The following is a 243,793-nucleotide window of genomic DNA, read 5'->3' as shown; positions in this document are numbered from 1 at the left end:
TTTCCACGCAATAGGACTTTTGTTAGCAATTTGATACGGTCGGACCTGATCATGGATTTCCGTAGGTAGGTACAATAAACCGTTTGGTCCTTGGTGTGACACCATGAAATTCATGGTTCAATTTTCTGTGCTGAGCTAAATTGAATCTTATTATTGGTCTAATCTATGATTTTATCTATCTATAAAATTATAATCTAGCCATTTTTAACTGTTTACATAGTAAAATTTCCTGATTCTGAGTGTGCATTTGCTGTTTTTTTTTTAATGCATAAATGAGTGTTTTTAACCGACTTTAAAGGAGTCTGTGATAACAATCCGGCTTCCATTAAGATGTTGCTGATTAAGGGTATAAGGAAATAAAATAAAAATCAAGCTGACACCTTTAGGACTTCATTTATTTTACCTTCACATATCCAATAAATAATTTGTATCATAAAACACATCTAGGTCTACAATAGAGTAGCTATCATATTTATGTAGGTACGCATATTCTCGTTTTCAAAACAGCCCTTACTTTTAGTTTTTATAAACCTTAATTAGATGATACAAGATTTTGCGACATCTGGTGGTCGTCTTTAGCAACTCATCTCTTTAGTAGTCTTACACCATTGGCTATAAGTTGCCATCGATAAGAAAAGATGGTATGTGTGTAATGTTTCAAAAAAATACTAAAAGTATGGGCCGTTTACAAAACAGTAAATATCAATTTACAAAATCGTTTCAAGATCATAATTTCTTTGTGACAAAACGGACATTTCTAACGGAGAAGTGCTGGTAAGACATTATTTGGTAGGTGTGGCAAAGCTTAAGACAATATTGTAAATTGTTCATAATAATTTTAATGACTACCAAATACATATTTATAGCTGGTAATGTTACCCAATTATTAGCCTGTATCCCATATTTTTATTAATTCCGCTTTTGATCTAAACCTTCTTCATATATATACGGAGTTGAAAAACAATGTGTGTATTACTATGAACAATTCACAAGACAATCAGCTCTATATAAATACAATTATCACATACGCTAGACATTTAGCACGACGCATATACACAGCTATCTTAACGATTAACATCAATACTTTTAATACTATTACGACACCAACTTTTGGTGGTGTGCGAGTGATTACAAATCAATTTTTTTGATGAGTATTTTTAATATTTTGATATTGCAGAGTTAAAAAGGTCTACTTTCCACGTTTTGCTTACTCAAATCGTCGACTAATTGATACATTGAACGCGTATCTATTCGTTCCATCGTATACAATAAGATGGTCTACGTAGACGGTATGCTTAACTCTGCATTACCACTTAAAACTTTACTTCGATATAAGTGACACTGCAGAGTAATTTAAACTCTGCAGAGGCACTTAGCTGTTGGAATGCTTTAGAGATCATTAAAAGTACATTTTCTTGCTGAAATTTTATTATCACTCACACACACACGAAATATATTTAAATACTCGGGTTATTATAATAACGGCAAATAATTCTACAACTACATACATAGACTATAGTAAATCAAACAGTGCAGTTTGTCCTATGGCAAATAAACGTAGCAGCTTGTTGTAACGACATAATTATTATAATTCCATTGGTCCTTACTTACACAAACGTTTTGGTAGGTACTCGTCACATGTATGTATAAACTGTATTTTAATAGCGATATACAATAATATTACTTCATCCCAATATAATTTAATAAAAGTATGTACTTGGGGCAGATAATAATTAGTACGTTTTTCACCGATAGCTTAGATATACAAAATTTCGCAATCAAAATATTGTTTTTATTGCTAAATATAAAATACCGTCACCGTTTGCAGACAAACAACAGACAAATTATTAAACTTTATGAGACATAATTATAAGGTATCGTAATGCCTAATAAATTAAGATAAAACTCGTAGTAACAATTAACATCGTTAAAAATCCAAGTAAAGTTACTTCTATGTTACCGACTACATAATTTAGGGAATAAGTAACTCTGCAGAGTTTAGTCATCCTGCAGAGTTATCTCATTACAATTCCTCAGAACACAACTACTTCACTGATGTCAAAAAGAAAAAGAAACTAAAAGCTAACCTAACAAATGCTAATAAACAACACTAAAAGCTAGCGAACGAGCAAATTAACACGCAAAGCGAAAAATCAACATGAGAATACCAACGTAACGTAAAATCACAATAAAAAACATCGCCAAACTTAACATTTGCCATCGCAACGCTGATAATTTTTATTCCTATAAATTTATGTTAATTAATAATAATGTATATTTATTATATTGCTATTTTAGAGAACCAATGTTTTTTGAAAAGCGTGCACCTTATAAGCGACAATGCAGAGTTTAAAATTGCATTTTAAGTGACATTGCAAGCTGTCACATCATACTTTCCTGTCAATTCACTTTCCATTACCTTCAATCGATCTTCGCTGATTAAATATGTACCATCGTTACTTAATATTTCTTGCTATTTAAGAAATTTAAACTTATATAATTTTACCAAACACTGCCAAAAGACATATTTTGGAAAATCAAAAGCAAGGCCTTATAAGCTATTACTAAAAATCAATTATAAACCAATAATAGGTATATTAACCAATAATAAATTTATAGTAATGTTGTAAAGGAGTGGCCTAAGTAACAATAATTATTTTGATGTTTACGTACCAAAAGTAAACTCTCAAAAAGTCTTTAGCACATGTAACAGTCGTTCGTTATTCAGTCTAAAGCATAAATACAAATGCATTATTCCCTGTCTAATCCAAAAAATAACTATAATCATGTGTACTACTGAACTAAGAAATTATGTACTTTCGAGATGTCAAGTTTTTATTTTCACCATACTCTTGAAACTTGGTTCAGTGGTAAACATATTATATTCGTATATATAAATGAGCTGTAATGTTATATAAGCGCAATAAAGGCCTTTTAGGCCAACCTAGAGCAATCCGACTATTTCAATACATTCAAAACGAGAGACAACTAAAAATAAACTATAAAGAAATTAATAGATTCAATACAAATTGTATGAGGCATTCATTTAAACTACACATAAAAATTCGAGGAAGAATTTTAATTATAAATACTTAAAAGTAAGTCCGCCGTTACCCAGACAGTAGTTTATAAATCAATTCGAGTGGTTTCGCTAAATAGGACATTTTTTTCAAAATTTTTTAATTTTTCATTAATACGAAGTTAACTATGCCCTTATTATTAGCACAAGAACCACATTTAATTTATTTCTATTCTGCTTTTTATACGAACAAGCTTGATTGAGATCCTTCTATATACTCCAAAGTCCCATTTAGACGTTCCGTTATACATCCAAATATACGAAATACACATGGTTGGTAAAAAAACAATCTTTCTAGCTTGATCGTACAAATTCACCTTACATATATATGTATTAAATGACAAATAAAAACTATGAATTTTCGTTCATTTTACCATTTAATACCTCTACACACATCAAATTTTCCACGTTGTGTATAGAGTAAGAAATATTTTATTATAATTAAAATTTTACTACTATTGTAGCCTATGATAAATCTATAAGTAAATTCAATATAATCAATAATATTATTATATCTCCTTGAAGGATAACGCTATGTAGTATGCGGGAGATAAATAAATTATTACTATTCATATATCTTTATATGGAATTGAGTTTATCATTTATTTTGATATTTTTATTCTTTGGTAGTCATCTATGTACTGTGATTAAATTGTACAGTTTTTGAGAAAATTATCACATTGTTATAAAGTACTGTAGTAAATTGACATAAACAATTCGAAATAGTGTTTAAAAAACTATCGATAAATATCGTTTAGCAAAATATCGATATATGGAATGCTGTCATTGAGTTTATCGATATTAATAGAGTTAATTGTTACCGATACCTAAGTGATATCGATAGGATTTTTGAGTATAATTTTTCGTACATATCAAAGTAAATGATAAACCCAATATTAGACTAGAACAAAATGTAATTCCTTGCAAGGTACTCGGGATATGTTCTTCCTTAGACAACTTACACTTTTCGGTACAACGCTGAGTTTTAATACAATATAATGTTACGTATTATATTCAACACGAAATAATCAACATTTAGTTCCACAAATATAGCGAAAAAATCACTTGAAATCTTCGTCATCGATGCAACAAAAAAATAAGGCAATTGCAAAAATTACAACCCAAATTGACATTGCAATTGACAATAATTTTACACTCCGCAAAATTAATCACATCTTTGACAAATTCAAAAATGGAGTTATTACACTAGCCGCCAGAAAAATCATACCCGTGTTTGATTGATTGTAAAACCTTAGCGTTTGGCCGTCAAGTGTAAAGTTGTCTGCTTGCTGTGACCAACATTACCTGAATTGAACTAAAGCATCGCGTCTAAGGTACCAAGTTCAGTATATTTCGGTGTTCCAGCGATTCTTTCAGGGCGTAGAACAGTTGCAGCTGCTGTTCAGGTTTCAGGTTGTATACCTGGGAATACCGAAAACAAATATTATAAAATGTTTGAGTTTCAGAGACTGTTGTGTTCAGTGTTTCCATTACAAAATTTATTTTTTTAATTTACTCCGTAAATGTTATAGGTTTATTAGTTTGCTAAAACTAAAAAGGGGCTGAAGAGTCACTTAAAAAATTTGCAACTTTTACTATTTTTTTTTTCATTTGGCACAAACCATCAAATAACAAAATAAATGTATGAAGGTGCAAAAGTTCACCCACAACATCCACGGTGTTATGATTCCGAATATACTTGAGCTGTATGTTTGTTACACTTTTACATTACACTGTATCAACGATATATTGCTGAATGTGAGTCTTGATAAATTCTATAGAAGGTTAAAGTCCTCTTTCTTACAAATCTACATTAAAAAATATTAAGTACGCATCAAGAGGAAACCCAGTTCCTTCCTAACTTGTAAACTGACCTGTTGCAACAATTTCTGCGGCGTAGCAGTGCGAATGAAGCTGGTGATGTAGACATTGACGAAGGTGGCCATCAGGAACTGACAGTCGAAGCGATCCATGATGCCGCCGTGACCGGGAATAACATCACCAAAGTCCTGGGGAGAAGAAAAGTGGCTTCATTTTAGTGGTGCTATTCGGGACAAATTATAAGTCCAATGATTATGAAAGATTTTTGAAAACGGGTACCTAATAATCCTGTTTATTCCTATTTACTAAACATTTTCGCGAAAACATCCCCTTTTTATAGAAAGACGCACGAACACTTATTTTCTGATTAACTAACACATTTAGGTACCTACTCAAAACAGAAAAAGTAAAAAATTTGCTAAAGCTCACACTAGCACTTTTTGAAGGAAAATTTTACAAAACTCTCTTAGGAAACAATAGGATTAATCAAGCTGATTTTTTCTCACTGTTTCTCAGCTGTAGTTACCTAAGTCATCCGCCACAAGCCAGCTTAAGCACTCGAGTATCACAACTTGTTTAAGGTGATAGATATTTAGTTACCTTGATCTTAAAAGCTCGTTTAAATCCTGAAGCGAAGAATCCTCCGAAAGGTCCAATAACGGAGCTGAAGGTGCTCAGACACAGTGAGTGGATCATGAACGGGTAGATATTCAGCTTTTCCAGGCCGAACTGTAAAAGTTAAACAAATATGCACTTTTAGTTGTAAAGATAATAAGGGTATTTTAGAATGTTAGGCGAGTAAAATGGGTTGAGTGAAATTGGACTTACGTTATAGACTAATTTCTGTTATACGTTAGGTCGTAACTAATAGGTAATCGATTTTGATAAAAATCTACATAATGGTAGAAGCTATTTCTTATAAATCAAAGATTCGTGGTTTTTATCGTAGCCACTGCAATTATCAACGAGATTTTATGGTGATTATGTTGTTCACTGTCCTATATTTCCAAATTGTCAACGATAATTCAAGGTTATCAAAGAAATGCACAGTTGATTAAATCCGCCCAGCATATTTGCATTGGCCCAACTACTCCCACAGTAACAGTCACGTTAAACCGAGTACTGTATCAACCGACCCTCACTTCCCTACAACAAAAAACTCGCAACATACTTACGACTTTCATAACAGGCTGCACGAACTGAGGAGGCGTGTATTCATGGAGACGGAACAGCAATGACGGCTCACAGTCCATGGTCATGCGGCCTAGAGACTCCGAGTATTCGATGGGGCAAACCAAGTAGGGGTATTGGGACATCATGTACGACATCTGTGGGAGAAATACAGGGGGTTTTATTAGGAGACATTACGGTATTGTCGTTAATAATACTAATAGGTCAGACTTTACTAAAGTAAAAAGTGTCAGTTATATATGTGTAGGAATATAGTCAGATATTTCTCTGTTACCTCAGATTGCCCTTAATATGTATTTCTTTTCTGACAGCATTAAGCAATTGTATATTTTTCTCAGTGTAATATTCAGACCTTGATTTCGTGTCACTCAAAAGTCTATCCGCATTCAATTACTGCTGTAAATTCACCTTTTCAAACATCTTTGAAAAGAAATTTGTAACAGCACATAAACCAGACAGCTCATTTTTCTGAGACATCACCCCAAACTAAATTAAACTCTAATCCTAACCCCTAAAATCTTAATTCAATTCACCCTTGAGATCTCTACATGTCACAAAAAGCTCATCTCATCATCACTACCACTGCAATTTCAACTCAACGCCCTCTAACATAAAACCCAAATTCAAACATTAACATACCACAAGTCCAAACACGACAGTAGAAACTCCTCCTCCGATGAATCCTTCCCATGTCTTCTTAGGGCTCAGCTTGATGAGAGGAGTCTTGCCGAAGAAGAAGCCGAACACGTACGCCATGACGTCATTGCAGATGATCATGGAAACTGGCACTATGAACCATATGAGGCCTGGAACAAGGAGGTGGGTTGTTAAGAGTCTGTGTTTATTGATGTTTTGTCATGGGTTGAGACTGTTACACACTATAAGAAAAATTTTCACTATTAAAAGTTACAAAAAATACAGCTTGAGTAGCTAGGTGAAACCGTGTTCATAGCATTTTATGAAATAACCAAAATACAATATCGTTTATTTTCAAAAACTTTCAAAAAAAAAAACAGAAGTTTTACTATTTGATCTAATAAGGCAAGCCTGTCTTATGCATAATATTGTTCATATTCTTACTACCTACGTATTTTTCTTGAGAGTAAGGTATGGCTATTACTGGTACGAAAATCTGGGGTTTTCTTGAAATAAAACCTCTTTCGCACACATGTTATTCAATACAACAAACAGTATCGCTGTCACCCACACACATAAACATCAAAACACCAGTAGTTAAATAATTACTTCAATCTGCATACCTACGTATCTACATACACATATACAACATATCCGGCAGTTAGCGTCCACGTCGTTGAAGCCACGATAAATCATAATTCCTACACTAAAACTATGCGATTGGTTGACCAATCAGATCTCGTTGTGTGCCTACAAATGTGACCTATTTACGTTCAATATACACGTTGTTGCTGCACGGTCATTAGTTTTGTAACAACCAATCAAGTTTTAGGTGAAATCTAGAATCTAGTTTTTTTAGAGAATTGTTAAAGTCGATGCAATATTGGTCTTATATGTGGTGAAATTCTTCGTCACGCATTATAAGCTATCTTCAAAATCTTTGAGATGTTAATTAGTGCCCCAGATCTCGGGACCGATTCCCAGATAGGCCAAGATTCTCTGAAAATTCTGATCACAAAAGGCTTCTTACATTTTCTAAGGGAATAGATTTCAAAGAATTATTGTATATCTTCGGATTGACCTATAAGAGAGGTAGATTGATTACTTTCGTTTTAATGGATTAGCAATAAACTGAAAAAACAAACTCCCCAGCAACGTATTTGTATGTAAACAGTAATGAAACTCGGATTTGATTAAGCCCTAATGGCTTTTGGCCCGCACGCACGGCCTTTGGGAATTGACAACGTAGGTACCTAATTCCTCAATATTGTGCCGAATCATACTGATATTAACATACGTTTTGCATAAAATTAACATACAGGTTTCAGGTCATTATGAGGATGGTGAAATACTGAAAGAAATACGAAAAAGGTTGATAGCTATATAAGTAGGCAGGCAATCATATAAGTATTTAAGAAATTCGCGTCTAACAGCCGCGCGGGTCGATCGATCACAAGATTAAGCAACGCTTAGTGCGGTCGGTTCATGGATGGGTGACTTCAAAATGGCTTCAATGGTAGCTAATACACATTCATACATATCAGAACAGCTTCAGTATAATAGACACTCGATAATGAGAATACTGTAGGTCTGCGCAGAAACACTATTCGCCAAGCAGTAACCTACTATTCAACTCTTTTGTAAAAGTCGAGGCCTATTTCGTGCGAAAATGTCACAGTAAGTAAATGTAGTAGAACTTAAAACAACGACGTGACCTCATTACGTCAGTGGTGGTTCACGGTAATCTATCACCCGCGTTTTTGCCCTTAGTTTAGTAAGCTAAGGAAACCCCTGCAAACCCTTGCAAGGAAATGCGAGATGCTATCGGTGTGCACGGAAAACCAATTCTTTAGGTGAAATATTGTTTATCATTTACATATAAAGGATAAAAATTCTGTCAATTAAGGGTTAATTTTAAACTTTCTCCTGAGAAGTTTTGTATCAGCTCAGGCTCAGGGACAAATGGATACATCGAGCAATACCACTTCTTGATTTAAAAAAATCTACAAAATGGATGCGTAATCCATTGTGTGTAAGTGAACTGTATACATTTATACATACCTACATATAAAGAAGAGTTTCAAAACGTTCCAGCTGTAGTAACAATGCCGAGGTTGAAGATCAAAACGTCTAATAATAAAACGCTGTTTTTCGTTAACCGTTCAAAATCCGGGTGTCTGGTGTATAAAGTTGTGGAGTATACGATATTATTCTTCAATGTAAAGCTTGTTGCCAACGGGTTCCAATTTAACTACCCGTAAATTACTTCTAGGTTATCTAGAAATCTTTTAGAATATCTTTTAACACTTAGAAGTATGTAAAGGTGAAGGAAAACATCTTGAGGAAATCTGGACTATAAAGTCTGAAATCCCCAACACGCATTGAGCAAGCGCGGTGATTAATGCTCAATCCTTCTCCGTGTGAGAGGAGGCCTGTGCCCAGCAGTGCGACGATAAAAAGGCTGTAACAGTAACAGTAACTTAAAAGTAGGTATAAGCTTGCTTGTGGCGAACTAAAGTATGGCCCACATAACTTATGGTATACCTAAGTATGCTTTGGGCGTCTACAAAATATAAGATTGGCACAAAGGTGAATAATTTGACTACAGAAGTTGACAAACCACACTAAAAGAGTTACTCAAATAAAGCATCCAAAAGTCCCCATTTACCTATTAAACCAAATTATTCCAGATGTTTCTAGAGAAAACTTCTTACATTTAAGGCGCCATTAAAACTAATTCCGGCAATTTAGTCCAAGTGCGTTCACACTTAGGTCGAGGACGTTTACCTATTAACTAAGAATATGTAGGTAAAGAGACATAATTTCTAAACACAATCGCCAAACTACAAAAAAAATAGATGAATACTCTGGCAAGTTACCGTCGACGCGGTGTTAACACGTTTTGAAAATCTTAATTTTTTTCAGCTACTTTTAAAGCTGACTGAACAAAAAACGCATCGCAGACTAAATGCGTGAAAGTGTAACCAACAGACTCACTACAAATACATTAAATCAGTATTGAAATGCGAAATAAATCACAGGGTTACTCATGCATATAAAGCGATACAGATCGATAGACGAAACGACTGAGCGAAATACACTCGCGAGCAATAAAATCGGGGAACGACTAATTTATCTAAAACTGAACTTCGTTATTGCGTTTGCTACTTTTTATCAATTTTACAAAAAATTTTTAACCAACAGAAAGTAGCGAGCATAAAAAACCGCTTCTGGTTTTGGGTAGTTAGTTCAATGTAGGTTTTTTTATAAATTTTTTTTTGAGCATTTTAAAATTTTTGTCATAAATTAATAGCTATCTGGTAGCGTGACACGTTAAAATAAGCTGCAAACTACTGCAAAATTACCTGCATGGTAAAATGAACCTAATAAGTGGTTAGCTACAGTTTAATTTTGCTTTCAACTTTGTAGTGCGCTTTTCGCTGACACGAACCAACGTAATCTATTTTAGCGATGGCTTCCCTCGTAATGTGTCTTGCAGGTTAGTTGGATTGAGGATATATTGTGTAAGCAAAAGAGGTTTTTCTTTCTACTTTATTGGCCTACTTTTCTTCTAGTTTATACTTTGCTTCACTAGGAATATATACGTGATCATAATCCTCGTTTTCTTCAAGTTAGAGTAGTTCCTGAAGGTGTTCCATCGTCTAGGTACTCCATAAAGGTATAAATACTTCATTTAAAACAAAAACTTAAAAAAAAAAACATAACCTGTTATTGTATACCAGTCGTCAGTCTGGACTGCTTATTAACTGCGTAAATACGCAGTTACTACAAGGACTTACGTACACTCATATAATAATATTACTTTTCTACAGATTTATTATATGTATAGATTATGCACTGATATAGACGAACGTACCCGGTACCTACAACAACATACCGACTGATATTAAGAATTTTTCATCGGCCACTGCGGATACGGAAGGTTTCCTGTCATGCGCTAACATAAAGTTGGCTCTACCGTATTTAATTTTACTCTCAATACACTGTCATGTATTATAATTGGCCTATTAACACATTGGCACCACATTGATACATACTTCTCATCTATTCTGACGTAGAGATACATTGGCACGGTGACTTACGTAGGTAGATGACTAAAATCGTACGATTATTTATATCGCTAATCACTAGCTATAAATATAAACAATATGGCGTGATGAAGTGAAAGTCTATCATAACATATTGCTCACATAAGTTCAAGTGAATTAATTAATGATTAGTGATAAAGGTTACACGTTTTGTAATTACCACGATTTGTTGATCCCCTTCGTCTCTATAAACCAATACCACTATAAGTACACAGAATTTAATTGTACTCTCTAGGTATAAATAAATTCTAGAACGATTCTAGATCCAATTGGTACGTAAATAAGTCCCTCAGTTATTTTCCTCGCCACTAACTTTTTTTTTAGATCCTTCTTTCTTTACATCTTGTTTGTCAACAACCCTAGTTTTAGTGCCTTTTTTAACGTACCACAGCTGGGCACAGGCCTCCCCTCACGCGGCGAAGGATTAAACGTTAATCACCTCATGTCAACCACCCATATGTATATTTATTTCTGAATGAAACAGTTTTTCCTTTTCCATTTCATCATATATTAAACACAATAATTCCTAACCTACGCAAAACATCTCCATCCCCTACCATTCGCAGCGCTCACACCTCGTCCTAGTTACAGCCAGTTGAAAGGCTTCCCCGTCCATGACAATGTTGACTTGACACCGTTGGACAAGGGACAATATCGATATAACAACACAAAGCTTGTGTTCATCTATGTGAACGGAATTACACGACAGGAATTGTGTACAAAGTAACGTTTATATTTGCAAAGCATTTTATTCAATCAAAAGATGAGGTGTCGAATTTTTGCCACGGAAGTGTAAAACACAGTTTGTGAGATTTTCCCTACTACGGCCTTATGTGGTTTTTGTTAAACATATTAAAATACCTATTTGAAATAATGTATTTTTTTCGTAGGTTTACTTTTGCGAGACATCGATCGGTATTTTTTTATGGAGTTTTCTATCGGCGTACACGTAGGCTATCAAAAATAATAACTTTTTAAACAAAAGAAAGTATCTAGAGAAATAAAATCTATATCGACAAGGAAACAATACAATTATTGTTAAGAGCGTGTACGCTCGGCGCGCGATGTCAACTTTAGGTAATTCAACGCAAAAAACCGCGCAGACTAGCGTCGCGGCTGTGTGCGTGCCTATCATACTTCACGTATAGTCACACAAACCATTTTGATCCTTTCGAGTGAAATTGGTAGAACAAAAAATATATTATTTAGTAAATAGTTTATAGCGGGAAAATAGTATAAGTCTATGGATGTCTAAAATATAAAAGCATGAAAATAAGTCGTTAATACTTACACTCTTTTGCAAAAAAATCGGGCACCTATGAAAACCTTGGTTTTGAGGACTTTCTGTATATTACATACAATTTTCAACAGTACTAAATAGTCGACTGATGATTAATGACAATGTTAAGAGTTTCTGTATTTTAACCGATTTCAAAAAAAGAAAGGAGGAGGTTTCAATTAGATTGTTTTGTGATTGTTCTCGATTTCTCAAAGACGCCTGGACCGATTTGAAAAACTGATTGTTTATATGAATGGTCCAGTCCATCCAGACCGAAAAATTGTGTTCAAATAACAACAATTGCCGGAAAGCCAAATATTGGTGAAGAGCTTGGGTTTACCATTGCAAATAAAGTTTTAAGTTATCTATCCTATATGCTTCAAAAGTTATTCGAGATCAAAAGTCAAAATTTGGGTACATCCAAAATGAAAAAAAAAATTATAGCTCGATTGGTAACAGACATCTGCAATAAGTGATTTCTAGCCTAAGGAGTCCGCCATATTGGATTTAGACTCGCGACACATTTTTTTTCGAGTTATTCATAGCAAGCCCTTTCATTTGATACCCATATCGTAGGAATGCATTAAAAACATTTTTTTCTCCATCTTGGGTATACCGCCATATTGGTTATAGAATCATACATTGTCATTAAAACTGAACATTCAAACAAAATTTCAACTCAATCGATAAAAAAAAATATGCTTCAAAATTGAGCTTTAAATAAAATAGTAATGTATCAAGATTTGTTGGTCGCGCTTGAAATGTACTCTATTCTCGGTATCCACGGCAGAGGTTATTCACCCTACGCGATGTGACGGAGCGACACGTCCTCTCTGTGAAGCCTTGCGGCGGTCTGGTTTGAGTTGACTCGCGTGCAGCGTTTTATAGTAGTTTTAAATAATTTATAAAAAATAAAAACGAGAGATTAAATTATAATATAAAGTTTATGTTTTAAAGAAAGAGTTATATTACTATAGTAAATAATTGTTATATTAAATTAAGTAAGATAGATAGGTAAAAAAAGCATTTGAAATTCACAATTTTTCACATTGTTAAAATATTTTTTTCTGAAAGATAGGGACCTAAATCAAAAAATGTTTTCAACTAACTATAGGCATGGGGATTTCGTCTATGAGTAAAAAAATAAATATGATTAGATTTGCCACTGTTTTCACATGAATTTAAGCTTCGAAATAGACGCTGAACGGGAATTTTATAAAACATCTGTTACGTTATAGGGGTTTTAAGTATTTAAACTACACAAATTGAAATTTATGTTCAATTAACTATATAGACAGTGAAATTACCTTGCGTTATTAAAAAATAACATAGTTATAGGATAAGTAGTTACTGAGAAACAGTGGTTTGAAAAGTACCATTTTAGGCCAAATGGCGCGCGGTTGACGTACACGCTCTTAATTCATGCAAAAGAGGTCGTCAGACTGTTTAATTACATTAATGTAAGTCACCGACTTCATTGAATCAATTTTCATTGTCCGCAGAAGTTTTACAATATTTTTAGAAGTATGAGCGTTATACGCAGTAGATCAAGACACAAAATAGTAGCTATACACATATGGCAGTAAATTATTCTATCGTCACAAAGGAATACCGAGACGTACCTACTTAACCCCATTTCGCTTATTATAGCTAATTATCTTATTATATTACCTAATATAATATGGACAGTCTGTTAGTCAAGAAATTGAGGACCGTATTAAAGTACCTATCGACCTAATTCTGGAAATGAAAAAGCCAATAACACGCCAACGAATAAACCTACATATCATCGCGTTTCTTATTTAAAGCACTGGTACACAGCTACATCGGATTAGACTGGACGCCGACCCCAACATAGTTGGGAAAAAGGCTCGGAGTATGTTGATCATCGCGTTTCCTATTTTAATGCAATAATAATTTTACTTGATAGTATACAAAGTAGGTGAACTAGACCAATAAATCTTGACAATGTTGCACATTCTACAATAGTACACTCAGCAACACAAGTTCACACGCGTTGTCAGTAAAATCCGAGACATTTAACATTTCTTATCGGACGACTGTACTCATTATGACGTAACATGCATTCTGTAGCTATCAAGCAGACTGCAGTTCAAGCTCAATGTCTGATAGTATTATCTCCAAAATTATCGTCTCGAGTGTTTTGTACGTATTTTTATGCCTTACGGGACGACCAGTCCACGAGGTAATTGAAAAAGTCGGTCACAACTATCAACAATATCGATATTATCCATCAAAATCATCGATATTGATTTGAACCACATTTTCACTTAGGTTTTTTATCTTCGCTCTTTAATCGCATTTATTATAAAGTATCTAATGGACACACTAGAGACACTTAGCCGCCTTACTTATAAACAGTGAATTAAATAATTAAGTAATTAAGTATTATAAGGGCTGTTTAAAAAAAATCTTCCTTATACACGTTGCTTAAGCATGTCTTAACTAACATTTAATCACTACTTAAGGCATTAAGTAGTGATTAGTTAAAATGTTGCTTAGAAGGTGATTAGAGATTTTTATAAGGGGGTTAATGGTTACTCCTTAGTGGATTCTCATAGAAATTCTGCAAGACAAAGAACAATCCAGAAAACTCAGTAGTTCCAACTTTTTAGGAGGAAACAATCACCCAACGTCACGAGAACGTCAACGTGACGTTATCACTTATCGTGTTATACGTTTTGAACGCTGTCGACGTGACGTGTCGTACCGTCGCTTATAAATAGACGTTCATACAATAGACGCTATCTACATCCCGACTACACGTGTGTTATATGATGTAAACAAATGAAACGCGTACAAACTGCTATCTGAGTGTTTTGCGATAAATTAATGGCTTCTAATAAGATTGCGATGTGTATTTACGAACGTTTATTAGACTTGAGTATGGGATATGGAGTGTTTATTGTTTAGCGAGGATTTCAATGTGATTTTAGCTGCATTTTGCGAGTTCGCCTTAGTATGATGATGACGATATCTCCTACCCTATTACCGGCCACGGCGGCTGTTCTCATATAAGGAGATTAGCCAGCTTCGCAGGACATATTATAGAGGTAGTTCATAAGCATTTGCTCAGACACAGGACCCTCACTATTCCTTCCCTCTCATAGCGAAGCGACGAAACTCATTAAATGTAAGTACCTATCCTATTTTCCCTAGGTTATCGGTTACCGGGTAAAATACCCTTAAATATCCGAAGAAGAAAGACCTTCCGAGACCATTGAAATCTTATCTAAATTGCATAACATGGAAACCAACACCTAGAAGTAAGAACTAACTACAATGGTGCACGCAAAGCGATCATAGTTCACCGCAGGTCAAGCAAATTCTTGGAATGTTTTGCATATTTACATCGCTTATTAGCGGGTATTTCGAACTCATTTTGCTTGGTCGTTTAAATGCATGCCATTATTTTATACGATACATGTATATTACGAGCCACATAACTTTGCAATTCTGAAATCAACCATTTGACTCGTTGCGCATTTATCTTTTCTTCTCCGAAGTTGGCCGCTATTGATTTTACAATAGTAAAACATATACATATGAACGAAGCACTGCAAAATTATGTGTCTCAATATAGTATGCAAACTATACTGTTATTTCAGCATCAAAAACTTGATGAGGCAATAACGAACCTACTACGTCATAAAATAACCCATTCAACGTTAAAATGGCTCTTATAATAGTCTAGCACAGTCTTAACAAGACATCAAGTGACACAAGAATTGTATGATAGCGCTATTGTCACCATGTATTATATTATAAGCGTGTACCATTTAAACGTCCATTGTCTTTTATATATTGTTAGTTATACGTATGACAGTAATAGTTAACTTTGGCGTATCAAGGGTAAACTTCACACTAGGAGTCGTGTTAACTTGGTATGCCATTAAAAATTTAGCCAAAGAAGAAAATGATTAAAACCGGCTGCTTTTCCCAAAGAATGTATTACATCTGCTCTTTTTTGTGGGAAATCATCTATAGACCTCTCTCGCTATGAGTGCAGCATGAGGGAGTGTCAGACTCATGACGACTAAAACCCACTATATTCCTTCTGGAACCCTTCATGTAACAGGGCTGTGGCAACTCTTTCGAACAACCCCGCAGTCCCAAATTATCTCCGATCTTACGTTGAAAGGAAATGTAAACATTTAAATAAGTACCTACACATGTTTCAGTCCCTCGTCATATAAAGTGACACGATACTATCGACTAGACACAAACTACCACAGAGCTTGGAAATTCCCGTAGGAAATACCCAATACCATTGACCGATGCGATGCAATCCATACGAAACTTCCATTCAACCCGCAGTTTCTTCCTTCCAGTATATATCTTTTATTTTTGTTCAATCATCTGTAACTACAGTATTTTCGTTTATCGATAAACGTATCGAGTTTTGGGATCCTGATATCGATAGACATTCGTCACTCTAGAAAAGCTTCTATTTGTGAACTCGCGTTTAGTACTAACGGCGATTGATTGATATCGCAGCGTTGCCCTCTTTGCCCGAATTCCCGTTCAAAAGATTAATGATGATAGTGAATGATTCTAAAGATAAGCAAGCCCATTCAACATCGCGATAATGCGGATAACCCAAATTATTTCGAGCGAAGATAGCCAAGAGGTATGTCTTGGTATTGCATGAGTTTCTAAACGAAAACTGCACTGCATCCAAATGAAGACATCTTTGGATAAAGAATATTATTACAAAACGTAAAAAAAGTTTCTGATTGGGTGGGAATATTGGCTGTCTAAATATAGCAACGATTCGTTGTATCTGAAAAAGGTTTTTAATCTCGATAGCACAGCGAGCGGATATTTTCTCATCCGATTGAAAATACATCGAGGGATAAAAATACATTTTCACAGTACAACTAAAATACATAGGTACCTGAGTAAACGGTGAGTTAGTCAAAAACAATAGTTTACGTAAGCGGTACCTTAAATCTTCCGAGAATATTCAAATGAGCGAATTATTATGCACTGCTCGAAAGTAGGTCGTAAACTCATTTTCACATCTGTTAGGTAGTCTCGAACAATGTTGTTTTACTCTTGAATAAAAGCAAAGTTTTCTATGAATAGGTATTTCGTATGTGTAACTATAAGTTAGAGTTTTAGGAAGGGGCTTGGTAGAAAAGGTTAGCAAAGATTGACAATTTAATCGCCACACTAAATATTTCTGTCATCAATAAAAAACTTAAACCATTTTTCTAAAAGAAAACTACTAAAACCAATCAACAAACCGTACCAATAAATCCCAACTTCAATAAAAAGCAAGTAAGAATTCTCATTCAATACTTGGCAATGCCAAGTTTTATATCAAAGTGGCGTAGACATTATTGGCTTCTACAAAGTCAATAAGAGGCCAAGCCTGTATAATCCGTTTACATAGGAGCTCTATTGAAAGTAAGAACACTATTACTGAGCTGTGTTTTATTGAAGGTCTAATCAACAACGCGTGGGTTATAAAACGTTGGTTCATTAATCCAATATGTGAGATTGTTTTTAAGATAAAACAGTTGAACTCGCGTTCGTGAAATTTGGCAAGTAGAGGTAGCCAAGTATATTCAATTTGGACACCAAACTCTTGTTTGTTTGTACCCTAAAGGCTCCAAAAATACGAAACCGATTTGAATAATGCTTTCACTGTTGGGAAGCTAGTCTATCCTCGAGTAACAAAGGCTCTATTTTGTCCGGATACGGGAAAAAGTTCCCCGGACAATGGTTAAACTGTGGGAGTGGGAAACATATCGCTACGCGACAAAATTGGAGCGTAAACTAAGATCCGAACATTCTAGTATTTTCCACGCATCATTCTAATTCATAATTTTAACGATCCTATTAAAATTGACAATGAAATCGGGTATTAAATTAAGCTGGTGTAATAATTTCCCATTTGTTTACGTCGCCGGTTCGTTAAACCACTCATGCGCGTAAAAAGGTTCGAGTGAGGAAAATTGACAACCCTACGGAAAGGCGGTTGCTTTCAGACGCGATCGATGTTCGTATATTTTTATTAAAAAAAGAGTCTAAAGGACGTTTTTGGGTCATTAGGGGACGAAGTAAGATTTTCGGGTTAAAAAGACTGTAGGTAATTTAGTACTATGAATATTGAGAAAATTGTATGTAGACTTTAGTCTGAAGTAATTCGCTGGAGTACATTTTTATGTCTTTAATATGCTTGAATAATTTATTTTATCGTTGACTAGGTATTACTAATAAGTAAAAGACTGTAATTATTGGCTACTAGTAATACTTAAATAATAATAAAGTATTGTTAATTCCAATTGGATAGCTACTTGTACAGTACGGGCTACGGCAATATTATTTGTGTTTATTAATTTAACCAATAGTAAGTTACATTGCCTTTGCCTTGACTAAAAATTATACAATTTATTATTATTCAGGCCTTCAAATATGTACTTAAATAAATTACGTAATTTTGAGTGAGCATACAAAAATAACATAGTTTCGAACACATACGGCAGTTCAGTTTATATTTTAGCTGAGAGTCGCTAGTTAGATATTTTCTAAGCAATAGTAACTAAGTCTATGAAAATAGTGTATAAGAAAAATAATGTAGTTACGTTATGTCTAGATATTGAAATACGAAGGCAGCAAGCACAATCATCGACAAAATACTTTTTGTTTCAAGATCAATTAGTCTATCCGAAGACTTAACTAGGTACCTATACCATGACATGTAAGCCCTTTTTACGGGGTTTAAATAAAATCATTTCATGTTTCTTCGAATGCATTGTATTCGTTGTTATTATGCGATAAAACTTTGGTTCTTGCAAACTAAAAATCAGTAACCATTACAATACACAAAAATGTGTCAATCTGACAACTACAAACAGTTATGGTGGCATTTTCAAGCGCCATCGTACCACCACAAACATTCTACACTCCTTTTGTTTCAAGCGCCTATTTTTTTTTGGTAGGCCATAAAAGAAAAAAAAACTCTTACCTTCAAAGATATTCTGAATGATGAGATAGCTCTGGGTGACCACGATCAGTAGGGCTACATGAGTCCACGCAAAGAGACTGAACTGGCGCATATAGTACTTCTTGACTAAGGACAGCACGAACCACACGAAGCCCACGCAGTATAAACTGAAGGAGATGAACCGGTGGTATGTCACCAGGAATTTGAGGTAGTCCTGTTGGAAGAAAGAAACAATAGAACTTTTTCTTTTTTTGAAGTCGACTAAAAATTGAGTGTTAGTAGGGCAAGGTATGGTGATGGGGGTGTTTCCAACTGGTCAAACTCAATATTTTTCTACTTTATCAAGAATGTTTTTTCTAGATCTTGAAAATGCAAATTATGATGTTACAGGTTTTTCACATCGTGCTGTTTATTGTAAAAAAACATCAAACGATAAGTGAAAGTGACATTACTGCAAGAGGGTTTAACAGAGGAATATCTATGTCTAGTCAAGTACCCAATCTTCCTATAGTTTATGAGGCCCTATTCTATTCTACAGATAGTTTTTGAAAAGCAAGGTGGACAAGACTTATAACTAAAGGTTCCTCGAATATTTATTTGGATTAACCAATATATCCTATAGTTTCTAGAATAGGTGCTATACATATTCCAGCATATTTCATAAATTCCCTTTGTTAACAAATTGTTACAAAACGTTTTCATTGGTGGAAATTTACGACGAGCACACTTAGCGTTGCAATGAGGTCAACCAATTAAGTTGATTGCTTGCTTAATCCGATAATGTTATTGGATTCACATACATAATTATTTAATGCTCCGAACATTTTTCGGGAACTCTAAAAATTATTTTACGCAATATCTTGTTTTAAATCGGATAGCCATTAATTCTGCAAAATTGCAGGATTTATGCTTGCAACTTTCTGTCTGTACTTGTTTTGGTTCGTATGCTGTTGAGACATCAAGATTCAAAGTCGTATGTGTCATCCAGAACAGCGTTTGGCTAATTATCTCCCCTGAGTAAGTAGTTTTCACGTCAACAAACATACGATACCATTTTTTTGATAAGTGGTAAACTATCAAATGACCCCGCTGAGCGTGAAGCGGAAGGAAGTATCAGATTTTTATTGACTAAAAACCTAAAACCCAATCATGTTCCTTCTCGACCTCTTTGTGTACCAGGGGCGGTAACTCTTTCGAAAAATTTCGGAGCCCATACAAGACATCCCTAGATACAATCCGTAACATTCGAAACGTCCAATTATTATGATAGCTGTCAATACCGTCATAAATCATGTCGCTAACAATTGATTTAAAATCACGTCACTAGCTTATCGTGATTACGAATAAGGTATTAACATTATCTTCGTCTAGAATCTAACTATTAATCAACAACTATTATCTATAGGAATCCCTATGTGGATAATTTCGTTAATTACATAATGAGATTAGATTAGTTAGGCAGAAAAGCCTAAATAGCTAATTGGAAGCCTAAAATTCTAAGTAGGTAATGTTAGGTCTTCTGTAAGAAAATTTGTATAGTCGCAAAACCTGAAATGCGTGGAATTTCAAAATTACTTTTTTATCTTTGATATGAATATTCAAACAAAATGATTAATGCAACTTAAATTTTATCACAATTAGGTCTTTTGGAACCACAATCCATCAGGATCGTATCTACTTTCGTTAGGAAAGTGCTAACGAATTAATGAATGCTAAAATATCTTATCTGTAAATCGTACGATCGATGATTAGTGATGAATAATAAAATGCGAAGATAGTGCGGTTAATAAACTATTCACTGTGATAATGTTTGGGGAAAGTTATTTTGAAAAGTAATTATGATGGGCAGAAATGGAATGAAGAGTCACTATCTTTACTCAGGTTCTCCAAAAATATTATTAATAGATTTTCAAAAAATATAGGTTGAAAAAATATAGGTTGAAAATCTATTAATAACCCAACCCAAGTTTTCTTACTGTAAGAAAACTTCGTGGGTTGAAAATCTATTAATAACACGGCTATAATAACATGAATTATTCGGCGTAAAAGTAAATAGTTTGACAAAGCAGAAGCCATAGTGATCAGTGACCGTAATTTCTCAGTACTAGAATATAACATGAAATTGGCTAATAATGAAGTATAGTTTCCCTTTAAAAACAAACAGAAACATAAAAATAAGTATAAATCTCACTCACCGTCCTATTGATGACTACACCAAAGTAATCAATGAGGTTCTCTCCATAGAAGAAGTAGTTGGAAGTCAGTAGGAAGTACCAGGAGAGCGAGCGGAACCACGGCAGACCATGGACCCGGTACACCGCGTACCCAATGTTGATGATCTCTTCGAAGCATTTTACTTGTACGCAGAGTACCTGTGGAAGAAATTTGGTGTTACTGGCTGTTAATTAGCTACCTCAGGGATTTTTTATTATTCTATGGACGCCTTTGTGATTTACTGTTGTGAATGAAAGCTTGCTAATCATAATTATAAAGTAGTAAGTGTAAGGTCTGTCCCAGGTAGGCCACATAGGCCCAATAGGAGAAGGCAAAAGACGTAGACAAATCGTATGTAGACTCCTTGTTAGATCTGCTGTAGATTTTATTCTGTTCTGGTAAAATTAGGACGCGTTTAAGTAGATGTTAGTACACCACCCAAATACAGCAAGTTATGGTCCGCTACCATGAAGGAGTACCTACGGGGCTGGCGCTTGCTCATTTAGTGCAAGATATGATTGATGATTTCATTTCTATCTTTATATATTTGCCCACACATTCATTACTTTTCCAAAACTGATATGTCATCATGAAATTAGACATTAAAAGAAGGTACTTCTCATGAAAGTGAATCATTGAAATGGTCTACAATAATTTAGATTTTATCAATAAATTCATTTAGCTTTACGCAAACGTTTATTGTCGAGGTCATGATATAGAGCGGATACTTATTATTTGTTGCGGCATAAACCACGCTTGGTTGACCAGTGTTGGTTTTACATTTACACCAAAAATTTATAATTTAAAAGAACTCACAATGTTAGTTAGTTATTTGAGTTATTTTGAGGTAGCTGAGTATTTTGAGCATAGAGTTATTTTGAGCTAGCTGTTATTGATAAGAATTTTTTCTCTTGCATTAGCATCAAGAGTTTTTTAACTGTATAAAGCCACGCCCAATTTTTTTGGGCATACAACTCTTTTGGACACTCGTCAAAACTCAAACGGGACCAGAATTTTGTATATTGTTTCAAAAATAAATAAAAACTTTTCAGCAAACATTCAGTTTGTAACAACTTAATAAATATATTAACATTTAAATAAATAAATATCAATGAAGGTTTGCAATCTAAATATTCATTGAATGAACATACTATAAATATTTAATGAATTCAAGATACCACACACAACACTCATTAATAATATTCATATAGGTATCCATATATGAATTTAGAAACAGGAAAACTGTATGGGATATTTGGTTGCACGTGTAATATTCACACATAGTAACTAAAAATACGCTATTAACGTAGAAAACAGGACCGGATTGGTTATTTAAAAATTAAACTGATTGCAAGTTCTATTTAAATTACAACTTATCTTTTTGTGGCTATTCAAGCAGAACAGTAAAAAAAATATTGCTTCTTCCTATTATTTTTTTTACTTTATTGATACAAATGGGATGAAACGTCTGATTAGTTCACCTATATAGAACAAAATTTGTTTAGATGGAACAATGATGATATATGAACTATTTACTAGTTACTGACCGTTATCATGAGAGCCAGTGGGCCACCGTAGATCAGCAAGCAGAAAGCTGCAATCATCAACCAGGTAAAGATGCCTCGGATGACCCAATTCCTCCATCTGTATTAAATATATTCCGTCATAATCTAATAATCTATCTATCCTGATATTATAAAGAAACTGTCTTTGTCTATACTTTTATACACCTGAGATATAACATGGGCTACTTTTTATCCGGGCTTGGTAAGTAGTAACCGCAGGGCTCTGGGAATAAGAAGCCCGGAACACCTATCTTATGAAACTACCTGTAATTGTTCTATATGTAGGTATATCACCTATCTCCTCCTTAATGAGTTGTCTGAGTTGGTTGAAAATGTATACTGTATTATGGGACTGAAAATGAAATTGGTGGCTTAGCTGTTAGTTTTATCCATTAGGCGGTTTTAGTTTAGCTAGTTTTAGTTTTTAAGATGCATAATTATTAGAGACCAAACTTCAGGTGGTTACAATAAAGTCCCATGTAGAAAATTTTACTACAAAATAATAATGTAAAATGGCAAATATCCAATAGTTACGGCTTGAATATAATACCTATGTATTATATTAAATCAACAGCTTGACAAACTGGATACATTAAAATATCTACGAGGCATGTAAATTGACCTTATGCTTTAATGGTATGTTACAACATAAAAACCTGTTTGGTTAAAATAACATAGTTCTGATAACAATTTTTTTGTGTGTTTTGCCTGGTTTAGGAACCAATTCTTTTTAAATATTTTTTTGATCTGAATGCCTTGTACTTTTTGGAAATAATATTATTATTAGACAGTATTAAGAAAAATCTAACATAAATATAAAAGGGTAATAAATATTACGGTTTATATTTTTTATTGTGTTACTTAGTATTAATTAGGTAATATTAAAAATGTGGCAGCATTTCTATGCTATTAATAGATTGATCACAAAGTATCATGATGCATATAATTGTAACCAAACAATGAACATCATTATGACAAAATGTAACATATAAATAACTGGCTTTTCCATGATCATTCATCATTTACTTCAACCAACAATAAAACTTCCTCAACAATTTTATAAATAGAACGTTACTATGGAAAAAAATCAGAGACATTACCTTGATGATAGACCCGAAAGCGCAGAGTCAAGGATTTCCGGAGTCTTATCCGTTCCCTGAGGCAGAGACTTAGCCAATTCATCCACATATTTCTCCTCTATGTTCTTCTCCTCCTCCGAATCAACCTACCCAAAACACGCAAAGTTACAGATTTACAACATTTAAATTAATAACTGGTTTTTTATTAAGAAATAACAATCAAATAATCACGTACATGATCAGATTCGCCAGCGTTTTCCAGTTTGTCGTTTCCATCACCTTCGCCGCGCCGATGTCTCAACTCACTCATGCTTATAGTTTGTTATCAAACAAAATTTACACAATAAACAGTAGATTTTACACAAAAACACTTCACTAACGAGTTTATTTTAATCCATTTAGACGAGAAAAATAAAGAATCCAAGAATGTTTTCCAGCGACTTGTCAAACGAAAAATCAATAATGTTTTTTTTTTTAATACAGTCAGTGTTGTCATATTCACAGAGAGTACAACATGGTAGAAATTGTAGCCATGGAAGAAAATAATTGCTATGTTTTGTATTTCATTATGAAGAGTATATTCAAAACTGTAATACGCAGAAAAATAGTATATAATTGGTTTTTCTCGAATTAAGAAAATGGGCCAAGTACGAGTCGGCTTCACGCACGATGGGTTACATACCATTAAGTCTAAAAAAGAAATAGGAGCACTAGCTACATTTTTTTTAGTTTTCAGTATTTGTTGTTGTAGCGACAACAATAATACAAACTGTCTAATTTTCAGGGTTCTAATGAGATAGGTACAGCTTGATGACAAAGGACTCGGACGGATGGAAAGTTTTAGTATTAGGATCCCGTATTACCCAATGTATACGTTCTTTATGGAAACCTGAAAAACTTGCATTGTTACCTTGTAGATTAGGTGAATATTATTGTCAAGAATTACTTTTCTCAAAGTTTTCGACTACAGATTTAAGCAGTTTTAATACCCAACTGGCTTTTTTTTAAAGATGACTATGCATTTATGTTCATAGGTAGTTAAATAGAGATTACAATATATAAATACCATAAGACGACGCGACCGACGTAACCGCAACTACAACAGACTTTCGTATTTCAAATAGGTTCTTGATGAGTGATCATTTTTTGACTTTTATAATAACTGTGTTAATAAAATAGCTAAATAAATACACTGAATTGTGATTTTATATTTGTTTCTTTCTTATAGCAGAAAGAAATAGCCGTGTGTAATCCTTGCATATTTTGGACCCATTCTTGGTTTACCTCCCGCAAATGACCTAGTTTGGCCATGCCAGAAGGGTGGTGGTAAAAGTGGGTAGTTTTTTGAAAATGTAATTCGGCAACTTTCTACCGATAGACGTCAAACTTTCTAAATAAACGTAAACATGGCGAGTGATCCGGACGATTTTGATAAAAATATAGAAAATGTAAGTATTTGAAAAGAAAAACTGTTTAATTTTGTTATGATAACAAGTTCATGTTACGTTTTTATGTTTACAGTTGAAAAGCAACGTCAGAGCGTCGTTTGCGCGGGTGTATGCAACTTTAAAAGCAAGGGAATTAAAAACTTTACGACAATTAGATGCTATACGTAAACAATGCCAAGATAACAAAGACTTGAAGAGGAATTGTGTTCAAAATATTCATATATGTTTCGAGAAAGAGTCCACGTTGTTAGAAAATGTAAGTAATTTCGGTGTTATTGATTTTGAGAAGCTTAACTTTGATAGTAATACGTTTACACTGGAGGATTACGTTAGCCCCGAAGATGACCACATGTACTCTTATAAAACTATTGAGGAGGTAACTAAGGAGGTTGAGGAAGGAGATAATGACTTAGAGGCTATAGAAGAGGCTGCCCTCAAGCAGATTACAGCTACAGACAACTGTGTATGTTATGTAAATATAAAATCAGAGGAGGTATCGAAAAAATTTAGAGATTTAGAAATTAGCGCGTCGCCAGTTAAAGTATGCGAGAGTAGCCGCAGTAGTTTCGATAACAATGAGGTTGATTGTCCAGAAAGTATAACGGAAGATGACAAAAGTGACAGTTCAGATCCTGATGTTAAGAAAATTGATCCGACAGATGATTGGTTGAACTCGATTAAAGGTCAGACTGAAACAGAGCCGTCACAAGTAACCGATGTAATGGAACACAGCACAATAGCTTGTTTATAGCAGAATGTAGTGGTAGTATTGATATGAATTTACATTTTACCAATTAGATAATATTGTAATAAAGTTTTATATTTTGCATAATATTTAGTTTTATTAATGTTTGAGCTGTATCTATATGTATTTAAAGAGTATCTGGTAAAAAAGTATACTATTACTATTTTTAAGATGATCTCATCTCATTACTTATCAAGTTATCACCTAATAATTGTGATGTTGTCTCACTCTGACTTGTTACTTACTCATGAATAATTCTAATTCTTATCTATTACAATGATTGCATCAAATTCTGATGCATTTCTATTTTCTATAGACTCGGGTGAATTTCACATACTGTCCACTGAATAGGATATTCTCACTATAGAAATTGTTTTACAGGTATAGAAGCTGTAAGTCCCTAATTTATTAAGAAGTGGGCTGAATTGTATATTGATTTATTCTTAAATGTTTGGAGTATTACAGGTGCTAAATAAGACTGCCTATCAGCTTTTTCGCTATAGGAGTTAGTGAAGGATTGTAATTTAAAGGGAAGAGGGTAGATTCAGATAAAGCTTACTACTTGATAGTGGTGGTGCAATAAGGTGGGGTGTTGGGTAGGCAGTTCCAATAGTAGTAGTAGGCATTCAAGGTAAATAAAACGAAATTACTTAAAGCATCATCTTATATTGTTAATAAATTTTTACAAATGGCGTTATTACTGAATTAAACTAATTGCGATATGACTTCAGATTATGTTCCCTAATGAATAAATACCCATTGCTTTCATACACAAATACAGCAAAATTCTTAGACATGTAATGTTCAATCAAATACCGCTTCCCATTCCATATTTCGCCCGCATTATGTAATACTATGGTTTTTATGGCACTTAATACATGACATACATTTTACAAATCATTCCTATAAATTCCCATTGTTGGATGGAATCTGTTTGGAGTTAGGTATTCTAGTTTGTACTCGACTTTTTCACTGGAAATATTGTGATGGCACGAACAGAAGTGCTGTGGAGAGGGTCAATTTAAATAGTTAGCTAGTAGCGTGATAGCCGCATATTTACTAAAGGATAGTGAAACTACTTTATGGCTACAATTGAATTACGATTCTATTAGATCGAATTAGGCACTAAATTTCCATGTAATAAGATATTTTTAGGCCACTTTTTGTTCACACAGGTGTTATTAGGTTCATAGTTTATTGTCTCGATACTTTTAAAGTGAGCTACAAACTAAGAATTTTCCGATTATTCATTAACGATTACATTTATGAATACTGTGTTAAATAATTTCTACATTGATACTTTCGATGATAATAAGTTAGTAAAGACAAACAAAATTTTAATAATAGGGGATACAATGCGTTTAAGAGATAAATTCCGTAAATAGGGAGTACAAAATCTTAAACGAGTAAGTTTTCGAACTTAACGTACGTAGGTATTGCGTATCTAAAGCGTGTTACAATGTAGTTACGAATAAGTTATACAACTACCTTACATCATACAGTGTTATGTCTACTATTGTACATTTTACAACAAAAAATATTATATGTTAATTGCTATACAAGGCCAAAGTCTGTGCACACGGCGGCGACATCGCGGTTGTTCTGCTTCTCCGAGTTGTTGGCGGCCATGTTGAGCTCCACCAGCGTGTCCACGCTGTTGATGCTCACGCCCTTCAGGATCTTCTGCGCCGCTAAACTAGTGAAATTAAAGCTCAAGTCGCTTAAACTCGGAAAATTGTAGAAATCCTGGTTCTCTTTCTTGCTCTCCTGACTCAGGCTGTACCTCTTCTGTTTGTTTTCCAAGCAGTTTATTTTCTCAGCCGACGTGTTTATATCTTTTATCTGGTCTTGATTCTTCAGCGCTAAGTTCGGCTCGGACCCCAGCACTGTGGGTTTCTGGTCAATAGCCTTCGTTAACAAATTGGCTATGGAGTCCGAGCTCACCCTGTTATTTACATTTGGAAGTCCGTTCAGCATTTGAAGCGCTGCTGCCTTCTTTAGCAAGTCTACACTTTTGAGTTCACTGTTCGAATTAATGTTCGTTTGTATTCCACTGTTGGCCGACGACAAAGAGTTCTTCTGGTACCTCAGACTTCCCAATGATCCTATAATGTTATCGTAACTTTTAGTTGGCGTTGACGGAATACTATTCGCTGTAGTTTCCAAATTGTTTATGTTATTATGGATTGCCGGAGAGGCAGGATTAGATGCAACTTCATTGGTATTGTTTAATTGGTTTTTGTACACAAAACTATTATTATTAGTTGCACCACCTATTTGCAATGAAAGCTTACGATTATTGTTCATACCGGTGTCATTAATTGAGTTCTTATTGAACTTGTTTTCTTGAACTTTGATCGGTTCTTCCTGATACATCTGCTTATTCTTTTCGACACAAACGTCGAATGAGGTTTCAGTGGGGTTTTTTGCAGTTTTGTTTTGGACTCCGTTTTGGGATACTGACACAACTTGCCTGTCGTCGTTTATAATGTAAATATTACTCCCGTTTGAAGTCTCGGTGACTTTGCCATTCTCAAAAGTAATGACGGACCTTACTGGCGAATTTTGTACATATACTTTGGTGTTAGTACCACCACCGTTCTGAGAGATAGTATTCGTGGTAACTTTTAGTGTGATGGAGTTGTTAGAATTAGAGCTGGCCAACATCGTCGTCGATGGGTTTTCTACTTTAGCCCCTAAGGTTTTATGCAGCGGGGTTGCGGTTTTTTTGGGTGTGCTTGGACAGTTTTTTGGCGAACTTTTGGGTGACGTGTTACCGTTTTTTACCGTTTCACCACCGACCATTGGTGGTTTCGTTCTGTACTTGTGCAGACTCTTTGGCGAGCTCTGTAAGCTCTGTACTTTGACGAGTGACTGTGCTCTGCTAAGGCCGGGCGCTCCGTGCTGGTTGCTATGACTAGGCGAAGGCTTTAACGTGCGGTCTGATATGTGGGACTCTAAACTTGAATGGCCGCTACTCCCGCTAGTATGGTAGCCCCTTTTCATTGGTGAATTTTGGTCTAACTGACCGTTTTTGGCATCCTTTCTTGGGGTGCGAAGTGGGGTCGTACTTTCTAAACTGGAGGGGCCACTGGTGGACATGATGTGGTCAGAGTTGGAGTAGTCGACCCTCCTGAGGCTTCCGCTGGGGCTGTCCCGTAGTTTGGGGTCGCTGTGTCTTTGTGGCGATCCGAAGTGATCGAGGATGGTTTTGTTGGTGGAACTCCTGCTGAGAGTGGAGCGAGGCAGGCTGCCGGAGCTGGGGCTGGAGTGCCTGACAGGCGAGTGGTCGTAGTGGCCGGTCACAGAGCCCGCAAGCCCCGACTCAGTGGAGAGGTGCCGTTTGTGCCGCCGCGGCAGCGTCGACGACCGATTACTGATCTCCGAACCGTCGTAGTACGATGAAACGAAAGATGTTTGACTCTGCAATGACTCCTGAAAACAGAATATTAAAAGTGAGTTAGTTTTTATGTCCTACAATATTGTGACTCACAACTCAAGGAAAGTATGTATATAAAATTAGTTATTACCTTTGAGTTGGTCTGCGTAGCGACGCAGTGCAAATGCACCGCTTTGGAGTTGAACCACTCGGTGGGCGGGAACTGCGCAGAGAAGGTGCTCATCGCGCGCGTCTGCTTGCTGCGGCCGCTTCGTCTGAATAAGCGGGACAACAGGGACACTTTCTCTGAAAATAGTGGAAGAATATCATTAGTATTTGCTTAATTAAATACATGTTTTTGTTTCAATTTAAACCCCTAAAAAGGAAACAAAGGACGAACATAAAGAATAACAGATTCTTATTTTATCTAATAACGGTAAGATAGGGCCGACTGGTCTAGCAGTATAGGTAATATGTTGCCATAAGTAATTGAGCAGAATACATAGCTTTGCAAGGTGCTCCCAGAATAAGAGAGAAAGGGATTCGTATAAAGAATCGAGTATTGCAAATGACCATAAAATCTCACTTAGTAAGCAGTGGCATTCTAAGTCAATACTAAGAAGGTACATACCCAATATAAACGGAAAGGCAGAATGATACTTGCCGGATTTGGTACCTCTAATGTCTTCTATACTACTAGGCAGGTCCATAACCCAAAGTCAGGACGACATACTGCGTTTAATGCTGATATAACCGCTGAAAGTCTAATCTCAATCGTTAATTGTTTTGAAATATTGATAGAGATTTAAAGACTTATGGTGATTAAATAGGTCTTAGTTGAAATCAAATCTGCTAACCTCTTGAATGATTCTATTTTTTTTTGTGGTTTGGTATCAAGTGTTTTAGCTAGGTACCTACCCTTTACAACACCTATTTTATTTAGATATCCTGAACAGGATCCCAGTTCATTTTTTTTAATATTACCTAATTCAAAACTATATTGTGGAGTCCTTCATCCACTATTGAACTTCCAAAATAATAGATTCTATTTACCATCGACCAGCTAAGCAGAAGAAAAATAGTCAGTCCAAAAAGTACTTACTAGGCGACGCAGATTCGACGCTCGGCGGGTAATCGGTGGAAGATGAGCTGTCAGTGGTGTTAGCGTTCTTGTGATGCAAGCTCCGCGTGGAAGCGCACCTCTGCAGGTACTTGCTGGAAGACCCGAAGATCCGCAGCGAGTTCCTCCGGTCCAGGGACCGCGGCGCTGGGAAGGAAGCACTCCGTCTCTTGTTCGGACGACCGTACAGGATTTTGTCGTTGGGATTGCCTGGAATTGAGAATGAAGAATTTTAGTCGTATTGTGCAGGAGTAAGAGAATCGTATGCTAGAAATTAGCATCTCATTTAGTCATGTTTTAAGTGTGTTAGTTCAGTGTAACTTGCACTTATGTTTTGTATTTGAGACTTTCTAAAAATAGGTGTGAGTATAGGCATGGTATGATTCCTCAAAGCTATCTTTATTAGTCCTATTTTTATATAAAAACCAGCCTTTATTGTGAAAACATTATAATTCTTGTGCCTATCCGCTTTTATTAAACCTAGATAAAGCGATTAAAACCCGCTTTTAATCCACCTGTTCCATTATTCCCCAAGTAATGCGACAGAACATAGTTAGCTACACTTAATTGAACCCATTTACTACATTGTTTAGTATCGTACTCGTTCAGCGAATGTTTTAATACCACATTTCGCATGGAAATAAATTCCGAGGTATTTGCTTGTTCGTACTCAAATTTAACGGACATTTGCGTTGCATGTTGATTTGTGAGCGTAATAAACAGTTTCATAATGTTTTGCTTTAAAGTTTTGCTAATGGGCTGTGACACGGTATGGTTTAAATTTTGCATCTATTGACAGTATAAGTATTTAGCACATTTAGTTCGAACAACTGGAATTGTGTATTGTATCTACACACAGTATATTATTTTGCTTCAAAAGCGGACATCATCTTTTTATTGTAAATTCTGAAGGATATAACTGTTATATAATATAATATGAAACACTAGTTTGAATATAATTCTTAATTTTGAAGCTACGAGAGTTTTTTTGAAAGGTCAATGAACTTTGTCAAAAAGTTTTTTGCAGATATTTCCCAAAATAACAAATTCTCGCTTTATTTAAAATTAACCATGAATTGAAGGTTGTTTTAATAATATTGTGTATAAATTACAAGTCTTTGCTTTCGCTGGAATGCGAGAAAAAAAATATTTTATTAATTTTGCAAAATAAATTATATAAATTTTTCTATACGACATTAGCATTTTGTTTTACCACCAAGATACACTCCAGTTATGTAGCGTCTTACTGTGAAAAATTGGAACATTTAACGTGCAGGACTTCAGAGTTATAACGTTTCTAAGTTTTTTAACAATTTCTATGGAAATAGGGTTGTCAAAAAAAGCATGAGTTTATTTAATGGGACTATACGGTGTGATGAAATACAGTTCTAGATTATGTTATTTAGGTATGTTATGGAAAAATTACACAATATCTATTAGCAACATTTGTTAAAAAATATTGAACCACCTCGAGATAAAACAAATGTAGAATATTAGTTTTTTATTTTATAATAATATGAAAGCAAAATACATTAGGCATGAATGCTACCGGAGGTGAAGCAGGAACCAAAAACGCAGTTGAAACTGCGGTGGATAGCCAGTATTAAAATTTGAGTTTATGAAAGAAAAGGGAATTACCAAAAAAAAAAACAAATATCAGTTTACGCCACATCTTCAGTATCTGAAATAATGAGGATTTTGTCTGAAGTTAGTTCCACTTCTTCAAATTCGAAATTAGAATCCGTTGGGATATAACGCACATTGTCCATTGTCACTTCCAACAGAGAATAAATCTTTGGGGGTAAAGATTTTGGAGGTTTACTTCTTTTATTGTGGGACTAGATGATCCCGCGAACTTCGTATCGTTTAAACCTTCCCTGGACATCTACAAACATTTTAAAACTAAAATAAGCCAAATCGGTCCAGCCATTCAGGGGCCCGATTCTCCTAAGTTAATAATGTCAAAATCGAATAGAAATCGAATCGCAATAGCAGTTTTAACCATATCGGGCATTCTGCTACTAATAAAAGACCAATCGTATTCGATTGAAATTTTGATTGGTGTGCGATTGGTCTGCTATTTTGGTAATTTTAGTCTATACGGTAGTTTGCTGTACAATCATTTTGCAATCATAAATCATTTGCAGACAAAATGATTCATTATTGAATGACAGAAAAGAATAAATACGTTTATTTCAAAGAAAAAATAGCGGAATGCCACATACGCTTCAATCGTAATCGAGTCGGGATTGGATCTCAATCGAATCGAGTCGAACGTGAATCGTATGTCGCTTAAGTAAAATTAGGAGAATCGGGACCCTGGAGTTTTAGTGAGACTAACGAACAGCAATTCATTTTTATATATAAGAAGATATGGTAGATAAATATGGATCAGATGATTCAAGTCCACGGTGAAATAAGTCTGTGACAGTTATTTCAAATTAAAACTAAAACACTGTCATGTATGCCACCATGAATGGCATCTCAGGAAACGATTGACCAATAATTTTAAAATACATATTAAGAAGACAAAAATAAAATTACTAATCAAAGAGTTGGGTGACAACAGCAAAACTGAATACAATTTTAAGTCTTATAACACCCTTATAACCAACAAATAGGTACATGGCGTAATGCTAATTTTAATATTATGTGATAAAAATAAGATAAAAGAGACAGATATTATATTATAGGAATTTTAAAAGACCTTTTCTTTGACTTCTGTCATCTACTAAACCTTAAATAAATATAACGACCATCACTGAAGTAAACCATACACTTGAGTGACAACCCTAAATTAAAATTTTAAAATTTAATATCTCCGAAGTCCTATGTTTAAAGCATCTAGTTTTTTTTGTGGGAGTAATAGGTACAGCAACTAATAATATGGCATTAAAAAAAAATGCTAATATTGCAGGACATCTCAGAAAAAAAATAAAAACTAAATACCAGAAAAAAATTTTTTTCGTCGAGACTAGTCGAGATTTTTTAACTTTTTCAATATAAATAGGTGCCTGAAATACATTTGAATCATAACCAAAAAACATGTAATGGAAAAAAATATTAAAAACGGAAATAAAACGTTTCTTTGGTTTCTATGGACTTTTCTCGATTTTCAATATTTTTCGAAAACTATGATAGATAACTTCACCGGAGTTTTATTAGGGGATTTGTTCGATTTCTACCTTTCTAAATAGCATATAAAATGAGGATGTCCGCGTTTGAGGCAAAATTACACACTGTGCTACATAGGTACCAACCGGGATATTTTTTTGAAAGTGACAGGTAATAATTAGCTATAGAACCTATGGGATAAACAGTAGTTAAATACAAAAATACATAAAGGCATAAAGGATTGTGACTTTACGCAGAGTGCATTATTTACCTATCCTTTGTTACAAGAACCATAAAAAGAAAAAACCTTTAGTTCAAAATTGGAACGTTCCAATTTCAAATTTCGCTCCAAATTTTAATTGTAAACCGTCAAACTTTTGACACGACACCGAAATCTCATTAAAAACTGAAAAAGCTCATAATTCATTGGAACACGCGCTTGCGCATCTGACTCACAAAGAAACACCGAAGCGAACAGTTGCTTTCATAAATCAAGAGTGAACTTGACAGATGCGTGAGTGCGTAATGTAAGCACATACATTTTATAAACACACACACATGCAAACACTTACAAAAGTTGTACTAACGTACGCCTTGTTTTGTAGGTTTGTGTCTGTGTGTGTGACGCTCTCTTTTCCCCTAGATGGTAACTAGGATTCTATGTAGGTGTGAACATGATGGATTGCCAGCCTATTTACATGCCTAACGCTTCGGTCTGTTTTATTCGCGACAAAATTGTCTGATTTCTAGATTCTTAAGCTAAGATGTAGTGTAGAGTTAGCTGGGTCTACGCAAGATGGTTGTTAAGCTTTGTGTAATTAAAATGATTCTATGTAATTTTACTTGTAACTCGAAGCGTTAATGACTATTTATTTAGTCAGTAGATACGCCCTTTGGTACTTCACACAATATTACCTAATTATGTGCGTTGGTAGGTAGATACAGTTCCAAAAGGGTTCTATAAAAGGCCATTGCTAAATTATTAATTTTCAATTCATTCATGAATGAAATCTGTTTATCGCTTTAAACTAAACTGTTTTTCTCCTTACATTTCCAACTCAAGATAAATATAAGGTAAACGTACCAATAGTCGTCGGATTTCGGAAATCACTGACTTTGAAGCGCTACTGTGTGTTAAATATTCAATAGAAAATGATAATTTTTGCATGACGTGATAGAGTATTTATTCATTATTCTAATTAACTAATGTTTTTTTAATCATTTCGATGGGTTAATATACTTATTAAGGCAAAAGTAAAAAAAGGGCGATTTGTACCAATAGTCGTCTGATTTGTACGGATACTCGTCAAATTATCCCAGTACTCGTCAACTTTTAATGCTAATGTAAACTCTCTGCTCTTGAACATAAGGTTCAAGTTATGTACATTTTTTTGTGCTTGAATTTGTTAAGCATACTTGTGCTTTTGAAACATCAGGTAGGTAGATAGATAAAAAACCAAATTCCTATTTAGAATAGCAGGTCATAATCTGTTAGAAGAGCAGGTATTCAATAAAACAGATACATGGTTGCATTTTAATTTATATTCCTATCTATCAAACGCCTGGAATCACAAAACCAGTCTATGTATAAAATATCTATATAATTATCGGCACGAATTTTGAGCTCTGACCTACATCTGCGCAGAAGTGATTTATTAGCAAAGAACCAATCCCGAGTGACCGCTATGACGCGATGCACTGCGGCCCAATCACCGCTTTAGCCCGTCCCCGCGCCTCACTTTATACCACAAAAGGGACCCAATAAATACTTCTGCGCAGGAGTAGGTCAGAGCTCAAGATTCGTGCCGATAACTATACTAATATTATAAAGCTGAAGAGTTTGTTTGTTTGAACGCGCTAATCTCAGGAACTACTGGTCCGATTTGAATATTTCTTTCAGTGTTAGATAGCCCATGTATCGAGGAAGGCTATAGGCTACTTTTTATCCCGGTACGGGAAGTAGTTCCCACGGGATGCGGGTGAAACCGCTGGCAGAAGCTAGTATGTTATATTTTTTAATCATAATAACGATGCAGTCATGTGCATATGTGGCACGAGTAAAATAATTACTTTTAAAATATTTAAATTGTAAAATAAAATAATTAGTATTGACAAAAAATAAAAGCCACATTCATTTACATAGTTTATCGCGAAATAATTACTAACATTCATAGATATGTAGGTAAGGTTGTCATTCATCAAAACTTCTGAACTGCTTAGCGCATGCTAAGTACCATTTGCAAAAATCTCTATAGACAGTCTAAACTGTCTACTGTCTTAAAGGTATCAATAAAAAAATAAAATATGATTAGGTACAACCAACCGTTCAAACTCAATAATAATAATATCTAATAAGCCCCACAGGGCATCTGAGGTGGATGACGGGGAGTAGCGACCCCGCGGGGCTATATATCCGAGTGCTCCGGGGAGAGTATACTGTCCCCCATCTCCGGCCTGCTGGAGTGAAGGTCTCCCGCCTCTTGGCTTGCCTTCATTGGCCGACCAGAGTGCTAGAGCAGGGTTAGCAGCCCTGCTCGGAGGGTAGGTGCCTCGTGGTAAGTGGCGAGTGGGCCGGTGATGCTAGACCCACAGGGAGCGCGTGATCTGCGTTTAAAGTCCGCCGAGGTATCGTCACCCTTCAGCCGCTCATGTACCTGTTGCCCTCTTGTTGCGATTTAGCAACTGATTCCCGGGGGCCCAGTAAGTGAGGTGGCGAGTCTCCACCTGCCATTTTAACATGTATTTTATACATTGTCATCGGCAGGTGCCATAGTTCCTCATCATCATCATCCTCCGAGCCTTTTTTCCCAACTATGTTGGGGTCGGCTTCCAGTCTAACCGGATTCAGCCGAGTACCAGTACTTTACAAGAAGCGACTGCCTATCTGACCTCCTCAACCCAGTTACCCAGGCAACCCAATACCCCTTGGTTAGACTGGTGTGAGACTTACTGACTTTTGACTACCCGTAACGACTGCCAAGGATGTTCAAGGATAGCCGGGACCTACAGTTTAACGTGCCATCCGAAACACAGTCATTGGTGTCATTGCAGGATATACTTAGAAAGTACATACAAACTTAGAAAAGTTGCGTTAGTACTTGCCTGACCTGGAATCGAACCCGCGCCCTCATACTTGAGAGGTTGATTCTTGGCCCACCAGGCCACCACGACTTTTTTCCAGGTGCCATAGTTCCTATAGTTTCCTATATCCAATCAACATTCAACATCCCTCGCAACGCAATAGCCCAAGTAGTTTTCCTCCATAGTTAGCAATACTTTAGCACAGAACCGGAGATTGTCCTTGGGTTCATTTCTATAGTATATACAGGGATAATCGTCGGTTTTGTGTCACCATTTCATTAAAGTTGTCTTAAAGGGCGTTTTAAATATTTTTGCTGCATCTGATGTTGTGTGTGGTCCCTTGATTTACAGCTTTTATGACTTTTAAAAGCCCTCTTGCTATTTTTTTTATTCAGTCATGATCTGCTATTAAAATTACGATCATGCAATCACTAAATACAGACAATTTTAAATAAAAAATCTTACTTAAGATTACTCTTTACCCATCAATATCGAATACGACAAGCAAAGAAGTGACAGCGATGGAAGCTATGTCATCTTAGTTTTAAAACTGATTTTAATATTTTTGCGTCAAAACTAGTTGAATGACATAGTTTTTATACAGGCGCTATTAAGGCACGTTAGGAAGACGCGGTACAATACGCATAACGAAATGCAGTTATTTCGAACAAATAGCATAGTGTAAGAACAGTCAATTTTTGTTTGCCACAAATTGTAATCCAAGCGTAGGTAGTAGAAACAAAGGCTAGTGCTAGACCTACTTGTACCCAAAGCGGTAAATCTTAATCAAATGGCGGAGACCTACAGCGGCCAATATAAACCTGAAAAAACACTAGTAGAAAGTGCATACTTATAGAAAACAGGGGATTTAATCATTAAGAAACATATTAGTTGAATCGAATAACATGACTGTGTACGTGCGTCTAGAACCAGCAGAGGAAAATTTACCCCTAAGAAAAAGCTTAAAAGAAACGCAGTTTTATGAACAAATGTAATCTTAACCTTAAATATGTTTGTTCTTGACAGTTATCAATTTTGTAAAAGTCCCGATATTAGCTATTTTATTCGCATTTTGTGCTGTAAAACACAAAATATCCTCATTATGACGAGTTTAGGTGCAACTTTTGAGCATGTCCCAGTAGTCGTCATAATAATTGTAAAATTGACGGGTTTTGGGTCAAATGGGAGTTTTGAAGTACCAATAGATGTCACATTAAAAAAATATATCTTCTATGTTAAAAGTATTCCAAAATGCATATTACATCGCTAGCAAATAAACTTAACTATCTAATTGAATAAAGAAACATACCACAGACCCCACTGGAGTTATTTAAATCAAAACACAAAGCCACGTGCTGGGTTTCACTTTTGACAGCTGAACTTCACGAAAAAACGATTTTGTTAGGGCACACACGTTTGAAATAACATATCTTAGAAGCCGTGACTGTTAGAACCCCGTATTGTTATTTCAATTGTGCAATATATTATCAAGAATATGTTGATATATAAACCGGCCCATTTTAAGTTCAGTAGAAAATAATAATAAAAGTTTTAAGATTAATTGACGACTATTGGGGCATGACGACTTCACCCGCGTTTACCTTAGAGACGTATGCAACTGATTCAGTACTTGACATGATCCTTTTACAAACACCAGCATCGGTAATTAATACCCGCATTTAATTGAGTTTATATTTACCAAACGTTTGTGCAAGGTTGTAACTTTGGCGCTTTATTGAATGCCTGGAGATTCAGTAGTCATTTGTTTGGCTTTTTTGGGATTCTGGATTTAAAATTTGGAGGTTGAAATCTTTTGTTTCATATTATTATTTAAATGTTTAATGCAAGGGTGTTAGGTATCTATAGTAAGTTAAGGGAAATTTCCCTTGTGAAATTTCAAAAGTTTTCAGCTGTTACCCTTGTAGAACGGAATAGGTACCTACCTACTTTTCCGATTCTTGTGGACCAATTTTGACGCCCTAAGTAGGTACTCCCTAAAGTATGTCACATTGAAAATTACTTATTCTTTTTATTATAGGACGGGAGTCTAAATATCTGACTTTGTTAGCATTATCTTCAAATAGATCGCGTAGAAGTTCAATAACACATCAAGTTCACTACCCCTAGATAGAGAATCCTTGCGGCTATTTTCCTTCTTCATCAGAGAGCTAAACAAGTCATCCTAAGTCCTAACGATGAACATAATCGCCAACATCGGCATCCCCGCCCATTAAGATGCCGACTACTTAGACAACATCACCAACCGGAGACGCCACTACCATATCTTCCCTAAGCCAAAGACACGAGAGCCGGTCATACGGGTAAGAACATCCAAATCCTTGAGTTCGACCATTTTGTGGTGTGCGAAACAATGTGATCTAAAATGCAGGAGTAAGCCATATAACTATTTATTGCGTTCCCTCGCCTGTAACGCATATTATTGGCATACTTATTATTACTGCATACAGATTTCTGCTCTTGGCGGATCTGGTTGGTTTAATGCTCTAAGAAATGCCGACTACTAAACTCGTACATAGCATAAATAGGACGGCATGCGTACGAATAATTTTAGCGCACCTTTATGACTGGATGCTTCTCAGAAACCGTAGTAATGCGATGCTGTTTAGATATATTTAGCTGGAATGCCAAGCGAAAATGTTCTGTGATCTTTGGTGACCTTTTGGACTGTTTCCGCGGTTTTGGAATGCTGGATTTATCAATTTGATTATCCTAGATAGGTAAGAGTGTGACTGTTCTAGTGGTAATCCTGTTTTGACTATCAAAAGCGTCTAGCAATGACACTAGTGCAAAGGTGTATCTGTGTAGCAGATATGGATATTACAAGGGTCGAGAAGAACTGGAAATGTGCCTAATCGTGGATTTCGATAATCCACCAGGCAGTGAGCCTTATTTATGAATTTTGCTTGGTGTCCGTCGAAAGTAAAATACTTAATGACGTCCAAAAAGCTATGTTTAGGAACCACTTTTGTCAGGTTTCTAAGTAAGCATTGCAGATTGTTAATCACCTGTTTAACGCAAAATCTGGAGAAGTGTACCGAAAAAGAGAACATCTGTCTGATATGCATTATCTAGATAACTGCCGCTTTACACATCATTCTAAAAAGTAGCGTTATTAATTTATTTGTTAAAAAAACAAACGCAACTTCCGACATTTTATCTGTACGTGTCAACGAGCGTGCGTATCTCAAAAACAGCTTTGCGGATGTTTGTATAAATATTCCAAGAAAAAGAACTGTTTGTGTCATTCATTTGTGAAGACAGGTGGGATAGATCTGTGGCGAAATGGGGCCCTACTGAGGAAGTGGAGGGTGCAACATATAGATGAGTGCAATATTCAATGATGACAGTTTAGTGAGTAAATTTTTTTGGGATAGCATGGGCAATAGTTTCGGGAGATTGGGAAAAGGCAGATTGCTGGGCCTAATTAAGGGGCCTAATTGAGGGCCTAATTGGTAATCCAATGCTGAACATAGGCCTCTTTTACATAACACAATTTAATTTATTATTAATGGTCTGTACTCTAGTTTGGACCTCTATTTTGTTCCGAATTATCAAGTAGCATGATGATGTTACCATATTTGTAACTGACCCAAATGAATTACTTCCTAGTTCATCGAGCAATTTCTATTCCGCTTTAGAAGAAGCTCCATTACATTGACCATATATTATTACACTTGAAATTGCAGTAACTATAACGTATAGAATTTTATTACCTAAGTACATCTTTATACGACATAAATTGTGAAAGCAACCCAATATTTTGACAAATTTTAAGACTAGGAGGAATTGTAGCAGTCGTAATTTATAGTTTAAAGTATTTTATGAACATTTGTAATTAACTGAAGCATTTTATAGATGATATAAAACGTGCAGTGAAATATAAGCCCAACAAACTTGCACGCTGCAATGTGATTAAATTAAGGCGGGGGACAGACTGCAGGCAAGAGGAATGAGACTGCAAATTTAGCTGAATATACGAGTTGGCTTTAAATGTTGCAGGGCTGGTTCCTTTCATGTAGCAATTTTAAGAGGATAATTTCACTATTGATTAGGTTCATAAATTTAAGATATCCTGAGTGAAATAAGTTCATAAAACTTGAGTAAAAACGATGACTTCTATTAGCAGAATTTCTACAAATATACCTATTTACAGAAACCATCTGACCATAAAATTTTTACAACATAAAAGCAACGCATCAAAATTGCATCGTGTTTTGCAAAGTGTACACCTCGCTTTATGATATACCCCGCGATCCTGCAATCTTCATCTGTATTCCAATAATAACTCTGGACGTCGTATCTGCTAAGTGCATTCTTATCTTTAACTAAAATACACGTCCTGCCAAAGAAAAGCAGTCACGAGCCGACGGCGATGGCCGACTACTATGTTGAGAGGAATGTACACATTTGCATGCCACCAAGTTTACCGACTATGGAGAATAAAATGATTAGCAGAGGTGCCATAACGGAAAATCACCTAAGAAAGTGGCGCGCCAAAATGCGGATGAACGTGGAACGTTACTGTCAACTCCTTTTTTCGGTAGTTATAGTTTTTTGTAATAGCAAAAATCGTTGACAGATAGCAAAGAGACCAGAAGGCCTCATTAGTTCACTCGTAACTGATCTTCTTGGTCATGCCCACCGTACTTATTTGACTTTAGAAGAAGGCGCTTGACCTGCCTGCATTACGGCATCTCCGCTCATCTTTCCTTACTCCGTGGTACCGACTATGTATTCTGGATGTACCCCATCTGCAGTATTATTGTTGCAGCGATTTTATGCTGTTGTTATGCAATTTTACACCTTATTTTTAGCTTCACAAGGTTGGTTTTAGCCTATGTTAGTGTAAAAATATGTGTGGCTAGATTTAATTTAATGATAGGACTATATGTGAGCAAATTCCTTTGGTTATGTTATGTTAGGTTCATGTTATTATTCTACAGATTACGATACAGCTATCTGTGTATTTTTGTCGCTTATAATCTGTCTTTCGCTTTCATTTTTGCCGCGGCCATTGTTAATGTTCGTTAACCAAATTAAAAGTGAAAAAGTCTTTTGTTACGTTATTATCTATTACGTTAGTTTTTTGTTTTATTTTTTGGAACTATTGTTGTGTTTATTTTATCTTTGTTTCTTTATTTGAGATAGTATTTATCTTGTTTTCGCTAGTTTGTTACATGAACTTCCTGATTTGCGGGTTAAAGCCTTACATCAGATCAGTATTGTTTCCGGAATCATTAAGTGGCCTTTTGATGCAAATAGTACTGAATTTCAGGCGGCTTGATTTTAGATATTAGGTAATCAGAACAAAATCTTCCATTTATGGAAGGTAAAAGAACTAGGTGCCTATTAATATAGAGTCGTAAAGAAAATGTTCCGAACACCATATATGATCTTCCACGCTCATTTTCTATGCTTAATCGCTTCCTTCCTTAATCTGAGAGAATCCCCACATACCAGTTACGGCATACGATTTGATCACAATGTAGGTATACTTTCACGACATAGATGAATAGTCAGAGAGCTAGGCACTAAGATTTTTAAATGTATTTGTGTAGGTCGTGTGTCTAGCTAATTATGAATCCTCTTTTTACTTAATTTAGGTCGACATTTCTTTCACTAATTGAAAATGGGAGTTCTTAGTTTGATCTCTATGTAAAGTATGTGTTTGTGCGCGATTATCTCACTTTCGGGTGAATCGATGTAGATGCGGTCAGGATAGTATTTTTACTTAATAGGTAGTCTGTATATATCTATACATAACCCAAAAATCTGTTCTGTAATATCGAGACCACCATTCCAGGTTACTATTTTTCTACGACTCTAAATTCGACCATATTTTCTTAAAACTATATTCACACTCAGTTATAATATCCATCTCCTAACCTATACTATTTCAGTCGCATCTCACAGCCGCTTTGACGGTCTAGTCTTCATAACACGTGCGAGTTGTTAACGGCGCGGCGCGGCGTATAATGCGAGCGGTATGCGCGCGCGCAGTCGCCTCCAGCTTCGGGATTCTGATCTCTGAGAGTTGTTGTTATGAGTTACGGTTTGTTTACGGAGTTTGTTGGGGTATGTATGATTTTGTAGCAAAGTGGCAAGGTTAGGTCTCGTAGGAATTGGTGATAAAAGAGACCCATACTTCCACTTTCACTAAGACTCGTCTCGTTTTGGAAACTGCTTAAAAGAATCGTAAAGAAGCTTGAATTTTAGTAACCCCTGTGTCTGTATCATGTCGCCATTACCTGTCCAAATTATAGGTGGTCAATGCATTTGGGGAAAAATGCTTATTTTACTTAGTAAGTAAAGTCGGTCACAACAGGAAGAAAAATCTAAACCATATATCGAAACGAATTACAAAATTACACCCAACTCTCTTATAATTAAGACAGCTCAAGAGACGCATAAATCACCAGATGCATCCAAAGCAATTCTTCCGTATATAAAAGTCTGTCAATAAATCTAAGCGATGCACCGCTGCAGTCTTCTGCATACTCGACCCAAATCTCCGGTCGCATCCGTATCATTAAAAATAAACCGGCGTTCATTAGGTGAACATTCATTAATTATGAATGGATTGGCGTCGGCTCGCTTAAAATTAGCAATGGATATTGAACGGATATCTATAATAAAGAGGATTTTTTTGTTTGTTTGAACTCCAAAGGCTCCGAAAGTGAACCGATTTGAAAAATTATTTTTCAGTTGGAAAGCTACACTCTTTCCAAGTAACAGGCTATTTATTTTATACAGGGACGGGTAGTAGTTACCTTGGGACGAAGGTGAAACCGCGGGAAAACGGATAGGCTATACTAATCTACGCTCAACATAATAAAGAGGAAACATTTGTTTGTTTCACCCTAAAAGCTCCAAAACTAACTGAACCGACTTGAAATATTTCACTGTTGGGAAGCTACATTATCCGTGCGTACTATAGATTAGTTTTTATCTTAATACGGGCAGTAGTTTTCACCAGACGCGAGGAAAACCACGACAGTCAGCTAGTTATACATTCATTAATTACATATGAATTGATTGCTCTCCGTTCCGACTGGATCGCCTAATTTTAGCAATGACTATTGAACGGTTAACCGATACACGTATAAATCATCGCAATCCTGTGTTTGGATATAATTAATGTTGCTTTATTTCGGATCATGTTTCGTTTAATGTGGCTGCTGTTTAATTCGTGTTTTGTGATTTCATTGTGGGTGTAAACGCTAATGTATTGGTTATTGCCTTGGAATCTCGCTGTTCTGTTGTTTGAATTAATGTCTCGTGATATTGATGTCTATGAACTATTGTTTCTATTAGTAAGTAGCTTGATAGTATGCTAGCCTGATCTCTCTCCGGTGGTGTCGGATTGCCGTACCATCGGGCTATGAGAGTGAAGGGATAGTGAGGGCACCTGTGTCTGCACAAATGCTAGTGCACTATAATAAATGTCCTGCGCATTTGGCTAATCTTCTTACATGAGAACAGCTACCGTAGCTGATAATCAGCTAAGAGGACATCATCATCATCACTACGTTATCCTTCTATACTCAATATTATCTTTAAAGTATTGAAGAGCTTTCTGTACTGGAAATCATTCATTGAGCGATTCAGAGCTCTCTACCGGCGTCGATGGACTTCCGTGAAAATGATGAATGTATACGGAAGTTAATTACGTTGCAGATTCGAGATGGCAAGAAAAATAAGGTCAGTGGGATCTCGTTTATAGAAGTAGTGTCAAACTGACACTATACTTGTTTATAACTAGAGTGAAATTATTCGCAGAAAATAGTAAACAGTAAGAAGAAGAACTGGTCAGAAATAACATAGTATGAAGATTGAAATATCTGCAAAGATGCCTTAAAAAGATCTGACGGTGTCTATCGTGCTTATCTTAGATAGCTATGTTAATGTTATGAGCAACACTTGAATTCAATTAGTTTAGAATTTCTGCTATTACCCCATTTCATTCTCTATCTACAGCTACCACAGATTAAGGGCACACTACAAACTTTTAGTCGGCCAATAGTTTGTATGGGCTCATACATCAGTAGGTACGAAGATGAATGGTAGTAGGTACACACATTACAACGGTATTTAGTCGGTACCAGACCTATTGGCTACTGAAAACTTGGATTGCAATCAAGATTTTCTTTCAAAAAACCATCGGGTGAACCCTCGGCCGACTATTTAGTCTGTAGTGTACTCTTAAGTATAATCTATTTAACAAGAAGTGCTCTATTAAACTTTCATTGCAGATTCAATTGCGCTCATTATGCCTTGTGAAATAATTTAGCAACCACTTAACGAGTTTCTGAATAGAGCATTTAATTACAAAAAAAACTGTGTTAGGAAATGTTGTTTGGGGTTTTCTTCTGAATTTTATCACGAATATTTTTGTAATTTTTCAGTTTGTTTGCGATCTGTTGTTTCCGATTTTTTCTGTATTTGTCAGTGAGTAACGTGAAATTACTGATTATTGACCATTCAAAAAGGAATGCTGAGAATGGAAGCGACGACTTTCCTGTTACTTAATTAAGAACAAAACAATAAAACTGCCGAATTAATTAAGATAAAAAAGATCGCGACTTATTTTTATGAGTGTGACGTGACATATAGTAGAATAACTTAGCGTATAACGGTTTTAACAAGGACGTATTTGCATGTTTAAGGCTTCAAATAACAGTTATTCTTAATAACGTGTTTACCGTTGCAGTTTTATTGGAATTCGATGGTTTTGACATAAAATTAGCGGAGCGTGAAGCACTGTGGTTCTGTACTTTGTAAGCACGGTATGTTCATGATGAGTTTCAAGGATACATCTCATTAACACACTTTTTGGTATATTTTATTTACAAGTATGTCATGGTAATAGGATTTTCTGGTTCTTATAGTTCTTATGTACTTTGGTAGAACTTGACCGTATGAATTCATGAATAGATCCGAAATAATAAATCATTATTTGCAGAGTTATGACTGCTTAAATACTACTATTGAAAAAATACTTTAAGCGGAATTTAAATTACGAAAGCTACGTTAAACAATATTGGCATATTATATAGAAGACTGCCAATATTTATACCTGTCGCTTAGATGAGGTAATGAATAACAAAATCCATGCATAATAATATTGCAAAATCAAGCTCCAAAAAATGCCAAAAAAAAACAGTTGAATGAACTGCAAAAAACGCGCAAAACGTAACATGAGAAAAATGCATTCGAGTTCAGGAAGACGCATCATCGCGAAAGAATTTATATTCGAAGTTCGGTGTCGTGCTTACTATATCCTTGGGAGGCCAGGATATATATTATGTGGTGTTTTAGAATGCAGATAGCCTTTTGGGCACGATCCCCGTTGACAGCGATACGGATAAATTTTTTGATATATAGGTGTTTTTTTTTTTGGTCAATATTTATTGTTAAGATTGATTAAATGATTGATTAAATGTGTTATGTAAATTGAGTTTTCGATATATTTGGCTGTATTTTAGTAGATATCGACGACGGTATGAATTCACACATATGCGCATATGTCTCCGTCGAATTGAACAATTTTTAAACTTGCTTAAAAACTAAGAAGATTTCTATGTTTGGATAATAGTAAGCTACTTACGACTGACGCATTTTAAACACTTTTATTTTGAAACACTAATCTTTATTTGTTTAGTAGGATATGATTATTGTGCAATATTCGAAAGTTATTGCAGAATTAGATTAAGTCAAGTAGGTAGGATTATGTTTACTTTTCGCCTAAGATGGTCAGTTTGTAACTTTTTCTTCTAATTTAGTGCTGTGTGGGATTGGTGTTATATTTCATTTTAATTCTTGCAACGGTATTATAAATTTTTGGATAGCTTAGCTAATAGATTCGTCGTTTTATTAGAAACGTTTCAATAATGGCTTGAATATTAAAGTTAATAATCATCATCCTCCGAGCCTTTTCCCAACTATGTTGGGGTCGGCTTCCAGTCTAACCAGATTCAGCTGAGTACCAGTGCTTTACAAGAAGCGACTGCCTATCTGACCTCCTCAACCCAGTTACCTGGGCAACCCGATACCCCTTGGTTAGACTGTTATAATATTAAAGTACTGTGTTGATATTAAAGTTAATAACTTTAACTTAAATGGTTTGTCATCTATTGAAAATACTTTATATGAATGCGTTAATGTTATTTACCCAAATATATCAATGTTTTTAATTAATTTTGATTAATTCTGGAATACATGACAGGATGCGATCGCCACGGCACATTAGGGGAAGTGCAATTTATTGCTCACGCGCATTTTTTGCCGCCATATTTCTTTCAGAGCGCTGTAATTAGTAGCGTTCTAATTTTGAATGTTGAAATGTTTTTTATTGGTAAACTGTCATTTTTTTCGTTGACAGTGTTTTTTTTGTTTTAAGTTATCACATTCAAGATGGACGACAGAAGTAGTATCTTAGTAAAACACTTGTTTTAGACGTTTTAGACGGCGTTCCAGATTGTATTCCTAGTAAGTATAGGATTATTATAACCCAATTTCAAAACATCGGATATGCTTTATATTAGATTAACCAAATATATATTATTAAGGCAGGATATTTCTAACCCGATCAAAAGCAAAGCACGCGTATTTCCTGATTTACGAAACTATTTTATAACAAATGTCGGTATCAATTAGTGTCAGAATAACAAATATTATTTGCTGCCAATTATAGATTGTGTAAACAAATTTGAACCATATAGCAAGGTGATAAAAGTCAGGGTTAATTTTGTTGGGTGTTATTAAGTAGTAGATTAATGAGATGTGAACAATATGGCGCAGGAAATCGGATTAGAGTGTTCCTGCGCTTTGATCTTAATATTGTTTCCTAACAATAAGTTAAGGTGGGTATAATTAATATCGCTATTAGTTTTTAAGATGTTCTTAATGATTGAAGTTAAGATGTTATGTAGATGTCACGACAATAATCTGCCCCAATTGGGCTACAGGCCTCTTATGAAAATACCACGGAGGTCCTAATATTCAAATTGGAGCACCAAGTAGGTATTCCAAGGAAACATTTATATGTGAGAGAGGGTAGATATCTGCTTAGAGTAAATAAAATGTTTTCGCATTGTAAAAAAAATCATCACCCTTTTAAATATCCCTATAAAATAGACTAAGTTAAAGCTGTAGATTAAAAGCTGTTTAGAATACTTGTGAATCTACAACATTGGTTTTACGTAAATGAAAATTGCTCAAGATATGTAGGTACTCCAAACTTGAGTTAGTAGCACAACTTAGTAAGTTAAGTGTCTACTTCACTTATGTATGGTACATGTTTCAATTTCAAACGAGGTATCTACTTATGTATTATGTAATAAATAAATATGTGAGATATTGAATAACATCCTTCAGAAATTAGAATTACATCAACACAGAGATGACAAGCATATTTTTATTCATATCATTGCTAAGCACATGCTTAAAAATAAAGAAATCAATATTAACTGCCTATGTAATAAATTATATTCATAAACAACATTCAATAAAATGGCAATGGGAATTAAAACAAACGTCCAAATGCCCATAAATGGTGAGAAGACAGAAAATTATAAAAAGTAAAACCAAAAATTTATGCAAAACCTGACATTTTCCATTTTTGTTGGTGCCTATTTACAAAATTTGGAGTGTTTTTGCTTGACCTTTAATTTTATTATTACTTCCTTGATACTGATGGGTACTTGTGGTTTTTAGAAATAAACCTTCATTTGTTCTGACCTTGATTTCGTCACCGTGAAGTGTCAAACTGTCATGTCATTGGTCATCAAACATCATCATCATGTCAAATTCATTTTTTCTTCCGGATTTTGTGTTAATTTACGTATTCTTGATTACTATCATCGGCGATAAGCTCTCAAGTCTATAAACTATTGAACAGATTTTAATACTTAATTCTTTCACTTTTTTGAAGCAACACTATTGTCGGGTGAAATATAAGCTCTATTTTATCCGAGAACGTAATTTTTACGCGATACAAATACTAATGTTATATATATAAAAATGAATTGTTGTTCGTTAGTCTCACTAAAACTCGAGAATGGCTGAACCGATTTGGCTCATTTTGGTTTTAAAATGTTTGTAGAGGGCCAGGGAAGGTTTAAACGATAACGAAGTTCGCGGGATGAGCTAGTAATGTTATAAATGTATCCATATACTGCTGATGCCTATGCCAATAACATGTACAACAAAACAAAAATGCTATTTAATTAATTACGATAATAATTGAAAGCCTAGAGTAGTTTCAGCCAAGTAATTGCGCAAAGTCGCCAAATTTTTATCACCACAAAAAAGTATCGTTGCGATCCTAACGTTGACTCATCAAAATGTTTAAAAATAATTGTTTTTCAGCAAAAAATCGTCAATCAACAATGTTACTGAACAATTTGACAGCTAGTATCTTAGAGCGGTGATGTGTGAAATTGCTTACTAGTCCTTGGCTGGGTTATTATGAAATCTTTGGTTCGTGTCGCCGAAAAATGCGGCAATGAATGCCGGGATGTTTAAATTGTCGTTTAGAGATATGATTTGATATGACAGTAATTTCCGCGGTAGATTTTTTTTGTTTAGTGGTTTTTATTTGTGTAGTAAGTTTAAATTAAGACAATTTAAGGTAATTTTTACTGGTAGTGAATGATGATAATATTCATGAAAATATTTTCATAAGCGAATTGATTTGTGTACTTATAGGTAAGCAGGGTTTAAGAACCAAAATTCGAATATGTACTAGGTATATTTTCTGTCTTTATTAAATTACTTAATTTGAAAATTAACATTGATTGACATTTCCTCAAATTATTTTATTACGAAAAGACTTCATAGACACAAAATGTGCACGCAACATTACCGTCCCAATGAGATACACTCCAATAAATAGTTATATACCATCTTCACTACTCCAAACTATTTTCAACTTTACCTGTTTATAAATAAGGTTGTTTTTTATACAGAAGAAGTACCTAAGCAATTGGTCGGGCACATCCGAGAACCATCAAGTCATTGTAACAAATTATAAAATAATAATGTTGATTTCGATTTCTTTTCACTTTCCTACTTTGGTACATATTTACAAGTATTTCGGGTCGACGGTAGTTTATTATGAATTCTTATGGAGAAACTTTGCACTGATTTTCATAAGATTTTGTGAGATAACGATGACGAATTAATACTGTTTTGTGCAAAAGTTTGGACACTTGTGTTTTTGTGCAAAAACATTTGCATTTTAAAGTGTAAGATTTATAAAAGGAATTATCGTTTAATTTATAAGGGGCGAAAGGTGTTGCAACTAAAAAATAAATTGTGAAATCATGCCAAAACAACAATTTCCTAAGACCATAGAGTCCTTAAAAAACAAATGACAACTTCACGATGACCATAACGTTCCGTGTCTCTGGTTTTCAAAAAAAGAACTAGGCTAGTCTGTGATGTGGGTCATGTAAATGTCAACGGTCGTTGCGGACGGCTAGTGCTTTATGCCCGTTTAGGTTTTATCCACCGGCCGTTGACACTGGACAAAAAACGCAAAAGGTTAAGTGAGTAAGCTTGACATAGCAAGTTTAAATGAAAAGTCACTGTAGGTAAAGTGATTTTTCATAACTCATTTTATTTTGGATAAACACTAACTAAAGTATTAAAGCAAACGTAGACGTAGTAAAAAAAATAATATTGGGCATCAATTTCGGCAGCCATTACGTGCTACTACAAATAAGTTCCTACATAAGGGTCGAATTTTCTATGGATGTAATGTTGTAGATTTGCATACAACTACCTAGCCGGAAGTTCTGAAAACCTATGTCAAAAAACTTACGCATTTCAACTATTTCGAGTTTGGTGATTATTCCAGTTTTTCCTCTTGTTCGTAATGTATATTTTTCGAACTGAACCTTCTGTACCCATCTTCACAGTATACCTAGGTGGAGCTCTTATCGTGAGCCGTCGCATTAATTTGCTGGCTCCGTACGTTTGCGGAAAAAAGACGACCACGAACATACTGCCTACATACTGATGACCTTTGAGGATTAACTCTAGTTTATTACGGCGCCTGCTGTTTAGCATTGCAAGAATGAATAATGATAAAATAAATATTTAAATTAAAACTACACTGAGGTAAATTAATCCTCTCACTAAAGAGTTGGTAGTGACTATTTAGACAGATGATAAAAATGTAATGGACAACTTGGGTTTCCAAAAAAATAATTGAACTTCAAGTAAAAGTGTTTCCTGAAGTCATAGTAATATTTCGATTTGATTTTTTCTTAGGCTACGTTAATTGGAAACCAGCGAAAAACAAACCGTATATCTCAGGGCTTCGCAATCTTTCGATAGAGTTACTTAAAGAGCTTAAGAAAAAACACGGTGGATCAGTAGGATTCACAAAAATAACCGCTGTATTTACGTATCATTACGTATTACATCTCCGGCGCATACTCATACCTTCGACAATTCACTACAGATAATAGAGCAATTTCCCATCTGTACCCCACAAAATCTCAACAACTAGGCTACTAGTGCCACCGTATACCGTGCGGAATCGTTCCGATCACGCGACGTTCACGTGACGTAATCTCTGCGCCAAAACCTGAATATGATTAGCCTAGATGCCAACAACTTTGGCGTAAGTGAATTGTGCCCTACATAAGTGGTATCACATTTTATTGTGGGCGTGTATTGAGATTAGGTATAGGTAAGATTGGAGCTGGTTTATGATGGATTGGTTTAAGATGGGGTGTGTCTGCATCTGCAATCTGCCTAGGCAGAGTGTGATGTAATCAATCGTGTATTTTTATGTGACACTGTCCTGTCGTATCTTCGTGGATGGAAATGCAGATTTGTAAAGAAAAGGATAGGACAGGAACGAAAAAGGTGCTCTCGTAAGGCAAGGATAGTCGTGGAAATCATGGTGCCAGTCTCAATTCAGTTGGTTCTTTTCATGTGACTTTGGCTTTAAATAATGACTGATATTCCAGCATTTTAAATAACTTTACTTCCACATTTCATCAAAGCCTGCTTCCAAATTACCTACAAAGTATACAATCCAAAGCCTGCAGCCACGATAAAAACTATACCTGATTGTTCAATAATGACTCTAAATCGATTCACTAAACCACAAATCGATGCAATTTTATCAATAAATCGACCGAAATAAACTTCCTATAACAAAGTTTATTAATTTGTTTTGTATCCAAGTTTGATTCAACTATTCGTTTTAATCCGTGTGTGGTAACGAATTGAAGCAATTTCATGTTGTACACATGTAGTCATTATGTCATTACTTATCCAACTTAATTACGGTTATGTTAGCTAAGTTATTAAAGTTAAGTTTAAGTATAGTTACTTTAAACTGCACATATCGCAACCTACCCATTAATAGTGGGTAATCACTCTATCTTGGTACTACATCGACTATATTTTGATATTAATCGGTCAGTTGAGCCTACTCGATTAATCGCATCGTTTCGAGTGAGAAATTGGAGCCGACGTCAACCTTTAACCTCATAAGTCTAGTCATCGATAATCCACTAGGAGTAGCACACTGCAGACTAAATAGTCGGCCGATAGTCTGTTGATCCGATGGTCCTTTTTTAAAGTAAATATTGATTCCATTCAAAGTTTTCAGTCAGCCTGATACGGGCCAAATTCCTGATCTTTGTGAACGCGTGCGTACTACCATTCATCTTGGTGCTGATTTATGAGCCCAAACAAACTATCGGCCGACTAAAAGTTTGACGTGTGCTCTTAGTATCGTTAAGTAGCGATTTAATATGGGTAAGTAAAGTGGCACTTACCTTATTTGTCTATCACTTCCAATATGTCAGACATAAATAATAACATATTGTATTAATATTATCGAGTGTTGGAATAAATATCGAGTTTGCGTGATACTATCGACTGCAAAATATGTGTACCTATATGCGTGATGTTATGAGGTGTTTTCTGAACTAAGAAATGATCACTATATTGTGGAAAAACTAGCATTAGATGATACGACTATTCCCAAGTACCAGAAAAATTACAAAAGATTCGGTTTTTTTCGAGATACGTTATATTCTTGCCTGTCTCTCCCAAAGCTTTTGTACAAAGTAGGTACCTATGTATAAAACTTCTTACACACTTTCAAACCGATAAATGCGTATAAACATTACTCACCTAGTTTGATATAATATATGAATAATATTAAGATTACATATACTAAGCAAGTTTCCGACTACAATATTAGTTAACCTATCATTACCGTTTACCGTGAAGCGATTCGATCAACTGACTATGAGATAACTGCATATAGATTCACTTTTAATGCTGTTTATTTTCCTGTTTTATGGAAAATGCAGTTTTACATGTGTAAGCATCTTAAAGTTGTCATTAGGCATGTCATTGTGTTACTAGAAAGAAACAAATGCCCCAATATTAATATGGTAAGTATAAATGGAGATAGATCGAAGGAGGGAGTGACAGCACTCACACTAGCTTATTTTCCACTCGGATTTTATACGCGACGTTTCGATTTGCTGAAATTTTATAACGCGATTTCAACTCATATTACTAATAATATGTACAAGGACATGAGAAAAGGACCATACGAACCAAGCAATGCCTCGTGGAAAATCTGAGCGGAATATCAACTAACGAAAAGGAATGTACCTAAGTGGCGAACATATTGCGCTGCCCCCAAATAAGTTGCAATCGGACCAAAAAGAAGAAAAGTTGTATTATAAAACTTATTTTTTGTTTAACTAAATATAATTGTTGTTACTACACCAAATAGGAAATTTGATAGCAGTGTGTCACTACTGGCAAAAATCCAGGTCTCCGCAATGTGGATAAACCTAAACCCCAGGGTATTTCCATTAGGAAATTATCGGAATTCGGGTATGCGGTTTGGTGTTTAATGTATTTTATTGTAATACCAAGTACAACAGGACGCTGTGGTTTTGTTAATGCAAAATATTAATAAGTTTAGCATCGATGGGCTTTTCAAAGCTTTTAGCAATATCGCGATAAGTCCATTGTGATTAAAATTATTTCTAAAGTGGATAATTTTGAGTGACTTTATTCCTATTGAATAATGCCTATGTATACCTATATACAATTGTCGTCTCGCTGACCTAATATACCTACCTACTTTAAAAATAAATATAATAGTTATTTGATGCCTACTAGTTACATCCCGAAGGGAATACCTCCCGTGTCCTATCATATATGTATACACCTATAGACTATAGCCTATCTATAACACAAGTAGCATACGGATCGTTTGGTTACAAGAATTTTCGAAATTAGTTCAGCGTTGTCAGATGTAATCCCCTTTCAACGTCAAAAATGCGCAAACACGCAAACTTAACATATAGCACTAGTGAGTACTTATTCTACAACAACACTAAACAATCTTATTAACATTATCACCTTCACCATAACACTAAAGAATTTCCAGCGCCATAACTTCAAGTTTCTCCGCCATTTTACCATCGATTATTTCTATAGATAAAGCGTATTTATCGTCATAATAAATACGAAAGTGAATTAACAGCTCATCAGAAAGGAATACGGTGATTAAAGTGTAGCAGAGGCTGCACTTAGACTGAACTAGTGAAGGAACCGGTAGCTATTATGAGAGATAGTAAGTAAAATTCATAATTATTTTAGACTAGATTATGACCTGCTGCCTGTTTTTATGTTTTCGATTTATCTGTAGTTACTTGATATTATACAGGTAGTTTTGTTTCTGTGTTTTGACTTTGTTTTAAACGCGTTAATCTCAGGATGTTTTGGTGGGATTTGAAAATGTGAGTGTTAGGTAACCCATTAATTTGTGAAGGAAAAGTAGAGGGCATAAGTTTTTTCTATATGTGGGGATATGGTTAAAACACTGGCGGAAACTGAGTGTGTAAAAAAGATAGACGTTTTTTATAAATTAGAAACTTAGCTTTTAATATGCCTTTTATGTTAATTCTGGGTTATGTCTACTTCATAGGAATCGCTTGTAAATCAATGATCCATCTCATAATTTACATAATATTTGCTTGAAGGTTCTTCAAGGTTCCAACTGATTTATTTGTCATGATAATTTCGATATGCGAAGTTATGAAGTACTTACATAAAGTTACTAAAAACTCGATAGAGTAGCCTTGAGAAATGTCACACGGTCTCAGAATTATGAAGTTCCTTTTAAGTTGTTTAAATATCACGTCCAAAGCGATTAGATCTACAACTATTGGTTATTTTTTGTGTTGTGTCAAATATGTTATTTGTTATATTTTTTATTGTTTATTTGTCGCGGGTTTACCCGCGTTCCGGGGAACTTTGTCACGTATGCGGATAAAATTACACCTAATTAAGTCACTCGGGGATAGTGTATCTTCCCAACAGTGAAATAAGTTTTTGAGTTCATTTATTACACCCAACAATAGGTACAATCATTTTCTCTTTCTAATATAAGTGTCGATTTGTTATAATTTGCTAAAAAAAAAAGATTACGCTACGCAACAATTTTGCTCACGTCATAATATACTTAGTCAGAATTAATCACCTGAATACAAGCTTTTATAGCTTTAATCTTACGTGTACCCCATAAAATCTGATAGTATATAATTTATTAACTTTAGGTGCATAACCTTACACCTCAGCTTAACCTTTCTACCAGGAGTCATGCACTTAATGTTCCCCATAAAAATTAAAGGGTATGATTTAAGCTGTCACCAATTTAATTCATTTTGTGTTTCTTAAATAATAGGGTTTGCCCTCAAAATAGTAGATTTGTCACCAAAATGTGTTACCAAACAACATAAAATCAATTCCACAATAAATTACCGAAAATCATGGAGATATGGGGTCAAGTACCAAATAATTGGTTTTGTATGTATTATAATAGGTTTGTCCTAATAGTATTTAAGCAAACTAATTTAAAGAGATCACCAATAAATCATATATTATTTCACTAGAAAATTTCATGAAGGTCTAAAAATGTAGGGTAGTCGTCATCTGTCGGCGACGATGAATAAGTGTAAAAGTGATAACTAAGTGATAAAAGCAGTGATAATCAATGTTTAAGTTTTTTAAGGTTTTATGATAGTTAGTATGTCTGTTGTTAATTAAAAGCTATTTTCTGTTGTTGTTTTTAATTCCTTTAAAGTTTAAGACTAAAATTGTAACATAGTTAAGCGTATCTAAGTACTAATTTTAAGTGTAACTTGTATGCCCTAGTTTAAGGATTAACGTTTTCAATAAAAAACAGATATTGCTATTGTTTTAATTATAAAGATAGAATACTAAGGTTGCATAATTAAAATAGTCAGTACAAATAAGGTTGTTAAGTACTAAGTTTTGTATTTGTAAATAAATATAAGTGAGATGCCTATCTTATGCAACCTAGAAAAAACCCTAGAAATAGATTCAAATAGTAAGTCTAGGGTATTGGTACTTTGAATTCTAGTTTCCTTTTTGGCCACGAGCGGCGCTAGTAGGATGATCGACAAATTAAACCGAATGTTATCGAAACCTTACCTTAACGAGAGCCGTTTGAGTTTTTAAAGTTTTCTAATTAAAAAGGGATGTTTTTAAGGGTGAATTTTTTGTATAATATAAGGGAAATCGGGTTGCATAGGATAGGCATAGCTGGAACGTTATAAGTATGCCAAATCACCTGAAAACTGCCCCAGAAAGATTCCCATACATAGGGCACGGGAACGCCCCTCGCTCCCATTGGCTGTCGCATCGGCCATATTGTGAACGACTTACCCGCGCTCTAGCGTATATAATGAGGGCATATTTGGGTGATCGGGCAGTCCGAATCCAGCAGCGCTCCAGTTAACAAGAAGAATAAAGGAAGAATTAACCCTGAATAGTGTTATTGTCTGCACCCTGCCTTGTTGAAGAGCATCCCCGCCAGCAGCCCTATTCGGCACCACACCAATCATACAGTCCACACCCTACAGCTGGTCCTTCGCGAGCCGGATAGGGTGAAGATCAAGATGCCTTCGACAAGATCAAGTTCTGCGCAGTCCAAGACCACCGGGGAAAGTTCTACGTCAACAGACTGGAGCATGAATACGCCAAGTGAAACCGCAAGTTCGTCGATAGCAAGTAGATCGACGCTTACAAAGAGGACGCCGTCGCCGCACAAACGAACGCCGTTACCTCAAGCAAAGGGTGTTGTTGGAAAGGATTCATCAGCGGGGGAAGGGAGCCGCCCCCCTCCGCCATCAAGGATAAGCGAAGAATCGGATCCCGTTCACGAAGTAGGAAGCCACCCCACGTCCCAGAACCCGGAGAGAAGCGTCGCAGTGAAGGCTCGTCCACAAGATTCAAGCATTCCGCCGTCTAGTGTCAGCGCGTCAGTTGAAGGAAACCCGCAAGCTAAGAAGCCGACCCGCGATATAGACACGACGTCCAGCCGCTCGTCTCAAAGAAAGAAGGCAGAAGCACAAGCAAGGATGGCGGTGGCACTACGGGAATTAGAAGTAGCTGAGGCCCGCGCAAGGGTAGCTCGAGCCGAGCTGGACATCGCCGTCGCCGAGTCCGACGAGGAAGATGGAGCTGGTGAAGAGTTGTACGAGCAAACCCATGAAGTGGAGAATTGGTTCATCGAGACCAGCGCCGGGCCCAGCAAGAAGAAGAGACCGACCGATTCTAAAGAAGAAAGAAGCGATATCCACCAACTGGCTGAAGCAATACGCAAGCTGTCTGAAAACTCACGTGACGTCACCGCGCCGAAGTACATCGAACTCCCTCACTTCAACGGATCCTGTGAAGAGTGGTTGGCATTCAGAAGATCATTCGAAGATACAGCCGCCTCATTCAGCAACGCACAGAACTTAGCGCGCCTAAGAAGAGCTATACAAGGGAAAGCGAAAGAAGCTGTTCAGAGCCTGCTATTCACCGCTGAAAATCCACGCGAAGTAATTAAGGGATTGGAGTCAAGATTTGGAAGACCTGGAGCGCTAGCATTATCAGAGCTGGAGAAGCTGAAGAATATGTCAAGAGTGAGCGAAACCCGTGATATCTGCGTGTTTGCAAGTCGCGTGAAGAACGCTATAGAAACAATCAAGGCGTTGAAGAAACCGCAGTACCTCAGCTCGCCTGAAACATTGAAAGCCATAGTGGAGAAGATGCCGCCTTCTATGAAGTTTCGCTGGTTTGCCTATCACAGAAGCAGAAGAGATGAAGACCTTCAAGAACTATTACTTGTTGAAGCGTTCCTGGAAATTGAAGCAGACATGTGTGGGGACTTCGCTCCGCCTGAAGCGTTATCAGAATACAAGAAGGGTTTCAGAAGGCCGGTGAATGTGACACAAGACACGTCGCAAGACAAATATAAGAAGTCGTGTCCAGCTTGTGAGGGTGAACACTATGCAACAGAATGCAAGAAGTTCAAAGAAGCGGATATAAATGAGAAATGGGACATCGTCAAGAAAGCAAGAATCTGTTTTAAGTGTTTACGATTCAAGCACTCAAGAATCAACTGCAAGGCGCCTGTGTAAGCAGTGTGGGAGATGGCATCATACTCTCCTGCACTCGGACGAGCCGCCTGTACCAGTACAGAAATCAAGTGACGAAAACAAAGGGAAACAAATATATGAAGAGAAGGTTTCTTCAGTAAACAGTACCAAGTCAGAAGAGAGAGCATATTTGAAGATTGTTCCGGTGCATCTCTACGGGCCTAAAGGACAAGTACGTGTACTGGCGTTGCTGGATGAAGGATCAACTGTCACGCTCCTGGACGAGGCAATAGCAGAGACGATTGGAGCTGAAGGAAGTCGCGAAGCTCTGTCTATTGAAACAGTGGGCGGAAGAGTTATAAGGAAAGATAGTTCTCAGAAGATTCAACTGAAGATAAGAGGAGCCCACAGAAGAGATAAGAAGTCCATCACAGTTAGAACAATTGACGACTTGAGGCTGTGTGAACAAGGAATCAGTAAGAGCACCGTAGAGAGCTGCCCGCATCTGAAGGCAATCGAAGAGCAGTTACTCTACACGGCAGAGCGGCCAAGGTTGTTGATTGGGCAAGACAATTGGGCACTTATCGTCACAAGAAGATTGAAGAAGGGCAAGCCAGCTGAACCCGTGGCCTCTCTCACTGACTTAGGGTGGGTGCTGCACGGCTGTGAAACTGGCACGAACACTGTAGTCAACTTCGTACATTATGGAAGAGCGACGACAGAATCAGAAGACATAGAAGAAGTAGTAAGGCAACATTTCCAGCTAGAATCGCTAGGTATCCAGAACCGACTGCCATCAAACGACAGCGACAGAAGAGCCTTAGAAACTTTAGAAAAAACGACGAAACGTTTAGCAAGCGGGCAATTCGAAACAGGCCTCTTGTGGAAGAAAGAAGACGAGCGCCTGCCTAACAACTACAAGCAAGCTTTTCGTCGTCTAATCAGCATTGAAAGGAAGCTGGACAAAGATAAGGAAGTCAAAGAGTATTACGAGAAGCAAATCCAGAGCATGGTTGAAAATGGATACGCAGAGAAAGCGCCAGAGACGTCAACTGAAGGAAGAACTTTCTACTTGCCCCACTTCGCAGTTGTGCACCCTGTCAAGCGGAAGCCAAGAATAGTGTTTGACGCGGCAGCCAAGTACGAAGGGAAAAGCCTCAACGACGCCTTGCTAGCAGGCCCGGATCTACTTCAATCACTGTTCGGAGTGCTGCTACGCTTCAGAGAAGGCCCAGTGGCTGTCATGGCCGACATCCAAGACATGTTTCTTCGAGTCAAAGTGAGGGAAGGCGACCGAGACAGTCTAAGGTTCCTGTGGCGAGGAAGCCGAAGAACAAGCAAACCCGACGAGTACAGAATGTCGTCGATTATATTCGGGCAGCGTCATCGCCCGCAACTGCGATATATGTGATGAACAAAAACGCGGAAGACTTCAAGGCAACTCACCCAGAAGCTGTGAAAGCTATAAACAGGAATCACTATATGGATGATTACCTACAGAGCTTCGCGTCGATTGAAGAAGCTAAGAAGATATCAAGAGAAGTTAAAGAGATACATTCTCGAGCGAGTTTTCACTTTAAAGGCTGGGCGAGCAACGACATAAGGGTATTATCAGAAATTGAAGACACGAACAAAGGAGAATCACTGCTGCTTACAAAGGAAGAAAAAACTCTGGGACTGAGGTGGCTTGTGAAAGAAGATAAGTTGGCGTTCAACGTTGGTCTGCGCAACACACCGAAGGAATTATTAGAAAATACAAGAGCGCCTACGAAGCGTGAAGTCACAAGTGCCGTGATGTCAACATTCGATCCGCTAGGCTTCGCGGCGCCTGTGCTAATACAAGGAAAGAAATTAATTCAAGACATATGGAGAACGAAGGTTGACTGGGACGAGAAGATTAACGAAAAACAAAGAAAAATGTGGTCAAGGTACTTAGAAGAGGTGCTGGCATTAACAGGACTTCAGATACCGAGATGTATCTCGCCACGCTGCGGTGAAGGGCAGCTACACACGTTCACGGACGCTAGCGAAGAGGCTTACGCGGCGGTTGCTTACTGGAGGACAGTTGAACCCTGCGGGAAAGTGCACGTCTCCATGGTCGCAGGCAAAGCAAGAGTATCGCCGACAAAACCAGTGTCGATTCCACGATTAGAGTTGCAAGCCGCCCTGCTTGGCAGTAGATTAGCAGCTAGTATCGAGGAAGAAATGAGCCTGCAAGTATCAAGAAAATTCTACTGGACTGACTCTAGCACCGTGTTACTGTGGATCAAGGCGGAGCCAAGGAAATTTAAAACCTTCGTGGCTAACCGGCTCGCAGAAATCGAAGAAAACACTAAGCCGGAGGACTGGAGATGGGTGCCCACTAAAGAGAACCCGGCGGACGACGCTACAAGGGGAACGCCGGCCGAGTTCAGTCACAAATCAAGATGGTTCCAAGGCCCCGCATTTCTTCGACAAACAGAACAAGAGTGGCCTCTACACGATTTCAAGTCTGCGGGCAAATTACCGGAGGAAAAAAGCAAGGAGCAAGTGGTGGCTGCGGCAACAGAAGGGAAGGCCTTAATTGATTTACAAAGGTTTTCAAGCTGGGAGCGACTACTGCGCGTCACGGCCAGAGTGGTCACCTTCGCATACCTCTTATTGAAGAAGACCCGTAAAGCAGCCACTACTGCCGTGCGCGAAGAAGACGAGCCTTGGCGACCGCAGAGAAGAGCACAGAAGGACAAGAAGCGAACCCCCAATCAACCAGCCATCACCAAGTCTAAGAAACCTCTACACGCACCTATAGAGCAACAACACATAAGGAAGGCCGAAGAGATTCTAATAAGGATAAGTCAAGTCGATAGTTTTGCAACAGAAATAAGAAGTTTGAAAAAAGGAAAACCCCTCGAAAATGCAAGTAAACTTAAGAAAATCGACGTGTACATCGATGATGACGATATCATTAAGTTAAGAAGCAGGACGATGAAGTTTCGCGGCGAAGAGCGAAGGAAAATGAACCCTATTATATTAGACGGAAAACACAGAATTGCGCAGCTCATCATTCAACATTATCATAAGAAGTTTCTTCACGGCAACACTGCTACAGTCATGAACGAAGTGCGACAAAAGTATTGGATCTTCGGTTTAAGGGCCGCAGTAAAGGCAGTGTCACATGGCTGCCAGTGGTGCAGAACAAGGAAGAGTGTCCCCGCGATACCTCCGACGGGCGACCTACCGAGCGAGCGACTACAACACCATCAGTTCCCGTTCACTTGCACTGCAGTCGATTACTTCGGCCCCATGCAAGTCACCGTTGGCAGAAGGGTTGAGAAGCGGTGGGGGGCATTGTTTACATGCCTTACCACGCGAGCCGTTCACCTGGAGCTGGCCCCCTCTCTAAGTGCCAGCTCTATGATAATGGCGTTGCGACGGATGACCGCGAGAAGAGGAACGCCGAGTACGATTTTTAGTGACAACGGTACTAACTTCGTTGGCGCGAACAAAGAGCTAGAGGCGGCCGCACAAGAAAAAGGAATCAAGTGGAAATTTATCCCCCCCGGCAGCCCAAACATGGGGGGCGCCTGGGAGAGACTCGTGCGCTCAGTGAAGACGGCCCTGGCTGCAGTACTAAATGAAAGAAGCCCGCCTGAAGAAGTGCTTCACACATTAATAACAGAAGTCGAACACATCGTCAACTCAAGACCCCTCACCCCCGTCAGTATGGATCCCGACGACGAAGAGAGTCTGACCCCCAACCATTTCCTGCTTGGAAGATCGTGCGGAGCGATGGCGCCGGGAGAATTCGACGACACAGACTTAATCGGGAAGGCAAACTGGAAAACAGCGCAGAGGCTCGCCGACCATTTCTGGCAGCGGTGGGTGAAAGAGTACCTGCCCCTCATCATGCCACGACGGATAGAGGGTCGCGCCACTAACGACCCTCGAGAAGGCGACATCGTGCTCATAGTCGACTCCACGTTACCTCGCAATACGTGGCCCCGCGGTGAAGTCATTAAAACCTACCCCGGGCCAGACGGCAGAACCCGAGTGATGGACGTAAGGACTACGGGAGGAGTGCTGCGCCGGCCAACGCGTAGAATCATCGTCCTGGTTCCCGCCGCATCGTCGCGCTCCGAGGATGGCGTGCTACGCACCGTGGGGGAGAATGTCGGCGACGATGAATAAGTGTAAAAGTGATAACTAAGTGATAAAAGCAGTGATAATCAATGTTTAAGTTTTTTAAGGTTTTATGATAGTTAGTATGTCTGTTGTTAATTAAAAGCTATTTTCTGTTGTTGTTTTTAATTCCTTTAAAGTTTAAGACTAAAATTGTAACATAGTTAAGCGTATCTAAGTACTAATTTTAAGTGTAACTTGTATGCCCTAGTTTAAGGATTAACGTTTTCAATAAAAAACAGATATTGCTATTGTTTTAATTATAAAGATAGAATACTAAGGTTGCATAATTAAAATAGTCAGTACAAATAAGGTTGTTAAGTACTAAGTTTTGTATTTGTAAATAAATATAAGTGAGATGCCTATCTTATGCAACCTAGAAAAAACCCTAGAAATAGATTCAAATAGTAAGTCTAGGGTATTGGTACTTTGAATTCTAGTTTCCTTTTTGGCCACGAGCGGCGCTAGTAGGATGATCGACAAATTAAACCGAATGTTATCGAAACCTTACCTTAACGAGAGCCGTTTGAGTTTTTAAAGTTTTCTAATTAAAAAGGGATGTTTTTAAGGGTGAATTTTTTGTATAATATAAGGGAAATCGGGTTGCATAGGATAGGCATAGCTGGAACGTTATAAGTATGCCAAATCACCTGAAAACTGCCCCAGAAAGATTCCCATACATAGGGCACGGGAACGCCCCTCGCTCCCATTGGCTGTCGCATCGGCCATATTGTGAACGACTTACCCGCGCTCTAGCGTATATAATGAGGGCATATTTGGGTGATCGGGCAGTCCGAATCCAGCAGCGCTCCAGTTAACAAGAAGAATAAAGGAAGAATTAACCCTGAATAGTGTTATTGTCTGCACCCTGCCTTGTTGAAGAGCATCCCCGCCAGCAGCCCTATTCGGCACCACACCAATCATACAGTCCACACCCTACATCATCATCCTTTGAACCAAAAGAGTCTACTACTTAACTGGCCATGTGCCTCCCCCAAGGGTCTTAATTTCCACAGGTAGTATAAATATATTTAAATTAAATTTCTAGCTGAATAGTAAATAAAACACTTAATTAAAGTCAAAATAATCAATATTTATTGTTAAAAATATCAATCACTGAATAATCAGCGCTGGTTTGGATTTTGAAGGGCGCCCCCTTTTTCTTTTCTGGCCAATAAGTAATTTTTTTGCTTCCGGTGGGGGGCTAATAAAATGCACCCACAACAATGAACGTAATCTTGCATCTCGCTGCCCGCGCCGCGCATCGTACAACCAACCTACAACCCATTCTTTGAGGCCCGAAACGCGCCAATTTGTCTCCCTTCCCTTGCTCTTCATTTTGAACATATTTTCATTAAAATTATAAACTGATGTATTAAATTGGTAACGAATACATGATTTTAATAACTGAACGAAATAAAATGTAACTACTGTATTGGTGACAAAATAACAAATAAAAAGGAGTCGCAGTCAGGGATCGATTAATCGATTTATTTGGTGACAGATCTACCATTCTGAGCACCAAGCTATTATTTAAGTAATAAAACTATTATTATAAGAACGAAGTTTCTATTCATGTAATGCACTTCAATTTTATTGGTAATCCATCTCATATTTTACACATTATATTAACAATAATTTGGTAATTCATACCTGGGAACACTCTTTGTTTATCTGAGAACGAAAATATTTCGTGGCGATAGATCTATTTATTAGGTGATACAACTTGATGACAAATATAAATTTTGGTGACAAAAAATATAGTTCCCAAAATTAAACATTTTAGTGACATTTGACCTTTTGACAGTTGAGTCACAACACTACTGTGACCTTGATATTAAAAACTTGAATGAGTTTCGGATCTTTTAAAAACAACTCGGGTTTTTTATTTATTACAATGTTGTAACGGTCAAGATTGATATTTGATTTGCTTAATGATTTATTATGCCATAAATGTTTAACGTTTATATTTTAGTTTTTATGATTAGACAAGACACCCACGTAATTTACTTCCTGCTGTATTTTAATACAATGCGAAATTATATTTGAACTTCAAACTCGAAAAAGCTATCGAGCTAAAACTGACTTATGCAGAAAATTCACTTTTTGCGTAAAATCACCAAAATTCTTGCCCACAAATGTCATCAACTCACGTGGCATATAAAAAGTTGACGATCAATTTAATATGTAATCAACCAATCTTAGCAACAATGTAAAACAGCATAAAAGATCACATGACACCACTTTCCCAGTTCACAATCTCAAAGATTTTCCTGCCATCCGTGGAAAGTATTCATTTTATGAGAAAAACATGTCAGATGACACTTTCCATAGTTTGACGTTTAATTTGACAGTAATGACAGATCATTAGCTAGAGCTGCGATGTCGCTTTCTTCAGAATATCGATATTGAATCTTTTCTAATGATAGAAGTTGTTGGTTTATCGTGAGATGTAGATAGGTCATCCGGTTTTTGTATCGTTATTTACCGCTTTGCTGATGTGGTTATTTACGTGTTAATTGCTGGGGATTTTATAGACGTTTACTGATGTGGTGATTTGTAATAATATAGGTCTTTTGCTTGTATGTTGTGCTGCATATGCTGTCTTTTAGAAATATAAGTCCAATGTTAAATGTTTTTATTCCAAATAGGAATTTAGATTTTGTCCTCCAAGTCACTTTATCCTATAAAATTTTCAATATTTTTGGTAGCAGAGTCCTCAGTATCAGTATATAATGAAATAAACTGCGTTTACGTAAAAAAAGAAACTTGCTCTATGTACCTACGCAATATTTGCATCCTATATTAACCTTTTTCACCTAACTTCCTGGTCAATACGGAGCCATCGATACTTCTAATGAAAGGTTAAAAACTAGCCGCCATCTTCCGCGAAAGATACTTGCATTGATATATTAGACTTTTTACTTAACCACACCATATATCCTTTAGACTAAATCTTGGATATTGAGCCTTATGCTTTTAGAATTAAAAGTGCATTTGGCTTGACAGTTAATGAAGTTAAAGTAGCTTCAGACATCTTCGAGAATATACGAGCGTTTGTTTTGATACAAAATTACAAAACAAATCACTGAACGAGTGATCGATTTGGTAGGTAGGCGCACTTATTACTGTCAATCGGGAGCTTTAATGGATTTAGTTCAGGTACTGAGGAATCCTTACGAAGGAATCATTGACATTTTCCAAAATTCGAGCTTAAGTTCAAGTGCACAAATCGGGGCGACATCGCAATGCTTGTCTGGGAGGGCCCTTAGGGGTAAGTGCAAAGCTGATGCAAGCAGTTTCCTGTGTGTTTGCGGATTTGACTTTCCACTGTTCTCATTACTCACATGCTGCTTCTAAGTAATAGTTGTTCATTCATTGCTTACGCTTTTCCATAGAACTTTTAACATTGTAGGTACCTAAGCCAAACGAATAAGTCAATAAATGTGACATAAATAAAACCTTTACATAGAAATCAAGCATAATGAACCTAAATAACTGTAGGTATTAGCTATTTCAAGAAAAATAAATTAGGGCTATTAAAGCAAAAGTTTATTTATTAAAAGTGTTGGATAATAAAATTGCAAACTAATCAAATTACAAAAGCCCATTTCCCCAATGATTGATAAAACTCTCTAATTTCATTTGTATCCGAAAACCGATCATTTCAACAATATACGCATTTCAGCTTGAAATCATTTACCTACGCATTGAAAACGACTTTCAATAAAACGTAACTACGATCAACATTCACAAAAAAAACGTGTGAATTCCCAAAATCGTTTCATTCGATTTATCATTCGAGTAACATTGTTATCGATTACGACCAATCGATCATGACTAATCGGTCTGCATTTCTTTGTAGAACTGTAGTTATTTCAAACAATAGCAATGTTTCTTTAATAAAATTTGGTCCGTGACAGACGAGCGGACGTATAATATTTAACTGTTATGTCTAAAACAAATTGGCTCACGAAATATCGTGTGATTGTTGTGACCTTACAGGTCTTTCAGAATTAAAAAGTACTAGGATATTGTTATCGTTGAAAGATTAAAAATAAATTAATCGATAAAAGCATCAAGTGTATCAAAAGCTCTAATAAAAATAAATAAGCCGAGATTCAAAGCCTTAACTTAAACATATCTAATTATTCCTCTTATAAATAATTTAATTACCTACGTAAATAATTGTTTGTCTGAATATAATTGTCAAAGTTTTTCTTACAAAGGGCGCATAACTCTCTATACTTTAACATGGTCTTCTTTGAAAGTACAACGTCCGTTTTCTGACCGTAAATGCATCAAAGTCCGTTATACCACTATTCGGGCTATTTTCAGCCGAGACCGTTTTATAGCTCATTCCGGCGCTCCTTTGATACCAAAAATAGTTCCCACAGAATAAAACTTAAAAGCATATCTGCAAAGAACAGTTCGAACTACGGGTTTTCGAAAAATCTTTGATGTTAGGGCAAAAATCTTTTAATATTATGCATATCAAATGTTAAAAAAAACAACAATTGTTCTACATGTTCAACATGTTTTGATGATTCGCAGAAATGTGTACACAGCAAAACCGTCAAACGTTTCAACATTAACCTAACAAGACATTACTGTTCACTTAAGCAAACAGTCCAAAAAAATATACAAAAATGTTAATTTGTAACCTTACAAACGACTCAGATGTCGGAAATATGAGCTGCAATTCCGATGGAATATTCTGCATACAAAAGGGAATGAAAATCAACGTGAATTTTCATAGTAACAGTGTTGGCAATGCAGTGTAAAATCAGGCCATTGCAGGCTGGCCCACATTTCACCACGCTTCGTTTTTCAGCACTTATTATGCGAATTTAGCCTTTATCGCCATATAAGTCTTTTAACTACACAAAAATATTCCCTGATGCGGTAGTGCTTGACTAAGGCAGTCGCTTCTCAGAAACTTATTTGTATGACCTTAGTAACCTGAATAAGTTTATTGAACTGGTACTTCAGGGTATAAAGTTAATGGATGTGTATTATGTGCATAACTTGGCAAAAGCTACCACAATTTCTCGGAACATAGTCGTGAAATATTACGTGATTTATCAACATGTTGTTCTAGTAAAAATGGTGGCGTAGCAGTTATGTGTAATGTGGCGTTTGAGGAATTACTTTGTGCAGACAACATTCATTTAATATAACGACTATGATTTAAGCTGTTAACAAAATCCCAACTCAAGCTAAAATTGTAATGAAAGCTCGTCTAAATCCAGAAGACACTCAAACTCCTCATCTCTTGCTCTATGATGCAACACTGACATGAAATCTACATCATCAATGGGGAACATTGAGCCAAATTCTACTTACCACCACAAATGACATCAGCAAGGTTAGTCTGCACGCACTGGTGCGTGACCGCCCCATCTCTGAGGGTCGTGATCTCCCCATAGAGCTGGTGCAACGCTTCTTGGTCCGACATGAGGATAGTTCGGGGGGAAGGGCAGTCATCCTCGATGCTGTTCGCGTGGTGACGCGAGGACGATCTTGATCGGGATCTACGGCGTCTGAAAGAAATGGTTTATGATGTGGAAGATTACAAATTGATTAAGTCATTAAAGGTACTGTATACTGCAGTAGGTTGTATTAAAGTAACTGGAGTAGTATGAGCAACCTATAAAGATAAGTATACTTTTTTTATAAGCTAGAGTTCTTGGCAACCTAGTTGAAGTTCTTAAACTTTGCACAAAAAAACCGTGTTAAACTTTGACCGAACTACACGAACTATCACTTAAGAAGAAACATGAAAATTCACTAAAACCTATTTCCGTTATATTCTCAGAATACAGCTAGTTAACAAGAAAACTGCTTACAAACAAGAATACCCTTAAAAGGTAAATGCTTCCAAATAGGAATTTACGAGGCGTCCAATACGACTAACCTAGAACTATCGTGGAAGTCAATAGAAGCGCAGATTCAATAGAAAGGGCAATCAACCAATGAAATAATGAAAATAAAATAGACAAGAAAATTACGTAGACAAGATATGTAATAATTTTTGTAACTTCAAAGAAATGTATTAAAGATACAAATAGTCCTACAACAAATAAATTCATTCTAAAAGCTCCGACAGAGAAACAGCAAAGACAAGAAAATGTAAATGAATCTAATTAAACCGAAGTAAGCTTTGGATTTTTTGCAGAACCAAGCCAGGATCTGGTTTAAATTATTCAAGATATGTACAAGTTTGGCCTCATTTTGATAACAAGAACTAGTTGATGTCGATCGCAGTCGCAACTAGTTTTAGATAAGATCCCTGTTCAGATGGATAGTATGTCGGTATGCAATCGATGAAAGAGCCGCATTGAGTACATGCTTTGACTGAATTGCAAATGAATGCATCAAGTCTTCTGTTGAAATCTGTTTGAAAATAGAATTGAAATCAGAATGTTTGGGTTCTGATTTAATTTATTTATTGTCATTTTCAGCTTCCTCGTTAGTTTTATTTTAATTTCCATCAGGTGCCATCTTACTCTTAATTTATGCGTAAGCTCATCCGTCTTTTTGTCAACCTTTAATATTTATTTTGCCACTAACGTATCATTTTTTTTTTCTAGTGACAAAACAAAATTTAAACCCACTAATAAGACACACTATTTATTTTAATGATTGGCTGGGAATTATTTATGTTATCTAATCATATCTTCTATAAGATTCTTGTCAAATGATATTATACCTTCAATATTAACGTTAAGGTTTAAATTCCTTTGTGGAGATGTTCGGTCATCGTTACCCGGATTCTGCCACCATATAATTCATTGGCGATATTTTTTGCCTTCATTAATACCTCATGGTGTTTTTGTCATATCAATTTGTTAGTTAACGGAAACATTTTGCGGCTGCGTCATTGCCATTAGGTAATTGACAATTGAATGTCGACACTTTGCATTAAATTGATTATCTTTATTTTTGTGTTCTCTTTGTGTCTTGGTTAAGATATGACAAATGTCGTGTGAAGTTTCATCGTTTAAAATAAGATTTATGAGATAGTTTTCACTATCTCCATATCTTGGCATTACCAGAGTAAACAACTCTGTTTTTATTAGTTCGAACAACTGGAATAATAATTTTAAAAGCATTATTACAGTTTTGCAAGCCATTTATGGTTTTTGCAATGTTATCCAAGTTTGCAACAATTTCTTTACGGTGGGCGTTATAAAATAATGTGACATAAAGTAGATAAAACTTGACACTTTACTAGATATTCATTTCATCAGCTACCAGTTAATGTTTTTTGCATAATAAAATCTAGTCTCAAAAGGAATAAATAACTTGTTTGAGATAAAAAATGACGTTAATACAGCAAACTTTAGATAAATATTTTGAAATAAAAATAAAGAACATGAAATACGAATCTAAATCTTTTCAGGTTTGCTCAATGAATGAGATATCGGCAATGAATTATGAGTCAGTAGGCTATAGCATATCCATTAGTGCTATTGCAAAATTGCAATAATGGACCCCAGCTAACCTTGAGTTCCTAAAATCTAAAAACGATTCTCAACCTTGTTTTTATTAAAAATTCACACACTGCAGTTAATGTATGAATTGCTGAGATAATAAGCAATCGCCTTTGTGAAATAATGTATCGACCTCACACATTATGAAATGACACCTACGATACAGTCTTAATAAGCGAATGGAAGAATTATTGCTTTTTGTGGCATTGGAAGGACGAACAGACGTAATGATGTCAGGTCAAGTACTCAGATACGCCTACAATTTAATAAGTGAGATATAAACGTAAATAATGAACGCTACATTATTCGTACGTTGATTCGAAACAAAAATGGCGACCGCAAAATCTAATCCACCACATTTGATGAAATTGACCACAGCTCCATGAATGATTTCAATTAGATTATGTTTATTGTGATTATATTTTTATACCAGTTTAATAGTTTTAGAATTTTCTATGGATATCGTAAACAAGGAGCATATCCAATGCATTTATTGAGAATCATTTTATCCACCTTGAAAAATGAATAAAACTGAAGTAACCACAAACTCGCTAGATTTATTACGATGCACGTCGGATTATCCAACCAATTATTCGTCTCCTAAATTGACTCGCCAAGCGCCATTTTGAATCCGCGCAGTGTCAAGTTTGGCGCCAAAATTGGTGCTCTGAACGCAATGCGCGTTCAATTTCGTGAAACATGTCCACTTGGTATCACCTGCGTACTAAAATGGGGTTGTGACTCATGTTATTTGAGATTTTAATAAATATTTAAGCCGTGTACTACTCCTTTTTGGGCTTAGGTAACGACATGTGGAATATGTATCTGCCTGACGTCAACATTTCATTTGTATTCATAACGGCTGTTGAATTGATCAATTAAATCAAGATTTTATCACACTTTGTCCGTGAATTGAATTTTAATAAAAAAGTATCTGTATAACTGATATCTGCCGTGAAATCTAGTTACGAGTTTTTTTGCCAGCTTTTTGTGTTAAATAGCAAAGTTATTCTAATTTCCATTGCCAATTGTTTAATTTATTTGACACCATTTTTTACTAGTGCTGTTATAAAATATATATAATTGTTTATAAATTTTAAATTCAAAGTATAGATGACAATAAAAATCAACTCTAAAATTATAGTCCAAACCGCCATGAATTTTACAATAACCTCAACTTTCGCAGTAAATTCCAGCTCCATGAAGTTTGTATCGAAACTAGTTTCAAATTCATAGTCAAGCAATAAAAAACTTACTCTGGCGTGACTATGAAGAAGCCCCTCGACGTTTGGTATATTTTCCTCTCCTGCATCAGTTGGGCTAATGTGTCGTAGACTACCTCCTGTGATGGAGTCTGCATCGATGGGAATTTCGCGGACAATGAGGTCCGTATACTTTCTAGCGTCGCTGATTGACCCTGCAACAAAAAAATGGACTTTAAGTAATGGTAGTTTAGTTGGTAATTCTTTGATGACTGATATTTCACTAAGGAATACAAAGTTTACCTAAAGAAGATTTGGAATTTCACAACTAAATTTTTTTGTTGAACCTTTCAATTGGAACCATTCTTATAGCCAACCAAAACTTGACGGGTAAATTATCATTAAACTCAGTATGCTAGCATTTTTTTCTGATCTATTTACAAACCAAATCAAATACTGTATCTCAACATCTTTCATAACCTGTCAGCAAGACTACCAAAAATTATAAACGCATTATGCTCACGAAGCAATACTATAAAATGGATTAGATGTCCAACAATAGAATTGCATAGAAACTCAGTATATTGCCATTCAACCTGTGATCTATCATCTGTAGCTTGATTACTCAAGCGAGCCCAAACTTGGTCTATCAATCAATTTCAATCTAGATCTGGTTGAGTTAGCAGAATGTCTTCATCTGTAGTGACCTTCACTATTTGGACAGCTGCCATTGAATCTCGTATTTGGTCAAGATAGGAATCGTTATAATAATAGTGTATCTACGGACTGAGGAAAAAGTGGTCACTGTTATTCTGAACATCAAGTGTACAGAAGAAAAACAAATGAAGTTCACATTACTTAAGACTGTTTTGACGCTCGATTACAACACGAGAGAGTTATAAATAACATCAAAATAAAATAAAATGATGAACAGATTATATGCTCAAAGCATTGAAAGCTATGGAAAAAACCAAGCTCGATGTTTGGCAGATTATTTGTTTGACCGTACAAGTACACGCAAACACTTTAATCCACTACTATTTAAGGCAATGGAATCCTATTGTGAATATGATATGGACTTGACCTAGTTTTTACAAAAGGTATCATCGTCGATCTATTCAGATAATATTTATCTAAGCTTCTTCGTTTCACGTCATGGTCGTTGAGCGTGTTAACAGCAGGCATAGAAATATTATTCTTTGTGTACCTAAACTTTTAAAAATAAAACCATGCACCCATTACTGTACAGTTTATATCATCTGCAAAGTTATTTTAATCAGCTACTTTCTATTTAAGTTTACCATTAAATTAAAACATAACAGAAACTTAAAAAAATAAATTCCACGCGATCAAGTTGAAAATCCTAACTAATTGAAATTAGACCTATACTGCATTCGAAAACGATAAATCGTGTACAACCGCATATCGTTCGCGTAAATTTCGCAGTCAGCAAATGAAACCGAGTAGCAATAGCGCACGTAAGCGATAAGCCAGCAACTTGTCACTGCAACTACATTACTAAGGTCTTTGAACTCTAAATAATTTATTACCTTACCTGCCTCAGGCAGTTCTCTGATATACATTGTAATAACATTCCTGTTTGTATCTAAATCTAGATTAAGTCTTACTTTTTATCTCGTATCAGTACTATCGATCATTTGTTTAAGCATTTCATCAATCATAATATTGTCTTCGGTGATATTTTTATCAATACTTTCAATAGTTTTAATATCTTCAATATTTTATGCAGAAATAAAGATCTTCAAACATTCACCTGTGGTTAAAGCCTCGTTCCTTCATTTAACTATGACTAATAAATCAATTCAATCAAGGCAAATTTGATCTTGTTCAATTATCAACGGACAATCTAAGCATTGTTGGGTAAGCCAGCCTTCGCGACATGGAATGTGGCAGATATTAATGAGCATCTATTGAGAAATGTACGTAAATATAATTTAAAATGTAGTACGCAGTTTATCGATTAAGTGATTTAAATAATCGAGCGTACGTTTTATTGATTTAGATTAATGCAGTGTCTTTTGTAATCGATATTACATTCTATTATACAACCGTTTCTGCGGTAACTGTGACCTCATGTTTCTTGGTTGCCATATCACGAGTTGCTTCTGCGAATGCTTTGACTTAACTGTCATCATTAAAGTTAAGCTTTGCTAACATATCTTCATAACCTTTTACCTCGGTTTCATTTAAAACATGTATGAGATGGCCGTCATTCCCGGTCTAAGTAATTAAATTCTTTCCAACGCGCTCACATTAAACATAACCTGGAGCCATTTCAAAAATGAAAACTGCGACATTTAATTGAGTCATTTCCCCTTATTTCTTCTTGTTTACCGTTTTCTTCGGCAATTAAAGCAGTTGACACATTTAAAGAGTCTGTTAGTCGAGTGCTGAATAATTGGGGCTTAAGTCAGACAAGTTGTGATATATTAAACCTGTTTGGGCTATTAATGCACGTTACGATATCTGAGACCTTTATGTTAAGCGATTTGGCAAAGGCGTGGTTCAAAGAATGCTCTGTATGACACAATGGTAACTGTCGTCTGTTTTAGTGCGAGTGTTGCAATGTCTCATATAAAGTGTATTGCCATGAATGATCTTTATGTTTTGGTCTTTCATTAAAAGGTCGATGAATGGGACCGATCGGTTCTTTGGTATTAATGTCATTTGATTTAGTTGAATGTATTTGTTAGAAACATGTGGTTGGTTCATAATACACATGTGTAAGAGTCCATAAAGTGAATATGCAAATAGCAATTGATGTTTACTCAATAGAGTTAGTCTTGTGTGTTTAAAGAATCACCAAATTACGTTCTTAAACACCTTTTCGCATTTGGCCTTCAAAAATGCCTATGGGAAAGTAAACAAAAAACTCGTTTTTGCTACAAATTAGAAATTCAAGCAATCAAACAATTATTACGAATATATAAAATAGTGTATAATTTATATACAATAACATAGCCATTAATGTTCTGAGAAATGCTAAAAGATCTTATATCAAAATGTAATCAAAATATGAACAACGTAAATAAATTAGAGTTTACTGGTTTCAGTAAAATATTTGACATAGTAATGGCTTGTCTTAAATCAGACACCAGTAAAGCATTCCAAGCCTAGGGCTTTAAAACAATAATAACTATCGGAAACTACTCAAAACAGACGCTTGGACAGTCCGGTCTAAATCCTATCTGGGATAGGGTTACCATATCTGAAAAGAATATGAATAGTCCTCAAATTCTCTGAAAATGCTGTATTTTTGGAGGGTCGTATTGGTTTTATGTAGTTAACCTAACATTTATTTAAATTCATTTGCATATCTTTCAATCAATCAATTTGCTTTTCATGGCTAAAGATGGTGATGCCTGATTTTGTCCTTTTTGGAACCCACGGAACTATCCCGAGTCCTTTCTCCTCTAGCCTGAGCAAGTTTTTAAATCAGGATGAATCCGGGGAAAGCAAAACTGATGGCTGCCCTACCCAGGAGCGTGCCAGCTACCTCACCTAAGTCCTACTTCAAACACTATATTACAATGTTAATGCAATCCTGATTGAAATTCCGAGTGGCATTGTCTACAAGACCTGTCGGCTGCCACATTCCTTGTCCAATAAGATGTGGAATTAGGCCATAATCTTGCGTAACTGACAAATTAATTGAGCAAACTTAGATACCTGTAATTTCAAGAACCAAGTTTATAACTTTGTATCGATATAATTAATGGAAAAGCAATAAATTTCCTTTGTATCTTATCTGATTTTGTTGTGATTAATAGTGATAAGGAATTTAAGTGATATTGTATACCTAGATTGTTTATAGAAATAAGATTGTAAGAATTTACACAAGTTCGCTGATTTACTATGAAATTGGTTGTTTGGTAACGTGGAGACGACAGACAATGACCCGATCACAAAAGGCCATAAGGTTACTAGTAAAAACCGCGCCATTTTCAATTACTTTTTAATGCATCGTTAAATTGGTTAATTAAATTGAAAATTCAAATTGATGGTGATTTAATATGGCGATTACTCTGCAATGAGCTCATGGCGCAGTTATTTTTAGGAGTGTATCGGCAAAAAGACCATGATGGCAGAATTCCTTGCAACCTCGAATGACTGGACGAAGTGGTACAAGGTGTAAGCGACAGCGGGATTTATTTTTAGCGTTTTTAGGTCGTTTGAGGTCGAATATTGTAGATATGGGGTATAGGAGTCAGATATTTTAAAGAGTTTAGGTACGGTCATGAGGTATTTTGAAGACATGAGGCAAAATTCCTAGGCCCATCTTTGGTCTAATAATGTGAGGATACTGTTAGTTACCTAAAGGCAAAGTCGTGGTGGCCTAGTGGGCAAAGAACCAACCTCTCGAGTATGAGGGCGCGGGTTCGATTCCAGGTCAGGCAACTTTTCTAAGTTTGTATGTACTTTCTAAGTATATCTTAGACACCAATGACTGTGTTTCGGATGGCACGTTAAACTGTAGGTCCCGGCTGTCATTGAACATCCTTGGCAGTCGTTACGGGTAGTCAGAAGCCAGTAAGTCTGACACCAGTCAAACCAAGGGGTATCGGGTTGCCCGGGTAACTGGGTTGAGGAGGTCAGATAGGCAGTCGCTTCTTGTAAAGCACTGGTACTCAGCTGAATCCGGTTAGACTGGAAGCCGACCCCAACATAGTTTGGGAAAAAGGCTCGGAGGATGATGACTGTTAGTTACCTGAAGATCTGATTATACCCCTGAAGACAATGTGTAAGACTTTTCAAGTTTTGCGTTGTATAAAAATGTTTTATGGTCGAACCTAAAATCTAATCACCATTTTTTTTATGAACGAAGTGAAACTACATGCCTAATATTTCAAGCGTAAACAAAATTAATTCTGTCAATAAAATAATTTATTAAAACCACAACTTACACCACACATGAAGACAAACACCGAAACAGGTTTACATTCCTAAACCAGTATTATATTTTTATTTTAGCAACATTTCACGGCCAAGTTCCATCGATCTATCCGTGCCGTATGCAAATTAACTTAATTTGAATAATTTACTAATTATATTATTTATTTCTTTTACTATGTTGCTTTGGTTGATTGGCGTTTTTATTAGTGTAACAGATGTTTGATTAAATTGTTGCTAACGTGATGGATTGCTATTTTGTAAAAGCTATGAAGGAGCTGCGTGTAATGTACTTATAGGAATTAAGAACTTTAGGAATACGATATTGGTATTGTCTATCATCATCATCAGTCTTTTTTCCAGTGCAGGGTTGCGGTCTCTTCTCGCGCAGAGTAGGAGTATGCGTAATCACCACGCTTGCTCCAAGCGGATTGACGATTTCATACTTAAAGTCCTGGTATCCCCAAAATTTTCGTTCACCTTACTCATTGGAGTTATAAAAATATAATTAGAAAACATGCGTTGGTGTTTTCACATTTTATAAAACATCACATCTATCTTATTTTCTAATCGACTTTAATAAAAAGAGCAGAACTATCTTATATGATTTATTATTAACTATAGAATATTACCAGATAATTTTAGTAATACCTAAAAAAATTATAGGGGGTCAATCACCTCCACGTGAGCTTGAATTTATGAAACTGGTCTAAATTAATGAAAGCTGTCATACATAATATATTTTTATTTGTATATTTATGATAGCGAAATACATAAATGCAGTTCAATTTGGCGAACTGCAGTAGATAAAACAATTTATTTTATAGAGGCTCTTTTGCAAAATGTTAATTGCAAAGCTCATCATACGATACCCAAAATATTTTTTCTCATATCTCTTCAAGTCTTTGTTGCCAAAAGCCAACAAAAGAAGCGAAAAAACAAGTGAATGTGCTCTACAAAACAATAATACTTACAGTGAAAGCAGTAAACTAAAGTGTAATTAAAAGTACTCGCATACTGCAGACTAAACAGTCGGCCGACAGTTGACCAATTTTTTTTTTCAATCGGCCTCATCTCCCGAGCCTTTTCCCAACTATGTTGGGGTCGGCAGCTGAGTACCAGCGTTTTACAAGAAGCAACTGCCAATCTGACCTCCTCAACCCAGTTACCGGGTAACTCACTACCCCTTGGGAAGACTGGTTGTCAGATCTACTGGTTTCTGACTACCCGTAACGGCTGCCAAAGATATTCAATGACAGTCGGTTCAATGACAGTTTCAGTCGGTTTTATGCATATAAATACCTGATCCTTTTTATGTGCATACTAACATTTATCTTCATACTGATTTATGAGCCCAAACAAACTATCGGCCGACTGAAAGTCTACAGTTTGCGAGTAATCTAAAATTAATTCCGAATCAATGTAATTGTAATCCTCTGTTCCGATTCGCAAGCCTATTGTTTCAAGTTCTTTTGTTAATTAAATGCTAAATATTTGGCTATCACAGGCTAAAGTTTCATTGTGATATGTAGAGCGGTTATTTAGATAGTCATCTTTGTAATTTTATGTTGGTTTTACAAGTTTTTTAATATGCTTAGAAGTGGAGTTTTATGTGATGAGGTAGAGTGGAACTTAAGTTTGTGTTTCTATTACAGTTCTAATATGTTAAATATTTCATGACAAATTGGTTCAAATTGGTAATATATGAAGTGACAGTGAAGTAGTTACCTAGGTACTTTCAAGGAAAGTTTGATTATACGAGTTATAATGAGTTATAAGAGTGTTACAACTTTTTTGATGTAAAAACGACGAAAATATGACATACAACAGCAAATCTAAAGTCATAACAATGTCGATATATCGGTCAACTTGTATAACATTGAAGAACGATTCGACATTAATTTATTGGCAGTTAAAAACTTTATTACTTTATGTTTCACTTATAAAGTTGTAAACCCAACTGGGGCTCAGTAATAAAGAGTATGATTTATATCGTTTACGTCGATTTGGGTAATTCCACGCCCTATGATTACCTCATTGAGCTGACATACAGACATACATACAAATTGTTATTTATATGCTATAACTTTATTGGTACTATCACGCAATAGCCCTATAGTAACTAGACCTAGTTAGGTTTGAGGTCGCTTATTCGATTTCCTGGTTGGAAAGTGTTATTGAATTTTCCGTAACTGTGAATGTACTTAACTTTGAGTGATTTTATTTAAGGGTCCAAAGTACCTTTCTAAGAAGATGCTTAGCCATTCCCATGCAAACACTATGGTCAAAAAAATCCTGTATAGTTTTCATGTTTCAGTTACAAGACATGAAGTATAGATTGATGAGTCTGTATTTATATCCCCCATAATTCTTTGTTCATGAATACGTTAGACATAATATACCATTCTTTCTTTGTAACATTCATATGCATTCATTCGACATAACACTGAACCATCCACAAGTTCAACTTCATAACTTAGGCTCAATACACACCTGCGACGTTAAGTCCATGATGCAGTCGCACAGCGCCTCCGGCAGCGGTGTGAACTGGCCCTGGTACGCCGGCGTTACTATGCAGTCCTCGATGTCACCTGGGAACAAATGATAAATTTCTTTAGTACTGGCTTTCATTATTTAAAGAGCAAGTTTTTGAAATGTGGCTGATTTATGCATTATGGAAGATGTAGACGTCAACCTAATACCTATAAATAAAAAATAGCAACCCTTATCTTCCATGTACAAAATCAATACCTATATACCTTGGTCAGGCCATCACGCGTGAACGGCTGGGCCGATTAAGCTGAAAATAAGAGGGGAAGGTACCCGGCAGAAGGACGTAGGATAGTTTTTGTCACCATCTGGCTATGGGAAGCAGTTATGTCGGGACGCGGGTGAAACTGCAGACAGAAGCTAGTCAGATATACTTTTGTAGAAGGTATAATAATATCTTAAATAATTTATACTACTACTCATCACCTAAGAATGTTTAACAATCGAATGAAATGACACCATTTGAAAAATCCACAAACAAAGTATCATTTACCTACAGGTAAGAACTTGCGTTCCAAAATGCCAATTAAAAAGCACCCTTTTCCAAAACCAGCTGCAATACTCAATTAAAGCTAGGATATCGGAGAGGGTATAAATCGCGTCGACACACGGGGTGTCCACTGGGGACGTTTGTTGGACTGTGGCCAAATTCACCCGCATTGTAAGAGTCAAGCGGGAGGGTATTGATGGCTATGTTTTCTAAATATTTGCTGCTATTGAAGTGGATTAGCAGTAGGTAGGGTTTAAGTATAGACTGGACCAAAGGTTCAATAGACTTGAATAGGGAATAAGCGTATGTATGGTTAGTGTATGGTTAAGAGCCCATTTGCAAAAACTTGCGACTAGCGAAAAGGGGTAGGAGAAAAGTTTGCCACAGTAATATAGTCTTCCATGGGTTCTTCATTTCATTTCATTCTACTACTTGATAAAATTTCGAGCTTTGATTTTTGAAATTGAAACTTCTGCACTATTAGGGGGTTCAGTTTTCTAAAACTTATTAGATGGGTACCTACTTAGGTTTGTGGTTTACCTACCAAGTTACTTTCCCGAATCCAAGCTTTAAAATCACGCTAAAAATAAAACCAAGCCAACCAGAGCCCAGTAAAAATGTCCGCAGTATACGCAATAGGACCGCAGTTATATCCGCGATGATATTTATACGTCACGTTTGGCTAAAACCGGGACTACGGCGGATAAAGTTCCGTCACATTATCTTTTGGTGGCTACAAATTGTGAGGCGACGTTATTATTTCCATTTCGTGTCAGGAAGCAAATTTTATATGGGCTAATGTTGCTGTTGGGAATAAAATTAGTTCCAGGAAGATTGGGTGTTTTATTTGATTGGACACGGAAACAATAATTGGGACTGATGTTTTGGCTGCCAATTTCTTTATGACAGAATGTTTATTTTCACCTTCCTAAATCTCAAAAGGGTTTTTTTTTAAACACGCCTTATGTTTTTTTAAAGAAAAGGATTTTGACTTAATCCCCAAAAGTAAACTGAAGCATGTCATGTTAGCAGAGGTTTAAACAAAAGGCCTTAATCTCCAAAAGTAGTAGTATAACATCAAAACTAAAACCAGCATTACACCACAAAACCACGCAACCGTGACACCATTGACACTCAAACACAATTTCAGTGCTGAATTCATGAAACTGAGCTGAATTCAGTGGATTGAAGAGCTTATCTGTGCTCACAGCCTCGGCGTGGCTCGGTTGAAACAATAGTGATGGTACCAGGCTAGCATATTGTGGAAGAGTGTTTATTTTACATTCTGTTTGACTTTGCAAATGTTCACGGTAATGAAGTTGATGTGAAGAGGGATTTAGATGTAGGTTAGACTGCAGTAGTTGGACTAAAAGATAAAGCTTTTTCATGTAGGATTGAGAGCAAGTTTTATAATACCCAAAGCATTTAAGAAAGGCAATGAGTAATTAGGGGTATAAAGTCTATGAGGGTTAAGATTTTACCAGGAATATCAGTGGAGGTGACGCATATGATTAAGTATAGTAGAGAAATATGTATGTATGTTCTACTTAGGTATTATAGACTAATCCTAACAGATGATGATACAAAGGATTAAGTTGTAACTACAAATTAATGTAAATAGCTATCGAATTACTAATTCATTCATATCAGTACATTAACTATAATAGCTAAATATCATCTACTACTAATTAGGTGCAATTAACGATAATTACAGCATAAACCCAAAAGCTGTGCATTTGGCTGACATTCAGCTGCTTTAACAATATAATAACGAGGTTATTCGAAGCATGAAGTTGCAGTTTTGTAAAATAGCGGATGACAGTCTGCTTTATTTTGGACGAGTATTTTATCTATTGTGCCCAAAATTTCACCCGTTTTGATTCTTTCATGGACGTCATTGGTTTAACTTTTAGCGTGGGGGCCGACACTTTGCCAGTTGATTTGTTCATTAGTTCTCAAATGTTTTGAATTTGTCTAAGTTGAGCCACTATCATCATCAGCCTTTTTATTCTCCCACTGCTGGGTACATGTCGATTCTCAGACAGAGAAGAACTGATCGTTAATCACTACTCTTGCTTACCAGTAAAGCTTCAGTTATTTTTGGTAAATAAGTTGATCTACTTTTTTGGAGCCCTTGAATGAGGGTGATTCTTTTCAAAATTATTTAAGGAATTTCCAACATCTTTAAAATATTTAGAGTAGTCAACTTCTCATCCATCCGCATTTTGTTTACACTATATTCCCAAAGCGTTTTCTTTTGTTTCAATCACTAATCTTTTGATTGTATAACCGTCTTTGAAACTTCGTATGAGCAATTATCCGTACAAATATTTATTTTCATGCCCTTTGGTATTTAGCCATTAATCTTAGTGTTTACGTGTCTTGTAAGTGGTATGTTAATGCATTGTTTACCAAACAGGTGTAGTTAACGTATGTTCTGAAGCTTACGTTCCGTTATAGGTACGTATCTTACATAGTTGTTGATATTGAGTGTTAGTTTCTTGTGTTTATCTATATCAATTTGTTCTGGTGTTACTAAAGAGGTTTTATACTTCTTATTTGTATCTATGTCAATTGTTATGTTACGAAATACTTAACTGATTAATAAAGTTGCATTGTTAGCACATCTACCATATTTGGTAAGCTCAGAGCTTTTGTATGATTTTTTTGAATGGGTCTAGTTTTTATTCTTTTTAAAAGCACGTGGGTTAAGGTTGTAATTGTAAGCAACAGAATGCTCAGATGTTTGGTTATTTTATTCAGCATACATAAAGATTAACTTCTATATTTATCTACTATTAATTCAGTTCCTAGCCAAGTTCCTACCTACAGAATAGGGTGACCCATTCTTCCGCAACCACGCGGCACATTTCTTTACAATCTCCCCTCTCCTCGTTATTTCACATGAGGCGGGCAGTTACGCTCTCCCAGTCAGTTAGTGCATAACACGAAAAACAAAAGCGTTGAGAGCACTAGGGTAACCTAAATTCTGCTTACACGAGGACACGGTCGTCCACGGAATTATGTCAAGTGGGGTTACCCTGTTAATATGGGTTTATGAGTTTTGATTGCGTTTATTCCATTAATTAGTTTATGCTTCTTAATTTAAAGATGGACAAAGAAGGTGTTTTTTTGAGATTAATGTTGCAAAATGAAGAGCTTATACGTTTTATTGACACTAATAATAAAGGACGATGGGCGTTTTGGTACCCTGTCCAACAGTGTTGATTCTAGTACCATTGCGTAGGTCTTGGCAAGGCGAAAAATTTTTACTATGACGACTAGTCCCAAATCCTTGTCCATTTCGCGTTACATCGACTAATAGAATGTGTAATGTTCATAAATCATCAACGTAGATGTAGTTCTTAAATCTAACTGTATTGAATAAAAAGTGGTAAAGTAACAAAAAAGCAGGAATTCGGCCTTCTTAGAATGGTTGCCTGCCCACTGCTTTAAAAAAAGACTGTGCAAACCTTTGCAGTTCACGCAGAACTAGCTTATGTATTTGATGATAGTCTTTCAGTATTTACAATCAATTAAGGTTGAAAAGTCAGGAGACGATGTTAACATAGTACATAGTACGACTCAATCTTGCTCGTCAAGAGGTGCTGAGATAATGATGAATTTCTTCTTAAAAAAAGATGAATAGAAATGTTTTGAACTTTTGTCAAATCAGATGACGATTGTGTTTCCGTAGTATGACTCTATAGAATATTGCAAACTTTAGATTATAATAGAGTGTATCTCAAACAATGTAAGATGTCTATTAACTGAGTTTAAAATTGTTACACTGACGACATATGCCTCTTAATGAATTTGCATATATGGATGACATACTTGTTGCTATGTCGATTCAATTTTTATCGTTACTCGGATCGGACAGCTAATTTATTTATTTATTTATTTATTTAAATCAGGCATCAAGGCCCATAGAAAACACTATACATAAATATTATAACATTAAATCATATACTAATACATATTTCATATAAACTACTTAAAACTAATGCACACGAAGTGTCGGCGTCGTGTTACGCTGCGAGGTGTCGCGTAGCCATCCTCGGAACCTCCGATATACGACACCCGTCGGCCAAAACTCTTCCTTGAGGAATGTCTCGACGTGATGAGTTGGAACTCGCACCATGAACGAATTGAAATTCGTATTGTGGCGCGACTCCAACTTCGCCACCCTCAAGGTCCAGTTGGTCCAATTGGGGCAAGCCCCATAGTTTTTAATTATTAATCACGCAAATACCTTTCTAATGATATATCATACGTTACTGTTGGAGCGGGTACCAAATCTCATACAAAGTGCCCATTGTCCTTTATTTTTATTTTGTTTGTTTGCCCCTGAACTTTTAAATACATTTATTTACATGTATTTCAGTTTTAGATGGGCATTTGTCCAAAAATCACGCGAAACAGTTACCACAAGACGCGTGTAAAGCTATGTATCAACTCGTTAATCGATAGCTTCACCAGCAATTAGTTTCTAACTATCGAGTATCGATTAAAGTTCCCTTCAAAACCCACGAACGATATACACTTGCGTGCAAATTAACACGTTTGTACCTACATTGATAAAGATGGTCCTAAGTAGGTGTTGTGTCGAATACCATTAGTTACGTGTTCCCGCACGTGGGTAGAGGCCAAGGTTGAGAACTGCATTACAAAAGCGACGACTTGAATTTATGATTCTTTTTTTGGCCTTTAATGGTTGAATTATTGTGAGAGGGATCCATTTTGAGGATCTTGGTCTTTCATGTTTTTTTAAAGACCAGCCGTTTTCATGCCGTTTTCATGTGAACTACTGTTACTACTAATTTACTTAGGAAGAGTGTAGTTATCCAACAGTGAAATATTTTTTAAAATCGGTTTAGTAGCTTCTGAGTTTATACACTATAAACAAACAAATTTTGGCTCTTTATAATATTAGATAATATTAAACTATAGATGAAAAGGCTAACCACCTGAAAGTCCAACAATGGTATCTAAAGAAATAGGTATATAAATAAATTGTATTGTGTAAAATTCACATAACAGCCTGTTGCAAAAAAAGCACATGTTTTAAAGATATGTAAAATGTCTGACAGTGTATTGCTTAACCCTATCAACTTAGTGTCGTGCATTGTCACTGAATTTTAGGAGTCCGCGCTGTTTTTAAAATTTGCATTTATTCTCAGAGTGTTTTATTTTAACTCTGTCTATGTACATGATTAACATTATAATTGTTTACTTTTTCTATTCTATAAAATACTAAATAAAAAGTATACACTTGCCTACATGATAATAACTCTTCACATACATTTTTAATAGGTAATCCTTTACAGACAGTAGGCCCTTGTGTATATTTAAACTTAAAACTGACTAAAATAGGCATCATCGTACCGGTAAGACTTCTTTTATTTCCTTAATTTATTTTCGATTGGTATCACAATCTCTTCCTGTATAATTGATTATTATCTCGAAAGTGCATTCAAAACTTTTTGGTCCTTTTGAATACGAAATTCTGTGAGTAATTAAGGAATCAATTACTAGAATCGGTTCTCTGAATTGTTATTTGCATTTGATACGTTTTACCGTATCTATATAAAGCTTTTGGGTTTCGACTCAATAGTCATATGTGCCTTTACGCTAAGGAAAACTGTTGGTTATTATTGCATATTTTCATGTTCAAGATCAAAACAAAAACAAATAAATAACTTTGAAAATTGGACTAGACTTCGAGTCAATGGCTATACGAATACATATTTGGATTTTATCAAGAGCCAAGTTCAGCTTACTGCGCTCTAACCAAAATCAGTATTGCCTTAATAAAATAAAATTATAAACATCATTTAACCTGTCAATAATGTACGGAACTCAGATATTTAGATCGTGCTTAACCCGTTCCCGCCACGTGGGTAGTCCTCGATGCCTCGTAAATACCACACTTTATCGCTTGCCTCGTTGCGAAAAAAATATAAAAATGTTATTGTGCCCCTTTTTCTGTGGCCGCTAGTGGAATGTTTATGCCTTGTGCCTTATAGTGCATTTTACGGCTGCATATAGTTGGAGTTTAAAGAGATAATGGTAAGGGTAATATTTCTAATTTTAAAGTATGGAAATGTTGGCGATGAATTAAACTGCATTGTTTAAGTACCAGCTTGGAAACTAGACTTCTTGTACACACCTAATAAAATATAGCCTGTCACTTGGGGATTGTGTAGCTTTCCAAGATTGAAAGATGTTTCGGAGCATTGAGGGTGCACATAAACAACTAACAAAACTTTTCCCCCCCACATTATTGTTTATTTCAATTTTATTAGTTTATTTAATACCTATAGATTATTTTTAAAATAAAGTGTTTCGTCTTTATTTAAAGCAGTGTTTAATAAACATAAAAGCTAATTTTATGCAGAACTTTTCCATGTAGACCAGCCCGCGTATCAAAGGACCAGATATTAAAATAACGAGCGACAAGACACCGCCATTCCTCTTTGAAGCACCGCATTAAATGAATGGACCAAACCTTGCATTCCACGCATTGGATAAAACGTAAACAAACTATAAAAACTTGTAACCTGCCAATATAAAATTCAATCAATAACTTTCAGCCTATAATCCCCGATAAATGACAAACCAAACCATCTTTAGCTAAAGTGTATTTCGACGGACATCAGCAATTTGCCAGTCATTAAAAATTAATTTTGTTCCATTCAAAACTGTATGTACATATGTCATTACGAGTGGAAATAAAGAAATGCCCAAGTCCGGCCAAGGCTGGCTTGTGCCAGTAATGATACAATGATTCATTTATTGTTATTATTATATTATTAACGCAATTGCGAATGATTGCTGAAAAGATCGGGATTCAAGCTGTTGACATATCAAGGGTGTTTTGTGATTATGAGTAATGTTTTGTGGGATCTATTGATAGGATAATCGCCGAAAAACACGCAATAAGTACATTTATTTAAATAAAAACTGAAATCTAAAACTTTATTTTTAAGCCCAATTTTATTGGTGATAATAGCCTGACCTAATGCAAGGCCGAATACGCATCAATCAATCTTGAGACTTCTAAGAATATATGAAAAAAAAATTAAAACACCGCATCTACATCAAAAACAAATTATAAAATCTACATTACAAGGATTTACCAACCAAAGTCGATTTGTTTTGCAATCGATAATGATTAATTCGATAGCAAATATCGAGATGCTCCAATGATCATTCATTTTAATCGAGAAATCAATTTGTATGTACATACCTACTGAAAGTGATTGGAGATTATATTTTGCAATACTTAGTTCCTTTGAAATATTTCGTAACAAGAAGATGGTTTAATTATATCGATATTAATGATATTTTATTCAAGATATTAGCAAATTAAAGCCAAAATAACGTTTGAGATTGAAAGGTGGAGGAAATTAGAATTCTAAAGTAGGTAGGTAATTACAATGTAATATTGCCTATTTATTATTTCGAATCACGATCGTAATTTATAAATATTACGTTTGTATTGTAAAGATCCGTTATTATGGAGATATATTTTGTTTTAATAATACCATTGCATAATAAGAATATGGTTTCATATTCTTAGAATAAAATAATAAAAGATATATTACTGGAATATCCTTCAACTTTAAAAGGATTTTACGAACGGAAACTGAAGAAAACCGCAGAAGATTTTTTATAGTGACAATATGCAAATATCCCAGGCAGCACACAAGTCAGATAACTGGCCAAGAATTTAACTCTATGCAGGGTTAAGCTTTATTATATATGAATATAAGCTGAGTGTATTACCAAATTATGTATTAAAGTTATTTCTTGCTATAATAATGCTATCAGCTGAATTAGTTTAGTAATTTGCGGATTTTATTTCTTCAAACTGAATAATCATCATAAAAAGACCTGCTACTCAAGAGTTCGTGTAATCTTTTGTATAACATTGGTATAAAATTCCATTATCAAGCATGATACTGGATAAGCTGTATTCTGTTTTCTTTTAGTTGTATTACACACTACACCTTGACAGTTATTCAGCTGCTGTATAAAATAGGCGTTGTTTCTGTTATGAAGCATATAGTAACTTAACAGAAATAAAGATAGCTGTTGTAACTACTTTATGACGCTTTGAGTACGAAATTACCGCCATGTGCAGCTAACTGTAGTTAAAGCAATATTAACAGATTCTGATGCAGAAGTTTGCTGCGTATTCATGAGAAGTACTTAGACATTTTTAAGCTAGAAGAGCTGTTCTGGAAAGTTAGTCAGAATTTAACCGGCTGACAGTTTTGTAGGGTTACTACGTGAAAATGCATCGCACGTTTGTAGTAGGTATATAGTACCTACTATGCTTATTTACTTGTATCGTACTATTTATGAATTCTGTACTACAATGATTAGTTATAATTAAGTATGTAATTTTTCGTATCGTAATATTTTTTAACCGACTTCTAAAAGAATGAGGTTCTCAATTCATCGGAATCTTCTATAATTATCTGAATTTGATAAGAACTAAAAATAAAAAATAATATAGCTTTCCTATAATGTGGGTTTTTATTATTATATGACTGAATCCTAATTGTTTGATTTACAGTACGAATGTGTGTTATTATAGAACAGTTGTCGAAAAATGTTTAATGCAGTCCACTTTTAACCAGAGCACAACTTAATAAGTGGACGCTTATGGTCTGTTATGCATACATTAGACGGTAAGCCACTGTGCAATCAGATTTTATTCAGAATGTGCGTCGCCATTATCGAACAACATAACCTAATTATAATGATGTGGAATTTTATTCTCAAATACTCAAGTTTAATAACGAAATAAATATAATATTCTTAAAAAAGCTTTACATGGTTATTTTTGAACCCTTACATTGAAATAAACTAAAAAAATATTTTACACGTAAAAAACATAACTAGAAAAAATGTTGTTTATTTCTTCAAAACCCGGCTTATCAGGAAGCGCGTGAAAAATTTACACAAAATATATATATATATACACGGTAAAGTTGCATGCGCACCTACAATTTCTTTCATCAAGCCTAAATAAGGGTAAAATTTACGATAGGTAAAATATTATACTACGCATATGTATAACTCTGTTCGGATTTGTCAATATTTAATTTGATCAACTTCTTGCTAAAATATACCTGAAATAAGCTAAACGCTGTTTATGATCTGAATATCTGAGCTTTGAAGGACTCAGTCAATTATAATATGTTCATTCATCATTCACTCATCATCTGGCTAAAAGAGCTGTAATGCTTGTGTTAAAGAACAAAATCTTTTTATGTAGAAGATATTCAGCTTGTCGTACAATTATTCAAAAATTAATCATCTTTTACGTTGCTATTACACAGCTAATAGCAGTATATTTTGTGCCCAAATTGCTTGAATAACGTCTGAGTAAGCGCCATATCAGCTATTTACAGTAGTTTTTTTCTGCAATTAGCTTCTATGACTGCTGTTAAACAAAAATTACTCAAAAGGTTTGTGCTGGCTGGGATGATAGGTATCTATTTGGAGCATTTATTCAAATACAATAAAGTTAGTTAGAGTATAGAGAAGATAATAATGAATTTTGGCAAAAACCAAAATTGCTATGGCACACAAGACCCATATTTCTCTCTAATATTACATAAGGACGAATTACCCACAGACTTTAGGTACGAAACCCATACTTCTAAAAACCAACGACATAACATGGGTAATGATGTTTTACCACAAAGACTGGCGTTTAACACCTGTACACCATGGCGTCAGGACGACATTACCATAATATTATGGGTTTACCGAAGTGGGTGTGAGACTAGAAATTGGTGTTTGAGTATTTATGTACCATTGACAGGTTATGAATTAAATGATAAATTAGAAACGATAATTGTTAATTGAAGATGTTTATAGTTAATCTTCGGGTACCTAAAGATTTTGTAATAATTTTACATAGAATAGGTTCATGTTATTTATTTGGATATAATTATCTTTCTGAACTTTTTGAGCTACTAATATCAACTTTGTTTCTTACAAAAGACAATAATTTGATATTTTTAGGACAATACTTACTTATAGTGTCCTTTAATTGAATAAAGAGCTCGGTTAAAGTATTCCTTCCACAAAATTATAAAATAGTGAAACGAGCACTTTGTAATATAAACCCCGATTTCTTCCCCGTTATCGGAAAACTCTTCCCTTTCAGACTATCCCTCAAAGTATTATCAATATCCAGGTGATTACATCCATTCACGTCGTATAGTACAAAAATGACACTGTTACGAAATCGGTAAGGAAGGGGGAAGAAATGCTTTCCTTGCATTATTACGTTTTTGTTTAAAAGTTCGCGTTCGTAAAGCAGTAGGTACCGTTCAGTTCCATGACATTGACAATTTACCCCTGCTAATATTATAAGAAAGTATCCTTGCCTCTCTGTCTGTCGTGATTTCACGCCGAAACTACTGAACTGATTTCAATTAATTTGGTGCACAGATAGTCTAGCCAAAACAAAGGCTATTTTTAATCATAAATAATTATAAATATAATAAATAATCATAAATAATTATTAGTAAATAGAACCGCGGAAAAAACCTAGTTCGGTATAAATCCTATAATATGATGTCTTCATCCTTCACTTAACACGATAAATTCAGACAAGCATAAAAACTTCACCTAACCAGTTACATTTCACTCCTTTGATTGATAGCCTCATTAGAAATTGCAAAGAAACTTTGAAAGCGATACCTAATTACAGCGAATAAAGTCGTCAACCGAACTTATAAATTGTGAAATGCAAGAACGATTTGCACGCTAAGTAGTAATAAAGTTTGAACTTATATTAAATCTGCATTCCTGCAAGTTTTGTTCGAGACGTAATTATTAAAGTTACAGTACGGCTTCGTGCTAACGGAATCGGTGACAATAGTAATTGGTATGAAAAGGACGGAATTTATGTAGTAGCTTTGACAGGTAATACGAATTAATCGCTTTTTAATATATTTTTTGTCTTAATGCAGTGGAGGCAGTGATGTGATGGAGCCAAAAAGTAAAGCCACAAGAGAAAGGAGGGAATATTTTGGATATCGACTTTTTGTCAACAAATACATTCTAACCAACACATGTGTATTAGCTTTTTTATACTCTATCATACCCTTTCATACTCTCTATACTTTATGTTCCAGATAAGATGGTAATCCAAACTGACCTGGGAGGGACCAATTGGCGATTATCGTATTCCTTCCCACCTATGATTAGCTACGAGTCTTTATTAGTTAATACCAAAGATTTCCTGTCTAGCTTAATACATCAACAACTTAATAGAAATACAATAAATATACAAAAGCGATTAAAGTCAAAACAAAGTCCCAAGTCGCAGCGCTAGGTTAAGCAAACTGTATCGCGTGATACACAAAGTACTTTATTAGTCTAGACTGCTGCAACTGAGCGCGTGTTATTAATTATAGTGCACGAAATATTTGCTTTTCTGATACCTAGGATAACTAGACAGGTCGATAGGTAAGGCTAAAGAGGTAGTATAAAAAATAATGTGTATTTTTTAATCAATTTGGCCCTCTCAAATTGGTTGCAGTCTTACAAAGTGCGATTTATAATGAATAAAGCTGAGAGAGTTTTCGCACTTATTCGATAAATCTTTTAAACCTTTATTTAACCAATTAAAATAACCATACATGAAAGCGTTCTAATAATGATTTTCAAAATTATCCTTGTATTTGACTCATGAGTAAATTAAAGTAAATTTATTACCTACACCTGTAACTCATTATTCACAGAAACAAAAAAACCGACAATAACCTTTACACCCGCAATAGGTGTTATATTAAAGTCAAAGGTGATAAGGTAGCGCAAATACAAATTAACCCTAATTGGTAATTACATAGGAGCACACATAATTACGCACACATTTACAAATTACATAATGTTCAGTACATGGCCGATCGCATCGTTCGATCGCTTATTCATACAATTTAATCAGTTGATTATGCAATCATTAATTTGTACTTTACTAGTGTTAATGTAGTTTTTAAAATAATACTTAAATATTATTTGTTTTAAGGACACTAGCCATTCTAGCTTAGCACATTTAAATTAATCTTAACTTAAATTTAAACTGAACACTTTTTGTACAGCGAATTCAAAAACATTGAAGAAATATTCATTTTAACATTTTACATATATTTGCATTATATGTAAAATGGAGTATGGAAGAAGAAAACATGCTGCGCCGACCCCAAATAAAATTGGGATAAGGGCAGGAGGATGATGATGACATATATTTGCATTATACCTCTACAATCTTAATGATTATGATATAAATAATTTCGATTATACTAGGTATCTTTATGAAGGTAAGTAAAATTATGATCGCTAAGTGAAAACGAATTTATAAGCCTTACAGGTCGACATGCGGGTGAAACCGCAGGGCAAAGCTGTTATAACCGATGTGTTTATTTGCTATCTACGCCATAGTTTATGATAGTAAACAGCATATAGTAACTGTGATTAAGACCGTTCATTCCTATTCAATAACGTTACGTGAGAGGCCCTGCCGGCAGTTCAACTCAGGAATTTCTTGCCTGCACACCGATTTCTTGTGTCAATGCGAAAATTATTATTTTGTAAGTGAAAATTATTAGTTAAATAAACGAGGAATGTAGTCTTAACTTGCCACATAATCTTAATAACTAATTAGATGTGAAAACATATTCATAATAAGTTTTAAATTCCAACCAATTGCGTTGGAGCAAATACGATAACTTTACAAAAGTTGGTAGTGTAAACTTTGAAGTTTTAGAACGCGATAGGAGAACTCTTAAGTGATTTCTAGCGGTAGCACTATGCCAATATTACGTGGGACTAGGGTTGGTAACAACTAACTTTGTTGACACAGAACAAGTTTTAAAAGGGGCCAATATGTATCTAATTATAAAGTACTGGCGCGGCTGTGGAATGATCTGGACAGATTTACCATGGCCCTGGGACACAAAGGGCTTCGAGAAAAGCATGTATGGGATACTCCATTTCGCTCCACAGCAGAAGATGTAGTTTATGATTTCGCACTTGCCAAGAACAAACAGGTATACATAACTAATTAAATGGCTAGAGTTATGAAACAATATTAAGGACACCTTTATGTTTATTATCTTATTTTACACAAATCTGCACACTTTTTGAAACCCCTAACGTACTCCGAACATTTTTTACCCAGGAAAAATCCAGTTACCAAGAATGGTTGGCAACCCTATGTTGAAGTAACAAGGATTCCATTTGTAACGGAAAACTGCCAGTTGTAGAGGTTGTTTGCTGATGTCGAAGGAGCGACGGTTCAATGTTTGTTCAATGTGAACGCTCCTGAAAGAGTTTAAACTTTGCGGAGATTTGTTGATTAGGTGAAACTATCCTCTGTTAGTGTGTGTAGCTAATTAGATATAGTATCTTAGCTTTTGTATTAGATAGATTTAGAATTTCGAGAAGTAAGCAATTTTGGGTCCATGAGTAGCTCCTTAACTGTCATTGGCATCCGTTCTTATTCTATCTCGCTTATTTCTAAATCCACTTCATTTTGCTACACATTTACGACAATACGAGTTAATTTGACATATTTTAATGAGTGTAGCTCTCGTGTCAAATCCAAGATACGTGAATATTCATTATGAAGTGGTATCTCAACTTGAGCCGTATTTTCTGCAAGTGACATCGAGTGTGAGATACGCTACATCACGACTTTGTTTATGTTTAGGCTTTCTGTCAGTAATAGTTGAGATAAATAGATACCTAAAATAATTGTGTTCCTTAAAATTAACCTTTGTGGAGATCAAAGGGGGAGGCCTATGTTCAGCAGTGGACGTCCTATGGCTGAGATGATGATGATGATGATGAACCTTTGTTAAAACAAACACTTTTTACAATTAAATTAGTTTTTTTACGCTCATCAGATAAATGCAGTAGAAAAGTTTATAGGTCCTATCGATTTTTGTGAAAATAAATAACATTATTTTACCATCTTTCCTCGATAAGATGATCGTTTGTCACATAACTAGGGCAAGATTTAATAACTTCAGCTCTTCGTTCTAAATGATTTGAAATTTGTATGGTCACGTAAACTATGTTTTTCTCACCACGTTTTCACCCTGCGGTGTGCGTGAATAATTTTCTATAGAATGGTCATTTTTACTTACCATAGTGATTCAGTATTGTGACAGAATAAGTGAACTCTAGAAGAGGCATGGTTTAATTATACCTATGTTTGTGTGTTTGTCAGATGCGATATACTTAAATGATCTTCGGACAACTTTTCTTGCTGTGATTTTTTTATTTGAGTAGAAACAGTAAAATATGTATAGGTAATTTTACACTTTATAAGTACTTAGTCAATATAATTATGGAGATACCTGTGCGATGAATAAATAAAGAAATAAAAAGAATAAGAGCTTTTAATGTTTAGCTTCCAACATTACCCATAATATGACTTACAGAAAATAAGTAATCGGGCAGCGCAATCTAACTACAAAACAAAAATACATTTTCAATGTCACTTCTATTATTCAAAAATCTATGGTAACAACTGTAGAATCATAACGGCTAAGTTGTTGAATATTCTTTTGTAAAGTTTTTACGCAAAACTGATTTACGCGGAGGAATGCTCCATGGTTTAACTAAAGTAAAATCAATATTCATAAACGGTATTCGATTTGTATTCAATTTTGACTACCGTAATATCTTTTAATCGTGGTAGCTGATCTGCGGATGACTGGCACTAAATAAGGAATAACTTTAGATGTACGTTATTTGCTCACTAGGTTAGGTGCTCAGTCTATCTATGCGTCGCGTTTTCAAACCAAAATTACTGAACTGATTTCAATGTAACAATATTGTAGAGCCTAAGAAAGGACACAAATAAACTACTTTTTATCCGGGTGCAGAAAGTAGGTAGTTGCCTCAGCAAACGGGTGGAACTCTGGGGAACAGCTAGTTTTATAACAAATTGTAGTAATTACATGACGAACACTATTTACTATATGTATGTATATGTATCAATTTAGCAGCTTAATTATATAATTATTAACGTTATAATTACCTCTTATTCATTGATGTTCATTCAATAATGATAACGCTATAAATATTCAGTTTCCCATGTCTTTTATCTCGTAACCGCGTTTGGTTACAAACCAGTGATTCGAATTTGTATGGGAAATTATATCATTTCACGGCGTTTTACACAATTTACACAGCAAATGTGCTAAATTGGATTATTGGGATTCAAATAGATACATTTGGTTACATCTTTTTTATCTACGTACCGTTACACATGTAGGTACTTCCATGGGTACATAGTTACGATTAGGATTAGCTATGACTATGAAACTGATTTATGATAAACTGACCAAAATTATATTTTGTTTTGTTTTTTACATTTGACCAAATAGCGAGATTATGCCTGTTTTTTTTTTCTCGTAATATTATTTTATAATAAGGCAACTTCAAATAATTCTAATAAATCACTACACATTATCCGGTGGCTTTTATAACAGGAAAGTCTCATCGGACTTCCTAGTGATGTCATTGCGGGTAAGAAGATAGGAAAATAAAAACATTGCGCAACTATGGTTGACATAACCCTATATAATTTATATAAAGCGAGTCACACACTACCACTTCACTCCGGTAGACGGTAAACATTGAAACAACCCCGTGCTTCAACGTACCAACTTTAATTGAATATAAGAAAAAGAAATGTGGCAGTGTGTGGCATACGCTTAAAGAATTCGCAAATAGCTTGCTGTTGAGAACGGAATGCGAATTAAGTTTTTAATTCAAATAATAAATGAAACTATGATTTTATTCGATTAATTAAAGATTATATACACAAGAAGCATTGATCCCACCTTTTTTAATTTGCAATTAAATTCCAATGAAAAGCATTGCCCATTCTTTAACGACACAGCCTGCCATGAAACTCCAACTACATAGTAAAACTACAAAATCCCAGTGCCCACTTTACTAGCATATACGAGTACAAGTGCCCAGGCTACACAAACACTTTAAACCTCACATAATGTTACCCCACAGCTCGCCGCCGGCAATTTGACTTGATTTGCCTTCCACTAGTTTTTCACAGAGGAACTGCTGAGCTAATAGACCACTCTCACTACTGTGAGAACTCGATGAAATACGACAATTTAGGAAAATGCTGCTGTGTGTTTGTGTGTGTAAGCCTGCTTATCAAGTATGTAAGTTATGGGAAAAACTTTGTTAGTTTAATTTGGGAAATTGAAAGAAATTATCGTGTAATGAAAGCGCTTCAAATAGTTTTATGAATCGAATCCAACCGTTGCATTTTCAGATAAAAGTTGTAGCCATGAGTAAGAACAGACGTATGTTGAGACACAACAGAAACTTCTGTTTTTCTTAAAACAACTGTTTACTTTCGAAAAATGTCATAATTCATTAAGAAATCTAACTATTACGTTGTCGGTAAACTTGGATCCCAATCGCCTAATTCATTGTGTCAATTTAAATTATGTAAAAACTACGAACATTCTCTATTGTTAAAACCGTTACCCGTAACTTAAGACGCCTATTAACCTTAACCACAATCAAACAGTACTCCTATTTCCTCTACACAATAGGCCTATTAATACCTCAAAATATAGAATAAGCAGTAATAACTGTTAACAGTACGCAATCACTAAAATTACCTTCATCCTCTAACCTCTAAGGTATTAACTATTACATGGCTAGATTATAGAGTACTATTGACAAAAGAAAAAGATTTATAAAGGCATTATTTTGTAGGATCAGTTTAGATAAAAATCACTTCTATGAATATGTACTAAACTGAGATGATAATTACCTATATTGTATTTCGATATGACCTCTCTATGTAAAATGCATTTTTATAACTAACAGTATCACCTGTTTTCTTGACTAAAATATATTTTTATTTCATTCAAGGTAAGAGTAGGAGATGACAAAAACGGAAAGGTAAATTGTTTCAAATATATAAAGCAGAGAGGATACAGTCGGGAAGAAAAGTAAGTATAGATGAAGAAATATTATTGCATCGACAACAAATAATTTGGTATAAGGATAAGAGGTCAGATTACACTATCTTCGTCAACAAGCGACAGATACATTTCAAATGAGGCAAACACCATTACAACTGAAGCAACGTTTATTAGACGCAGGAACCCTGCAATGTACGTATTTGTCGACAGTACATAGGGAGGTACTATTACAAACGTTAGGACAATGGACGTCACGGCATTGTTACTGAGCCCGTAACCGTCGGGTCAGAGGTGACAAATGTTGCTAAACAAACCGTGCTCGGACTTGTTTGATGTTGCAGGGAGACCTGGACATGTTTGCTGGAGATTAATTGCTGTTATGTAAGTTTTATGCTGGGGCTGCAGTTCTAAGGGATGGTAAATTTAAAGCAACTCTGACGATACTTTTTCTGATGTCAGTCAGTTGTACGTCTTCTCGTGCGGAATGTAATCGAGGCTCACGAAAGCAATAATAAAATGAAATACGAAAAGTTCAATCATTAAACAATAGACAAAAGTGTGAATGATCATCATCAGCGTAACTCACATAAAGGGAAAGGAACTTTTACCGAGTTTACTCTAAATACTGTTATGAACATCATAACGCCCGCAGCAGTAGATATTTGTGCCAAAGCCTGAGAAAGTGTCGAAGCCCATTAAACAGTAATGCTCAAAAAGCGTTACATTGCCTTAGGTAGAGAAATTGATTCATATTAGTCTCGTTAACACATTAAACCTATTATAAATAATGTATTATGTAGTGTGACCTTTGTTGCACTTAATTATAAATGTGCCAACGATATCCGAAAGTGAAATTCATATTACATAAGTGAATGCTTCCGCGAAACGATTGCACATCCCATAGAGTAAGGTCCTTGAATCTTGATAACCTTTACATTGTTCGAACGATTGCTCGAACGGTGCAACCCCGGTACCTATTTAATAATTCAAACGGATTTGAATGCAATTCTCGGCGACAATATCTATAGGTAAAATCGCGGCGTGACGTTAACATCGTGAAATTGTATCGTGATGGAGTTTCGTGACGAGCCTTCTCCGGTTTGGGGAACTAAAATATGGCCGCGACAGATCTTTGACCCAGGTCGGCTAGGACAATTGCTTTACTTTCTTTAACAAGGTCAGCCGGACCGTTGGATCAGTACATCGCAGAACAAAAGAATACGCCGAAATTAAACTCAGTGGCGTATAAAATGCGATTGAAGAGAGCACCGTGGAATGGAAAACGTGAGTTTTTTCATCTTGTGCATGAGACGTGTGAATATGGTTCGCTCATTACGGTTTAGGATTAGAAACTATCGCTGTCACTGGGAACTGGAACGAGCTGGTCGCCGCCATTGTTGCAGCGAGAGGTTCGTTATCACTTCTTTCAGCTTAATAGAAATTTCCTATTTTTTACCACATTGCTCTTACTTTCTACGGAGCTATATCAACGTATCAATGAGACCGAATTCAATGATAATACTATTTTGGGTCGAGTGATCGAAGGCAGTTTCGATAGTAGGAATTGAAAAAATAAGGTTATTGAAGAGGTAATTTGGTTTATTTGAGTAATTCATTGGCTTGTGATTGTTGTAGACCACAACGCTTTTGTTAAGTGGAACACAGTCTTTTTAAAGTAACATTTGCAATTTTGTGTTTGGCATCGTTTTGCGTGATTGAAATTTTTATGGTTACCTACGAGAAACTCAAACATGATTGAATGTTATTTAAAGGCTAGATAAATAGAGAAAAACTGAAGTTAATCAATCAGCGCCTTTCTAAAAAACAAGATCCTAATTACAATTTCATATATGCCAACAAATTAATTTGATCAAACTCGATAAGAATTTGTTTTCATTTATCTAGACCACCTGTAGACTAAATAATTGAGCAATTCGCAACAACTATTAACTCTGATGGGGCTTGTACACTTCCGAAAGCACTAATTAAACGCAACTAACACGATAAAGAAAGGAAATGCAACGGTTTTGCTCAATTAGATGTACCGCCTTACAAAATTACTTGGGAACTGGGTATGTGTGACGAATGTATTCATTGCCAAGGTTTTTGATATCACAATACGTCCAGTAGTTAACCGGTTTAAATGGGTAGAAAACTATTGTGAACCATAACAAAGGAATGATGGGTGTATGGATTCTCTTCATGTATTGTAAGGAAATGGAAACGGTTGCGTACGATAATGACAGCCATGAAATAGATACTCAGCATGCAATTGGATGTTATGAGCGCTTGGTAAATTCTCTGCAGAAATCAGAAAAAGCTCTGACAAGACTAATGGTAAATTATGTGTAGTTAATTGAAGTAAAACACAACCTAAATGAAACCAGTTTACTGATACATAAAACATTAATACATTTCTCCACCTAAATCCATACACATGAACGAAAGATACTATTAATCTACTTCATGTACTGCGGACAGTTTGGGATCATCGTATAATTAAATGTAAATACACTGATTTAATTTCCGAGCTCAGCAAAAAGTTCACACACCAACTAGACTCTTATTAGTTACGAAACGCGTCACTCTAATTCCTAGTTGCTAACCACAAATCTAGATAGTTCAACTACCACCAATTTGTCGACGTAACCCACAATAACTGTTAATCCATCACCATCATCTCGTTACAAGACCAGCAATTTAATTTTACGTCCTCTATCTCGTTACAGTTTAATTACATCATATAGTGACGGAAACTAATTGATAACATGACTAGAGTAAAATAATTTGAGTCTTAGATAAACAGTTTAATGTGAAATGTCATGCTAATTGAACCTCACGTATGTAACACAAAGAAAGGCATGGGTCAACGATTCAGCGAGCTAACGGTGCGCGGATGTCAACCTCGAGAAACAAGTTTGAGTCCGGCGAACAGCCGCTACGACCATAAAATACACTCCGATGACAAACCTGGATAATAATATGTTACTGTTTATTACGACCAAGAAATTCCTAGAACTTACGCCAGCTACTGACATTTTGACATCAGCGACAATACAAATCATTTAGATAGTGTCAAACGGCAGTCTGACGCCGAAACTCAGATAGTTCGCATGATTGACAACTTTTCACCGCGTTCCAGACATAATGTTAAGCTTTGGTTTCCTAGGAAAGCGGTGCCGTCATATAGCGACCGTAATACAGCGGTGAAAGACATCACCAGAACGTTGTCTATGTAAACAAAATGGGGCGGTTTCCTAGAGAGCGGTAACTGACGCCGTAACTTCAAAAAGCGGTGCCGCCATTTGCATGACGGCCGTCTTGACGGTGTCAGATAGTTTGGTGAACGTTTTATTGAAAGCGGTGAAGCTTTTTTAATACGTATTTGTGTTTTTTTTTTCGGAACAACGTCAAAAATTTGTTACAACTCTTGGAGCAGCGAGGACGACGAAATTTTAATAGATTTCGTTCGAAACCACGAAGGCAATATCTAACATAAAAAGTAAAGATTATAGAAAAGTCAACTAAAACAGAATTGGTGTTGTGAAATTTGAGAAATATTAAATAAAACAGGTTAGTAAGTATGATACAACTAACAAAAAGTTCATGACGGTGTGTTAAAACGGCCGTGGAACTTTCCACATGTAATCACCGTAAAGACGACCGTCTATTTGCGTCCGTAATAAGACGGCCGCTATATGATGGCACCGCTTTCCTAGGAAACCCAAGCTTTAGAGATAGAGGAAACAAATTGCGTTTGTCTTCAGACCACACTAATACCAGATGTGCATGTTAATCACCTTGATTGTTCACTCTTGCTTTCTTTTGGGCTGCTTCTCAAATTTCACATTCACTTTCGTCAATATCGATCACAACTTAGTCTACGTCTTGATAACCATCAAGATCATTTAGACGCTCGTCAACCACATCCAAAATAATGACTAGGCAGTTGGGACTCATTGTGAAGTTGCAGTTGTATTGTATTCCATTGTGATAAGGTTTCTATTCATCAAACTTACATTTGTGTCGGCAAACGCTAAGTTTGTGGAGTACGACACACGTGTCTGCTTATGTCCGTTCTGTCACAACACTGTCTAGTTGTCGTGACAATCGTTGACTGGTGAAAATCTATGAGAACATGTTTTCTCGATTTGCATCCACAACATTTAAATACCCACAAGCCGCGAGACAGGAAAAGCCTATGAGATCAAGGGAAAGCGTTCTATAAAGTAACATTCAATTCAAGTAACCAGTGCACTTGTTCGGCGACTTCTGATATGAGCCAGTCCAAAATTAAAGTATCCGGTTCTCTGCTCATAAAGGCAGGTAACTAATTATACACTCTCAGTTCAGAGTCTAAAACAAAAGAACTCATTTAAAGTTTACACCGTTGACATTTTCACACAATTATCAGATTGTTGGCATCTTAATATAGGTGTAAGTGAATTCCATACAATTACTGTAACTTTCTAGTGTGCAGGGATCGCTTTCAATGGTGCTTAAGTAAAAGCCAGGGTCATATGTGATCATGTCGTGACGGTCTTTTACATTTACGGGCCTAAGAGCGGGTTATTGTTTACAGCTATCGCCGGAATTCAGGCTAAATGCATACACAATGCTTTACCGGCTTTTAACGATTCAGCTGAGAATTTAAATGCAAAAGAGGCCGCGAATTGTATTGTTATTGAAGTATTCTCTGAATACGTGTTGTTAGAAACGAAACACTAATTGATTTAATGGGCAATGAAATTAAAGTAAGAGGATGTCAAAAAAATAAATTAATTGCTAAAATGAAGCAGAATACTTCCATTAAATTAGAAAAAGAAATAGTAACAAACATGATTACCGACTTTCTATAAAGTATTATGGATCATGAACCAGTTGACCATGTTATAATCTTCAAGAGTCTAGGATGTAAGGCAAGAGGAAATGACTTAATTATTATAGATAATGTGTAATTAGTCGTGTATGACCTTTATTTGTTTTGTTCCTCAGATGTGAAAGTAACCGTAAACCAAAGCTTCGTATAACAATGCATAGTCGATTAAAGAAAGTTTCACTAGTTAACTCATATTGGGTAACAGTCTGGTCATATCGCCTATGTAATTCCATTCATACAGTATTAAATGAACTGATTAATTAAACATCGCGTCTCGTACCCTTATCTGGACTCTTTCAATCACCTATCACAGCTAATACGTCTAAACGAGACAAAGGCATCAGCTAATTTGCTTGTCAGTACAAAATAATCAACATTGATCTAACGTCGTGCGCCAAACAATAAACTTATTTGCCAGCAGCGTAATTCAGACTCTATCACGCAGCCTGACAGTATAAATTTATTTGAGCTTCGATCAGAGTGTCTTCATCATTTCCAACTAACAAATTAGTAGCAATCAAATTTGCACCGTGATTGGTTATGATACGTTTTATTTTTCTTTATGTTTTAGAATGGAGCTTCTTTTAGTCGGAAGAGTGTGTCAAATGAGAGTCAATTTGCCGTTTGAGGCTGGTGTATGCCGTCGATAGCCTCAGGTGTAACTCATTAAGTATACTTTCGCTGTTCTCGTGACGTGCTTTACTCGTTCTTTTATCATTACCGCCACCTATCTCTGTATCTAAGATCTTAGTCTGATTGGGAAACCAGTCCACATGAAGTGAATTCGTTCAACCGTAATTTCCTGTCCACAAATTAATATTTCGAAACTGCAAATCTGATATCGATTTTCAATATTACCAAGTTCGTTGATTGATTGCAAACGACAAGATGTACCTAAGCAAAGGAAGTACCAATGCTACATTTCCCACATTATAGTATCTCACAGTGAACAAGATATCCGTTGTCGGAACACGGATTTACTATCTTTTGAAACCAGTGATGAATGAATTGCATAACACTATTTATAACGACAGCACGAGAAGTAAAGGTAGCTGCAAATATGGAATCTTGTTGGATACGCAAAACACGACTTCTGACGAACGGCTTTAAAATCAATCAAACCCAGATCAACATATTACGTCTAAACCATAGTTCCGAGTTCAATAAACTCGTTGGATCCAAATTACTATTTTTTTCTTAATAGCCGTGGCATACAGAATTATAAAATAGGCAGTCGGCCTCCGAAGATCAAAGCTGTAATCGCACAGAAGTCACGACACGATACTATCTAAGTAAGATTTGACGTCCAATCATCTACCGCATTGATTCCTAAAACAAAGATACAATCACCTGTGACGCAAGATTTGAACTCTATGCCTTTATATTAGAATGCAATTCGGCGTGTAGTGACAGCAGAAGTAATTTGGCATGACTGTATGTAAGTGTCGATGTTGATCGATGAGTTTGCAATACAAATGACGACAAGTGATGTACATCTGTGCTTTCTGATATAAAATTTGTTTGCGATGAAGTATAACATGACTATTGTGAGTATGGTTATTATAATAATAGTTCAAAAGGAACCTTCTATTACGTCTCAATTAGAAGTTCTATTTAACGGTTGTGTTGGAAAAGCAAAAAAAGCTACTGGTACAGTTATGTCAATAGTTGTAAATGCAGTACTCTTAGTTTATGTCTCACGTATTTCATCGCAAATCTTAACGACACAATCACGAGTGTTATTTAAAAATGTTGCTTTTAGAAAATGTTTATTTTCGTTGTCTCCTTATGTTACATCATCGTGATTTATATTTCGTTCTGCAAGTGTAATTTCTTGTAATAGTCAAACATCATAATCATAAATTGTCACAGTCATTATATTAATCGACTTACACGTTTGAACAGAGCGTCCAATCATCTTCAATTTGATTAATGTTTCAATAAATTTCAACAGCATTTTCTTCTTCACAGATATTGCTGTTTTATTCGCTGTTATTTTATTTATTTGACATACTCTGATGTACGGTCATAGAATATTATTTCAGAATTGTGGTGTATTACGGGAATATAAATTTCGTGGAGACGTTTATGATCTTTATTGATATCATTAAACTATTCTTTATTGTTTTTAACGTCGTAATCTGTGTTCGTTGCTTCCCATTATGTGAGGATTTCAAGTATGTTGGTATCGTCATGATGCAGTCTGCACCCAGATTTAGTATCTCCAAGATTATGCATCAGAGCTTTGGCGCCAATAATAAACACAAATGCAAAAGCAAAGCAATGACGTTTTCTGATATATTGTTTACATAAAACATTATCTTAGAATCGTGTATCATTACAGGAGTGTATATTTTATGAAGACACATCTTTATTTGTTAAGCTTGTGGCGACTGGTGATCTTCTAAACCATTTGCAGCTGTATGAATATTTTGATTTAGTGTTATTTTAAGAAACATCTTCTTGGTCTTGCGTTAGGGAAAGTTCAGTTGTAAGGTGTCATTTTAATATATGATCTGAACTTAAAGGTGAGAGGTGATTTACTTGACTATTATTGTGGATTCGCCGAATGTGTTGCGTTATATTAAATAATTGAAGTGTGAGGCAGTTTTATTGACGTCAGATCGTTACGCAGCTTGACATGATATTTGGAACACCAAATCACAGAATTTTTATCAACAGCTACTTGTATTGGTTTTCAAAGCTCGATGATACTAGAATGATACATTTGGTTACTCAAAATCAGGCTAACAAATCCTCAGAATTTGACTTTTCTGAAGTCATACTTACTATAGACTAAAGCAGTATTGTTAATCTAAATGATACTTATCTAATAGCAGACAAATTCCCACTTACTCTAGTACACAACTAACAAATGTAAGCCATCACAGTACCAAGCACTAGTGTTACATTTACCATAGGTATGCTTTCACTTTTTAAGCCATTTCCCCATATTTGTTCACACGGAGCACCGTGCCTTATAGGGCTTTGTGAAAGGGGTATATTGTCTTACCTGGCCTTTGTAAATAGTTGATCTATTGCTAATATGGTGCTTGTCAAAGTAACGGTGTTTTTTTCTATGAAATTCTTTGTGTACATAAGCTTTTTCCCAATTTTTTTTGCCCGCATGAAAATTCTAAAACTGTGGTTTCAGGATTAGTTTATTTAACAGGTGTAATCTTTGTAAGCCTTACAAAGCCAAAACAGTGCAATTTTGACAATCACATAAATAGCATAAGACCCCCTTTAGTACACCTGTGCAAAAATCTCGACAAAAGCTAACAACACAACACAAAAAAGCTGCATCCTACACATAACCTAAGCGGTAACAAGCTATAGCTATAAGAAAGTAAGAAATGTACCGGTTCTATTGTAACTGGTCGACAAGGCCGTTACCACATGCCTTTCCTCGCGGTGCTCTTATCAGAAGGACGTATCTGACAGACTCTGACTCCCTTCGCGGAATTGGAAAAGTTATTACTGATTTTAAGTTGCAAAATTTTGGATTTAAATAACGAGGTGGTTAAGAATGATGGTTGAATGTGTTAATGTTTTATTTGAAACTAAGGGCCTTTATAATTGCAGTGCCAAAAATATTTTTACTTTTCAAATGAAAGTGGACTTTTGACGGATTTTGGAAATATATTTTTCAGTTCTAGAAACCTCTTCGCTTACACGAACTTTTAACAAAATGAAGGCCAATAAATCAGCACTTTTTAAACATGTTTTTGCGTCTTTTAAGCCCAAGACTTATTTTAAACACTTCATCAGATTATACTCAACTTTTTTAACCTTATCAACTTACAAACTTAATCTAGATTCATTAGCACCACCACAAACAGCGCACGCCGACAATTGCCATAATAAACTTTAACTTTATAGTTCGAAAGTTCAAATTGCTATAGCCGTTGCTTTCTCGGCGGCGTGTGAACAATATCATTTTGACATTACTATATGGAAATACAAAAAGTGATAGCAACACATCATGGCTTTCTATAGCTATTAGTAGAAGCTTGAGCTTTGATGAGCCTTCATTTGTCAGCCATGATGTTCTAAGAAGTAAACATTGTTTGTTGATTTCTCAACTAGGTTTGTGATATTTTTGTGTTGTGTACAATAGAGAAATTACCTGCGATTTCAAAAAAGATAAATGATTAAATAGAAACCTTATTTAATTTAAAAATGAGTGATAGGATGTTTGATGATAATTTATAGTTTGAATTGATTGTGTGTGAAAAATGAGATATAATGAGATATAAGATGAGAATATTAGAAGACTAGCAGAACCTAACTAAACCTAATTAAAGTTAATATTTATACCATACTAATAAATACAAGTCCTATTAACTTCATTGACCAATATCCAAGTTTTCTACATCACAAATCAAAACAACATAAAATATAAAAGTCATAAATCTTTCACACTTTCCGTCAACAGCCTGTCTTAAACCCAATATATTCAAATCATTCGATAGTAAACTCGTAACCCAATCATGTAAATTAATCGATACCTAATCGCAATCGGTTTATTCGACACTTCCTCTACGTACCGATTAATGTCGATTAGAATTTATTTTATCGATTCAATCGGTACAAATGTGTGCGACGATGTAATTCGAGTAATGTTATATTGAAACTTTTCCTTGATATTGTGAAAGTTATGGTGTCTGTTTGTCTATTGAATTTTTATGTCTATATACTGAATGAGATTGATGAAAATTGTCTGTAGGCTAACTTCCTCCGTAAGTTTTGCCAGTGTCATATGGAAAGTTCTTAGTGCACGCGAATAAAAAGTTCTCTACAGTTTTTCTCAAGAAATGGACTTTTAAAAAACTGTAGCAAGATAATGCTATTCTATTTATAATAAAGAAACTCATCAGTTTTATAGTGTAACCCAAATTTACGGTATATTTTTCATCAAAACACAAGTAAATCACTGTTTGTTTATAAATCATCGGGAAACCAAAGGAACTCAGTTTATAGATAATGAACTCTTGTCCGAGCACTCCCATAGCCATTGCTTTGACATAATGTACGTCCAACAGTTGTAATTGAACATTTTCCCATCGGTAAATAATAATAGAAATCTTGCTGGATCCCGTGTCTAACCCTGTTTGGTGTTAAAAGTTAAACCATTTTATGTTTTTGGTGAAAATACTGGACAGTACTCTGTTTTCTAGACAAGCTCGCCGATATTGGGATTTTATTGTGGAAAGGAATTAAATAAATAAACTATGGAAGTAAAATTATGCTACGCAATAAAAACATTAACATTCCATTTTTTTTTCACCTTATCCAATTTTTTACTTTTATCGAGTTATTGCGAATGAACAGACAATACTTGAAACTTTAGTACCTGTATTATTATTTTAAACTGAATGTAATAGGTGCTGTTATAATTCAAAACTTTATTTACTACCAACAGAGCACTAAAAAAATATAAAAATAATACTCCGTCCAGACATGAACATTGAACCGTCTACATAAAAAACAACGCCCGTTCATAAATAATGGGACTATGAATCTTTTGCCGGACACCCGCTCAATACCGGACACGGCGGGTAGCGTCCGACATTGTGGAGTGTCGGACAGTCAGACCGAGGTTTGTCGGATACCCGAATATACGTCCAGCGATTATGGTTTCAATAACTTTCAGATGCACCTGACGCTTGTATTAACCATTTTTGATATTTCTAGTATTATGGGCTACATGTGTTGAGAGTGAAGTAGGGGACGACTTTTTTAAGAATAGCAGTTTTAGACAGTGATATAAAAGTATATTTTTCAGGCAGGATAAATATGATACCTAAATAATTCAGTAAAATCACTGTTATAAAAATATTCCGAAAATTCTTATTTCAATAGTAAATCTTGGACCACTACATCAGACACACTTTAAAATAATGAGTATTACTACAACTTTTAATGGGGTCATAAGTCTCTGAAAAGGCCTTATTTGCTTACAAAATTGGCTTAAAACAAAATAACATCCCAATTTAACATCACGTGCGCTATACAAATATTTTGTGTAAAGAATATAAAATCCGCTAATAAAAAACACGTACACACCAATTTTCGCAAGTGAATGACAATTACGTAATATTACGAGTGTACTTCTTGGTATAAAGCTGGTTACATACCAGCAAGGTAACAGAACTTTTCCGCAATCAAAAAAGGACACAGATTTTTCATTTAAAAAGTTTTTTTTTATTCTATTATGTCTAACAAAAACGTAGCTAAGTTTGCGGTGTTGAACAAACCTTATACTTAAGGTACTAAATAAGGAGGATATTTTTTTTCTATCTTACATACTGTTTTATGAAAAACTTACGAATCTGTACTGCTGTTAAATTGTTAACGATACCGAAGATGCCATATCATTTACGTGGCACTTTTGACTTTGCAACATTTTTTCATAGTACCTAAATCCACAGTAAATCCCTCATTTTTATCACCAAAAAATGCCCATTTAAAGTCAACATTGCAAATCGCAGCATCATTGTACCGACAAATCGTCATTGTACAAGCAGCCTAATCACCAAGATGTCAACTCATTGTCGGGTGCGTGCTAACGTGCGCAAGGGCCGTGAAGGTTGTAGGCATAAGTGAGCGGCTCTTAAATAAATGCCCTCATTTGTTTAAACTACGTAATTATGTTTGTATGAATCATACGGTCATTTTAGAGTACGAGATAAATGGTACGTCGCGTTTAATTGCAAATTTTGTGCTTAATGTTGTTCATATGTAAAATAGTACTTAAACTTTATAAAGCTAACATACATTGAGTCATCATCTTTCGGCTTCCAGTCTCATCATCTTTCCAGCCCTTTTCCGAACTATGTTGAGGTCGGCTTCAAGTCTAAACAGATGCGCTGGATACCAGTGTTTTACAAGGAGCGACTGCCTATCTGAACTCCTCAACCCAGTTATCCAGGCGACCCAATACCCACTGGTAAGATTGGCTGTCAGGCTTTCTGGTTGACGACTGAAAACGTGTTCAAATGAGCGCCAAAGTCAGCTTTATAAGTTTTCAAATAACTTTGGTACGCATTCGATTAAAATTCGCTGCGCTTTCAATAGCAATCGCAATTCGAAAACGCACTCGAAACTTCACTTCGATTTACCTACATTGCGCTGCTATCACAACAATCAAAAGATTTACGTCTATCCAAAGTCAGTACAATAACACGAAATACGAACATTTTAACAAAACAGTTAATGAAAGAAAGTAGGTACATAAACATACAGACAGAGTCTCTAGCAGTCTTTAGAGTCCCTTACTGTCTCGTTAACCGCTTATGACATTCCCAATTAGATTATATTTGTGAAGTTATTGACTTTAAACAGAAATAATAAGGACTATTGTTCTGTCCAAAGTGTAGGTTTGTTTGTTACAACATTTATGCAAATGTTTTACTATAGGCTTATGATAAAATACCAGTTGTATTTCTATTGCTTGCAAAATAGCTCTTTTATATGAGACTGGTCAGGCATTGGTAATCTCTCGACCTTATGATGCGATTTCAGGAAATTCTTCACTAAATACAATGGGACATTATTCTTAACTTCGTCAAGCTCTCCATAAAAATATATATTTTATTTGTGATGAAAATATTTGTAAAATGTAGTCGTAAACTCATAATTTTTTTTTGTTTGTTTGTACCCAAAGGCTCTAAAACTATAGAACCGATTCAAAAAAGGCTCTGAAACTATTGATTTGACAATTATTTTGTTCACTTATAAAGCTACGCTCTTCCCAAGAAGCAAAGGCTATTTTTATTCCATTTAATTTTTTTAAATTGTCACTTAGTCACAGTTTCCTGGCACAGCGAATTTAAAGTGACAAAAACGCGAGACATAAACCTTTGTGAATAGTTAAACAAACAGTAAGTACCTACCTATATAATACTAACTGTAACCTTTGAAAACCACAGAGAGTAAAAGGTTTGTTTTTACTGTTAAAATACGAGTAGTATAAGCTACACATTGGAACGTTTTCCCGTGCCCAACGGAGTAGGAAGGAAGCCTGAAACCACAAATGCAGTCTAGGCTTTCAAATGTTTTTATAGCAGGCTAGAAGCTTTTTGTTTTAAAGATTTTACTAGGTAGTGTTGTGCGGAAACATGTAGTTAGGTAGAATAGCTTTATTTATTTTAGTTTTTTTTGGCATAAATTGCTACAGCTATGTATACTTTAATAGCTACATTATTTTATTTACATTGTAATATTTCTCATCAGAATGCTATTCGTAATTTCTTATTTTCTCCATAAACTGTCATTTTCATAGTCACATTAAATTGCAAGTGAAATGCAAAAAAAACGGGCCACAGAAGTACTATAGGTATCTGTGTAGGTACCTATAACTTGTAAAAATCAAACCCAAATGTTATTTATTTGGTTCACCTTTTCAATAAATCACAGCTAGCTTTTCTCAAAAGAAAACTCGCGGTAAACAAAATCCGGTTCAGTCTGGTTCGTTATTGTCCCGGAAAAATAAGCTGTACCATAAACAATCTATACACAAAAGCGCGACTAACTAGCAGATCTAATGTAAACTGGAAAGCTTGCTATATAAATATATCTGTCGATAAATTAATACTAATAGCTTCAAGTGAGGGGAAAACTCACTGCGGGCTAAAGGGATGTGTAGCATTAATATAATTTATAATACTCAAGTCTGAAATACATAGACTATGTATTGTGGTTGTGCTGCTTAGGAATAACGATTCAATATGACATTAAATGTATCCTCACACAAAAATATAAAACTGGTATTCTGAATATTTTAAGTACACAAGCCTGCAGTTATGGGCACATTATCAAGTGCTGCTGCTGCACATAAATCAAATATTTTAACACATACAATCATACCATCACCTACTATATTCAAGCACACACACACACAAACACCAAAATCCCACAAACCCACAACCATAACAAGCATAAAACCAACCGAATCAATACCTAGTTATCACTCAGATTACATATCCGCAGCGGATACAGTTAGCTGATCCGACCATTTCCCACAATATTACATGACCGCAACTATTCTAGACATGATCCTTATGTAAAACATTAACATCACCTTCAAACTGCAGACTAAATAGTCGGCCAACTGTTGGCTCGAATATTGTGAATTCAATCAAAGTTCTTACCCAGGCAGCACACAAGTCAGATAAATGGCCAAGAATTTAACTCTATGCAGGGTTAAGCTTTATTACATATGAATATAAGCTGAGTGTATTACCAAATTATGTATTAAAGTTATTTCTTGCTATAATAATGCTATCAGCTGAATTAGTTTAGTAATTTGCGGATTTTATTTCTTCAAACTGAATAATCATCATAAAAAGACCTGCTACTCAAGAGTTCGTGTAATCTTTTGTATAACATTGGTATAAAATTCCATTATCAAGCATGATACTGGATAAGCTGTATTCTGTTTTCTTTTAGTTGTATTACACACTACACCTTGACAGTTATTCAGCTGCTGTATAAAATAGGCGTTGTTTCTGTTATGAAGCATATAGTAACTTAACAGAAATAAAGATAGCTGTTGTAACTACTTTATGACGCTTTGAGTACGAAATTACCGTCATGTGCAGCTAACTGTAGTTAAAGCAATATTAACAGATTCTGATGCAGAAGTTTGCTGCGTATTCATGAGAAGTACTTAGACATTTTTAAGCTAGAAGAACTGTTCTGGAAAGTTAGTCAGAATTTAACCGGCTGACAGTTTTGTAGGGTTATTACGTGAAAATGCATCGCACGTTTGTAGTAGGTATATAGTACCTACTATGCTTATTTATTTGTATCGTACTATTTATGAATTCTGTACTACAATGATTAGTTATAATTAAGTATGTAATTTTTCGTATCGTAATATTTTTTAACCGACTTCTAAAAGAATGAGGTTCTCAATTCATCGGAATCTTCTATAATTATCTGAATTTGATAAGAACTAAAAATAAAAAATAATATAGCTTTCCTATAATGTGGGTTTTTATTATTATATGACTGAATCCTAATTGTTTGATTTACAGTACGAATGTGTGTTATTATAGAACAGTTGTCGAAAAATGTTTAATGCAGTCCACTTTTAACCAGAGCACAACTTAATAAGTGGACACTTATGGTCTGTTATGCACACATTAGACGGTAAGCCGCTGTGCAATCAGATTTTATTCAGAATGTGCGTCGCCATTATCGAACAACATAACCTAATTATAATGATGTGGAATTTTATACTCAAATACTCAAGTTTAATAACGAAATAAATATAATATTCTTAAAAAAGCTTTACATGGTTATTTTTGAACCCTTACATTGAAATAAACTAAAAAAATATTTTACACGTAAAAAACATAACTAGAAAAAATGTTGTTTATTTCTTCAAAACCCGGCTTATCAAGAAGCGCGTGAAAAATTTACACGAAATATATATATATATACACGGTAAAGTTGCATGCGCACCTACAATTTCTTTCATCAAGCCTAAATAAGGGTAAAATTTACGATAGGTAAAATATTATACTACGCATATGTATAACTCTGTTCGGATTTGTCAATATTTAATTTGATCAACTTCTTGCTAAAATATACCTGAACAAACCTAAACGCTGTGTATGATCTGAATATCTGAGCTTTGAAGGACTCAGTCAATTATAATATGTTCATTCATCATTCACTCATCATCTGGCTAAAAGAGCTGTAATACTTGTGTTAAAGAACAAAATCTTTTTATGTAGAAGATATTCAGCTTGTCGTACAATTATTCAAAAATTAATCATCTTTTACGTTGCTATTACACAGCTAATAGCAGTATATTTTGTGCCCAAATTGCTTGAATAACGTCTGAGTAAGCGCCATATCAGCTATTTACAGTAGTTTTTTTCTGCAATTAGCTTCTATGACTGCTGTTAAACAAAAATTACTCAAAAGGTTTGTGCTGGCTGGGTAGTCTACCTGATTTGGCCGGTCCAAATGCACGTTGAACAGTAGGTCCAGGCTCTCATTGAACATCTTTGGCAGTCGTTACGGGTAATCAGAAGAAAGTAAGTCTGATAAAGAGTCTTACCAATAGGTATTGGGTGGCCCGGGGTAATGAGTTAAGGCAGTCAGGAGCGACTGCCTATCTGGCAGTCGCTCCTTGTTAAACATTGGTACTCAGCTGCATCCGATTAGACTGGAAGCTGATCCTAACATATTTGGGAAAAGGCTCGGGAGATGATGATGACACCGGCCAAATACCTGATCGTCGTTATGTACGCACTTCCATACATCTCTATACTTATCAAGCGCCCGATCAAACTGTCGGCCAACTAAAAGTTTACAGTGTGTCTGTAGGTACTCTTACTAGCCATATAATATGGCGGCTCTATGCGGAATTCCTTTGTCATACATTGACAGGAGCGAATGATATATCACTATAGAAATTGTTTCATGTCAAAAAAGTTTGATGTCTGAAAATAATTGAGTTTTTGTTGTTAGGTAATCGGGGGAAGAAGCATACATGATAGAATGTAATGAATAGGTATTAAATGACTGGGTGTATTGTTTACTGTCGTTGTATTTAACCAGCTTCCATCAACGATTTCACCCGCGTCCCATGCCTACGGCGTTCTTTAAATTAATTTTCTGAAATATTTTTGGGACCTCGACCTCGATATTTTCAAACACCTACCGTCTTACCACAAAAACTTTTAAACGTCAGTTTATGCCTTGTCTAAAAAAATGTCAAATTATGACGTTGACATATGGTTCATTTTGCAGCCAAAATTTTATTAGACAAGTGTAAAACAGGGTTTAAAGTTTTTGTAGTAAGGCCCCTACAGTTTTATTGTTACAAAATCTTTATCTTTAACTGCATTCACTTTATGCTAGTTCAATCAACATTCATTTAAAAAACACACGTCCCAAAAGCAAACAGCTCGTTGAACGACAAAAAACAAAAAAGAAAATGGAGGAGGTATTTTGTGCAATTCACGTAGGTACGAAGGCCGTTAATCATGTCAATATTCGCTCACAGCCGCTTCTGTGCAGGCAAAATTGAATTTTCAGGCAGACAGACAGCCAATTGATATCGAGTAGGTATAGTGATTCTGTTGATAGTCTGCGTTTGAACGCACCTGATTTCATGGTTCGGAGGCTGGCCAATTTATGAATTGGTAGCTGGTGAAGTATGGTAGGGGTTAATATGAGTGGTAAGTGATTAAACAATAGGTATACAGATAATAAAATTACTGAAAAGGCGTCCTTTTTCAGAGTTCGTTTAAAGGATTTATGAAAATTTTGTTACTTTTTACTGAAGCAAAAACTACACAAGGCACTTTTATGCAACTTTACAGTAATGCACTTTGACATCAAAATAATCAAACCGATATGAAAAATTCTTGCACTGTTAGAAAGCTTTACTCTTTCCGAGTGACATAGGTCATATTTTATCCCGTATGGATAGTAGTTCCCACAGTAATATACCAGTGGATAACAAACTGAAAAGTTCTCTGTCTATATAAATTATATAGGTACAGAACAATGAAAGCATTTAATTACATACTCACATTGCAGTCAATGAACAAAATAAATGATAAATGCAATTTGTTACCGGAACTATAATTCAAACTACCACACGGGATGCATAATTCAAATTGAACAACTATTTAGATGACTGCAGATAACCGGCCTATTCAAACAGGCAGAACGCCACTGGCTATTCTCTTAACAATAGACGAATATGATCAGGTGAACACAAATTAATATTATCTATACATACTAATACATATGCAGATAGGAAAAATTTGATTGTTTGTTGAATCGAATAGGCTCAAATGGGCTCCACTGAATCGATTTTAATAATTCTTTCACTGTTCGAAAGCTACACTCTTTGTGCTAATATTTAGTCATACATAAACAATATACACACTACAATACACTAAAATAGCTAATATCTAAATAATTTCCTAATATATATTTATAAAAATATAAAGAAACATAATATATAATTTTAATTGTAAATTAACTATTCCTATTATACCTAATGTTTAAAACTACCGCCATAATAATTTAGAATTAGTTTTAAGTATTTTAAATGTACTGGCATTAAATGCCAAATGTTGCTGTGCCCTAACAGGGTCCACAAATGTACGTAGCTGTAAGCTTTTTGTAACACCATGTGAAACTTGTGGAACGCAATAAATGATATGAATATGAATATGCTAATTATGTTTTATCTGGGTACGGGTAGAAGTTTCCCCGGTATGCCGCCGAAACAAAAAAGGAAAGTATCAGGACAGCACGTCACCTGAGTACATACACTTGGGATGCCGATGCAAGTACCTACTCCCCATATAGATACCAGGATAGCATAGAATACATTAAGTAAATACCTAGGGACGCGGGTAAAACCGCATGGAACAGCTAGTGAACAAAGAACCAAATGATCAATATACGATACGTCGTGTTTACACTCAACAGAGTTTTATTGATTAAAATTATCGAAACGATGATCAGGACAATCAATTTATTGTTACTTGTCAAATGCGTGTGTCTCGAAGCTAGAAAGTTTAGCGTTTTGTAACTAATATTATACAAGTTTTGAATGATTTATGTAAGTACATAACTACTGTGGGCTTTTCTGAATAGGAGGTATTGTTTCATTAAAACTTTTTACTACGTTTTAAGTAATGCTGCTTTACGACAGTAAAATATTTTTTCTCTATCTCTTTATTATAAATAGTACAGACGTACGTTTTAGGTACGCTTATCGCGTATATAAGTAATGTAAGTATATATAAGTAAAGTAGCAAATTTCCTTAAAAATATCTATTGGACAATCTAACTAAAATTATGTGTTTTTTTATGAACATACAATGTACACGTATCACTATAAATTGAATTCCTTACTAACAATTAATACTCTGTTGCCTTCACGACGTGCGATTAGCAATTAGGCCTTTTTTGCACGACTCACTTTCAAACTTTCCAGACGCTTTACTTGGCAACACTAAACTTACGTGAAATAATGGCAACACCACGCTCACTCCTTTGGGAACCATGCATATTTATAGCGTTCTCCAACTGTTCAGTTTACGGTTATTTTTAATACAGTTATTATAACAAATTAGGTATAGTTATACCTACTTTTGCCTAAAATGGGGGGGTGCCGAATACTTTATGAATTTGACAGCTGTCAATTTTCAAGAAAAAACTTCATTTTTGTACTGACTGACAACAAAAAACGACACGCAGAAACAGAATTCTTTTTGAAAACTTTTACAACGAAAGCTTCGATTTTAAAGAAATCGCTGAAATAGTTGCGACTTTTTTTAAATCGTAGTTTTCCTCAATTAGAATTCGGATTTCGTTTTGATTCTCCACTTGACAGCTGTGATAATCGATTAAGGGTCCATTCGATTCGAAAATCGATAATGAGTTAGGCATTATAATAGAATGCCTAACTTGAATGTAGAATTTAGTTTTTATTTTATCATTACTTTCGCTGTGGCTCATTGTGTGAGAGATTGTTACTTGACAAATCGATTTTATCGATTATTCTTTTATTCAAAAGAAAAAGGTTAGCATAATTGAATATTGCTTTTCAAAAAGATAGATTTGTTATCAGTTTTTTGTATCGCGTTAATTCTTAATGCCACCCGGCGTCAATAACTTATACCTAAGCAAAAGATTCAGATAAGTATTTTTAGTCTACAGGAAAATACAAAGAAATACTTAGATATTACTGTCTTAAAGGAGAGTTCATGGAACGGCTTTTGCAAAGGTTCTTTTTTAAAATAAGCACTCAACAGTCTTTTTCAAGTAAACAAACAATTTTTCCACTGTAAAATGATTCTCTTAAATACACTCAATTAAATTGATATCACCTTAACACATTCCAATACGAGCTTACTCAGCAACGCCGCCAATTGACCGCAAATTAAAAATACACTTTTACGAAATTCTTAATAACCTTTTAGCATTAACCGAATAATTTTGGTATACATTTAGGTGCTTGAATTAAATATCACTTGATCACATTAAGGTATCAAGTTGGTACGGTATTTCGACATCAGATGTAGGAAGAAAGTAAAAATACTTACACGTTTTGGTTTACTTTAAGTTACGTTTAAGTCCGGTCAAGTGCGAGTCGTATGCTTAAGTACCTACTGAACAAAATTGTTCTACAAATTGAAGCCTTATTTTGGCTCTGATCTGAAAAGTGGGTTTCATCTAAGCAGATATATTAAAATAAAATAAATTGCGTAATACATCATTATGTACCTTTAATGTAGAGCAATGTTATGCCCATTTTGGGAAAATTACTTATTGAAAACAAGTTTTTATTTCACGTTATCAAAAACGCATTTATTTTTGAAAAGGTCAAAAATAAACGCTGTAATGTCCTTTGGAAAGTCACTAATGCAACGGTTCATTGAAAGGTCAATGACAATAAATAAATTAAAATAGATTTCAAACAAATTCTTTGTGCGAAAAAATATTTTTTTCAACCTAAAAAGTATAATTACAAAACGATTGAAAGGCCATTTAAACTAACGAACATTTTCGGAACTTGAAAAGAAACCTGCAATATTTTAGGGTCCGATTTTGATAGTCTTAAAATGTCCCTTAATACAAGCAGCCCTCAAGCCGCCAGCATTATTTCTCCCGTATCGAATAACACTTCCTTTTCAATGTTTCCTATTAATTTGTCATAATAGCAGTCCAGCATTCAAATCAAAGAAACTTCTTGTTCAAGACAATTATGCAATCGGCTCGAATTGTTAGACATTTCTGCATACCTCGCATTTGTAGGAAAGCAAAAGAATAATTTCCTTGTCCCTTTCCTTTTAGACAAAACAAACCAATTTATCTTAGTTTATTCATTTCACAAAGAGATTGTATGTGAAAGTCGGATATTTTGTATGCAGTTAACGCATGCTTTTATTTGTAGCAAAATATTGACTTATTTTGCGACCCTTTTCAATATACCTTTACTATACTCGATTATTCGACGTTTAACAGCATAATTTGTAATTTAGAAGTTTATCTCGTATAAAATTTTTCGATTCTTCAATCGTTTAAATATTTCAAACAGCTGTCATCGCCAAAACGATTTATACAAAAAAAAAACAAATAGGTACAATGTCTTGCCCCAAAAAACATAACAGTACAACTACAAAAATGTAAGGTATTACCTATCTACATTTTGACATCTACAAAGTTTCCTAATTTTTGGGCACATACGTCCTTTTTAACACCGAAACTCAATGTCAAACTGTACTTCAGTATAATTTGTAGTCACGTAGTACCAACAATAGTGGCATCATCTATTTTAATTTGCATACACACTGTGGGCATATTTTGCATAAAATTTTATGATCAGGCCTTGAAATTATAAGATCTTAAGTACCGACTAAACAGGACCTGTATGTAATAATATTTATTTAAGAAGTACTTTTGGAGTTGTTTTGATCTGTATTGGTTGATATAATGGCAGGCAGGAAATTGATTTTAGAATAGGTAATAGGTATCAAAAGATGCCGATTCCATGTGTCTTCCTTGTTTGATAAGTTTAATAGATAACAATAGTGATGCACTACGTCTGAAATTGATTTATCGATAAAAATATGAAGAAGCTAAGACATATTATGCGGCGATAAATAATTTGCAGGATAATGATGAATTTTTCGGAGGGCCCTATGTAAGTAACTATACCTAAATGTATATTATTGTATCAGTCTGTAATAATATTTCTATATGTAAAAAAAAATATATATAACAAAAGGCATAATACCGAATGCTTAAAAGTTACCTAGTATGACTTATATTTCAAAATACATTGTAATAACACATAAGTAATAAAATAGCAAATAAAACATATGTTTAAAATACCACCTAATTCTAAACCTACCGTATAATGGTCCAGCAATTATAGTGGTAATTAGGAAAGTCGTTAACACAGGATTCTTGAACTAAATGACTGGCATAGTTACAAACGCCCTTCACAGATGACGTTACTTCGTTTGTCTATGCTAAGGTTGTTTATAAATAACCATGGCAACGAGTTTTAGCAAAAAATGGTGGCTGTTAATGGGTTTCTAATTTTAACATACCTACTTAGGGAATTTATCTACTTAGCTGTTGTAGGTTATTTTATAAATACTTGGATGTTTTCTCGCAGTTTTACCCGATTCCCGTGGAAACTTCTACCCCTACCGGGATAAAATATAGCCTATGTTACTCGGGAAGAATGTAGCTTATTAAAAGAATTTGTCAAATCGGTTCAGTTGTTTCGAAGCTTTCGGGGTACTTACAAACAAACAATTTTTTTCCTCTTATTAGAATAGATTATTAGAATTTTAGCAAGTTTTAATAAATGACTCAATTGCAATGTAAATTGAAACGCTTAATTATGCAAAATACCTAGAAGGTTAATTGCATCTAACCATCATATAAGACATTAAATTTATCACAATAGCATCAACATGCGTGTGGTCTTTGAACATGAGCCATTGAAGCCAAGACCTTATTGTATAGCTTTTAATAAAGATTTACGTAAGTTTATTTCTAGGACGAATATCATCATCATTATTCTCAGACAGATAAGGATCGGCGAAGCTTGTCATCTAAGATACCTAATTCTCTGCCTGATATTCTACCAGAAGTAAAATTATATTGGACGAAAAACGCTTGATAATATTTCCAAAAAATAAAAATGTCCTAAAAATACCTTTGAGAGTTAAATCTAAAATCTCTTAAATTAAATCATCGAGAAGTACCTACCCTCTTGTATGCCGATAATTATAATTACAGGACAACAGAAAATCCATTGCGACTCGCGTAGATAAGCGCACCGTCATGTAAGGGGTAAGCAATGTACTAAGATTTTAAAAATTCTCAACGAGAATAGTAAACCTCAAAAAGAAATACTGAAATTTATTTACAAAAGTGCAGTCAGATCGAGAATATTCCCATCAAAGTAACAAAAAATAAAATAAAAATAACTACACAGACCAAAACCCATTAGGCAAATTACACACAAAAACAAAAAGAATTACACCCACTCTCTACAAACTATTAGGTACTCATATGACATAACAGCTACGGAACCGTTTGACATTTAGCGTGGAGCGAGCGTTACATAAGCGACGTCCTTGCAAGGCCGTCGCTGCGCGGGCGCTCATGCCGTAGTGTAAGTGAGCGCGAGAAGGTTAAGTTTGTTTTACAGAAGAATTTTGTTCAAATAATAACACTATGATTATGCTTAAGATTTTTGGGAATTAACAGAAGCCTTCATAGTGCTATATTAACATTTTCCGTAGAGTTTTAATAGCTTTAAAGCGTTTTAAGTGACTTAAAAACAGTGAAGTATAACTATCGATCCATTTAGGACTGATTGACACTAAAACACCTCGAATACAGTATTTTTTTGTTATTTATTATTAGGTTTACCAACGAAAGTCCATCAAGGCAGGGCCACCAAAATTGGCAAAACTTATATTTTTTAATTGATTTTACTACCTATATGTAATTGTTAATATTATTTCTAAATTGTAAATCTGTTCTAACTATACCTTCTACCATAATCTTCGACAACGGTTAAGCACAACGCCGCCCGCCTGCGCGCGCGCACGTAATTACGCCTTTGTTACAGCTAATCGTGGGAAAAGGATGCAAGGTGCAGTGATGACATGCACTTTGAGTTTGATTGTTATAAGGAAGCAGTTTTTTAACGTGGTAATTACAAATTATTTACAAAGTAGGATGTATCCTGTATAATTATTGAAAAAATAATTCAGAAAATAGCTAGTGAAGACAGTACAGCCGAAACATTTCATAGACACGAAGAATAAAATGCTAAAGTATGACTAAAAATACATTCCAGATATTTAGAATCACAAACCCTCTGTCCTGACTGAAATTGATCATTCACGGACTTCATAGATGTTGTATAAAATTACAATTCTATTTCAATTTTCCTTATCGATAATGTCATCGTACAACACTATTTTTGCTGGATTAACTTTAAGAGATTTATGTTTAAGGCTGGGAACTAGGAAGTCTGACACTAAAGGTTTCTGAGTCAGACTAGTTGCAAGGTTATGACAGATTGAAGCTTAGATAGGCTCTGTTTTGACTCATATTTGGTGCAGATAAAGCTCAAGGTAGGTACCTTATTGTTTTGTTTACTTGTTATGACTGCATGTTTTCTAGGCTATTTCGAGTTAATGGGGATAGTCATCACTGGTATGTTACTTTACCTCAGTCATTTGCCAAAAAATAATAACAATTTTTTTATCGTTTTATGGGAGTTCCATTTGGGAATATAAGGATGTATCTAGATCTAAATAGAAATATACATAACGCTTTTTAAAGAACTTCAGTTTCTTAAATATGGTTTGCAAATACTTTAAACAATTTTTAAACATTAACATTTTCGCCAAAAAAAATAATTTCGGTAGAGTACATGTATACACTTATTACTGATTGTACGAAAATAAAAAGCAAACCTAAATGCCACCTGTCACTGTCAAAAGAGATTATGTCACCTTATTTTATAAATCTATGACCATATCCATATTACCATCACAATAGCCTTGCAATAGCCGTTTGGCCTGCAGCTAGATGTCTCACATTTGACGCAACTTTTTATAACTTCATGACATCATCGCTGTGACTTCAAAACTTCCAAGAAGTTATAAATACTGTGTTATCCTCGATTTAATGTTGCATAAATATGCAGGTAAATCAGAAACTGCTAGGACAATGTTTTATTGCATCTATTTTTGCAATAGGTGAGGGTTGGCCATCACGAATACATAAAATACAATAACAATTAAGACTATGTCTTTGTAAACGTTAATATTTCTAAAGCATTCTGACCTTTTATTGTACATAGGTTCACGTTATAAAATAAAGGCTGATTGATTTAGGTCTAAATGTCTGGCAATTATGAACAAATGGAACTTCTTCAGGACTTCGGGAAAATAGGTATGTAGATACTAATCTATCTGACAACATTTCAAAATCTTCCATTCATCTTCAATTTTCCGCTACAACAATACAACATTCGTATAGGCAAAATTTGGTTTCACGAGTGCTAGACAATGAACGGTTTAAAACTGCCGGTATATACCACAGTAAACCGTCGACGGAGGTCATCTTCATCACCACTATAGTAATCCCCTAAATATGTCCCAAATACAATACCATTAAAAAAGTACTCACCAAGCCCACAAATGAGGTAAGTCGGCGGCGGCTTCAGGACCGACCGTGCGTAAGCACCCCTGACCGTCTCCAGAGCCCTGGGTGCTCCGGCCACCAGCAGCACCCCTGGTGACACGTAGCCGGCATACCGGAGCTCTGCTGTAGCTGCTGCTAGGGCACCCGCCCACCAGCATTTCGCGTTCGCTGATAGAAAGCTCTGGAACAATAAGGGATAATGTTAGAGATTATATTTTTAGGTGATGGGTATTGGGTAAGTAATAGTAGTTGCCACGGCCAGTTACGCAAGACAAATGGGCCCTACATGGGACATACAGTATACAAGCATTTGGATGGACACAGATGCACTGTCTGTTCCTTTATTGGTTGAAACGACAATTCGATACTACCAGAGAGAGATTTGAGTATAAAGATGCTTCGGCATTTGTTTGTATCGACTGATTAGGAGAGACAGATTCATGGACAAAAATATATAAAATTACCTTAAGTCTTTTATTTAGGTATATTATACCTACTAACAAAAAATAATTTTGAAATGTAAAGTCAATTTACAGATGCTAATCGTTCGTAAGATGTTGGTTCTCAAACGAAAGTAAAAATATTAATTTCATAATAATGAACATATTGCTAATTGAGTTAACTAAACACAGGATCTGTTGCACATCAATCAAGAACAACCCAATTACTAGACCAGAAACGCCTTTTAATTTCCTATCAAATATTAAAAACCTCTCTAATCCTCTGATCAAAGATTTAGATAAAAGCGTTTAGCCGATTCAATTTAGTCTAAACACTATAGCTGACGAAACGAAAGTATTAAACGAATTATAGATCCTTCACTTGATATGTTTCGAGAAGCCGAATTCCGTCATACTCAGTCCTTGACCGGTACTTAAGACCTGGCATTTTGTGGGTTGCTCAACGGTTTGGATCCTGCACTACATTGGTTGTTGTGAAATGTACTTGGAGAATTTAACCAAGTGGAGACGAATTCATTATTCTCTGCCAAAGGGACAGGAGCGCCGTTCGTGTCCATATTTATGTCCATGTGACTTAGTTTTCCGTGATCCTAGTGCTTTAAAGTTTTGACATCGTAAAAATGTGATGAAAATGCGGAGTCAGCTTATTAGCGCTGCGTTAACTAGCCCCTCTGAGAAAATTAGGTAACTTCGCCTTCTTCTTCACATTGTGATTTCGCATTTCACCTCCACTTAGTTACATGCTCAAAGAAAGTAAGTACCATAAGTTTATTTGTGTAGGCAACGCCCGATCGACTTCAATGCGCAGCGTTTAATGGAATGCAGCGAATTAATTGAATTAACATTTTAATTTAATTAATGCTGAATGAAGAAGCTTGTTCAGCTTGATGATGTCATTGATTGTCGAAGTTTTATTTGGAAATAAGAGATTTACTGTTACTCTGGTTGGCATGTTCTTGCGAGATAAATAACATCTCATTAGCGTACCCCTTGTTGATAAATATGTATGTGCTCTTACGTGAACATCAATATGTGAAAAACTATTTTTTCAGTTTGCAAAATTGTTTGTCTCAAACTGAATAAAAATGCTACTTACAAAACATACGCCATCTGTTCATTAATAACTCTTTTTATCATCAAACATAATCACTGGAATTATTATATTTTCACTTTCCCATAAAGATAATAGATCCGCGCTTCGAATTAAGCTATAAAAAAATAATAAGTATAAAGATTATCATCGTGAAATTGCCCACTACTTCACTTCAATCAATTTCTAAATACATTGTCAAGGAATTTTAATATGATGTCAAATTGATTTCGCATACTTTAAATTATAATTTTATGGTATCAACAACATTTGTGGCAACCTTCATTTCTTTTTAACGACGAAACCAAAAAGGTTGATAAAATCTCTTTTAAGAATGTAATTTCTTATCAATTCCGTGAAAATTGAAACGATTATCGTCGGAACATTTTGATAGACAGTGCCTGTTACTATGTAGCCCTACGGATTGTCTAAAGAGAAAACTTGTCTAAAGTATAAAGAGTAAATTGCTGCCTTCAATAATAATATTAGCCTTAGTACTCACTGATGCAACGCTCCTACAATTATTACTAAATAGATTCGCAGGAGTTTCGATACAATCCAGTTTTATTAGCAATACTATCAACGCTTAGCAATTAACTTTATCTCCTATCATTGACATGATTATGCTTTTAAAATTAAGTTACTTAAATATTTCTCAACGTTTAAAGATAGTAGGCAATATTGTAAAAAACCCAATGACATCATTTGTCAAAAACCCGAGGCCACACTATAGCGCAATTTATCGAGAACTACATTGATTGGTGACTGTCGCTTAAGCTATAAACAGTTGAATAGCGAAATTCTATCTCAACATTCCTAGCGTCTCCTAGGAACCGATGTAGACCCAGCCTATCATTATGTAGATTAGAATTTTCCTAGGTGTGAATTAAATAAGTACTTTGTGAAAGCGGAGGTACTAGGTATCTCGGATACATTATAAGCTAGGCGACTGCGATTATGTGCTTATTATATTGTCTCATAAAATTTTATAGCCGGCAAATGAGAATTTATTAAGTTACAATAACTTTCATGTGAGTGAATTATCTTAGATTGTTTTAGTATTTTGTTATTATGGTATTTTGATTATGATATGGACTGAGAGCCTCCGGGTTGGTATTGTATGTTTATTAAGCTGCATTGTATTATTTGAGCTGACTTTTAATACCTATTTATTGTTGATTGATGCCTTGAAGCTAATTTTTGAGTGCTAGGCTAGTGTTATAAAATCAATGGAAGACACTCTAGATATATTTTTTATGTTCTTAGTTATGTTTATGTTACTTAGAATGACGTAATGTATGTAAGTATTATAAAATATTTACAACGTAGAAAAATTGTGGTGTGAATTGTGGAAGGCTTAAATTATGACGTACCTATTGTCGTTAGGTATTCCTCTACGTATTAGCGTAAAAGCTTACTTTCCGCCAATAAATTGCTAAAAATATTTTTTAAATCATTTCAACGTCCACTAGAACTAAAAATTACATCAACAAGTTTTTACCTACAAACGTTTTTACAACATAAATATGAAAAGATCATTTACGTCTGTTTGTCAGTGTATTTAACGACTTGTAAATCCTTTAAGAGCAGTCACGTTTGACATGTTCAAACCACAACCTGACATCTGACTGTGTGTTGAACTCGGTATGATGTCAGCTTGTGAATTCTATTAATATTGCTAGTCTTACATTGAATATTTTGTTATTATTTTATGGGATGGGTTCGTAGATGGAGCTAATGATATCTTTTAGGTATTTTGTAGATTAAAATTGTTGATAGATGCTCTAATTAGTATTGTTTTTATTGTAGTTTCATTCATCATTGGGACTTTGTGGCTCGTCAAATAAATTGTAACATTACAGTTACATTGAATTTCCTGTAATCTGCAAGCCCATAAGACGATTTTCAACGAACGTACACATTCTCTTAGGTAGGTACTACATACAGGCTTAAAAAAATGAACGGAAAATAAAATGTAAATAAATGTCGTAATTAATCCAAGTCAATGCATTTATACCAATCTCATGATCTGAATCTAATAGATTCCCTGGGATATAAACACCATATAAACTCAATAGACTTTATCTATAATTCTCAGATCATCAGCTCCATAAATACGTAATAAAAACATGTCGCAAAAAGTTTCCATACTTATCTAATAACAATGGGAACTTCTTAATTAAGAGTGCAGTCGGAAGCAAAGGCCTCACATGTTGGTGCCAACGTTGGATCAAACGTTGGTTGAGATTATGGCGAAAGCTCTGATGCAATGAGAGGTGCAAATATATTATAAAATACATACTAAATATTTTTTTTACTGTGAGTTATGGAATTAAAAGTAGATAAGAAATAGCTATATGTACTTATTTAGGCACAGTATGCCTTAGTGTAAAAAAAAAACATGAAAAAGAAAAATTACAAAAGGGCTTCAAAACATAAAAATAGGTACTTTATACTTTTTAATACTTTATTTTAGGTTAGTGGTTATTAAGCTATTAGGTACAATATTCTCACTTTCATAGCGACAGGTTGTAGCAACCACAAACTTTGCCACAAAAGTTGGTCCTTTGGCCCCAACGTTACGTGTGAGAAAACTGAGAAATTGCACTCGCAATCGCCATCTTGGATCGGCTCGCAGATAATGTACATTGTGTTATGGTCCGCTGACTGTTCCCGTGTGAGGCACATAACCGTTCCATTAAATATTTATGCGCAATTTTTTTCACTAAAACACAGCTTACAATGGATGAAGTTGTAAAAAGCCTTTCCTACATTTTTACGGTTGAACCAACAGGAATTCTATCGGCCTATGTTTGATTTTTTATTAAGCCAATAGCTATTTTTGTAGATATTATAATGATTCTGTAATTCAAAAAACGTGTTAAAACTATCAAGCTATGTCAAACTGCAGAAGAGCAAACAAAAAAGTTGCGTCATGTTATAAAATTCCAAATTCAAAAAAAGAACCGCCACGTCATAATAAAAAGCTCGTCTATAATTGGCAAAGGAATTCACGCTCAGCCACTACCAAAATCTGTTCTCGATTACGCCACGCGCCGCTAAAAAGCAATCTCCTGTAGTTGGTAGTCCTAAGTTTATTTTTAAAATGTTTTTCGAAATTATACTGCGTGCTTTTAATAGTTCTTATTTGGATTAACGACACGCGTTTCCTTTTATTGAAAGGGAATGTCAAAAACAGGAAACGTGCCAAAGAAATCAAATAGTCAAGTTTTTCCGCGTTGTTGATGTTTATTGACGTGTAATTCTGAGTTTAAGTGTGTTTCCTATTTCAAAGGATCGTAAATTAATAAATAGTGGAAAGCTTGTGTTATACCAATACCTAGATGTAAGGCGTTGATAAGTTATATAATTTTTTTTTCTCAATATTTGTGTGTTTATGTACCTATATGTTTTTTTTAGAATTCTTCTTTTGTATGTTGTTGAATATCTTAACGCAAAAGTGACAACACTATGCTGAAATAGTGTCCGCAATCAAGATTCTGTTATTCAAATGTCACTTAGTTTATAATCATGAATGTTTCATAAATCCGATCACAAATCGAAATCGATGTTTATGTTAATTCAGTTGGTACTGTAAACGCGAAATGTGGAGGAAGTTGTAAATGTCTTTATAAATAGATTTGTTCACTGAAACCTTTGTAAGGGCCCCAGAGGTGTGAGTAGTAAATATAATTTGTCTTGTAATACACATAGGAATTTAATACACATACTCTTAAAACACAAAACTATACGGTTTGTTAATGTATAAGCTACATGCCAAAAAGCCACACTATAATGAAAATGAAACACTGTGGTATTTCATCGTTAACTTTTATAATTATTGGGCTTTTTATGACAGCCATTCTACACTCCGTGGTTCAGACAAGTGGCAATATACACGTCGGACCGCGTTCAAATTTTTGACGTGCACGAAAACCCCAACGTTCATGAAAACCCAAATTATAAAATTTTATGTAAAACAAAGGAACTTGTAAATCATAGTTATAAAGAAACAATAGTAAAAGTATCACACAGCAAATTTCAGCAGTTTCTTAAACGAAATACTTCTAACATTTCTGTGGTCGAAAGTCCAACAACGCGTGAGAACAAAATCAACAATAAACGCAAACCAAAACGAAGTAGACAATCTCTACAATAATGTTATTAGATAATACTTCACAATTGGGCCAAATGCATTGAATCCAATAAAACAGCGCTTACATCATACGCTTGTTAAACGTGACAATAAAATGCAGCGCTCCACCGCTTTACAATACTTCTGATTGAGATTTATGCATTGCGCTATCAAGTTACGACACTTTCAGGGCGACGCGGGCCACTAGATATTAAATTTGCCTCCAAATAAGCTTTATAGTTATTAGTTATGTCAGTAAACATGACCCTTGATTGTATGATTTATTGTTTTATTATTAGATTTGTGACGCAACGTAATTTGGTCATTGTTGGCTTAACGAGTTAACCTTGCTTGACCCGCGTTATTAAAGCTGACTTTAATAGCAAACGTGATTGCAAACCTTTTGATTATGTTAGTGCAGTTGTCACTGTCAAGAATGAAGATTGTAAACCACATTTCGCTGACTTCCTACTTTCTGATAGCGGTGATATATTTTAGAAAATAGATAGCAATCATACTTGAGATACAAGTAAAGCATCAAAATAGACAGCCGTTTCTCAGATCAATGAGTTTAATAGCCGAACAGAAAAGGCCTGTATAAACTGAGCTATTGACACTTTCCTGTTCGTTCTGACTTTTACTTCAAATTAACACCTGAATAAGGCCTTAACAACGTAAAACTTATCAATGAAGAGAAAGCAAATATAAATCAATGGAATCTATCAACGGCGTATGAATGAACAGACACTGGAGAGGGAAAGACGGTTGCAACGCCATAAGTGTTATAAGGGCTACATTCCAACAATCGTAGTTCAAAGGAAATATTGTTTTCTCCACTTATATGGCTAGGTCAAGTGGTCTACTTGAAATCGATAACTGGACTGCCTATCTGTCAGATATCGTGTTCCGGGTTAATTTGTTGCGGTTTACTTTCGCTGGAGTAGGTTTTTTTAAATTGGAGAAACAGTAGGATGTATGAAATAGGGACTCGAAACAAATAATATTATCTCAATTCAAGCTGGAAAAATAGAAGACGAGAAGAAATTGTTACCCATTGCAAATTGAATGAAAATATTTCACTGCATCTTTGTCGAAATAATCTTAATAGCATCTTGAGATTGAAATGTTACAAAAGCAAGACGGAGTGGACTAGCACATTATTAAGACATTAGATCCGCTATAATTTTCAATAAACATCATCAGAACCTTTAGCATAATTCGATTATTTTCTTGACAAAAACTAACAAATGTTACTAAACTGGCCTTGGAACCTGATTGTTTGATCTACTACAATATTATTAGACGTTGTATTAAAAATGTTTTTGATTTTATCATTTTTGACTCCAAATGTTCATGGTCAACACTTTCGATCTGATTTAACACTGAAATTGCCTTTGGTGGTTGTAAAATTTGATTGATCTTGTTTTGTTTTTATTGGCTTGTTCATTTTAAGGTCGAGTAGGTATTATGAACAGTATCAGTTATAAATAGCATGCCTCATATATTTATGCAATGATTCCTGCAAGGCACATTTTTCGTATCTTCTTCATTAAACATAACCATACATTTTTTACATGTCAGGATGTTACGTCCTTTTACCACTCCATAAAGAATCGAAGTACTTTCCATAAGAAGTAGGTAATAACCATTTTTCTCTTCAGGATCTCAAAAAGAATTTATAAGATCGCGGATCACAAATCTTCTTGTTCAAACTGGCTAAAGTAATAATGGATTTGTCTGAAAACTTGGATATCTTTGTAACAAAAGAACGCATTCAGTTCCCACGAGATAACGGAAAATCTAAGCTGAAAGAGGAATGAATGCAATGAATGAGGTTTTTTATCGAGACGACTATAATAAGATGAAGATATGCAGTTATAGTGATCCTTAGAAATAATTACTGTTGAAGAATCCACGACTATAACAGACGTAGATATTAAAACGAATCAAAGACTTTCATATGCAGAAGAGAAAGATCACATAAGAATTACAATGAAGACATAACACTGGAACAAATCAACCATAACATATCATTATCTGAACATGTCTATACGCGAAAAACAGTGTCAAAGGCCACTAAACGCACGCCACACATCCTAACGTCTCTATTATCTCAGAATCAATCTAAAAATCGACGTAATAAGATCACAATGAAAGTAGGTACCATCATAATTGATACCTGAAGTCCCAGACAGGTTCAGAGGTCAGGTTATGCAAGCAAATTGATATAATATGGATTATTCTTGATACTCACAGCTTGTTAGAACAACGAGCTTTCGAAAGTGATCGACTGGTAAACAATGTTAGCTTTTTTTTTGGTCTTTTGTTACGTGTTATGGTATTTGGGACTAGTTGTTTCTAGCCGTTTCGCTCGTGTGTTGAAAATGTTATTTTGCACACCAGGGTAATAAATATGTAATTCAGTGGCATAATTCTGTGACAAAAATCTTAGTCCTCAGCCGTCTCGAAAGTCAATACTGACTTCCATAACAAATAGGCTTGACTTTTTAAGTATAAAGTATAGTGAAACCAACAAACTTACATTACTTTATTATATATTATTAGTTAGGAAAGAAGATGATGAATTGTTATTAGATTGTGTTACATTTGAAATAGCAGAAATAACTACACTTCTAACTTTGACTTATTAGACGCAAATAATGGTTCAAATGTTAATGACATGATCAAGATGATCATAATGATCAGTTACGTACGGTTATGTTTGTTCATTAGCCTACTTTGTTAGATGTTTTATTTGTTTATAATTTATTGTATTTTGATTGACATGTTTTGTTTATTAGCATAGTTCATCTTTATCTTCATTATTTGTATGTCTGTTCAATTTGGTTAGGTTGATTAGATTTAGCCTAATTGTTGCTTTGGACTTGTGTGTCAGTCTTGTTTCTTCTTTTTTGTTGGTACAAAAATTATTAGAATGTTTCTAATATTTATATTCAACGCAGGTACATTATTTATACTTGAGTGCATTGCTATTCATATTTGAGTGTAAATTAAAATTCGCATTGTAAGTAGGTACTGATGTTGAAATAAAGACATTTTTGCTCGCACATAAAAGCTTAGGTGAGAACATGAATTTGAAACAATTTCGGTTTCATAATGTATATTACAGTAGTTATTATTGGTATTGTAACAATATTGATTGTTTGTTTCATTCGTTACGTTGCTATTATTTGTCTGATTGCTTCATTACGATGTTATTGACGATTAAATATTGGATTGGTTTCATTGGTCGAATATTATTTATCGATGACGGAAATTAAGTCATTACAGAAAGAAGCAGAATGCACAATTTCTGCCTCATCTTTAGCAGTTACGGGTCCAATGACCAAGGATTTCATTACTACCTTATTTATTTTAATCTAGATCTTATTGAAAGCTATCTCTAGATTCTGAACAATGGTAACAATTGTGCCGGCAAATACTTTGTGGTCAATAAAACTTAATTCTAAGAAGTGGGACATCGGACGCAATGAGTTACACCAGTTGCATTCTGTTGTATCATCAGCTTGTTATAAACTACTGGTAGGGTTGTCAAAATGGCATTTAAGGATACCTCATCTACATACTTAGTGCATCCTGACTGACTAATCGAATTTGATGATAGAAAATTAAGTTATTCAGGACACTTTTATGTATCTGTCTAAGAGATTAAAAAGCTCATGCATTTGGGGATCCGAAAATATTTTTTAAGACGAATTCTTTCCATGATTCGATGTTTTCTCAATATGCACAGTTATGTTGACCAAAGTTGCCAAATATCTCCTTAAAATTCTTGAATTGTGGTTGGTGACAAGAGTTAGCAGCCCTAAGATAAACTAACACAGGAGACAGTTGGAATTCTAGTCGGGCGCAGTCCTGAGCGTTGATTGCGGGTAGCAACTGCTGCATATTTGTTCTCAATTTTCAGTCTGGTAACCTACGTGCGTCACGTACATTTGACTAGAGTGGAGCCAATAAGATAGTTGGTTTGATTACTGCCAGCCATATGAGTCCTATGTAGATTTCTGAATAACATGGTATTCAGTCTGATGTGTTAAAAAAAGTAGGTTGCCTAGCATTGTTGGTATCTTAGATTTTTTATCTCCATTATGTTGATAGCTACCTAAGCAAAATATTGTTGTCTTTAATAACTAGATGTAAAAAACAAAGCACCCAGTAGACAAAGATAAAGCAACCGGACTTAATAACGTAAGCAAGGCTGCCAAAACATTTAAACCGAACAAATCAGACGACAATCCTTCGACACCAGCCAAAACAGCAAACATTCCTCTCAAATTGATACGACTCATACAAACAGCAGATAGTGTAGCCAATAAATCGTCCAATTCGAAGGCAACTGTATCGGTGGGCGAAAAGGCAATTGTTTCGTCTATTGCCGATAAATTACTACGGGAAATAGAAGAAGTCAGCTTTACGAGTTCGGGAATTGGTCTAATCTGGCGAGAAAATACGTCTTTTGGGCAAGTTTTGGATGAATGTGACTTTTAGGGGGCAAATAAAGTTATATTTAACCCTTTTGAATGCAAAAAGTTTTATATACATTTGCATTTTTTTCATCTCTGGATAATTTCAGCATTTACTGCCCAACACACCAAAGTCCTTAAATAAATCCTAGATCAACTATTAAGTTAATTTCATCAAATATGTTAAGAGAATCTACACCTACAACATTAACACCTGTCCTAACAAGTCCTACAATCAAACAAGATTTATATGCTTTACATGCTTCCCTCATAATCACGCTATTAACCTTCCTGTATCAGGAACTAACTCCAACAATGCTATCACCACATTTTATAGTCCTCATCGAGTTCCAACGGTAACGCTTGTCCAATCGGCTGAAACCGCCAACGATTGCCTGATAACGTGTTATTGGTGCACAAGCGAATGCACTTTGATGGCAATTTTAATGCCTTTCAATGCTTTTATTTGTTTGTTCGATTAGAGTTGAAAAACTGTTATCTCTATAGAGCTATTTCTTGTCTCTAGCAGGATTTTTGCTTATTATCCTTCTTCTTCTTCTTCTTATATGAATTTGTCAACATAATTGTCAACTTTATACTGATTATAATGTTATTCTATGTTATGTTATACTAATTTTATTCGAATCGTAATATTGTTCAAAACTTGAATTACCTATATTTTTGCTGCCATTTAATACCTTTCAATAAAAACTTTTGTTAGCTATGCACTCTTTAAGATGTTATAGTCGTGTTTGTGATGGTTATAGCATTTTCCAGACGTCGGAATCGTTAACTTTTATGTCTGATACAAGCATTTCAGGCTTATGTATTAGATAGGTATGATTCTGAATCTTGACATGTAGGTAAATACTATTATTATGAAGTTGTGATTTTTCCAGCTTCCAGTTGAATTGGTGTATTTAAGCAACCGAATTGGGTATGGCCCAAAAACCAATGGAAGCTTATATCACTAGTATATGACTAGTCATGATATGATTCAGTTTAGCACTGAGGTCATCACGAAAAAGCCTGTCAACCATCGAAGACCTAAAAAGGATTTATCCAACATCCGGTCTTCACTATTTTATTTATTCGTACCATAGCCGAGGATAATCCACTATCCTAGTCGTTAGCAGTATTGATTGGATCCCCGAGTTAATAACATAAGTCAGGCCTGTCCACAGGAGCACCTAATTTTATTATCCTACCCTTATACTGAGATAGTGCCGCAAAAACGACAGGACTAACGGGGATATGCTTTTTAAAAACATTATACTGCAAAATACAAGCCAAATTAGGTACTGCAGTCACTGCAGAGATCATATATTAATATGATAGGTATGGAAAAGCCTCTTATTTAGGTCCAATTTTATTAAAAAATATACCTCTTCGTAGCAGTCGGGTAACAATACAGTCCAATAAAAGCTCCATAATCAATAGAAATAAAACGGGTTATTAATTCAATGTCAAAACACAACAAAATCAATTTATAAAGCATCGCAGACTTCAATAAATTTCAACTGCCGAATAATTTACGAACAATAAACGTCCGTCTGAGCCGAGATTTAAAAATAGCGCCTCATCAAATATTTCTAACGCCACTTCTCTCAAGTATCAACGACCACCTTTACTGATCTCCCCTACCCCTCTCACTAGATGAAAAAGTAGACGAGAAAAAGGATTGTTAAGGAAAGATGGGAGGTCAATCATTTCTGGTCGTGTCAATCAGGGGTGCACCCTATCTGTCAAGCACAGAAGTTCTAAGTGACTAATACATGCGGACCCCTTGATATTGTCGGGTTTTTGTCTCACGTGTACGTAAAGCTTGAGATTGGAATCGATCGGGGCCTAATTCGGGACAATGTGAGATTTTTGGAGAAGTATGTGGTGTGAAGGGGTTTAACGAATTTTCTGTATATTTCGAAAGTCAGTGATCATGTGAGGATAGCTCTCAAAAAATAAGGGCTGTTTCCAAAATTGCTGGCTTTCTGTTTACAAAACACGGGTTGTCAGTAGAGAACTCGTAAATAATCATAAATCAAAAATCTTCAGTTCTGAAAGTGAAATACCGTATTTTACACTCTTATTTTGTAAGGAATAAAGTAGAAAATTGAAATGTTTATTGTTTTATTAGTGGTAAAATTAATTTTGTAGTAGTACAGTGTTCTGCTGGCAGCTGTCATTTACCGCAGTGAGGGTCTTGTCAGAAATGTGTCAGAACTAGTCGAAAGATGTCAGAAACGTTTTCACTTGCGGAGCGATTAGGTAGCCCTTACCTTGATGTTTGGATAATTAGATATTTTTAAGCGGGTAACTTAGCGGCTCTTTTTGTTGTAACTTGTTCTGTGTTGTATTATGTCTACATAAGAATAATTTTGTTAAGTTACCAAATACAAAAAGATAAAAAATCTGTTTTTTTTATCTTGATGACTTTTCATTTATTCAGAAATGTGTTTACCTAGTACCTAGTGTGGGTTAGAAAGTATAAACTACCAACTTAACTAAACCAAAGACATTCTAACTATGTAAGTTTATTATAAGCAATAAACAGCAACTAGTATTAAAATGCTCAGTTTTATTTATGACCGCAATTTCAATTAATTCTCACCCAACTACGAAGCAGACGACACCTTGTTAATGAGCGTTTATTTATAGAAATTACATTTTCTAAGCATAAATAAGTAACTACATATATTATTTCCTAATTACAAGCAATAAATAATGAAAACTACTTATGTACTAAGAAATATAAATTGTGTTTCTATGGTACATAGTACAAGTATGTTTTCTAACGATTTTATACCGACAACAATCACCAAGTTACCATATTGAGGTAATAACTAACACATAAGGAAACAATTTAATTATCCTTTAGAAATAAATATTTATCCTTATCTATACATCGAGATATGGCTATTATTTATAAAAACGAAGGTCAAAATTAATATTCAAACACGTTAATAAATATTGTGACCTCATTGTGTGCCTACTTTTACTGCTCGCAAGTGTAAGATTAAGTACAATGTCAGCTACCTACGACTGAGATGTAGTCTTATGCAATGTGCTCAGGTTTTACTTTCTTTGTATCATTAGGCTGTATAGTGCGTTTTGTTATGGTGTTTTCCTAATCACAGCGAAAAAGTGTAAAAAAAAATTGACATAAATAGGTATTTTGCAATGATATTTATGCTTCTCAGTCAAAGTCAAATCATTTAAAATTAAATTTAGTCCTTTCCATGCATTTATGTACAGTATATTTCGCAGTGTATTTTCCAGATTTCAATGCAAAACAGACAAAATATGGCTTATCTATATTAATCTTTATTTCAACATTAATTTAAAAAATCTCAATAAAAAAAAAAACATTTTCAGATACTGCTGAATTCCGAAAACTCTTGAAAAGCCATCCCCAAAAGGTTTAAAAATAAGCAAACTACAACCCAACTTCAACAATGCTCGACAAGAGACGTCCGCAAACGTGCTACTAATCGCAATAGCGGTTACACGCAAGTATGATAATGCCTTTACTACGGGAAAGCGAAGAAGGAAGCTCTTGATCGCGACATGATTCCAAGCTCGAACGCTTTTCGACACGGATTATGGAAATAGGGTAGATTGAATGATTTGTTCGAAAAGGAGACTTGTTTTAGGCCAAAATGTTGGTTATGAATCAATCTAGATAGTTTTGTGTTTAAAAGAATATTGTTTTAGAGAAAAACGTTGGTAAGGGTTACTTGAACATGAATAGCGATTAATATGCCTATCACAATTTCGTCACAATTGTAAGTAAATATTAATTTGGGTAAAAAATGCATTTCATTGGTATTTTTCTTTATGAGATACATATAATGTGATTTGTGTTGGTTATGTCAATAGATTTTAAATTATGTTCATACACGATGCGGCCTTTAAATAAATTCTATACTAAGTTACTGAATACACAAATAAATACTATACATCATTACCATCATATATACATCATTAACAAGATTTTTGCACAATTGCAGACCGATAATTTAACTTTATTTTTATTGACACATCCATACTATTCTATCACTTAATCGATGTCCAATGTCCACACGCAATAAACTAGCCTACACATAAACAACAGTGAAGTATGCACCCACTTCACTAGGTGCACACTTTACTAGGTGCACACTTTACTAGGTGCACATTTTACTAGGTGCACATTTTCCTAGGTGCACACTTGTTCGTTGTTCAGTTCGACAGAAGCTCTTGTTTATTGATAATGCGCTAGCTTCCTTGCAAAACACGTATTACGTAAAACTGATGTGTTTTCTGTAATAAACTCGGTGATGAAAGCAACTAAGTTTGTAATAAGTTGCTACCGTGTAACTAAATGTAAGAGAATCTTATTTCTGCATTCTCTCGTGTGTATGTATCATTTTGAGGAAAAGCGTAAAGGAAGCATGCAGTTGGGGAAGTCGATAACTTTGTCTATGGTCATGGTTAAAAAGGCGGCAAACCAGCTGTCAAAATGTTGTCATTTTTGACAAGATGGCGTTCGACGCCATTGTATATTATTTTTTTAATGAAACCAACAAAATAGTTTTGTTACATAAAATGGATTTTTCTAGTAGTAAGTAACTAATCATTTTATAGTCTACAGGTAGCAATTTGCAATGTGTAGTGCGGAGGTTAAACGATTACATAAGAAGTGTGTAAGTAACCACATAATTTGTTAAAACAGATGACATTCTATAATTATGTTCTTTACACATGTAACATGTTTTACGGAAACACTGCACGCTGCATAGATTTATCGGTATTTTATTTCAATGTGATATACATAGTATATTGGGTCATAGTATTTATTTCAAATTTTTAAACATGCATAAACGGCTGATGAACTTATAAGTAGGTAGTTACCCAAAAACTAAGAAAATCTTGATTGTCTTTGTTTGTTCCCAATTTTGTTTTTCGTGATTTTGTAGCCATTTCAGTAGTCAAAATGTTAAAACAAAGTCCATATTCTAAATAACATTACCCGACTGCAACAGACCATAATTCAAGTTGTTCCTGTATTTTTATGAAGCGACAAGTCTTGTTGACATTGTACGTCTCTGGCGATCGTTGGCAACGATTCAATCGCATTTTTGTGGACGCAAGAGAAATGGCAATGTTTACGTCCAACGACAATGCAAGAGAAATGGTTTCTGTCGCTTTTTGTTCTTGTAAGAGTTTCTTGAAGTGGAAATTAGTTATTTTTGGGATAAAAGTTCGCAAGTGGAGGAGTGTTTGGCTCAATTTTATACTGAAAAGCGTTTGTGGACTTTGTGATATAGCAACTTTAAGTAAGTTGCAAAATAAGACGTGCAATTTATATTTATAAAGCTATTCAAAGAATGGCGTCTTTTTTGTACTGCTTATGTCATTTTAATTTTCATCAATTTAGCAAAAACAAAGTTCACATCCCAAAACAGTTTTTCCACTCAACAAAGGAGATGGCCAAATTTTCATAGAAAAAAAACCCAGATTCGACAGCAATGAAATGGTTACCAATAGGTTCCTTATGATAGACCTTTGATGGTGCCAAAAAATCCAGCCTGAAATCCATGGGGTATAGGAGCTATTTCATAATATCGTTAAAATAGGTTATGTTGAATTTATGTTTATTTTAAAGATTTTTAACATAAAAAAGCAAAGTAAACTAATATTTTACAAGCCAATAGTAATAATCCCATCGTTTCAGAGTTGACCTAGTGATTAAAAGGTCTTGTATGTAACCACTCCAGATACGATTAAGCACCGACCTTACCTACTTGAAGAGGTTTCGCAGTTATATGCAACCTTCACAACCGGCTATAAAACGTTTTTTCAGAAATTGTCTTTGAAAATCGCGCCATGTGACATTGTCAAATATAACAAATGACTTAGCAATGCAAAACGGTCCAATCACGAGTCTGCATTCAACTTCTAATGAACATCAAACAGTAAAAGTAAACTTTTTTGTGAACTAAAATCTTGATCGAAAAAACGTTGTAAAAAGAGAACCCCATGGTTTTTAGATGATTTGAAATACTTTTAAAAATCCACAAATTATACTGAATCCAATCATACATATGAAGTTCCTGTCGACTCTGGGTGTTTTTTTGGCCATCTCCTTTTAACAAATGGGAATATAATACAGTTATTTGCCCGCGTCTTCCAATAGAATGGGTTCCAATAAATCTGTCTGTTCCAGCCCTCAGAATAGGTCGGTAATGATGCGGGGTATTGCCCCCGGAGCTTAAGAGCAATTATTATAAAATCTGACAAGTCAGCCGGCCATTATGCAGTTAGGGGAGGAAAGGGTCTTAGGATGACACTGTGGGGAAAGGCAGAAGCGAAAAATAGAGAACTAGAAAAAAAAATTAAATAAAAAAAATAAAATTTATTTGAAAAAAAATTATTATCTTTTTGACAGCATGCTTCGTTAAACTTATTGATATGTCGAAGTCGAAAAAGGTTGATACTTAAACAATATCTGCTCTGCTCTCTCACCTAACCGATTGTAAACCAGAAACTTATGGTCAGTATCTGTTTCTACAGTTAACCTTTTCAACACTAGGATACCCCTATATTTTTTTTATTTTCACAAATAAAATCATGACACTTTCTTTCACCAAAATCAATCTATCCACAATAAAGATATTCTATTATATTCTACTAGCTGGTGCCCGCGACTTCGTCTGCGCAGGTTTAGTATTTCGAACAATATGTTTACAAATTGTAGCCTATGTGTTATTCTGATGTATAAGCTATATTATTGTAAAGTTTCATTAAAATCCATTCAGTAGTTTTTGCGTGAAAGAGTAACAAACATCCATACATACAAACTTTCGCGTTTATAATATTAGTAGGATTAAGTATAACACTACAAAGTTCCCGCTCCCCGCCTATCCCTCGCGGCGTACAACAAAGGGCGATAATTTGACAGACACTTGAGTGACGCCGTTAATTACTTAACGCGTGAATGTTACGTTCGTCACGCCGCGCTCCGGTTTACTTCCATCGCGGTCACCTCTAGTTTGCGGATTATATTTAACTTTGTTATATTGAAAATTATGTTCTATAGTTTAACGTGACTTTAGTGCGTTAAATTAGGTAGTGTAGGCTGTGGGTTAAATATCTTTGACAGGTGTTACTGGTAGTCAGAAGCCAGAAAGTTTGAAAATTGGTCTTACAAAGAGGTATCGTGTAGGCCAGGTAAATGGGTTAAAGAGGTGAGATAGGCAGTCACTCTATGAATCTCTGGTGCTCAGCTCCATAGAAGCCTATAGGAGACATGCCTACCTAAGACAAATATAATCATGTAGTCGTAATCTCTTCTTTCTTTGGAAGTCGGTAGAAAAGTCATAAGTCACAAAATTGACGATATTATATCAGTAGGTATGCAGTCAATGCAAGCATACATAACCTACTTTTCCATATACCCCGCTTATTTTAACGAACACGTCAATTCGAAGCAATTATTATTACACAATACCATAGTCTCGCATTACTAGTTACCGAAAACATTTTTACTTCATCATTTCACTACGGTAAAGTAACATTACATCTAATTTTCGTATGTAGCCAGTATATGTTGAGATATAAGTGCACTCGTAACATAGACATTCGTGAAGTGTCTAGTTATGAATCCTCTTTGGAGACTACTTAAATAGCCACATAATTATTAAAATAAAATAAAATAAAGGTATTTGATTTTTGATAATGATACCCCATGACCTGCTAATCCCTTATCAAAGAATGTTATTTAAATATGAGTACTGAGCCAAATGCTTTTTTGACGCTGTACATAATATTATGCAGTTGAGCAAATGTATAGAAAATCTACATTTTTGTGTACATTCACAAATTAAAAAAACAAGATGCTATAGGTACTCAAAAGTTTGATCACAATTTGATAGGCATAAATAACTTTTTTCACATGAAATTATAATATTTTCTAGATCAATATTTGAACATTACCGTAGGTGACCTATTACTTCACATCTAACTTCTACATTACACTGCGTTTCAAGAAATACTGGTCAGTTTTTAGCCATAGCGTGCGTCGCCTCATTACAACTCCGCCTGCAGCCACTGCAAAGGTTAACGATGAAAGTTCCGCTTTGTCATACGTGGGTACATCACGGATCCGGAGTTCCGGAGTTACGGAGTTGCGGAGTTCCGGAGATGATGAATTGTGTCTTTAGAACAGTTTATAGTGCTTATTGTTTTGTAATGACCTGGTGTGTAGTTGTGAAGTGTGTTGTTGGACTAAGTATTATGTAGTAAGGCTTCTTTTCATTAATGATTCGTCTGTAATTGAACATGTAGCTTTCTGTTATATACTTATAATTTTTTTAGAGAACGTATCACATCAGTCATCTGTTGCCTTAAAGATACAAGAAGGTATATCAATTCTCATAGAACATAGTAAATATATAGCCTAGTATTTACCATATATTATCAACAATACTGATCTATTCTACCCAGTACCTACCCATGAATCAAAACTATAAATTCTGTGAAACGTGGAAATTCCCAACATTACCTACCAGCGTCGAAACAAAACGATTTTCGCAATGAACATACACTAGTAGGTACTTACTTACTAGTATATTGTATGGTAGATAGAGCCATCAGACTATTTAATGGTGCTATAGATCGTGAAACCACGCCCATTGGCCGTGCGGGTAGCTGATGGCAAAACTGTGGTGTATTATTTGTGTTATAATTTAATTATTAAGTTGGTGCTGATTTAAATTGACACGAGGGGGAAAATGTGCTTTTATAGCTATTTGTCAAAATACATAAGTTTTTCGTTCAATACTTAATTTTCTCGAAATTAAAGCCCTTGAAAAGGCTAGGGTAATGAAAGTCAAAAGAGAATTCACCAAAGAAATTCCACACCTTACTTATCAACAAACCAGTAAATAAACCAAACACCTTATAAGACCATTCATATTAAGCTTCTCCTTTAATTAAACTACTCAAGTAAACGCTTTTAAAAGCGTATAACTACGAGTGTTGAGGATCGCGTGCGTACCCACAGTCAATCATTTGGAGCTATCAACCATCTTACATTCACACATTTATTTAGCCTATGCACACACTGAAGACTAAACAGTCGGCCGACTGTTGTCCCAGGGTGGTTAGAAATTACTGCCGTTGGTCTAGTCAAAAATAGCGCGACAGCTTTGCACGTGAACTCGGGTTCGATTCCCGGGATGGGCCGATATAGCTTTGTGGATTGAACAATTTTTCACAAAACAGCCCGGGCCCTGGAAGTTACCGGTGCTACACCCCCGTGCCTGGGAGGGCACGTAAAGCCGGCGTCCCTCTACGTCGGAGGCCGTCAGGTGGATTTTAGAAACCTCTGACTTAAGGCTAGGTGATTAAACCTGCAGTTTACTCGATAAGAAGAAAGTTGTTTTTTTTTTTGGAATAGGTATCGTGAAATTTATCGTAAGTTTTTAGTCCGTCTCATACCGTACAAATACCTGATCGTTGCTAAGTGTGTATCTACTTCCGTTCATCTTCAAACTGATTTATGAGTGCAAAAGGCCCAAACCAACTATCGGCCGACTAAAAGTTTCTAGTGTCTGCGCACTCTTAACGAGGATTAGACATACTTTTTCAAAGGAAATTAAGAAAGTTACGCTTGAATTGCTTATCTTCATCAAAAGGGAAATTTAATTAGAGTAAAAATAGATAAGTGTTCAAATGAAGCGGTCAGGCTTGGGATCTGTTTATCTTCTCATTAAAGTTAATTAATAATTATAATTCTTAAGTAAACAAATAATATTTTTTAAATGCCCAAATACATCTTTAAATAAAGTGTTATATTCGTTAACTATTTAGGTAAAATACTTCAAAATTGCGATTTGACGATTTCAAAATTCAAACTTGCTTAAATTTCAGGTGACTTATAGTCGCTTATTGACATACTGGAACATTGCAATTATTTTAATGAAGTCATGTCAAAGTATTAATCGTCTTAATTATTCTAATTTGTCAAACAAATTCATGCAAATGCAATACTGCAATAAGACAGATGTCACCTACATTTTAAATTATATTAGCCTATTTACAATGATGCAACAATTACATACTACAGTTTACGCAATGTCGCTTACGCCTGTATTCAGATGTCGTTTGTAACAGATACATCATTTTACTTGGTCTTATTTGTAATAATTAAGGGTGCTTCTACACGGTGCAAGAAAGGCACATGCGCAGGTTACATGCATTTTAAAAACGTGTGGATGGAGCAACAACGCATGTACCAAAGCAAAACACCCAGCCGCGTGCTCTTGTCACTTGTCACTTGCGCATTTTAACTTGCTACAGCTACATGCACCGTGTAGATGCACCCTTAAAAAGTATGTAACCTGCGCATGTGCCTTAATATGCGCAAGCTACATGCACCGTGTAGACGCACCCTTAGTTTTTACAAATAATGTTGCAAGTGTAGATACGACAGTTTACTCTGTATTCCAATCTTACGTGTAATTAAGTTTGTTCGCGTAATATTACTAAGACTATTGTAGACAGATGTGCAATTAATATGGAAGTGGTGTGTTCTTACAGGTTGTAATAGTTACATGTTTTCTTGTTTTGTGAAAACAGACATGTCTGGGTATCTGATGTAACTAGCACATTATATTGCATTTATTACCATATCCATATTTATGATTCTTGCTCTTATAGCATGAAATACTGTGACTCTTTTTAACGTGTATCGATACCTATTACTGTGCAAACTGACAATTAATTAGTATCTCCAAGAAAACATCCAGATGCGTCACTTTATGTGCAAGAATGACGTCATTAGCAAATAGGTCATTCTATCCTCCGGCCTCATAGGCATATAGTGCCAAGGCCTAAGCTGACCCCTATTTACTATTAAAGGTAGGGTTTTATTTAAGCTCTAGGCAACTGGGTCGTTAGAAAACTTAAATATGTGAACCATTTTAAATATTACGTGAGACTAATTTCAATAAAACATACACAAGACTAAACTTAACTTAATCTTTATTTACGATAACCGTTACGTAGTTTAGTTAATCTTTTCAATTGACAAGTAAAAAAAAAAATATATTATATTATTACCTTCTTAATTTAATCTAAAAACATTTATATCACTTATTATTCAATCAAAGTTAATACCAACACATCTAAAAAACAGCTCATTATTTGTTATCCAACGTGTCCGGAAACTTAACCATGTAAAATTACAGTGTTTTTGCGTATTTTCCGGCCATAAGCTAACTTCCTTACTACTGAAATAATTCTCTACTTGAGGTCGGCGTTAATGAGTTCCTTTGACTTACATTTACGGCGACAACAAGCATTAATATGGTGTCACTACAGAAATAAATACAGCAGTTTCGTTAAATAAGTTTTAATAAAGCTATATTTGATATTAAGTCCTAGTTCACATTGACAGACGTGCAGTATGCTAAAACAAAACAAAAATGGGCCAATGTAAGATGTCCACAAACAAATCTGAGCATCGTTCGCACAGTCATTTCAAGATATCTAGGCCTTAAATCTAACTTGTCTTATACACCCGTTTTTCCGCGATTCCACTCCGTCAAGTCCAGCATTGAAAAAAGTTTTCTGGCGAATCGCCTAAAAACTTTAGTCCGATTTTAAAACTGTTCAAAAACAATGACAAATTCTTTTTAACTTTTGTATCCGGAATTTTTCTCTAAAATCTTTTAACCTTTATCCTTTAACCGTCTTCCATGTCAACCTCAGAGTTTATAATCTACGGTATGTAGTCTATAAACTGTCTGAACGATGATCAATGAAACCGATCAAAATCGATTTTGTGTCAACACTCGTTTTGTTGCGTGAGCTTCACGCATGCGTGTTCGGTGTCTTATTGTAACCACTATAACTTCTGTTAATTTTATTTTGTAACAATACGCAACCAATAAAAACTCGTTACATTATTATCCGCCATTTTTTCCTCTGGACACGCAAGTTAAGATAAAATCTGCCCAATGGTCGTGCTTATTGAAGTTTTAAAATTTATTGGCGCAGTTTATAAAGTAGCTTCATTATTAAAGTATTCGAAATAAAATAAAATGTTCCTCTGATATATTGTATGGTAGGAATTATTTATAGGAATTTACGCGTTCTTGTTGAGCCGTTAATGTATCGTATTTTATTTTTGCATTGATTTTAAAATAACCGTTCTTTCATTTTAAAATAATGTTTTATTCAGGTACTGGCCTCCTTTAAGACTATAATAAGAACAAAAAACAGAAAATTGTACTAAATATGTTCAAAATAATACCACAGTCAAAATAATACAATGCAATCTACTCTGACCGGTGAATGCAATTCACTTTAAAATGCCAAACCGATTTTTCTAGAAGCTACCAATTACGTCTGAACTTTGACTTCCTTATTTCTGAACTTACACGTACACATTCACCTACTGAAATCATAACACTACACTCATTAGTGATGTCACAGTTTCGTGCAATTATACAAACCGTGCAATTTATGCACACTGTGCAATTTATTCGTGCATTTTCCCGTGGTTCGTCGTGACCGAGTGCTTTCTATCAGGGGGCAGATAATAGTTAAACATTATGGAAGTAATTTTAAGTTAACAATTTTAGTTACGTAAAAATTGTGTCAAGAAATTGCTGCTTTTGAATAAGCATTTTTTTTATCTAATGTGGATTATTCCAAGAGAAATAATTGCGTGTATTTATGTCTCTAAATAATTGACATTAAATACAGCATTTAACTCATAAAATCCATAATCTAACGAAACCGATATGGGTGCATTCTTACGTTATTAAATCCCTAAAAACATTCAATTGTTTACTCAAGCACTAAAAGCGACAACTAAGTGACTTTACTCATCATATTCCGTGGGCTCTCACTTTCAAACAGCCCTACATAAGATTTACAAAACTTAACATAAAACACTAATATCAGCAAACTTTAATAGTACCACTTACTAACCCATAAACATTCACCCGATCACATAATTCTGTCCAATTTTCCCATCAACGCCTCTAAACCTACATAATATCAAGTCAATTACATTGATCAATACTTAATATGTTCAATACTTGAACACAACTTGTTCTCAAACAGTTGCAGTCATCGATCAACTTCAGTCTGAATGGACAGGCGTCGACAGGTGATGTAACTAGTTTAGTGTTTGGAGTATATGTCAGGGCTAAGCTGGGTGTACTGTTCTAATATTGAAAGGATGCATTTTAAGCCTTATTTCGGAATGGATAGGATCTAAAATTGGATGATTCCATTTTTTTGTGTACTGTGGAATAGTCAAAAGGAAAGGATGTCATTATTTGGATGTGTTTTTTTTTACAGATAAGCTAAGGGATAGTTTTGAGCATAGTATATGATATATATGATAGTTTTGCCACGTACACAGCCGCAGTAAGTCATTAATAATTCTTAATTAATAAAATATACCTATCTAAGTTAGCTTAATCAATGCAAAGTTAATTTTCGGTTGGAATCTAAAGCTTTTTATTAAAAAATTAAAATATTTTTCCATCAATATATTTTCCGTTGTTTACCTATTTTGTAGCTAATTTCGCATGCTTGACCCTCTTAAAAAAGGCACTAACCTAAGCTAACAGTAAACGAAGATATACAATGAACACACAAAGAATTCCTAATATATTATGTAAATGTACCGGAATCACGGCACATAACGGTTGGACCTTTAGCTGTTTTTGTTATTTATTGGGTTTTTCTTTGATATCTAGGCTGGATTTTACATACTAACGTTTATATTTAATCCTATGGTGATCTGTCTATTATTATCTTGGATAACCCACATTTAATTAATTGTTTAGTCTCATATTCTAGTTATTTAATTATAAATTTCACAAATATATTTATATACTTACAGCAAATATAAAAAACTAATCTAACAAAAATAACTAAAACTGTTTAGTCTTATGTAGAAATCTGCTACCAACAGGTCATAGAGGAATGTAGATTACAGTTTTGGTTCAGGGAAAAAGAAAAAAAAAGTATCTAATCTGTAACAACCTTTTCACACCGCGACATCGCTCGGTCGTACGGGAGGTGTCGCGTGTAAGTACAGACACTGTTTTTACAAAAAATACGTAGAAAACTGTGCAAAACCGATTGCTGAAATCGAGCGATTTTTCTAGGAAAACCGTGAAAAATGCACCAGCGAAAAGGCTGCAAAACATTTTCATAAACCATCTCTATACGAACAAAAAACGACCAAAAATATTTAAATTAAAAATCCTGACCGCACCTCACATTCTACAGCTTAAGGCATTTTATTTATCACCCAACAGTTTTGACCGAAAAATTCCTCGAAATTTAATCGCAAATACCGCAAGACGGGTATAAAGGTGCTCTCCCACTGTCTCTTGTACCGTAACGATGTGTAGAAAGCCTCGTCCTTGAGTAACTGCAGGCAGGTCAATGACCGCGAACATGAAGTTGCGAACATTAGCAATTTTTGGCGAACTTCACGGATTGATATTTCCGGGTGGGTGATGTGTTTAATGATGGTAATGTACCTTTGTTTTGACAAAATATGGATTAAATGTATATTTGATTTGTCACATTTACATAGACATAGGAAAACGATTTTGTTATTCATGATTTATTAACGATATACATAAATATCTTTTGAAGCTTTTCAAGCTGACTTTTCTTTTTATAATTCTAATGCTCCTCAAATTTTTTTATGTTAACAACACAGCAATTGAAAAACGGATCTTCTATTGACTTAACTTACATAACACTTACTTCCACTTACACACTAACACACAATTATATTTCACCTATAACACAACATAAATAACAAACATTCCACTAAAAGCTCTATTACATTCACGTAATATAACATAATTGCTAATAAAACACGTAATAGTGACTAAACGATAATGATTGTTACACCTCAGTGATTGACAGGTTTAATGTAATTATAATAGCCGATATTGTAAAGTGTCGACCACGGAGTAAGAAAAGATAAGCAGAGATGTCATGGTGCAGGAAGGTCAGTCGCCTTCTCCTAGGTCAAATAAACACATCACTTAAATGATCAGTTACAAATGAAGTAAAGGGTTCTTTGGGATATCTGTCAAAGATTTTTGGTATAACAAAAATAGGCGGGACCAAAGAAAGCGTATAAAGTTACTAATGTTCATCGTCCACCGAACACCCGCATTTTGGCGCGCTACTTTCTTGGATGGCACCTCCGCTAGTCATTTTGTTCTCCATGGTGCGGACTCATTACGACGAATCTATTTGATTGTTTTAGATAAGGGCCGATTGTGTTTTGTTTTTATTTGAGTTTGGAACATTAATTGTAAAACAATTGCTTAAGTTAGCTGTTTGATTAGGTACGTAGTAGCAGATTAGTTGGGTAACACAACTTTTGTCTTTTTTTTTGTCATCTGACGTGGCTGTGGCTGTACGGAATACGAAAAGTGTAATTAAACGGTATACTTATAAGTTAATGTTCAACTATTTAAAAGTTGCATCCTGTATAAAGTTCATCAGTTTTATATTTGAATTCTATTTTATCAATAATCCAATTCATAACTCCTAAGAGAACTACATACTTTTAAAATCATAAATAACTCTCATCACCTCTAAAAATACCACAAAAAATTCTACATAACACCCACATTTCAATACTTCCATAATTCATTTCATCCACTGCGTCTAGACTGCATATGAAGATATGCTTATTACAATGCTATCAGCTACCGAAGCACGAGACTTGTGTACAACGCGCGTTTTGATTGAAAGCCCTACATATGTTGCATTTTAGCGCAGCGATGAATGATGAATTGATGATTCATTTTGACGTGTATGGTGAATTGTAATGTTGATAAGAGGTTATTTTGGCTACATAATAATAATAAAATGGACTCCAAATATTGTGAATGGATGGAAAGTAAAATTAACATTTAAAAGTGTGTAGATACATTCTTACTTCGTTCTTTATGCCAAGTGGCGTAGGGCTCCTGAAGGAAAATTTAAAGAGTTTCAGAAAAAACTATAACGGCTCCTGAAAGAAAATATAATAAGTTTCAGAAAAAACTATATATGGTGATTTTATTTTCCCATAACTATGTAAAAAACTTCACATTATTGTTCTAGTTCAGTTCTAAAATACATAATCTTCCAATGGCAAATAGAGCTTATTTAATGCACCCTATTAATGTTGCCACAACGAAAGCTTTATACCGGAGCCAAAACCACATAACATGGTTTCATACAAGGATATACGATGTGGTAATCTGTGGGATATTCTCCATATGTGCAGTGTTTGGCTTGTTTTATAATGTCTTTAAAAACTATGTACACAGTATTGTGAAGTCAAAGTAAAGAATTTATTTGTACTTTTTTTTTTATTTAGGGACTGAAATCTACCCAAACAATCTTTTGTGTTTCATAGAGTGAAAATCCTGTGGAATCGATTCTAGTTTTGCAAGCAAGAAAGAATCAGTCCTAGAATTTTCGTCAAATGACTTTGTTACTTCAAAATCAGCCACTTAAGGTCTCAAAGCAGTTAATTCATTTTGATAGCTTCATAGTTAGTAGTAAATGTCTTCAGAGCGGTAACTAGACTTGTACCTACTCACAATAAAAAACATCCATTTAAACTAGTAAATCGAGAAGTTCCAATAATAAATCAAACAAGACAAGTGGAGTATTGGTTTTGTAAAATTATTTAAAGCAAAAACAGTCGACTTGTCTATGATTTATTGACGCCGTTTCCGTTCCGATGTTATTTTATTGTGATTCGATTTTAAATGGTACCTCCTTGGAAATTATCAAACGAGAAACTGTTATAAATTGGTCGTTAAACAAGCTGCTAGATTAATTGTTATTCTGGTTTAGAATTTGCAAATTAATGTAGGTATTCTCAGATCAAAGAACATAAAATTGTGGAATATCGAAATCAAGAAGAACCGCTTCTTTTTTAATCTGTTTAATTAAACATTATTTGGTGGCTATCCTATGTATCTCAGTCAACACCGATAAGGATAAAAAAGTCTGTATATTATGTAGTTTTTTTTTTTACTTTATTAGGTAAAATTTTTAGTTTTGTTTTGATTACTACTTTTATAATGTTTTATAATCCTGAAAATAAATAATTTAATTACAAAACTACATTCTGTACAAGCTTTTTTCTAATATGTATATTTTTTAACTTAATTGGCTTTTCCACAAACTACATAAAACTCTAGTTTACAAATACAACTTAATGAATAACAAATGACGTTGGTAGTCAACCTGGCACTCATTAATATTAGTACTTGGCTATAAAGTGAGGCAGGATGTAGAAAGCAAGACTGGACAACTCTGATTAATTGCCGTTAACTAATTATTTCTTTGCTTTATCGTCAATTAGTACATGTATAATAAATAAGTTTGAGATGATTAATTTTGTTTGAGTGTGGTTAAATAATTTCTAGGATATGTTTTGTGTCTGTAAGTTATGATGAATGGGTGAGCGTGGCAAGGGTTGCAATTATGTTTTTTTTTCACAACTTCGCTAGGGAAATCTTTATACCAAACTCTCCCCAAATGTCCTCTTTTAAGCCCATAGAGCTTTAGTTCTTGTTACGGTATGACGACGTAACTGTTTAGGACATAAGTTTACAACGAGATCAAATGAAGCAACGTTTGAAATTGTAACCTATTAATCAATTATTCGATTTATCAATACAATAGTTATTTAATTACCTGATTAAAATACTAAATAAAACTTATTAATTTATTACATCTTTCAATTAAGAAATAGGTAGCTACAAATTAATTTTATTTTACATAATAAAAGACCAGGAACACCAAATAGTATATTGACAGACCTCATTAGATTTTGCTATTTCATCTAGGCCTAAGTGTCCTCAATATAAATAATGGAAATAATTAAATACGTAACTCATTATGAAGTAACTACTTAACACTGACATGGGTTGCCTATACAGAAGCTTCGCTTTTTTTTATACCGGTAAAAATATACCTACAAGCTATGATAGAACTAAAACTAAAAATGTTTCTTTGTTTTTCTTCCTTTCTTTTGTTTTTACGTAGTAGAAAACGCTGATCTATATTTTTCCTTACATGACCACCGTTAGCAACCGCATATTAAGACTCGTTTGTTTATATTTCTACATAAAAAACTTTATACCAAAAGCCATATAAAATTTAAAAAACAAACAATAAGGAAACTGCATAACACCTCACCAACAGATAAGGATCGTTGCAGACTTATAAAAAAACAATTTCATTGTTTCGCACGCTGGGAATGTTTCGCCGTTTGTAGCGAGCCTAACCCCGTGGGAACTATTGTGTGTGTAACAGGACTTTAGGACTTGCGTTATATGCAGGCTTTGTAGTCTAATGTGGATAACGGTGAAGGCATATTATATGCGTTTCTGCATTTGAATTCAAGTGCATTGCGTTTCAGGTGCGAGATGTAGTGGGGAGCAGTTTTGAGTACAAACTTTTAAAAGACTTTAACTTGAGGCATGATAAGACTACAAATTAACTGTCTAGAATGATTTTAAGATATGGGCATTTTTGAAAAAGCTTTAATATTTTTGGGACTTTTGTGAGCGCGCCTTTACAGCTGTAAGCAGTAGTTAATGATCACAGTCTGGACCAAGCTTTATTTTAAATTGAAAAATAAACACATCCAAAATACTTAACTATCTTTGACCACCAACATTATTTTAGCAAAAACTTAGCTCAAACCAGACTAATCAAATCAAAAGAAAGTCTCATACCCATCTAGCATTTTGTCTTACAAAAGTTTAATAGTTAGTTCAAAATCGACCTTCTCCGCCCACACAAACCATTTCCTTCACGTAATACTGCAATCGACCATAGGCTCATCAATCAGACTTTCTGAATTTGCGTGCTAAGTCCGCACAATCGGGTCGGTCAGACCTTTAGTTCAGAAACAGCGTAAATCTTCTAACACTTCAAGGAATTTTGAACTTTAAAATGACGTAACATAAGGTTGGGTTTTATATAGCAAGGTCGTTTTATGTGACTTATGGTTAGGTTAAGTTCTATGTAAAAACAAAATAGTTTGTCTTGTTTTTTGAAAATGTTTTCCAATTTGTTACCCCTTTCCGTGCATTTGTGAATGCAGTTTTTGTGTTTCTACTTACGATTTGCATATTAAAATCTTGATTACGTCACTGCAGCTAAATTATTAAGTTAAAGTACCTGTAACAAAAAAACAAAGTTAATTAAAAAGTCTTATTCACTTCACGTTTTTTTTTCACACGTTTTTAAAAACGGTTGGCAACCTACTTTTTAATTTCACATTCTTATGGTTCAATTACATAAATAAATGTATAATGATACCACTGTATTATAAAAAAAAACTGTACCTACCGCGTACCTGTATTGTTAAGAATCGTAATATTTTGGGTATAATTCAAAGTAAAAGTGGAATAAGTAGGTATACAGAAGGATTTTAAAGCCTGTACAATACGTGATTGCATTACATCCTATATTAACATACTTTGAAGAAGGAAGTTCTCAGTGAGACCTATGTATGTATTTATGTATGTTTGTGTGTGATTATATCACGTTTTGCGGTTTTCAGCATAGTATTTGTCAGATTTAGAAGAAAGTTCTTTGCAAAATGTCTCTACATGGTTCAAAAAGATTGCTATGTTCAGTGAAGTAAATATTGCAACAAAATTATGTCACTGCAATAATATTGATCTTCACCACAGTTCACACACTATCGGTTTACGTAACGACCTACATACAATACATTTATCGATACAATCTTAAAACAATATTAAATGCATAAAACTGCACTTACTTCATAATGTTAAAGAACCTAATTGTAATCGATTGAACACGTAAAACGATTCTCGATTCTTTCCCAAAGTAAACGTGAGAAATGAAGCGTATCGATAAAGACACGTCTCGATTTAAAACGTAATGAGCTGATAATAAATAAACAATATCTTCCGAAGTTAAATTATTTTGATTATTACTTAGAGACGCCTTTTTTCAGATAACTCTTATTGGCAGTAATTGATAGTTAAAAAAGAGGATTCTAGACCAAACTACGTCTTTTCCCCGCCAGATGCTATTGAAGGTAAACTCGTAAGGATTATGTTAACATACTAGGTGTCGAGTATCATAAAATTTGTATTTTCACACTATTGCAAACAACTAGGGCTGTCAATTTTATTGAAGTCATTTTAAAGATTTTCAAAACAACTTAGCTACTACTTTTTAATTTAGCGTAATTTTTAATTTATTTGCACTATCAAGAATTCAGATAGACAAAAACGACTGTATATAAATCAATACACAAGCAACGTGTAATCTATCCAGACTACGTTTCATGTCATACACATTCATTTCTGAAATTCAAATTACTTGTGTGCTGTCTGACAACAGATAAATATCAGAAAAAAATGCGAAAGAAATAAGGTAAAGATAGAAGCATGACGATGTTTAAAGTCAAGTTTTGAAGCAACCCTAACTTAGGTACCTTAGTGTCCAATATGCGACTGTGTTAAGTGATTATAATTAGTATTGACGCACCTTAAGTACATTCGTGTTTCTCGCAGTGTAATTGCTATTTCACTGAGGTAGTTTGTTATGTTAATTAAAAGATAACCTCAGTTCACTTCCCGTTCATTTCGCAAGATGTTTCTGCAATACGCACAGTTACATACCATCCTTTATGAGACCTATAGATAGCCTATTTATATAAATTTACCTATATTATACACCCATCACGCTTAATAACATTGGATGGCTATTGAAAAATTATTAAATAATTAGGAAAATCTTTTAAAAAAAGAAATTCAATAACAATTAGTTACAATGTGTGCAAAATTAATGGGTAATTGAGGGATAATTATTGAAGATTTCAATGTCAAAATGTTACCAAGAGATCAAGTAAGTATGCATACAATTTAATGCACATTGGTACGTAATTTTATGCTTACTCCAATGAATTAAATGTGTATATAATTAGCTTATTTTTACGTGACGTTCTAGTTATTAAGTTAGAATTACATACAGTTATAATTAGATGGATTGACCTAGGTCTGTTAAATCTATTTTTAGACAAATAGAACAGATAAGTTTACAAGATTTTATGCCAAGGTTTGTCATCTCACGACAATAGCTCAAGCGTTAATAAATATTATAATGTTAGCTTATATTAATCTTTATTCATTTGTATGAAAGATGTTAGGTTTTTCTCGGAAAATCTTCTTTAAATTACAGTTATATTCAAATAATTTTACCGCCCTGATATTTACAAAATGTATGAAAAAAACGCTACAGCTCTCATACCGATTTTCAGCTTTAATATTTCTGATGTCTATCTCAAATTTTCAATATAGGTTTGACAGGATAATTGCTTAATGTAGTATGTAGTTCAAACGTGTAACTTAGTATTTGAATATTAAAAATATAGTGTATAATAATAACCGTTTGCCTTCAAGTTGAGTCACGTTCTTAGGAGTCTATAAGATGACAACTTATGTGGGATAAGCTTTATTCATATTGACATTTATGCATACTGTATTTAATTACCTGAACAAAATAAGTACCTTAAGTATTTTCATAGTTTCTTCTTAATTGAAAAAATAAGAAACAAATTATTAGGTACTAATTGTTTCAGAAACGTTTTTCAAATTAAACTTTTAGATAAAATAAATAATTTTAAAATAGCAACTTTTGAAATAAAGAAATAAAATGTTTCAGGCATATAATATTTACAGCTAAATCATTAATTCAGTCGTTTCATATCTAGAACGGGATCTTTATTACCTGACTTTAGTGTCGGCCGCGGTTCACTCAACTCAATTGTTTTTATTGCTTAAGTACTTTAAACTTATGTGCCAGTGACTTTGTACGTTTGAAGGCTATGTCATGTAACCTTATATTTATTTACTTCGTGTAAGTAGGCAGCCTATTACATTTTGATAAGAAGGTAAATAACTGTGAACTTAACTTTTAAAAGTTACTGTAAAGGTGCTTTTTCAATACTAGCTGCCGACTGCAATTGCCGACCGCAGATGCAGCGACTGCATGAGATCGGTATTTGGTTACGACCAAAAGTAGTGATTACCATAAAAATCATGAAAATGAATGTCGGAATCAAGACATTTTTAAAACTAGGAATAGACGTAGAACATGCTGAAAGTGAGCGTAAAATATTGTACCAATATTACCTACTCTTAAAAACCAAAACACCAATCACTTACCACAAACAAGAACACAACCCAACAATAGTTCCGCATAACTAAACTGCTCTAAATAAAGTGATCGCCTTTCGAACATCTCACCAGGAACAATACAATATTGAGTGATGACCTTTCGAGGCATGCGAGCCATCAAATGAAAGGCATCATTATGCCGTAATGTGCCGTATGCCGTAACGTAGGTAACATGTGAATTATCGTAATTATCTCAAAGTCAAGTAGATGTTAAGGGGCTTCAGATTGGGTGGTTGCAGGTGCGTCGTTTATAATATCGCTAGGACATGGTTGAGACAGGTTATTTTTCGTCGTTGAAATTACCGGAATTTTAAGTCATATTTATACCATTATAGATTAAGATAAGATTAGTATTAGGTAGTCAGTTTACGTTTAACACTAAGCTGCCAACTCGAGTAAGTACATAAGATTCGAACAGCCACTCATCAGTATTGAGTCCATATAGGTAACAATCTAAGCATCTATTCCTGTAGTTGATATTATTGAAAATCTAATCACGATTATGATTGCTTAGATAATATCAATAAGTAATATGTAAAACATATTAAAATTCGTTGTCAGTCAACACACGGACTTTGACTATTCATTGTTCGGATACATAAATAATATGTAGCATTCGAAAACCTTTTAAGAGGATGATATGCTTATTAAAGATTTTTTCTAGACATGTAGAAACGGTAGAATAAATAATTTTCCAACATTTTATTTTCACCAGCTGTCAAGGGTATTTCAAATCGCGCGTTAACCCCTCGCCAGTCTGACACGCCTTTACACAAACATACGAATTGTTTACTCATAAGTTAACGGTCTCTGAACATTTAAGCCGGTTCTTGCAATTTTTTCTGCTCACTAACTTTAAACTTGGGCGAACCGTTATTTATTTATGTGTATTATAATTGTTATTGTTTTTTTGATATTATTGGATGGTAAACCATTATTAACAGTTCAACATTAAGTGTTAATTTTGACACAAAAAATCTACTATTTCAAACCGAATACTAATTTTGAAATGCCTATCAATATAGTACGTAGTAGATACGTTTTATTGATCCATTAACAAAAGCCTTTTCTTTGTATGTGTATGTGCGATTTAAATGATGTCAGTTTTCGCGGTTTCGGTAATATTACACAAGTGTTAGATTCTTTATATTAGCATTATACATTAGCATAAGGATGCCTGAATTAGCAACAAATGTTTGTAAACTTAAAAATATACTTCCTTTAATTTAGTAAGGTACCTATTTGTTTGAATTTTGCCAATTGGCGGCAAATATACGGCTGCAACTCATCCTTATTTTAATGTAATCGAAATTGTTACTAGTAGGTGCTCTATTTACCTATTTGTTTACTGTATTCATATCTAATTTACTTTGAAAAGTTGTTTTCCTCTTCAAACATTTAATATATTTAGTATCTACTAAATACTGAAAAAAATAATGCCACTGAACTTCACAAACGGTAAAATAAAATAAAAATGTTAATTACATTAGCAACAATTAATCCCAAGAAAGGAAGTAACACAGTCGTTATAAATACATTTTAATTGGACTTATGATTAAGTGATATTAATAAATTCACGTTACGGTAAAACTGACGTCTGTGTACCTGCTTCTTATTCTGTTTAATATGTTTATCTTTTAATTTTTTATTTTGTATAAGTTGCGAGCTCACTGCGGGGTGTAGAGCATTTGATGATTTACAACCAAAAAAGAAATATGCTAGATTCATTATTGTAGTCAATAAGTATATCAAAAGTAATTACCTAGTAAGATACGATTCTAATGTTCATAGGTACGACACGATAAAAAACTAGAGTTATGCTGCTGTTCGATAGTATAGCCAGCTGGTAGTTTTGATATCAATGTTTAGTTGATCTATCTACCTATCCCATTTGAGTAGTCTCTTTAACTTGGTTATCACGATTCCTTCCTTCAACAGATTAAAAGACGCCTAATTAGCAATTCTGAAGGTCATCATTCTGTGAATTACAAACGCATAGGTACATCAATATGGATCGTTTCGTGTCAAATCTTTTAGCATTATGATAGCAATCGCATGTTAGGACATATTTAGGCGATGGCACGTTTAACACGAATTATGATAATGTGATATCAATTCATTCCAATCACGTTGATTTCGATTTAGTGTGAATTTTGACGTAGCCTTCAAAATTTGATTGACGATAAACGTTTTTCGTGATTATTTAAGTCTGCGAGACTACATATTTCTGGCTTAAAAATTTACACCAATCTCTCGACGAGTCAAACTTTTAGTCTCAAGTTTACTTCGAAAATTGGTACGTGACAACTCATACTAAACAGTTGTTTTACGAAAATTGAAAGACCTAAGCTATTGGCAATTCGCAACCTCACAAATTATTGTACCAAAAATGTTGACTGAAAGGATGATTCAGACAAAACATTTCTGAAGTAATCAGCCTGTATCGGCGCCAGCATTCATACTGAAACAACAGCGTATAATAAACGAAAGGTCCATTCAAACGTCTGACTGGCTACTGACCGGTGAGTCAGCGGTCTGACCTTAGCTGTGATTAATATTTATGGTAATGAATCTATTCTGTGCCGACCTTCTTTGTGGAGAACGGAAGGAACTGTTTCTTTGTGGTGTGTTTATATGGCGTTATGTTAATTTTTTTTTTGTATAGGCATGTGTGAGAGGTATCGGCATATGTATACCCGCGGTTTTGCGTTAGTTTATGTCGTGGGAAGTTCTTATAGTATTTGCTTCGAAATTAAGTGGGCTTGAGCCTTTCACAGTAAATATGCTATGTTACGCTGAGGCAAATTTAAATTGGTCATGTAGTATCTGAGATAAATGGGTTCAACTAAATATGATGAACTATGATGTTAGTATACTAGTATAAGATAATGCATACTGCTTTAGAGACCCACTTTATAAGGTAAAGCCAAAAAGGAAACCCTAAGGCTAATCAAACTAGGAAATGTAACAGATTGAAACGTGTTTCCAACATATCAAATGACCCTCGACAGTGAAAAATATCAAGAACCATTGCCATTTTCTCTGTTAAATAGATAGTAACTACTTACTACTTAAGCCTTTGAAAGAGAGATTAACTTTAGAGTTATCTTCCCAATCATCATTTAGCAAGAGGTGTGCAAATCCTATTCACAAGGAGATTTACCATTACACAAATCGCGAGGTGCCAGTATTTTCTTATTAGCATACTAACCTTTTTCAACATACCATATTATGCATTGAAATTAAACTAGTTTTGCTGAATCCCTTAAATAAATTGACTTACCGGACACGCCACAAGAGAGCAAACCCATCAGTTATGGGGGCCCCCTTAGGGCCGAACGGCCGAAGCCTTCCGGGGCTGCAGGATTGTTCGCAATAGATATTGCGACTGTGATCCAAAAAGGCTCCAAAAGGAACATGGTGGGTTTTAATTAGTAAGAGTCTGACACTCCCTCGTTCTGCAGAGCGGGTGGGGAAAGGTCATTTAATGATATTTAATCAGGAAAACGCCTAACGATGTGATCAAAAATGTATAAGCGAGCTATCACTATCCCTTGCGTATCCTCGCCACTGGTGTGAAAATTGGCAGACTGTTTCACATACTTAGACAAATGTGCTTATGGCCGGTCCGGTAGATTGTATGCTCTAAGTAGAGATTCTAGTAATCGTACATTATAGATTATCGGAAAGTGTAGTGGGATAGCCAATTAGTATGGAGGTGTGAATTACACAGTTTCCTTTTGAAATTAATGTTGTGTTATTGAAAGAAAATTAATTTGTTGCTTCATAGCTAAAGGAGGAAAGAGTTAACCAGTTCTTGAATATACATTTTTCAGGGTGTAAGATTGCATGAGTTAAATATACGAAGTATATTTAATTACTAACATTATTGGGTAAGTTAGATAAAACTAATTTGGATCACTAAATATGAACTTTTTGTTTTTCGCAACCAAACAATCAAAAACGATGCAGACTTTGCCACAATTATAATTAAATCGAAAGTACAAGAACAAAATTATTATCAAACATCTATTTCTTATTTATGACTAAGTTCGATGAGGTTACACGTATATATCTAACAAATAAAGTAGTCAAGTGATGATTAAAATTGCTAGTGTTGTAATCGAATTAATTCCAGACGCAACCAACTTAATTGGTAGAAAGAAGATCGAGTATTCAGATAGGAACAAAACGATATGATGTTATTTCATAGTCGGTTACTTTGAAGTACCAAAGTTTATAACTGTGTTATGTAACTTTTTTGCATTTGGCCTCTTCAAACTGCATTTTTTTAAACTAAAAAGGATTTGAGATTGATTGTAATTTTCTTGCTGCTCGCTTATTCGTTGTCTAAGACTATTTTGTTTCTTGATAATTTTGACTTGAACAAAACAGTTTGAGTAGCTTTAGAGATATTATAACATGTACAAGATGAAAGTGGATGTTAAAATGACGGCTGTCAGAGAAAAATGGAAGTGCAAAGCATATTGCGCCGAACTCAAACCACTTGAGAACAGGACAGGAAGAAGATGATGAATGCCAAAATCCTTTGCTGTATGAAAGATGTTCAAATCCCAATAATCTAACACTCGATGTTATAAAATGGAAAGAAAATACATATTTTTCCCTATAGACTTTATGTAGTGTGTGGAGTAGGTACTAAATAATATTCGCCAAGTTCCACGTGATGTTGAGCGAATATCCTGTCGAACACGATATAAAGACGTTCGCTTTTCTCGACAAGCTCATGTGTAATGGAGCTGAACGTTCGACATAGATTGATGGTAGTTTCCATAAAAATGCATTCGTTCTTATAGCTATAGAGACGTGTCGGGAGTTACTTGGTACTGATGAAATATGTTAAAAGTAACTGATAGTGTGAAATAGCTTGGTCGCTAACATTTAGATTTTTTTGCGACCAGCGTAATTTTTGGTGCTCATCTGATGGAATAATAAAAATGGCGAATTATCAAAAAAAACCCCTAGCTTATGCGCAACAAAATATGAAAAATATTCATTTGTTTAGTTAAGTTTAATAGATGTTATAACCAACGCAAATTTTCCACAGGAACTTAGATTACAACATAAGAAAATACTTTGATATAATGAATTTGATATTTTTGGTTAATTAGCATGAAACGTGAAATAGGGCCACGGTACCCTGAAGGGTCGAGTAATTAATCTTGATTAATGTGCCTATGTAGAATTTACCTACATGTACGATTAATAAAATTATAAACGTTTAAGATTATTATATAAGTTTCTATTATCTGCCGTTACCTCACAAGTAACATTCTTTCTAACCATACCGACTCATTATTTAAATTTAGATGAGACAGTAAACGTACCTACCTACTGTCAATAAAAATGTACATATAGGTATCTTACCCAGAACTCACGGAAACGCAACTTTTTACATCTTCTCAGATTAACATAAGAATGATCAATAAGGAAATAACCAATGTGGGAAATAAATAAACTTAATGCATTTTAATAATGCACAATCACATGTTCTCAGGGATACAAGAATAAAATAAAGAAATTAAACTGGAGGAAGATGTGTGAACAAATTGCACTTTTAATCGTTGATAGAGTAATTAAAATTAATCCTACTAATATTATAAACGCGAAAGTTTGTATGTATGGATGTATGGATGTTTGTTACTCTTTCACGCAAAAACTACTGAATGGATTTTAATGAAACTTTACAATAATATAGCTTATACATCAGAATAACACATAGGCTACAATTTGTTAACATATTGTTCGAAATACTAAACCTGCGCAGACGAAGTCGCGGGCACCAGCTAGTTACGCAATAAATATTGCTAAGTCATTTGTCAGGAATTAACTTATTTATATCGATTAAATGCAGGTTATTATTAGTTTTTTACTTAGATCATCAGTCAAAAATGGTTTAGGAAAAAATAGCTTCCAAAAAAACGACTTCTAAAAAACTAAAAAGAACAAAAAAATTGGTTCTGGGTGCATCGGTATAGAAGTCGGAGTCTAGAGTCTAGAGGATACAGCAATTTTTATTTTGCATCAAAGATAAAAAAGCACAAAAGTCTGAATTGATTCCTCCTCCTTTTTAGGAAATCGGTTAAAAAGAGAAGTTTAATGTAGTGTGTGAACTTGAGCCACCGATATATCGATACCGTCTTAATGAAATCAATGCCTTGCCTCTCTATCCATCGTAGCCTAACTTAGATTACAGGAACAAGCCGAAACTTAGCGTTAACTTTGTAGCGGCTCTCCATTAAAGTTAACTTCGTACAATATCTAGTTCGTAATTTGTTGGTAGGTTCCTCGAAGGTTAATTTGATCGGCCATAGTGTAAATCAACCATACGTTCTATGAAGTTTCATGCCGGTTTAATTCCATACCATGGGACCAACGTTTTTTTTTTACCATTGTAAGAGTTTTCATGGGAGCTTGCTATTCTCATAATTTACAGTATGAAGGTTATAAAGCTTTTCATTATGTTTTCACTATGAAATAAATAAAAGATTACAGGGTTATTATCCTACTAATATTATAAACGCGAAAGTTTGTATGTATGGATGTATGGATGTATGGATGTATGGATGTGTGGATGTTTGTTACTCTTTCACGCAAAAACTACTGAATGGATTTTAATGAAACTTTACAATAATATAGCTTATACATCAGAATAACACATAGGCTACAATTTGTAAACATATTGTTCGAAATACTAAACCTGCGCAGACGAAGTCGCGGGCACCAGCTAGTATTTTCAATAAATTACGTCGGCAACCATAAACATGACATATGCACATACACTTTTTTGCAATTGGCCAAGAGGTGTGGCTTAATAGTTCATACATCAATAGTCATCAATCATTTATCATACTTACTACTAACAAAAAAGCTACCATTTCTACCATTAGTTATTCAATTGCAAATCAATAACAAACTGTTTTGATTGGCTAAATATTTCTATTGCACTTTAAAAGAGGTGTTATATAATTTCTTAATCCTTTAAGTAATAAATAAAAATATTAAGTTGTCCCCTTTGGGCAGGAGGTATTGTGCTTTTTAAGCTCAAACTTTCTTTTCAACTTTACGTATAATGGCTGTCAACAGATTGTCACTCATTATTCTTAGAATTCAATTTAAGTGGTAATCAATATTTATTGTAAATAGTGAATTGAATATTTATTATGTAATCCAATTAGTACATCAAAGGGTAGCGCTTAACAAAACCACCAAATTAGGAAAACTTTATAACTTTAGTCGAGAGAAATATACATGAAATATTGTTAACAATAAAACCGAACTTAATCTACAGGTATTTAATAATAATAATATTTCCTTACTAGACTTAATCGGCATTAATTTTTCACTTATTCACCGAAAAACTACCAATATTTTCCCACCTTTCCCAATACAAAATATTTTTTCTCTAAATTAAAAATAAATATCTAAAAATACCAGACACTTCCTGGTTGTGTACAAACCGCCTCAGGTACTGGCCATCATCAGACAGTATTTTACTTTTTAAACTATTTCGTTTTTGGAACGCAAAGTGCAAAGGTCATTTGGTTTCAGCGACGCAGACCGACGCGGTTGTCAATCAGAATGAATTCCGTTCTTTTTTTGTAAGTATTCGATTTTTGAATGTTCAACAATAGACTAAAAAGAAATTAGGTAGTTACAGATGAAATAAGGTTATACCTATACCATTTTGATAAGACCTGTAGAATTGAGTGGAGTGGAGTAAAGAATTGATAAATAATGGTTTGTAAAATTAGTTCCCTTGTAATGTTTGGTTGGCGTTATTACTATGGTCAATTAAACCACACTTAGACTTGCAAACATTAAATTAACCAAGATTAACGTGAATTAACTGTCGTCTGTTTCGTAGTAACGTAATGCACATAACATGTTATGCCTAGTTCACACAGTAACAATACATTGCATTGTGTTATGTCCTAAGCCTTAAGTTGCATACACAAATTGCCTTGCACATTAAAATATAGTAGAAATATTCAATTTCGTTTGTAATTTGTTCAGTCTATTGTTTTTTCTTGGTAATCTATAGTATTAGGTAAAAGTAATACTACATGTTACGCTGCTGTCTTAATTGGTCTTTTGAAGAAAAATGTAATGAAGTAATCAGACTAGGTTTATGTTGCTGTTTGATCGAACATCCAACCTAATTGTAGAAAATAGATACGCCACACAATTTCAAGTTTCGACGGTACATAATCTTACATATAAAATCAATTCATGTACCTACTACTAAAATATAAGACAGACTCATAAATAAAGTTACTACAGCTACTAAAACAACTAACAAAAATACCTACAAACAAAAAAGAACCAACTTGTAACTGACCTATGACCATACAATTGAAAATGTATGCAATTACCGACACACGTCCGTTATGTAAGACCTTTCTCGAGAAAGTGATCGGTCCCCTAACCGCGGTGATTAATATCTATGGTTCTTTATTTTGTTAGCTCGTGCCAAAGATTAGGGACCAATGGACGGTGACATTTATTGATTTGAATTTTTTTTTTTTGATGGGAAGTTTTTGGAAAAGTGTTAGTGATTTGTGATTGGTGCAGTAGTGTTGAAAATATTGCAGTATGAAGATGAATGTGGTATGCACATTATAAATCTTTGTATCGGATCTTTGTAACGTAGGACGACTGAAAACTTTGATTTGAATAAAGAATTTCTTAAAAACAATTGCCTGCGATCATTGTGCATGTACAGTCAATGGATGTATGTAGGTACCTAATTCCGTTTTTAAGACAGCGGTGAAAAATATCTTGAAAGATTTTTATATTACGATCATAACATAAAAGAATATTGAGCTATGAATACAAGTCGTTAAATTGCACTTAACACAGTATAAAATGTCAGTTTGTTTTCATAACCAATAACAAGTAAAAGTGGTACAATGCAACCGGCCCTTTGTGTCAATCTGTCCCCAAGCCTCGTATCAATAATCTTCAATTTTAAATCCTACAAAAACGTCAGTAGCAAATGACATTAATCCCAAGAAATTAATTGATTAAACACCAACACCCAGTTTTACGCGTAGTTTCTAAAAAATCTGACATAACGACATACGTGCTATTAATTGACATTTTCCGTTTTTGACGTTTTGTTAACTGACAGAAGTGTCAGATGGAGAATATACCAATATTTTGGAGTTATATAATTTACTTGGCTATGGGAAGCTGATGGATTTGTTACATGCGAAGATTGATGGAATGGAAGAAAGTCGTAATTTCTAGTTAAAAATGTCGAAACAGTAACGTCACTTCAAAAAAATTGTCATAGGTAGTAATTTAAAGCTCAGTATCAGTATCAGTTTATCAGTAGTAAGTTTTTGAGTACCCATCCAATTATTTCAATGAACGCTTTAAAAGGTAATTAATAGATATGAAATATATTTGGGACTTGAGTTTACTACATAAATACACAGTTTTATATTCCAGTAATATAACTAAGTAATCAAACGATTCAATCCACCATAAAAATTCATAATTATTTAACATAGCCAAAACAACCCCACATTTGATAATTAGGTACACCATCATGCTATACTTAATACGTAATTTCGTGACCAGCAAGTGCTTTCTATTCAATCCGGCAATAATTGTCTAATATTCCTTCAGTTCGATTATGCATTAGTTATTTAACATTGTTAATTACTGTGGTAAACGCTTGTAATTGTCTTTCGGAGATAGATAAGAGGATATTAGGTTAGGGCTGTCAGTTATCAGTTTGTACGTGTGAACATGTGAACACACGGTGCACGCAGTTGTTTAAAAACAATTAAAGTCATTTTATTTTACCCAGTTTTGAAATATTTCTTATGTTATTGTCATTGATTGTAAGCCAATATTAAAGAAATGCCCATGTTCCTTGTACTGATACTAATCCAATACGAAGAATGCAGGCATAAAGTTCAAACACACAAACATCCTAACAGACTGTTTACAGTAAGATATTTGCAAAATTTATTTACGAAAAATAATCATGATCAATAGTTACTTACTTTTACATATTTTTCACCACTTATCTAAGCTCTTTTCCTTAGAATAGGATCACTGCTTCATCTTAAAAAATACACACAGGAGGCAGCCCTATTCTCATAATTATTAATGACCAGTATTCGGGCTGTCGGCGCGCGTTTTAATTTTACGGTACAACCAATCAATTGTTATTAATGTTCTAATGTTATAAGTGGGCACTTTTTCTAAAACGATGAATGGACCGAGAAATTGTTTCTAGATGTTAGGTAGTCGTTTTTATAAGATTTACCTACTAGCTACTCTTAGCAGTTTCATTCGCGTCCCGAGAGAAATATCTTATAGCTTTCTTCGATAAATGAGCTATTTACACTGAATTTTTCAAACAAACAATCTCTTCAGCTTGAATTTCTCAAATATCTATACGTTTGACACGCTTTCACTATAAAACCACTGAAAAACGAACCTGCCCTTTTAGGGGATGTCGGCTAAAAAACAAACACGTATTAATCTCTCATTAACCCAATTGTTCGTACATTACATTTTACAGGAATATGGGACAGAAGTGGGTCATTAAGGCTGAGTACACACTTAATCTCACGCGATATGTTATCGCCTCGCTGATTTGTGCGCGTGCCTAATGAAAACTATAACATATTTTACCTATATTGGTATTACGCACGGACTAAATTAAACATTAGGTAGGTAGGTACACATAGAAACCTTGGAAGCTATGAGAATATGTAGGTATATTTTGCTCAGATAAATTTCAATTTGTATTAAATAATTATCGTGCACTCTGAGGAATCCAAGTCAAAACAATCTTGTTGCATTTTAACAAAAAATCTGACTTCACAAACATATCCTACGACTGTTCTACAATTCAAACTATGCGTCAATCAACTAGTTAATTTGTAAAATAACTTTCATATTGCAAACAATTTTAAACTGCAAGAAAATAATCAAACAAAAACACATACATACATATCCACGCAGTTTCCTTTCGAAGCGATAATAAAACAAGTTTAAACCAATCAGTCGAACAGAAGTGAAAAGTCGTATTTTCTTTAATTTACTCGAAAAGGAAGGAAAGCGATCTCGAAGTCACACATACATACACACACACAACCATTCAGTCGGAAATAACATATTAAATCTTCTTTCGAACAGTCCAGGTATTTCCGAAATATTAGTAAACAAGTTATTAGAAAGGGTTTTCAATTACGTAATTTCCCGTTATTCCTATTGTTCAATACACGAAATGCTATTAAACGTTAAATACGTAATTGAAAACAAATTGATAGCGATGAAAGGTTTCGGCGGGACTCCTCAAATATATTAAGTGAAGAACTTATCTAATTGATCCCTATTTTAAAGTTATAAAGTTCAATTTAGAATGGCAAAAACGTTCAGCAATTGTAAGGCATGTTTGTAATAACTAGCCCACATCGCCGGAAGATGGGTGTAACTAATAAACGTAATATCGATAACATTTTATAACGAGTAATCAAATGCCCTTAACAACCCCGGTATTAATGCTTAAGGCGAGAAATAATCGATTTTAATGGACTCGATTAAATCTGTATCGATATTATCCGAGTTGCATAATTATAAATACGACCTCATAAGATTTTATTAATATAAATATCGAAAGTAAAATGTGTAATGAAAGTAAAACCGCTAGTGATGCCGACGCGATAGTTTTAATCGATTATAAAGTGTGACCGACCATAAAAGTATTCGTTGAGGCTGTACGTAGCTTATCTTTGCCTTGCCGTTTACGGTCTATGGTAAAAGCGGACACTTCTTTAAATTGTCGATGGTATGGCCGTTAAAATTATTTAAAAATATACTGAATTACTGATACGTGTATGTTTGCATTCTGGGTACCTATTAGTGTTATTTTCCCATAGTTAACACTTCAAACATGATGTATCTTCATGTCGTTCTCGTTCGTGGAAAGTTTTTCCTTTTCTGTAAAAATACTACGTTGAAAGCATGTTGCTTACTACGAACTGGGTACTTTGGATGATAGATTTTTCCTACAGTAAGCCCGTCCTAGTAACGTTAGCACACGGGTTAACCACGGTATCAAAGCATGATAAAAATCTATAGCTAATCAGTCTTACTCAGTTATAATCGAGCTATAAATCGAAATCCAATTAGCTTCGAAATCAGACACATCACTTAATATTGCTGTCACAGCACTAATAGAGTTGTCAACCTTCAGAAATAAGCAATGATTCTCACGCATTAAGTGTTGGAAAGCGCGACTTACCACATTCACACAATACGTCATTAAACCATGGTTAATTTAACTGAAACTATGACAAATCGCCACTAACTTTTTAACAATAGCTCCACTTTAACCTTTGATTCAGATTACAATCGATATTTCATAAATACACAAATTACAAAAGAGTGTAAATGGTTAAATACACTGAAGATGGTATTGTCGCCACAGATTAAATAATAGGCTGAATAAGATAGCATCTTTGCTTGAATAAAAGTGAAAGAGGTTATCGTTGTTCGTAACTGATGACATAATTGTCTATTACTACTGCGTTGTAAGGTCAAATTGGTATTTCAAAAAAAGTTTATCTGAGCATTGTAATGAAAGTATCAAGTTTTTATGATATTCGAGACACAGGTAATACTAAATCTAAGCTTTTACATGATATATTTTAATGGATTAGTGATTTAAGTTATTCGTCTCTAAATAATAAAAGTTTAAGGATAGTTATAAAACACAAAGTAACTTTATTCAATATCACAAACATTAAATAATGAGGTCAAATCATCAAATAAACGTCATAATTATCAACAGATTTAATAAAATTAAATAAATTAGTTACAATTTCCATTTCATACCAATGTCAATGCCGGCTTAACAATCCCACGAATATTGACGAAATATAACTCGAAAACCGTAAACAACGTTCCGATTAATGTAAAATTATTTAATTGTTTACCTACTGAGGAAAATTGGTAATTTATGAGTGAAATTCGTAGCGTCCTTCGATTCGGAACGCGTCACTAGAATTTTGTAAAATTACGTGTTTTGATAAAATCATTGTGAGGGTCGCGGTTTGAAGGTTAGTGCTCGCTTCTCAAGTACGAGAGTGCGGTTTGATATCAAAGACAAGTATCTCAATTTAAGACCGGTATTAATTTTGTAGGGATGTGTATTTTCGTGATATTTTCTTGGATTCCACAGAGTTACGACGTTATACACGAATAAGGACCAAATCATGAGAAAATAAAGAGATTTTAAATGCTTAAATAAAGTACCTAATCATTGTCCTGCAACCCAATTAATAAAAAAGTCAGAAAAACTACTATGTACTTAAATAACTCATAAAACAAATTGCTTTGCAATTCGCATCCCAGTTACCAAAATTAATCAAACTATTTAGAGTCCGCAATCTAAATAATGCAAAACTTTAGAACAACACTTGCACTGTCTACTACATAAACCAACTCTCATATAACCCAGCATCAGTCTCGATCGGCTCACATAAAATGATCGCAGCGTTTTATTTGCGGCGTAAAGTCTGCCACGGAAATTACGACCCGAGGCGGCGACGAGACGGCCGCATAACAAAGGGTAGCTAACAGATTTATTTCCATTGTTTCTCTACAATAAACTTTTGAGTGAGTTTTGTAGATAGACACTAAGTTCATGTTTGTACCTTTTTCAATTAAACAACACAAAAAAAATGAGTATTCACAGAAAAATTTGAGAAAAAACACTAATATTATCCATTTACAAGAAGTACATCATATCTTATCAAACACGCAACGTTAAGAAAGCAAAGGCTTAATAAATTCTAAAATAATTCTGAGGATAACTTCTTAGCAATAAAAGTAGTAATTAACACTTTAATACCTAAGTAAGTATCTTACAGAAACAAAAAGAATAATATTCAATAATTTTAAAACGTCATGTGTTTACAAGCTTTCATTAAAAAATAGCTACAGATCCATCATTGTATGCGCGATGAAATGTAAAAGGTACAAGTATTCATTTTCCGTGGCCATACCTTACGCAATAGGACAGCACAGCTTCTACATGGAAAAATATACGTAATAAATCATAATAAACCATATTGCTGTAATGTAGGATTAGTGCAGAAGTATAACCATTTCATTACCTACAGTAAAATTATCTGTTTGTTTATTTTTCATGGATAAACGAGTGAACCTATTTTGATGGACATAAACAATGTAGGTATAATCTGGAGTGCTGAAATGCGGCAAAAGTCAATATTATAACAATTACTGCAATTCTAAGTAATAGTTTATTTGTTTAGATATGTATTGATGTAAAAAGTGCTATCATTATTGTTTAGCTTTAGATAAGTGCCTACTCAAATGGAGTAAAGCCGAAAGCTACCAAACTTGGTGCCTGATGCTCATTCCTTTTCTATGTGAGAAGAGACCTAAGTCCTGTAGTAGGACAATAAAATGCTGATGATAACTTAATATTATGTAGGTAATATACATATATGGTAAATTGCAAGCAAAAGCTGAAAGCAAATAAATTCAATTTTGTTGTTATGTAACGAAAGTCTTGACTCAATATTGAGCTTCATGTCGGCTTAACGAAATGGATTCTGTATTGGAAGTAATCCAACTTATATACTATAAGCCGCTGATATATTTATATTGCAAACATTTCGATATGATGCTGTAAGGCCTTTATAAGTCTATAACTTCGTTATAAATAGGTCGAGGTCAAATACTGATAAAAAGCGGACAAAAGAATACTTTCAATTCACAAGAGATATTATCGACATATAACAGAATCTTTTTAAATGAGAGCAATTTTAAAATCTGGGCCTCAATCACTTGTAAAATTACTTACGCCGTCACAATATATCATAACAGTGTTAAGGCTAAGCCATCGGTAACTTAATGTAGTAGAAACTTTATTTAATTAAAATACTCTGTCACTACAAACAATTGACGGTTAATGTTTATTTGAGGATTTTGCGGAAAACTTTCATAAAAGCACACGGGTCTTTCAACTCGTGTAATTCATTTGGATCTGGCCTTTTCAAAGTCAAATTGCATCTAAAAAAAGGCCAAAAGAGCAAGGCTGAAATCGTTCCTGAAATTGCAAAAAACCAGCGCCTACAAAGGTAACCCTAAACCCCTTTTATGCCTTTTACACGTAAAGCTAGAACCGCTAGAAACGATCTGGCTGTTTTATATCCCAAAAAGCGCTGATTGTACATCAAACCACCAAAAAAACCGCCCACTCACTCACCTACATGTTTCACTTACTACAAATGGCCACCGAACAAATAAAACAAATCTGAACTTCTCCATATCTCTCTCGTTATGAGTCACAAAGAGACCGCCTGACCCCCACATAGGTTGAACTTTCTATGCAGTTGCTACCGACGTGAGGTCACGAGTATTTGCCCATAATTTATGGGTCAAATTAAAAACTACTGCCTCATACCCTGATGCTTATCTTCTATGTGTGGGTGTACGTGAAATTGTTTAGATACGTCCTACGCGTGTGTGCAACTTTCTTTGTCGTCTTCATGTCAGTTCTAGCTAAGTTTGGCAGCTGGACTCTCTATAAATATGCCTGGTTTTGAAGTGGTCTTGTCTGATTTGGTGTTTTTATTTTCTTCCAAAAGTATGCAATGCTACTGTTTCAATGCTACTGAATTGACTGAAGTTTTTAATATTCTATAAACAATGTCGGGACACCTTTTTCACACACGGTTGATTAGCCCCATGGTAAGTTATTAATTAACTTGTGTTATGGGTGCTAACACAACTGATAAACTACATGGAGCTACATATATACATATTTATAAATACATATTGTAACACCCAGACCACGGCCAACAAGCATGCTCATCACACAAATGTCGACCGAACCGGGAATCGAACCCGGGACCTCAGGTCCGGCAGTCCGGCATGGTGACCATTGCGCCATCGAGGTCGTTAATTTATAATTACGTTAATTATATGCTAGATATTTACCTTCAGAAAGAGTGCTATTAAATGAGCTTCTTTATTATGCACGTCTACATTTTTAAACATTATTTAATCTTCTAACAGAAATTGTAACACGATAGCATCTTCACCATTCAAAAGGCTTACGTCAAAAAAAATGCAACACAAAACCGATTGTTCGCACCAACTTTTTTCGCTAATCCATCCTATTCAAGAAGAAAAACGATGAAAAAGAAATAAAACTGCAACAGAGGGTCATTAAACTATCACTGAATGTAGGCTAGTAATCCTATCACTTGATATCATGGCTACAGCCAATGGAAATTAGGCCATATTTCTGTAGGGTTATGGTGTAAATTGCAATGGATGTGGAATGATAAGTGCGACTGTGTGAACTTTGTCGCAGCTGACCGGTCAGTATCGCGTTACGGCTTTGCATTCGATTACATGTGTCGGCAAGACATGGGCGATAGCGAGAGCGATTAGCGATTGACAATTGCAAGGATTTATCAAAAATTAGATGGTAAATAACTAAACTGAAAAAAGTTTTGCGTAAAGCAAGAAATTCGATATCAGCAATGTTTGGTAATCCCAATCACTTAAAAAGATCTTAAGAACCCTCCAACACTTGCACCCCTTTTTGCACAGAGAATCAATACTAATGTTAAAACAGGTCAGAATAAAGCTAAATATGTCTAAAACCGACAAAAACAACACTTTGGTAAATGATCTGACATTTCACTCGGAACTCGCATGAATGCCACTTCAAAACCAAACACGAGCCAATAAAATAACAAGATCAATCGATCCAGTAACCAATGCCCCATAACTTAACTACAAACAAAGCTTTGACTCCAATATCCAAATATGGAGTAGTAATAAGACGATTCGAGCGGAGGCCGTTGACCTGCGAATGGCGGATCCATGTAATTTTACCAACACAGACATAAATTGGTCATTGTTCAAGGCCCCGCTCGCGCTCGTAACTTGACATCAAAGTACTATAGGTGAATTAGTTATTTAGCTCACTCGATCTAAATTAATGTCTGTACAACATATCCTAATATGGTCCGGTATTTCAGCCCGTACTTTGATCTAAACAGATAAGGAAGCGATTCAAACCACTGTGTTTCAATTAACGGTAATTTATTAGTCCTTAAACTTGCAGTAGGGAATTTTATGTGTATGTGGTTATCATTTTATGTGTATTTTCGGAATTTTATGTGTGGTTTTATGCTAGTTTTATGGGAACAAGTTGCAGGCTGTGTAAAGTTGCATCAAAAGCAAACCACAGTTTAATAAATATGTGCGGTTCTAAGGGATTGCTACCATCTTCTGTATCGGTAGTACAAGCCTCCATAAAAATATTAAGTCACAACATGTGGTATGTTCAAGGATAAAAATGTTTCTACAAAATGCTTGTTCCCTCCCGCTTTGTTTCTAAAGTAAGTATTTGGCAGGCACTTATACAAAAGGAACCAATTCTTACTTGTTTAAGTAAACAAGTTAAAATTGTAGTTTCAGCTTTGCACTTAGCACGATTTTTCATCATCTATCTACCATCTATTTGACAATACATGTAACCAACTCGTAACTCACACAAGTATGATACAACTACATATGTATGTTGTGACGTCACAAATCTAACCATTTACTATCAGATCAGCCCCGTAAGCACGTACAACAGATTACACCCGGTGGGTAAACCACGGTAGCCATTTGTAAGCGATCCATGGCGGGCCGTGCATGAGTTATTGGCTTCTAACGCATCAGCTGTGCGGCGATCGAAAGGTAAACATCGGCTTTGTTGGTGTTAGGATATTGTAGGGCGATGGTGCCACTGTGAGCGAGAAATTTTGTAACTATAACTTTAAATCTTAATTAATCTCAATAAAATAAAATTATAAGACTGTCTGCCTCTTTTAAATGTTTGTATGTTACTCAATTAATAATTCTATTGAATGTTATGTTATGAATTCTATTGTTCAATTAATGATTCTATATGAGAGGGAAATATGTTTTACATACCTGAAACAGCAGATAGCCGGACTCGTACATCCAGAAGTCATCGGGCGCGTTGCCCGGCTTGGTGAGTTGTATCGCGAGACAGCGCTGCAGGATCAGCTGACAGCGCTGTCCGCCCGCTCCGCGACCGCTCATGCCTTACACGGGCGGCGGCATGCTCTGTGGGAGACGAAAAATGGGCTTTAGATTTTTGTTTGGCGTGTAAACTTAGAAGCGTATGGGCTATACGCGCACTCCAGTAGGTATGCGTGAGTTAGATGCAAGTCACCATTAAGTTCGGCGAGAGTTTATTTCTCGCCGAACTTAATGGTGACAGTCGACAAATGGTTTTAGAAAAACTGTAATGTTTTAAAGGTGTTAAACGTTATGCTAATAAAAAAATGGATAAAATACTCTATAGTTAGTCTGGCTTCTAAGTACCTACAGATTATATGATTTCTTACAAGCTTCTGTTTGATTTGTTAACATTAGATGCTGTAGATTGTGTATTTTCCCACAAGTCTTGGATTTTTAAACAATGTTGCAGGTAAGATATCTTTATAAAAAGAAAGGAGGAAAAAAACATATCTAGTAAATGACCAAATTATTGTGTCACTGCTATAAAATTTTACGGGTTAAAGATCAATAATTTTGTGAATGCCTCTTTACGCGACACAAAAGTTGTTACATAATTGTTAAAACAATTGAAACAAAACCTCTCCGTTCAACCGTTAACCTGTACCTTATATACTAAACTGTATTTTTATCGGAACCGTATTTTTTATACTTAACCACCGAATCGCTATTACTATTACTTACATATAAAAATTACAGATATTAACAGCCCATTTCCGCTTACAGACCTACCACAGCGTTATGTCCTAACCATGTTTGTTTTTATTTCCATTCAACCGTTTACTTTTCTAATTTGGACATCTAAAGAGACAGTCCCATACATTGTCTTAGTATACCAAACAAAAAGTTCTAAGAACCAAAAATACACGACCTCTTTGTTAAAAAAAAGAAAAACTCGTCAATTTCGTTTGAATATCGAACGTGTCCAAATAGTTTTTACCGCGTAATAGATACTGTCATTGATCCGTTATTGACATTGAAAATCCCGGTAGTCGATCAAAGTTTAGATAAAATGACACAGGATTATCTTGGGTCTAAAAATAAATTCGTGCCGATTACATCTAAGCCCAAACATGTTTTGAATAGTTATCGACATGATAGATCAATGACGAAAATTAAGGACGTATTAGTCACCGAAATTGTACAAACAAGTGAGAATTAGCATAAAAAAGAATTTGAATAGTCCAAATCCTGGTTATTTGTGTTTTAAAATGGCTTATCGAAATGTTCTGTGTTCTAATAATAGAACGCTAATCGTCGAGACCCTTGACACGACAGTTTGAGAACAAGGTGACATTAGGTATTGTTTACATTGTCCTTTAATAGCGTTTGCGGTTGCCTTAGTACTCGCAAACTGGAGACTTTTCAGTCGGCCGACAGTTTGTTCGGACGCTTGATAGGTGCGAAGATGTATGAGAATGCGTAAATTACAACAATTAGGTATATTTGGCCGGTTTCGGACTGGCTAAAAACTTTGATTGAATTCTCGATTTTCTAAGAAAATATTTTTTTCTAAGCCTCGGGCCAACTGTCGGTCGACTGTTTAGTCTTCAGTTTGCGGATACTCTTATACCGGATAAGTAATAGGGTACCGGATAAATACTGTGTGAATGAGCTTTAACGCGAAACATCACTGAATAAAATTAGAATTATACTGTCACGTAATTTGAGAAGAACTGTGGTTACGAGTTCACGATAATCGAATTAGTAGAGTTATTTAACATAGTCTTGATATTTACCGGTAAATTAATGGTATTAATCTATTACAATCGTAGATTAACTGTAAAATGTGGATGCGGATTTTAGTTTTGTCAAGGAGACAGCAATTTTAAACGTGAGAATAGTTTTTCTGTTTTAAACAAATACTAATAAAGACCGAAAATTACTCGCTAATTATGTGGTCAAATATTCTTTGTTTGCCATAAGTCAATAGGTACCTACCTATTTAATGTAATTTATACGTGCGTAGAATTACTTAATTTCAAAATAAACTAAGTACCTTATTAACAATGAGCATACCTTTAACTAAAAGTCGTAAAACAAAGTATGTTTTTAATTAGAAAACTACAACATTATACCATTTAGTACCTAACGCTTAATATTCTTGTAATTTCCCCATAATATTCTAATCCCTCTATCCCACGTATTTAAAAACAAGCGCTAAATAAACCCATAGAGCTATGTCCTGAAATTGTCACTAACAACAACTAGAGTAATTATATAAGCAAAAGCAATTCCCAACTCTAAACTAACAGCTTTTAGTCAGAACATTACCATATCTATTCACTTGCTGCCAAATACAACATGCAGTTACAGAGAACCTTAGGTAATAGAAATAAGGGTTATATTTGCTTGGGTCAGAGTACTGTTTAAACTTGTATAAAGTTAAGTGTATGATAAACGCAGAAGTAAGTACAATGCGTTTACATCATATTATGTAAATGATTTAGCACGTCGGGAAGAGATATAATTTAAGTGTTTTTAGTTGATTTGCTGTAAATAACTTTGAGTTATTGGTCGTACGTAAATACTGGAAAAGCGGTTCGATTTCCTGAAATAGGCGATGTTTATTGGTTCCCGTGTACTTTTGCTTGATTGAAACAGTTCAATCTGATGTAGAGGAGTTAATAGCCTATCGAAAGCAAAGACAATCTCTTATTCACAGTTGCTTAACTTTTCCTTAACCGACTTCAAAAAACGTAGATTCTCTTGTAATTTCTCTCTATATTCTTGCAAATGTGACAATTCTGTTCGTGTTAGCCGATTAGCTCCAGCTTTATTTTATTTATTTTGATCCTGTAAGACGGTTTATTTGAATAAATTGTAAAATTAATTTCAGATATTCACATAGACCTAGCTTTTTTAAAAAGTTTTCCATAAAATTATAAATTTCCTTCAAAACAATTGCGTGTTACATACCGAACGAATCGCGGCTTCATTTTTAACCGACAAATATTAAGGCCGTGCCACACTGGCGATTGGAGCCATTATAACGGCATTACCGCCAATTTGAGAGTTGTGTAACTCACTACTGTTACGAATGTATTGCACGTCACGACGTTTGTTCGTCTTGAATTGTTGGGGAACAAATGTATAAAGAAGTCGTTGTTTTGTTTGAAAGTTGGTGCATTTGAAAATGAGTGATTATGTTAGAATACTCGCTCACCAATACACGTGCTCAAAGCGGTGAATTTGGGCATATCGACCAAACTTGAGGGAGGACTTTGCCCAGAAGTGGACGTGAGTGGATGTCTTGACAACGAAATGTTTCCCTAGGTTAACAATAGAAACTTTCAAGAATTGGGATTTATATAAATGTATTGTACTACACACACATTTCATACAAAAATATATTTTTTAATTTAATTACATATCTATGGATTGGAAAAAACGGGGTGGAAATTATATTTACCTATTCTATTATATCTTAAAAAGTTGTTAATAAAATAGAAACAAAGCAGTTTTATTTCATGTAATGCTGACATTATTGTGAGAGTTTCTGTTATTTAATTGTTATTATGTTTGATGCGTGGTTAATTGTATTAATTAACCTTTTACATAACTTTAGTATCGACTAGCGGCGCGATGAAAGGAGGTTCTCACTGTACAAACGTTCCTCTTTGTATGTTGATAAGACCAGTGTTGCCATAACAAAAAAAATAGAAGAAAAAAGGAGGATATTATGCATTAATATAGCAACACTTCCCGTTTACTAACAGATAATTTCACAACGACAAATGCAGGAAGTGTAACAATATAAGAAATGAGCAAGCTATGAAAAATTGCAACATTTTCCTCGCAGTGGGCGGCAGAATTGCTTTTATCCGTAAAAGGTATAAATCCGTATTTTGCTACATTATATAAAATTCACCTGCTCTTATTTTCCTGTTATATAAGCTGTTTAGTAAACATAGCATTGATCTAAGTGGTACATTACTCATCCATCGGATATAGTAAGGAATAGTAGAAACAGAACAGTACATGCATTTGTTTTAAAGTGAGTGAGTCAAAGTGAGTTTTAAAGATTCTATAATGTCACCGATAAATCCTACTATGTGTACTATCACTCAAATTGTCTTCTTAAATTGTACCTATTAACTACCTACTAAAGAGTCGTTTTACAAGGGTATTTTTTCAGGTGAAATGAAACATGTATGCTATGTTGCTATGTTTAATACAACGGTTCGAAAAACCCTAAAATATTATCACTGTTTAAGCTCGCTAAAACATGGAATTGTAGGCCAGTATCAGAACCTATGTAAATAGCTACTAAAAAAAATTATGCTACGTCAGACATTACACTAACATTTCTTTCATTATAGATAAGCTACCGCGAGTAGGTACAGATAGAATGTAATTTCTTCGAATTCAATAAGTGTCACGGTGTCACTATACTTGACAACTTGATTTAACGACTTTATTATTGAGTATTTACTTATTATATTTTATAGCGTGAATGAAATCAATACCTAGTCATTTGTGGGTCAAGTGCTGAAAAAATTGCATGTGTCATAAAGATTCAGTAAAGCAATTGAAAGCTACCAATGTCTGCACTAATATAACAAGTTTAATAAAAGCTTGGAAGATTATGCTAGCTTCTAAATAACTTCCTATCAAGTGAAACACTAAAAACAACACCTTCCGATACCTGTAAAATAAATACTTACTGTAAACTAAACATAAACGACGATCTTCAGAACACTTCAATATTTTTTTCGAAAAGCATCCCGTAATTCAGTTTCGTTTGTCGTGTGCTTATTTTAGGAGCCCCTAAAACACAAGTCTTGCACTGCTAAATATGTCGCATCTAGTTTATATCAACAATGTTTTGACTTAAACCAATTCTAGTTCGCAATAGATCTCCCTTCCCACACGATCCCACATCACTCCAGTTCTATCGCCCATCAAAGGCAGACATCAACTCATAAATCTCAGAGCTTTCATTGAGATAACTTTCTCTATGAATATGTTTAACGTTATACCATAAAATAGATGGTTGTATGCACTTTCATTTCCATATGGTACTGCCGAATTGTATCTCGTTTGTGAAGTGGCTTGTTGGTCTAGTCGTAAATGGTCGTTGAGTTTGAGTTCATGGGTTCTTGTATTTGGTACTGTTGGACAAGATATGATCATCATCCTCCGAGCCTTTTTCCCAACCATGTTGGAGTTGGCTTCCAGTCTAACCGGATTCAGCTGAGTACCAGTGCTTTATGGACAAGATATGATATTCAGCTGAAAAGAAGTCTGGCTAGCTCTAGGCATAAGTATTAACTTCTCTGTGTGTTGATAAAGGCTGACTATAATGAAATAAAATATCATCAATGTTATCGGTATCTGGTGGCTGCCTGACACACACTTGTATGTCATAGCTATGCCTGTTTGATAATAGGACTCAAACTGAATTCCATTATCAACTAGGCAATAATGAATCGATTACAAACATTGCTCAATTACCCCAGAGAGTGCTATATCTAATATTTCATATGAAAATATCGGACGATACCTCAGGCACACATCATGTTTCAAACACATACAGCCGTACCCTCTAAGGTCACACAAACAGTTATTCAATTGTTTTAAATATCAAGAAACAAAGTCATTGACCCACCCGTATATAGAAAAACTATTTACCTACCAGCATATTATGTATGGAGATTATTCGGTTTTTAGCAATTTGCGAATAACGGTGTGTTTTCTTAGTCCGTGGGAATGGAAGTAGAATTTGTAATGTCAGGTTATCTGGTAAGCGGAGTCGGGTGATAGAATCGGGTTACCTGATAATGACTACAATGGTAGGCTCACGACTTGCTACTTGTAGTTATTAGGTACGCGTTTGGAATATTTAATGGAAACTAGAAAATATTTTTCCAAGCTATCTTATATCAGAAAGCAAAAGAAATATAAAAATATGTGTTTTAAACACATACATATGTGTTTACAATGAAATTGTTAACCACGTAAAATTATACCGCAATCGAATTTAGGAGCTCACCAAATTAGTTACCTATGACATACTTCCATTTACCATATACATAAATTCGCGAACTATTTCGCCATACAAAAACAATGGCGAACAACCAGTACCGTTTTAAACAAAACACTGACAAATCTTTGCCTTATCTATACTTTGTTACATCTACATCTCTGAATAGCAAGCCCATCTAGCTACTCAAATCTGCCAAAAAAAACCAATCAACATTGAACCTTATACCCTAGATATAAAGTTGAATTCGGCTCAAAGGTGATTTGACAGATAGTAGTACCATGTACGAGGTTCTTGACCAATTCATATTTTCCCACAAAAACACGAGGTACATCTGACCTTCACGTAAAAGTGGTACAGAATCTCGAGTTGCAAGATGCAAATGATATGGGCTAGGATTCTGCGAAGAGATAAGTGTAGAATAACAAGCTACTGGTAGGTTATGCTTCTTGCCGAAGTGTTCTTGTGTAGGTTTCTCTGCCAACACGAAAATTTGAGTAAATCTTCAGAATCATGACACCTCACTTTGACCACATTGAAATATGAATTCACTCCCATAATTCACAAATATGCACTTAAACATACAGCTCTTATCAAATAACTGTGCCGTTCTGAATCCAGATTCACGTGAATGCGCAATATTATTCCATAGTCTCTAGCACGAATCCTCAGAGGGTCGTCATCGGCAATTTTTTTTGACAAGATCTTTGTAACACTTGATTTGCCCCTTACATTTAATTCTAGCTTTACCACTATCAATCTCACCAAAATCATAGGTAAATTAAAGATACCTATTCTTGCGAAGTGACAGTACCTACATACATACACACACACACACAAACAAAACTTCTACAACTAGTGTGACCGGTATAGTAGAATCGTTTTCAACTAGATCAGAGTCCGCAGTAAATCAACTACGTTGTGGGCGAAAGATATCGGTCTGTTTATTAAGTACCTGGTGCTGTTTCCATTGGACACAGAGAGTGGTTTCCTGAGGCTTCATCTGCTTTATACTGCTCGTTATTTCAAGCGTCGTCACCTGTCCGCATGGTATACTCATAGAAATTCGTTATTTTGTCTTTTTTTGCCTAAGTTATAATGCCTATGTTCTCCAACAACATAAAATTCAGTTTTCGTTGTTGGAGAACTTAGGCATTAAAACAACTGTTTACCACTATCTTTACATTCGTTGTTTAAAAAAAAATGCTCGTTTATGTAGTCGATGAACTTGGGTTTAAACTACAAGGAATCCAATTGATTCAAAAAAGTATAATTTACAGTTAATTTACAGAGAAAAACTACAGTTCTCAAGGGAAACCCTTTATTCGTTCCTTGGCTTTTCAAGTAGGAGATGGGCTTCCATCTTCTATAAAGTAAAATTAGATCTAGTACCAAGTGAAAGTGTAAACCCGTGTCGTACGCGACCATGCGCACGATCACCAACTCAGGCCCATCAGTGTATGTGAATGAACCTCGTGGGTGTACCCATTCATAAACAATGAATATAATCGTGTCAATTTACTGTATTCGCAGTCATTTGTCTTGCTAGCTTTTTCTTCGCAGGAAAAAAACAACCAGTTTACCAAGACCTCTGTTAAAAAACATGTTGTACGTAAGCAGAGGTCAAGTTATGGTGGACATGTAACTTTTTGTGTATGTTGAACAATTTTTGCCTCGTAATAAAGAAAGTTATCATTTATTGAATATTGCAATAAAAGATGTTTTGTATGAATAACGGCTTTAGTAAATGTTATACTTCATTTGATACCAAGGTCATGCTTAATATAATCATTTCTTGATTGCAATGTAGATATAATGGACTATAGTAAGTATTACTTTGTACTCATTACGAAGTGATTTGTAGAATTTAAAATGTTATAAAAAGTAGGTGACAAAAGTGTATATTAAAAAGTACCAGTTAGGTATAACAGATAGGCAGTCGTTCCATATAAAACTCTGGTACTCAGCTGCATCCGCTTAGACTGGAAGCCGACCCCAACATTGTTGGGAAAATACTAGCAAGATAATGATGATTCACAGAATACTGCCACGAAAATAATTAACATTTTACCCAAACAATTAATTTCAGTAGTTACTTTTAATTTTAATTCATCTCACGATTTACGAATATAACATCCATATAAAGTTTATAACCTAACCTTACGTATTCACGTGTGATAGTTAAGACGGATACTAAATGAGCACTAGCTTTAGTCTAGAATACTAATCCGCAGTTAGCAGTTACCGTTAGAACGATTAACATAATATCCTTAGTTAAAATATATTGTTAGGGTACGTGTACGTGAATGTTAAAGTTAATAAATAATTTTTTTTCTTATGTATTACATATGAATAAAGTGCCGTTTTTAATCACTTTTTTATGTGCTATATTTTATTTCCCCATCTTCCTTGATTGTTTATTCATGATATCCATATACATATTATATATAAATATTCATAGTTGTAGAGTTTTTCATAGTTATCTACAATACTTAGATTTTCTTTTACCGTATTTTATCTAAATACAATGCTTTTCTATTGGGTATAAACTCTCTACAGTGCAAAGACCTTCCTACTTATATATGATATACCTAATACCTACATTGAACTCACCCCTTCATATGTGTGCATCCGTGTGAGCAAAATATCAACAAAATACACCATAAAAGGCAAAAATACATTAAATACACTTAACCTTCACATGTGTGCTGATCATTAGTGTGTCTGTGTGTGTGCAACCGGACACAAAACCGCTACATCCGACGACGGCGCTTTGAATGTCAATGTTACCACAAGGACTTGACTTGATCTACTAGCGCACACTAGCGCCGCGAATATTTTAATTAATCGCCAGAAAAAGTTGTTGGCGATTGGAGATCAAATTGTTGCCACCTCGTTTTTTAAACTCGTTTGGTTTATATGTGTTTGTGTTGTTTTAGAGCGGTGTTAGATGTGAGGTTGTTTGAGACACTTTGGTTGTTGTGATCGGCAATTGTTTGTTTGTGATTGCAAAACTATTTGGATTGACATGAGCATAAGTCTGGTTTAGTGATGTAAAATGAAAAAAAACGATTTGTTTTTTTTCACTTTATTGAAAAAAAACATGAAAAAAAACTTTGCATCGTTGTTTTTTTTCTAAATTTGGTTTTTTTTCTAGCCTACTTTTTAGTTCAATTTTCAAAATTTCCCTTTCGTTGAGTTAATATAAATGAATGTTGCCAATATTTTTATGAAATTTGGTTCTGTTTTATCAGAAAAGTACCGTAGATTCAAGAATAAACCTAAGACTCTATTATGTAACCTTAAGTATTAATCTTTAACGGTAAATGCCCTAACAATTTAAGAGTTATTATATTCTTGAAAAAAACAAGGCCCAGAAAAAAAACTGTTTTTTATCTGGTTTTTTTTCAAGGTTTTTTTTCACACTAGAAAAAAAACGGTTTTTTTGCAACACTAGTCTGGTTAGATGTGTAGTCCCCAATAAAGCTAGTTCTTAGCTAAAATAGTAGTCGCAAAGTATTCTACACCTAATAAGACATTAAAGTTTAATTAAAACTGCATTATAGCCTGAATTGCTTATTAGCACATTTTTCCCCTTTCCTAGAATTGAAATGAAATAAAGAAATGCGTATTATCGCCACACTCATGCGTGCTATTCATATCAAATGCAGCAACAGCATTATTAAAATTTCAATTACATTTTTTCAAAACAAACGCGACGTAACAGGTCACGTTCACGCGCAGATGTCAAAAGAAAGAAAGAAAGAAATATAATAAAGAAAGAAAGAAAGTATGTTCATAACTAATCATTTCACACAACATTGATATTCTGACATTATCGGAACTATCATATCACCTAATGCGACAGGGAAAGTCGAACAATGTAATGCGAAATATCGATAAGGAATTTATTCGATATAATGCGCGTGCGATCTCAATTGATAAGTCGGTGACATTGGCATCATTTTGACAACTCTATTCTATTGTTTTTTTTCCTCTACGGGTTAGGTATCATAATTGTTCTAATCGATTGTATTCAAGCCAGTTTTAATGTTGTTTTAGCAAGAAGTAGGTAAGTAGTTTGTAAATGAGGTATATATTAATAGCAAACGAAGATTGGTTTGCTAACATGAGATAATTTCAGTTTAAGCTTAAAATTATTATTTGTAACCTACTTTTGACTATGTCAAAAATAATCTTTTTAATACCTACTTATGTCATTTTGAAAAATTCATGCGTATTAACTTTATTCATTTAAAAACTTATACAACTGTAACTTAATGATTTTAAATTACCTCCTACTTTTCTTTTACATGTCATTGGTATTCATAACCTCTTGATGTTACGATCTGAATAGTAATAATATACTTACTACGGATTGAAATGAATCTCACAGGTCATTCACACTTTTACCTTTTCACCTATCACGAAATATTCTAAGAGTTCTTACCTAATGATTTTATTTTCGTACTACTTAGCTGTTTTACCGCGGTTTTACTCACGTTCCTTGGGACTAGGTTCTGCCCTTACTCGGATAAAATAAAGCCTATGTTACTCGGGAAGAGTGTAGCTTCCCACCAGAGAAAGAATTTTGCACATCGGTTCAGGGGTTTTGGATAATTTAGAGTACAAACAAACAAACAAAAAAATGTTTCGCCTTTACTATGTTAGTGTAAAATATAGATTAATGATATTTTATGTTAATACATTCATTGCTTGCATACGAAATTTTAAAATCAGCTATTTAGATTTAAATAAGTAAACTAGGGTTAACGTTGGTTTTTTGTAAGAAAACTGATTACGCACGACGCAAATATATAAACATAATATTATGTAAACATTATAATATTATGATTTAATAGCTACAGGAGATCAAGAAGACATTTCCGAATATTAATTTTCTTTTGACAGTCTTTTCCTATCTGAATTGAATTAACACTATTTTACTTTATTTTTTCGAATATTGTCGTTTCTAGAATATTAAGTAATACTGTAGTAAAATAAGTAAATAAGGTTTTTTAAATAAATCAGTACCGTAACTACTATCTCCATTTTCGCAAGTGAGATTTATAATATCGTTATGAGCCAAGATTGTGAGCAAATATGATATATGCATTTGTTTGTGCAAAATCGTATGTAGTGTAAAACCTTTAATTTGCTATGCAGTTACGTATCTCCGAGGTTAATACGGTTAAGGAAATTATGACAATATACATTGGCTAAGTTAAATAAAAACACCACTGTAAAATTGGACCAGCTTTTTACTCTAAAATTAATATAGTGGACCTAGCTCAACATTCTTTATTTCCCAGACTAAAATAATAATTTTAATATAAAACTGTCGTATAAAGCGAACTATTTTCACGACTATAAAAACTCCCCAGCTGAAAGGAATTTAATAATCAGCGTACACCCTGCCGCGGAAGTGTTAACTTACACTCAGTGTTTATAGTCGAAATTTTAGGAGTTCATTCACTGGCTGTTAGGACGACTGTACGAAGCAAAGTTAAGTTTTGAAAGATTTCTGAGTTTTCGTTTTGTATTGTAAGATGTAAGAAGTTAACATAATATTCATATTTTCTGAATATCTAGATTGAATATTTTTTACAATTTTACCTTATATTCTATGCAAGAAAATACCCCTGTGGCTAACCGGCTAACCCAATAATTTGTGAGAAAGAAATTTGCTCTTGCTTTAATAACTTAAACTAAACTAAAATGCCATCTTCTTTTTTTTCTTCAGCCACTGCAATCCGAGCGATGTCAAAGCTTGTCAAGCAAACTAGAACATAAAATCTCTTTCAATTAGCAAAAAGTAAACTCGGAGTTTAAATGCTGTACAACTAATCGCTCCTATCTCGGCTGTTCCATCGATATCGATCATTCTGTCTCTCTCAGACGCCACAAAGTAAAAAAGCAGTAATAAAGTTTCAAAGTGACATGTCTGCAATTTAACTTGGCAGAAGCGAACATTTCATGCCATACTAACTTAATAAAAGGACCAAGTTTATTGCTTGATATAAGTCTAGACTTGGCATGTAACTTGACGGATTAAATAGACTAGTTTAGTCTTGGCAGGGATTGAGGATTTTACGATTTTTTCTGTCTCTATACTATGTGTGTAACTGTGCAAGTATTTGGGTGCAGTGTCAACAGAGGAACATAAATTAAGGACGTTAAAAATTTTGTACTACTCTATACGATTATGTGTTCTGTAGATTTTAACACAGATTATTGTTCATTCTTAAATGTAGAGTGTCTTATTTTGACAAGAGTAATCAATAACGTATTTTAGCTCCAGTGATAATATTTTAAATGCTTACCCTAAGAATTCAAAATTGAGTTTTAAAGTTAATAATTAACCGATAAGCAGGTTAGCCAAATACAATAGCCAATTTGATTGAGTAAATACTTTGTATTTTCTTACTACATACTTAAGTGTAAATTACTTATTGTAAAGGATAATAAACTGGCTAGCCATCAGGTGTTTTATAAACATGTAAAGTTCGTGACAAATCCCCCTTGCAAAACCTTATTGTTTCTGAAAAGGCTTTGACTTAGTGATCATAAAATTAAGTAGGAATTTTGAAATAATGGCAAGAGTAAACAATGGTATTTCATTTCTAGTTATACGAAGCATGGGAGATCGTTAAACATTGCTAAATAATATTATTACTTAGTTAATTTTACTACATAAGTGACATTTAATTTCATGTCATCATTAGGTAAAATTATTAATTGCTTGAACGTTCTAAGAATTTTATTGTTCGTCTATACCTATTGGAATTAGGAAAATGTCAGCTCAGAAACTTTAATTGTAAAGTTCACGAGGAACTCAAAAGTGTTAATCGCTAACAAGACTGTTATAATCTAATCTAACAACAAAAATACGCCTCTATACAGCAAATTTCTCACTTATTGATGTTATTTATAATTAAAAAAGAATACACTGATCTGCAAAATAATGGGTAGGTAACTTAATTAGATTGCAGGCGTTGAATGTCGACTTAATGAATAGCCACAGACAGTCTGGATAAAATTTTCTATTCAAACAGTAACAAAGCATCTTAAGAGGGTTATAATGAAATTGTATATTATTTTCTTGCTTATCCTTTAGAAAACTCATATTTTAAAAGCTGAATAAATGTGCCTTATTATGCTATGGACCTGGTTTATTACCATTTATTCCAAGCTTTACACAAATTACAACTTCAATTTCGAGTAATTTTTCATCTCGACATTTTCCCGGCTCTGTGCCAAGTGGCCAAGGTTTTCTTAAGACTACTCGTGCGTACATTAGAAGGTAAAGTAACGTCAGCATGTTCCTTGTTATTAAACCATGATCTCCACAATTATACTATCAAACGGTAAAATAAAAGATGATTGAAAAACAATTGAATGTAGAAGCCACGAATTCATTTAGGTACTTACAATCAAACACACAAGTTCTTTAGACACATACTCAGCGAAGGAAATCCGATCTGGCATCCGATAAAAAAATCGCTTTTCGAGTAATCGACACCGCACGTCAATTTCACTACAAAAAAGTCGCGCGACATGACTCATTGTGCGGAAACGTCGACGGCCAAGGTCGTATAATCGCATCCAGCGACGCGCGACCAACCATTGTTTTAGCAGGACAATCGCAGTTTTTTACTCTATATTCCTATTCTTTTAATACCTCAGAATGGTTGAATTGCGAAACTTTGTTTAATGAGAGGAGACGCGGTTTAGGGATTGATTGTCATTGACATATAAATTATGATTTTGTTTAGATTAAAGAAGTAAACAAGCATTTTGGGTACTTATATCTAGCAGAATAAAAGCAGGCTTCGAGTAGATTTTTTTGTTTTTTCTGATATTTCTATGCTGCCAGTCCCTTTACCATACAAAAGTGATTCCTTTCAAATTATCTGGAGCGTATTTTTCATTGAAGTTTCATCATCATCATCATCATCTCAGCCATAGGACGTCCACTGCTGAACATAGGCCTCCCCCTTTGATCTCCACAGATACCTGTTGGAAGTTTATTAATGCTGAAAATAGCAAGGATTCAGTTAGTAAAAAGCCTAAAAAGAATATTTTACTTATAGACTTGAATTACGAAAAGCATGGGTCGCTACTAAATAAATATGTATGCTTTTAAGATGAACCTTACTTAGTAATCTACAAGCAAAGAAAAGAGATATCTCAGTCAACCCATTTCTTAGTTTTCGAATGTTGGTGTATAATTTGTGCGATTTCCCATGGTAATTAGTTTTACGGTGTCCGCGATGGCACTGCGACGGCATACTAAGTGTGCCGTTCTCGAAAGTTCGAAGCAAACAGACGAAGCTGGTTTCAGTTACTATAGACACAGATTTTAATGCTTAATGAGAAGTTTGGTTTTTTGTTTTTGACAGATAAAAAAATAGGATGGGATTTTTCCCTGTCATTGAGCATTGTTCTTTTTTGCTATTTTTAGGTATTTGTTTAAGTTTATTTTTGCTGACTGTAAATTGTTTCCTTGTTTACAAGTTTATCGATATATTATATGGTGGACACAGACATTTAATCTACATACAATTTAACCTGCTTGGTGTTTGTGCCAAAATTCTGGGTGGTCTGGTAATATATATTTTAGCTTACGAAGGACTAATGTTTACGCCAAAAGTAGTAAAATACAAATTGTTAACTTAGAGTAGTAGTTTTATTGAACCTGATAATATTATTATAAAAAACAAATAATACTCTCAAAAATTTTAGAAATGCAAATAATACACTTTTACAAATGCATTGAAAAACATTTATACATCAAATTTACTTTCGTCCTTTCATTCCATTTACGAAATTCTCCCGTACCTTTGTAAAACCCCCCTCAGACGGTAACTGCAGTTTACGCAAACGTGCGATTGTAGGCGGGTGCAAGGTCAGGCCGCAGTGCGGGGCTGCAGACGGGCGTATCGATCGCATCCCGCGCGTCTGTAAGCCACCCCGTCTGTAACGCACTTTATAGCGTGCGATTATGGCAAGACTTTTACGATCTAACTTTATTTTGTGTTTAGTTTTTGTAAATGTTAATTGAAAGTTAAAACAAAATACAACATACATTATTCTTTAAGAAATTCAAATAAAAATACAAACGTTCTTTTTTCTGTTAATTTAAAATCAATATTTCAAACCACGCCGCATTATTGAATGTATACTGCAAAAAATTTGTATTGGTACTTGCCTAATCTATCAAGCACGTACATTTCTATTATCAAACATACTCAAAAACTAGTTTTGTCGCCCATTGTACTTTTTGCATCTAAGCAGGCGTCAATCATTTGTTATTTATAGATTTTCATTATAAAATGCAGGTTTTCACAAAGTATACCTACATCATTATAAAGTGAAATAAAAGCAAGAGCGTTAAAATTATTCTCTAAAGTATTTTAATAAATAATTACCATTTTATTTCGGTTGAGCTCGGACTTTTGACAGCTCTATTTGCGAAAACGCGAAATTTCAAAAAGAGAACACAACCGCCATTTTGAACTGTCAATCGACGCTATTCAAAATAATAGATTCTTTTTTATTGTGTGTGTGCCAGTGAGAATGGAGTATGAACTAAAGAGTGCTAAATACGTGTCTTTTACAGTTTGTAAGTATCAAAATAGTATTTCTTTGCAGTCACGCACGTTTGCACGTGATGCAAGTCAGTCTATTACTTAATTCGGAAACCATTTTGTTAACTAAATGTCAATGTCAAGTTACACTGTTTATACCTACTTAGAACAGTTTGTTGTGATTGTCAATAATATTCGAGGGAGTTAACTGAGTCATATGATATAGGTAAGACCGTTATAGTTATAAATACAGTTGTTAGCTTTGTATTTTTGTGCGATTTCTTTGTTGAGTTCAATTTGATTATTGAAAAAGTTCAATGCTAATCTAATTTTCTTTTATATTTTTTACTCCCTAACTAAAAACAACTTGAACATTTTCTATGGGTAGGTATAGCACAACATAAATGCAACACACAATAGATTAATTTCGTTTTTAAAACAATTCCACCAAGTAGGTACTTAAAAAAAAAAGGTCGCATCGTAATCGTATCGTGAGCTATAAAAGTCCCATGGTGCAGTAATCCCAAGGCGCGTTATGGGGTTGTCGACTCGAGGGCGTCTGCTTTCAAGGTCGTACTATCGTAGTAAAATAACCTTTTATGGGATAGCCTATGGTGTAACGAGATGGCAAAGACCTGTGGTCGAGGAATTTATTTGCTATGGTCTGCGCTTGGGTGTTCTCGAGACGTCTATACGATTAGTAGGTCTGTGTTAGACTTTATATCGATCGTAATTTGTTATATACTGCGATTTCTTCTTTCTAATAAAATCATGTAAAAAAATTATTGTATATAGTTTAGGTACAAAGGTATTATTAGGTATGTATAGTTAACTTATTTTCATCGTGTTTATTTACTGAATATATACTCACAGGTTATTTCATGAATTCAGGTTTTTCTGCAATTACAAAATTAAATAAGTATATAAATTCATAATATTATGTTGCTAAAGGTCATTTACATATTCGACATTTAGCAAACCGCAATGTATACAAGTGAAGATGTGTTTGCACAAATGGCTCTCACTATGACATAAAATCCACAACACCTCATTCAACACAGTATTAAATAAACAACGCATGAAAAGAAACACATTTACAATAACACGACCTTAAACAAAACTAAATACATAAGAACATAAGAAAAACACTTAACACAAGAGCTTAACCAATCAATTTGCCATCTTCATACAAAAACTTCAATAAATTAATCATAAATTATGATCAAGGTTGAATTAAGAATGACAACCTGACATGCGTGAAGTGTCATTCTGATGACGTCACTGTCAGAGACTCTGACAAGGTCACGTCAGACCCTTGGTGTTGAATATCTGGTCTCTGTTAAGGTCATATTGTAGGCAACTAGGTAAGTATTTTAATTTATTATTTTATCCTTAAATCTAATAGATAGATATTATATCTTAATTAGGTCTGATCATATCTTGTTAGACAGATTGTTTTAATTATTAGCTGTTAATTGGATTGGCCAAAACTTTTGTAAATAATTGTATCAGGGACGTAATACTTGCAAGAAAAGTTACACCAGCACTATTTATATTAAAATTTGTATCTTACAATGAAAACTTTTCAGCTATGAAAGTTTTTAAAGTTAACATGCTACTTCTATTTTTATACCACGAGTCTACCATTACTTAAATAACGTAGTTTGTAAAGATTTCCGTATCAAAATAACGTAATTTAAGTTTAAACTTCCTAGTTTAATATCTACTTATCGCTTCTTTAGTAAATCTTCATGACCTTACGATGACAACCCGTCAAAATTGAATGTCATTATAAAGTGACAAAAAACGGCAATAAATGACATAATAAAATAATAATTACAGAAATAATGGAGGAATAAAATAACCATTACATATAATCATCATGAAGTTGAGGAAATACTCGGCTATTGTATCAGACTATAAATATGCATTTATAAGATAATATAATTTTTCACGTTATTCTAATGGATTATCATTAGAGTAACGTAAGCAATAAAAAAATACTTAATAAAATATGATTTCTAAATTCGTTATTATTTGTATAATTCTAACAGGATTTAAAATAAAGTTAACTTTATTATACCCATAGTTTAGAGAAGACAAAAACAAAACACGACCGCCTTAAACGATATTCAAAAAGTCTGGCTGCTTTCCGCGAATTTATTTGTATGCAAACTTCTCAAGTCCCTCAAGACCCGAGGTAAGTGTATTGTACAGAGTTTTTAACCTAATCGTCTTTATATCCTTTTTTAAATTTATTTAGAAGCACTGAAGATCAGCAAGGAGATTCTAAATAAAGTTCTCATAAATACAAACGTTTTTAAGTACTTTATCTATGTTCGTCAAACCGTACCTAATACGTACGTATAAGTCACTATGAAATTGACATTCAGACGGCCATTTCGGCAATTACAAACACGTAACTTGAAGATAAGATACAACTAACATTTCGTCTTTACGTAAAAGACGTGACAGTCCGTCAGCGGCAAGATGGCCCCCGTAAACGTCATATGACGTTATTTTTTTTTTTCGTCCATAAAGAGATATTCATCTAAAGAGTTTCGACATAGACATAATGGTTTCGGCCGTCAACGGGTTGTCGTAGAAAAATTAGAAGGTTGACATTGCTAATTGGTCTTGTCAAGGTTTTGTGAGGTTCGGTGAAGAAAAGTCTGGTTTTATAACAATTTTGTTAAAGTAATAAAATTATATTATTATCTTGCGACGATTCATTTCAGTAAGCACTATTTGTGGCATATTACTCAATTATTGAAAAAAATCATTAAGATAACTGGGATTGTATAAAACCACAACATACAAAACAACACTACATTTGCATACAGTTCTTACTCCTTTACCTCTTACGAACGAAATGCAAACAAACCAAAAAAACTGCAAAACGAAGATGTCACTGAACCATTACATCATTTGAGTCATCAAAATGTGTTTACGTGCAAACTAATGTTTTTGCTAGATAACCTAGTCCGTAGATTCCACTGGCGGCTGAGTTTCCAAGTTTCCATACATTTGAGCTCCCCCTACAATGGACGATGGGCCATTACGTTAATGTATGGAAAGCGATACGGAGCCTCGCTCTCTGTCATCAAGTCATCAGTGACTGACATTGCACTGTGTAGACACGCCCTTATAGACAGATGCACGTGAAATAAACAATGCAATAGTAATTTTGTTTGTTCTGGCTGACAGTAAGTAGGAAAGTAACTGTATTACTGCAGGTATTGACCTCAATGTGTACCTAGATTAAACAGACAGCAGAGAATGAAAAAACTTAAGTTTCATGACAAATTAAGGCTCTTATAATCCGTCTTCTATAAGATTTCTTTTTCCCTGTTATTCCGTCGTAAGTGAGGAATATTTTGGATACAATATCAAATTAAAATCAAGCACACAATATCCATTTAACAAGAACCATTTTAATAAACAAATCCTTCTAGAATAACCCATTATCGTTAACCCGAGAAAGCTGAAGCACAGCACATTGGTTTCCCTATTAAAAGCTAATATTTGTGCTATAAACCATTGGATAGTATCGGAACAGATTAAAACACCATGTTTCTGTCCCTTCAAGGGTTATTCTAATGAGATGGCAGATTTGAGTGATACCGAGCTAGTGGTGAAAGTGAGAGGACACCACATCAACTCTGCCTAGGGGCCCAGGTATGGTCTAAGTTAACGAAGATAGAATATAGGAAAGATGATTACACAAATGTTATTAAATTTTAACAGTGAGTTTATTTGAAGAGTAAGTACCTACTTCCTGAAACGTATTATAATCCTTGGCTCAATTCTGCTAATTTAATAATGTAAGGTGTCTAGTCTACAATCTCATTGCAATACTAAATAATATGCATCGACAAATGGTTCATTATTAAATCACAGAAAAGGATATTTAAAACCAAAAAATTGTCGTGATTGAATCTCAATCGTATGTCGCTTAAATAAATATTAGCAGAATCAAGCCCCTGGTGCTAAAATCTTAACAGACACATTTGTTACAACTTGAAGTTTGTGGTTCCAGGAGTTTCCTTATTTCTTAATCCCGCTAAGACGATCAATTAAATTGCGCATTATGAGAAATTTACTATGGGTAATATTGAGGATTTTGCAATAATTTTTTATAGCATAATATTTTTTATTGTAAAATTGATCAAGATAGCACTTTAAGGTATGTATATGTTGAGAGATCAGACAGTTAAAGCAAGGTTTCACGACAAACTAATAAGATTTCTGAGACATTTTCTCAGTAACGTTTTTATGCCGATTAATATCACAATTTTTCTTGACCAACTTTTTGCGGGATGTTTGCGTTAAACTTATAATACTTTTGTAATAAAACCACTGTAATACTCCCAGTAGTTTTCGAGTGACTGATTTGTAAGCCGACACCTTAATTTCTACACCTGTCACAATCACTCAATTTACAATAACTATCAAACTTTCAAAAACCACTAAACATCAGTTCCTAATTTGTAATACAATCTAAATAATTCAGTCCTCGAATATACTTGTAAACGATACCAACTTACATAAGAAATAATTAATAAGATGCCTAGTAAGTGGTATATTACATTACATAAATTAAAATCTCATTGAAACGATATTTATTGCATAAGTTATTTGCACTGCGTTTGCACTTGTTTAAATTATAGTAGCTTACATGGATATGATTTATTTAATACATATATCATAAAGTTGGTTGTAACTGCGAATGTACGTACATAGCATTTATCTTTCTGTGTCATTAATTGCGAATATGAATTTAATGTTAATATCGTAAATGTAATGTATGAATTTAAACAGTTTAATGTGAGCTTATTTCAATATAATTTCGAACGGTGCAATATCATATATTATTGTGACAAGGTTGCAATTATCAGCAGCTTTATCACAAATTACCTTAACTTTTAAAATATTTTGGTTTACATCATTCTTTTCTGTCCCGCACATAATTTACGAATACTTATGTGGACCTTCTTATAGTTACCTAATTAGTTTCTATTTGTTGTTGTTTCATCAGACATGATACACACAGAATTAACTGGTTAGCTAGGCATTACTTAACTGAGGAACTAATCTTATGGATTCTTTTAAGTGACTTCTAGCGATTTCCTATTTTTACCGCTCTCCGCTTATGCTTCACACCACAGAATTCAAAGATTCGTTTCCCTAAGAAAAGCCACGAACCTCATTCCAGTAAGATATTGTGTATGCGACTGGAATTGGTAAATAGCCTTCGTTTTTCACTATCGACTATGGCACTTATTAACGTGATTCACGTGGGAATGCAAATGGTGCCTATTGTATAGAATTGTTGGTCTGATCTTGGGAATATTTGGACAATAGTCAAATGCAAGGGTTTTAATTGGACACGACGAAGATTTGCCGAAATACAGTTAGATTGTTTGCAATATTGGCAGCTAAGTTATTATGTAAAAGGTATTTGGTGTAATAATATAAGGGCGGTTACCTAACTGTAGTTTTTTTGCACTCTACATAGTTTAAATAACTGACTACACGGTATCCTTACATTACACATTTATTACTTTCTTACGACATAACAATAGTAATTTCTGCAAGTAAATAATAAGTCCTTCAGACATCACTTTTACAATAAAAATCTTTCACACCAAAACATTTGTGCAAACATCCCATAAAACAAGCCCTTGCACCAAGGACTTTCATCACTAAAAAAAAATATTATTAATATTTGTACAGCCAAGTGTTAGCTACTATTCGCTTGAACAGTAATAATACTGGCAATGTGTAATTTCAAACATTGGGCAAGACCGGCGTAGACCGGTCAAGCTTACCTAATAAATTGTCACTACTCTGACGGCTTGTAAAATTGTAGTGTTGCTCTGTCAATGTTTATTACTTGATTCAGGAGGCACGGTTTTAAAGTTACCACATAATTTACTTGATGTTTACAGTGATTCTTCTTTTATTTTTCGCAAAATTGCGTTAAAAGTATACATTACAGTCCTAGCTTGGGCCCAATTGTAAAACTTCTTGTAACATTTTTGGATAAGATATGAATTTGATTTTGAAAAAAGAAACAGTAGCGTTTAGTCATCAATGTTGATTCAGTTGTTTTTGGTTCTATTGTGCAAATAAATGTGTAGGTCATTCAAGTGCACTTGTATCGATATTTTCTTGCAATAACAATGGAACAGAACATTGTATTTATTTGCACTGAGACTTAATAATAAGTAAAATACACAATAACATAGATTTTATTTTTTGCATTAAGCTGTAGTTCCGTTAGTGATTTTATTAATCGAATAAACCTAGTTTCTCCAAAACTCATTACGCTGTATTTTGCTTAACACATTCTAATAGAATTACAATATTACTTAGTTGCTTAAAAATACTTATAACATAGTTAATTCATTTCCACCATATCTATCAGAACAGCCTTGGATATAATTACACACGCTTACGGGTTTGACGAAGCACCTTTCGTTCCGCTAACATACACGTGCCATAGAAGTTATTTAATTTTATATGTCTTAGCCTCACTTTTATATGCGAAACTGGTGAAGAAGTTAGCCTCGGCCATATAGTATTTGGCTTAAAAATTCTGTGATCTTTACCTGACTAATATTTTGTGCTAGTGAAAGTTTGTTTATTTGAGAAACGGTTGGGCTGAACGAGATGTATATTGATATGGACGGACATGGGTGGTACGTACCCTCCAAAAAGTCTGTAACCACGTGGGTTACAGATTTTTTTATTTCGGGTGAAACAGCAGAAAATATAGTAAAGGTTTGTTCAATCGACATTTTCTGAATTGTTCAAAAAAATGGGTAATGTTGCTCTGGAGCGAGAAAAAAGATTTGACTGTAAAGATTGTCACATTTCTGAGGAGAGTCTTTTCATAACTCCTATAAAAACATGTAGAAAATAACCTGTCACCTTAAGCTGGTCATTAAAAACTAACCAACTACTAACAAGTTAGTAGCAAAACTTCAATTAGATGGTAATCTCTAATCTCCTTTGCAATCGGGAAACAAATCGGTCTAACAAACGGATAAGCGCATACAAGGAGCGAAAGCTGGCGCCATCGCTCGCTGCTTTATAAAGAGAAGCTAAACTGAGATCTGTGACTTTGTCTGTAGGGAAATAGATCAAATAAATTGTGGCTTGGTTGGGGGCGAAGTTTTTACGGTCTACCACCATAACTATGAAGTTGATTGGTGAAGGCGTGAAGGGTTTGATTTCAGTGTCGCAAAGTTATGTGAGGTGTAGTGTTTTGTTTATTTAAATATTTGACTAGAACTGTAGGTACGTCCCTGGAAATCCTTTTGTAGAACATTTTGAACGTTGAGCTATTTTATCCGACTAAGCGTCCCAAGTGAGAGAGTGTGGTAGGTAGTTGGCTGAGAGTGGGACTTTTAAAAATGAGATCTAATATTCAAGTTGAAGATGTTTTTATATTATTATTCCTAACTTATTTCTACTCTCTACGTAACTGATATTTCTTCTTAGGAATACAATTTTCATACGGTTACATACTACTAAGATTGTTTATGTGAGCATTGATAAAGCAATTAGATAGGCACTTATTTCTGCTTCATTTGTTTCTCAGTACCGAAATCTGTCTACCACATCCTTTCCAGACCACACTGGCGAAGAAATTTAGCATCATCATCAACCTATCGAATATCATCAACATTTCTAACTAACTGTTATTAAGTAGGTCTTATATCGAGTTCCTGATAACTCCTTATCTCAAGAAAGTGTCGAGTCTGTATCTATCAGGTATTTATGTGTCAGCCTAGTAGGCAGTAACTAGGTAGTCTTGACCGACTGTTCTGTTTTAATATCTGATTCTGATTGGCCTTCATTAGTTTTATGTAGGTTTTGTTTGTGTGATAGTTAATTACGCCGTATTCATGTGAATATCTAATCTTAATATACCTTTACTATTTTTATGTGTAAGTAGTAGGTAGATACTATTATAATGAAGGAATATACCTACATTTACTATTTTTATTTACTAAGATTTACTATTTTTATGTAGTAAGTACTACTATTATAATGAAGGCACTTAGTAATTCATTTAGATGCCAAAAGTTTGCCGATTTGACAAGTTTAAATAGCCTTTTTAAACACGAATGTTTTATGTTTATTTGACCTGTGTTTCACTCACTTTCTTAAATAAAATTTAATGATCGGATTATTATAAGTATTACGTGGCTGATAAAGTTTGATCTTTCCGCATCTCGATCTATTTATGATTCATGACAAACTTCTTCATGTCAATACTTATACGTAGCACTCGCAAAATTTTATCTTTTATTTTATCATCGGATAAGAAACTTGGGTAAAACCAGAGATTCGGTAATTCATGCAACTCATCTTTAGCTCAGTTCTTTATACAGGTAATCCGTACTAGATCAAGAACCTCCCAAGATGAAATTATCACAAGGAATCCACAAGAACATACTTTAACAGTATGTTTTACCAGAAACCAAAAAAACTAAATACTATACATACAACAAATACACGACTTTCTTCCGATTCTCCTTGCCAACCAAAAAACCGTCAGCTAAACCAATTAGAGCAGGGGTGACAAATCTATGGCACGCGCGCTGTTGGTGGTATGAACTATGGACCAGAATAATTACACCATGCCTAGTGAGAAGAACAATTTAAAGTGGTGTCTTTATAATAATGCATTTATTTTAAAATGAAGTAGTAACATTTATTTGATGATTAGATTAATCTAATGTTTCGTAAATTTATGAACTTGCTGAGACTTCCTTGAGATGTATGTTTATTTAATGCTTAGGTATGTTACTCTCTGATTCCTGCAGTTTCAAACGAACCTGTGTACCGCTAAAAGTTACATATCCATCCCCAGATTTCAAGCCACATCATTACAGAAGAACATCCAAACGGTTTCAGACATCACTGTAAAAACCCAAACAGACAAACTAATTTTACATTACGACTGGTACCTTCAACTGTTGACCATCCCTGCAGTAAAACGTCTACTCTCGTCCATCAATAGTTTAATTTCCGACACACGGCAAGACGAATGAGCCGCCTTCATTGCGAACACTTTCATTTTATTTCAATGAGCTGTGAAGCTGGCGTTTAGTGGCTTCTAGTAATGAGGTTTAGTGCTAGAAAACCTGTGTGGAAATCTATCCGGTGTAGTTTGGAATGAGAATAAGGAAAGTCTTTAGGGTTTGGTAAATCGACTTCTAGGTGTGACATATGCTATGGTGAAAACCGCATCAAAATCGGTTCAGCACAACGTGAGACAATCGTGCACTAACATGCATGTATACACACATACATACACATATATACATACATACATATATACAGCTCAAACGGAGAACCTCCTCTTTATGAAGTCGGTTAAAAATATTGTTGTCCTACAAAACCTTTTATTAAATGAGAAGAGTAAACTTTTCTGTCAAGCTCTCTCTTTAGAATATCAAAAGAAGCTCCAAAATATGAAACTGTTATTAAGAAGAAAATCTACCATAATTTTCTACATCATCGTCCCTAAATTCATTTCTATTCTAGTCTTCTCCAAAAAATGAACTAAGAAAATGTTATCCATAAATTATTCCTTAAGCCTGGCCTGTCTGGACCAAGGAATGTAGTAACCTTTTTTCATTCTGGTAGAAGTGAGATTTTTTTCATAAACTATACAGTAGGTATACCTATATCTAGATTTACAATCTAGTTCTTTCTATTTCAGGCAGCACAATACATACTCTTAGTGAACTGAAACCTATATAGCTAGCTACATTGCAGTGTCATATTGCTCTGAACCATTTGAGCCAACCCTTGTTAGGGATAGTAGCCTAAATCTTTATGGTCTGTAGAGACGAGAGGTCACCACCAATTTGCGTATGTCCAAGTGCGTCCAAGTGCCTACAATACTTTTGTTTCGAAATCTAATACCTAGTATTAAGGAATTACCACATGTATTTTTAAAAGTCCATTAATTGCTGTATTGATACTTTATATTAATTACTCTTCAACTGAAAACTTGAATTTATAATATATTCCAACAATATTCTAAAAAAATAAAATCTGTTTATTAAGTTTCATTTCCAACCATTTCACACATAAATAGAGAAACTTCAACTAAATTATAATTTACATTCAACACATAATAAAACTAATACCTCGTGCCCATAACTTTTCGTAAAATATGCAACGACTTTAATATCCCCACCCTCTGTATGCAAATTGGAATTTTCAACCCTCACAGACTTCACTAAAGAGTAATTAAAAAAAAACTTCGGACAAAAGAACGCGAAAAATAATTATTCGAACAAAAGCTTTGGTTAAATTGAGCGTAGTTTTTCGAACTGTTAAATCTCTTTTGTGTCATCATCAAGACTATACACTCATTTTTCAAGACTTTTTTATCTTATCGCAGAAATGGTGATCTGAATCGTCAGTGACAGTACAAAGCGACCTTGCTCAAATAGGTCGATATTTATTACGATACATCGGCTAACTAGCTAAGCGATTAATAAAATCTTATTTATAAATACAACACCGAAGGTTACAACGGTCTTGATGCAAAATTAGTTACTCTAAACGGAATATGAATGTCATCATACTTCACGCTTGGTCAGATTTTTTACTGCAACGGATTACCATCACTAAAGGAGTGGTCAAAAAGTGAAACCTCATCTCAAATAAAATATGCCCATCAAAAGTGAATCAGATTTCAAGATAAAGTGACATTTAATACCAGATTAGTATCGTAAAGATCAACCAGAAATACTCTAACACATAAAACATTCGCCAACGAGATTCCAAACGGAACACAAGTAGGCATTATCAATATCTCAATCAACATTTCTCCGCAATTCAATGATACGAAATCACAACCTTCACATAAACACCGTGATGTAACAATAGATAGTACTAACAAATGCTTATTCACAACTGGTTCTCAGATAAATAGATCTAATGCAAAAACAGACCAACTTGACAATCGAAAGTACATACTTTTCTATTACGAATCCGCAACATTCAATTACAAATACACACTGATCTGCCCTCTAATGACGGGTCATAATGACTAACCAGCTACAACGACCACCGAGATACGACCAGACCATCGATCATTTGAAGTACATTACGACATTGATGAAGATGTAGATACAGGAGATGGTGTAAAAGAAGCAATGGACATTAGAGAAGTGTTAACAATCGGAGAAAGGGAAAGGGCAATGGTAGTGTCGCCCGCAGCAAATCCGAGCGGAACTAATAGTGATATTTCGATACAATGCGTCGTTATTGCTCTGGGAGATTTAATCAGAACATAACTTATTGAGACAGCTATATGTTCTTGATGGTAGAGATATTGTTTTAGGACAGCAGGAACAAAATTTAATGTTTCCACCGTTGCGCTTAGGAAATATGCTTATCGGCTGCAGATATCTGTTACTGAATAGGCAATTTATGTCATTTGAACGTAATTAGTTGAGTAATTTGTTTCTATTTCATTCATCAAGTTATGCAAGATAAGATTTTTCCACAAATCACTTAGAGAATTCATTGTTTATGCATAACGAAAATAATTAATCTTCTGTTTTCTCATGCACCTATTTATAAACAATGAGATTAATAACCATGAGACGTAATGACACGTTTTCTCTTTCTACTTATATTATTTACGAACAAGTTACTAGTTCCTTGGATAGTTGTTACTGCAGAACAATTTTAGACAATTACGCCTCAGACGAAATAAACGCAGAACATAATGTGGATAATCTTGTTAAATTTGCTAATAATGTAGCAAGTTTAGAGGTACAGAAACTTGAATAGAAAGCATGGAAACCTAAATATACAAGAGTATGCTTTGAAGATGAGGATATTAAAGTAAACAATGTTGTCGCAAGTAACACTGCACCTGACACGAGAACAAACACTAACCATGCAACGACCTTGATATTGAAAACGCGACAAGCCAAAAATGAAAGTGAAGCAGATTTGTTTTCTCTTTTAACGGTTACGAGTCTGATGACTTAACTAATGCCATCTAATTCCGACTGAGGCATTTTACTTAAAAGTAATCGAATTTCGGCTTAATAGAACGATTTTCTACTTCAAAGATTTTATATCAGACGTTACGAAATATTCGATAGATCATAACAATAATATTAATGTTCTTTTTTTAATTATGAACAAAAGATGTCGAATCAATTGTGTATCACGTTTGGGTTTCATAATCGAATTAATCCTTTGTGGAGAAGTATCGATTGGAGTTATCGATTCATCAGTTTAAACAGAGTTTGGTTCACTGTCCTAAGTGCCAGTTGTAAACAGCTTCGTTTGAAAGTAAGTATGTTTGGGTAACCTAAAAATAGTAAGTGCAGCTACCAAATGCGTGCATTGAGCTTAAAAACTTGTTCGAAGTGGTTCGGTATAAATAGTCGGAACGGTAGGAGCTATACATCAACACCGTAAACTTCTAATTGAATTTGTGTATAAAACACATGTTGAATTAGTAATCGAATAGTTTTCGACGCTTCCGCTATTTAGTTTTAACCTCAATATATCACAAATGCATTTTTGTCTTTCGATTTCTCAAATAACATTTCGCCTTTCTTTATCATTCGTATCGAAATTCTTTTCATTGACCAGTTTATTCAAATCAATGAAGACTACAAAGATGACTTTATCAGATTCATGATTGAAAAGAGAGTTCCTAACAAATACTTTCCAAATACAGCAGAACTTGGTCACAGTCAAAGTCACGATATAACTGTATTAAGATCAAAGATAGTAGTGAATAATGAATCAGAATCATATTAATTCAGCGATAGCCAATCAACATTGTCTGTCAGATGAGTGCTATTGTTGCTAGTACCTGCAAACTAAGTGAAAACAATAACCATTGTGCTGAATGCACTAGCTTTCATTATTGACGTGACCTTGTTAGCTCATTGACTTAAGGCCTTATTAGGTCAATTTTCAAACGTAACGATATTGTAATTTGTAATTAAAACACGCTCCTTGTACAATTTTTGATGAAGGTCGCACGTGATTGGTGTTTGTTTCATTTTCTTTTTGATACTAGATTCTAAAATTGTCATTTGGTAATGTTTTATTTACACCAGCTGCTTCTTTTTTATTTTCGATAATAATGCTAGAGAAGATTTCCGTGCCATAAATATCTTTACAGAAATCGATTCTTGCTCGAGCACCGCAAAAGAAATAAAAGTAAGATTCATTCTTAGAAGTCATCTCCTTTTTCATAAAACATTAAAAGTACATAAAAAGTGCCATATTTGGTTTCACACAATTCTTTTGCTCTACTTGCCTAGATTTTACAAATTTGGTAACCTCGTCGTCACCATAATTACAGTTGCCCAAATATAATTTCGTCTACAGCTATCATTACCGTCCATTTTTAAGTGCATCCATTTCTGTTTCCTTGAACTTGCGACTTCAAATGATATATTGTTATTATTTTATTGCTTCAAGCAGGTGAAACAAAGTGTTGGATTAAAAGCTCATAATTATATACCATTAGTGATCGCCTACGCTTCATAAACCTCGATTCCTTTCGATTCTCACACCTCTGTGAGATAAAAGATACCTAATTGCAAGTTAAATTTTGTGAAATCAAAGCTGCCTTAAAAGTTGTACATCGTTAATATTCTAAATGCGTTATTGCAGCCTCGCAAACAATACTAATTTACACTTCACCATCACTTAGAGGCTGCATCTGTGAGAAAAAGTGTACATTTTAATTTCATTGTAACATTTCTATTCCGAATGCCTTTTAAGTACAACAAAAACTTGACTAAATGTGTACATTTAGAATTAGGGCGGCCCTTACACGACCTTCTTCTATATCTCGGTCAGCGAGGTGTTAAACGTAAAGAACGGAAATCTGAATAATTGTACGTCCATACAATTGGAACAATGGCACAGAAGTGCATTCACAATTAGCGCTTGCAGGGCCTTTAATTAAAGCCCGCAAATCATTATCATTACCGTGATCTTAATTGAATGAAAAGGTGTGAGATTCTATCGATTAGCCGGCTATAGGTCAACAAGCAATTGTTTAATACCATTGACATAAATGTAAAAGTTAATTTCAATACAGGTTAATTAAACAAAGATACTAATAGTGTTAAGTGTTTTGTATTAGCCATAACTGGCTATCATACATAACCAACATTATACATATAATGGTAATACAAAATTATACAAACGATTTGTCGACTGTTATACCATCAAACATACATACAGGCATTAGCAAATAAATCGATTTAACACTTTCGCCGATAAGATTGAAAATAGCAGAAACTCACATTACTGCTACCGACGGAACCATCGATCACCTTGTACAATGGAGACCTCGACATAATTCTTCAAAATCATAATAATACTCAATCCACTTCAATAGTCCGTAAACAGATGTCTGCCGGTCAATTCAAATATTTACTAGCTATTCAAATAGGACCACAAACGATGCAGCGAAGGCCACACATACTGAATACAAACTTAATGCTAAACTCTCTGGTAATGAATGCACGCCTAATATAAATACTCATTAATCCGCACGGACCTTGCAATAAGAAAAGTGCTTTTGAAACTGCACATAGACTTAATAAAGCTAATGATTTATTACTTGAATTCAATTTTGAAATTGCCAATCTTTGTACATTTAACGAATGCGATGAAGTTATTACAAGAGATTGTACACGAACTGAATAATTGTGAGAACTCGATGAATTATCAGCTAGAGCACGATTGGCAGATATTAATGATTACGTGTGATTTGTAATTTATGGCAAAGCTAACGCTAGTTCTGAAGGTTGACAGTTACCTATGTGTCAAGGTGCTATGGACAATTTGACGATACATGATCTCTATGACGAAGTAATAAGCCGTAATAAAGTTGACAAGTCGTGTTACACAACGTGCGTCTATAGGCAGGTCTAAACACAAGGCCGCGTGTTGTTTGATATGTTCTTAATAATCGTTTATTAGACAAACGATTTGTCTAGTTACGACATTGATTTTGTAATGTTTAAGAGCTGATATTCCGTAAATGGTTGCATCTGTAACTGAAGCATTGTTTGTAGTTCCCATGTCCGTGACCCGTGCCTAACTGTGTCTGTAATTGATGAGTACGTAACGGTGTTCAAATATAAAAGCAACGTGAATTGTACTAAAATCTTGAGTGCTATTGATACTACTCGTGAGATATGGTGAGAGGTATTGCCAGCCACAGGTCACGATAATACATCGGAGCAAAATCGAATTGATCGACAGGTTGTAGCTCATGATGTTTTGACCTCCAGCCATGCTAAGATTCTTACTGGTCAGTCTTAGGTTTAGATCTAGCTTTCTATAGAACCTGAATGAAATCTATCATCTTAATACTCTTGACAAGCTGTCATTAGTACTTCAAACAGCATCGTATCACTAGGCGTTATTTAAAGCCAAGTTAGTCGAACTTAATTATAGAAATATACAGAACGAGCTGTGAAATTTCACGTTCAAGTACCAAGTATGAATTTATCGATAAATCTAGACACCTGTTACGAACGCTATCGTTGCATCACTAGTAGATAATCTTGTCAGAATGACATACAAGACGATAGTTATCTTCAAATCAAATGTAAAGGAACTGAATTTAAAAACGTAGATGGAAATAAATGTATAAGAAAGTATTTGAAACTTGCAAATGTTAATTAAAATTGCAATACCGAGTGCAATATGTGTCTATTTGATTTGTGTGTGAAAGTAATGAGGTTAATATTTCATATGTGAATGTTTTAATTAAATTAAAATGTGCGATGGCGAATAAAAATGTATTAAACTTTCCACGTGCTGTCATATCAACGTAAAGGACTGAATATTTGACGTAGATTTGTTACAGATATGAGTTTTATGAAAATATTTTTTTATCTACTTACTTGCTGAAATACTTTTATAATGTGATTGGAAAACACAGTTATTTTTACGTACGTCTTTCTGTCACCTTTAACGATTGCGTCCAAAATACCGTAATATTATGCATAATTTTTCACGTCCACATAATGTCATTATGACGTGACTTTTACACCATAGAACACCATAACCATGGGTTATGCTTAGTAATTGCTTAGAGGAATAAATGCCGATGTTTTTTTGTTTATCATTATTATGTGTTATTGTAAATTAAGGCCAGTGACCGCAAGTTTAGTCATTCACAAGTACAACAGCGAACAAAACCTGATTGGGATCTTCAAAAAAAGTGGTAGCTTCGGCATTAATTCGCCAACTTTGTCTAGTCCGTTTGAATAAAATTTTAGCGTAGTAATCTTCCATTTATTAACGCTATTGTGAAATTGATAACGGTCCTAATAGAAATTTATAAAGTTTTTAATAATAATCGGAACTTTTACCGATTTTCTAACGGGTGTCTGCTATCTTCTGTCGTTGTTTCTCATCAAGGTGACATCTATTGAATTTTAAAGATCGACTTGCTCAACTGACCTTTTTTACGCAAAACTGTACCTCTAATGTCGTCAACGTAATGCTATGATCCAAGTAACTTCTCTCGTTTGTTCTACAGATATGAATCTCGACCACTTCGCAGAATCCAAGCAAGAAAAGATTAGGTAACATCGTTAGGGACAGACCACACAGCAACATTAAACTTAATACCCTAAAAACAAACTCGAAGGCAAAGGCAGCCTCTTTGAAATTGCAACTTTTTGCTTCTTCCTAAGCAACAGATGTAAAAAATTAACTTACTAACGTTACAGAGTATCTGGTTACTGAGTCCAATCACGTTTAGTTGAACAAGCTGTTTATAAGGACGGCCTTCATAGATACTAATGAATGTAAATATTAAGGTAAACATATTGACATGGCTGTACAAATAGGTAACGTATCAGGAAGACTTGTTCGTTTGACAAACAAACACGATATTGATGGATTTGGTGATGATCTAAGAATATTGAAGGTGAACGTAGATCATGACCACATCGTCGCTTACCTCAGGCGGGATAGTGGTCAAACGTGTATGTACAATAGAAAAATATTGACTGACGATACTGTTATTTTGTTTCGAGATGACTATGAGATGGTGTTAAAAGTTATTCCGGTATTGAAGAATAAGAAAAATAAATAATCAGTAACAAAAATTCTAATAAGAATTCCTTGTGACATGATAAGTAAGAAATATTCAATGACAAGCAAATTGCATCGCGGCATCATTTTGAGATTGTGATTCATAAAAAAAACTAAGTTCAAGCTGAATGAAATACAACCTGATGGGTTCATAGCCTGTGGTCAATGCAGGCTTTTATCAGTTTTTGCCAACATAACGGATACTGCGGCTGATCCAATTCATATCAAGATTATCAATAGAAAGTTTCTAGGAAGGCTTTAGTACTACTTACTGAACGAAGATAACTAGCGTCTACATTGTATTGACAAGACCGCAGAATACATTGTCAATGAACTTATGCAAACGATCTCTCTATCGACGAACTGTGAAAGTGTTTGTAAAATTGATGTTTAAACATTTGGGGTCAATATTCAATCAACACATCACGAAGAAGTCAATGATTGCTTACTTTTTTGTTTTGCGCCCGCCATGCGCATAAAAAGTCAATATTTGTTTAAAACAAAACAATAACGTCAATGAGACCAATGCTTTGATGAACATGAGGTTTTTCTTGAATGGCTCTTTGGAATTATTCCTTATACTAAAATTAATAGTTAGACGTTACAAACATGTTTTAACTAATAGAATTTCAATTATTGAAAGCAGTGTAGATTTTTTATGGCTCGTTAAAAAATCTATAAAGTCTGCGCCAACGATTAGAAGAACAATCCGCAGAGTGCGATGACTTCTAAATGCTCAACAGATTACCACCTATTACATGAAACGATCGCTTCTATTGACCACGTTAAGAAAGAAAAAGATTGTGTAGATAAAGAAGACGAAATATCTAAAGATGACCGCACAGCTAAAGTAAATAACGAGTTGTTTTTTGTTTTCTATAATTCAACCATCTGGGTGAAGGAAACGCACGACTGATTTGGCCTACGGTCACCATTTTTTTCAAAATACGTAACACTATGTGAAGATTATTTGTTGATAAACGTGAATTGGTTCAAGATAAAAAACTAAGTTGATGAAAAATTTTGAGCCCATTCACAAGCTTAACGTCTATTAAAAAGATATAAAGTTGTGTTAGACTAAGGGTTAGAAATGATAGAATAAATAAACACCGTAGATCAAATTAGGAAATATTTATCTCCCAATATGTTATTGAAAATAATTTCACCGAGCCAAACAAACGAGCCATATTAAAAACGAATTATTCCAAAGATAGTTCTTCTACTAATAAACGAACTGAAAAGCAATTGGATACCGTTGCAAAATTTCAATTAAAAGTCGAGTACCTAAGTATCGTAATAGGTGCGGCAGAATTTCTAAAGTCAGCCGCTGTTAGGTTCGGCCTTGGCATTATGACCTGTGAAAATGTAACCTTGCGAAACGATTAAACGTACTTGTATTAATATTTCATAACTAATCTTAATTCTAATAAAACGATAAAAATCGCTATTAGAACGGCAACTGAACGAAAGTCAAAGGTCTTCAAAGTTCACAACACTGAAGATGTCAGAAATAATTTCACTGCGATCAGAAATAGAATAAGAGCACATTACTTACGCTGTGTCGAGAGCGAATTTGCCATCGAAGTAAAAAATAATAAAGTTAACGCTGCAACCGTTTTTTTTTTACTGTACAAAGAGCTCAATAGTCGTTTTTTGGTCCAGTTTTTGCACATCTGTTCAGTCCAAAATAGACTGCAGACACATGGCACTTTCGATTGATACAAAACATTCCGGGGTCGGGTGAGTCTTCTCAATATGCAAAACTGCAGAAAAAGCTGCACAAATTGATCGAATTACAGATCCGGTAAAGGTACAGTGACTCCAAACGTTTTTCTCTTGTTACAATTACTTTTAATTTAAAATGATTATTTGTTTCCGAATATCGTATTTGAACCTGCGGCGCCTAACAATACGGAAAGTATTAACAGTTAATTGCAGCGTGAATGTGTTAATCGGATATCGTAATTTCCTTCATTGTTTGCCCAAGATTAAAAGCGAGTCCACAATCATTGATTTTGTTGATTACCTCAAATAGATAAAAGACTATTGTTTACTCAGTGACCGACTTATTTTTTGCTGTGTATTGGTCGAATTGAGTCGTCTGATGGAAATATTAGTTCACTTTTTGTTTTGACAAGGGCAAGGACTATTACAACATTCTGTCTTATATTTCCATTATGCTCTAATTTGTTACTTTTTGCCCGTTACGCATGTTTCAAATAAAGTTTGTTTTTGTCATCAGTTTCAGGTCTTTGAACTGTAACATAAAACAATACTTACAGAAAATTTAACAGCACTTTTACTTGGAAGCCGACCTTAAATTCGTCGGGACAACGTCCGGCCTTCCGTGTTAAGCGTAGAATCCAGTCACTCACACTGAACACACCACTATGAAAATCAAGTTAGCACTTCACGAAAGTCCTGGCACGGCGGGGTCCGAGACTAAACCCGTTCCGGAGGATACCGAATTCCGGTTTGAGAAGGTCACTTTTCGCGTTAGCCGGGTTCAAAACAGACTATTCCAATTCAACAATGTGCGGGTTGAAAGGAAAGTCTAGGAAAGTTTCGTGTGTCGGACGAAAACTTTTTTCGCGATGTCGGAGGTTCGGCGTCGTCGCGCCTCACGACACGAGCGTCGCGGGCGGTAGCACGGTGCAGACTGGCGCGCGATGTAAAATTGCGCCAGTGTGCAGTCGAAGCCTCCTCGTCGCGACGCGGACACACGTGTGTGCGGAGACTTGCAGATTCCTCTACCACTGTACTCGCGCGATGCGTTCCTAAGCTCCGACGTTCATCCATTGCTGCTTCAGTAAGCGTTCCTTCATCCCACTTTTCTGAAGTTCCGGGAATGGTAAATGAATTTTCCGTGCGCGTTGACATAGGACATGTGAAAAGTATATCCGGGCGAGGTATCAGGTTCTGGAGGTTTGCTCATTTATTGTTATGGGCTGCAGTCGGGTGCATAGTTTTATGAAATTGGCTTTTTGTTCGTACCGTCTGGCTGGCAGGTCCCTCTGGGCTGCGTCGTAAAGACGCATTAGGCTCACCGGCCGCTGAACTTTGCTCGTATTTTCATTAACAGGTTTTAATTTAACGTAAGTATCGATAAACATCGATAGCGCATTGCGCTGCAGTTAATTGGAAAAGTAATTTTGTTAATTAATTTAAACATTAACGGTTGGTGACTATTAGTAAATACGCACGTTACCATTTCAATTAAACAAATAACTCCACAACGAAAAGATAAGATCACTTTTTACTAAATTTTTGTAGCCCAAAAGTAACTTCGACATGGAATCCAAAATTCCAATACTTCTCAGCATTCCAAATATATAAGTATTGAAAATTATTCGCCCTTAATCCAAACAAAGACCTTCAAGGTCGCTAGTTGTGTTGACGCCCACTTCGAAACATAAACAGCGAATTTGATTATGCTAACAACAACGGTATAAAATCGAGAGTGATAGATTAGCTAGACTCTCTGAACTGTTTCTTGTAAATGGAAGAGACTGCCCAACACTGGAAGACTTTGGAATTAATAAAAAACCTCATCATCGCCACACACTTATTATAAAAGTGATTTGCCGAAACTTAAAAATTGCAGAACAGATTGTCATGTAATTCCCACTAACACATAGAGGAATTGATGATATTATCGCTTATGAGATGACTTCAGACAGAGAAGTATGGAAGAAGAAGACGACATGTTAGGGACTGATGATGATGGTGATGGTAGAGTAATTTATGATAAGGGTTCCAGTACGTAGCTAGAACCATTTGATGACGACGACGGATGACCTGATGACTGGTTAAAGTATCTACCTACTTCAGAGCCTATAATCAATATTGCTAATAAGCCGGCAGTTCAATCACAAGGTGATAACCTGCCCTATACTGCATCAGACAGTACTAATTACACACATTTATGGCGTAAAATATTTAATGAATAACGGATTTCCTTATATCTAGTTTATCTACCCAGATAATATTATGTATCTTAAGTATCATTCTAAGCACCTTTGCTATATTTAATTCAATAAGGCAATCCTCGTCGGTTCCTTATTTATTTATATCTTCATTGAAATCGCCTTTCATTTCTTTATAAATAGTTCTGAATTAAAAGTCAACTTTAATTTACACAGAACACAGTGGCGTCATTTTGTGTGAAGATGAGGCAACGTTTTTTTTTAATCTTTTGTAGCAGTATTTTTTCATAATATTTTTTCCATTAACGTCTACCATTTAACTTATTTGCTGATACAAAATGAATTTGTTATTAAATTAAATGTTTTAAAACCTCTGTTTATTGTACAACTGAACCCTTAGCTACACGACTGTTAAATCTTGGTGATAATTGAAACATGTTAAAATTATATTAAAACTAGGTATCCAGCGCAGGAGTCGATAAAATAAATTATACAGTAATTATTTTAACGGTGGACGTATTAAGCAAAGCTATTACGCACAGGACTTCAAACTCAACTACCTAATGTCCAACACAAAATTTCGCAAGAAACCTACATTTTGACGTCACAAAGCCATTACTTAAACATAAACCCAAAACACACGTCCACCTACATAACAAAGTTTCCTACTTAATTTTGCGTAAGAGCGAAATTCGCACACAAGGAAAACATTTAAAACATAATAGGTTACCTTACCGGGACACTAGGCGTGACCACAAAACATCTGTTTCAACTTACCCACAAATGTTTCAACTATCCCACGCTCCAAATTAAACCTAACCTATGAATAATAAAATAAACAGGAATTTCATATTGATATTGTGGGCCGGGCTTTAGCCTGATTTATTTTAACATTTACTGAATATTGGTTCAAGCGGACAGTCCCTTGTTGCACTTAAGCCTTAAGCTAAACATTATACTTAGATTGCTTAACTATCGCCTAGATACTTGGATTTATCGTTTAACTTGGTAAATCTGTCTTCTTCGAGTTGTTTGCCTGACGTATTTGCAATTGCAACTTAAACATTTCAACGTCATTTTCCTCGCAAATTGTAATATTTACAATTTGCGAGGAAAACCATTATTCCCAAATGTGCCGAACCAGAGATCTTATAGCTTTGATATAGATAAGTATGGATGAAAAAAAAACATATTTTTTTAATTAATTTCATAGCAAAGGTAAAAATAGCTGATTTTCCTGCCTGTAATTGCTTCATCAAATACCTAATGGCGCGTGGCAGACAGGAAACTACTATTGCAACGGTAATCAATTTAATACACAAAACTAAATCAACCACAAAATCACTTGACACTTCATAATTTATTCCTCAGCAAAATAAAATAAAAACATAATTATGCCTTTCATCAATTTGCCTAACAGTATATGATTAAATCTTGTCCATTGTGTGCACAAATCTTCATTATTAGTCCGTTATTTTGGTCCAGTAAATCGAATGTGGTACTCAATCAGTCTTTAGTTCTATGTACAAAAAAGTTGTGGGCCCCTTCACTTGGTACCGCGGGCCCATTCCGAGCCGTGACGAAATGTTCCACTTCAGCATTCGCACGGTCCCTTCTCCGCAAATTCGCATAATTAGGGGGATATACAAAACAATTTGAATTAACAGATTACACTACAATGGTAGATTATACGGCGTTTGTGAATTGTTTGGCGGTACACTTGCCCTGAGGAAAACAGTAGCGGTACTCTTGTCCTAGTTGTTTTTTGTTTTGACAATAGTTAGTGATCACTATCTTAAGATTTGTCTGTTTCCACGTTTCTACCAAAAATAATGTGCTTCTTGTTTAACCATACACAGAAAACAGAACGTAATAATTGTAGTGACGATGTTAAAAATCGAAGAAATTAGATTTTAATTTAATACTAGCCGTTCCCCGCGGTATTACCCGCGCCCGGTGTATTTTTTGCCGCTCTGGTACATGGTGAGCAGTAGCGTCTACCTACACTTGGTATTGGTATACTCATATAAGTTATGCTACCCTGGCACATGGTGAGCAGTTGCATCGAAATTTTGTTATTGGTATACCTACTTTACTAAGGTGAATTATGCTGTCCTAGTTTAATATTATAAGCATACCACTAACTACACTAGAATACTCGACAAAGGCTACAATAAAAGCCACATATTTAATTGATTAGTAGAAAAACATTACACATTGTAAAAGTGTTCTCAATTTGATGAAAAATGGTGTTAAAGAAAAATATATGTATAGACCAAATAAGGTTATGATGAACTCAACCATCAATAGACAGTAAATAGACCATATATCAATTTACAATTCCTTTATGAACTCTCTACAGAAATGATTCAGCGATGCACAAATCAATTCAACCCAAATTGAATACCAATTGAAGAAATTGGGTTATCGATGGTACTTAAACAATGAGATTGAAATCTATTGCTAGTGCCACTTCACTATTTATGTTGCTTCAATATTGCCATCTTAGATAAAGAAGTCAATGACCCTTGCCATCCGACTTTTTGTTATTGCTTCAGATTGTATGAGAAGGTATTGAGTTATAAGAAGCAGGCCATAAGCATGAATTTGGATGAATATGTGTAGAAGAAGAAGCGGACGAAAGAAGAGATGGATAGGTTGTGTATATAGACGATATGGCAAGGAAATGTCCAAGATGACGTCAGAGAAGTATGGAAGACGAATAACTAACCAATTAAATATTGAGATAACAGCAGGAGGATAATATCATGATTACATATGCTCTCGCTTCCATGCTTTTGAGATAGAAAAATTTTTGGTCTGTTATTATTAAAGACGACAATTTCCACATAAAACACACGTTCTCTAATGGGTGTGGAACACAGTCTAACTGAAATTAAAGTGCTTGAAATCTGAATTAAATCGCCAAACCATTTATTTTACGAGTATGTATATTCGTCCATAATACAGCTCTCTTCATGCAATGCAAATAAAACTTCACTAGCATGCCACACAAAAAATGTTTTCATGCAAATACACAGTTTTCTCAGCACAAACAATTCTAACACAAGCGTATAAACGTATGTAAAGCATGCAAATAATTTGAAAACATGCTACTTAGTATCACCGATATCTGCATTGTTATCACTTTTCTTCTTCAATTGAGTTTCTTGCATCTTTATGAAACTACTTTTTATCCAACTTCCCAAATAGGAGGAGGTTTTCAACTCGTCGGGATTTTTTAAAAATATTGTTCACCTATTTCTCAAAGACGACTGAACCGATTTGCAATTATTATTTTTTTTGGAACCATGCAACTGATTTGATCCTGTTAAGGCCTATGTATCATATGTAAACGTCTTCTAAATAATATTAAACAGACGAAAGTTACCTAGTATGTGAAGAAGTAACAAACATGCACAATTGGTAACTTTTTTGCCCGCAACTGGCTGAATGGCTTTTGAAGAACCTCGTTAGTAACAAAGCATCAGAATAACATCTTGGGCTACTTTTTATCCTTTTGCGGAAAGTAGCCTCTCACGAGGTGGTTTAAACTTCGGATGGTATTTTTGTCATAAAATTAAAATATTCTAGACCGTCAAGAAACATAGCAAAGTAAAATATTTCACCTGTTAACAATAGTCTAGTTAGTTAATAGGAAAGCGGACAAGTGGGCCGCGACCACTGAATAAAGAAAGATAAGCGGAGATGCCATAATGCAGGTAGGTCAGGTGCCTTCTTCAAGGTCAAACACATGCGGTGGGTATTATCAAAACGGTCAGTTACGAGTGAACTAACGAGGAGTTCGGGTGTTTTGAGACATATGTATGTTACCGCTTGCTTACACAAATGGGCGGTTACAAAAAAGGAGTAAAATGCGGAGATACTAACGTTCCTCGTCCCCTACCCGCGTTGTGGCATCTCCGCTTGTGATTTTGTTCTCGTTGGCCGCGACCACAACAGGGTTATCTAAAGTAGCGCCTAGCTTCAGATTATGGCGAGCGGCCAGTGGGTTATTACCTTCGCACTGGTTTTGTTTTGATGGGTCAACAGGATGTTGGAGTGGAGGTGTCAAGGGTATGAAATAAATAATATAGACTGATTAGTGAGGCCGTTAGTTTGGTAAATTTTTGATCATTCGTAACTATTAGACCAGTTTAGGTAGGTCTAGGTCCAATTAGGCCCTGGGGATTACCTGGAAAACTAGGGCTGTGAAAGATATAAAAGTAATTTTAGGGATCGTTTCTCAGAAGAAGCAAATATTTTGAATTCTTGATTCCGATCTGGCAATTTAGATGACTCGGTCGACGACTATCCTCCATATACTGAAGGCCTCACAATGACAATGCTTTATATAATTTTTTACTCAACATCAACCTTATACTTTGTTGCTTTGAAAATTTATGTGGATGGAATTAGACACCCAATAACACTATTAAAACAAAATATTCGCACCTTCTGTGATACAGTAAACAATTTCTCCTGCCATAAATTTCCTCAATAAATTCTCCTTAACGCTGTGAAAGTAAAGATCATCCGTCTCTGCCATCTCAAGTTTTCCTGCATTATGACACATTTTTCATCCAGTATTATAAACCTAGGAATCTAGAACTAGGTCATATCAATATAGTTCAGAGCTATATACGTAATAGCCAATAAGCTTTCTATAAATATTAAATGTTTGAAAGTGAAACGAATCTTGACTTGTCAATTTATTTTGGTCAATTTCACATAATATTGAACTAACTCCGGATTTTGCTATTCATAGACTGTTGATATTAGTAGATACTCGTGGGTTCGTGAACCCACCAATCCAGGATCCAATTAATTAAACCTTTTGTTTTAAACACTTATTGTTATTATTCTTCTAAGAATATACCAATAGATCACCAATTGTCGAGGTATTTAGACCTCGCAACGCAAACTTGCAATCCCGCCAATAAACCATAAAACATTAGCGAAGTATCTTTCATTACAGGAAAATAAACTCGTCTAATATACGATGCCTTACGTAAGAAATTAACACTTCAAACGTATAACCGACAACAACATTAGCTAACTGTGTCCTCAAGTATTTAACAAATAACAATAACCATGCAATTTGTGTAAAACATACTTAATTTTCGTTCACCCTAGAAGGCAAACATCTACCAAAAACATAAACTTCAGTTTTCTTAAAACCACTGTTTACTTTGAATTTTCTCGTTAATTTTTTAAAGTAACATCATCTGTCTAGCCTTTTCGTTCAGCTTCCAATCTAACCTGATGCAGCTAAGTACCGATGTTTTACAAGGAGCGACTGTCTATGAGACCTCCTCAACCCAGTTATTTGGGCATCCCGATACCCCTCGGTAAGACTGCTTGTCAGACTTTCTGGCTTCTGACTATAGACCGTTTTTCTTAAAGCAATTGTTTCAAGAAAAACGTACGTTTATGTTATCGGTTAACTTGGACCTAACACATTGCGACACACGGGAGCTCCGTGCGTCGAGCGTTGTGCAACTACGTACAAAAACAACGCATCCGTAAAGTTTGGTTGCCAAACGATTGTTAGTCCGTTCCCAGACAATCGTTCTTGTGTTAATTGTTGAAAGCATGCGCCGAGACACACGGTTGTTGTTAATTGAATACTTCATTTACAATTAATTTACTCGTATTAACTTTATGTCTTTACTAAGTAAAAGGTATTACTGATTCGTAATTAAGTTTTATTAAAAGGTACCCTTATAGTTAGGATTCCCACGTTTTCAATAATTTGATAAAAGTCAATCTATTAAATTGATTTAAAAATATGAAAAGCTTCGTAAAAATGAAACAAAAATTAATGGTCAACTAGAGTCAAAGAGTCATTTCTATGAAATGTTTATGTTCCTTCAATCTCAACATTAAATTACTGATTAGTCCACGCAACAAAGAAAACCCATTTCCATTAACTTCCAACAAATTCTATCACTTTTCTGCCGTATGTCACAAAGACTAAAAACAAGCTAATTGCCCCGAGGTTATCCGTGGCAATTAAGTGAGGTTCCTCATGGCAAAGACAGCGATAGTTGAGCATGGCGTATGATGCACTCACGATTCTGATCCAATTCCCGAAGCAAGTTTTCGCGTCTTATGTAATTGTTTCATCTTTTTGATTTACTGATTACTTTGTACTACGAAGAAAACTATTCTCACTAACATCCATTTAGTTTTATCGCCCCGCTACCGTATGTCACAAAGGCTAAGATTAAACTAACTACCCCGAGGACATCCGCGTCAATTGACGGCCTACCCCAATTACTCTATCAGTCGATTGGCTTACTAGAGAAAATTTTTTGACATTAGCGCCATACAAATAAGGTCAAATTCCTAACTCTAGTCAGCAAAAGAAAAGATAGGTAGTATATTGGAAACGGCCGGCGAGGTTCCTCATAAAGACAGCGATAGTTGAGCGTGGCGTATGATGCGCGCACGATTCTGATCCAATTCCCGATGTAAGAGTGTTCGCGTCTTATGTAATTGTTTCATCTTTTTGGTTTATATTAGGTATGTGGGATCTTTGGAGTTCCGTGACATCGTGAAGTAGGTTAGGAGTGACAGCGTCGTGAATGGAGTTAAATTCCTAAGTAAAGCTGAGTTTGGTAACAAGAGCTTGAATGCAATGTGATTTGATATTCACTAGCTTCCACCAACTGTTTCACTCGTTTCTTATATGTTTTATTATCACCATCTTAAAATCTATGTCCATGTAAACTTTTAACCAAAAATGCCCAAATCACACCCAAACTACAGACTATTTAGTAATCCGTACCCAAAGTAACTTCATAAATTACCCAAAATATTCTCTCAAAAATTCTCACGTAAAACCGCGTAAGGAAATCGTCTCTCAGTAGCTACAACAAGCCGGACCGTAACGAATGCATCCACTCACGCGCACGTATGTGGGACACGATCATTCACACCGAATTCTTTATTCAAACCGACAACTTTTGCCATTGTTTTTACTTCCGATAACAATGTGTGTGAGTGTTTTGTATTTTATTTTTAAATGTGTATACTGTATGTACCTACGTAACAATTCTTTGTCTTGGTTTGGCAAGGTAGCCATACCTATTCCAACAGCATTATTTTGTCACTTTAATTTTAAGTTTCGTTAAGAACGGACTAAACTAGCGTTTTCTCGACTATTGTAGGGTTGGTTTCCAGTCTAACCTAATACAGCTGAGTACCAGTATTTTACATAGAGTGACTGCCTATATGTCCTCCCCACCTAAATTACCCGGGCAACCTGATACCCCTTGGTAGGACTGGTTGTCAGAGACTTGGAGGCTTCTAACTAAGCAGGTACCCCTAACGACCGCCAAAGATGTTGCTTGACGTACAACTCATAGTCTTGCATTCCTCAGAAGTTGTATGACAATTTGTTCAGAACATATTCCAGGTACATAGGTACCCACATTAATGTAGAACGTAGGTATACATAATATAACGTTTTTGCCAGCTAGCCTTTCCCGAAGTCACAAGATAATTACAGAGGTGTTGACATTAGCAGTTAACAAGCCGTTTACTTAATCAATAGGTGAAACGTTAATTAAGTTGACCTATCGCCGTCCGCCGTACAAGTCTTATTAGGACTTCTGACACTTTATAAGCTAGAAGGCAAAGCAGCCTTGAAGATAAAATCTAGCTTTTAGGTCGCACTTAGTCATCTGATTCTGTAGTATCCCTTTTACATGCGATTGTACCTACTTTATTACATTTTATTTGCAATATATTGAGCCATTTATAAAGATTTTCTCACGAGGAACCATTATCATGAAAGGAATATACATAGGTGGCGCATCTGCAGAACATTCGTTTCTAACTCAGTGAAAAAACCCACGTGGGAAAACTCGATTACACCTATCTCTGAGTCATATTTATCAGACCAAAGACCAGACGATTTCTTTACATCGCATTGAAGTCAAATACCTTTACAACCAAGCTCGCCATACTTTATCTAAATACCAGACCAGCACGCATCTAATAAAGAACTTCAACTCAGACCACCGTGCAACACCAGGATATCAAACACAAATAAACACATCAAACAAACAGCCAGATATACAAACTTTCGCTAAATTTCACGTAGAACAATATCGTTGGTAGACATCATAATTCAATAGTATCTGGTACATTAGTAAGGCAGTTATCTCGAGTGGTCGGCGCCGCGCCTCGCCTCACGCCCTACCATCGGTGCATTTTCACTGAAAACGCACGATAAGATATATAATATTAATGCATAAGGAATGGGTAACAAGGACGACGTCTCGCTAGTTGGAATCACTCACTTGTACTGATATATTAGTTCTAATTGTGATTTATGTTGCTCCAATTATGTTTTCTTTGTTTTGCTGGAACATACATTTTCTGAGGAGTGACTGTGTTATTTTTTTGTATGTGCATCTGTTTTAAGTCTTTGGTTATCAACGTGCTACCTATTAAAGGTTCCAAACTTACTCATGTAAAGCAACAGGATTCTTCTGACGATTAAGAAAAAGTCACAAATATTCTAGGACGTTGACCTGTCCACTTTCTTTCAAACTTAAAAATCTCAGATTCGCTGAATAATTAAATAAAGAAAATATCAATGTTAAGATATTGTACAATCTAATAGATAGGCTGAGCACAATTGAATCGCACAATGCCCTCGGGCAAGTAATTATATCTTACGCAAACGTAATATGTTTCCAGTTTGCAGATTATATTACGCTTATGCAAATGCGTTTATGCGTTTATGATAACCAGACAAATAGTAAGAGACGTCTAGAGTAAAGTTTTGTAAAAAGTGTTATTCATGATGACCAATCAAACATCTTACTTACATTGGTAACATTAAATAGACGACAGATGACATGAAAAAAAAACAATCTCCTCTTTGAAGAACTGAACAAACATAAGATCCTGAAACGCATGATATTTTAATGAGTTGCTATTTGGCAGTTACATATTTTAGCATCTAGGTACATAATTTTCTTGTTAGAAAGTAGACAACTATTTACTCATAAAATATTTAACTGAAACACATAAAATTGGTTATCTTACAAGTAACAAGACATACAAAATTGCAAATGCCAATCCAAACAACAAAATTGAAATACCTATATTGCTTCCAAATTCCTACACCCGCCAAATGTTACTCATTGATTGATTTTCAGATGGCAGAAATATTTCTATAACCAGGTAATATGGAACCAAACGAATATGTACCAACGTAAAAAAATACTTCGTATGGGACCCAAAACAATTGCACATCAAAATAATCCTCTACCCAACAACAATACATAACCCGTCACCTATAAAAGCGGGCAATAATGACCAGACAAATGGTATGGTCGCCCAGGTCCTGTTCCCATGGGCTGTCGGCCTAGGTTCAAGTCGTGACGGCGCCGCGCTGACCTTTGTCAACTGCCACAGAGCAGCCAGATAGCAGACTGCTTGTAAACATGCGAAGGAGACGGATTATGACAAACGGCGTTGTGTGTGTAGTGTTTTGTTTTAGGTGTAGGAGAGATTTTGTGGTGGCCTTTGGAAATTTGAAATTGAATTGATGATCTAAGGACTTAAGAAAATAATACTGATATATTTATGACAGATAGGCAGCATTACCGTTTCATTAAACAATGCCCTAGAGTCCAACACCAGAGTTGTGTTTTTTTATAAATATCATAATTGAATAAAAAATGTCTAAAGCTAATGGCCTCGTGTCAATGCTAAAAATAAGACTAAATACTGTGGAGTTTTTACAGTGTTCATTAAACTAGGTATATATATCAATCAATGATCCAAAAAAATAAGCAGAAAGAAATCTGATCCACCCAAAGTCACACAGAATGATCCCATCTTTATACAGACATGTCTCGCTCCAGACATCATTTAGTTTATTAGTAAGCCGTCTAAATTCAAAATGTGTTAGTATTCCGAGACTGGTCTGAGTCAGGATTTCAGTCAAGCAGAGTTTTTGTGATTCATTCGTGATGGGTGACTCAACGCCCAAGTTTATGCCTTCTAGGGCGTGATGGGATGACGTGATTTCTCCGGTTTTCCAAACTTTCGTTCTCGTTGAAGCGTTCGATTTTCTTCTTCATGAATAAGTTTTACCTTAAATGGACTCATGTCAATCAACTTCACAAAATTTTACACATACATAATGCCAAAATTGGGATGTATGCTAAACTCAAACTTCAGTGACACTTTCAAGTCTCTCACCTATCTATGTATTTACTTAGCTTGTGCAGAATATCTAGACTTCGTTTATATCAGTCATATTTATCATCTCTAGGTACACCTATACCTTGTTCAGAAAAATTACTAGTTTTCATATCCATTCACACTCTCTTTCACAAAATCCTCATAAATATTCATAATCTTTGTTCAAATTATAACAGGCGATACCGCGCGGGCATGCTTTACATTTCGATATAAATCCTCAGTCCGTGCCCTATTGCGAAATACTTGTAACACGGTGTTTCTGTAATGTTCCCGCCGGTAGGCGTCAAATTCATTGTTATTGTTTTTAGCCTTATTTGTAAAGGCATTCTGTTTATATCCCATTTTATTAGCTGCTCTAGTTTCTTTTATAGGGTCAGCAACATTTTCTGTAGTTAGATTAGATTTGATAATATTTGCTTTATAATCTTTCGTCATAACCTCTTCCTCTATGTTGTAATCTATTGACTTTCTTTATACGGTACAGCGTCGACAATTAAGTCTTTTATGGAAACGGTAATCTACGTATATTGTCTCCTATTTATACCTTCCTTTACCTTATTTTATAAGCTTATTAATTTTAATATTCTATTAATTTTTCCTTATATCTTTCACCTTCAATATTTTACTGTCAAACCGCTCCCTATTTAAAGGCAACTTAAGCAACTGCATACATTTGATTGGTTCACACGACTTCTTTTGGACTGACAAGTGGCCATTAGAATTTATTACTCTAAATAAAACTTAATACAAAATTACAGCAATCACGAACAATTTATATAGATAGACTAGTCTATCGTTTAAGATCTGAATCGTGATGCATTGGAACCTTTGACTCTTACTTACTTTCAAGGCTAAGGAGCTCATATTTTATTTATCTGTTTACCAAGAGATTTTATGTTAGTTCTAGATATGCAGGAATTTTATAATAAAGTGAACAAGTTATTATTTTGTATTTAATGTGCCTGCTTCATTCTTGAGTTACAAACGTAATAAACTCTACGGAGCTATAAGCTTCTAGTTTTTATCAGATTATCGATAATTATCATAAACATACTAATGATAATTTAGCCAAAATACTTATCATCTCAGAACCCAAGAATACTCCTTATGCTGTGAATTGCTCTGAATCATAGTCGAGAGTTGAGACCACAGTCAAAAAACACACATTGATAAACGTGTAAATACTAATCCAACTACACATGTTCATTTAATAGAAACAAGTTATACAAAAACCTAGTTAATGCAAATTATATCAGTTATCATAAATGTAGAAATAACCGATGTTTATTATGGAGAGAGAAATCAATATCAATCGGATATAAGTTGCAAATGTAGCGGAGTGTGCTCATGAGATGAAGTTTTTTAGTGTGCGTGGATTTTGTGCGTGTGTGCGTAAGCGCAGTGAAACGTCCGTGCAAGGCGAACCGCCTGCACTTGTTCCATTGTAGGGTGGACATGGATTACGTTTGATGGTAAATACTTTCAACTGCATATATATTGTAACCATGAGAGTTGAGGAGAAAACATCTGTAGCTGAAACTGAAGAAAATGTACACAATTGCAGGAAGGCTGAAAACTGATGGAAACCCCGATGGTGACTATTTGAAGTTGCAATTAAGAAGACGATGTCCTTACAAAATCAGTTTAGATATGGTATTTGCTATTCGAATATGATAACTAGACTTAATGAACTATTTCATCGAACCTGGCCAAGAAGAATAGGTTCAATTACCTAAAGAATAAAGAGGAATTCCAATGAGTCATCGGGAAAAAAGCTTACCCACGTATATTATGTATGGCAAACGAGTAAGGCGATTAAATCACTCAAATAACAGGATTGAAAGACTTTAGGATCCAATGATATCATTGTGAGATCACCTTCCACCTGACCAGCTTCGTAATATGTGATTATAATCGCACAAAAAAATATTGTGCAAAAGATGGCAATAGGATACATCAGGAGAACGATAGCATTCTAACTTATAGTGATGAATAAAACAAAAGCTACATAAGAATCTTATACAGCCACAGATTTGATGACTGTGAGGAACAAATAATGTAAATAACGATTCCTCAAAACCAGAGAACAGATCCATCTTTAAGACATGTGGGTGAACCACAGTAAACAAAGTCATTGTCACCACACATGACATGCAGCTCAACAGGTTTAGTGGGTCGGGCCGTTCGCAAACACACTGCCCTTATGTATCAGTCCAAGTCACATGTCGTCACCAAAGCAACCGCTTATTAAACCAATACTTTCGATGCCTCATTTAGAAAACTATTTAAAAATAAACGTCACTACTGGCTCTCGTTACGGTAAAGATAACGCATTGATTATAAGGCTTTCTTTGAATAGAGATTTATTGCTGAAGTTGCTTCGTTACTGGTTCGGTTGAACTTGAGGGACGAGTCAATCAGTCTTCTAGTACCGTCGAGTTCTTTTTGTGTCAGCTTCGAGGTAGTGGTTTCCAAGCTGTTCTAGGTGAGATGGGTTGACTGGGTCAATGTTTGTGTTCCCGTGAAAGTGGAAGTTGATTATGGAAAATGGGCCGTGCAGTACACACGTGAACTTTTTACGCTGGTTTTCAACGAGAGCACTAATCGATGTCAAAGAAGTGAACTACTGTTAAACAAATACCTCGAATCTGGTCAGACATGCTGAGGGCAAGCCCATTCATAGTCTCTTGACTGACCAAAGGTTGAATACCAAACAATAGCAACTGGTTTAGGGCTCTTAATAGTTGTTTACTTTTTCATATGAATGAAAATATTGGTCACTTAGAAACGGCAAAGTACAACCGTTAACCCTTTAGTGTTTGGATTTTAAAATTACTTAGCTACGTAGATATTAGGTATAGAGGTGTTGAAGCTTAAATATATTCATACGTATTCTAGCATAAGAATAATTATATCATGGTAGTGATAATTTTAACCAAGCGAAACCCAACTGATAGCTACGTAAGGAACTCTTGTAATTACTCAAATAATGACTATCCATAAAACGCCACATAAGATTAGTTCAAACCTTTCTCTAGAAGATTAAAAATAAACGACACTTCACACTACAAAAAACCTTATTGCCTTAACGTATGTACCATATAACAGTCCACGTAATGGACATTAGTGAACAAAACAATTTGTCTTGTGCTTAAAAATATTTGCCGAAACGTCTTAGCCAATGACATAACGCCAAATGACCACCATTATGATGATAGATGATGCTGAATGCTTGAGCACGCGCAAACTAATGTTTTATTATATCTATCAATTACAAACTTTGATTTGCAGTCAGAGATTCTAATTTCAATTCGAATTCCATCTTATCATAAAGTATCAAGATTGTTTTTTGGATTGAAGGGTGTTTTTTGGATGGTAATGATAACTTTGTGGTAAATCCAAGAGTTGTATAAGAAAGCCGCGGGGGTGTGAATGAAGCCTTTAATCAAAATATTAAAGACTTCGGTATAGGTTAGGGGAAATGTATTTAAAGATAGTGTGATGTTAAGTGGACAGAATTAATTTATTTTATTGTATAACTGAGGAGGACAGTATCATTAGATACCATTAGATCAAAGACATTAATAGACGGATAGATTTATATCTGACGAGTGTAATTTATTGGTGCTGACGTCTTTATGTCTGGTATTTACGTATATTTTACCTCTTTGTTGAAATGCGATAGATAGCAATCTAGTAGGAGCAAAATATATTATTATCCGAAGCCAAGACTGTTGAAATCTCATCCTTTATCATCCATCAGCTTAGTGTAAGTACTATTTGTTTTAACATACCTCCTTGTATCTCCGAAATAACCTAAAACATACCAAAAAGATTATCATAAATCACAACCTCATTTGAGCGTAACATTTACTCATACAGATCTAATTATAGTTCAACTAGGATGCCACTTTGCCCCCTTGCCACATAATCGTGATCGTTCAAACGTCTCGACTTTTCACTCCCGTGCCAAAATGAGTTCAATAAATTTCATGAAATTACATACAATCATCAGAAAGTTAAATTGCTATACTAAATTGCTGCAGGGGCTTGAAATTAAGAGTTTTATCGCGGGACATTTTTCACCAGACGGACATACACGGACGTGTCATTATATCACATAACATGGGAGCAAATTGATGGGTTAACAAGAGTTATCGTGTTCGTAAGTCTTTACGGCGCATTGAGAGAGAATTCTATAAAAGGAGCGCCAATTTATTGAGTGTTGAAAGTTTAGCGCAGCGCCATCTAGCGGTGAGTAGGAGGACTTGTAATAATTTACAACTCTTTCATTATAAACTTGTAGTGAGATGTTTGATTGAACATTTACACTATTTATTCGTTTAAGTATTTTTCTATAACTATAATAACGTAATTTTAAGGCTATTTATTTCTAAGCTACTTAAAACTTTATCCGTTTAATTTTCACAACTTATTGTATGGAATTGATTCTGGTATGTGTATGATAACTGTTATTTGAAGTTCAGGTGTTAATCTTGATCATGTATTTATATCTACTTCTTGCTTCTAAAACAAAATAATAAATCTTATTCAACACGTATTCCTTACAAACCTTCCCTGAGAACCACATCACTAAGAAGACTACATTACATAAGATTAATATATGGTTCCACAAGTAATATGCAAACAGTGCAATACATTACGTTAGAGGAAATCGCATTAACTACTAATTAGCAGACTTGAATACCAGTAATTAATTCTTAGTTACTATTTCTGCAGTTCCTAGTTATTCATTCATTATGTTCTCCTCTCCTCTATAGATTCAGTCAGAGCCCCCGCATAGTGCATACTAAATTGTTGGCCGATAGCTGTCGGAGATTTTTTAAGGTGCTCGTCAAATTGAAATATTCCACTCGTAGTACCAAAACTAGCACCAATCGTTCAAGCACCGGTATATTTTAACACTAGCAGTTTTCCCGCGGTTTCACCCGTGCGTGTCCCGTGTTAGCCACTGCCTGTACCGGGATAAAATAAATGCTACTTGGGAAGAGTGTGGCTTTCCAACAGAGGAGGAATTTTTCAAATCGGTTTAGGAGTATTCGTAGTTCGGAAATATGTTTTCTGTATAAAAATATAGATTACAGCACCAAATGCTGTATGTAGTCTTTTAAGACTTTCAGATAGCAGCCGAACCTGATCGTTGTTGTCTACGCCCTGATATTCCTTTCTATACTAATTTTAAGCTTGATCACACTATCAGCCGACTAAAAGTTTGCAGTGTGCACCTCTGATGCTATTTTATTGTGGGTAATTAAAATTTACATGACAGTCATGACCTAACAAACGTTGACCTGTTTTGTGACAATACTATGGAATGGTTTTCCAATTTTCCATGTAACTTTCTCAATTATATAGCTTTTTCCCACAGTAACTTGTCTACAAGAGTAGGTAATAGAGTATTAGCTACATACCCATGTAGGATGCGAGTAAGTAGAAGCTAATATATAGGTACTATATATCTTAGGCATTTTATAATGTCATTACAAGGTTCCAATTTTATGTCAAATCATAATATCGAAATTAAATATTTCTCATGCTAGAGCGACATACGCTATTTCTATAAATAAGCTAGCAAGTCAATCAATCAAAATCAATCAAAAGTCATTTATTCAAAGTAGGCTGAGAATCAGCACTTTTTGAACGTCAAATCTACAAAAGAAAGCCCCCAAAACGCCCGCCCTTCACCACTTCCTATGTATGTTTGCTAGGAAGAAGAAGTTAGCAAGCTTGTGTATGATATGACTCCTATTACTTGCATGAAACGACATTGATTACGACTTGAATTTATGAGAACTTTGAACCTATGTAATGTTTCTGATTGAATTCCACTGCGTTGCTCCATTCAATACTTAATTGACCATCAGGTTAACGGGTACATAAAAATGTAAGCACGCAACTTTACGCACTTTCTCAACAGCAAAATAAAATGCTTGACAATTTCATAAAAACATAAATAACTTAAACGTCTCATTGATGACAGCGAGTACATTTCATCATAATTATAAAAAGATAATAAAAATTATTACCAAATGTATGCAAGCAAGTGTACTTACGTATTGTCGTAAATAAATATTTATTTTTATACGCACTTGAAATATGCGTAGATGTTTACGACATGGCTTAATGCTTGAGAGATTTTTTTTCCTGGTTTTCCATTTTGGTAGCAAGCGTTACATTTATTTACGCAGTGAGAGTGTTGGGAGGATTTTTATTAATTGGTTTTTCGTATGATTTTGCAAAGCTCGTAAGGTAATTAAATAGTTAGATAGTTTAAATGCTCAAATAAAATCAAATAATTCCTTCTGGAGCCCTTTCTGCCGCAGTCTCACTCTTTCGAACAATCCTTTAAAATCACTTGAGAACATAAACATATTTAAAAAAATATATATTTTACAAGCGAAAAAAAATACTGGCAGGACCAGAGCCACAGACCATTAAGTAAATTAAAGTCAAATATCGCACATAGCAAACATACACATACGTACATAGAAGCAATTAATCACTACTTTTCATTTAAAGAGCGCTCATCAATCAATTTGTAATATTTACTTATATCATGAACATAATTGATACTTTAAACATTATGTATTACGGACGAATACTTAGTAATGAGACATTTCCTCTTAGATAATAGTAAGTGTAGCTTGTGAGAATCCGCTCTTCGTTTTAATCGTTATTATAAAATAGATGAGTGGAAGGATGTTATTGAATATACTTGACATAATCTTTGACCTGCTTCAAATTTATTTAAAAAAAATAGAATACTCACTAATTTGATCTCGCTTCTATAAGCTCACCTATAAAAGTAAATGATTATTTCATTTACTTTTATAGGTTCAGGTACGTTGGATACAAGATTTGTAGTTCTTTACCAACGTCAAAAGGATTTTTTAGTCAAATTCACTGATACATTTCATGTTTGTGAGTTTCGGTTTTTTTAATTACAACTTTAATTATAAATAAGGCTAAGGTAAAATACGATAACGATACGATAGTAATAATTTAAGAACCAGTAAAGCTGCCATTAATTTTGTACTGAAAGGTGATGTCTTTCTATTGAATAAAGCTACATTACCTTAGTCGAGTATTGCAGAATACTTCTCTCAAGCTGCAATCAACTTGTTAACCTAATCACAGTTTATGTTTTGATCAAAGACATTACCTACTTAGAATAGCATTGAGCAATTTAGATAGCCACTTACGTTATGACATCTATCGACACCCTATTGATGACTTGTTACGCTTCGAACCAGTTTAAGATGATCTCTCTAAGCTTATGTAGGTACAAACATAGGATTTGAACAGTGCGATAGAAATAAAACTGAAAATGTTTTAGCAACATAATACTCGTATCTACTTTTGGTATAGGTTTTCATTTGAATTAGGATCTTTTCATACAATATTTTGGAAAATTCCGAGCTTATTCCGGAAAACTAAAAGATTGATAAGAAAGCCCAAAAGTATGATAACCAAGGCAGAAATGCTAATATGGAGCAGGAGATCGTGAAACTGGTGCTCCACTGTTTACAAGAAAATATTGTGGGATATATTTAAAAAATGATTTTCGTAATTACTACCCATGTTCCCAATGTCTTTTAGGTTGGCCCGATATGTTTTTCGCACCCACTCCTCTTTAACTTTTACTCCCTTTTCATTCATGTCATCTTTCAGGCAATATATTATTATCTCTTTTCCTTGTATTTTTTTTAAACCCGGTCTCTCACATTCCCACAAACTTCGGAGGTCATCCAACACTGGTTGCAAACGGTGCAATATGACATTTGACAGATCATTGAGTCCGCCTTTCGCTCAACTATTGTACTGACCGGATTATAAAGACTTAATAAGACATTTAGCACTAACAAGACGGATTGCAGTAATAGATACCTGTTTACTAAGTTCAAGTAGGTATTGAACTTTTGGTTCGTGATTGGTATTTGAATGGTTCTTTAGCTGGGCAATTTTTGTTTTATTTTAATCGAGCTTTAGAGTTTTCTCAACTTTTTTTATGTTGGCGTCGGCTTCCAGTCTCATCGGATGCATCTAAGGATCTAATCTGATTACAAGTTACACAAGACCATCTCAAAGTTAGATTTTTTTGAAGGAAAAGGCACTATCTGAGAAAGAAAATGTTTCATCATCGTCTCTAGCTTAACATGAGCAGAAGTATTATGCCAGCAATATAAAGGTAGGTACTTTAATTTGAGAGGACCCTGACTCTAGGTCTTGTTAGTTAACCTGCATCCCAAATATAATGAGCGTGTTGTAAACTTATAGGTATCTACGAGAATTAAATTAATCAGTACATAACATCTTACACGTTAATTTATAAGCTAACAACACACGTTTACCTTAAACACTATAATGTAAGATATAGCAATCCATCTTTATGTTCAAAACTGGTAAACTAACATTAGAGTACGTGTCCACAGCTAAACTGATGAGCATATCGCCACATTTAACATTAAACAGAATTGATATAATAGTAAACTTGCAATAAAATTGTCTCCTTCAGCTTTATTTGAACAATTATATTATTAATGAATAAAGATATAATCTTCGATGAGATCATGTTCAGAAAATAACGGGTTTCATACTGTTTTCGTGATATAATTTTGCAACCAGAATTCAGTTTTGGATGTCATATGAAAGAAAATATGCTTTGTTCATACATTTTTACTTTTGCGCAGTTACTGTAGCTGAATTATATTATTGAACTTTTAAAACTAACTAACTTAGCATGGATGCTACAACTCAGTCGACGTACACCTTAACTGCATCGGCACGCTTCGACAATCTGAGAAGACAGCTCACTCACGCTTATATCAATATAATAAGTTTGTAAGCAATATATCATGATTATACTTATTTGGTATTATACACGCGACATCTCGTGTAGCGCCTCTTGACTTGTGAATGTTGATGACTTCATATGGTGTTGCAGGTTCAACGTAATGTGTTGTCGATATGTCTATGGGTATATTGGAAAAATATGCATGAGTTGAAAAGTTAACTAAAGAATAATCTTCTATTCAGTAAGTACTAAATATAGATAATTATGCCTTAAATAAGAGTGAGTTGCACCATTTACTTCTTACAAAAAAAAAACAAACCCTAACCAGCCATGAAATTGCCGCCCTTTGGTTTTGGCAATTGAAATTGGCCATTTGACAACTGAAAACTGTTCTGTTATCGTTACCTATACATAGTTAATTAACTTACTGAGCTTGATCATTCAAGCTTTTTGATCATGAGTAAAAAAAAAATAATTGATGATATGAGCTTTTAAATATATTTATTTACAAGAAATTATTTAATTTAGACTCTCCATAATTCACCAACCAGTTCACATCTTACATACGCCATAACTTCCTAAGCTCTTAACATTCAGCTACCTACTAACTAGGATAGCCTTAAAAATTAATTAGCAACTAACCTTACATAAAACAATTTTACGCAAGCCCTCCCCTATTATGCAAAGTCGGGTATAATCAATCAAACATATAATCTTATCCGTACCGCGACGTAACCGCCGTCCCATTGAGAACATATCGAAAGCATTCTGTATTAATGACGAGCTCGATAAATGGCCATTACGATTTATCTACATATTACGGACATAAGTGATTGATATTTGTTTAGTTTAAGGGGAGGCCTCGCTTATATTTAAGTCTGCAGTATTTTTTTTTTTTTTTTTGGTACGCAGTCAGGTATTTTCTAAGTCATAATTGTGGAGTGGAGCTATTTCTTTTGCAGTTGAGTGCTAGTATTGGTCCTCATGTCGTCGGATTGGTGTCCCATCAAGCTGTGAAAGTGAGGGAATATATAGAGTAGCTGAGAACATTTGCACACATACGCTTGTGCAAATGTGCACTGTCATATGTCCAGCGCACCTGCTTTACTTCGAGAACAGCTATCCTGACTGAAAATTGTATCGGCTTTTAAATGTTAAGAAGGTCAGTTTACAAGGATAGGTTAAAGGAACATATTTTTTCTGTGTTCATCATAGGATTAGGTTGTTTTAATCATTTCTCTGCTATCTACGATGGCTTAGCCTAAAACTCATAGCACCACTAGACAAAACTCGATACTATAAACGGAACCACTTTACGGTAAAATATCCCAAATATGTAAGGTACCGTTGTCTCATAGTTTATATGGATTATCTAATATTAATGCGCAGTGTCACGTGCTATATGCACCCAATATGGCGGCCAGTAATCGGGCCACCCGCGTTGTGGGTTGGCGCTCATTAACTATTGGGTATTTTAATGCAGAAACAATATATTGGAAATAAAATCCACCTACAAAAATACTTAGTTTAAGATTATTTGTATTTCTTCGAGTTCTGTGTAAAGTTGCTTTAATTCAATACAATACCCTTGCTATGCGATTTACTTACTACGTTTGTTGAAATAGTAACTGAATGAAATAATCATCTGTTTAGCCTTTTGGAGGATGATGAGATTTTTTTACCATGCAGCTAAGTACCAGTATTTTTACATGGAGCGATTACCTACCTATTATACAATACGGTACTCCTTGGTAGTCATACTTTCTGGCTTTTACTACAGGACGAAAACATATTTTTTATTGTCAACATGTTGCCAAGAAAGAGCTTCATCTTAACCAATCCAAGAAGTTTGAATTTGTCATAAGTAGATAAGATTATATGGTTATTACAATCCGGCGCGCCGTGGGTGTCTGACTTATGTCAAAACTTTGCTCACCATTGTAATATTGTGACCACACTTTCGTTTTTTATCTAGGAATATGGTCTTGTTTCTCACAAGCTGGCCTTTGACATCCCTGTCTATTGGAAATCTTAGTTTATGGAGTGAGAAAGTATAATGATGCATACTTTCTGCATAACAACATAAGGCTTTTGATAATTTTATGACACTAGATGGATGAATTTTGATGTAAGTACCTACATATCATTGCAAACTTCTGAGTAATTATGCACAGGAAGAACCCTACTTTCACTCATACTGATCATTCAAAAGACCATTGAGGCATTGACTATCTTCAACGTTCCGATTTAAGATAGACTTTCGTAAACTAATGTGAAATATTTTGACAGTTAGAAACCTTACCCATTCCTCTGTCTACCTTCTGCATAATTCTCTTGGTTACTATAAATTGCTAAAACAAATAACCAAATAACAAATACCGTCTGAAAATGACCTATTCATCAAACGTTCCACGTGAGCGCACAATTTTTAGGCCGTCACTCGTCCTCGATACAAATGCCGAGTAATTCAAGAATCCTCTCATTCCTCTAACATTTAGTTTTACACTTGATAGCAACAATTTTGAGTCAGTTTTGTTTCTTTACAAAATGTATAATATCCTTTTAAAAACTTTCCTACGTCAGAAAAAGAGTGATTTTCATTTTATGTGTTTCTAATTAAGTATGTAATTGTAAATGTTCTGTACGGAGATTGTATCGATTGAATTAGGTAGGTGTATTTAAATAGGATTTAAAAGGTTTTTATTGAAAATGAACGGACACATAACTAATTTAATAAAAGGCGGCTTTTGAATCAACTGTAATGTTGAATGATTGAAGCGCTCTCATTATTCAATTAAAAAGCTAAATGAGTCATTGAATGGCGTTGTTCAGCCAAAGGGCGTTTTTGATTGATCGGCGACTTTAATCAGTTAGCCGCAAGATATATATTATGCGATGTATGATTTGAAGTTAAAAAAAATGATAAAAATCACTTATTCAAAATAGGCTGTAAATCAGCCCTTTTTGAAGGTCAAATTTACAAAATACAGCCCCTAAAACGCCCGTCCTTCACCAACAAAAAAAACTGTCTGTGGCCCAAATTTTCAGCTTCTTCGTGTACTATATCAACAGCAATGGGAACGGATCTCATTTGACATTTTCTGTATCAAACGCAGCTAAATCTGATTACTAGAACTTTATGATAGGTTACGGCACTTTGGTACGAAATGTCAAAAGTTCGGACTATTGACCTAAGTAAAACGTTTTATTATTACGCTTGAATGTTATGGTTTCAGCAATATTGGCTGTCATTTCGTGGGAATTTAAGTATATTTTTGTTACTTCATAATATGTTTTGAGTTGTATTTGGTCTTACAGAGAATTGTTTAAAAGATCCATCCAAAGGTTGTCTGGAACTGATCACTCTTAGAGTATCACTTAGAGTAGCACACTGCAAACTTAAAGTCGGCCGATAGTTTTTCGGGCACATAAATTAGTAGTATGAAGATGAATAATACTACGCAGATTACAAAGATAAGATATTTATGTGTACCAGACTGCCTGAAAACTTTGATTAAAATCAAGATCTACAAAAAAGAAATACTCTTAGCAATTATAACACCCAATATGCCACCTATTAAAATTGAGTAGTTCTTAATTGATTTTAATTTGGTGTACCTGAAGGAAACATCTATAAATCTTTAGCTAAATAGCTCTGACCGTAAGTTATGCCTCATTAACCACTCGAGTTTCCTTAATTTTCGGCGAAATTAATTTCCTTGTTTTCGTAAATCAAATTAACTCGTGAAAATGAAACTACAAAAAATATTAAATTAGATTTCAAGACCATCATGAGTGTGGTGACTAAAAATTCATTGTTTTTTTTCAAGTAACTTCAATTACCCGAGCAATCCGATACCCTTTGGAAAGACTGGACTCTCTAGCTACTGACTTCTAAATGACAGCCGGGACCACCAATTTACCGTGCCTTCCAAAACACGGAAAAACTCGTCATCACAAGATGGTCACCCATCCAAGGACCGACTGCGCTAAGCGTTGCTTAACCTTATGTTCGATCAATCCGCGTGGCTTTGACTTAGATACGAGTAATTCCACTATGTTACATAAAACGCACTTTCCTAGTAGAGTACTTTATCTTTCCTTATGGCCGTCCACTTGTCTTCTTAATCTATGAATCCATTTTAATTTAATTAGAATGTTTGGCTAACATATTAGTACACGCCCGGTACAAATTGCCTACGCGTAGTACCTTTGAGTAGCTTTTACTTACTGTGGCTAATAGTTAACTGTAGTTAGCTTTTGTTGTTTGGAGTATGAATCGGACAATGTATTATGGAATGGATGTAGGCTTCTGTTTAAACAGAAGTGGTGAAAAATGTACGTTTCCTACAGGATACATGATTCTTGAACATTAACATAGCATTGAATAGTAGTACTTTTCAAGGAAGCCACTTCCTACACCCGGATAAAAAGTAACATAACATACAAATTTTGGAATATGTGTTTGTAAGTTAAATATAGTGATGCCAAGTCTCATCGAAATATAAATAGAAATCATTTATTTGCCAATCAAATATGTATTATGTATAAATGAAATATTTTTTTGTTTTTTTTTTTCATCCACATATTCATTCATACACATAGGGCATCATTTTATACATCATATCTTGTTTTATCATACCCTTTACCTATATATTAAATTCCTGTGCAGGTCTTAAGCTCGCTGTAACCTGCCTGCCGCTCTACATCACTTTCATACGCAACCACACAAAAACCATTACTAATTTATAACAAATATTGTTATGTACAGTACAATTACTGTTTTGCTCACATACAGTCGTTCACCGCCTTTTTTGTGAACATAATACATAAGCCTTAATCAATTACATAAGGATTAAACATAAGGTTTTATATGTATTATGTAAAGTCTTGTATTGAACGGATGCTGAATGTATTTGCGGGTTACGGTAGTCTTTTATTAGTTGGTAGTTAACTAGAAGATTATAGGTATGACCTAAAAGTTAACAAACATCCGATTGCGGTGGCTACTTGTTAGTTTTTTTGTAATGTTACCAATTTATTGGTATTTAATTTTTAATCTTTAAAAGTGGGTCTTTGTTCAAAGAAGTGATTGGATGGATCGGCAGTAGTGTAGGTATACAAGGTTGCATTTAAACCAAACGAAGGAATGGTAGTTCTGCCTTAACCCTTCTAATTATTTTGGAAAGAACAACCTAATCATGTTTTGTATCTGTTTACATGAAAAGAATTTGATAAGGAAATAACATGGGGTGATCGAACTGCGAACCCAAAACTAAAGCATTGTTTCTTAAAACGATTTTGATCATAAGATGATGACGAAATTGAAATTTGTCTATAATAATGAAGGAGAACGGACGGATACATACTTACGGATTATAATAAACGGATTCAAAAGTCTAGTGCATCCAAAAGTAGGTTTAACTTATTACTCATTAACCGATTACAAGAAAAGTAATAACCAGATGTACTATTTCGCCTAAGTCCGGAAATCCGCGATAAAACATCTACAATAGCACGAAACACCATTAAAACTTAGAGCATTTAAACAACCGGAGGTGCCGTGATAAACAAATACTTAGTGATAATAAGTGGCTTAGTTTAACAGCCTTTCCGAGCTACATTGTCCAGTCGAGCTTATAAGCGTGTCAGCAAACAATTGACAACTGCCAATACAAAAATGACGTTAAAAACCAAGCAGAAAATTTGCCAGTGTGAAAAGCCTGATACCTACTGTTATAATCACAACAACAAAAAATTTCATACTAATCGAAGACCGGAAATTGGGTCAAAATAAGATTCCAAGATTTTCTTAGTAACTAGTTACGAGTGAAACAAACTAACCCCCTTACTTATAAAATCTCTAATCACCTTTACCCACCACTACTTAAAGTCTTAAGTAGTGATTAAAGGTTAGTTTAGACATGCTTAAGCAACGTTTATACGTAAGAATTTTCTTAAACAGCCCTTAAGTATTACTTATATTTAATTCACTTACTTATATTTAAAGCTTTAACTTGACGCACACAGGACGATAAGCAGCGGCTTTGACAAATGGGAAGGCATGGCAAAGGCGTCTCCAGTTGGCTATATTCTCTAAGTCCAAATCTCCCAACATACAGACCATACGCTATGACATAACTGAGATCAGCGAATGCAATATAATTAGCTTCTTGTACTACAATAACGTATTTAATTAGTCCAGTGTGTAGTGTAAATAGTGTTCATTTGATTGTTACGTAACGTTGAGATGTTTATCAATCGGATTGTTGGAATACCAATACTTAGTGGCCATTTCATGGAATTTATTGTGGGAGGAAAATACATTTGTCCCATTTGGAAAGGCCTCTTCTATACTGGTAACTTGCTCAGAAGGGCTTGTAATTTTTGCATTTAATAAGTTCTCACGATATTTTCATTCAATGCAAGTCAGTGGAATCAATTGTAATTTACATTAACTTCTTGCAAAGATTCAAACCTGAACATTTTCTGTTCTACACAAAGTCTAGGTATATGAAACCACATACTTGATGGATCTGCATATTGTAAGCGCTTTAGATCACGATAGGTAGGATAAGTTGGTAACAAAACTAAAAAGTAAGTACATAACATTTCTCCTAAGTAGACAATTAATTAAACTTACATAAAATTATGTTAATATTGCTTGTAAATACGAAATTGAATCGTGAGCTAGTTTCAGCCCGCGGCAATGCTTGTGTAAAACAATTGTTTCATGGTATGTTTAGGTACTCGTAAAATTATATCATTAGTATTAGTTAATATTTTTTTTAAAACTAAGTAGTTATTTTCAGCTATTTCTCATGGCTAGCATGGTTTCTCATGGAAACCGCATATACTTAAAGTTTTTTTTTTCAGGTAAAGTTAGCTGTTTGTAATACAAGTTTTGTGAGGCTCCTGAATAGCCAAACTGTATTAGTACATATAAATAGATTCTATTCAGAACGTCGTCATGTGACAAAAATTATCTCAATACTTAAGAAAAATGAAATGTAATTTACCAACTCGAGAGAAGCAGAAAAGAAAATTGAAAGTGCTGACAATTTAACAAGCAACTCCACACTAAAGTACATGTTTTATTGGCCTGAGGACACACCAGCTGGCGAGACCGTCAGCGACACTTAATAACACAGTGAGTACTCTACTTAAGAATTAGCTCTTAGAGTAATTGTACAGTGGACATGTTTCCTAGGTTTAGCTGTTCCGTGTTCCTCTGATAATGTAAGACCGTCCTTGTTTGAGTGATAAAAGTTAGAGACAGTCTTGTATAATATAGTTCTGCCTATATTTCTTTAATAATCTAGCTTCCATCCGTATCTCATGGGAGCTTCCTCTTGTCTTCTAGTGAAGTGCAGGTTTAATCGCCGAGCAAGCCCCGGTGACAGAGTTATCTCAAACTGCCTGATAGCGTCTGATGTGGATTTTTTACAATGACTGCTACTGTTGGGCTTTCCTCGAATAAAAAGTAGCTTATAGCCTCTTGCGACTGAAATCACTGGCGAAACAGCATTCCATATTACTATTTAATATTCATATTTAGTGCAATGACGAAGCACTAACAACATTGCATACTAACTCACTATCACTGATGACTTGAAATAACCCACTTCAAGTCATCGTTCTTACCATTACATAAGACATACACCACATAGCCTAAATACCTGACCAATCCAAACATGACCCCAATTAACTTCAGGAAATGTTTCAACTAGCCTCTCAACGATACAATATTAGATTATCAAGTTAGAGTGCCCGCACACTGCAAATTAAACAGTCGGCCGATAGTTGATACTTAGACGACTGTCATTTTTTAACAACAATCTTGATTCCGAGAAAAGTTTTTAGTCTGATACTGGCTAAATATCTGATCTTTGACACAAGCCATACATGCACATAGAAATAAAAAATAAAATAAAAAAAAAGTAACAAATAGGTCCAGTTTGCCATTTGCGTACTACCATTCATCTAGATACTGATTTATGAGCTCAAACAAACTATCGGCCGACTAAAAATTTGGAGTGTACAGAAACTCTAACAAGTTACGTATTTGAAAAAAATCAATTCGATACGTTTAAACATCAGTCCACTTCCTTCCTAAGAACATAAATCTTATTCAACGGGCTCTTAACATTCGTGAAGCAACTGATTGATATAAAAAATACTTTTACTTTGTTTTTCTTGTCCATATGTGGGAAGTGAAGTACTTACTTTCGCTGGACGATAAATTCAATAAACAATCGTCATCTGTCTTCGGTATAGGAAATCAATTCGAGCTGTGAACAACCTTGGGGCAAAGATCAAGATGAGAAACAGAGGGTATTGAATGTTAAAGCCTACGCAAATCATGTATCATATACTAGATGCCTTCAAAAGACACAGATCAACAGGGTTTGTTCGTTATGCTGTTTCGCAATAAAGTAGGTACTTTAGGATTTAACTGAAACCACTTTTTAATCTATAGAACCTAGAATCCTGAATGAATAAAATTATTGACACGGTAGTGACGACGGTGCTCTTATAACCAATTATTTTGCCACTTTGGCTTATAATCAAAGGAACCTGCACTCCCAGCCCCAATGCCTATATAGGCAACATTAGAATTGTGTGAAGCGTTTGACACTATTGAATGTGATTTAAAGTATGCACAATCGTATCTAAACCATACAAGAAACCTATAGTAGCATCTTTCCCTACATAGTCTATGACAAAACTTTTTCTGACCGCTATTACATAGAGGAACATAATTCGATAATGGTTCAGTAATTGGTAGAAACTGGACAACCGCTGGCGGCAGCATCATTTTGGCGGTGTTTCTGAGATAAAGGCATGTCTAATACGACCTTAAATTGTATGACACAAGTGGATAACACAGGTGGAGAAATATCCTGCCATCGACATTGATAAAGAGTTAATAGTACCTAAAGGGTTATATCCTCCTTGGTCTCTTAATTTGAAGAGGAATTCAAATATTACACTTTTTGGTGAGCTTTTCAACTCTGCGGGGTATAGTACCTCTATTTAACGCGTAATAGCCTTGCCTAATAAACAGGTAATATTTTACTTATTGATTAAATAAAATCTGTATTGTTTTGTGTCTTTAGAAAATAACATTTTAATCGTAATAAGATTACGATGCTAGTTTTTATGACCCTTCCACTACGTACCATTTTTCAAGAATAAATAGTTTCAGAATTTTTCATCTATCGTAGTTCGACGTTAACAATATGAATGACTGATCTATCAAGCTAAACTTTCTTCCAAACCCATATGTATTCCAATTACGGCACTCCTACTTAGGGAGCGTCGGCAGTTACAGTTTTCACTTACACAAGTACCGCCCAATTATTATAGTTACCTATCTACATATTGAGCATCCGTTCAATCGATCATTATAATTTGTACTCATAACTATGGATCAATTTAGTGTAGAGCAAACTGCAAACTTTTAGTCGGCCGATAGTTGGTTTGGGCTCATAAATTAGTATGAAGATGAATGGTAGCACGCACATTACAAAGGTATTTAGCCGGCCATTCAGAAGCCAGTATTAAGTCTGATACCTGCAGTCTAACGGGGTATTGGGTTGCCCGAGTAACTAGGTTGAAGAGGTCAGACAGGCCAGTCGCTCCTTGTAAAACACTGGTAGTCAGCTACATCCAGTTAGACTGGAAGCCGACCCCAACATAGTTGGGAGAAAGACTCGGAGGATGAGACCGACTGAAAACTTTGATTGCAATATTTTCTTCCCTACTCTCGGGTCAACTGTCAACCAACTGTTTAGTTTCCAGTGTACGGGTACTCTTACTGTATCGAATGTGTGCGTACATCTGATTCACTTTTACTTTTTCCAAAACTGTATCTTTTATGTAGCCATACATTTACGCAGATTTCGCGTTATTCAATAGAATAGGTGAAAATATATTTTTGTACTAATTGAATCGTTTCTTTTATGGGTTCCATGATGTTCTTTCTTTCACCGTGATTTATCGTAATTCGATTATGAAATCGACTTTCGTTGTTCACCATTTTAAAGCGTAATCGGAAGTTTGCATTCCTTAGTAATCGATGTTAACGTAACGTTAAATTCTATGTTAGGATTATAAAATATCCTCTGAAATACCAATCAAGATTTGATTGAATACATTTTTTGTTAAAACAAATATCGGATCCTGTATTTAATTTCCGATTGGGCTTCAACAATGTACTAATAGATTAGTTGTTATATAACATGTGTTAAGACATTTCGGTGGCCATCTTGGATTGTCGTGATAAAGTCTATGAAGGATGTAGTAGATTGGCAATCAGTGGGGCCATGACTTATGCCACACCTGTATATTGCATTGGTCAGCTTTCAATAGCATCTGACACCTTACTTTGATGTGTGAAAGCTTGTCCGTGTAATGGGAAAACACGCCCAAACGATGTAAGTACTAAGACCTACTTTAGCTCAGTCTTATGTTGTAGAAATCGTGTACCTAAAGAAAAAATTGCCACTTCGAAATAGTACCTATGTACGAACAATACAATTCAAAACCTTTTCGTTGAAAGTTTTCTTTTCCAAAATAGATTTAAGCAAAACACAATCTGAATCAAAATCAGTCGTATTTGTTACTAGGTACTTACTTGTTTTAGTTCGATCAACCATACGGTACGTTTAAAAATTGTTATACCTACCACCGTCCTTCATAGACTTTAGGATTCTTTCTATGAAGGGCGAATAACCATTCATCATCATCATCATCATCATCCTCCGAGCCTTTTCCCAACTATGTTGGGGTCGGCTATAACCATTACTTACCTAAAAAAAAAGTGAGTTTTCGTCATGCGTGAACAATTAGCAATGGTCTGTATGTCGAGAATTGCAAACGTTACCTAAGTACCTACTATAGGTAGGTATATGTACTAGGTAGGTAGGTGCGTATAGTCTCAGGTTAAGTGCAGCTCTCTAACACTTTTATACTCAATAGCTCTCAGTACTGTTTCCAGCCCCGGATCTAGGGGGGGGCAAGCCGGGGCCCATGCCCCGGGCGGCAAATTCAGGGGGCGGCAAAATCAGGCGGCTGCCTGATTTTAAATCCTACATCACACATCACAGATTACCATAATAGTTACCTACAGGGCCGTCTTAACCTATGGTGGGTGTGTGTATGTCTCAGGGGCGCCCCACCACCAGGAAATTGCGAAAAAATTACACCCGTTTGATAAGGAAGTTCCATTGTATCATGATACTGACAAGCAAAGTTTCTAAAAAAGTCGCCTTCGCTTTGTTTAATTGATCATTTTGATTATTTTTCACTTTTAACATCCTCCAAATAAGTGAAAAATTTCTCGCTCGCTACGCTCGCGACTAAATGACAGTGGATGTATGGTTTGTCTGATGGTTTATCATTTTTATTGACGCACCGAATCAACGAACACAAATGGCACTCGCTCTAATCACGGTTTCTTTTTATTGTACATAATTCCCAGTTTCATTTGTGAGTCTTCAGGGCCGTCTTAAGCTATGGTGCAGGGTGTGCGAATACCCGGGCGCCTCGGTCTCAGGGGCGCCACGGGACGCCCCTTTATAATAAGGAAGTTCCACATTGTATCATGATACAGACAAAAAAGCCGCCTTCGCTTTGTTTGATTGATCGATCATTTTGATTATTTTTCACTTTTAACATCCTCTAAATAAGTGAAAAAATTCTCGCTCGCTACGCTCGCGGCTAAATGACAATGTATGTGCTATTTTTCTGATTGTTTATTATTTTTATTGACGTACCGAATCAACGAACGCAAATGGCACTCGCTCTTATCACGGTTTCTTTTTATTTGTACACTAGCTTCTGCCAGCGGTTTCACCCGCATCCCGTGGGAACTACTTCCCGTACCGGGATAAAAAGCCTATAGCCTTCCTCGATAAATGGGCTATCTAACACTGAAAGAAATTTTCAAATCGGACCAGTAGTTCCTGAGATTAGCGCGTTCAAACAAACATACAAACAAACAAACTCTTCAGCTTTATAATATTAGTATAGATAATTCCCTGTTTAATTCGTGAGTCTTCAAACAAATAATATAAAAAAGTTCGTGGCTTTACAATTTACTTAGTCACTTATTATTGTGTCGTAGGCTCAAAAAATTTCGCGCTCGCTTCGCTCGCGCAATATTATACATACGTTGCTTTCATAACTTCATGACTCAAATCCACGCTGTATTACCTTTTATAAGTCAAATGTAGCAAAAAATATTATTTATGGAGTCCTCAAAAACAACAAAGTTTGCGCTTCCGACTTCTTGTTAGTTTCCAGCGCTTTTTTAAATTTATTAACTTTTTGTGTCCCAAAATTAAAAAAATATTGCGCGCTACTTTCGCTCGCGCAAATTTTTACAATTTGCATTATTCTGTCTCGACTTTCATAACTTAAACCTGGCCAACAGTTTGAGCCTACAATGATTTGGACACTTTTTTTTAAAGTCATTTACCTACCAAAAAAGTGACTTTCGTTGGTGAAAATAAACATAAGTAGGTAGGTACGCGGGGCGGCATTTTTCAGTTTTTGCCCCGCCTAAAATAAATTGAAGATCCGGGGCTGACTGTTTCAAATGTTTGAAGTTGCGATAGATACTTGTAACTTTATGACATTTTTACTACCTATTGAAGAGAAAATTGCTTTACCCGAGGTGTAATTCTGAAAATTGAAATACTCATACTTACAAAGGTCATCAGTGAACCCAGTAAAACCTTACTTTTTTCATAAATATACACAGTTTCAACCGCGTTCCGAGGGAACTATCCGGGCAAAAGTAGCCTATATACTTTTTCAGGCTTATTTCTATCTATGTACCCAATTCAATCGGATTAGTAGTTTCAGCATGAAAGCAAAGAAGCAGACGGAGTAACTTTCATATTAATTAACTAATAATATATTTAAAATATTAACACTCCCTCGCTTAACTAGCTTCGATATAAATCAACTCTATCATCTAAACATCCTTATTCCTTCGACCATAATTTAAAAAAACACCGGAACAGTCAAATTAAAACTACTTATCGAAATCAAAAAACTAGTTGTTCATTTGCTAATCAGTTGACAACATCGTGAAGAGTTCTCGAATATTAGTTGCGACATGATTGATATACAATAGGGTTGTGAAGTCTCGTTAGGATCCGGAGCGGAATTAAAGACGGTTGGCTTTGAAACTTAAGAACTTTTTACATTCGACCTACATGGTTGAGCGTCGTAAAGTGAGGTTAAAGATGTGCTGTAGCATCTGTTATGTCTGAGGGATTCATTTGATAATAGTTTGAGTAATTATTGCAAAAGGAATATCCAAAACTGTGTAAAAAGTTAAGAAGATGCAAAAGAACCATCAACAAATGTGAAATAGCATAAAATTAAAAGAGTATGTTGGTTAAAGTCAAAACTTTTATGTTTTCGCCAATTTTTTTTAAGCTAAACAAATATATTTTTTGGTCACTTTTACTTAAATGGGAAAGGATATCCAAAAATATGTTTTATCTTACACTACACTATCTTACTTTTAAACCAGCGTAAGGCACGTTAGTTTAACGATTCAGTTTATCCTCAATCAACCAAACAAATACACATCCAACAATCACAATAAAACCTTATTACTTACTACAAACAAAATAAAAACTAAAAAGTGAAAACCGCACCTCTTTTTTCTTATAGCTCTAACAATTAACAGTATGGGAACATTGCATCAGACGAGAGGAAATGTGAATGAAACTTAATACGAGTTGAGATCTGGATCTCCCGAGATAACGAGGTTATGTCACGATATTTGCAACTAACACGATTAAGTCATTACGATTATCAATTACTCTGTTTAGTTGGGTTTTTTTCTTCTTGTTTTTGTATGTAGAAGATGCAATTAGAGGTGGTTTGAAAATTGTTACGTGAGTTACTTATGTCTTAGAAAAGGAAGCGGAAAAGTTGGTGTAGAAAAAAGTGTGGTTTCTATTTTCTTCATGTTATTGAGAATATAGAAGACATGCCTTATAAATAGGTACAGAAAAAACGCTTTTTAAAATGTATTTCTTTTTAAGATTCTTTTTTTATTGATTCCTAAATTAAGATCTTTGCAAAAAAATAGATTGCCTGAAATATGATGTGAATAGGAAGGGAGTGAGTGTCAGTATGACGAGTGACAGAGAAACATGAAAGAGGATGACATATTGCGCCGACACCAAGCAAAATTGGGAACAGGGCAGGAGCAAGAAGAAGCAAAGAACCAGCTGGCAAGATTGTATGTATTTCTGTTTCTATTACAAATAATAATGTGTATGGTTTATTATCCAACATTCCAGGTGATTTTCCGAGTAATTTGAATCCGAATTTTATTAGTCGTTACGTGTAAATGTTAACACAATTTCCATCAAAAAGCCTTAGTATATAAGATTTATTGTTGAACCTGATCGTTACTATGTACAAGGAAGTTATTAACTATGGTATTTTAATGGTTTTCATTCTATTTATATTTAAACAATGAAACATGAGAATACATACCAAGGGGTCTTGTCAAACGTGACCATAGTTGACCCGTTGCGAAAAAAAGCTTTCGTACTTACTCATTTGTTTTGGTTAAGCATTGTTCGTAAACCGTTGGCATTAAGTTTTTTTAACCATTGCCTATACTTAACATTTCGGTATTTGTACGATGTTGTTGGAAATTCACTACATTATTTAGATTATTTTTTAACTATCCTAGTAAAAACCGAAAACTAAAAAGCGTAAAAAAATCGTCCCCATCGCTGTCGAACGGTAATTGACATTTAGGATAGGCAGGCTTTTAAACCTAAATATTTTTATTTATAAGCAAGTCGTGGTGGCCTAGTGGGTAAAGGACCAACCTCTCAAGTAGGTATGAGGGCGCGGGTTCGATCCCAGTTCAGGCAAATACCAATGCAAATTTTCTAAGTTTGTATGTACTTTCTAAGTATATCTTAGACACCATTGGCTGAGTTTCGGATGGCACGTTAAACTGTAAGGTCCCGGCTGTCATTGAACATCCTTGGCAGTCGTTACGGGAAGCCAGTAAGTCTGACACCAGTCTAACCAATTGGTATCGGGTTGCCCGGGTAACTGGGTTCAGGAGGTCAGATAGGCAGTCGCTTCTTGTAAAGCACTGGTACTCAGCTGAATCCGGTTAGACTGGAAGCCGATCCCAACATGATTGGGAAAAGGCTCGGAGGATGATTTTTATTTATAAGCTTTTTGAATCCATCGTTCTAAAAAACATCGTTCGTGTGTGTGGCACATATTACTACAGATTATGCCACCAAAGAAGCCAATCTTATGATAATTAAGAGGTTAACACATCAATAATGCTTCATTTGAGCTTCGAAGTCACGAACAATTTGATTTATAGACAAACATTTACATCTTCATTAAGAAAGATTACTTGGAAGCACTACAAAGCTGTACCATGGAGAACAAAATTATTGATGTCATACCTAATGCAAAATCTCCTAAGAAAGTAGGACAAATCGCAGAATCCGGGTCTTCGGGGGACGAGAAACGTTACTATCTCCGCCCTTATACGCCTTCAACCTTTTTCGCCTTATTATAAAAAGATATTTTTTTTTAACTTTCTATCTTTCTAACTGCTGGTCGAATTCCCAAAATTCTCTTGACTGATAGACAGCTACAATATTCCTGAGTACCATAGGCTATATTTTACTCCGGTACGGGCAGTAGTTCCTACGGGACTAGATTGAAACCGCGGGAAAAAGGCTAGTTTTGAAATAAAATCACCAATTAATCCAGATTTCTTTTTATGTGACAAGGAACCCAAATACCTCATTAGTTCTCTAATCACGCCTACCGTACGTTGCCTGCAAGAAGGCGCCTGACCTACCTTCCGTATGGCATCTCCGCTATCTTTCCTTCATCCGTGATCTATACTCAATAACCGTCGAAGATCTAAGTCTGCTGTGAGAACAAAAGCTATAAAATGTTGAGTATCCCCGATACAACAGTCATTAGCCATCTTCCCATACGTTATGACCGAAAGTGTCATAACCATTCGTTCCCACGGATAAATCATTCGTTCAAAATTGAACGATAGAGTTATTAAAATGTAGTTTTAACTGAACAAATATTGTCTGAAGAGTATTGATGACAGTGGGACCGCTATTGGACGTGTCAAAGATCGTGAGTCAGGCTCGACAATAGAGAAAGGAGAGGTGCACACTGAGAGCAGAAACAATTGTTTTATAAAATAACTAGCTGTTCCCCGCATCCTGAGGTAG

The 243,793-nt window shown here is 34.8% G+C and overlaps 3 protein-coding genes across 3 annotated transcripts; 1 reads left to right on the top strand and 2 right to left on the bottom strand.

Annotated features, from left to right (window-relative positions):
* Nucleotides 1-374: 374 nt before the first annotated feature.
* LOC110374542 (phosphatidate cytidylyltransferase, photoreceptor-specific) lies at nucleotides 375-24,440 on the bottom strand. Its single transcript, XM_064034248.1, has 10 exons — nucleotides 24,185-24,440; nucleotides 23,971-24,095; nucleotides 22,853-22,949; nucleotides 21,287-21,463; nucleotides 19,113-19,305; nucleotides 6,731-6,897; nucleotides 6,076-6,228; nucleotides 5,501-5,629; nucleotides 4,954-5,088; nucleotides 375-4,501 (listed from the first exon to the last, which is right to left on the bottom strand). Exons 1-10 carry the CDS (start codon nucleotides 24,257-24,259, stop codon nucleotides 4,409-4,411), a joined length of 1,344 nt encoding a protein of 447 aa, XP_063890318.1. The 5' UTR covers nucleotides 24,260-24,440; the 3' UTR covers nucleotides 375-4,408.
* A 799-nt stretch (nucleotides 24,441-25,239) lies between these two features.
* On the top strand, nucleotides 25,240-26,229 carry LOC110374545 (uncharacterized). The gene is made up of 2 exons (XM_021332300.3): nucleotides 25,240-25,397; nucleotides 25,471-26,229. The coding sequence occupies exons 1-2, from the start codon at nucleotides 25,356-25,358 to the stop codon at nucleotides 26,146-26,148; spliced, it is 720 nt and encodes a 239-aa protein (XP_021187975.1). The 5' UTR covers nucleotides 25,240-25,355; the 3' UTR covers nucleotides 26,149-26,229.
* A 563-nt stretch (nucleotides 26,230-26,792) lies between these two features.
* LOC110374538 (probable serine/threonine-protein kinase DDB_G0267686) lies at nucleotides 26,793-207,237 on the bottom strand. The gene is made up of 9 exons (XM_049847007.2): nucleotides 206,823-207,237; nucleotides 171,708-171,863; nucleotides 121,228-121,423; nucleotides 78,567-78,664; nucleotides 71,217-71,377; nucleotides 67,811-68,007; nucleotides 30,624-30,851; nucleotides 29,673-29,827; nucleotides 26,793-29,577 (listed from the first exon to the last, which is right to left on the bottom strand). The coding sequence occupies exons 2-9, from the start codon at nucleotides 171,837-171,839 to the stop codon at nucleotides 27,697-27,699; spliced, it is 3,048 nt and encodes a 1,015-aa protein (XP_049702964.2). The 5' UTR covers nucleotides 171,840-171,863; nucleotides 206,823-207,237; the 3' UTR covers nucleotides 26,793-27,696.
* Nucleotides 207,238-243,793: the final 36,556 nt, after the last annotated feature.

The sequence above is a fragment of the Helicoverpa armigera genome, chromosome 4 (genome assembly GCF_030705265.1).
Source record: "Helicoverpa armigera isolate CAAS_96S chromosome 4, ASM3070526v1, whole genome shotgun sequence".
Classification (NCBI taxonomy): domain Eukaryota; kingdom Metazoa; phylum Arthropoda; class Insecta; order Lepidoptera; family Noctuidae; genus Helicoverpa; species Helicoverpa armigera.
The sequence above is the reverse complement of the archived record's forward strand: the minus strand, read 5'-3'. Positions and strand labels throughout refer to the sequence as shown.

Excerpts from the sequence above, each read along its gene's own strand:
- LOC110374542 (XM_064034248.1), bottom strand. The coding sequence starts at position 24,259 with ATGAGTGAGTTGAGACATCGGCGCGGCGAAGGTGATGGAAACGACAAA. Across the intron at positions 6,898-19,112 it reads CATTCAGAATATCTTTGAAG|GCCTCATATGGTTCATAGTG; the intron begins GTAAGAGTTTTT and ends TCCTTGTTCCAG. Across the intron at positions 4,502-4,953 it reads CGCAGAAATTGTTGCAACAG|GTATACAACCTGAAACCTGA; the intron begins GTCAGTTTACAA and ends CGGTATTCCCAG.
- LOC110374545 (XM_021332300.3), top strand. The coding sequence starts at position 25,356 with ATGGCGAGTGATCCGGACGATTTTGATAAAAATATAGAAAAT. Across the intron at positions 25,398-25,470 it reads TTGATAAAAATATAGAAAAT|TTGAAAAGCAACGTCAGAGC; the intron begins GTAAGTATTTGA and ends TTATGTTTACAG.
- LOC110374538 (XM_049847007.2), bottom strand. The coding sequence starts at position 171,839 with ATGAGCGGTCGCGGAGCGGGCGGACAGCGCTGTCAGCTGATCCTGCAG. Across the intron at positions 121,424-171,707 it reads CCGGCTATCTGCTGTTTCAG|AGCTTTCTATCAGCGAACGC; the intron begins GTATGTAAAACA and ends TTATTGTTCCAG. Across the intron at positions 71,378-78,566 it reads TCATGGACTTAACGTCGCAG|GGTCAATCAGCGACGCTAGA; the intron begins GTGTGTATTGAG and ends TTTTTGTTGCAG.